At 43.3% G+C, this 288,358-nt stretch overlaps 3 protein-coding genes and 2 long non-coding RNA genes across 7 annotated transcripts; 3 read left to right on the top strand and 2 right to left on the bottom strand.

The window, feature by feature from the left end:
- Window positions 1-13,758: 13,758 nt before the first annotated feature.
- LOC116376131 (uncharacterized) lies at window positions 13,759-15,779 on the bottom strand. Its single transcript, XR_004211516.1, has 2 exons — window positions 15,693-15,779; window positions 13,759-14,120 (listed from the first exon to the last, which is right to left on the bottom strand). It is a non-coding gene; the product is annotated as an uncharacterized LOC116376131 (long non-coding RNA).
- A 184-nt stretch (window positions 15,780-15,963) lies between these two features.
- Window positions 15,964-28,582, top strand: LOC116376130 (uncharacterized). Its single transcript, XR_004211515.1, has 2 exons — window positions 15,964-16,244; window positions 28,161-28,582. It is a non-coding gene; the product is annotated as an uncharacterized LOC116376130 (long non-coding RNA).
- Window positions 28,583-70,763: 42,181 nt separating this feature from the next.
- On the top strand, window positions 70,764-75,388 carry LOC116376170 (uncharacterized). The gene has a single exon (XM_031835304.1). It carries the CDS (start codon window positions 70,774-70,776, stop codon window positions 75,364-75,366), a length of 4,593 nt encoding a protein of 1,530 aa, XP_031691164.1. The 5' UTR covers window positions 70,764-70,773; the 3' UTR covers window positions 75,367-75,388.
- A 14,047-nt stretch (window positions 75,389-89,435) lies between these two features.
- Window positions 89,436-169,351, bottom strand: LOC109898933 (protein shisa-9B-like). The gene is made up of 4 exons (XM_020493986.2): window positions 168,493-169,351; window positions 167,555-167,661; window positions 120,195-120,320; window positions 89,436-91,843 (listed from the first exon to the last, which is right to left on the bottom strand). The coding sequence occupies exons 1-4, from the start codon at window positions 169,008-169,010 to the stop codon at window positions 90,489-90,491; spliced, it is 2,106 nt and encodes a 701-aa protein (XP_020349575.2). The 5' UTR covers window positions 169,011-169,351; the 3' UTR covers window positions 89,436-90,488.
- A 3,733-nt stretch (window positions 169,352-173,084) lies between these two features.
- LOC109900011 (calcineurin-like phosphoesterase domain containing 1) lies at window positions 173,085-225,874 on the top strand. 3 transcript variants are annotated; one of them, XM_020495719.2, is made up of 5 exons: window positions 173,085-173,299; window positions 177,361-177,579; window positions 196,804-196,976; window positions 197,333-197,591; window positions 224,688-225,874. In XM_020495719.2, exons 1-5 carry the CDS (start codon window positions 173,236-173,238, stop codon window positions 224,912-224,914), a joined length of 942 nt encoding a protein of 313 aa, XP_020351308.1. In that variant the 5' UTR covers window positions 173,085-173,235; the 3' UTR covers window positions 224,915-225,874. The 3 variants fall into 3 exon arrangements, with proteins under 3 accessions (XP_020351308.1, XP_031691163.1, XP_031691162.1); XM_031835303.1 differs by lacking the exons at window positions 173,085-173,299; window positions 224,688-225,874 and adding exons at window positions 174,858-175,206; window positions 197,771-198,030; XM_031835302.1 differs by lacking the exon at window positions 173,085-173,299 and adding an exon at window positions 174,864-175,206.
- The last annotated feature ends 62,484 nt before the right edge of the window (window positions 225,875-288,358 follow it).

The following is a 288,358-nucleotide window of genomic DNA, read 5'->3' as shown; positions in this document are numbered from 1 at the left end:
TGTGACCCGGCTATCCTTCCATGGACTGATGTTTTTACACTGGAATACATTTCAATGTTCTTTAACTGTCAAATAGGCATCATGTCTAGCACATCTTTAGTTTTAGTAGCATTCTGTGACTGAAGTGATACAGTGAGATCAGATTTTCAGGAACACTTCTGTTATTTGTATATATTATGGATCCCCATTAGTTCCTGCTAAGGCAGCTGCTACTCTTCCTGGGGTCCAGCAAAATTAAGGCAGCTTATACAGAACCAGTCAAAAGTTAGAACAGACCTACTCATTCAAGTTTTTGAAATTTTATTTGTACTATTTTCTACACTGTAGAATAATAATGAAGACATCAAAACGATGAAATAATACACATGGAATCATGTAGTAACCCAAAAAAGTTTTTAAATTCCTTTTTAATACTGTCGCAAAGCTAACTAAAAAGCAGCATTCCCCAAGAGAGGATGACTTTCACTTTAGCAGTGATAAATTCATGAACTTCTTTGAGGAAAAGATTATGATTATTAGAAAGCAAATTACGGACTCCTCTTTAAACCTGCGTATTCCTCCAAACCTCAGTTGTCCTGAGTCTGCACAACTCTGCCAGGACCTAGGATCAAGAGAGACGCTCAAGTGTTTTAGTACTATATCTCTTGACACAATGATGAAAATAATCATGGCCTCTAAACCTTCAAGCTGCATACTGGACCCTATTCCAACTAAACTACTGAAAGAGCTGCTTCCTGTGCTTGGCCCTCCTATGTTGAACATAATAAACGGCTCTCTATCCACTGGATGTGTACCAAACTCACTAAAAGTGGCAGTAATAAAGCCTCTCTTGAAAAAGCCAAACCTTGACCCAGAAAATATAAAAAACTATCGGCCTATATCGAATCTTCCATTCCTCTCAAAAATTTTAGAGAAGGCTGTTGCGCAGCAACTCACTGCCTTCCTGAAGACAAACAATGTATACGAAATGCTTCAGTCTGGTTTTAGACCCCATCATAGCACTGAGACGGCACTTGTGAAGGTGGTAAATGACATTTTAATGGCATCGGACCGAGGCTCTGCATCTGTCCTCGTGCTCCTAGACCTTAGTGCTGCTTTTGATACCATCGATCACCACATTCTTTTGGAGAGATTGGAAACCCAAATTGGTCTACACGGACATGTTCTGGCCTGGTTTAGATCTTATCTGTCGGAAAGATATCAGTTTGTCTCTGTGAATGGTTTGTCCTCTGACAAATCAACTGTAAATTTCGGTGTTCCTCAAGGTTCCGTTTTAGGACCACTATTGTTTTCACTATATATTTTACCTCTTGGGGATGTTATTCGAAAACATAATGTAAACTTTCACTGCTATGCGGATGACACACAGCTGTACATTTCAATGAAACATGGTGAAGCCCCAAAATTGCCCTCGCTAGAAGCATGTGTTTCAGACATAAGGAAGTGGATGGCTGCAAACTTTCTACTATTAAACTCGGACAAAACAGAGATGCTTGTTCTAGGTCCCAAGAAACAAAGAGATCTTCTGTTGAATCTGACAATTAATCTTAATGGTTGTACAGTCGTCTCAAATAAAACTGTGAAGGACCTCGGCGTTACTCTGGACCCTGATCTCTCTTTTGAAGAACATATCAAGACCATTTCAAGGACAGCTTTTTTCCATCTACATAACATTGCAAAAATCAGAAACGTTCTGTCCAAAAATGATGCAGAAAAATTAATCCATGCTTTTGTCACTTCTAGGTTAGACTACTGCAATGCTCTATTTTCCGGCTACCCGGATAAAGCACTAAATAAACTTCAGTTAGTGCTAAATACGGCTGCTAGAATCCTGACTAGAACCAAAAAATTTGATCATATTACTCCAGTGCTAGCCTCTCTACACTGGCTTCCTGTCAAAGCAAGGGCTGATTTCAAGGTTTTACTGCTAACCTACAAAGCATTACATGGGCTTGCTCCTACCCATCTCTCTGATTTGGTCCTGCCGTACATACCTACACGTACGCTACGGTCACAAGACGCAGGCCTCCTAATTGTCCCTAGAATTTCTAAGCAAACAGCTGGAGGCAGGGCTTTCTCCTATAGAGCTCCATTTTTATGGAACGGTCTGCCTACCCATGTCAGAGACGCAAACTCGGTCTCAACCTTTAAGTCTTTACTGAAGACTCATCTCTTCAGTGGGTCATATGATTGAGTGTAGTCTGGCCCAGGAGTGGGAAGGTGAACGGAAAGGCTCTGGAGCAACGAACCGCCCTTGCTGTCTCTGCCTGGCCGGTTCCCCTCTTTCCACTGGGATTCTCTGCCTCTAACCCTATTACAGGGGCTGAGTCACTGGCTTGCTGGGGCTCTCTCATGCCGTCCCTGGAGGGGGTGGGTCACCTGAGTGGGTTGATTCACTGTTGTGGTCATCCTGTCTGGGTTGGCGCCCCCCCCTTGGGTTGTGCCGTGGCGGAGATCTTTGTGGGCTATACTCAGCCTTGTCTCAGGATGGTAAGTTGGTGGTTGAAGATATCCCTCTAGTGGTGTGGGGGCTGTGCTTTGGCAAAGTGGGTGGGGTTATATCCTTCCTGTTTGGCCCTGTCCGGGGGTGTCCTCGGATGGGGCCACAGTGTCTCCTGACCCCTCCTGTCTCAGCCTCCAGTATTTATGCTGCAGTAGTTTATGTGTCGGGGGGCTGGGGTCAGTTTGTTATATCTGGAGTACTTCTCCTGTCCTATTCGGTGTCCTGTGTGAATCTAAGTGTGCGTTCTCTAATTCTCTCCTTCTCTCTTTCTTTCTCTCTCTCGGAGGACCTGAGCCCTAGGACCATGCCCCAGGACTACCTGACATGATGACTCCTTGCTGTCCCCAGTCCACCTGGCCATGCTGCTGTTCCAGTTTCAACTGACCTGAGCCCTAGGACCATGCCCCAGGACTACCTGACATGATGACTCCTTGCTGTCCCCAGTCCACCTGGCCATGCTGCTGCTCCAGTTTCAACTTCCACCTGACTGTGCTGCTGCTCCAGTTTCAACTGTTCTGCCTTATTATTATTCGACCATGCTGGTCATTTATGAACATTTGAACATCTTGGCCATGTTCTGTTATAATCTCCACCCGGCACAGCCAGAAGAGGACTGGCCACCCCACATAGCCTGGTTCCTCTCTAGGTTTCTTCCTAGGTATTGGCCTTTCTAGGGAGTTTTTCCTAGCCACCGTGCTTCTACACCTGCATTGCTTGCTGTTTGGGGTTTTAGGCTGGGTTTCTGTACAGCACTTTGAGATATCAGCTGATGTATGAAGGGCTATATAAATAAATTTGATTTGATTTGATTTGATTTAAACAAATCAAAATATATTTGAGATTCTTCAAAGTAGACACCCCTTGCCTTTATGACTGCTTTGTACACTCTTGGTATTCTCTCAACCAGCTTCATGAGGTACTCACCTGGAATGAATTTCAAATAACAGGTGTGCTTTGTTAAAAGTTAATGTGTGGAATTTCTTTGCTTCTTAATGCGTTTGAGCCAATTAGTTGTGTGGTGACAAGGTAGGGGTGGAATACAGAAGATAGCCCTATTTGGTAAAAGACCAAGTCCATATTATGGCAAAAACAGCTCAAATAAGCAAAGATAAATGACAGGCCATCATTACTTTAAGATCATCAAAAAAACATCAAGCGCTATGCTAAAACTGTCTCTCATGAGGACAGCCACAGGAAAGGAAGGCCCAGAGTTACCTCTGCTGCAGAGGACAAGTTCATTAGAGTTAACTGCACCTCAGATTGCAGCCCAATAAATGCTTCAGAGAGTTCAAGTAACAGACACATCTCAACATCAACTGTTCAGAGGAGACTGTGTGAATCAGGCCTTCATGGTCGATTTGCTGCAATGAAACCACTACTAAAGGACACCAATAAGAAGAGATTTGCTTGGGCCAAGAAACATGAGCAAGGGACATTAGACCGGTGGAAATCTGTCCTTTGGTCTGATAAGACCAAATTTGAGACTTTTGGTTTTGGTTCCATCCGCCGTGTCTTTGTGAGAACGCAGAGTAGGTGAACGAATGATCTCCGCATGTGTGGTTCCCACCGTGAATTATGGAGGATGGTGTGCATTGCTGGTGACACTGTCAGTGATTTATTTAGAATTCAAGGCACACAACCATCATGGCTACCACACCATTCTGCAGCAATACGCCATCCCATCTGGTTTGCATTTAGTGGGAGTATCATTTGTTTTTCAACTGGACAATGACCCAAACCCACCTCCGGCCTGTGTAAGGGCTATTCGACCAACCTGGAGAGTGATGGCGCTGCATCAGATGACCTGGCCTCCACAATCACCTGACCTCAATCCAATTGAGATAGTTTGGGATGAGTTGGACTGTAGCGAAGGAAAAGCAACCAACAAGGGCTCAGTATATGTGGGAACTCCTTCAAGACTGTTGGAAAAGCAGGCCAAGAGTGTGCAATGCTGTCATCAAGGCAAAGTGTGGCTACTTTGAAGAATCTCATATATTAAATATATTTTGATTTGTTTAACACGTTTTTGGTTACTACATGATTCCATATGTGTTATTTCAATGTTTTGATGTCTTCACTATTATTCTACAATGTAGAAAATGGTAAAATTAAAGAAAACCTTGAATGAGTAGGTGTGTCCAAACTTTTGATTGGTACTGTGATCGGCTATGAAAAGCCAACTGACATTTACTCCTGAGGTGCTGACTTGTTGCACCCTCGACAACTACTGTGATTATTATTATTTGACCATGCTGGTCATTTATGAACATTTGAACATCTTGGCCATGCTCTGTTATAATCTCCACCCGGCACAGCCAGAAGAGGGCTTGCCCCCCCGCATAGTCTGGTTTCTCTCTAGGTTTCTTCCAAGGTTTTTGCCTTTCTAGGGAGTTTTTCCTAGCCACCGTGCTTCTACACCTGCATTGCTTGCTATTTGGGGTTGTAGGCTGGGTTTCTGTACAACACTTTGAGATATCAGCTGATGTAAGAAGGGCTATATAAATACATTTGATTTGATTGATTTACTGTACAATTTTAACATTACAAAACATTCACAGATTTCACAACACATTGTATGCCCTCAGACCCCTACTCCACCACTACCACATATCTACAGTACAAAATCCATGTGTACGTGTGTGTGTAGTGTGTATGTTATCGTGTTTGTGCCTATGTTTGTGTTGCTTCACCGTCCCTGCTGTTCCAGAAGGTGTATTTTTATCTGTTTTTTTAATCTAATTTTACGTCTTGCATGTGGAATAGAGTTTCATGTAGTCATCTCTCTATGTATTACTGTGCGCCGCCCTAGTCTGTTCTGGACTTGGGGACTGTGAAGAGCCCTCCTGTGGCATGTCTTGTGGGGTAGGCATGCATGGGTGTTCGAGCTGTGCTCCAGTAGTTCAAACAGACAGCTCGGTGCATTCAACATGACAATACCTCTCATAAATACAAGTTGTGATGAAGTCAATCTCTCCTCCACTTTGAGCCAGAAGAGATTGACATGCATATTATTAATATTAGCTTTCTGTTACATCCAAGATGGCGTAGCAGTTCAGACGTCTTTGTCTTCGTCTTGTCCCGTCCGTGTATATATATTTTTTTCCTTTCATATATTTCGTATATTTTTTTAAATATTTTAACCTCAATTTCAAAATACTCTTCTGAAACCCGCCTCATCCAATGTGGTATGGATATGCTATTTTCTATACTTTAGAACTGGAACCCCCAACAGAAGCTAGCCAGTTAACTAGCTAATAGTCAGGGCTAGCCACTGCTAGCGGTCATCAACTAACCATAGCCTGGTCAACTCCTGCCAGTCTGCACAGCACGTTTCAACTTTGAGCTTAATGGACTGCTCTTTCTCCAGTTTCTCCAGTGTCCTGTCGCAAGCTCTGAAACTTTTCACCTGGATCATCGCAGCTAGCTAGCTGCTATCCGAGTGGCTACCCCCTGGCTAATGTCTCTGTCCCAAAGCAAGCACCAGTGAGCCTGGAACTAGCCTCGTGCTAGGCACATCCCCCGGCTAGCTGAAGAGGTCCATAAGCCACTCCTTGGGCTACAATACATATTTTGCTTTGTTCCTTTTACTCTCTGTTCCGAAAGCACTAGACGACCAGTTCTTATAGCCTTTAGCCTTTAGCCATCCTACTCCTCCTCTGTTCCTCTGGTGTTCCTCCGGTGATGTAGAGGTTAATCCAGGCCCTGCAGCACCTAGCTCCACTCCCAAACCCCAGGTGCTCTCATTTGTTGATTTCTGTAACCGTAAAAGCCTTGGTTTCATGCATGTTAACATTAGAAGCCTACTCCTTAAGTTTGTTTTACTGACAACTTTAGCACACTCTGCCAACCCGGATGTCCTAGTCGTGACTGAATCCTGGCTTAGGAAGGCCACCAAAAATGTCCATACCTAACTATAACATTTTCTGACAAGATATAACTGCCAACGTGGGCGGAGTTGCATTCTACTGCAGAGACAGCCTGCAGAGTTCTCTCATACTATTCAGGTTGGTGCCCAAACAGTTAGAACTTCTACTTCTAAAAATCCACCTTTCCAGAACCAAGTCTCTCAAGGTTTCTGCTTGTTATAGACCACCGTCTGCCCCCAGCTGTGCCCTGGACACCATATGTGAATTGATTGCCCCCCATCTATATTCAGAACTTGTACTGTTAGGTGACCTAAACTGGGACATGCTTAACACCCCGATCTAAGTGTGATGCCCTCAATCTCACACAAATTATCAATGAACCTACCAGGTACAACCCCAGATCTGTAAACACGGGATCTGTAAACACGGGAACCCTCTTAGATATCATCATGACCAACCTGCCCTCTAAATACACCTCTGCTGTCTTCAACCAGGATCTCAGCGATCACTGCCTTATTGCCTGCATCCGTAATGGGTCTGCGTCAAATGCCCACCCCTCATCACTGTCAAACGCTCCCGAAAACACTTCAGCGAGCAGTAGCGAGCCTTTCTAAATCGACGTGGCCCGGGTATCCTGGAAGGATATTGACCTCATTCCGTCAGTAGAGGATGCCTGGTGATTCTTTAAAAGTGCTTTCCTCACCATCTTAAATAAGCATGCCCCATTCAAAAAATGTAGAACCAAGAACAGATGTAGCCCGTGTTTCACTCCAGACCTGACTGCCCTTGACCAGCACAAAAACATCTTGTGACATACTGCATTAACATCGAATAGCCCCCACGATATGCAACTTTTCAGGGAAGTTAGGAACTAATATACACAGGCAGTTAGGAAAGCAAAGGCTAGCTTTTTTTTTTTCAAACAGAAATTTGTACAAATTCCAAAAGTTCTTGGACACTGCAAAGTCCATGGAAAATAAGAGCAAAAAAAAAAAGCTGCTGTCATCCCCCTCTTCAAAGGGGGAGACACTCTGACCCAAACTGTTACAGACCTATATCTATCCTGATCTTCCTTTCTAAGGTCTTCGAAAGCCATGTTAACAAACAGATCACCGACCATTTAGAATCCCACAGTACCTTCTTTCCTATGCAATCTGGTTTCGGAGCTGGTCATGGGTGCACATCAGCCATGCTCAAGGTCCTAAACAATATCATAACCGCCATCGATAATAGACAATACTGTGCAGCCGTATTCATCGACCTGGCCAAGGCTTTCGACTCTGTCAATCACCACATTCTTATCGGCAATCTAAACAGCCTTTGTTTCTCAAATGACTGCCTCGCCTGGTTCACCAACTACTTCTCAGATAGAGTTCAGTGTGTCAAATTGGAGTGCCTGTTGTCCGGACCTCTGGCAGTCTCTATTGGGGTGACACAGGATTCAATTCTCAGGCTGACTATTTTCTCTGTATACATCAATGATGTCGCACTTGCTGCTGGTGATTCTCTGATCCACCACTACGCAGACGACACCATTCTGTATACTTCTGGCCCTTCTATGGACACTGTGTTAACTAACCTCCAGACAAGCTTCAATGCCATACAACTCTCCTTCCGTGGCCTCCAACTGCTCTTAAATGCAGTAAACCTAAATGCATGCTCTTCAACCGATTGCTGCCCGTACCTGCCCGCCCGTCCAGCATCACTACTCTAGACGGTTCTGACTTAGAATATGTGGACAATTACAAATACCAAGGTGTCTGGTTAGACTGTAAACTCTCCTTCCAGACTCACATTAAGCATCTCCAATCTAAAACTAAATCTAGAATCGGGCTTCCTATTCGGCAACAAAGCCTCCTTCACTCATGCTGCCAAACATACCCTCATAAAACGTACAATCCTACCGATCCTTGACTTTGGCGATGTAATTTACAAAAAGCCTCCAACACTCTACTCAGCAAATTGGATGCAGTCTATCACAGTGTCATCCGTTGTCACCAAAGCCTCATATACTACCCACCACTGCGACCTGTATGCTCTCGTTGGCTGGCCCTCGCTTCATATTCATCACCAAACCCACTGGCTCCACGTCATCTATAAGTCTTTGCTAGGTAAAGCCTGCCTTCTCAGCTCACTGGTCACCATAGTAGCACCCATCCGTAGCACGCGCTCCAGCAGGTATATTTCACTGGTCACCCCCAAAGCCTATTCCTCCTTTGGTTGCCTTACCTTCCAGTTCTCTGCTGCCAATGCCTGGAACGAACTGCAAAAATCGCTGAAGCTGGAGACTCTTATCTCCCTCACTAACTTTAAGCATCAGCTGTCAGAGCAGCTCACGATCACTGCACATAGCCCATCTGTAAATAGCCATCCAACTACCTCATCCCCATATTGTTATTTTTTTTCTTTCTTCTCCTTTGCACCCCAGTATCTCTACTTGCACATTCATCTTCTGCACATCTATCACTCCAGTGTTTAATTGCTAAATTGTCATTACTTCGCCACTACGGTCTATTTATTGCCATACCGCCCTAATCTTACCTCATTGTATATAGATTCTTTTCCTGTTGTGTTATTGACTGTATGTTTGTTTATTCCATGTGTACACCTGTGTTGTTGTTTGTGTTGCACTGATTTGCTTTATCTTGGCCAGGTTGCAGTTGTAAATGAGATCATGTTCTCAACTGACCTCCCTGGTTAAATAAAGGTGGAATATATATATTTTTTTAAACATCCAAGGGCCAGCCGCGCTGCCCTGTTCTGAGCCAATTGCAATTTCACTAAGTCCCTTTTTGTGCCACCTGACTACACGACTGAACAGTAGTCCAGGTGTGACAATACTAGGGCCTGTAGGACCTGTCTTGTTGATTGTGTTGTTAAGAAGGTAGAGCATTGCTTAATTATGCACAGCCTTCTTCCCATCTTAGCTACTGTTGTATCAATATTTTTGATCATGGCAGTTTACAATCCAGGGTTACTCCAAGCAGTTTAGTCACTTCAACTTGCTCGATTTCCACATGATTTATTACAATATTTAGTTGACATTTAGGGTTTAATTAATGATTTGTCTGAACTGCAATGCTTTTAGTTTTTGAAATATTTAGGACTCACTTATTTCTTGCCACCCATTCTGAAACTGACTGCAGCTCTTTAAGTGTTGCAGTCATTTCAGTCGCTGTAGTAGCTGACGTGTTTAGTGTTGAGTCATCCACATACATAGACGCACTGGCTTTACTTTGTCATTAGTAAAGATTGAAAAATGTAAGGGGCCTAGACAGTTGCCCTGTGGAATTCCTGATTCTACCTGGATTATGTTGAAGAGGCTTCCATTCAAGAACACCCTCTGTGTTTTATTAGACAGTCAAGTCTTTATCCACAATATAGCAGGGGGTGTAAAGCCATAACACATACGTTTTACAGCAGCAGACTGTGATTGATAATGTCAAAAGCCGCACTAAAGTCTAACAAAACAGCTCCCACAATATTTTAAGCATAATTTTCTCTCAGCCAATCATCAGTCATTTGTGTATGTGCTGTGCTTGTTGATTGTCCTTCCCTATAAGCATGCTGAAAGTTTGTTGTCAATTTGTTTACTGTAAAATAGCATTTTATCTGGTCGAACACAAGGGTTGGTAACAGGCTTATTGGTCGGCTATTTGAGCCAGTAAAGGGGGCTTTACTATTCTTAGGTAGCGGAATTACTTTTGCTTCCCTCCAAGCCTGGGGGCTCACACTTTCTAATAGTCTTAATTTGAAAATATGGTAAATAAGTGGCACTTTACGGAATTCAAAATTACAATGCTTGTCTTTCATAATTTGGTCCGATATACTTGGATCGGTGTGTGTGTGTGTAGTGTCAGCGTTTGTTGCTGGCATGTCATGCCTAAGTTTGCTAATGAAAAAAATCATTAAAGCAGTTGGCAATATCAGTTGGTTTTGTGATGAATGAGCCATATGATTCAATGAATGATGGAGCTGAGTTTGACTTTTTTCCCAAAATGTAATTTAAGGTTCTCCACATGTTTTTACTATCATTCTTTGTCATTTACCTTATTCAGTTTAGTCACATGATTTCTCAATTTGCAATACGTTTGCCAATCGGTTGTGCAGCCAGACTTATTTGTCATTATTACTTATCAATCCACCTTGTTTTCACCCTGAAGTTAGTCCTCACTGTGTGTGTGTGTGTGTGTGTGTACGCTTGTGTGTGTGTCTGCATTTGTGTGTCTCTAATTGCCTTTCAGTACCTCAGCATTGGTGACTGCTGCGATTTCTATTTCCTGAAACATCACACCATCTCAGGTCTGCTCATAGCAATGCAGATTCACAGGAAAACTGCTAAACCTCACTGCCGTGTGTTTTGAAATACGCTAAACTTGAGGAATATGCAAAGTATGCTAATCATGTAGAATGGGGAAGATTCATTTTCTTTTGGAAATGTAGGCTTATTTGGTAGAATGGCTTGAGCAGGATACATATGGCATATTATGGCATATTGTAGACCCCATCCCCCCACCACATACACACTCCTGCTCCCCTTCTCAATGACTCCAGTTGTTAGTCTGTCTGTCTGTCTGACAGGCAGTTAGGTTAGAAGCTGTGGGGGAAGTTAGAAGCTGTCTGTCTGACAGGCAGTTAGGTTAGAAGCTGTGGATGAAGTAAGGAGCTGTCTGTCTGACAAGCAGTTAGGTTAGAAGCTGTGGTTGAAGTAAGGTAATAGAAGCAGCTGGGAAAAGTACCAGGCATGGACGTTGGCCCTCCCACAAAGCACCTTGACGTTGGCCTTCCCACAAAGCACCTTGACTGGCTGAGTGTAATCAGACGCCTTTCTGCTGCCAGACCCCATAGCTCAGAGAGACAAGTCCTCCCGCCCGAGCCGAGGTAGAGAAACAGAGGGAGGACTCTACTGCACAGAGGTGATGGGAGAGAGAAAGGGAGAGGTGAGGTTGTTTGGTTAAAAATAGATTTTAAAGCAAGAAGGTGGGCAACGGTAGATGAGAATGTTCTTAAGTTGTGATACAGTTTTCACACATCCAAATAAGCTTTTCCAAGTGCTGAATTGTGTGTATGAGTGTGTGAATGCACTTGCTGGAGTGTGTGTGTGTCCTATGTGAGTGTATGTGACCAAGCTTTCACTTAGCCTCATAATATCACCAGTGTGACAGCGGCTGTGCTTTTCCCATCGTTGTCAGTCTTCTCTGATTACATAAGCTTCTAGGCATGAACCTGGTGTTCCCTGATAGGACCAGGACTCCATTGGTGCGGTTGTTCTGCTGCAGTAATCCCCTGTGTGTTTGTGTTTGTGTGAATGGTAGAAAGTGTGTAGGCCACCCAGGCAGCTGGGTGGCCTATTTGTTCAGTTAGTAGTTTATTCATAGCAAGAGAAGAGGGAGAGATACAGAGTTAGGATTTGCCTGGTTTCGGTGCTCCGCTCCAGTGTGGTTGTTTGGCAGCACGCCCCTCTACAACTCCAGCTACAGTGGGTAATTACATAATGCTCAGGGCTCTGTGTCTCCCACTGTCTGTTCTGGAGAGCGTCCATTTCACAGGCCACAGGGTGGATACAGCTCCCAGTGCCACAGCTGCCTGCTGCACTGACATGCTGTAACTGTATGGGGGACTGTGGGTATTGGCACTGTAAACTATGGAAGTCTATGGGAAGAACAGGTGGACAGTCCGTTTTTTTTTTGTCTGTCTCTCTGTCCGTCCCAGAGGACTGCCTTGTGTTTATGGTTTATTATTAGGGAGCTTTTAACTCAATATAACCCATCCCCACGGCAACCAGGCCTTTTATTCCACAGTACTGTACATCTCCATGGCAACTTACAGGTAACTGCCAAAATAAAGGAAACACCAACATAAATAATAGGGCGTTGGGCCACCATGAGCCATTCTACAAGTGTTTGGAACTCTATTGGAGGGATGCGACACCATTCTTCCACAAGAATTTCCATCATTTGGTGTTTTGTTGATGGTGGTGGAAAACGCTGTCTCAGTCGCCACTCCAGAATCCCCCATAAGAATTCAATTGGGTTGGGATGTGTTGACTGAGACGGCCAAGACATATGGTTTAGATCGTTTTCATGCTCATCAAGCCATTCAGTGACCACTCGTGCCCTGTGGATGGGTGCATATAGCCATGGTAGCCAAAATAATGGCCTGCCCAGCATTTAAAAAAATGACCCTAAGCATGATGGGATTGCTTTATTAACTCATTAACCACACCTATGTGGAAGCAGTTGCTTTCAATATACTTTGTATCGCTTATTTACTCAAATGTTTCCATGATTTTCTCAGTTACCTGTAGTTTCAATGTGTGCATATGTGTGTGTAGCGGGGCTATAGGTCGAGAGCCATCTGAGCATTGCCGAAGTAATGCATGTGTTTCCATATAAATGAGCAGCATAGTGCAGATGCGCATCATATGCCCATCTGCCTGATGAACACAGAGGTTAATATGATTCCTGGGGTGTTCGAGACATGGGTCCATCTGTAAGGTTGTGTTCCAAATGACAATCTATTCCCTATTATACTGTAGTTCACTACTCTTGACCAGGGCCCTATACATGGAATAGGGTGCCACCTGAGACACATCCTAATGTATGGGCTGATCCAGGAGCAGAGCATGACTGGCTCGGCCCATGTTTCTCTTTCACCCTGACTTCACCCATCATGATGAGGCCCTGCTCTGAACACTACAATCCTGCTGGGACACAGCTATGTTTATCTATACCATGGGGTGAGAGAGAGAGAGAGAGCGAGAGAGATGGAATATGTAAAGTTGTAGCAGAGAGAGAGCGAGAGAGAGCGAGAGAATGGAATATGTAAAGTTGTAGCAGAGGTATACATAACATTGATTGCTCTGCAACCATCTGAGATTTGGGAAAGATTGCTTATTCCGTCTTGCCTGGTGTTGCAGAGATGGGGAAGATAGCAAGCAGCAGGCTCTTCCTATCTCTACCTGTGCATTTGTGGGTAAAAGAGGCAGTTACAGTATGTCACAATTCTGCTGATGGTCAGAGATATTCTACAGGTGTGATACAATTCCCATGTTGTGATTACAGCAGGATGAAATATGAGAGGGACACTGGGTGCATCTCAATTAAGTCTGACCTGGCCTCCTCTCCGTTTATTCCTGATTTTCACTGATGTTAAAGAACCTGTCCTGTGTCTTAAAATGTGTGCAAATGTAGGAGAGGAAATGAGGAAAGGAAACTCACATGACTGACTGTCCTATCCTTATTGTCAGTGTAATTTTATCCAGCCTTGTGGATCTCTGGTCATATCCCGCTTCTGCAGTAAGGCTGGTAATCATCTACATGCTCCCAGTAATTACAGATTTGTCCAGAGGGGTTTGTGTGCGACAAAGGAGAATGCTACGAAAAATCCCTTGGTCTGATTAAGGACATTTTATTCCTCACAGGCTCTCACATCAGGAGAGACCTGGAGAGAAGGAGAGATGCTTTTTGTTTGGAGGATAGAGAGTAATTCCCTCCATAGTTTAGAGTCTGATACACTGGGTGATGGGAGGGAGAAAGTGTTGAAGAAATGAACGAGGGCAGGTAGCCTAGCAAAAACTGCTGGGCGGGGTGGTCGCCTGCAGGCTGACTCTGGTCATCAGTTGAACAGTGTTTCCTCCGTCACATTGGTGCGGCTGGCTTCCGGGTTTAGCGGGCGGCGGGTGTTAAGGAGTGCGGTTTGGTGGGTGATGTTTCGGGGGACGCATGACTCGACCTTCGCCTCTCCCAAGCCTGTTGGGGAGTTGCAGCGATGAGACAAGATTGTAATTGGAAATTATGAAATTGTGGAGAAAAATAAGGAATCAACCGTTGTGCTAGTAACCTATTTGTTGGTTCAAATCCCCAAACCAACTACGTAAAAATATATATATAAAATAAATAAATAGGTCTGTGCCCTTGAGCAAATCAAATCAAATTGTATTAGTCACATGCGCCAAATGCTTACTTAGAAGCCCCTAACAAACTATGCAGTTTAAAAAATATGAAGAAAAATAAGAAATAAAATAAACAAGTAATTAAAGAGAGGCAGTAAAATAACAATAGTGATACTATATACTATATATAATGATCCCAAACACACCGCCCGGGCAACAAAGGAGTGGCTTCGTAAGAAGCATTTCAAGGTCCTGGAGTGGCCTAGCCAGTCTCCAGATCTCAACCCCATAGAAAATCTTTGGAGGGAGTTGAAAGTCCGTGTTGCCCAGCAACAGCCCCAAAACATCACTGCTCTAGAGGAGATCTGCATGGAGGAATGGGCCAAAATACCAGCAACAGTGTGTGAAAACCCTCTGAAGACTTACAGAAAATGTTTGACCTCTGTCATTACCAACAAAGGGTATATAACAAAGTATTGAGATAAACTTTTGTTATTGACCAAATACTTATTTTCCACCATAATTTGCAACTAAATTCATAAAAAATCCTACAATGTGATTTTCTGTATTTTTTTTCAAATTTTCTCTGTCATAGTTGAAGTGTACCTATGATGAAAATGACAGGCCTCATCTTTTTAAGTGGGAGAACTTGCACAATTGGTGGATGACTAAATACTTTTTTGCCCCACTGTACATGGTGATATACGTAGTAGCTTGGACACTTCACCAAATATTAATTTAGGTTGAGTGCGTCACCAGTGTCTGATTTATTCTAAATCATTTCTAAACATTGAATATAAATTACAGAAGGCATGAGAAGTAAATCAGATCAAGTTAATTAGTCATGTTGTCTAGTCTACAGCAGAACTATTTGCCAGTCTAAAGCAGTACTATTTGCCAGTCTAAAGCAGAACTATTTGCCAGTCTAAAGCAGAACTATTTGCCAGTCTAAAGCAGTACTATTTGCCAGTCTAAAGCAGTACTATTTGCCAGTCTAAAGCAGTACTATTTGCCAGTCTAAAACAGTACTATTTGCCAGTCTAAAGCAGTACTATTTGCCAGTCTATGAATCAGTACTATTTGCCAGTCTATAAATCAGCACTATTTGCCAGTCTATAAATCAGTACTATTTGCCAGTCTAAAGCAGTACTATTTGCCAGTCTAAAGCAGTACTATTTGCCAGTCTAAAGCAGTACTATTTGCCAGTCTAAAGCAGTACTATTTGCCAGTCTAAAGCAGTACTATTTGCCAGTCTAAAGCAGTACTATTTGCCAGTCTAAAGCAGTACTACTGGCCAGTCTAAAACAGTACTACTGGCCAGTCTAAAACAGTACTACTGGCCAGTCTAAAGCAATACTACTGGCCAGTCTAAAGCAGTACTATTGGCATGTCTCAGCAGTCCTATTTGCTAGTCTAAAGTAGTACTTACAAAAGCTTGTGTGTGAGATCTGTCTTGTAGCATGTGGAGGGGCGTGGCCACCAAGCTCACAGGTGGCCATGGTCTGCTCATTAAGAAGGGAGGAGGGGGGAGGTCCTGCTCTAGTCCAGTGCTTTAAATGGCTGTATTATACAGATTATAGTATTTAAACTGTTATTGTTTACTTTTCTAATTGTTTATTGGCTTAGTTTGCATTTAATTACAAGTGTTTCCTGTTTCATGTCACCTATTCTCTACCAGGTTATAAATGCTCAGGTGTGGAGCTTTATGGGAGATTAAGAAAACCACCTGTCTCTAAAGGGGTTAGTTAGGGTTGTTCTGAGCCCTAGGGGTTAGTCAGACTGATCTTCAGTCTTTATATTCATTTGAAATCAATTTACTAATTAACTTGAGCCTTGTCTTAACTTGAGCCTTGTCTAGCATCATGTTGGATGATTTGTTTATTTTTTAAATACCTGCACCAAACCTTTGTATTGAATCTTCTGCTTCCTGCGTCTCCTTGCTCAACAACATCAGCCAGACAGCTCGAACCATCCAGGGCAAGTAAGGGGCATACCATCCACCCTTACAGACACATTTATGGGCTCTTTGTAGTCGTTCTTAGTGTGGTTTAGTATGTGATGCATATTACAGTATATTGGCTCTATCAAACCGAATGGTGTGTAAATTATGGGCTTTGCACCCCTCTGGGACTGATGCCTGTCTGTGTGTATGTCGCTCTGTGTGTCTACCTTTGTGTCTGCGTGTGAGTGTGTGTCTGTGGACTTTGTCTGGGGAGTGTGTGTGTCTGGAGAGTGTGCCGCTGTAACTGTAATAGTCTAAATTCCAATTTCCCAGCCTGCCCTTGCTTTTAGTGGGGGTCAAGTCTCTAATGCTAATTTGTTTGCCTGGCTGTTGAACACTTGGCGCTCAAGTAGCAAGGAGCAGGGCTGACTCTAGCCTTTTGGGGGCCTTATTGATTTGTTTGGGCTACCACACAACCTATTGCGCAAAACATTTAAGTTGCCCCCCTCTAGGAGGTGGAGAGAACAGTGTGCAGTTTTAAAACTTCAGGATTGGTGGGTCCCTTGCGGGACGGTTGAGCTAATGTAGGCTAATGCGATTAGCATGAGGTTGTAAGTAACAAGAATGTTTCCCAGGACATAGACCTATCTGATATTGGTGGAAAGCTTACATTCTTGTTAATCTAACTGCACTGTCCAATTTACAGTAGCTATTACAGTGAAATAATATCATGCTATTGTTTGAGTAGAGTGCACAGTTTTGAACATGAAAAGTTATTAATAAAACATTTGGACAGTCTTGATTCAAAATGTTGAACAGAAATTGAATGGTTCATTGGATTACACTATAACTTTGCACATGCAATATCTAAATTGCACCTGGGCTGGAATAATATATTATGGCCTTTCTCTTGCATTTCAAAGATGATGATACAAAAAAAATACATATTGTCAAATGATGCAGATGCTTCGCTACAGGACTGTTTTGCTAGCACAGACAGGAATATGTTCCGGGATTCATCCCATGGCATTGAGGAGTATACCACCTCAGTCATCTGCTTCATCAATAAATGCATCGACGACGTCATCCCCGCAGTGACTGTACGTAAAGACAACATCTGCACAGAGCTAAAGGCTAGAGCTGCTGCTTTCATGCAGCAGGACACTAATTTGGACGCTTGTCTGATATGAGAATGGTAACGCCAATCTGCAAAAGCAGGGTGTCTGCGGAAAGCTGAGTATCTTGGCTATTAATTGGTGCCTTCAAATATTTTGTGTGAACTACTACCATATATGGGCATACAATTGTAAAAGGGCAGGCCGAGTCAGTGACCTCATTTCAAGATGGTTGCTACCTGCATTCCGGTTAGCGTTGTGAAACATAAGCAAAATAAACACGGAATACATTGATACACACCAAAGCCGGGACTCCACAGATCATGAGGATATCTTATTTGTCTGTCTGTGCCCTACCGTTATTGATCACCAGCCCGAGAGTCAAATGTTTTATTTCACACAACGTTTTCACAAAACAGCAAACGTCTTACAAGGTAAGCTTCCATGTGGTCTGTGTTTGAGCTATAGCTAGATGAGGGGTATCAAATAAATTCGTAGGTTGGCAGGAACAAATCTAGCCTATTTCCAATGTTATCTGATGATGTATAACTTAATAGTAACATTGAATGTCCACCGAGTGACTATATCTTTGGGCATCAAAAATATGATGTTGCCTGCATATGCGCAGTAGGCATCCATTACACAGGGGATTGCTACTATGGCACCTTGACAGTCTTATAGCCAATGAGATACGCTTTCCAAAGATATGTAGTTGACCTGGGTGGGACAATACAAGGCAAAAATCTTTTATGTGTTTTGCAAACTATTGCTACCTGGCTCAGAGACTACCTGACACCACTTACTAAAACATCTGCCCATTTCTAGTTGTTAGGTCTATCAATCCCAAAAATGATTTTGTACATAATGTTTCTGCAACCGTATCTTACGGCAGAAAAGAGCTTCTAGATATCAAGACAGCGATCACTCACCTCGGATTAGATGAAGATTTCTTCAACAACAACAACAACAACAACTCAAACAATATTCTCCAAACACCCCACAAGGCTGACATCCCTATTATTCGCAAAAGGAAGCGATGCAGAGGAAAAAGAGTTCGGATTCCTCGTCCGAACCCGCAGAAGACAACTAGGAAAGCTGCCGTTACCATCAATATTACTCGTCAACATGCAATCATTGGACAGTAAACTAGAAGAGGTAAGATCACGAATATCCTACCAATGGGACATCAAAAACTGTAATATCCTATGCTTCACGGAATCGTGGCTGAATGACGACGTGGATATTCAGCTAGCGGGAAATACGCTGCACCGGCAGGATAGAACAGCACACTCCGGTAAGACGAGGGGGGGGGGGGCGGTCTGTGCATATTTGTAAACAATAGCTGGTGCACGAAATCTAAGGAAGTCTCTAGATGTTGCTCGCCTGACGTAGAGTATATTGTGATAAACTGCAGGCCACACTACTTGCCTAGAGAGTAGCTATACTTTTCGTGGCTGTTTATTTACCACCACAGACAGATGCTGGCACTAAGACTGCACTCAGTCAGCTGTATAAGGAAATAAGCAAACAGGAAACCACTCACCCAGAGGCGGCACTCCTAGTTGCTTGGAGACTTTAATGCAGGGAAACCAAATCTCTGTCAACATGTTAAATGTGCAACCAGAGGGAAAACAATTCTAGATCACCTGTACTCCACACACAAAGCTCTCCCTCGCCCTCCATTTGGTAAATCCGACCACAACTCTATCCTCAAGATTCCTGCTTACAAGTAAAAATTAAAGCAGGAAGCACCAGTGACTCGGCCTATAAACAAATGGTCAGATGAAGCAGATGCTAAACTACAGGTTGTATCACCGCCTGGTATGGCAACTGCTCGGCATCCGACCTTAAGGCGCTACAGAGTGTAATGCGTTTAGCCCAGTACATCACTGGGGCCAAGCTTCCTGCTGCAACTCGCTGTTTATTATCTATGCATAGTCACATTACCTTTACCTACATGTACAAATTATTTCAACTAACCTGTACCCCCGCCCCATTGATTCGGTACAGGTACCTCCTGTATATACAGTGGGGCAAAAAAAGTATTTGGTCAGCCCCCAATTGTGCAAGTTCTCCCACTTAAAAAGATGAGAGAGGCCTGTAATTTTCATCATAGGTACACTTCAACTCTGACAGACAAAATGAGAAAAAAATCCAGAAAATCACATTGTAGGATTTTTAATGAATTTATTTGCAAATGATGGAGTGAGCGGAGTGGCCGGGGCAGAGAGGAATGAGAGTGGCCGGGGCAGAGAGGAATGAGAGTGGCCGGGGCAGAGAGGACTGAGAGTGGCCGGGGAAGAGAGGAATGAGAGTGGCCGGGGCAGAGAGGAATGAGAGTGGCCGGGACAGAGAGGAAGGAGTGTGGCCGGGGCAGAGAGGAATGAGAGTGGCCGGGGCAGAGAGGAATGAGAGTGGCCGGGGAAGAGAGGAATGAGAGTGGCCGGGGCAGAGAGGAATGAGAGTGGCCGGGGAAGAGAGGAATGAGAGTGGCCGGGGAAGAGAGGAATGAGAGTGGCCGGGGACGAGAGGAATGAGAGTGGCCGGGGCAGAGTGGAATGAGAGGAGCCGGGGAAGAGAGGAATGAGAGTGGCCGGGGAAGAGAAGAGGGGAGAGGAGTCGGGGAAGAGAGGAGAGGAGCCGGGGAAGAGAAAAGAGGAGCTGGGGAGGAGAGTGTCCGGGAAAGAGAGGGAAGGAGGTGGGGGGGGGAAGAGAGGAAGGAGAGGGGCCGGGGAAGAGAGGAATGAGAGTGGCCGGGGAAGAGAGGAATGAGAGTTGCGAGTGGCCGGGGAAGAGAGGAATGAGAGGTGCTGGGGAAGAGAGGAATGAGAGTGGCCGGGGAAGAGAGGAATGAGAGTGGCGAGTGGCCGGGGAAGAGAGGAGTGAGAGTGGCCGGGGAAGAGAGGAATGAGAGGGGCCCGGGGAAAAGGGGAGCTGGGGAAGAGGAGAGGAGCTGCTGAGGAGAGTGGCCTATGAAGAAAGGAGAGGGGCTGGGGAAGAGAGGAGAGGGGGAAGAGAGGAGAGGGGCCGGGGAAGAGAGGAGAGGGGCCGGGGAAGAGAGGAGAGTGGAAGGGCTTCGGTGGCTTGGCACAGATACATTTGACAGGAAACAAACACATGGTGTGTTTTGGTGGGGACGGGATGGTTGGGAGGGATGAATTTGGTTGTCTTTTGTAGAATAAATGTGTTTCAGCATGTTGTTGACGGGGTGGGATGCATAGGGACGCATAGAGGTTCATTCTCACTCCAGCCATGCATACCAGAACAAAACAAATGTTATGCTTTTAGGCGAGCAACACAGAGATAAATCAAAGTATTCATGACGTTTCAGAGCATGAGAGAACCACTACATTCCACAAGTGCTCCAGTATTTCCACAAAATTGCTTTTCACTTGTGGCTTGCCTTTTGTAAAAATGGATTTGATATTCCTCACCAAAAGCAATCACTGCAACTTTTAATATCGCAGTTGCCACAGCAACCAGAATGTTGGGCGCTACTTGTTGAATGAAAAGCCTAGGCTGTGAGTATTGGTTATGATGAATACAACACAAGCTCTATCTAAATGACAGCCTATACATGGTGCACTGATTTTAACCTCAACGTGTGCAAGACAAATGAGATGATCGTGGACTACAGGAAAAGGAGGGCCGAACATGCCCCCATTCACATCGACGGGACTGGAGTGGAGCAGGTTGAGAGTTTCAAGTTCCCTGGTGCCCACATCACCAACAAACTATCATGGTCCAAACACACCTACACACTCGTGAAGAGGGCACGACAAAGGGCACGACAATGCCTTTTCCCCCTCAGGAGATTTGACATGATTTGACATGGGTCCCCATATCCTCAAAGTTTTACAGCTGCACCTTCGAGAGCTGGTTGCATCACCGCCTGGTATGGCAACTGCTCGGCATCCGACCATTAAGCGCTACAGAGTGTATTGCGTACGGCCCAGTACATCACTGGGGCCAAGCTTCCTGCTGTCCAGGACCTACAGTTGAAGTGGGAAGTTTACATACCACTTAGCCAAATACATTTCAACTCAGTTTCACAATCCTTGACATTTAATCCTAGTAAAAATTCCCTGTCTTAGGTCAGTTAGGATCACCATTTTATTTTAAGAATGTGAAATGTCAGAATAATATTAGAGAGAATGACTCATTTCAGCTTTTATTTCTTTCGTCACATTCCCAGGGGGTCAGAAGTTTACATACACTCAATTAGTATTTGGTAGCATTGCCTTTAAATTGTTTAACTTGGGTCAAATGTTTCAGGTAGCCTTCCACAAGCTTCCCACAATAAGTTGGGTGAATTTTGGCCCATTCCCCCGACAGAGCTGGAGTAACTGAGTCAGGTTTGTAGGCCTCCTTGCTCGCACACGCTTTTTCAGTTCTGCCCACAAATGTGCTATAGGAAGGAGGTCAGGGCTTTGTGATGGCCACTCCAATATCTTGACTTTGTTGTCCTTAAGCCATTTTGCCACAACTTTGGAAGTATGCTTGGGGTCAATGTCCATTTGGAAGACCCATTTTGCGACCAAGCTTTAACTTCCTGACTGATGTCTTGAGATGTCGCTTCAATATATCCACATAATTGTCCTGCCTCATGATGCCATCTATTTTGTTAAGTGCACCAGTCCCTCCTGCAGCAAAGAACCCCCACAACATGATGCTGCTATCCCCGTGCTTCACTGTTGGGATGATGTTCTTCGGCTTGCAAGACTCTCCCTTTTTCCTCCAAACATAACGATGATTATGGCCAAACAGTTATATTTTTGTTTCATCAGACCAGAGGACATTTCTCCAAAAAGTATGATCTTTGTTCCCATGTGCAGTTGCAAACCCTAGTCTGGCTTTTTATGGCAGTTTTGGAGCAGTGGCTTCTTCCTTGCTGAGCGGCCTTTCAGGTTATGTCGATATAGGACTCGTTTTACTGTGGATATAGATACTTTTGTACCTGTTTCCTCCAGCATCTTCACAAGGTCCTGTGCTGTTGTTCTGGGATTGATTTGCACTTTTCGCACCAAAGTACGTTAATCTCTAGGAGACAGAACATGCCTTCCTGAGCGGTATGACGGTTGCGTGGTCCCATGGTGTTTATACTTGCGTACTATTGTTTGTACAGATGAACGTGGTACCTTCAGGTGTTTGGAAATTGTTTCAAGGATGAACCAGACTTGTGGAGGTCGACAATTTGTTTTCTGAGGTCTTGGCTGATTTCTTTAGATTTTCCCATGATGTCAAGCAAAGAGGCACTGAGTTTGAAGATAGGCAGGTAAACCTCCAATTGACTCAAATGATGTCAGTTAGCCTATCAGAAGCTTCTAAAGCCATGACATAATTTTCTGGAATTTTCCAAGCTCTTTAAAGGCACAGTCAAATTAGAGTATGTAAACTTCTGACCCACTGGAATTGTTATAGATTATTTCACTTATAATTCACTCTGTAAACAATTGTTGGAAATATTACTTGTGTCATGCAGAAGTAGATGTCCTAACCGAGTAGCCAAAACTATAGTTTGTTAACAAGAAATTTGTGGAGTGGTTGATAAATTAGTTTTAATGACTCAAACCTAAGTGTATATAAACTTCCGACTTCAACTGTATGTATAGACTAGGCGGTGTCAGAGGAAAGCCCCAAAAATGGTTAAAGAGTGCCAATTCTAGGTCCTAAAGGCTCCTTAACAGCTACTACACCCAAGCCATAAGACTCCTGAACAATTAATCAAATGGTCACCCAAACTATTTGCATTGACCCCTTTGTCTTTACACTGCTGCAACTCGCTGTTTATTATCTATGCAGTCACTTTACCCCTGCCTAATTTAGCCATGATTACTACAAGGTGTAAATAGCTGGCTAGACTCACTTACCTGGTAAGCTAATGTAAGCATGTAAGCATGTTCATGCCCATGGCTAATTGAGTGACTGTTATAGTGACTGACAAAACAAGAGAAAAACTGCTGATGCAATACCAAACTTTGAATTCAGGGTTCACTCTCACTCCAGCCATGCATACCAGAACAAAACAAATGTTATGCTTCTAGGTGAGCAACACAGAGATAAATCAAAGTATTCATGACATTTTAGAGCATGAGAGAACCCTTACATTCCACAAGTGCTCCAGTATTTCCACACAATTGTATTTCACTTGTGCATTTGTAAAATGGATTTGATATTCCTCACCAAAAGGAACCACTGCAACTTTTAACATCGCAGTTGCCACCACAACCAGAAGGTCGGGCACTACTTGTTGCCTGAAGGCCTAGGCTGTGAGTATTGGTTATGATGACTATAACACAGGCTCAATCTGAAATGACAGCCTATACCCTACATAGTGCACTGATGTTAACCTGAGCCATATGGCCCTTTAGCCAACAGTGCACTTTATAGGGAGGGAATAGGATATTATTTGAGATTGAGCCACTGTAGATCACAATAGAACTAGCTTGGCTAGCCAAGGGCTGGTGTCCATGCAGCAGCTGTAGAAAAGACTGCTAATGGCTCGTTGACAACTTGGAGATAGTTCCCTGGCTTCACTCTCTGTTGGTTTTTGATGCCATAAATGCAACATGGTTGTATGATTAGCAGTAATTCTGGGAGAGAACAGCACAACTCCAGTCATTACAGTTAAGTAACTAAACACAAACTGAAATAACGAGGAGGGAAGTGATCAGAACAGATGCAGTCCACAAGCTCTCTCTCTCCCCCCTATTTTTCCTCCCACTCTCCTTTCAGCTGATACTCTATATTTCCTAATATTGCTTGGCAATTCAGCAGAGCTGTGCAGAGCCGACTTGCACCCTGTAGTCAGAATAACTGGTTTTGGAGGAGAGAGTTCCTCACTCACCCCGAGGCATTTGAGAAACACCACTGGCAATTTCTCCTAATGTACTGTACCTCCTTTCTGTAATCAACTTATTCTACATCCTGTTAGAGGTTGGCCTTATTCATCTGAGGCCTTCAGTGAGACATGGAAGCCATACATTTAAAAAAAAGATATATTAAGATCTTCTACACCTCTCTCTCTTTCCTCTCAATTGCCTTTCTTCTGTCTCTCAATCTTTGTCTGTCTCTCACTTCCTCCCTGTTCCCCTTCTCTTCCCCCTCTCTCCGTATGTCGCAGTGATTGTCATACATCTCATGTCTGTCTGGTTGATGATACTGCCCGTCCATCTGTCAATAAATTACTCTGCAGTGTGGATCAGAGGTCCGAGGAAAACCTCTACACAGATACACTATATACACAGATACACTATATATACAAACGTATGTGGACACACCTTCAATTTAGTGGATTCGGCTATTTCAACCACACTCATTGCGGACAGGTGTATAAAATCGAACACACAGCCATGCAATCTCAATAGACAAACATTGGCACCTTTCCAACAAGTGAGTTCGTCAAATTTCTGCCCTGCTAGAGCTGCCTAGGTCAACTGTAAGTGCTGTTATTTTGAAGTGGAAACATCTAGGACAAACAACGTCTCAGCCACAAAGTGGTAGGCCACACAATCTCACAGAAAGGACTGACGAGGACTGAAGCGCGTGCGCATAGAAATATTCTGTCCTCTGTTACAACACTCAGATCATAATGCTCAATGCCAAGCGTTGGCTGGAGGGGTGTAAAGCTCGCCACCATTGGACTCTGGAGCTCTGGAGCACTGGAGACACGTTCTCTGGAGTGATGAATCACAATTCACCATCTGGCAGTCCGGTGGAAAAATCTGGGTTTGGCGGATGCCAGGAGAATGCTACCTGCCCCAATGCATAGTGCCACCTGTAAAGTTTGATGGAGGAGGAATAAGGGTCTGGGGCTGTTTTTCATGGTTCGGTCTAGGCCCTTTAGTTCCAGTGAAGGGAAACCTTAAGGATCGGTGTCCCGCTAGCAGGACAACTTCCGGTGAACTGGAGGGTGCGTAATTTAAATCAATTCTAATAGTTATTATGGATTTTAAACATTTAGGTACATATAAGTGTCTTATATCGGCTGAAATATTAAATTCTTGTTATTCTAATGCCACTGTCCAATTTACAGTAGCTATTACAGCGAAAACATACCATGCGATCGTTTGAGGACGGCACCCCACATCAAAATATTTTTCCACCAACACAGGTTTCATACATTCACATATAAAGATTAAATATTCACTTACTTTTTGAAAGTCTTCCTCTGATTTGTCATCCAAAGGATCCCAGGTATAACATGTAGTGTAATTTTGTTAGATAAAATCATTTTTTATATCCCAAAAAGTCTGTTTAGTTGGCGCCATCGATTTGAGCAATCCACTCGTTCAACTTGCAGAGAAAGGAATCCAAAATCTACCCCTAAACTTTGTTTCAACAAGTTAAAAAAGGATCTATTTACTCCTCAGACACCCTAAAATGTAATCAAACTATAACATTTATTTTGGAAATAACTATGTTCAATAGGAAACCAATTTTAGCAGGTGCGCAACTGTGTCATCTCTTTCAAAAACTGTTATTTCTTATTCGTTTTTGAAGTTACAAGCCTGACACCTTGAACGTAGACTACTGACACTCTGTGGAAGCCAGAGGAATTGCATCCAGTGAGATATTTTACAATATAACCTTTCTCTTGCATTTATAATTTCTAGGTCTCTCTCAAACAAAATCTGGTTCGTTTTTGTTTGGATTTTCTCCTACCATGTTATTGTGTTTCCAATGGTACCAATTATATGCATATCCTGGTTCAGGGCATGACAGTTTACTTTGTGCACGTCATTCAGGTGGAAATGGAGAAAAAAGGGGCCTAGCCCGAAGAAGTTAAATCTACAGCATACAATGACACTCTAGACGATTCTGTGCTTCCAACTTCATGTCAACAGCTTGGGGAAGGCCCTTTCCTGTTTCAGCATGACAATGCCCCCGTGCACAAAGCGAGGTACAGAAAAGGTTTGTTGAGATCGGTGTGGAAGAAATTGACTGGCCTGCACAGAGCCCTGGCCTCAACCTCATCGAACACCTTTGGGATGAATTGGAACGCCGACTGTGAGCCAGGCCTAATCGCCCAACATCAGTGCCCGGGCCTCACTAATGCTCTTGAGGCTGAATGGAACCAATTCTCTGCAGCAATGTTCCACAATCTAGTGGAAAGCCTTCCCAGAAGAGTGGAGGCTGTTATAGCAGCAAAGTGGGGCCCAACTCCAGATTAATGCCCGTGATTTTGGAATGAGATGTTGGACGAGTAGGTGTCCACATACTTATGGTCACATAGTGTAGATATAGTTTCACCTATCAATCACAACACCTAATTCTCTCACTGACAGTTATCCAGCCCTCCCACTTTGTCCTGTTCCTCCTCTCCTTTTTTCTTCCACTACACTGTGACTTCCCTGACAGCCTTCTCCAATGTCACCCCATGATGTCCCAGGGTAGATAGTTTCATAGACTGCCCCTCTAACCATGTTTATCTCTGGTGTCCCAAAACACCAAGATCACTGTTGTGCAACCATCTGGTTGTAACATAAATAATTTGTTTACCCGTGGATTCTGAGCACCCAGTTGCATACAATCAGTTCAAACCAAAGTCAAATGGTTTATTACAGACACAGAGGTAGCTCGAGGTTCTGTATGTATGGACGGAGGAACAGGGGACTCTTTCGGATGGGTCTGGGTCTGGGTTTTAATTGTGTTGGTGCTATGGAGACTGGTGCTATGGAGACTGGTGCTGTGGAGACTGGTGCCGTGGAGCAGAAGAATGGTAGAGCTGCTGGGTGTCATTGAGACATGCCAGTCCCAACAGATGTGCCAAATGGAGCAGAACAGCCGACCTGGTATCGCACCGCCACCTCAGCCACATAGCATAGCCTCAGTTGCACAGCCACCCAGGGGAAAGAGGGAGGCAGCGAGAGGACACAATTAGAGGGAGGCACTGAGAAGGGAGGGAGGGAGGGAGGGAAAGAAGGAGCAGGGAGCCGATGAGGCCAGGAACAATGGGGGGAATTGAGGACAGGACGAAAAATAGTTTTTGGGTGGGTGGAAGTGGGGAGAGAAGGAGAAGATGGGAGGGAGAGGTGGAGGTGGTGTGCATGTGTGGAGGGATGGGAAAGGGAGGGTGGACAGGGGGCAGGTAATGAGGCATGCAGCCATGTCAAGTAGACCTGAAGGACCTCACGTCTCTTCCTCTAATTTCCCTCGTGTTTTCTTACCTATCCTTGAATGTCCTCTCCTCTTCTGTCCTCGTGTTTTCTTACCTATCCTTGAATGTCCTCTCCTCTTCTGTCCTCGTGTTTTCTTACCTATCCTTGAATGTCCTCTCCTCTTCTGTCCTCGTGTTTTCTTACCTATTCTTGAATGTCCTCTCCTCTTCTGTCCTCTTGTTTTGTTTCATGTCCTCTCATCACATTTCTCGATTCTCTTCCTCTCCCTCCTTCAAAGTATCAAGGTGGAGACCTGGGCAACTGGATACAAAATATTTATGAAAAAAATGCTTTCTGCCGTATTTGAAATGATTGACAAATCAACTTGGAACAGTTCCTTGCTGTGTTCTATAACATTTTGGACTGTACATTTCATCCCCTGCCAGCAGCCAGTCATGTTTATAGCCAGAGCCTCATTAGAATGTAGTCTGTAGATATTAAAATGATTAATTTCTACTCGCTGAGCATCCATTATGCACACATTTTCTAGTTTAGCTCCCCTCTTACGTCTTGAAATGTCCTATTCATGCTGGTGCTTCCCATTGTGTGTGTGTGTGTGTGTGTGTGTGTGTGTGTGTGTGTGTGTGTGTGTGTGTGTGTGTGTGTGTGTGTGTGTGTGTGTGTGTGTGTGTGTGTGTGTGTGTGTGTGTGTGTGTGTGTGTGTGTGTGTTCTCACCCAGGGAGAGAAGGAGAGAGGAAGCTGTGCCTGTTTGAATCCTAGGCCTCAGACTGCCTGCTGGACACCATTCAGAAATCCATTCTCCTGCCTGAACAATGCCTAGCCCAGCTTCCTAGCTTACCATTTCACACGCGCTACAATGCTCCCGTCTCGCCCAGCCACCAAGGCTCTCCTCACATTCACACTATAGCTCCCATTTTCTGACACTTTGCATTTGCTTTCTGAGAGAAATGTTGATTCATGATCGAATCATTCCTGTCCCAGTGGCTCTGCAGACATTCTGGCATAGTAACCATGGAGATCACACTCAGATAAGATCAGATGTGACAAATGACCATGTGAATTTATTTTTGTGCTGTCTCTAGGGTTACATGTTTAATGCTGTATTACATGAAACATTCCATTAAACAAATGACATATTTCTTCACGTGTTTTTGAATGAGCTGGTTTGAGAGGATGGTTGGTCTGTGTGATAAGTAAAGTATTTCTGAGTAGCAATATGCTAATAACATTTGAATGTGTATGTTTGAGCTGATGTCCGGGGCGGTCTTGAAATCAAAGAGAAACGGTACCCTCGACCTCCTCTTTTGTCTGACAGTTCAATACAACGTGAGATTTCACATCACTAATTGGACACCAGTCTATCTTAATTGGCTGATTGCATCGTGTTTAATCATGAAAACTTGTAGTGATTGTGACCCAGTGGTTGAGGGGATGGTACGGTCAGTAAGCACCAAGAGAGAAGAGAACAGCAACACAACAACAACAGGCGGAAAAAAGAGAGGGAGGAATGTTTTAGCAAATGAAAACAAAGCACTCTAGGCCTTTTGAGCAGCCACACACAGGCGAGTACTTAATGATGCATATTAAAGAGGAGATTTATTAAGGAATGTGCAAAGGCCATTAGCTGGGGCTTTGATTTATTCATCACAGCCACACTTCAATAAATATGGAAATAGCTTCTGCCCTTTTTGGGGCATGTAGGCGCTGAGTGGAATAACAGAATATAAGGTTATATCTAAGGATTTGAGTTTCGCCTTACCCAGGTGACCGACCAGAAGAAAATCTCCAAGCCCTAGTTCTAGTTGTATTCTATGACTTTCCTAGTCAGTTCAGCTTCAAACTTAGTGCCCTATATAGAGCTACAGAGCTACATTACATGTAGAATATTATTCAATAATGGTTATGTGATACAAAAATACATGAAGCTGGCTTGATGTATTCACTTTCCCACACTACTAGTACATTAAGTATGCATTTTATTACTGCAGAATTCATAATGTTGTTTTCCTTTCTTTGCAACCTTTAGAATATTCATGAATTTCATTGGATGGCAGAGGTAAAATAAGGTAATGCATTTATTGGAAAAGTATAAAATGTAAATGTGTATTCTCTCTCGGTTTCTCTTCACTAGCTTCGCTCTGGTCCTCAGAAGTGGAAAAGAGAAATCATGTTTAAAAATGTCCTCTCTGTCTTTACCATGACTCAAGTTTTGCTTCTTCAAGCCAATTATTGCCTACTCATGTCAACTGTGGTCATCCTAAATCTGATTATAAAATCTGCTAATTCTTTAGAGAACTGTGATTTTGTACAATTCTGTTTACAGGGCAGATTGATTTCCTGAGAAAACAGACCAAAGTGTTATTTTAGCTGTTTTCTAACAGCCTGCAGCTTATATCCTGTTTCAGCACCACGGACAGTTCCACATGGTTTCAGCACCAAAGACAGTTCCACATGGCTTCTGTATCTCCCTGGATAGGGGAGGCAATGATGAGACTACCTTCAGCAGTTTCATTTATCCTTGCATACATTAAGGGAATATTTTGACATTCGCCATATGGTTAGTGAGAAAGTCCACATTGCAAATGTACGGTCCCTTCCTAGACGTCCGACAACTTTTCTCAAATTTGCGGACGGCGGCAGGCCGTGCAGCAGGGCCGGATCTTCCAGGAAGTCATCAAACGAAGTCTCTCAGACATTCGGTTTCCTTTTTTATAAAACGTTCAAATTTTTGTCCTTTTTCTGCTGTCCCGGTAAATAGGGCGAGTGGAATCATATTGCAAATGTACAAAACATTCACAACGTGGCCTTATCTCCTAAACAGAAAAGAATTCGAAGACGAAACTTGATGAGCATAGGTTTGGCATAATGGGCAGTTGGCCCCGAACAAGATGGCGTCCAGGCCTCAACGGTTTTTGAGTTAATGCCATTTTTCTGGGATTAAAGGTAAATGAAAGTAAATGAAACTACAGTGTCAATAAAAAAAGAACCAGCCATTTATCTATCGTATTTTAAGAGAAATCGTACAATGTCAAATTGGTGAAGTTCAAAAAAAGGTGTTTAAAAAAAGTAGTTACAGATCCAGTTGCAGCGTGTTCAGACGAATCTTTTTGAATTGTGTTTCCGAGCTATGCGAGATTTCTGTGATTTTCTGAAATAACACACACTCATTCAACCCTCTGTAAATAAGTCTGTTCTTAACATAAAGACTTAAAACTCAATATTCTATAAGTGCCTCCCCAAAGGAGGATATGTGTTCACTTTCAGCTTCCTGTGTAAATCAGAAGTGCCTTAAAATGGTGTCATAGGTGCTGTTTCGAAGGGTTAAAAAAGTGACATCTTTCCAAAACATCATATGTGTTATTAGGCAACCCTCATGAACTGTAAATCAGTCATTTCTCCCAACAAATGTCAAAGAAAAGCTATCTTACACACACACACACACACACACACACACACACACACACACACACACACACACACACACACACACACACACACACACACACACACACACACACACACACACACACACACACACACACACACACACACACACACACACACACACACAGCAAGGATGGAGTGACAAAGTGTGGTGCTTAAAGACTCACAGAGCCTGAAATGGTATCACCATAATCTCTAGGCTGTGCCGAGTTCAACGAGATGCCCCGTTTGACCGTAGCTTGCTCGGTCTAAGCGCAGCGACCATGAGAAAAAGTAGGCCCAAAATGAAGCCTGGCCCTAAATGTCATTTGCTTTTGGGTGACAGTGAGAGAACCATCAGGGTGAGAAGCAAAATTCGACCTCATGTACGTTCCTGTGGTCCTCCCGATCTGTGAAAGCCTAACCTTGATCGTGTAGCATTAACCCTTAACTGTTAAAAGAAGGTGTTTACAACAGTTTTCACTGACTTCTCTCCCCATAGGAATACATTGCCTGGACCCCTAAATTCAACCTGAAGCCTATGTGGGTTATGAATGCCGTATGAACCTGTCTTCGATGACAATCCATCAGGCTACTATGAGGTCTACCTGTGTTGATTCTAAGCTTCCTGAAGCAACCGGAAGTTATTAAATTCTTTTTAAAGCTTCATATGTGTGATCAAGCAACCCTCATGAACTGTAAATCAGTCATTTTTCCCAACAGATGTCAAAGAAAAGCTCTCTCTCTCTCTCACACACACACACACACACACACACACACACACACACACACACACACACACACACACACACACACACACACACACACACGATGTGTGGAAGCACTTGCTGTCAACAGCAGGTGGCTCTGGGTCTTCCTTTCCTGTGGCGGTCCTCATGAGCTAGTTTCATCATAGCGCTTGATGTTTTTTTGCGACTGCACTTGATGAAACTTGAAAAGTTCTTGACATTCATTTTTCGGATTGACTGACCTTCATGTCTTAAAGTAATGACGGACTGTCATTTCTCTTTACTTATTTAAGCTGTTCTTGCCATAATATAGACTTGGTATTTTACCAAATAAGGCTATCTTCTGTATACCACCCCTACCTTGTCACAACACAACTGATTGGCTCAAACACATTAAGAAGGAAATAAATGCCACAAATTAACTTTTAATTAGACACACCTGTCAATTGAAATGCATTCCAGGTGGCTACCTCATGAAGCTGGTTGAGAGAATGCAAAGCTGTCATTGAGGCAAAGGGTGGCTACTTTGAAGAATCTCAAGTATAAAATATATTTTGGTTTGTTTAACACTTTTCTGTTTACTACATGATTCCCTATGTGTTATTTCATAGTTTTGGTGTCTTCACTATTGTTCTACAATGTAGAAAATAGTACAAATAAAGAAAAACCCTTGAATGAGTAGTCGTGTCCAAACCTTTGACTGGTACTGTATATATTTTGTTTGTCCCCCATCTGACAGTTCAAACTCAAATGCGCACACTCTAATGCATGTACAAAAACACACACACTCACACATATGCGCAAACACACACAAACACAAAGCAGAACCCTTCAGCTGAGGATATTAATTCTGTGTGTAATAATGCCAGTAATGCCAATACAGACAGGACTGAGAACATATGGTCCTGAGAGACAGCAACACATGAAAGGAGAATGAAACGCTATATATGTGATCGTTACGTAACGGGAATGCAGATGTTCCCATGTGTGCATCCAGCAGGGTATAACTCTGTAATCAAATGAATCCTATCTGGGTCTGCATTTGTTCTGTGAGAGTTAAGGTCCGTCCACACCAAGAACAATAACTATCACGATAAATACAAAGATAAAAAACATTATTTGTTCAAGTGAACAGGAGCGTTCACACTACAACGATAACTACAAAAGTGGAGTGGAGAACGATTCCACACCATGCTGGCCAAAATGTATAGTTATGTATAATTTATTGTAATAGTTACCGTCCTTGGTGCGGACGGCCTTTTATGTGTATACGGCACATCCTGTACTTTAATCAAATACAAAACAACACAAGAGATCATTTTCTCCTGTTCTGAGTGACTCAGATGTAGGTTTGTCATCATATTAATGTGATGTCACCATGGAGTAGGCCTTTGTAAGGATTTTCACAGGGATAACACACCTAACTAAACAAAATATGAATAGTAGACTACGCCCAAACATTCTTTTCACTTTGACCCTTACATTAATCTATGAATCTTACTCATGAAAGGTGTAAGATAAACAATTATATGGTTTATCTGTTGCAGGGTTATAGCAATTCTAACCATGCAACAGACAGGCTCCACCTGAACAAGAACACTCCTGTGGCGTACAACATTGCGATATCAAAAACAGACAATACACCTGTAATTTCAAGGAGACGTGAAAAAACACCATGTTTATTTACACATCGCTCAGAGCTGGATGCTCTGGCTGTTTCCACTGCTCCATACCACGTTGCTGATCTGATCCAGAAATGGATAGCATTTACTTGCGTCGTGCCTAGGGGATGGAGCATGTTTACAAATGCATATGCAAATACCACATGGCTCCCCCCAGCGGAATGGATCCAGCTGCTCTCCCTCCCTCAGCTACAGATGTGCTTTCAGGGTGACCATGTCATGCTCACCGGCAATATATCGCTCCCCTCATCTGGCTTACATTACATTCCTCATCACAGATTGGGAGGGAGGGAGGGTTTATTGATATAGGCCTATGACTCACACATTAGGGAAACTAATGTAGAATAAATCATGGAATGGACTTTATTCACAGCGAATATTTGAATGCTAAATACATCTTACACTGACAGGCAAAGTATTATATATTTTTTTACTGCTAATCAACATGTTTAGAGAGACGTTTTGTAGAATAAATTAACTTTGTTTTAGGGTTGGCAAATTGGCAGTCAAACCCCTTCTATCCTGGATTTCAAATCAATATTACCAAGGTGCAAATATCATCCATTTACTCAATATTTTCATGTTAGAATTTAGAGAATTATAATTCTCTGAAGCCTGCAACATATACGTGTCAGCAGGGTCTTATCTGAACAACAAACCAGCTGGATTGGACTGCAGACTGTTTTAATTGATGTCTCTCCTCTTTGCAGAGTTGATGACATCTATCTATAACACTGCCTGTTTTATTTCAGCAATAACTGAGATAGAAGTCCAGTCCAGATTTTGTCCAGCATTCATTCTTCTCAAGATTTCAGTCTTTATCCTTGACCCACCATTCACCATTTGGGAAACACTGGTCAGCTATGTCTAGACAAAAGTCTATACCCTCAAAGGGTACCGAATTGTATTTTAAAGGGGTACAAACACTTTCGCTGTAGAGGTACCCTGTAAAGTACATCAATTGTACCATTAGTTATAGGTACATAATTGTACCCTAGCAGTTCTTACCATAAAACATTTACAAACTTGCCTTTTTAGGGTACCACCACAGTGACAAAACGGTTTGTTCCTATTAAGTAGCAAAACTGTACCTCCTATTTATAAGTCCCTCACATGTACACACCTCTCCACCATCCCACAGCAATGTAGCAAATTCAGGAGGTACTGTAGCCCTGACCGGGACTCGAACCTGGGTTCAGCAATTGTTAAGCCAACACCTTAACCGTTACTCCATGAGATAATATCTGTACCTCTGTTTTTGTACCCCAGGTAAATATACTGTACCCTAACCATACAATATTTTTCTGAGACTGTAGCACAGTTCCAAAGTCCTCGTGTACAATGTGAGAGTACTTTTCATGTTGAGATTAAGGAGAAATGGACTTCTAGGAGAGCAGCAGAAAAGCAAGTGGACCATCTCAATCATTACACATTCTTTGCCATGCAAATAACCTCGGAAAACCTTTCTGTTCTTATTGATCAAAGGTACAACCAGTGATTAAAGAACATCCATTGAAGTCAATAGAGCTCACTGTGGGAATAGAGTTGCACACTGTGGCAGTTTGAGAAGTCACTGACAGCAGCAACATAATGCAGACGGGACTGATTTCACATAATTGCATCATGTGTGTAGCTTTGTTGATTTAATGAGTCTCTGCTGGATTGTCAGAACTATAGAACCATGCAAGCCAAGTGTGAGAAAAAGGAAGCTGTGCATCTTCAGTGAAACAGGTTTCTAAATGATTTGTCTGCTACCTATTTTATCTGAAGGTGTTTTATATGTCATCATAACACATTTATCAAATGCCCACAGGACTGTATGCTTTATGTACAGATGTAGGATCTGATCCCTCTTTTGCTGCTGAGAATTTTCCTGTGCAAACTTGTAATGTATTCAAGGTTTAAAAAGGCTTCTAATGTTTGTATTTTGCACTTTAAAATGTCAGACTTGATTTACCCTACTGAAAACATGTATCAACCCCTACCAAAAAAAAATACATTTATTATAATCCACATTATAATTTCCATTTTGTGTTGCTGCATGATTATTTGCCTGCTGTAGCAAACTGGCTTAAATTAAGATCCTACATCTGTATGAAACATAGTAGCATAAAGAATATCAAGCTCATCATTTTATCCAATATTAATCTGTAAAATAATCTTACAGTAATCACAGTATTGGATCTTCAATACTGAGATTACACTGAATTAACGAGATGTATGATTACACCGCTACAGATGTAGGATCTTAATTTGAGCCAATTTGCTTACAGCAGGAAAATAATCCTGCGGCAACAAGAAATGTTAATTATTATGTGGATTATAATGAATTGATTTTTTTGTAGGTGTTGATACATTTTTCTTTGGGGCAAATCATGTTTGATATTTTAAAGTGGAAATGACAGTGCCTTGCAAAAGTATTCATTGCTCTTGTCATTTTTCCTATTTTGTTGCATTACAACCTGTAATTTAAGTGGATTTTTATTTGGATTTAATTTAATGGACATACACAAAATAGTCCAAATGGGTGAAGTGAAATGAAAAAAATCACTTGTTTAAAAAAAAAAAAAATGGTGCATGCATATGTATTCACCTCCTTTTCCTAGAAGCCCCTAAATAATATATGGTGCAACCAATTACCTTCAGAATATACATCATTAGTTAAATAAAGTCCACCTGTGTACAATCTAAGTGTCACATGATCTGTCCACATGATATACATATATATTTACCTGTTCCGAAAGGCCCCAGAGTCCTCAACACCACTAAGCAAGGGACACCACCAAGAAAGCAGCACCATGAAGACCAAGGAGCTCTCCAAACAGGTCAGGGACAAAGTTGTGGAGAATTACAGATGAGGGTTGGGTTATAAAAAAAACATGAGAAACTTTGAACATCCCACGGAGCACCATTAAATCCATTATAAAAAAATTGAAAGAATATGGCACCACAACAAACCTGCCAAGAGAGGGCCACCCTACAAAACTCACAGACCAGGCAAGCAGGGCATTAATCAGAGGGGCAACAAAGAGACCAAAGATAACCCTGAAGGAGCTGCAAAGCTCCACAGCAGAGATTGGAGTATCTGTCCATAGGACCACTTTAAGCTGTACACTCCACAGAGCTGGGCTTTACAGAAGAGTGGCCAGAAAAAAGCCATTGCTTAAAGAAAAAAATAAGCAAACACATTTGGTGTTCGGCAAAAGGCATGTGGGAGACTCCCCAGACATATGGAAGAAGGTACTCTGGTCAGATGAGACTAAAATTGAGCTTTTTGGCCATCAAGGAAAATGCTATGTCTGGCACAAACCCAACACCACTCATCACCCCGAGAACACCATCTCCATGGTGGCACCATCATCCTGTGGGGATGTTTTTCATAGGCAGGGACTGAGAAACTGGTCAGAATTGAAGGAATGATGGATGCGACAAAATACAGGGAAACTATTGAGGGAAACCTGTTTCAGTCTTCCAGAGATTTGAGACTGGGACGGAGGTTCACCTTCCAGCAAGACAAGGACCCTAATCATACTGCTAAAGCATCTCTCAAGTGGTTTAAGTAAACATTTAAATGTCTTGGAATGGCCTAGTCAAAGCCCAGACCTCAATCCAATTGAGAATCTGTGGTATGACTTAAAGATTGCTGTACACCAGTGGAACCCATCCAACTTGAAGGAGCTGGAGCAGTTTTGCCTTGAAGAATGGGAAAAAATCCCAGTGTCTAGATGTGTCAAGCCACATACCCCAAGAGACTTACAGATATAATTGCTGCAAAAGGTGTCTCTACAAAGTACTGACTTTGGGGGATAGATAGTTCTGTTTTTTTCTCTTATTTATTTTTTGTTTCACAGTAAAAAATATTTTGTATCTTCAAAGTGGTAGGCATGTTGTGTAAATCAAATTAGACAACCCCCCCCAAAAAATATATTTTAATTCCAGGTTGTAAGGCAACAAAATAGGAAAAATGCCAAAGGGGGTGAATACTTTCGCAAGCCACTGTACAAACTTTAGTAGCCTTTTTACATTTGAATACACTACACTTCTCTATTTCCTGCTGTAAATCCATTTTGCCAGTTGTCTGTTGAACCATAAAAACTACATCATCTTTAAAGGCAGGTCTTCTTTAGGTACAATTTACAACTCTCACAGAAGAGGAGATACTCAATTAAATTCCACCCATGAGTGTGTGTGTGACTTTTAGAGTGTATGTGTGTATGGTCACTCAATGTCGTCAAAGCCCGCTACAGTATGAAAGTTTGTGTGATTTCCGACAGGTGCTTTGATGTAGAAATTTTAATCATCCACCAACCTGAGTGAAAACTTTCATCATCATCTCTTTGACTTTTGTTCCATTATGAAAACACCCAACTTTCTAACTTGACATCTATTGTGTCAAAGAGGTATGTGTGGAATACTAAAAAGACAGGTTTGACAGCAAGCTGAAGTAAATGAAGGTGGGATAGGACTAATTTTGTAAATGCTGGCATTGAGTACCATTGGAAATATGTGACCATAAATTATCCAGGATTTAGACACTAGGAAGAAAATGTTTGGAATAGTTAATAATTTGAACATCTTTTTGTTTGCCTTGCCTTGTGATTGTGACATTCAGACACAATACAAGGAAGCTCCATATGTCAGATTTCCCCGACAACAGAGCCTCTTTGTAATGCGGCCCTACTAACCTTTTTTCTCTCCATTGTTTTCTGTCTCATCCCTCCGCCCCTGGTCTCTAGGGTTTATTTTGGTCCCAGATTGACCCACTCTGCAGCTAGATGAGATGCTAGCTCCAGCTGTTGCTTCAGCATGCCACGCAGTAAAGATCTCTTTGTCTTCTGCTTGGATTCACCAAGCCACTCATATGTACGTCTCATGTATGCTTCTTGTTCCATTGAACCCACTAGAATCCATAGTGCTACATTTTTTATCAAGTTTTATGCTTTCATCTGTGTCTGCTAGAATTTTGATCTGTCTTGGATTCAATGGAACAAGAAACACATTCCAGAAAGATAAGTGGCTTTTGAGAGAATCATGACATTTACAACACATAAACTGGTGGTTTAGAATTTCCCCTACATCTATCACAAATCTTTGTGCCATTATGTGAATAAAGAGAAGGAAGAGAAAAATGTCAGTACTGGTAATAATCTTAATTTATTTACTTCTATTTTCCCACTTTTACGTTTTACTGTAGTTGAAATAGGCCTACAGTCAATGCCTTTTCAAAAGGTAGTTCTCAAAACATAAATACATTAATCAAAACTATATTATACAGCCAAAATTGCAAAGAAATTAATCAAAAGAACAAGAATACCTGCAAAAAGATTAACGCAACCATACTCATCTCTTGAGTCGAAGCAGACGAAGACGAGTCAGAAGAAGAAGAAGAAGAAGAAGCACACTGTGTGCAGGATTCATTCATACATGTGATCACAATCCAATTACATGTATTCAAGACAAAGGCTGGTTTGCTCATAGTTTTGTAGACTTTCCATTGGCACGCAGAAACACAATCCACAATAGAAATAAGGAAAGGCGAATACAATGGAGCAACACAACTGAGGCCTCAATCCACACCAAAGCAAATATGGAACGTCACAATGTTGGAGAGGATGACTTAGGAGTAACCCAAGGTTATGTAGAAGTAACCCAACTTCACTTTCTGTGTCTCTGCATGTCCACAATATTGTAACAAAATCAGAACAATTAGACAGTCCCCATTACCTAGATCTTTCCATATATTGTACATGGTATGACACTGACAGGGTGATTTAGCATGTCGTGCAGTAGTATTTACTGATTGACGTGAACACAATAACACATATTTCTCTTCTGATGAAAATAACATGTTAATATTCTGTGAACAAAACACTCAATAACAGTGAATTTTGAATTCACTGATGACATTTGTATTTAATGTTTTGTAAAAGGTGGTCTTAGATATGCAAGTCTGGTACTAAAGCAAGACAATGATCAGAAGTTCTGTAAAGGTATTTAGTGTTTGATCATTACTGCTCTGCTATACATTTCAACACAGATCCAAAAATTGCTTACACATTGAGAAAAACTGTAAATCAAGATTAGCTGAGGGATTTATCAATCTGAGACTCAATCTTTCCAAAAGGTCATCCTGATTTATCTTCAAGGCTGGTGATTTATTGTTTTATTCATTTTGTCTGTGGAGACTTCCCTCCTAAATCAAAGGCAGGATATGAGGTCTACTGGGTCCAGCCACGCTACTTCATCTGCTTCTAGCTTTAATCCTCCATGTGTAATAACTCCTCCAGCATATCAACACTACATTACTATACTCTAGCATCTCCGTCTAGCTAAAGCTGCAGTTGTATCATTACAACGGCTGCTGACTCCACACACAACACTGACAGATGAAGTAATAGATGGCTACCTGAAACTAATACATTCTCCTCGCTCTTATTACAAAAATGTCATGCTGAAATAAGCTTTCACATAATTTTTTGGTTTACTTGTAAATGTGGTGTTATTTTTCACCCTGTGAAGCAGAAGCTGATTTTAGAAACTGCGTCCTGGAAAAATGAATCTAATGAATCTAATCTAAAATGAATCTATCATTTTCACAATGGAGTGTTCCGATTTTGTGCTGTAATGCATTTCAAGATTTAGGGCCATTTATAGATCTGTGTGTGTGTGTGTGTGTGTGTGTGTGTGTGTGTGTGTGTGTGTGTGTGTGTGTGTGTGTGTGTGTGTGTGTGTGTGTGTGTGTGTGTGTGTGTGTGTGTGTGTGTGTTTGTGTCTCTGTCTGTCTGTCTGTCACTGTAAAAAGCTGGAATAAAGCTGGAATACTGCCACTCGCTACGTGCATTGAGAGAATCCATGTGTTTTTTAGCATGTTGGAGTGAGATGGTATGAATAACTGTGTAGAGTAACAGCATGATTCTCCCTCCACCTCAGTGACTCTACTGGTGGTGATGACATTGCATCAATCATTACAGTTTGAACCGGTAATTACTGACGGTACTGTAGTTATGATGAGATTAAATATTTTTATAGATTTTTATTTCACCTTTATTTAACCAATTAGGCCAGTTGAGAACAAGTTCTCATTTACAACTGCGACCTGGCCAAGATCAAGCAAAGCAGTGCGACAAAAACAACACAGAGTTACACATGGAATAAACAAACAATAACACAATAGAAAAATCTGTACACAGTGTGTGCAAATGAAGTAACGAGTTAAGGCAATAAATAGGCCAATAGTGGCGAAGTAATTACAATTTAGCAATTTACACTGGAGTGATATATGTGCAGATGAGGATGTGCAAGTAGAAATACTGGTGTGCAAAAGAGCAGAAAAACAAAAACAAATATGGAGATGAGGAAGGTAGTTGGTTGGATGCTATTTACAGATGGGCTGTGTACAGCTGCAGCGATCGGTAAGCTGCTCTGACAACTGACTCTTAAAGTTAGTGAGGAAGATATAAGTCTCCAACTTCAGTGATTTTTGCAATTCGTTCCAGTCATTGGTAGCAGAGAACTGGAAGGAAAGGCGGCCAAAACAGGTGTTGGGGATGACCAGTGAAATATACCTGCTGGAGCGCGTGCTACGGGTGGGTGTTGCTATGGTGACCAGTGAGCTGAGATAAGGCAGAGCTTTACCTAACAAAGACTTATAGATGACCTGGGGCCACTGGGTCTGGCGACAAACATAAAGCGAGGACCAGCCAACGAGAGTATACAGGTCGCAGTGGTGGGTAGTACATGGGCCTTTGGTGACAAAATGGATGGCACTGTGATAAACTGCATCCAATTTGCTGAGTAGAGTGTTGAAGGCTATTTTGTAAATGACATCGCCGAAGTCAAGGATTGCTAGGATAGTCAGTTTAACAAAGGTATGTTTGGCAGGATGAGTGAAGGATGCTTTGTTGCGAAATAGGAAGCAAATTCTAGATTTAACTTTGGATTGGAGATGCTTAATGTGAGTCTGGAAGGAGAGTTTACAGGCTAGCCAGACACCCAGGTATTTATAGTTGTCCACATATTCTAAGTCAGAACTGTCCAGATTAGTGATGCTAGGCGGGAAGGTGGGTGCGGGCAGCGATCAGTTGAAGAGCATGCATTTCGTTTTACTAGCATTTAAGAGCAGTTGGAGGCCACGGAAGGCGTGTTGTATGGCATTGAAGCTTGTTTGGAGGTTTGTTAACACAGTGTCCAAAGAAGGGCCAGATGTATACAGAATGGTGTCGTCTGCTTAGAGGTGGATCAAAGAATCACTAGAAGCAAGAGCGACATCATTGACATATACAGAGAAAAGAGTCGGCCAGAGAATTGATCCCTGTGGCACATAGAGACTGCCAGAGGTTCGGACAACAGGCCCTCCCCTCCGATTTGACACACTGAACTCTATCTGAGAAGTAGTTGGTGAACCAGGCAAGGCAGTCATTAGGGAAACCAAGGCTGTTGAGTCTGCCGATAAGAATGTGGTGATTGACAGAGTCAAAATCCTTGGCCAGGTCGATGAAGACGGCTGCACAGTATCTTAGTATTTAAATGGCTCCCTATGTGGGCTCTGATCAAAAGTAGTCCACCATATGAAGTGTCATCTAAAACATGCCCTACGTAGGCCTCCTGTACTGTGTTGGTTGAATTAGAACAGTAACAGAGCTGGCGACAGAAAGTTAAGAGACTTAAGAGGAGTTTAAACACAGATTTCCATGGGGATTTATGTACTTTATTCGCTTACCCGGTAATCTTTTTCAGGGGAGGGGATTATGATGATGAGTGTTCTGATTTGGGAGGAGAGTAATTGGGTGCAGCAGTGTGGATCGTCGTTTTGGAGGGGTTTCTCCATGCTGAGATCTGATTGGCGAAGGTTATATGTGTTATAAAAGTCTGTGGGCTCGCCGCCGCCACCTGGCTGTGAAGCGTGACGTGGTCCAGGTGTGGAGACAGATGTGTCAGTTGGAGAGATGTGAAGGGGAATCGTGTACTTTTAATCAGACTTCTTGCTGAAAATTGAATGTTTACAAGGCAATATTAACATGCTTTGGTCCTTTGATTATGGTTAACGTTGGTCACCTATCCATAGGGCCACCTCAAGATACACAATACAACTATAGGAGCATACCATTTGATAAAGATACTAGACACAATAAGGTACCTGTAGCTTCCCTTAACACGTTTGTGAGTGTGTCTCTTTGAGCCAAGGCTTAGCTGAGCACTGTTAGAAGACTAAACTGGCATTCACATTTAATTTAACATAGAGACAGGTGCTTCATCATCGACACACACAGCCATCTGTGAACCCTGGCCCTGTGCCCAGAGCAGGGTGGCAGGGAGGAGAGACCAGGCCAGGGAGGAGAGACCAGGACAGGCAGGAGCCCAGCATGGACAGGTTGGTCCCAGCCAAAGGGTGGCTAAATCTGAGGAACAACAGAGAATGATAAAGATTAATCTGATAATGGTGTTTCTGGAATGACTTTACCCATTGTGGATCTGTTACAAACTCCCGAGGGCGATATCTTTGGGTTGTGGCTGGGCTTGTTAATTCGTGCAGGGTTTTTCTGGACACCCCTGAAAGTTATCTGAAATGAAGACAGAAGTAAAAGTGCATTTTTGAAGAACAAGAAATGTGGCGGAGGAACAACCAGCATCACAAAATACATTTTTAAGGAGCAACAGCACAACCAGAGATGTCCCTTTTCCTAAGGCACGTTTGCATCATGTTAAACCATGAACACTTGCCTTTGTTATTCTAGACCTCTGGTGTAGTGTGAATATCAGACAAGCCCATAGACTTCATTATAATTAAGATGGTTTTCTTTACCTAGGGCTGCTTGACAAGCCTATTTAAGAAGGCAGCAGAGAAGGAATACTTTGAATTACTTTCATACAAAGTTTGAGCTCAGAAATACTGTATATTTTTGGTTGTGTGGGTCTGTCAGTCAGAGAGGACTATACAATTAGGCCCAGAGCTTTTTCTGGCCAGGTGAATTTAACAGGATAATTTCTGAGCCCTAGTGATGGCAAATACTCATTTAATTACTTGTAATGTCATTACTAGGGCCCAGAGTTTTTCCAAATCAGTTGTTCAAGAAAAAGACTAAATGACTAGAGAGGCGTTTTATTCTCTATTTTGGTTAGGCCAGGGTATGACTAGGGTGGGCGCTCTATGTTCTTTTTTCTATGTTTTTGTATTTCTTGACCGGGTATGGTTCTCAATCAGGGACAGCTGTCTGTTGTTGTCTCTGATTGAGAACCATACTTAGGTAGCTCTTGCCCACATGGGTTTTGTGGGTAGTTATTTTCTGTTTAGTGTGTGTTGCACCTGACGGAGCTGGTTCGGTTGTGCCTTTTGTTACTTTGTATTTAGTGTTCAGTTATATTTAATAAAATGGCAAACACGTACCACGCTGCACCTTGGTCCTCACCTTCTTCCACCAACAGCCGTTACATGTGCTTTCTATCCTAATTTGTATTCTCTCCACTCTGAGATATTTAATTGTCCAATGTGAACACTGGAATCTCTGTTCTTCCATTTGGTCATCAGGTTTACTGATTCAATGGGAGCATAGTGTGTGACTTTATTTCTATAACCCGTTTTCTATCAAACTTTGCACAAGTTAAGAATATAAGTCAAACTGAACAATGATGTTATTTTTCTCTGTACCTGAAAAGTGTACGTGTTTTTCCTCTCTGCTTGACAACGGTAAGTGGATGTTAAAATATGTAGTAGGGGAAGCAGACTCGTACACTCGTGTGTGTGTGTGATAGTAATGTACCTACACTGTAGATCCTCGCATACTAAATGTAAGGCAGTGTTTCTATGGTACACTGGGGATAATTTTCATGCTTTTAAAGCCCTATGCATTACCCTTTGAAACTAATGTGCTGTGTTATCTGTTAACTGATATCTGTACGCTATTTATGGAGTTTTTCCTTCAGCTTACTGTAATCACAATGTCTGGAAGAATGTGTGGAAGAGTGTGTTGCGTCATTACACAGATGTTGAAAATACTGTGCTTCAGGAGAATTGTGTGTGTGTGTGTGTGTGTTTGAGAATGTGTGGTGGTAGAAAATGCATGCGTTTCTAATTGCTCCACTAAGCACTGAGTCCCGGTGGAATAACACTTGACTTTCACTCTGTGCTGAGCTTTAGCTGGTCCCCACTTTAGCTGCTGAGCAAAAATTCAGAGGGATGGGGATTGTGTGTATTTGAGTGTGTGCCAATTCCTACTTTGGCCTCCTCTCCTTCCAGTTCTCTGCTGCCAATGACTGGAACGAACTGCAAAAGTCACTGAAGCTGGAGACTCATATGTCCCTCACTAACTTTAAGCATCAGCTGTCAGAGCAGCTTACAGATAATTGCACCTGTGCATAGCCCATCTGTAAATAGCCCACCCAACTATCTCATCCCCATATTGTTTTTATTTGTGGGGGGGCTCCTTTGCATCCCAGTATCTCTACTTGCACATTCATCTTCTGCACATCTTTCACTCCAGTGTTTGATTACTAAATTGTAATTATTTTGCCAGTATGGCCTATTTATTGCCTTACCTCCCTAATCTTACTTCATTTGCACACACTGTATATCAACTTTTTTATTGTGTTATTGACTGTGCATTTGTTTATTCCATGTGTAACTCTGTGTTGTTTGTGTCACACAGCTTTGTCTTGGCCAGGTCGCAGTTGTAAATGAGAACTTGTTCTCAACTGGCCTACCTGGTTAAATAAAGGTGAAAAAAAAAATACTCTATACACTATACACTCGTGGCCAAAAGTTTTGCAAATGAGACAAATATGAATTTTCACAAAGTCTGCTGCCTCAGTTTGTATGATGGCAATTTGCATATACTCCAGAATGTCATGAAGAGTGATCAGATGAATTGCAATTAATTGCAAAGTCCCTCTTTACCATGCAAATGAACTGAATCCCCCCAAAAACACTTCCACTGCATTTCAGTCCTGCCACAAAAGGACCAGCTGACATCATGTCAGTGATTCTCTCGTTAATACAGGTGTGAGTGTTGAAGAGGACAAGGCTGGAGATCACTCTGTCAAGCTGATTGAGTTCGAATAACAGACTGGAAGCTTCAAAAGAAGGGTGGTGCTTGGAATCATTGTTCTTCCTCTGTCAAACATTGGTTACCTGCAAGGAAACATGTGCCGACATCATTGCTTTGCACAAAAAGGGCTTCACAGGCAAGGATATTGCTGCCAGTAAGATTGCACTTAAATCAACCATTTATCGGATCATCAAGAACTTCAAGGAGAGCAGTTCAATTGTTGTGAAGAAGGCTACAGGGCGCCCAAGAATGTCCAGCAAGCGCCAGGACCGTCTCCTAAAGTTAATTCAGCTGCAGGATCAGGGCACCACCAGTAGAGAGCTTGCTCAGGAATGGCAGCAGGATGGTGTGAGTGCATCTGCACGCACAGTGAGGCAAAGACTTTTGGAGGATGGCCTGATGTCAAGAAGAAGCCACTTCTCTCCAGGAAAAACATCAGGGACAGACTGATATTCTGCGAAAGGTACAGGATTTGGACGGCTGAGGACTGGGGTAAAGTCATTTTCTCTGATGAATCCCCTTTCCGATTGTTTGGGGCATCTGGAAAAAGGCTTGTCCGGAGAAGGCAAGGTGAGTGCTACCATCAGTCCTGTGACATGCCAACAGTAAAGCCTCCTGAGACCATTCATGTGTGGGGTTGCTTCTCAGCCAAGGGAGTGGGCTCACTCACAATTGTGCCTAAGAACACAGCCATGAATATAGAATGATACCAACACATCCTCCGAGAGCAACTTCACCCAACCATCCAGGAACAGTTTGGTGATGAACAATGTCTTTTCCAGCATGATGGAGCAAGGCACAATTGATAAGTGGCTCGGGGAACAAAACATCGATATTTTGGGTCCATGGCCAGGAAACTCCCCAGACCTTAATCCCATTGAGAACTTGTGGTCAATCCTCAAGAGGCGGGTGGACAAACAAAAACCCACAAATTCTGACAAACTCCAAGCATTGATTATACAAGAATGGGCTGCCATCAGTCAGGATGTGGCCCAGAAGTTAATTGACAGCATGCCCGGGCGGATTGCAGAGGTCTTGAAAAAGAAGGGTCAACACTACAAATAGACTTTTTGCATCAACTTAATGTAATTGCCAATAAAAGCCTTTGACACTTATGAAATGCTTGTAATTATACTTCAGTATTCCATAGTAACATCTGACAAAAATATCTAAAGACACTGAAGCAGCAAACTTTGTGGAAATACATTTTTGTGTCATTCTCAAAACTTTTGGCCACAACTGTACTCTATAATATATACTCTATACACTATACTCTATACACTATACTCTATACTATATACACTATACATAATACTCTATAGTCTATACAATATGCACTATACTCTATACTATATACACTATACATAATACTCTATAGTCTATACAATATGCACTATACTCTATACACTATGCTCTGTACACTATACCATATACACTATACAACATACTCTATACACTACACTCTGTACTCTATAATCGAAACAGTATGCACTATACATACTACACTATACTCTATACACTATACAATACACACTATACTCTATGCACTATACTCTATACTCTATACTCTATACTCTATACTCTATACACTACACCAGTGGTAGAATAAGTACCAAATTGTCATACTAAAGACACCTTAATAGAAAATGACTCAAGTAAAAGTGAAATTCACCTAGTAAAATCCTACTTGAGTAAAAGTCTAAAAGGATTTGGCTTTAAATATACTTAAGTATCAAAAGTAAATGTAATTGCTAAAATATACTTAAGTATAAAAAGTAAAAGTATAAATAATTAAAAATTCCTTATATTAAGCAATTCAGAAGGCACCATTGTCTTGTTTTTTTATTTACGGATAGCCAGGGGCACACTCCAACAGTCAGACATAATTTATAAACCAAGCATGTTTTTAGTGAGTCCACCAGATCAGAGTCAGTAGGGATGACCAGGAATGTTGTCAAGTGTCAGTGTGCAGCGGTGAGGATGGAGTCAGGCGCAGGACACAGAACTGAGTAAAATAACGTACTTTACCCGAAAAGAAAACCATAAAAATCTACGCAGGGAAAACACACTACGACACAGCAGTCTAATAACACTCAACCAGGAACAATCACGCACAAAACATATTGGGAACCAGAGGGTTAAATAGCGAAAAGAATTATAACGTAATGGGAACCAGGTGTGTAGAATCAAGACAAAACAAATAGAAAAAGAAACGCAGATTGGTGGCAGCTAGAAAGCCGGTGACGACAACCGCCGAACGCCGCCCGAACAAGGAGAGGCACCAACTTTGGCGGAAGTCGTGACAAATGTTCTCTTGATAATAATACTCCATACACTATACTATATACACTATACTCTATACAGTATTCTCTATACACTATGCACTATACTCTATACACTGTACGCTATACTATAAACACGACACATAATATTCTATACACTATACTCTATGCACTATACACTATACTCTATATGCACTATACAATATAATCTATACATTTTGAACTATACTCTATACACGGTACACTATACTATAAATACTATACATAATACTCTATACACTATACTCTATATACTATGCACTATACTACATACACTATACTCTATACACTATGCACTATACTCTATACACTATGCACTACACACTATGCACTATGCACTATACTCTATATTATACAGTATACACTATGCACCAGAGGTGTGGACTCGAGTCACAAATATGATGACTGCAACTCACCTTTGACACCAATGACTCGTAACTTGACTTGGACTTGAGCCTTATGACTCAACCTGACTTGAACTCCCCAAGCCCAAATATTAAAAATAATGCCATTTAAAAAAGTATGCAGTGCATCAACTCTTCATTTAACGGATTACAGTTTGAATCGGACAACAAGCCAATCAAATTGTGCCAGCTTACAGAAAGTTGTGTGTGACAGTGCAGAGGAACATCAGCGGGTGAATTCAGATGGGGCCCTTGGAAAGATGATAAAGACGACACTGTATCAACAGAAAAAGAATTGCAACTTGCAAAACATGCGGGAAGAAAATTAAAGATGGAGGCGCAACAATTTCCAACTTTGTTCGACATTTGAAGCTGCACAAAGAAAGATAAGTTGTGGCTAATGTAGCCGACAGCTACAGTGCCTTGCGAAAGTATTCGGCCCCCTTGAACTTTGCGACCTTTTGCCACATTTCAGGCTTCAAACATAAAGATATAAAACTGTATTTTTTTGTGAAGAATCAACAACAAGTGGGACACAATCATGAAGTGGAACGACATTTATTGGATATTTCAAACTTTTTTAACAAATCAAAAACTGAAAAATTGGGCGTGCAAAATTATTCAGCCCCTTTACTTTCAGTGCAGCAAACTCTCTCCAGAAGTTCAGTGAGGATCTCTGAATGATCCAATGTTGACCTAAATGACTAATGATGATAAATACAATCCACCTGTGTGTAATCAAGTCTCCGTATAAAGGGCCACCATTGTTCCTGTTCCCAAGAAAGCTAAGGTAACGGAGCTAAACGACTACCACCCCGTAGCACTCACTTCCGTCATCATGAAGTGCTTTGAGAGACTAGTCAAGGACCATATCACCTCCACCCTACCTGACACCCTAGACCCACTCCAATTTGCTTACCGCCCAAATAGGTCCACAGACGATGCAATCTCAACCACACTGCCCTAACCCATCTGGACAAGAGGAATACCTATGTGAGAATGCTGTTCATCGACTACAGCTCGGCATTCAACACCATATTACCCTCCAAGCTCGTCATCAAGCTCGAGACCCTGGGTCTCGACCCCACCCTGTGCAACTGGGTACTGGACTTCCTGACGGGCCGCCCCCAGGTGGTGAGGGTAGGCAACAACATCTCCACCCCGCTGATCCTCAAAACTGGGGCCCCACAAGGGTGCGTTCTGAGCCCTCTCCTGTACTCCCTGTTCACCCACGACTGCGTGGCCACGCACGCCTCCAACTCAATCATCAAGTTTGCGGACGACACAACAGTGGTAGGCTTGATTACCAACAACGATGAGACGCCCTACAGGGAGGAGGTGAGGTCAGGAAAATAACCTCACACTCAACGTCAACAAAACTAAGGAGATGATTGTGGACTTCAGGAAACAGCAGAGGGAACACCCCCCTATCCACATCGATGGAACAGTAGTGGAGAGGGTAGTAAGTTTTAAGTTCCTCGGCATACACATCACAGACAAACTGAATTGGTCCACTCACACAGACAGCATCGTGAAGAAGGTGCAGCAGCGCCTCTTCAACCTCAGGAGGCTGAAGAAATTCGGCTTGTCACCAAAAGCACTCACGAACGTCTACAAATGCACAATCGAGAGCATCCTGGCGGGCTGTATCACCGCCTGGTACGGCAACTGCTCCGCCCACAACCGTAAGGCTCTCCAGAGGGTAGTGAGGTCTGCACAACGCATCACCGGGGGCAAACTACCTGCCCTCCAGGACACCTACACCACCCGATGTTACAGGAAGGCCATAAAGATCATCAAGGACAACAACCACCCGAGCCACTGCCTGTTCACCCCGCTATCATCTAGAAGGCGAGGTCAGTACAGGTGCATCAAAGCTGGGACCGAGAGACTGAAAAACAGCTTCTATCTCAAGGCCATCGTTAAACAGGACACTGTTAAACAGCCACCACTAACATTGAGTGGCTGCTGCCAACACACTGACTCACTCCAGCCACTTTAATAATGGGAATTGATGGGAAATGATGTCAAATATATCACTAGCCACTTTAAACAATGCTACCTAATATAATGTTTACATACCCTACATTACTCATCTCATATGTATACGTATATACTGTACTCTATATAATCTACTGCATCCTTATGTAATACATGTATCACTAGCCACTTTAACTATGCCACTTTGTTTACATACTCATCTCATATGTATATACTGTACTCGATACCATCTACTGTATCTTGCCTATGCTGCTCTGTACCATCACTCATTCATATATCTTTATGTACATATTCTTTATCCCCTTACACTGTGTATAAGACAGTAGTTTTTTTGTTGGAATTGTTAGTTAGATTACTTGTTGGATTATTACTGCATTGTCGGAACTAGAAGCACAAGCATTTCGCTACACTCGCATTAACATCTGCTAACCATGTGTATGTGACAAATAAAATTTGATTTGATTTGATGATTTAGTCAATCACAATTGGGGGGGGGGGTCTTTCTCATGGCTACCCATGTACTTCCATGGAAATATAATGTTTATTTGGAAAGTAATTAATAAATATATAGTTTATGATTTGCATAAATGTAATATACTAACTATCAGTCTTGTTAAAAATATGAAATTGTTACATTTGGTGAAGAGCACATTATGACCTGTTCAGGACTCAACTCAAAGTGAAAGACTTGAGACTTGACTTGATACTTAACAGTCTTGACTTGATGTTTGACTCGGACTTGCCTGTCTTGACTTGGGACTTGAATTGGGACTTGAGTGCTAAGACTTGAGACTTACTTGTGACTTGTGAAACAATGACTTGGTCCCACCTCTGCTATGCACTATACTATACATAATACTCTATACACTATGCTCTGTACACTATACATAATACTCTATCCACTATACTCTATACACAATACCATGTACTCTTCACACTATACACTGTATTATATACACTATGCATAATACTATATGCACTATACAACATACTACAGTACCAGTCAAAAGTTTGGACACACCTACTTATTAAATGTTTTTTCTTTATTTTTACTATTTTCTGCATTGCAGTATAATAGTGAAGACATCAAAACTATGAAATAACACATGGAATCATGTATCATGGGGCGGCAGGGTAGCCTAGTGGTTAGAGCGTTGGACTAGTAACCGAAAGGTTGCAAGTTCAAATCCCTGAGCTGACAAGGTATAAATCTGTCTTTCTGCCCCTGAACAGGTAGTTACCCCACTGTTCCTAGGCTGTCATTGAAAATAAGAATTTGTTCTTAACTGACTTGCCTAGTTAAAGGTAAAAAAAAAAGACTGCTTTATACACTATACATGCTACACTATTCAATTTAGACCTTACTGTATACACTATACCAGTGGTGGAAAAAGTACTCAATTGTCACGTAGAGTAGGCCAGAAGCCTAACCTCTATGAAATAAAAAGATGGCGGAGCCACAAAGTATTTCTGTGCACGGGTGTTTATTTACAGTGAATCCGGAAGAAAAACAGTACTGCCAGCCAACGTATCCATTATGGGGACAGCTTAAAAACAATGCTACCCCATCAACAGCTCAATCCCACAATGGCTCCCCTTTGAACTAAAAGGGGAAGCCCCTCCCATCAGAACATAATCAGCACTAATTAATTAAGCATTTACCTACTCAAAGCATACAAAGCCTACATTCAGCTAAACATACTAAAGTATATACACTGCAACACGTTTTTCATGACACAATATACCAATATAACATTTACAAAATCACATCACTACTGACATGGTGTCTTTCAATATCACCATTTACATTAACGAGCCATCCGGGACAGGCACTACAAAGTCAGCCCGATTGCCTTAGATCAGGTCCTTATCCCAGCATACCTGGAAGCTACAGAGATGGAGAGAGGAATAGAACCAAACAAACAATGAGCTCATCCCTAACATTGATAAGTGGAGTGGAGGACAGCGGAGCCTCTTAAAGAAGAAGTTACAGGTCTGTGAGAGCCAGAAATCTTGCCTGTTTGTAGGTGACCAAATACTTATTTTCCACCATAATTTGCAAATGAATTCATAAAAAATCCTACAATGTGATTTTCTGGAATTTTTTTCTCCTCATTTTGTCTGTCATAGTTGAAGTGTACCTATGATGAAAATTACAGGCCTCTCATCTTTTTAAGTGGGAGAACTTGCACAATTGGTGGCTGACTAAATACTTTTTTGCCCCACTGTAAGTGTGAAATGTATGTACTAAGATGGGGAAGTTAACTTGTGTGTCGACCCACATTTGTTAACCTAGCTGATAACGGAGCAGGGAGGCGCGATGTGTGTGTGTGCGTGCTTGCGCACCAAATGCTGCCAGTGATGGACTTTTCATTCTTAGTCATACTCCTGCAAAGCATTTAAAAAATGTAACGAGTACTTTTGGGTGTCAGTGAAAATTGATGGAGTAAAAAGTATATCATTTTTAAAGGAATGTAGTGAAGTAAAAGTTGTCAAAAATGTAATCACCACCACTTCATTAAGTCAGGATTCCTATTTGACTCAGCCATGCCTCATCGCCTGTCCAACATTTCCTAATCTCCCAACACTTTATCAAAAGTGTTGGAAAAACTTGTCAATAATCAACTGACTGGCTTTCTTGATGTCTGTAGTATTCTCTCGGGTATGCAATCTGGTTTCCGCTCAGGTTACAGATGTGTCACTGCAACCTTAATTAAAGGTCCTCAATGATGTCACCATTGCCCTTGATTCTAAGCAATGTTGTGCTGCTATTGTTATTGACTGGCCAAAGCTTTTGATACGGTAGACCATTCCATTCTTGTGTGCCAGCTAAGGAGTATGGGTATCTCTGAGGGGTCTTTGGCCTGGTTTGCTAACTACCTCTCTTAGAGTGCAGTGTATAAAGTCAGAAAACCTGCTGTCTCAGCCACTGCCTGTCACCAAGGGAGTACCCCAAGGCTCTTCTCAATTTACATCAACAACATAGCTCAGGCAGTAGGAAGCTCTCTCATCCATTTATATGCAGATAATACAGTCTTATACTCAGCTGGCCCTTCCCCGGATCTTGTGTTAAACGCTGTACAACAAAGCTTTCTCTACCCTTAGCCTTGTTCTGAACACCTCCAAAATAAAGTTTGTGGTTTGGTATGAAGAATGCCTCTCTCCCCACAGGTGTAATTACTACCTCTGATGGTTTAGGGCTTGGCGTAGTCACCTCATACAAGTACTTGGGAGTATGGCTAGACGGTACACTGTCCTTCTCTCAGCACATATCAAAGTGGCAGGCTCAAAGCTGCAGTTAAATCGAGACTTGGTTTCCTCTATTGTAATTGCTCCTCTTTCACCCTAGCTGCCAAACTAACCTTGATTCAGATAACCATCCTTCCCATGCTGGATTACGGAGACATAATTTATAGATCGGCAGGTAAGGGTGCTCTCTAGCGGCTAGATGTTCTTTACCAGTTGGCCATCAGATTTGCCACCAATGCTACATACATACATCTGCCAGTCACATTTTGTTAAAAGTCCCCAAAGCACACACATCCCCATCCCTGGCCTCTTTTCAGTTCGCTGCAGCTAGTGACAGTTTTCTCAATCTCTTCGTTCAAAGACTCATGGACACTCTTACTGACAGTTGTGGCTGTTTGTGTGATGTATTATTGACTCTACCTTCTTGGCCTTTGGGCTTTTGTCTGTGCCCAATAATGTTTGTACCATGATTTGTGCTACTACCACGTTGTGTTGCTACCATGCTGTGTTGTCATGTGTTGCTACCTTGCTATGTTGTTGTCTTAGGTCACTCTTTATGTTGTGTTGTCTCTTGTCGTGTTGTGTGTTTTGTCCTAAGATCTATATTTCATTTGTTATTTTTAATCCCAGCCCATGTTCCCACAGGAGGCCTTTTGCCTTTTGGTAGGCCGTCATTGTAAATAATAATTTGTTCTTATCTGACTTGCCTAGTCACATTAAGGCTAAATAATACAAATTAAGCAAACCTGACGGCACCATTTTCTAGTTTTTTTTACAATTACGGATATCCTGGGGCACCCTCCAACACTCAGACATAATTTATAAACATAGCATGTTTAGTAAGTCCACCACATCAGAGGCAGTACGGATGACAAGGAATGTTCTCTTGATAAGTGTGTAAATTAGAACATTTTCCTGTCATGCTAAGAATTCAAAATGCAATGAGTACTTAGGGTGTCAGGCAAAATGTATGAAGTAAGTAAAAATGTAAAAGTTGTCAAAAACATAAATAGTAAAGTTAAGTACAGATACCTCAAACTACTTAAGTAGTACTTTCAAGTTTATTTTACTTAAGTACTTTACACCACTGCTCTATACATTATACTCTATACTCTATACAAGGTAGACAATATGCTTTAGCTCATCTTTATAAGAGGCTGTTCGCCTACTAATCTAACTACAAACCCCCTCCAGGTCTTTGATCACTACTGTTTCCTTTTCAGTCTCCCTCTCCACCAACCCAACCCATACAAGAGAAAGAGTTTCATGCGCCCTTGCCATCTTTGCTCACTACTGTCTTTTATCCTGTCATCTGCCCCTTCTGCTAAATCCTTTTCCCTCCTGTCTCCCTATTCTGCCTCTTTGACACTACTCTCTTTCCTTTCTGCATCCTATGACTCACACTTTCCCCTTTCCACATTGTGAGTTTACATAACAGGGCTACGGGCAGCTGAGCGGAAATTGAGGAAAACTAACCTTTGGGAGGACCGATCATCCTTTCACTCCCTCCTCTCTATCTTCACTTCCTTTGTATACTGTATGCTGCTAAAGCCACCTACATTTTATTTTACCCTCTTTTTCTCCCCAATTTCTATCTTGTCTCATCACTGCAATGCCTCAACGGGCTCGGGAGGCGAAGGTCGAGTCATGCTTCCTCCGAAAAATGACCAGCCAAACGCTTCTTAACCTCTTGGAAACCCCCCAGATCCTGGATAATTGTCATCAACTACGCTAAATAGCATAGTGCAACGGTCAAATAATCTTACTAGAAAATATTCATATTCATGAAATCACAAGTGAAATATAACGAAACACAGCTTAGCCTTTTGTTAATCACCCTGTCTCAGATTTTGAAATTATGCTTTACAGCAAAAACAATACAAGCGTTTGTGTAAGTTTATCGATATACTAACAAAACATGATGTACACCTAGAGGCAGGTAACTTGGTCACGAAAATCAGAAAAGCAATCAAATTAATCGTTTACCTTTGATGAGCTTCGGATGTTTTCACTCACGAGACTCCCAGTTAGACAGCAAATGTTCCTTTTGTTCCATAAAGATATTTTTTATATCCAAATACCTCCGTTAGTTTGATGCGTTATGCCTAGGAATCCACCGGAAATAGCGGTCACGACAACGCAGACAAAAATTCCAAATTATATCCATAATATCGACAGAAACATGGCAAACGTTTTTTATAATCAATCCTCAAGGTGTTTTTAAAATATCTATTCGATAATATATCAACCGGGACAGTTGGCTTTTCACTAGGACCGGTAGGAAAAATGGCTACCTCTCTGTTTAGCACAAAAATCACACTGAGAGCCAACAACTGACCACTTACGCAATGTGGACGTTTACGCTCATTCTTCAAAATAAAGGCCTGAAACTACGTCTAAAGGCTGTAGACACCTTAGGGAAGCCACAGAAAAAGGAATCTGGGATGCATAGAAAGACAGGGGTTTCAAAATAAGAGTCACTTCCTGATTGGAGTTCTCAGGATTTCGCCTGCAATAGAGTGTTTCTATCCTAAGCTGTCAATTATATGCATATTCTAGCATCTGGTCCTGAGAAACGTTATTTTTCCAAAAATAAAACTAGTGCCCCCTAGCTTCAAGAGGATAACAACCGCCCACTTAACCCGGAAGCCAGCCGCATCAATGTGTCGGAGGAAACACTGTTCACCTGACAACCGAGGTCAACCTGCAGGCGCCCGGCCTGCCACAAGGAACCGCTAGAGTGCGATGAGCCAAGTAAAGCCCCCCCAGCCAAACCCTCAACTCGGACCACGCTGGGCAAATTGTACGCCGCCCTATGGGACTCTTGATCATAGCCGGTTGTGCTATAGTCCGGGATCGAACTGTAGTGACGCCTCTAGCATGGTGATTGTAATGGTTTTCTTTAGGTGAAGTAGAGGCGGACCAAAATGCAGCGTGGTTGTTATTCATTGTACTTTAATAAAGAAACTGTACACAAATAAACTAACAAAACAACAAACGTGCGAAAACCTAAAACAGTCCTATCTGGTGCAAAACACAGAGACAGGAACAATCACCCACAAAACTCAACACAAAACAGGCTACCTAAATATGGTTCCCAATCAGAAACAATGACTAACACCTGCCTCTGATTGAGAACCATATCAGGCCAAACATAGAAATAGACAAACCAGACACACAACATAGAATGCCCACCCAGCTCACGTCCTGACCAACACTAAAACAAGGAAAAACACATACGAACGATGGTCAGAACGTGACTGTGATGCAGTGCCTTAGACTGCTGCACCACTCAGGAAGCACCCTAAAGCCACTTTCTATCATTCTAAATTTCAACCTTATACCTCTAACTCTAGGAAACTATTTTCCACCTTCTCCTCCCTCTTTAATCATCCACTCCCTCTCTGCGGGTGACTTTGTCAACCACTTTAAAAAGGTTGACGACATCCGCTCCTCATTCACTCAGCCTATTGAGTCCACTTACACAGAACTACCCTACGCCTTGACCTATTTCTCCCCTCTCTCTGCAGATGAAATCCTGCGACTATTGGATTAACGGCTTGTTAAAATAACAAAATTGAGAATATATCATTATTTGGTGTTTTGGTGATTAAACCAATGTACGCATTATATTTCACAGTAGACTTGGGGCTCTATTCAATCCACATCGCGGAAGTTCAGCTTTACTGCTTGATTGAAATCAAAAGGCATCCAAAGGGACTGCATTCATGGTAAACGCTGAATATGTTGGCTCAATCGCCAATTACCTTTACATTACTATTGTCGAATCTTTAACGTGCCGCTTTAGAGATTGAAAAGAGCCCCTAGTCAATGGTTATGTGGTGAAATATGTCTACAAACAAAATGAACGCACAGTGAAAAGTTTGAATGTAAGACTAGCTGCATTACAAGTGTTACCAATTTGAAGTGTTGTATGAAGTGTTTAGAAAATTCACCACATACTTGTGAAAATAACAAATATGGATGTGGTTAATAGTGCATCATTCCCCATCAGCCAGTGCTTCAATTGTTTATACAGTAACCAACTGCTTTATAATACCTGACCTATGTGTGTACTGTCTAACGATAATGAAACACCTTCTCATCCCTCCTTAATCGTCCACTCCCTCCCTCCTTCCTCTGCTGGCAACTTTGTCAATCACTTTGAAAAGAAGGTTTAAAAGAATGACATCTTCTACTCATTCACTCAGCCAATTGTGACACGTTTCAGGAAACTAGGCCTATGGGCGTACGGGTCAATACTTCTAAGGAGAGCCGTTTGAATGTAAACTAACACTTTTAAAAAATCAAAACGTGTTTTTTGGCACAAATTCCTTCTCAAACATGTGAACTTCCATGTGCTTTAATAACAAACGTGTATGCCATCTGTAAATATGAATACAATTGTTAAATTACGAGCCTAGTTGGGTTAGCCAAAAAAAAGTCAGCAACCTTTCCACTAACCATTACTGGCTAAGATAATGAGCGGGCTGGACATGCTGAGAGATGAGTTTGAGTTGATCGGCCATGTATCGCACACTTCTCTCACTTTGAGCTTGTCAGTATGTTTTGGTAATCCTGTATAACACAGCTTTTTAAAAAGTGTATTCTTTATTAAAACTGCATAAGTGTTGCTCTCCACTATCTGGAGGACTTAGTATTGAAATCAGTGGAATTTGAGTATGATAGCTAAGGAGATGGAGAAAACACCTGTCTCCGGATTACATCTTCAAACTAGGGGCAACCATGGCATCCGGCAGGAGACGTGTCCAACCATGAATGATGTAAGATAGTGTAGCTAGCTACATTTTCTAGCTACATTTTCAGATATTACATGTTTCTAATTTTGACAGAGAGCCATTTGCTTGGCTAGCTATAGTCTAATGTAACATGGAACCTGGTTGGTTAGCTACCTTCAAATTCATGCAGGTGTTACATACGCCTCTTGGAGGAGAGAACGCAACACCCTGCTACATCTCAACTACCCGTGGAGTGAAAGGGGAGGACGACAGAGGCAGAGAAAAATTATTCCTTAACATGGTAATGTGGGGAAAAGGGGCTGGATGGAATCAAAGCAAATAAAATAAAAATGAAACAGTCCCCTTTCCTACCTTACCTGCCTTACCACTACTTACCAAACCTTTAGCACCACCTGGCGCACTAACCAAAATACAGGGGGTGGTCTGCACAGGTCTTACCTAGTGTGCATAGACAGATTAAATACTACGGGTTATGTATGCCCGCAGGCCTCTTGCCTAAACACTCTGTAGGTGCTTTCCCTTCCCCCCTGGGAACAAATGAAACAGAATCATTTACGTGAACAATTTCAATTAACCAAAAAAACTAAGTCCTATTGGCATACCTATGAAAGAGCAGCTACAAAATAATATCAACAAAACGTTCACTAACCAACAGAGGACATAAACAGAAGCTCTCCTTCCTGATGAAGGAACACTGGCTTTTATCAAGCTGTAGAAGGAGTTGGTAATGCAGAGACAGCTGTATCCCCTGACAAGAGGGAGGGGTCAGAGCTCCAATCAGCGATGGGGACGACCAATCAGCTGCTTCAGGAATCCAGGCCATTTCCTGAAATACACACACATATAAACCCACAACAACACAGAAACTGGGGAACATCATGAGTTGTGATTATGGTTGATTGTTTACCTAGCTGGCTCGCTAGCTATCGTTACATGCATGACCTTATTATTCGTATCTCAGAGCCGTTTGCTCAGCGTTTACCATGAATGCAGTCCCTGCTAAAGCAAAAACATTACCTTTAAATTTCAATCCATCAGTAAAGCTGAACTTCCACCATGTGGATTGAATAGAGCCCCAAGTCTACTATGAAACATAATGAGTACATTTGGTTTAATCACCAAAACACAAAATAATGATATATTCTCAATTTTGTTATTTTAACAAGCAGTTAATCCAATAGTCGCAGGATTTCATCTGGAGAGAGAGGGGAGAAAGAGGTCAAGGCGTAGGCTAGTTCTGTGTAAGTGGAACCAGTGGACTAAAATAACTAAATTCAGAATTTATCAATATCAATATTTACTGGACACAGATAATGAAACTGTAAGACTGACATATTTCTCAACATGCTCAGAACTTGCCAATGGATACAAATGTTAATGCCAAGTTATAGTCAAGTATAGAAAATTACTATTCTTTCTATTCAGCACTTCAAAAATAACCATTTTGAAATGTGTATATTACATTTTTTGCTTTTGAATGAAATGGTAGTTCAAATGATTAAATTGTGAGCCTGTCATCAGGCCAATCATCATTGGTGACTTAACTCAATGTTAACTAAATGTTTCTCAACACATGTACAGTACATTTGTAGACATTGAGAAACTAAATGGGAAAAATGTTAAATCTCTTTAAGTTATGTCCAGCAGATAGTCCAAATGAATTTATATATCCTCTTTAATCAAAGAACTGGACCTGAACAAAACTTAAGTTATATATGTTAGAATAGATTGTACTGAGCAAAGAAAGAGTGTTTTATTGGAATTTGTTGGTTAAACCAGGTTTATATGGTGGAATCTGAGAGAGAACTCATTATTCATCACTGCTAAATGTATGCAATAAATTATCACACACCAGGAATCCATAACATATCTCTATTAAAGAGCAACTTTAATCAACAACAAAGAAACATCACTATGGTCTCAATTGAAATGAACAACAACTTTTAAGTCTTAATAAAGTCTTTATAGGCATTACATAAATGCTTTACAAAACATTTATAAGTGAAATCATACTCCATACAGGGTGATTTGAGAGGTGCTTAGCCAAAGGCTTTTCCATCTACTATAGGTTATACCATGACATTTTCTCAGAAATTGTTTATGCAGTTTCTATGAAGGTTTTATGAAAGGTTGATAAAGGCTTCATAAAGCCTTTAAAGTTGTTGTTTGTTTAAAATTGAGTCATCCCCACAGTAAATCTCATTTTTCATACTCCTTCTGTAATCTGGAAAGAGCTATTGGGCTTACAGTCTCTTCCACAAACTGCACATCAAAACACCTCAAACATTGCCAAGAACCATTGTTTCTTATAGTTACCCTCTCTAACATATATTGATGCATCTGCCTTAATATAATCTGCTGAGTAACTTTGTTTTGGAGGATTTATATCTTATGACTTCACCCATGCAAATAATTATTGAACATAAACAACACAGACATGGGAAGAAGAATCAAACCAAAACCTATAGCTCTATCCACACTACCCTCAGCATCCCCTTCTCTCTCTCAGCCTCAGTCTCCCCCTTCTCTTAGCCACAGCATCCCCCTTCTCTTAGCCACAGCATCCCCCTTCTCTCAGCCACAGCATCCCCCTTCTCTCTTTCAGCTACAGCATCCCCCTTCTCTCTTTCAGCTACAGCATCCCCCTTCTCTCTTTCAGCTACAGCATCCCCCTTCTCTCTCTCAGCCACAGCATCCCCCGTCTCTCTCTCAGCCTCAGCCCTCCCCCTTCTCTCAGCCACAACATCCCCCTTCTCTCTCTCAGCCTGAGCCTCCCCCTTCTCTCAGCCACAGCATCCCCCTTCTCTCAGCCACAGCATCCCCCTTCACTCTCTCAGGCTCAGCCTCCCCCTTCTCTCTCTCAGCTACAGCATCCCCCTTCTCTCTCTCAGCCTCAGCCTCCCCCTTCTCTCTCTCAGCCTCAGCCTCTTTCTCCAGTTGTTGCCTTGGAAACAATGCAAAGAGATTTATTCACAGATGGCTCAAGTTCGGTCACCCTGGCAACGGTTGGCTTTCATGTAGGCATTGTTGAGTCCTACAACCCCTCTTGCTCCCCAAATTCAGCTGTCAAATTGACCAGCAACAGACACTCATATTTTGACTGGAAACCACCAAAAAAACAGTGGTGTCTCTGTTGATGAGTTCATAAGTAGGAGAGTGTTTGAGAGTTTGGAATGGGCTTGCACTGTACAGTTGGAGGGCATGAGTACAGAACCACACTTAGTCACATGATTCTGGACAATTTATACATAGTATTTCCATATAGCATTTCCATATAGTATTTCTATATAGTATTTCCACCAGTTTCTACATATCCCATTTTAAAGTACAGACAGAAAAACAGCAAAGGTTTTTCCCACCCCCCAAGTGCTTCAGTTGACCTTTCAGTTTACATAAGATTTATAATTTTGCGGTTTACCAAGTGGCTGTGTTCTCAGAGTTTTTCCTGTATGCATATATCACCCTCCACCATCACTCTCATTAAACCACAGTTAGTGTGACAAAGAAATAAGTAGAGAGGCAAACATGAGTCCCTCCTTTAGAAATATGGATTGGGTTAACTCTGCTGACAGGAAGCCAGCACAGGGACACCTCGGTACCCTTGTCAGAGCGGGGTGAATAAACGGTGCTGTCACCTTGTCACTGTAGAGTGTGCGTATGTGTGTGCGTGCAATGTGTGTGTGTGTGTGTGTGTGTGAATAAACGGTGCCATTGAGGAGGGCAAACAGGGTATATTGGTGGCTGCCACCCAAAGACCCCTCATACCTCCTAGCTATATAGAGTAATGTATTCTATTCAATATGTTCTATTAGAGGGAAAGAAATGCAGAGACCTTTGGCATTTAAGTGGGGGAAAGTAGGTGTATAACACAATAAATCCTAAGTAATTTCATATCAACATAAAATATGAAATGAATCACTGAATCATATTAAACTCTGTGTTGAAAAATGTATTCATAACAACATGGTAAAAGTCGAGACCAGATTGACGAGCTGGTGTAACTGAGTCAGGTTTGTAGGCCTCCTTGCTCGCACACGCTTTTTCAGTTCTGCCCACACATTTTCTCTGGGATTGAGGTTAGTGCTTTGTGATGGTCACTCCAATATTTTGACTTTGTTGTCCTTAAGCCATTTTGCCACAACCTTGGAAGTATACTTGGGGTCAATGTCCATTTGGAAGACCCATTTGCGACCAAGCTTTAACTGATGTCTTGAGATGTTGTTTCAATATATCCACATCATTTTCCTCCTCATCATGCCATCTATTTTGTTAAGTGCACCAGTCCTACCTGCAGCAAAGCACCCCCACAACATGATGCTGCCACCCCTGTGCTTCACGGTTGGGATGGTGTTCTTCGTCTTGCAAGCTTCCCCATTTTTCCTCCAAACATAACAATGGTCATTATGGCCAAACAGTTCTATTTTTGTTTCATCAGACCAGAGGACATTTCTCTAAAAAGTACGATCTTTGTCCGCATGTTGTTATGGGTGCTGGTGGCAGGGAAGTCAGGCGCAGTTTAATGAATATACAAAAACTCCGAAAACCAAAGTATACAAAATAAAATAAGAGGGTGCAAAACCCGTCGCACACCAGAACATAACTATCACCAATACATACAACAAACAATCACCGACAAGGACATGAGGGGAAACAAAGGTTAAATACACAACATGTAATTGATGGGATTGGAACCAGGTGTGATGGAAGACAAGCTAAAACCAATGGAAAATTAAAAATGGATCAGCGATGGCTAGAAGGTCGGTGACGTTGACTGCCGAACACCGCCCGAACAAGGAGAGGGACCGACTTCGGCGGAAGTCGTGACACATGTGCAGTTGCAAACCATAGTCTGGCTTTTTTATGGTGGTTTTGGAGCAGTGGCTTCTTCCTTGCTGAGCAGCCTTTCAGGTTATGTCGATATAGGACTTGTTTTACTGTGTATATAGATACTTTTGTACCTGTTTCCTCCAGCATCTTCACAAAGTCCTGTGCTGTTGTTCTGGGATTGATTTGCACTTTTTGCACCAAAGTACGTTCATCTCTAGGAGACAGAACGCATCTCCTTCCTGAGCGGTATGATGGCTGGGTGGTCCCATGGTGTTTATACTTCTGTGCTACTGTTAGTACAAATGAACGTGGTACCTTCAGGCGTTTGTAATTGCTCCCAAGGATGAACCAGACTTGTGGAGGTCTACAATTCTTTTTTTGAGGTCTTGGCTGATTTCTTTTGATTTTCCCATGATGTCAAGCAAAGAGGCACTGAGTTTGAAGGTAGGCCTTGAAATACATCCACAGGTACACCTCCAATTGTAATGGTTTTCTTTAGGTGAAGTAGAGGCAGACCAAAATGCAGCGTGGTTGTTATTCATTTTACTTTAATAAAGAAACTGTACACGAATAAACTAACAAAACAACAAACGTGCGAAAACCTAAAACAGTCCTATCTGGTGCACAGAGACAGGAACAATCAACCACAAACACACAGTGAAACCCAGGCTACCTAAATATGGTTTCCAATCAGAGACAATGACTAACACCTGCCTCTGATTGAGAACCATATCAGGCCAGACATAGAAATAGAAACAAGACATCCAACATAGAATGCCCACTCAGATCACACCCTGACCAACCAAAACATAGAAACATACAAAGCAAACTATGGTCAGGGTGTGACAGTACCCCCCCTCCCCCAAAGGTGCGGACTCCGGCCGCAAAACCTGAACCTATAGGGGAGGGTCTGGGTGGGCATCTGTCCGCGGTGGCGGCTCTGGTGCTGGACGTGGCCCCCACTTCACCATAGTCTTAGTCCCCCACCTTGTCCGCTTCCGTGGCCTCCTAGCCACGGCGACCCTACTTAATGACCCCACTGGACTGAGGGGCAGCTCGGGACTCTGGCGCCTCTGGGCTGAGGGGCTCCGGCAGCTCTGGGCAGAGGGGCTCCGGCAGCTCTGGGCTGGCGGGAGCACCTGTAAGGATGAGCCGGAGAGACAGCCTGGTGCGGGGGGCTGCCACTGGAGGGCTGGTGCGTGGAGGTGGTGACGGATAGACCGGACCGTGCAGGCGCACTGGATCTCTTGAGCACCGAGCCTGCCCAACCTTACCCGGTTGAATGGTCCCGGTCGCCCTGCCAGTGCGGCGAGGTGGAATAGCCCGCACTGGGCTATGCAGGCGAACCGGGGACACCGTGCGCAAGGCTGGTGCCATGTAAGCCGGCCCAAGGAGATGCACTGGAGACCAGCTGCGTAGAGCCGGCTTCATGGCACTTGGCTCGATGCCCACTCTAGCCCGGCCGATAAGCGGAGCTGGAATGTACCGCACCGGGCTATGCACCCGCACTGGGGACACTGTGCGCTTCACAGCATAACACGGTGCCTGCCCAGTCTCTCTAGCCCCCCGTTAAGCACAGGAAGTTGGCGCAGGTCTCCTACCTGGCTTCGCCACACTTCCTGTGTGCCACCCCTCCTGTGTGCCACCCCCCAAGACATTTTTGGGGCTGACTCTCGGGCTTCCTACCGCGCCGCCGTGCTTGCTTCTCCAACTCCATTCTTCTATACCCCTCCTCGCACTGCTCCAGCGAATCCCAGGCGGGCTCCGGCACTCCTCCTGGGTCGACCGCCCACCTGTCTATTTCCTCCCAAGTAGTATAGTCCAGACATTGCTGCCTCTCCTGCTGTTGCCCGTCACCACGCCGCTTGGTCCTGTTGTGGTGGGTGATTCTGTAACGGTTTTCTTTAGGTGAAGTAGAGGCGGATCAAAATGCAGCGTGGTTGTTATTCATTTCACTTTAATGAAGAAACTGTACACGAATAAACTAACAAAACAACAAATGTGCGAAAACCTAAAACAGTCCTATCTGGTGCAAAACACAGAGACAGGAACAATCACCCACAAACACACAGTGAAACCCAGGCTACCTAAATATGGTTCCCAATCAGAGACAATGACTAACACCTGCCTCTGGTTGAGAACCATATCAGGCCAGACATAGAAATAGACAAACAAGACATCCAAAATAGAATGCCCACTCAGATCACACCCTGACCAACCAAAACATAGAAACATACAAAGCAAACTATGGTCAGGGTGTGACACCAATTGACTCAAATGATGTCAATTATTCTATCAGTAAAGCTATGGAATTTTCCAAGCTGTTTAAAGGCACAGTCAACTTAGTGTATGTAAACTTCTGACCCCCTGGAATTGTGATACAGTGAATTATAAGTGAAATAATCTGTCTGTAAACAATTGTTGGAAAAATTACTTGTGTCAAGCACAAAGTACATGTCCTAACCGTCTTGCCAAAACTATAGTTTGTTAACAAGAAATTTGTGGAGTGGTTGAAAACGAGTTTTAATTAGTCCAACCTAAGTTTGGGGTCACTTAGAAATGTCCTTGTTTTCCATGAAAACATACATGAAATGAGTTGCAAAATGAAAAGAAAATGTAGTCAAAATGTTGACAAGGTTACAAATAATGATTTTTAATTGAAATAATGATTGTGTCCTTCAAACTTTTCTTTCGTCAAAGAATCCTCTGTTTGCAGCAATTACAGCCTTGCAGACCTTTGGCTTCTAGTTGTCAATTTGTTGAGGTAATCTGAAGAGATTTCACCCCATGCTTCCTGAAGCACCACCCACAAGTTGGATTGGCTTGATGGGCACTTCTTACGTACTGTACGGTCAAGCTGCTCCCACAACAGCTCAATAGGTTTGAGATCCGGTGACTGTGTGCTGGCCATTTCATTATAGACTTCTTCTTCCCTAAATAGTTATTGCATAGTTTGGAGCTGTGCTTCGGGTCATTGTCCTGTTGTAGGAGGAAATTGGCTCCAATTAAGCGCCATCCACAGGGTATGGCATGGCTTTGCAAAATGGAGTGATAGCCTTCCTTCTTCAGGATCCCTTTAACTCGGTACAAATCTCCCACATTACCACCACCAAAGCCCCCCAGACCATCACATTGCCTCTAACATGCTTGACAGATGGCGTCAAGAACTCCTCCAGCATCCTTTCATTTTTTTCTGGGTCTCACAAATGTTCTTCTTTGTGATCCAAACACCTCAAACTTAGATTTGTCTGTCCATTACACTTTTTTTCCAATCTTCCTCTGTCCAGTGTCTGTGTTCTTTTGCTCATCTTAATCTTTTCTATTTATTGGCCAGTCTAAGATATGTATTTTTCTTTACAACTCTGCCTATAAGGCCAGCATCCCAGAGTCGCCTCTTCACTGTTGACGTTGAGACTGTTGTTTTGTGGGTACTATTTAATGAAGCTGCCAGTTGAGGACTTGTGAGGCCTCTGTTTCTCAAACTAGTCACTCTAATGTACTTGTCCTCTTGCTCAGTTGTGCACCGGGGCCTCCCACTCCTCTTTATATTCTGGTTAGAGACAGTTTGAGCTGTTCTGTGAAGGGAGTAGTACCCAGCGTTGTACGAGATCTTCAGTTTCTTGGCAATTTCTCACATGGAATAGCCTTCATTTCTCAGAACAAGAATAGACTGACAAGTTTCAGATGAAAATTCTTTGTTTCTGGCCATTTTGAGCCTGTACTCAACTAGTCTAAAGAAGGACAGTTTTATTACTTCTTTAATCAGGACAACAGTTTTCAGCTGTGCTAACTTAATGGCAAAAGTGTTTTCTCGTGATCAATTAGCCTTTTAAAATTATAAACTTGAATGACCAAACACAACGTGCCATTGAAATTCCATTCCTCTCTAAAAAAAAATGAAAAAGCTGTTGCGCAGCAAATCACTGCTTTCCCGAAGACAAACAATGTATACGAAATGCTTCAGTCTGGTTTTAGCCCCCATCATAGCACTGAGACTGCACTTGTGAAGGTGGTAAATTACCTTTTAATGGCGTCAGACCGAGGTTCTGCATCTGTCTTCGTGCTTCTAGACCTTAGTGCTGCTTTTGATACCATCGATCACCACATTCTTTTGGAGAGATTGGAAACCCAAATTGGCCTACACGGACAAGTTCTAGCCTGGTTTAGAACTTATCTGTCGGAAAGATATCAATTTGTCTCTCTGAAAGGTTTGTCCTCTGACAAATCAATTGTACATTTCGGTGTTCCTCAAAGTTCCGTTTTAGGACCATGATTGTTTTCACTATATATTTTACCTCCTGGGGATGTCATTCGAAAACATAATGTTAACTTTCACTGTTATGCGGATGACACACAGCTGTACATTTCAATGAAACATGGTGAGGCCACAAAATTGCCCTCCCTAGAAGCTTGTGTTTCAGGCATAAGGATGTGGATGGCTGCAAACGTTCTACTTTAAAACTCGGACAAAACAGAGATGCTTGTTCTAGGTCCCAAGAAACAAAGAGATCTTCTGTTGAATCTGGCAATGAATCTTGGTGGTTGTACAGTCGTCTCAAATAAAACTGTGAAGGACCTCGGCTTTACTCTGGACCCTGATCTCTCTTTTTACTAACATATCAAGACTGTTTCAAGGACATATTTTTTCCATCTACGTAACATTGCAAAAATGAGAAACTTTCTGTCCAAAAATGATGCAGAAAAATGAATCCATGCTTTTGTTACTTCTAGGTTAGACTACCGCAATGCTCTACTTTCCGGCGACCTGGATAAAGCACTAAATAAACTTCAGTTAATGCTAAATATGGCTGCTAGAATCCTGACTATAACCAAAAAATTGATCATATTACTCCAGTGCCAGCCTCCCTACAATGGCTTCCAGTTAAAACTTATTATGGCTGCAGGGGCAGTATTGTGAGGAGCTTGGATGAAAAGGTGCCCATTGTAAACGGTCAGGTCCTCAGTCTCAGTTGCTAATATATGCATATTATTAGTAGTATTGGATAGAAAACACTCTAAATTTTCCAAAATAACAGAACTGATATTGCAGGCGAAACCCTGAGGAATATCAAACCAGGAAGTGGCTTCTTGGAGTCTCGTGAGTGAAAACATCCGAAGGTCATCAAAGGTAAACGATTAATTTGATTGCTTTTCTGATTTTCGTGACCAAGCTACTTGATGCTAAGTGTACTTAATGTTTTTCGAGCGATCGATAAACTTACACAAACGCTTGGATTGCGTTCGCTGTAAAGCATATTTTCAAAATCTGACACGACAGGTGGATTAACAAAAGGCTAAACTGTGTTTTCCTATATTGCACTTGTGATTTAATGAATATAAATATTTTTAGTAATATTCATTGAATGTAGCGCTATGCAATTCAGCGGTTGTTGATGACAATTATCCTGTTAACGGGATTGCAGCCATAACAGGTTTTAAGGCAAGGGCTGATTTCAAGGTTTTACTGCTAACCTACAAAGCATTACATGGGCTTGCTCCTACCTATCTTTCCGATTTGGTCCTGCCGTACATACCTACATGTACGCTACGGTCACAAGATGCAGGCCTCCTAATTGTCCCTAGAATTTCTACACAAACAGCTGGAGGCAGGGCTTTCTCCTTTTTATGGAATGGTCTGCCTACGCATGTGAGAGACGCAGACTCGGTCTCAACCTTTAAGTCTTTACTGAAGACTCATCTCTTCAGTAGGTCATATGATTGAGTGTAGTCTAGCCCAGGAGTGTGAAGGTGAACAAAAAGGCTCTGGAGCAACGAACCGCCATTGCTGTTTCTGCCTGGCCGGTTCCCCTCTCTCCACTGGGATTCTCTGCCTCTAACCCTATTACAGGGTCTGAGTCACTGGCTTACTGGTGCTCTTCCATGTCGTCCCTAGGAGGGGTGCATCACTTGAGTTACTTGAGTTGCTGACGTGGTCTTCCTGTCTGGGTTGGAGCCCCCCCCTTGGGTTGTGCCGTGGCGGAGATCTTTGTGGGCTATACTCGGCCTTGTCTCAGGATGGTAAGTTGGTGGTTGAAGATATCCCTCTAGTGGTGTGGGGTCTGTGCTTTGGCAAAGTGGGTGGGGTTATATCCTGCCTGTTTTGCCCTATCCGGGGGTATCATCGGATGGGGCCACAGTGACTCCTGACCCCTCCTGTCTCAGTCTCCAGTATTTATGCTGCAGTAGTTTATGTGTTGGGGGGCTAGTGTCAGTCTGTTATATCTGGAGTATTTCTCCTGTCTTATCCGGTGTCCTGTGTGAATCTAAGTATGCTCTCTCTAATTCTTTCTTTCTTTCTCTCTCTCTCTCAGAGGACCTGAGCCCTAGGACCGTGCCTCAGGACTACCTGACTACCTTGCTGTCCCCAGTCCACCTGGCCGTGCTGCTGCTCCAGTTTCAACTGTTCTGCCTGCGGCTATGGAACCCTGACCTGTTCACCGGACATGCTACCTGTCCCAGACCTGTTGTTTTCAACTCTCTAGAGACAGCAGGAGAGGTAGAGATACTCTCAATGATTGGCTATGAAAACCAAACTGACATTTACTCCTGAAGTGCTGACTTGTTACACCCTCGACAACAAATGTTTTAATATTTTTTATTTCACCTTTATTTAACCAGGTTGGCTAGTTGAGAACAAGTTCTCATTTGCAACTGCGACCTGGCCAAGATAAAGCATAGCAGTGTGAACAGACAACACAGAGTTACACATGGAGTAAACAATTAACAAGTCAATAACACAGTAGAAAAAAAAGGAGAGTCTATATACATTGTGTGCAAAAGGCATGAGGAGGTAGGCGAATAATTAAAATTTAGCAGATTAACACTGGAGTGATAAATGATCAGATGGTCATGTACAGGTAGAGATATTGGTGTGCAAAAGAGCAGAAAAGTAAATAAATAAAAACAGTATGGGGATGAGGTAGGTGAAAATGGGTGGGCTATTTACCAATAGACTATGTACAGCTGCAGCGATCGGTTAGCTGCTCAGATAGCTGATGTTTGAAGTTGGTGAGGGAGATAAAAGTCTCCAACTTCAGCGATTTTTGCAATTCGTTCCAGTCACAGGCAGCAGAGTACTGGAACGAAAGGCGGCCAAATGAGGTGTTGGCTTTAGGGATGATCAGTGAGATACACCTTGTGACGTAGAAATCCGTCACTGGCCGCGGGCAGCATTTGGTTCTTTAACGCACACACATATTCATCACTCCTCCCTGCGCCATTATACCATAAGTTAACAATGTGGGTCGACACACAATTTAACTTGTCTTGGTGCATGCATTTCATACTTATCAATGTTGTGGATGAGCGCATTGTTTGTTTGTTCTGTTCCTCTCTCTCCATCTCTGTAGCTTCTGGGTATGCTGGAAAAGGACCCGAGCTAAGGGAATTGGGTTGGCTTTATAGTGCCTGTCCCAAATGGCTCATTAATGCATATGGGCATATTGAAAGATATTATCAGTAGTGATGTAATGTTGTAAATGTTATGTTGTGATATTGTTTAAAACCGTGTTGCAATGTATATCCTTTAGTATGTTTAGTTCATGGAAAATGTAGGTTTGTATTGTTAATTGATTAATTAATTAGGGTTAATTGTTCTGAGGGGAGGGGCTAGCCCTACAAAAGGAGCCTCTCTCCAGTCAGAGAGGGGGATTTTTTGGATTGAGCTGTGGATGGGGCAGCATTGTTGTTAAGCTGTCCCATAAGGTAGACGTTGATGGCAGTACTGTTGTTTTCTGTTCCGGAATCACTTGTAAATAAACACCTTTGCACAGAAGAACTTTTGCGGTTCCGCCATCTTTTTATTTTTATAGAGGTTAGGATATCCAGTTTAGCCATCTGGCCTACTCTACGTGACATATGGTGGCAGTGGTGGGATGGCGTACCGCAAATCAGTGAATTCCAACAAGAGAGGTAAAGGAATGCGTACAGGATTGCGTTCTCAGCAACAGCATCAACTGTCAGAAAAGGTACCTGAAGTTGAACCGGGGTGGAATACCATGGAATCGTCTGGTGAAGAAGAGGTCAAGTATGAGAAACTAGGAGCCCGACCGCGGGGCCAAAGACAACCAGAACTGGGTGAGCTGCTGACTGAAGGAGCAGTTGGGGGACCAGAACCACACCCAACCATGGTAACCCTTTTTCAGCAACTTTTCACCTGCCTTGAGAGGAGGGACGAAGACCTCAAGCAGGAGTTACGTGGCCTACACCAATCTATCCTCACAGCTCCCCACCAGGCGGAACTCGTCAGTGAGAGCCCAAGATTGGGTCTTCCAACACCAGGACGACAAAGGCTCGATGCAGCAGGGACTTCAACTCCACAGCAGGCACCCCAAGCAGTAATGAGGCCAGCACCAGGAGACCAGTCCAGCAGTGTTAACGTCCATCTTCCAGCATTCCTGAGGAAGGAGCCAAAGATGCCCTCATACCAGCAGGGGGAGGACATTGAAAACTACCTGCTGAGGTTTGAGCGCATGGCTAAGACGTGGCAGTGGCCTGAGGTAGAGTGGGCCTGCAGGCTTGTCCCATTGCTCACGGGCAAGGCCTTAGAGGCTTACACAGCAATGGATGAGGGGCTGGCCAATGTCTACAAGGGCTTGAAGGAAGCGCTGCTGGTGAAGTTTGACATCTCACCGGAAACCTACCGTCAACGCTTCAGAGCTGCATCAACGCCATCGGGTGAGTCGCCGACAGAGACGTACCACCGCCTCAAGGGTCTCTACCGACGATGGGTTCGACCGGGGGAGAAGACACAGGACGAAATCGGGGAGGTCATCATCCTCGAGCAACTTCTACAAGTTCTACCACACGACATTCGAACCTGGGTCCGAGAGCACGAGCCCAAGGACGGGCTTATGGCGGCCAAGCTTGCACTGCAGTATCTTAATGCACGTAAAGGGGGCCCACCACAACCTGCAGCACCCGCTCCAAGGAGTCTCAGAGACACAAGGGACATCAGAAACGCCAGAGATGGTGGAGGTAACTCTGGGGGTTATGTGTCTGGGAGGGAGGTAAGGGATCATGCAGTTCGCTCTGATGGGAGGGGTCTGACCTGTTTTTACTGCCGGCAGCAGGGGCACAAAGCTTCAATGTGTCCGCTACGTAAATCCAAGCTCTCAGGTTACTGTTATGTACCCAGAGAGGGGAATGGTGTTCAGAATAGACAGACTCGGGAAGGGTCATGCTTGGTACCTGTAAAAGTGAATGGTAAAAGTCTTACTGCAATGATTGACACCGGCAGTTCCCTGTCATTGATCAGAAAAGGTAATGTACCTGTTAATGACATTGATTATGGTCATCAGACACTGATCCAATGTGTCCATGGTGACCAGTCACAGCAGCCCACAGCTGAGCTCACAGTTGAGATTCAGGGTCAGAAATACCTCCTCAAAGTTGGGGTAATGGAGAAGCTACCTTTTGAGATGATTTTGGGGAGGGATGTGCCTGTACTCTCTGATCTGTTGGGAAGTGTGGGGGGTCAGCTATATGAGCAGTCAGTTTGCCAGTCTGATGTTCAGATGGCATGTTCAGTTGTCACTCGTGCCCAGGCCAAAGCTGGTTTACAACCTCTGCCTGACTTGTGTGATAGTCTGTGCGAGGGGGGAACCAAAGGGCCCAGAAAGTCACGCCGCCAGCGGCGTCTTGAGAAGTATGTGGGTACCCCTGTACCTGTTGCTGATGTGTCTGGGTTAGAGGTGCAATGGGATGTTCCACAAAATTTTGCTACACTGCAGAAGTCTGATGCAACCTTGAAATGTTTGTTTGACAAGGCCTTAGCTGGGGACAGTCAATCTTTATGTGGGGGGATTTACACAGTAGACAACCACATACTCTACCTTGGGTCAGAGGCAGATAGCAGGAAGTTGGTGGTGCCATCTACCTGTAGACCACTTGTTCTCAACCTTGCACATACAGTTCCATGGGCAGGCCATCTAGGGCAACATAAGACCTATCTTAGGCTAGGCTCCCGTTTCTTTTGGCCCTCCATGTATACTGATGTACAAAAATACTGCAAATCATGCCCCACGTGCCAGAAAACCAGTGCTGTCCGTAGGTCTGAACGGGCTCCTCTATGTTCACTGCCAGTTATCTCTACCCCATTCAAGAGAATTGCAATGGACATTGTTGGACCCTTGGAGAAGAGTAGTGCAGGTTACAAGTATATATTGGTGATCTGTGACTATGCCACCCGGTTCCCAGAAGCCTTCCCACTCCGTTCCATAACCACTCCAAAGATAATCAGTGCTCTTGTTCAGCTCTTCTCTCGTGTAGGAATCCCAGATGAAATCCTGACGGACCAAGGGACAAACTTCACCTCGCGACTGATGGTTCAACTCCACCGACAGCTGGGCATTAAAGGCTTGAGGACTACTCCCTACCATCCCCAAACGGATGGGCTCGTAGAGAGATTCAATCAAACGCTCAAGAACATGCTGAGGAAGTTTGTGGCTGACACTGGTAAAGACTGGGATAAGTGGTTACCCTTTCTGCTTTTTGCTTACAGGGAGGTGCCTCAGGCATCGACAGGTTTCTCGCCATTCGAACTCCTCTATGGATGGCCAGTGCAAGGACCACTGGACCTGCTGAAGAAGTGCTGGGAAGGTTCCCCAGTAGCTACCTCAGGACAGGGGATTGTCCAGTATGTCCTCCAGATGCGAGACAGGTTGGAACGGTACCGAGAGGAAGCTAGAGCAAACCTTCAGCAAGCCCAGAAGGCCCAGAAGAGAGGCTATGACCAGCACGCTCGCCACAGAGAGTTTGAGCCAGGACAGAAAGTCCTGCTCCTCCTTCCCTCATCTACCAGCAAGCTCCTTGCGCAATGGCAAGGACCGTACCTAATCGGGAGGAAGATGGGCCCAGTGACCTACGAGGTGCTGCACCCGGACAAGGGTAAGAAGAAGCAAACCTACCATGTGAACCTTCTCAAGGCCTGGGAGGAGAAAGAGGAACTCTCCAAAGGAAAGTCCTTTCTGGTCCGCAGAGTAGAAGAGGATGAGTCGGATGGGGTCACAGAGGCATGGAAAGAACGAGCAGAAGTCATACTGGCTCACCTGGAAGAAGACAAGCAAGATGAGCTGAAGCAGCTGTTTGGCAAGTATCCGGCCCTCTTCAGTCAGAGACCAGGAAGAACCAAAGTCCTGGAACACGTCATTCGTTTGAAACCTGGCCAGAACCCTGTCCGCCAGCATCCTTACCGTGTGCCTGAGAGGCTGGTGGTAGCCCTCAAGGAAGAGGTCCACACCATGATAGAGATGGATGTTGTCGAGCCATCTTCAAGTGAATGGAGCAGCCCTATTGTCATTGTCCCAAAGAAGGATGGCTCTTTGCGCGTCTGCATGGACTTCCGTAAGGTGAATGCCATCTCCCAGTTTGATGCCTATCCCATGCCCCGCATTGACGACTTACTGGAGAGAATAGGTAGAGCTCATTACATCACCACATTGGATCTCTGCAAAGGGTACTGGCAGGTGCCCCTGGATGAACAATCCAAGGCCTACACTGCATTCCGGACGCCAATGGGCCTGTTCCAGTTCAAGGTCATGCCGTTTGGCCTTCATGGGGCCCCTGCGACTTTCCAGAGGCTGATGGACAAGGTCCTCCAGGACTGTGACGATTACTGTGCTGCTTACTTGGATGACGTGGTGATCTACAGCCACTCCTGGGAGGAGCACATACAGCATCTTAGCAGCGTCCTGGGGAAGATCCATGAAGCAGGCCTCACGCTTAACCTCCTGAAGTGTGAGTGGGCGAAACAGGAGACAAAGTACCTGGGTTACCAGCTGGGTAAGGGTGAAGTTCGGCCTCAGGTGGAGAAAGTGGAGTCCATCAGGAATAGCCCTCAACCCAGAACCAAGACACAGGTGAAGTCCTTCCTAGGTCTGGCAGGGTGGTACCGGAGATTCATTCCACAGTTTTCGACCATCGCTGTCCCTCTGACCAACCTCACTTCGAAGGGGGCCAGCAACCCTGTGAAGTGGACTGAGGAGTGTGAGGAAGCCTTCATGACACTGAAAAAACGACTGTGCTCATTCCCTGTTCTCCAGACCCCTGATTTTAAGAAGAGATTTCTCGTGCAGGTGGACGCTTCGGCTGTAGGAATTGGAGCTGTACTGGCCCAAGGGGAGCCAAGAGAAGAGCTTCCTGTGCTGTACCTGAGTCGGAAGCTGTTGCCCAGGGAAACCAGGTATTCTACAATCGAAAAGGAGTGCCTGGCTATAAAGTGGGCCCTAGATAGCCTCCGTTACTACCTTCTTGGGAGGGAATTTGACCTGCACACGGACCACAGAGCACTGACCTGGATCCAGACCATGAAGGACCGGAATTCTCGTGTGACCAGGTGGTATCTGGAGCTCCAGCCCTTCAGGTTCTGTGTCCGTCACAAGGCAGGAAAAGAGAACGTTACTGCGGACTACCTATCAAGGCTCCCGAACATGGTCGCTTCAGGAGAGGAGGAAGGTAATGTGACGTAGAAATCCGTCACTGGCCGCGGGCAGCATTTGGTTCTTTAACGCACACACATATTCATCACTCCTCCCTGCGCCATTATACCATAAGTTAACAATGTGGGTCGACACACAATTTAACTTGTCTTGGTGCATGCATTTCATACTTATCAATGTTGTGGATGAGCGCATTGTTTGTTTGTTCTGTTCCTCTCTCTCCATCTCTGTAGCTTCTGGGTATGCTGGAAAAGGACCCGAGCTAAGGGAATTGGGTTGGCTTTATAGTGCCTGTCCCAAATGGCTCATTAATGCATATGGGCATATTGAAAGATATTATCAGTAGTGATGTAATGTTGTAAATGTTATGTTGTGATATTGTTTAAAACCGTGTTGCAATGTATATCCTTTAGTATGTTTAGTTCATGGAAAATGTAGGTTTGTATTGTTAATTGATTAATTAATTAGGGTTAATTGTTCTGAGGGGAGGGGCTAGCCCTACAAAAGGAGCCTCTCTCCAGTCAGAGAGGGGGATTTTTTGGATTGAGCTGTGGATGGGGCAGCATTGTTGTTAAGCTGTCCCATAAGGTAGACGTTGATGGCAGTACTGTTGTTTTCTGTTCCGGAATCACTTGTAAATAAACACCTTTGCACAGAAGAACTTTTGCGGTTCCGCCATCTTTTTATTTTTATAGAGGTTAGGATATCCAGTTTAGCCATCTGGCCTACTCTACGTGACACACCTGCTGGAGCGCGTGCTACGGATGGGTGTTGCCATCGTGACCAGTGAACTGAGATAAGGCGGAGCTTTACCTAGCATGGACTTGTAGATGACCTGGAGCCAGTGGGTCTGGCGACGAATATGTAGCGAGGGCCAGCCGACTAGAGCATACAAGTCGCAGTGGTGGGTGGTAGAAGGTGCTTTAGTGACAAAACGGATGGCACTGTGATAGACTGCATCCAGTTTACTGAGTAGAGTGTTGGAAGCCATTTTGTAGATGACATCGCCGAAGTCGAGGATCGGTAGGATAGTCAGTTTTACTAGGGTAAGCTTGGCGGCGTGAGTGAAGGAGGCTTTGTTGCGTAATAGAAAGCCGACTCTTGATTTGATTTTTGATTGGAGATGTTTGATATGAGTCTGGAAGGAGAGTTTGCAGTCTAGCCAGACACCTAGGTACTTATAGATGTCCACATATTCAAGGTCGGAACCATCCAGGGTGGTGATGCTAGTCGGGCATGCGGGTGCAGGCAGCGATCGGTTGAAAAGCATCTTTTTGTATCCAATTCCGGCTTTAAACGTCTTCACAACAGTATCTCGAACCTGCCTGGTGTGTTCCTTGTTCTTCATGATGCTCTCTGTGCTTTTAACGGACCTCTGAGACTATCACAGTGCAGGTGCATTTATACGGAGACTTGATTACACACAGGTGGATTGTATTTATCATCAGTAGTCATTTAGGTTAACATTGGATCATTCAGAGATCCTCACTGAACTTCTGGAGAGAGCTTGCTGCACTGAAAGTAAAGGGGCTGAATAATTTTGCACGCCCAATTTTTCTGTTTTTGATTTGTTAAAAAAGTTTGAAATATCCAATAAATGTCGTTCCACTTCATGATTGTGTCCCACTTGTTGTTGATTCTTCACAAAAAAATACAGTTTTATATCTTTATGTTTGAAGCCTGAAATGTGGCAAAAGGTCGCAAAGTTCAAGGGGGCCGAATACTTTCGCAAGGCACTGTATTTCCCCCCAAATCAGCCATTTTCAGCTACAATAGTCATTTACAACATAAAAAATGTCAATAACAATAACCAATAGGGTGTGGGTGTCTATGTTTGTTTTTCTATGTTTGGTTTCTGTTTCGGTCTAGTATGGTTCTCAATCAGAGGCAGGTGTCGTTAGTTGAGAATCATACTTAGGTAGCCTGGGTTTCACTGTTGGTTTGTGGGTGTTTGTTTCTGTGTGTGTGTTTGTCGCCACACGGTACTGTTTCGGTTGTTGTAGATTTCACGTTATTGTTTATTGTTTTTGTTCGAGTGTTCCTTTGTCTGTAATAAAAACATTATGGACACTTACCACGCTGCATCTTGGTCCGATCCTTACTCCTCTTCAGACGAAGAGGAGATCTGCCGTTACAATATTTGAGATTCTTCAAAGTAGCTACTCTTTGCCTTGATGACAGCTTTGCACACTCTTGGCATTCTCTCAACCATCTTCATGAGGTAGTCACCTGGAGTGCATTTCAAATAACAGATGCGCCTTGTTAAAAATTAATTTGTGGAATTTCTTTCCTTCTTAATGCGTTTGAGATAATAAGTTGAGTTGTGACAAGGTAGGGGTGGTATACAGAAGATAGCCCTATTTGGTAAAAGACAAGTCCCTATTATGGCAAGAACAGCTCAAATAAGCAAAGAGAAATGACAGACCATCATTACTTTAAGACATGAAGTTCAGTCAATATGGAACATTTCAAGAACTTTGAATGTTTCTTCAAGTGCAATTGCAAAAACCATCAAAGGCTATGATGAAACTGACTCTCATGAGGACCGCCACAGGAAAGGAAGACCCGGTTACCTCTGCTGCAGAGGATAAGTTGTAATGCCTCATCCCTATAGGCTGTCGCATTGTTGTCGGTGATCAGGCCTACTACTGTTGTGTCATTAGCACACACACAGTTTATTAGAGTTATCTGCACCTCAGATTGCAGCCCAAATAAATGCTTCACATAGTTCAAGTCATAGACACATCTCAACATTAACTGTTCAGAGGAGACTGTGTGAATCAGGCCTTCATGGTCAAATTGCTGCAAAGAAACCGCTACTAAAGCACACCAATAAGAAGAAGAGATTTGCTTGGGCCAAGAAACATGAGCAATGAACACTAGACCGGTGGAAATCTGTCCTCTGGTCTGATGAGTCCAATTTGGAGATGTTTGGTTTCAACCGCCGTGTCTTTGTGAGACAGATGAACGGATGATCTCTGCATGTGTTGTTCCCACTGTAAAGCATGGAGGAGGAAGTGTGATGGTGTGGGTGTGCTTTGCTGAATTCAAGGCACACTTAACCAGCATGGCTACCACAACATTCTGCAGCAAAACACCGTCCCATCTGGTTTGCTCTTAGTGGAACTATCATTTGTTTTTCAACAGGACAATGACCGAACACACCTGCAGGCCGTCTAAGGGCTATTTGACCAAGAAGGAGAGTGATGGAGTGCTGCATCAGATGAAATGGCCTCCACAATCACCCGACCTCAACCCAATTGAGATGGTTTGGGATGAGTTGGACCACAGAGTGAAGGAAAAGCAGCCAAAAGGGTGTTAGCAAATGTGGGAACTCCTCCAAGACTGTTGGAAAAGCATTCCAGGAGAAGCTGGTTGAGAGAATGCCAAGAGTTTGTAAAGCTATCATCATAGCAAAGGGTGGCTACTTTGAAGAACTTAAAATATAAAATATATTTTGATTTGTTTAATACTTTTTTGGTTACTACATGATTCCATGTGTTATTTCATAGTTTTGATGTTTTCACTGCTATTCTACAATGTAGAAAATGATAAAAATAAAGAAAAACCCTTGAATGAGTAAATGTGTCCTAACTTTTGACTGTTTTTTTGTTTTTTTTAAATGAACCTTTATTTAACTGGGCAAGTCAGTTAAGAACAAATTCTTACTTACAATGACAGCTTCGCCTATACCTAAACCGGACCAATTTTGCACCGTCCTGTGGGACGCTCAATAACAGCCGGATGTGATACAGCCTGGATTCAAACCAGGTACTACAGTAATGCCTCTTGCACTGAGATGCAGTGTTTTATACCACTGCACAATTTGAGTACCCCCTGGTACTGTATATAAGTTGCGGTCTCGACTTCATGTTGAGACTTCTACATTTGATTGTTCATCAGCAGTCACTTAATTAGCCCATGTCATCAAAGACATTTTTGATTGGTAAAATTGTCTAGCTGCCAGCTATCTCAACTTGTAGTAAGCATGGTCAAATTACCTACCGGGGTGGGGTCCATTGATCATCAGTTATCATAATAAAAACTGCAAACATTTGCCTCCACCCCATGGCTAAATGTGTAGGATTGCAGGAAATTAGCTGTAAAACTGCTCATTTATTTCTCCGCCCCATGGCAAAATGTTTAGAATTTGCTCACAAGGTGTATGTGTGGGGATGGTGTGGGGGTACGAATACCCACAAGCCACTGCAGCCCCTCATGATGAGATTTTTTGTGGCCCTCACCCCATCAAAGTTTGTCATCCCTAATATACTATATCTTTAGAAATCTTCCATTATTAGACACAGGTGTTTCTAAGCTCAGCCTTACCTGACGTCATCCTGTTCCTGTAGCTTTTTTGAACACCTCGGCCTGAGTGGTGTGAACTGTCCCTAAGGATCACAAGAGTGTCTCAGTGCACCTGGATACCATATGGCCCATCAGTGGACCTCTCACCCTGTCCTCTCATTGTTGTATTATTTGGCTCGGCTGATCAGGAGGGAAAGGTAAAGTCTATGGTGGGATGAAACTCAGGTCTCCTTTGTTCCTGATTGATTGGAAAACCCAGGATCCACTCTACTGCTGCTGTTTTATAGCCAATAGCGCTGGCAGCATGCTTTAATTAGTGCTTTGGAAATCTGGCAGTCTCCTGCCTGCAAAGGTAAGGGCAGTGTTTGATTTCTCATGAATTGCCGGTTCATTTGAAGGTTAAAGCAATGTCTATGGCCACACAGTATATGGTTTGATTGTAGCTGGCAGCGACCAGCAGTTGCAAAGCCAAGGACACATTAACTGAGTGGCATGGACTCAGTGAACCTGAAGAGGAGAGGAAGAGAGGAGAGACGTGGATAGTCAGACAATCTTTTGGGGGACAAATAGGACAGAAACATAGGAAGATAAACAGAAAAGAGACAGGCAGCATGCAGCGTTTACAGAAGTTGTGTACTCATCTTTTTATTGCCACGCAAGAAAGTTGAATACAGAACAGTGATAATATACTGCAGATGGAAAATTAATTTCATTCTTTAAATTGTTCAACATCAAATCAATTGTACAAAAAATATAGAAAAAAGAGAACACCGGTGTTAAGGGAATTTTTATCAATGATGACTAATTGTGTATACATTTCAATCAGGACTGACTAGTCCAAATGCTATTATGTACTGTACATATATTAATTTTCTCTCTTGCTCCCATTCCCAATTGTATATAATATAGTCAGGAGTTTAGTAACAATGACAGTCTGTTCCTTTGTACAAATGAATCTCCAGATGGCAGGGATGGACTATCTCCAGACTGTCTAGAATGCTGATTTACAATGACTGACCTTGGCTTCAGGCGAGGAGGGAAGGCTCGAGAACTATAAGGCCTCTCTACTAGTGTCATGAAGAGATAGAACATTTAGAAAACGCTGACGTCATTTTCAGTTTATAACCTGTGGAAAAATGTGTATGTACCAGTACTCTCTTGAATTAAATGCTGTTACCTGACTTTTAAGACCGGGGCTCTGTCCATTCTTATAAAAATATAGGGTCTTACAAGCCCTTCGAATGCATTGACAGAGTAATGAATTCTGATTGGGAAATAATACAGAGGAATTTAGAATTCCTTTAACAACCGGTCAATCCAAAACTAAATAACTCAAGTCAAAACATAAACTAAACAACTCCAGTCAATCCATAAACTAAACAACTCCAGTCAATCTATAAACTAAACAACTCCAGTCAATCCATAAACTAAACAACTCCAGTCAATCCATAAACTAAACAACTCCAGTCAATCTATAAACTAAACAACTCCAGTCAATCTATAAACTAAACAACCCCAGTCAATCTATAAACTAAACAACTCAAGTCAGTCCATAACCTGAACAACTCCAGTCAATCCATTAACTAAACAACAACAAACTTAACAAGATAAATTCATAGCAACACAATGTAATATATTATCAGACAAAACTTTGCTATATTTATTTTTTTACATCTATATATAATGAACTAGTACCCATAAATACAGGTATCCAATAACTGAATCTCACAAATCATATGTCAGGACCGAAAACAGTGGGACAACACTGTATTCTTATAGCTACTGCACAAACAAGAGTAGGGGATAGGGTCTACATTCAAATATGCTTGACTACTAATCACTCATACTATGCAGTGTTCAGTCAAATGTATAAATATACACATAATTAGTTGGACATCATTTTTATGATTGCATGATTACACTTCAGCTGATCTAATCAATGTACGAATCAACATTAGTATTTTAGAAAGCATATTGATCCCTCCATGGGAACTGTATCCATTGGCCCTTGATAGAGTTCAACCCCCAGAAAAAGAACACACACAGATTGTATGGGTTTGATACCCTTCAATTGATTCTGATATCAGATAAGAACTTTTATTAAAACACACCTTAATCAGATGGAAGAGAAACTGCAGATGTTTGATATCTTCACCCTCATCATGTGTATGTACAAGATTTAGTTGAGTTTTTAATAGAAGGTCAAATAACACAAAATCAACAGGGTGACATAGTGGACAAAAACATGATTCAATATTCCATAGTTTCAATGACAGGGTGGAACAGAATGGTTTGACAATAATTGCTAACATCCTCGCCTGGTATGATTATTTACAGATAAACTATAGTTGTGTGAACAAGAGCAATACAGAAGGGGATACACTTCCCATTTCTGAGTATAAGATCTGGATTCAACCCCTATCGCTGAAGTTCCGTGTTGTAGCCCAATTGACATTTAAAGGCAATGGTCTCGCGTTAGCAGAGACTGCATTCATGGAAAACACTGCATATGTCGGCTCAATTGGAAATTACTTTAAAATTTCTAGCGCCATACACTGCTGAGCTTCGGCGAAACAGATTGAATCCAGCCCTAAGCCTTCGTTATGTTTTAGGCTGGGTCGATGTAGCCGCCTATACAAACTGTACAACCTAAGCATACAAACATAACTTTATAATCAGATCAGGTTTAATCTCATCAGGTTTGTATAACTTATTGATTGAATGGGAAAGTCCTCATCCCCCTATACCGGGTTTCCAAGATTATCTTTTGAGTTTCTCCCTGTTACAGCAGGCAGCTTTTACCAGTTCTCTCTCTCTCTCTCTCTCTCTCTCTCTCTCTCTCTCTCTCTCTCTCTCTCTCTCTCTCTCTCTCTCTCTCTCTCTCTCTCTCTCTCTCTCTCTCCTCCTCTCTCTCTCTCTCTCTCTCTCTCTCTCTCTCTCTCTCTCTCTCTCTCTCTCTCTCTCTCTCTCTCTCTCTCTCTCTCTCTCTCTCTCTCTCTCTCTCTCTCTCTCTCTCTCTCTCTCATGACAGTCATCTGAGAGATGTAGGCTCTCTCTCTCCCTCCCTACCCTTCTTGTTCTCTCTCCCTCCTCTCATCCTCTCTCTCGCAGTCCCTCTCCCCCTAATTCTTTCCATCCCTCTCTCTAGAAAACACAGATTCCAGATTTGTCAGACAGATCCTTAATGCAGCCTCTTTGAGTGAAAATCGATATTGTGCAGTTTTCCTCAATTGCTCCCTCAATCAGGGGTAGTTAATGTTGTGAAACCACCTGTAACAGGATGTTGTTGTTATTAATGAGCAACACAATACTAAACCATATTCATCCAGGCAATTAATACAAGACTTCAGCTGCATGCCTGGCTGCCCTGATTGAATCTGCCAACCGGATCCTTCGATCCATTTGCCCACGTGAGGCAAGAGCAGGGCCAGGGAACCAGAGGGTCTGATTCTACTAATTAGGCCACTCACACTTTCCAGTCTTAATTTTGCTCCTTTCAGCCAAGCAGAAAACATAGATTGTTGTCAGAAGGTTAATCAGGAACTAGGCTGGGTAGGTAGGAGCTGGCTGGCTGGGTGCTCTGCTAATTTCAGATACCTGGTTTTAGAGGGGAAGAAAGGGTCAGATATGAAGACGGAGAATTAGGCTCCATTCCAATATTCGAACTGGGACACTAAGAATGAGGGAATGTATAGGTATGACCATGGATTGAAAAATGGTATGCTAGTGTGGAATGGAGTCGTGGAGTAAGGACACTCTGGCTCTCTCTACTATAATGACAATCCTGAGAAAGCAATCATTGACAAAGTAGCAGTAGCAGCAGCAGCAGTAGCAGTAGCAGCAGCAGCAGCAGCAGCAGCAGCAGCAGCAGCAGTAGCAGTAGCAGTAGCAGCAGCAGCAGCAGTAGCAGTAGCAGTAGCAGTAGCAGTAGCAGTAGCAGTAGCAGCAGCAGCAGCAGCAGCAGCAGTAGCAGCAGTAGCAGTGGCAGCAGTAGCAGCAGCAGCAGCAGCAGTAGCAGTAGCAGCTGCAGCAGCAGCAGTAGCAGCAGCAGCAGCAGTAGCAGCAGAAACAGTAGCAGTAGCAGTCGCAGCTGCAGCAGTAGTAGCAGTAGCAGCAGCAGTAGTAGCAGTAGTAGTAGTAGTAATACTACACTTGTAGCAGTCCAGTATTTCCTGCCCTCTCACTCTAGGAGCAGCATCAGACTGCTACATCAGAGTGAGGCCCGCTGACTGTGCTCTCGTCTAACTGTGCTCTAACTGTGCTCTCATCTAACTGTGCTCCAACTGTGCTCTCATCTAACTGTGCTTTTGTCTAACTGTGCTCCATTCTAACTGTGCTTTTGTCTAACTGTGCTCCAACTGTGCTCTCATCTAACTGTGCTCCAACTGTGCTCTCATCTAACTGTGCTCTCATCTACCTGCCCTCTCATTAACTACAGTTCAGCATTCATAGCCCTGGGTCTGGACGCTACCTTCTCTAACTGGATTCTGGACTTCCTGACAGGCAGACCACATGCTGTGAAGATTGGCATCAACACCTGAGTCTCTATTTCCTAAAACTCTGGGGTCCGCCATGGGTGTGTCCACAGCCCTCTGCTGTACTCCCTGTTCACCCACAACTGCGTGGCTTTGCACAACACCAACTCCATCATCAGGTTTGCTGACGACACCACGGTTGTAGGCCTAACCAACAATGATGAGTCAGCCTACAGGGAGGAGGTAAGTAGACTGGCATTGTGAACAACCTCTCCTTCAACGTCAGCAAAACAAAGGAGTTGATTGTTGACTTCAGGAAGCAGAGGAGGGAAAACGCCCTGATCCACATCAAACCAACTGCAGTAGAGAGTCAGCAGTTTTAAGTTCCTCTGCGTCCACATCACCGAGGACTTGACATGTATGGGGTTCCATATCGACTGTTTTGTATAATGCTGTCTATTGTGTTTGCTATTCACCAACATGGACCACTCTTGACAAAAGGGCGCAACAGCGTCTCTACTTCCTAAGGTAGCTGACTACTGCTGCACCATCGAGAGCATCACGGCCTGCATACGGTTGCATCACGGCCTGGTACGGGAATTGCTCCGTCCACGACCTCAAGGCCCTCCAGAGGGTGGTGAAGATGACCCAGTACATCATAATAATATATATATAGTATTGGATTATATATTCTGCCTTCCTGTATTATACTTATAATAACATGTTTATTGTATTCTACTGAGCCATTTACATTATGTTCGTATTCTTATCTTTTAATATTTCTTATTATTGTTGCATTGTCCAGAAGGAACCTGCCAGTAAGCATTTGGTATACCATGTGTATCCCGTACAAACGACTAATAAAAATTGATGCTGGGGAGTCAGGAAGGATGACTCTTCTCTATTAGGTTATGTTGAGTGTAGAATGCGGCTCAGACAACATACAATGAGCTCCAAAAGTACAACATTTGTTGTTGTTTTGGCTCTGTACTTCAGCACTTTGGATTTGAAATGATGCAATAACTATGAGGTTAAAGTGCAGACTGTCAACTTTAATTTTAGGACATTTTTGAAATTGTTTAGAAATTACAGCACTTTTGTACATAGTTCCCCCATTTTAGGGGACTAAAAGTATAGGGCCAAATCGACTTATGTGTATTAAAATAGTAACAAATTAAGCATTTGGTCCCATATTCATAGCACACAATGAGTACATCAAGCTTGTGACTCTACATTCTTGACAAACTATAAATGAATGGTAAATAACGTATTGTGTCATTTTGGAGTCAGTTTTATTGTAAACATGAAAATAATATGTTTCTAAACACTTCTATATTAATGTGGATGCTACCATGATTACAGATAATATTGAATTAATCATAAATAATGATGAGTGATAAAGTTACAGATGCACAAATAGAGTCACATCCTTGCTGTAGTCATTGCATGCATTAAAAAATATATTTTTTACTACTTTAATATGCACTACATGACCAAACGTATGTGGACACCTGCTCGTTAAACATCTCATTCCAAAATCATGGCCATTACTAAGGGGGGAGTTGGTCCCCCCTTTGCTGCTATAACAGCCTCCACTCTTCTGGGAAGGCTTTCCATTAGATGGAACGTTGCTGCTGGGACTTGGTTCCATTCAGCCACAAGAGCATAAGTGAGGTCGGGCACTGATGTTGGGCGACTAAGCCGGGCTAGCAGTCAGCGTTCCAATTCATCCCAAAGGTGTTTGATGGGGTTGAGGTCAGGGCTCTGTGCAGGCCAGTCAATTTCTTCCACAACAAACTTGACAAACCATTTCTGTATGGACATTTCTTTGTGCACAGGCGCATTGAAACAGGAAAGGGTCTTTGTTGCCACAAAGTTGGAAGTACAGAATCGTCTAGAATGTCATTGTATGCTGTAGCGTTACGATATCCCTTCACTGGAGCTAAAGGGCCTAGTCCGAACCATGAAAAATAACCCCAGACCATCATTCCTCTTCCACCAAACTGTACAATTGGAACTATGCATTGGGGCAGGTAGCGTTCTCCTGGCATCCGCCAAACCCAGATTCGTCCGTCGGACTGCCAGAGGGTGAAGCGTGATTCGTCACTCCAGAGAACGCGTTTCCACCACTCCAGAGTCCAATGGAGGAGAGCTTTACACCCCTCCAGCCGACGCTTGGCATTGCACATGGTGATCTTAGGCTTGTGTGCGGCTGCTCAGCCATGGAAACCCCTTTCTTGAAGCTCCCGATGAAATTGCTTTCAGAGGCCGATCACTTTACAGGTAGTGTACTGACCTGTTGCACCCTCTACAACCACTGTGATTATTATTATTTGACCCTGCTGGTCATCTATGAACGTTTGAATATCTTGGCAATGTACTGTTATAATCTCCACCCAGCACCGCCAGAAGAGAACTGACCACCCCTCAGAGCCTGGTTCCTCTCTATGTTTCTTCCTATGTTCTGGCCTATCTAGGGAGTTTTTCCTAGCCAACGTGCTTCTACATCTACATTGCTTGCTGTTTGGGGTTTTAGGCTGGGTTTCTATATAGCACTTTGTGACATCGGCTGATGTAAAAGGGCTTTATAAATACATTTGATTGATTGATCAATTGAGAGGCAGTTTGGAACTCGGTAGTGAGTGTTGCAACCGAGGACAGACGATTTTTACGCGCAACGTGCTTCAGCACCTGGCTGTCCCGTTCTACCACTTTGCGGCTGAGCCATTGTTGCTCCTAGACGTTTCCACTTCACAATAACAGCACTTACAGTTGACCTGGGCATCTCTAGCAGGGCAGAAATTTGATGAACTGACTTGTTGGAATGGTGCCATCCTATGATGGTGCCACGTTGAAAGTCACTGAGCTCTTCAGTAAGGCCATTCTACTGCCAGTGTTTGTCTATGGAGATTGCATGGGTGTGTACTCGATTTTATACACCTGCCAGCAACGGGTGTGGCTAAAATAGCCGCATCCATTAATTTGAATGGGTGTCCACATACTTTTGTATGTATACAGTGCCTTCGGAAAGTATTCAGACCCCTTGACTTTTTCCACACTTTGTTACATTACAGCCTTATTCAAAATGTATTAAATAAAACAAAACTCCTCAGCAATCTACACACAATATCCCATAATGACAAAGCTTAAACAGGTTTTTAGATAGTTTTGCTAATTTATATAAGAATAATGAAATACCTTATTTACCTAAGATTTCAGACCCTTTGCTATGAGACTAAAAACTGAGCTCAAGTGCATCCTGTTTCCATTGATCATCCTTGACATGTTCTTACAACTTGATTGGAGTCTACCTGTGGTAAATTCAATTGACTGGACATGATTTGGAAAGGTACGCAACTATCTATAAAAGGTCCCACAGTTGACAGTGCATGTCACAGCAAAAACCAAGCCTTGAGGTCGAAAGAATTGTCCGTAGAGCTCAGAGGATTGTGTCGAGGCACAGATCTGGGGAAGGGTACCAAAAAATGTCTGCAGCACTGAAGGTCCCCAAGAATACAGTGCCCTCCATCATTCTTAAATGGAAGAAGTTTGGAACCACCAAGACTAGAGCTGGCCACCGGCCAAACTGAGCAATCACCGGGAGAAGGGCCTTGGTCAGGGAGGTGACCAAGAACCCAATGAGCTCTAGAGTTCCTCTGTGGAGATGGGAGATCCTTCCCGAATGACAACCATCTCTGCAGCACTCCACCAATCAGGCCTTTATGGTGGAGTTGCCAGACGGATTTCTTTTCTCAGTAAAATATGCATGACAGCCTGCTTGGAGTTTTCCAAAAGGCACCTAAAGGATTCTCAGACCATGAGAAACAAGATTCTCTGGTCTGATGAAACAAACATTGAACTCTTTGGCCTGAATGCCAAGCATCACGTCTGGAGGAAACCTGGCACCAAGGTGAAGCATGGTGGTGGCAGCATCATGCTGTGGGGACGTTTTTCAGCGGTAGGGCTGGGAGACTAGTCAGGATCGAGGCAAAGATGAATGGAGCACAGTACTGAGAGATCCTTGATGAAAGCCTGCTCCAGAGCGCTCAGGACTTAAGACTGGGGCGAAGGTTCACCTTCCAACAGGACAATGACCCTAAGCACACAGCCAAAACAACGCAGGAGTGGCTTCAGGACAAGTCTCTGAACTTGAACCTGATCGAACATCTCTGGAGAGTCCTGAAAATAGCTGTGCAGCAACCCTCCCCATCCAACCTGACAGAGCTTGAGAGGATCTGCAGAGAAGAATGAGAGAAACTCCCCAAATACAGGTGTGCCAAGCTTGTAGCGTCATACCCAAGAAGACTCAAGGCTGTAATCACTGCCAAAGGTGCTTCAACAAAGTACTGAGTAAAGAGTCTGAATACTTATGGAAAGTATTTCTAACATTTCTATAAACCAGTTTTTTTTTGTCATTATGGGTTATTGGTGTAGATTGATGAGGAAAATATTTCAGAAGGCACTGTATATAGTGCACATATAAGTAGATTTGGCACAATACTCTTGGTTCCCTAAAATGCGGGGACTATGTACAAAAAGTGCTGTAATTTCAAAACGGTTCACCTGAAAATACCCTCAAATTAAAGCTGACAGTCTGCACTTTAACCTCATAGTCATTGTATCACTTCAAATCCTAAGTGCAGAGCCAAAACAACAACAATTGTGTCACTGTTCCAATACTTTTGGAGCTCACTGTATGTTCTGCTTTTTCTGCCTGGTTTCTTTGCCTACTTGCATCCCTGCCTGCTTTCTCTGCCTGCCTGCATCCCTGCCTGCCCGCCTGCTTGCCTTCCAGCCTTTCTGTCCACCTACCTGCCTCCCTGCCTGCCTCCCTGCCTGCCTGCCTCCATGCTTGCCTGACTACCTGCCTGCCTCCCTACCTCCCTATCTGCCTGTCTCCCTGCTGCCATGAGATCAGTGTGAACTTTAAGGATGACAGTATGGGGTTCAAATTTCTGCATGGCTGGATTAATTCAACTGAGTGTTGTGATAATGCACATCCTGAAAACATTTACCTGTTTTTTTATCCTGTCTTTCACAGTGGAACCACGAGCTGAGCAAAAAGGAGGAAATGAGAAAGAAAACCAACTACCGGGATGTTTACAACCAGTACAGAGTGCTTTCTATAGGCTGCAGACTGACTATACATTCAGGTTGTATAGATTTTACTGTTCAATTTGCTTGAAGATATCTTGTCTTCTACTTTTAGACCATTTCATATTTGGATGCCCTAGCAACAGTATTTTCCACAAACACCAGAGTGAAGTGGTCGCCAAAGTTCAAGAGGACACAGTCATACAAAAATACAAAAAGAAATAAATGTTTTTGGCACATTGTATTAATCACAATATTCTGTAGCAATAATACACATGAGGGATGACACTTCAGGGCCTCGCCAAACACCGTAGAACAGAAATGATTCAGAACCACATTTAGCTCTCTCTTTACATTTTCTTTACCTGAAGTTTGTCTTTTCTAAGAGGGATAGATAGAATGAAAGAGAGAGAAAAAGGGACATGTAAAAAGATGGCTGTATCACTACAACTGGCCATGGTCTGTAGTCACATTTTAAAATATTGGATCACAGATTCTCTGTGATTCTCTGTGTGAACAGCATTAGGACGGATGCGTTTTTCAGGAGTACAGTACTATCCTCCAGATGATGCTTTTGCCTCCTTGCCTTCGGGCCAGCAGTGATCAAGTACTGTTCTTCAAATATACAGGACAATAATCTCCAGAATGTGTTGACGACCGAGTGAGTTTCAAGGTTACAAGAGCAGAAGAAAGCCCATAATGTTCGTAGTCCAAAGCCCATAACCCATAGCCCTAAAACTGTGACCAATTAAATGGCTTTGTAGGAGAGAGCCGCTTTAATGAATGTCCTTTCCTTCGCCACAGTTTGATGTTTCCATGCTCAATGTTTTAGCCCCAGCCATTGCGGTGTCCATAGATCTCATATTGCTTGTCGGATTTGGTAACGCAATCCATGGCAATCTCATGCTTTCTTTTGCTGATGCTGTATTCACGTTTCACTGTCATTGGTTGATTATGTTACCATTACACAGGAGATATTATAACACACACAATGAATTTGATACTTCTGTTGGACGTTGTCATGGATATACCATCCCGCCCCCCTCTCCTGACTGAGGGTCTGTGTAGGATTGACTGACAGTCACTTGTGCAGGGATCCACTCATACTGGACGACAAATGCAAGCACACTGCCACACCACCAGGGTGCTCTGTTCTGGCCCCCACTACCGGGACACACCACAACCAGGGCCTTACACACCACCATCTCTGTCCTCTCCCGCTCTGCCTAATAGGTGACTCTGCTTTGGAGACTATCGTCCCCCTCTCCCACTCTCTCACACAGTCACCTCCGTCTTACTGTTGGTCACAAAGTAAGGCTGAGTGGGCAGGAAGTGCTGACTGTGGCTCTGGGAGCGGGACTGACTGTGCAGCTCGTTGATCTGCTCCACCGTGCACTGGGGCCTCTTGGAGCCGTAACCCTTCCTCCTACCCATCGTTTCAGTCCCGTCCCAGCCCTTCGGCCCCCTGGGGGCTGCGATGGTGTGGGAGCTGTAGGCCAGTGAGTTGTGTTGTTGCTGCTGATATTGGTGGTGTTGTTGGTGGTGAGGACCAGGAACCGTCCCGGTGTGGTGGTGAGGCCCCGGGAAAGTCCCTGTTCTAGTCATGCTGGACATGGTCATGGCTCCTGGACCTTTATTACTGAGCCTGTCACTACTGTTGCTGAGTCTTTGGGGCTTCTGTCCGTTCTGCTTGGGTGCGGTCAGCATGGTGGAGCCCTGGTAGGTGCTGGATAGGATGGGCAAACTGCTGGGCATCTCTGTGATGTAGGTGGCCACTGGCTTGGGGCCCAGGGAACCCAGGGTGCTGATGGGACTCAAAGGGTTGTTGTGCGCCATGGGGTTGTTGTGGGCCATGGGGTTGTTGTGGGCCATGGGGTTGTTGTGGGCCATGGGGTTGTTGTGGTCCATGGAGTTGTTGTGGGCCATGGAGTTGTTGTGGGCCATGGGGTTGTTGTGGGCCATGGAGTTGTTGTGGGCCATGGGGTTGTTGTGGGCCATGGGGTTATTGTGGGCCATGGGGTTGTTGTGCGCAATGGGGTTGTTGTGGGCCATGGGGTTATTGTGGGCCATGGGGTTGATGTGGGACATCGGCTTGATGTGGGACATAGTTTTGTTGTGGGACACGGGTTTGGTGTGGGACATGGGTTTGATGTGGGGCATGGGGTTGTTGTGGGCCATGGGGTTGTTGTGGGGCATGGGGTTGTTGTGGGCCATAGGGTTGTTGTGGACCATGGGATTGATGTGGGGCATGGGGTTGATGTGGGGCATGGGGTTGATGTGGGGCATGGGGTTGATGTGGGGCATGGGGTTGTTGTGGGGCATGGGGTTGTTGTGGGCCATGGGGTTGTTGTGGGCCATGGAGTTGTTGTGGGCCATGGGGTTGTTGTGGGCCATGGGGTTATTGTAGGCCATGGGGTTGTTGTGGGCCATGGGGTTGTTGTGGGCCATGGGGTTGTTCATTGGATTGTGGGTCATGGTGGGGTTATTCATTAGGTTGTGGGACATAGCGTTGTTGGTCATGGGGTTCAGAGGTCGCATAGGGTTCATGTGTTGGAGGGGGAGGCCTCCTTTGGACGGCAGCTCCATCATCAGACGCGGTTTGTTGTAGAAGTCACCGTTGGACTTGGCCGCTGCATGGGGATAGAGGCAGAAGCACAGTTTAGGGAAAGATGTTTCCCAGTTTATAACACAGATGGGCAACTACGGTCCTCAAGCACTTTTGGTATCCTATATACTGTAAAAGTAGTTATATTTCAGGTTGTGCACTTACTTGTGTTCTTACTTGTCACGCCCTGACCTTAGAGATCCTTTAAATTCTCTGTTTGGTAGGTCAGGGTGTGACTAGGGTGGGAAATCTATGTTTATATTTCTTTGTTGGCCGAGTATGGTTCCCAATCAGAGGCAGCTGTCTATCGTTGTCTCTGATTGGGGAACATACTTAGACAGCCCTTTTTCCCACCTTGTCTTTTTGTGTTGCATTCATAGCTTTACGTTCGTTGAGTTGTTTATTGCTTTTAGTGGAACATTTCAAATGAAAGAAAATGTACGGCTACCACGCTGCACCTTGGTCTTCATTTAACGACGGACGTAACATTACTGTAATACACTCTGGTTCTTACTGTAATAAAAACAGGTTCTTACTGTAATACACTGGTTGTTAGTCTAATACATGCTGGTTCTTACTGTAATATCATACCGATAACAAACATATAGCATTGTTCAGATAATAAGGAATTCACATCCTTCAGCCATGTCATTCAGGTTACATTCATCACACCCACACTCTCTCTCATGCTGCATCTCAGATTATTAATGGCAAATGTTATTATGAACATTAGTTTCCTTTATCGAGTCTAAAAGAAAATATGTTTTCACTTTCACCCTGTGGGAGGAGAAACTTATATTATATTTCGATTAACTTTTCCAACGGACCTGGATTCATCCAGAAAGACTCCCCTCACGGAAAAACACATGAATTTCACGTGATCACATATGATTTTATGTGAAGTTAATGTGATAACATGTGCAAGACGTGATAACACGAACCTACACGTGACAACATTTGAGCACATGTGAAAACCCAGGTGTCAAATGCAATTGAGATATTTTATCTTAAAAGGCATAATTGACATGATTCAACTTAAACAGTCATGGTCCCTGCAGGTTTTGCCTTGTTCCTGGTTTGTTCAAGGGACATCCCAATAACGTTTTTAGGATGTTCTTAGAACGTTGTGTCATGGTCAGCTGGAAGTTTTTGTCTAGTTGCTGTGAAAATACAGTAAATACACTAGTTACTGTATCTTTACAGCTAAATTAAGGTATGAATGTTAAATGACTGTATGCTGCTGTATGCTGATTACTTGGAACTCAACCTCAGCTGGGAATTTGAATTCACAAACTCTTGGTTGCTAGATACCTGAAGTTCCTGCTGCGCCACCAGATCTCTGGACATAACGGAGATTGGCTATACATAAATTACTCTTCAAAAGTTTGGGTTCACCTAGAAATGTCCTTGCTTTTGAAATAAAGCTATTTTTTGTCCATTAAAATAACATAAAATTGATCAGAAATACAGTGTAGACATTATTAATGTTGTAAATTACTATTGTAGCTGGAAACGCCTGATTTTTTCATGGAATTTCTACATAAACGTACAGAGGCCCATTAACAACAACCATCACTCCTGTGTTCCAATGTCACGTTGTGTTAGCTAATCCAAGTTTATAATTTTAAAAGCCTAATTGATCATTAGCAAACCCTTTTGCAATTATGTTAGCACAGCTGAAAACTGTTGTCCTGATTATCGAAGCAATAAAACTATGCTTTTTTAGACTAGTTGAGTATCTGGAGCATCGGCATTTGTGTGTTCGATTACAGGCTCAAAATGGCCAGAAACAAATAGAGAAATGCGAGAAATTGCCAAGAAACTGAAGATCTTGTACAACACTGTCTACTACACCCTTCACAGAACAGTGTGAACTGAGCAAGAGGACAAGTACATTAGAGTGTCTAGTTTGAGAAACAGACTCCTCACAAGTCCTCAACGGGCAGCTTCATTAAATAGTACCCACAAAACATCAGTCTCAACGTCAACAGTGAAGAGGCAACTCCGGGATGCTGGCCGTTTTATATATGGAAAAACAGATAGTAAAAAATACATCAAAAGGAAGTTTGTTTTAAAGTGTTTGCCCTATATCTGAGATGTATGTATGTATTTTTATATATATATTTTTACTTTGGCAATTTGGCAGTAATTTGGCAATAAACTACTTCCATATATACTTCCATTAACTTTTTACTTGGCCCTCTGGTACCGCTTGCCATGTGGTAATAGAGAGAATAGTCTATGATTGGGGTGGCTGGGGTCTTTGACAATTTTTAGGGCCTTCCTCTGACACCGCCTGGTGTAGAGGTCCTGGATGGCAGGCAGCTTAGCCCCAGTGATGTACTGGGCCATACGCACTACCCTCTGTAGTGCCTTGCGGTCAGAGGCCCAGCAATGCCGTACCAGGCAGTGACGCAACCAGTCTGGATGCTCTCGACGTTGCAGCTGTAGAACCTTTTGAGGGTCTCAGGACCCATGCCAAATCATTTTAGTTTCCTGAGGGGGAATAGGCTTTGTCGTGCCCTCTTCATAACTGTCTTTGTGTGTTTGGACCATTCTAGTTTGTAGTTTGTTGTTGTAGTTTGTTGTTGATGTGGTTACCAAGGAACTTGAAGCTCAACCTGCTCCACTACAGCCCCGTTGATGAGAATGGGGGCGTGCTTGGTCCTTCCTGTAGTCCACAATCATCTCCTTAGTCTTGGTTAGGTTGAGGGATAGGTTGTTATTCTGGCACCACCTGGCCAGGTCTATGACTTCCTCCCTATAGGCTCGTCGTTGTCGGTGATCAGGCCTACCACTGTTGTGTTGTCTGCAAACTTAATGATGGTGTTGGAGTCGTGCCTGGCCATGCAGTCATGGGTGAACAGGGAGTACCTGAGGGGACTGAGCACGCACCCCTGGGCAGCTTCAGTGATGAGGATCAACGTGGCAGATGTGTTGCTACCTACCTTCACCACCTGGGGGCGGCCTGTCAGGAAGTCCAGGATCCAGTTGCAGAGGGAGGTGTTTAGTCCCAGGATCCTTAGCTTAGTGATGAGCTTTGAGGGTACAATGGTGTTGAACGCTGAGCTGTAGTCAATGAATAGCATTCTCACATAAGTGTTCCTTTTTTCCAGGTGGGAAAGGGCAGTGTGGAGTGCAATAGAGATTGCGTCATCTGTGGATCTGTTTAGATGGTATGCAAATTGGAGTGGGTCTAGGGTTTCTGGGATAATGTTTTTGATGTGAGCCATTACCAAGCTTTCATAGCACTTCATGGCTACGGACGTTTGTGCTACGGGTCTGTAGTCATTTAGACAGGTTGCCTTTGTGTTCTTAGGCACAGGGACTATGGTGGTCTGCTTGAAACATGTTGGTATTATAGACTCATGTTGAAAATGTCAGTGAAGACACCTGCCAGTTGGTCAGCACATGCCCGGAGAACACGTCCTGGTAATCCGTTTGGCCCCGCAGACTTGTGTATGTTGACCTGATTAAAGGTCTTACTCACGTCGGCTACGGAGAGCGTGATCACACAGTCGTCCGAAACAGTTGATGCTCTCATTGCATGCCTCAGTGTTGCTTGCCTCGAAGCGAGCATAGAAGTGATTTAGCTCATCTGGTTAGTTTGTGTCACTGGGCAGCTAGCGGCTGTGCTTCCCTTTGTAGTCTGTAATAGTTTGCAAGCCCTGCCACATAAGACGAGTGTCGGAGCCGGTGTAGTATGCTTCAATCTTAGCCCTGTATTGACGCTTTGCCTGTTTAATGGTTCGTCGCAGGGCATAGCAGGATTTCTTGTAAGCTTCCGGGTTAGAGTCTCGCACCCTGAAATCGGAAGCTCTACCCTTTAGCTCAGTGCGAATGTTGCCTGTAATCCATGGCTTCTGGTTGGGGTATGTACGTACAGTCACTGTGGGGACGACATCCTCAATGCACTTATTGATAAATCCAGTGACTGATGTGGTGTACTCCTCAATGCCATCGGAAGAATCCTGGAACATGTTCCAGTCTGTGATAGCAAAGCAGTCCTGTAGTTTAGCATCTGCTTCATCTGACCACTTTTTTATAGACCGAGTCACTGATGCTTCCTGCTTTAATTTTTGCTTGTAAGCCGGAATCAGGAGGATAGAGTTGTGGTCTGATTTACCAAATGGAGGGTGAGGGAGAGCTTTGTACGCGTCTCTGTGTGTGGAGTACAGGTGATCTAGATTTTTTTTCCCTCTGGTTGCACATTTAACATGTTGATGGAAATTTGGTAGAACTGATTTAAGTTTCCCTGCATTAAAGTCTCCGGCCACTAGGAGCACCGCCTCTGGGTGAGTGGTTTCCAATTTGCTCTTTTCCTTTTACAGCTGACTGAGTGTGGTCTTAGTGCCAGCATCTGTCTGTGGGGGTAAATAAACAGCCACGAAAAGTATAGCAGAAAACTCTCTAAGCAAGTAGTGTGGCCTGCAATTTATCACAATATACTCTACTTCAGGCGAGCAAAATCTAGATACTTCCTTAGATTTCGTGCTGTTCTTTCTTGCCGGTGCAGCTTGTATCCCGCTAGCTGAATATCCATGTTGTCATTCAGCCACGATTCCATGAAACATAGGATATTACAGTTTTTGATGTCCCTTTGGTAGGATATTTGTGATCGTACCTCATGTAGTTTATTGTCCAATGATTGCACGTTGGCGAGTAGTATTGACGGTAACAGCAGCTTTCCCACTCGCCTTTTCCGGGTCTTGACCAGGCATCCGGCTCTTTGTCCTCTGTACCTGTGTCGCAAGTAATGGGGATGTCGGCCCTGTGGGGTGTTTGGAGAATGTCTTGTGCATCTTACTTGTTGAAGAATTTTTTTTTGTCTAATCAGAGGTGAGTGATCACTGTCCTGATATACAGAAGCTCTTTTTTTGCCGTAAGATACAGTTGCAGAAACATTCTGTACAAAATAAGTTACAAATAACGCAAAAAACCCCACATAATAGCACAATTGGTTGGGCACCCGTAAAACTGCTGCCATTTCTTCCGGCGCCATTTTCACTGTAGTTTGGCCACCTTCCGACGTACAAGCCGCCAATGCCGGATGAGGTGGATTGAGACGCAGCCAATGCAAAAAAACAGATGTCTCTAGCTTAAAGAGACAGAATTTGATCTGGAATTTTTTAGTATGCTAACATCAACTCTAGGGGTTTAAATAATACACATTGGTATTTAAGCCAATTATATTATATTATATGACTGAGAGACTGAAAAACAGCTCTCAAGGCCACCAGCCTGTTAAACAGCCATCACTAGCACATTAGAGGCTGCTGTCTATAAACATAGATTAGGAATCACTGGCCACTTTAAGGAATGGAACACTAGTCACTTTAATAATGTTTACATATCTGGCATTACTCATCTCATATGTATATACTGTTTTCTATACTATTCTATGGTATCTTAGTCACTTAATAATGCTTACATATCTTGTATTACTCATCTCATGTGTATATACTGTTTTTCTATACTATTCTACTGTATCTTAGTTCGTTCCGCTCTAACGTCGTTCGTCCATATGTATATAGTCTTAATTCATTCCTACTGTACTGGGTGTATGTTGTGTAATTTGTTAGATATTACTTGTTAGATATTACTGCACTGTCGGAGCTAGAAGCACAAGCATTTCGCTACACCCGCAATCACATATGCTAATCACGTGGATGTGACCAATAACATTTTATTTGATTTGACTGTTGCCTCCTGTTTAAGTTTATTGTGTTGGTAATGACCTTTTAAAAAAAAAATTAATTATGTGTTGTTAGCTACAGTATCTAGAGCATAGCCTAGCTTGACTTGCTAGAAAGTTATAGAAACAAGTTGAGGAAAAAGTAACTAAACAAAACAAATTTATTATCAAATTAAACAAAATGTGTCTCCTGGTTGCCTGGAACATACTAGTATGATTTGGCACCAGATCCAAACAGCTAAGAAGGACAAGAGAGACCTCTATGTCATCTTTCTCGACCTGGCCAATGCCTTTGGCTCAGTTCCCCATGAACTCCTCTGGGAATCCTTCAACATTTTCCACGTACCCGAACCCATCACTACACTGGTAAAGGCCTATTTACAAGACCTGCAATTGTGTTTCACAACACCTGACTTCACAACAACATGGCAACGCTTGGAAGTAGGCATAATGGCAGGCTGTACAATTTCACCTCTGGCCTTCACTATGGCCATGGAAGTCATCATCAGGGCATCGAGATGGGTGGTCGGCGGTGAGAGAACTAAGGAAGGGCTCCGTCTCCCACCTATCCAAGCATATATGGATGACATACACTGACCACCACTGTAGCATGCACCAGGCGGGCCCAGATGAAAATCAAGCCAAGCAAATCTCGAAACATCTCCATAGTCAAGGGACAGCTTAAAGATGTGAGGTTCTGCATTGGAGATGAACCGATACCAACGGGGTCTGAGCAACCCGTCAAGAGCCTGGGTAGATGGTACAACGAAAGCCTCCTGGATAAAGATCAAGTGCAGCAAGTAAGGCAGGACATCGCCGACGGTCTTGAGAACATCAACAAGACCCTACTGACTGGGAAGCTCAAGCTTTGGTGCCTACAGTTTGTACTTATCCCCCGGGTAATGGGGCCACTCACTGTCTATGAGGTCCCAATAACAACAGTGGAGAAGATGGAGCGAACCATTACCTCATACGTGAAGAAATGGCTGGGTGTCCCACGATGCCTGAATAACATCGTCCTCTATGGCAAAGGGGTCGTTGAACTACCTCTTACAAGTCTAACGGAGGAGTACAAGTGCTCTAAAGTAAGACTTCAGATGACATTGAAGGACTCCAAAGACCAGACCATTAGCAAGGCTGCACCTCCCCTACAAACTGGACGGAAATGGACATCATCCAAGGCTGTGCAGCAAGCAACATCAGCCCTGAGACACCAAGACATTGTGGGGAATATCCAGCATGGAAGAGGAGGCTTTGGCCTGGCAGCAAGTAAACCAACGTTCCATAAGGCAACAACATCTGAACGCAGGAAGCTGGTGGTCGAGGAGGTGCGCAGACAGGAGGAGACTGCAAGAAGTGCAAAGGCTGTCTCTCTTGCTAAACAAGGGAAATGGATGCGGTCGGAAGGCCTGGAGAGGAGAAAGATCAACTGGAGTGAGCTTTGGTAAATGGAGGCAAGCAACATCAGCTTCATCATAAGAGCTGTTTATGATGTGCTTCCATCACCAAAAAACCTACATCAATGGTATGGCGAGGACCCGACCTGCCCCCTCTGCCCAGCTCCAGCGACTCTCAGGCATATAATGACAGGTTGCAAGACCAGCCTCTCACAAGGCTTCACCTGGAGGCACAATCAGGTCCGCAAGAGCCTGGCTGCAGCACATGAGACCAAGAGGAGTGCAACCAATTCATTACCTCCAAAAACAAGCAATCCCATCAAAACAACAACATTCATCCGGGGGGGACGGAAAAGCTCCAAGTATCCTCCTACGAAGCCAGAAACTGGACACCTAGCCATGGCCCGGGACTGGAAGATGCTTGTCGATATTGGCCAGCAACTCATTTTCCCACCTGAGAGTGCTTCTACCAACCTAAGGCCAGACATGGTACTCTGGTCCCCTTCACGAAAGGCTGTGTACATCACAGAGCTCACAGTCCCGTGGGAAAACTACTGTTGAAGAGGCCTATGAGCGTAAGAAACTGCGTTACTGTTAGAAATATTATGAATAAATGAATAAACAATATTCTAATTTGAAATAGAACTGTAACTAAGTAAACTTATACTCTGTTTTATTATATCTGATTAACAATATGAGTTCATAAGAAGGGATTGTGTGACACTGACAAGGAGTAATTAAAGTTAATGAACACCATTCCAACTAGGAAGAAAGGAATGGTTTGTGGATTAAGTAAACAGATAAGGTAGTTAACCTATGGTTGAACCGACGAAACTGTGCTCTGGGGTGTTTTAGATAAGGCAGTGAGTGCATTCCTAGGTTTTCTGTTAATTAGAACTGTCAGCTAAGTGGTGATTGATAATGGTGAGGAGTCAAAAGTTGATTCAGTTGTGTTGTGTGTCCTGTGTATGTGCTAGGGGGGTCTGAATGAACTTTTAAAGTTCCCTTTGTCCCGGTTGAGAGGAGGGGATTCTGTTAAGCAATGAAATGATGTCATGTTATTGTATATAGACTGTTGCTCGTGTTAATGTGCCAGCGCGCTCCGAGAATAAATTATGTTACCTATTATAAGACTGGTCTCCATCTATTCTATGCAAACAAGAATCTTACAAATTCTCATAAAATAGATTAAGGGAATTCAATGAAAACACATTGGTATAATTAAATTACAGTAACAGTTACACAGAGTTGGCAGCAGACGCAACTCAGCGTGGCTGGAATGCAAAAGTCTGGTCAGTTGAAGTGGGATGCAGAGGATTCGTGGCTTCTTCCACCATCAGGTTGCTGAAAGAACTTGGAATCCATGGACAGGCTCTGCGGCAGACCGTCAGAGCAGTTTCTCAAGCAGCTGAAAGAGGCAGCCAGTGGATCTGGATCAAAAGGAAGGACCCTTGCTGGGCTATAACTTCATATAACTTCCCACCCCCATCTGAGAACCCAATTCAGATCCCTACAACTTGAGGAGGGCATATGAGGTATGCGGTCAGCTGTAGGGCTGGCTCAGGGAATAGGGCGGCCCTGCCTTGCATAGTCCCGTGGGAAATCTTAATTGGGCATAGGACACAAGCTAAGGCTTGATCACCCTTTAGCTGGCCACCTTTGATGAGGGTGTTTAGTGATTAAAGGCCAAAACACCCACTGATTCGAAGGCTCACTACTGAGGATGTGTCCCAAAATTGACATCTTAACCCAGTCTAAGAAATAAACCTCCCATGCCACTCTGTCAACATCACGGCAAATCTCATGTGAGTGCATGCCATCTATTGGCACAATGGACGGTTTTTAACATCTCGTCCCGTTGTTTTATGATTCTGTTTTGAATGAAAATGTCATATTTTTCAATCTCCCAACATAAATGTGATATCTGACAAGAGACTATGCTCTCCTCCATCTTGTCTTGCGTTGTGAAACCAAGGGGCCAGGATTCTGGTCTAGAAGCACAGCTTTGACTGCTCCTACAGTTTTGCGTCGGTACTGCAGTTTTAACTGACGCCTGGCCCAGAAAGACAATTTCCATACACAGCCACATAGAGAAGTCAGATTAGAAAATTCCTTACGAGACACTTTAATCATCACCTTTGTGCACAAAACATCCATTGAATTAGTCAAATAATTGTTGCTGAGGCCAATCCTATTTTGCATCCCTCACAGCCAAAGATACAGTTTTAGCATTTTATAGTCATCCAATGTCTGCCATGTTTTTGGACCTTGTGATGACGTAGTCGCTGCTTGCGCTGCTTCCTGTGTGCACTGAGTGCTAGTCCACATGTGATATTAATATTTTTCAAATCAAATCAAATTTGAATTGTACATGCTTCCTAAACAACAGGTGTAGACTAACCTAGCGCTCCGGTACCACTTGCCATGAGGTAGTAGAGAGAACAGTCCATGACCTGGGCGGCTGGAGGGCCTTCCCCCGCCTGGTACAGAGGTCCTGGAAGTCAGGGATGTTGGTCCCTATAAACCGTATGCAACACGGATATAGACGGACCATGAATTGGCGTATGGGAACGTAAGTAGATTGGAAAACAAAGGAAAATGCCTCACACTGCTGTGATATTTATTTACAACGTTTCCACCTTTAGATCTTCATTAGGCAACGTGAGTAGATTACCTTGACAACAACAGGCGAACATCTAAGATGCAGTCCACAGTTCTTATTATACCTCAGTGTGTGTAACCCTATCCTATGCTCTCCATCCAGTAGCGGAACAAGACTGAATGAAATTGATGAACTGTGTGGAATATGTCACGATGTAAATGGGGCATCATGATGAAGTCTCTCCTGCTCATGGTGTTGTTCATGCACTGCTTGATAGCAGCCAAGTCAAGCATGTTGTAGAACACAGCAACAGGTTCCTCCTCCCACTGAGTACAGACTTGCCATCTGATCCAAAACATTAGGCGATACTCGCTCACCTGCTGCCCGTAATGGATCCTTTCCTAGATATGGAAAGCCGTTCAGCATGATTCCGAATAATACTCATCAGAGATGTCTTGATCCATTTCTTTCCTGCTGAGTATTTTTTATTCAGATCTTGTAGCAACACTAACACAACATGTGCATCCATTCCTATTGGTCTAGCAGATGGAAATGATGCACGCTCTCACTGTGTAGCCTACTCTAGGCCGAAATTAGACTGATAAAGAACTTTTGGATTCGGTGGACTGATACAGGGTACACCGTTTTGAGATTATAATTAGAATAGATACACTAGAATGGTCCACCCGGTTACATAATTCTGCATGGTTCGCTTCCCTTCTGTAATCAACTCACCCATTCTCCCCCATCATACTATACTTCATATATTTCATCTGTTGTTATATGTGTGAAACTGTGGAGGTTGGTGCCATTTAAGATGATGGAGGATGATATATTTTTTCAATGAGCATGGCCTTATTTCTATTACACCATATTGGATGACTGTCATTTATATTCCATTCACCTAGCCCAATGTAACATCGATAGGTTTAGGCTACTAAATGATACAACATTTTTCCCTGTACCCATCATGAGGTTGCTACAACCTAGCCTACGAATGAAAGTTTATAACGTACAGTAGGTGCACAGGTTGAAAGAATTTTGAGTAATCAAGGTGACAGACAGTGACACATTCGATACCGCTTTGCACACTCATGCCTTCATCTAGCTGATCTAGGGTGTAATCATTAGTCCAACAGTTGCAAACGAGAGTCTCTATTGAACAAATTCAGGCACGTTAATCCCCGTTTTCATTCCGTTTGCTTCCGTTTATTAATTTTTTTGTCAACAGAATCGGCGCAATGAATAAACTGATCATAAGCAATGAGGCGGCAGGTGTCCTAGTGGCTACCTAACCACTAGGCTAGCTGGGGCGGCAGGTATCCTAGTGGTTAGAGCGTTGGGCCAGTAACTGAAAGGTTGCTAGATCAAATCCCTGAGCTGATAAGGTAAAGATCTGTTGTTCTCCCCCTGAACAAGGCAGTTAACCCACTGTTCCTAGGCTGTCACTGTAAATAAGAATTTGTTCTTAACTTACTTGCCTGGTTAAATAAAGGTTTAAAAAAAACAGTGTACTTTCAAACAGCCTGTTTGAATGTGACTTGGCTGTGTGCTTAGGGTCATTGTCCTGTTAGAAGGTGAACCTTTTCCCACAGTCTGAGGTCCTGAGCGCTCTGGAGTAGGTTTTCATCAAGGATCTCTCCCTGTGTGTGCCTTCGGGAAGTATTCAGACCCTTTGTTTTTTCAAAATGTTGTTAGGTTACAACATTATTCTAAAATTGATTAAAATAATTGTTTTCCTCATCAATCTACACACAATAACCCATAATGAAAAAGGAAAAAATGGGTTTTTAGAAATACTTTACATAAGTATTCAGATTAATTACTCAGTACTTTGTTGAAGCACCTTTGGCAGTGATTACTGCCTCGAGTCTTCTTGGGTATGACGCTACAAGCTTGGCACACCTGTATTTGGGGAGTTTCTCTCATTCTTCTCTGCAGATCCTCTCAAGCTCTGTCAGGTTGGATGGGGAGTGTTGCTACACAGCTATTTTCAGGTCTTTCCAGAGATGTTCAATCAGGTTAAATTCTAGGCTCTGGCTGGGCCACTCAAGGACATTTAGAGACTTGTCCTGAAGCCACTCCTGCGTTGTCTTGGTTGTGTGCTTAGGGTCATTGTCCTGTTGGAAGGTAAACCTTTGCCCCCAGTCTGAGGTCCTGAGCGCTCTGGAGCAGGCTTTCATCAAGGATCTATCTGTACTTTGCTCCATTCATCTTTGCCTCGATCCTGACTAGTCTCCCAGTCCCTGCCGCTGAAAAACATCAACACAGCATGATGCTGCCACCACCATGCTTCACCTTGGTGCCAGGTTTCTTCCAGACGTGACGCTTGGTATTCAAGCCAAAGAGTTCAATCTTGGTTTCATCAGACCAGAGAATCTTGTTTCTCATAGTTAGAGTCTTTCAGTGCCTTTTGGCAAACTCCAAGCGGGCTGTAATGTGCCTATTACTGACGAGTGGCTTCCATCTGGCCACTCTACCATAAAGGTCTAATTGGTGGAGTGCTGCAGAGATGGTTGTCTTTTTGGAAGGTTCTCCCATCTCCACAGAGGAACTCTAGAGCTCTGTCAGAGTGACAATCAGGTTTTTGGTCACCTCCCTGACCAAGGCCCTTCTCCCCCAGTTTGCTCAGTTTTCCCTGGTGGCCAGCTCTAGGAAGAGTCTTGATGGTTCCAAACTTCTTCCATTTAAGAATGATGGAGGCCACTGTGTTCTTGGGGAGCTTCAATGCTACAGAAATGTTTTGGTACCCTTCCCCATATCTCTGTCTCAGCACAATCCAGTCAATTCCTTCAACCTCATGGCTTGGTTTTTGCTTTTCCTTCATTCCAGGTGAAGCTGGTTGAGAGACTGCCAAGAGTGTCCAAATCAAGGCAAAGGGTGGCTACTTTGAAAAATCTCAAAATAAATATATTTAGATTTGTTTAACATTTCTTTGGTCACTACATGATTCCATATGTGGTATTTCATAGTTTTGATGTCTTCACTATTATTCTACAATGTAGAAAAATAGTAGAAATAAAGAAAAATCCTGAAATGTGTAAGTGTGTCCACATTTTTGACTGGTACTGTACAGTATGTTCTTGATTAAAAAATAAGCATCTGGTGGCCCTGCTGAGACATTAATGCACTCCAGACCAAAAGGTTTCAGGTACTACTCCCCAGAGCATTTATGCATACTTAATGTCCAGTGTCCCTGAGCTCCGCTACTTTTACGTTTGTGTTGTCAGATAATCACACAATTACTGACTTGAGTCTGGGCAACTTTCAGCAGTGCAGAAATGTATCCATGCCAATAAACATGTGTCCGATCTCTGTCTTGGCGACAAACCTGGTGGCGTAGCAAGAAATTCAGGTTGCTGGAATCCAGCATCATGTGGAAGATCACATGATTTCACAGTAATGTCAAATCATGTTATAATGTGTTTTTGGAACATGTCAGATGTGACGGCGACAGGTAGCCCATGCCCTTAAGAGCGTTAGTCCAGTAACTGAAAGATTGATGGTTCGAACCCCCAAGGTGAAAAAATCTGTTGATGTGTCCTATAGGACAAGGCACATAACCCAGAGTAAGTTGCTCTGGATAAGAGCATCTAGTCAAATGTGAAAAAATGTTTTTGGAACACTTCACATGTGACAGTGGTACGCTGTTCAGTTAAAATATGACCCCATCTGGGATTTTAACTCATAACCACTGGATGTGAGGGAGGCTGACCTTTCTGCTGCACCACTTTGCCCCCAGTCTGAGGTCCTGAGCGCTCTGGAGCAGGCTTTCATCAAGGATCTATCTGTACTTTGCTCCATTCATCTTTGCCTCGATCCTGACTAGTCTCCCAGTCCCTGCCGCTGAAAAACATCAACACAGCATGATGCTGCCACCACCATGCTTCACCTTGGTGCCAGGTTTCTTCCAGACGTGACGCTTGGTATTCAAGCCAAAGAGTTCAATCTTGGTTTCATCAGACCAGAGAATCTTGTTTCTCATAGTTAGAGTCTTTCAGTGCCTTTTGGCAAACTCCAAGCGGGCTGTAATGTGCCTATTACTGACGAGTGGCTTCCATCTGGCCACTCTACCATAAAGGTCTAATTGGTGGAGTGCTGCAGAGATGGTTGTCTTTTTGGAAGGTTCTCCCATCTCCACAGAGGAACTCTAGAGCTCTGTCAGAGTGACAATCAGGTTTTTGGTCACCTCCCTGACCAAGGCCCTTCTCCCCCAGTTTGCTCAGTTTTCCCTGGTGGCCAGCTCTAGGAAGAGTCTTGATGGTTCCAAACTTCTTCCATTTAAGAATGATGGAGGCCACTGTGTTCTTGGGGAGCTTCAATGCTACAGAAATGTTTTGGTACCCTTCCCCATATCTCTGTCTCAGCACAATCCAGTCAATTCCTTCAACCTCATGGCTTGGTTTTTGCTTTTCCTTCATTCCAGGTGAAGCTGGTTGAGAGACTGCCAAGAGTGTCCAAATCAAGGCAAAGGGTGGCTACTTTGAAAAATCTCAAAATAAATATATTTAGATTTGTTTAACATTTCTTTGGTCACTACATGATTCCATATGTGGTATTTCATAGTTTTGATGTCTTCACTATTATTCTACAATGTAGAAAAATAGTAGAAATAAAGAAAAATCCTGAAATGTGTAAGTGTGTCCACATTTTTGACTGGTACTGTACAGTATGTTCTTGATTAAAAAATAAGCATCTGGTGGCCCTGCTGAGACATTAATGCACTCCAGACCAAAAGGTTTCAGGTACTACTCCCCAGAGCATTTATGCATACTTAATGTCCAGTGTCCCTGAGCTCCGCTACTTTTACGTTTGTGTTGTCAGATAATCACACAATTACTGACTTGAGTCTGGGCAACTTTCAGCAGTGCAGAAATGTATCCATGCCAATAAACATGTGTCCGATCTCTGTCTTGGCGACAAACCTGGTGGCGTAGCAAGAAATTCAGGTTGCTGGAATCCAGCATCATGTGGAAGATCACATGATTTCACAGTAATGTCAAATCATGTTATAATGTGTTTTTGGAACATGTCAGATGTGACGGCGACAGGTAGCCCATGCCCTTAAGAGCGTTAGTCCAGTAACTGAAAGATTGATGGTTCGAACCCCCAAGGTGAAAAAATCTGTTGATGTGTCCTATAGGACAAGGCACATAACCCAGAGTAAGTTGCTCTGGATAAGAGCATCTAGTCAAATGTGAAAAAATGTTTTTGGAACACTTCACATGTGACAGTGGTACGCTGTTCAGTTAAAATATGACCCCATCTGGGATTTTAACTCATAACCACTGGATGTGAGGGAGGCTGACCTTTCTGCTGCACCACAAAGTCTGTAACATTCCTTACCTATAATTCATCTCTGCACTTAGCAACAGAGTGCCATCTGACTGCTGTTTTACTCATCAGTTAATCTGATTATTCTCTCAACATTGACATAATTGATTTACCTCATCAATTTGAGGGTTTTCGGTACAGTTGTCTAATGTTGGTGGGAAATGTATTATTCTGTTTTAATGATACTTCTGAATCACTGTGATAAATATAATAGTTTTTCTTGAGTGTATTCTTTACTTTGAAGTCCAAAGTGTAGGAATACAGGTGACATCAGTCATTGACACAGACGTGGTGGTCTGAGTACCAGTTAGCTAACATTCCACTCTATGCCACTCCTTGTTATTACCTTTTATACAGACATGGAGTGCAGGGAGCGGATTATCTAAAGAGACTGGTACCCAGGCTATAGACATGAGGGAACAGGGAGTGGATTACCTAAAGAGACCGGCACACAGGCTATAGACATGGAGTACAGGGAGTAGATTATCTAAAGAGACTGGTACCCAGGCTATAGACATGGAGTACAGGGAGTGGATTATCTAAAGAGACTGGTACCCAGGCTATAGACATGGAGTACAGGGAGTGGATTATCTAAAGAGACTGGTACCCAGGCTATAGACATGGAGTATTATCGATTACGCAACCAGGGCTGGTAAAACCTTGGATCATTGCTATTCTAACTTCCGCGACGCATATAAGGCCCGCCCTCCTTTCGGAAAAGCTGACCCCGACTCCATTTTGTTGCTCCCTGCCTACAGACAGAAGCTAAAACAAGAAGCTCCCGCGCTGAGGTCTGTTCAACGCTGGTCCGACCAATCTGATTCCACGCTCCAAGACTGCTTCCATCACGCGGACTGGGATATGTTCCACATTGCGGCGAACAACAACATTGACGAATACACTGATTCGGTGTGCGAGTTCATTAGAACGTGCATTGAAGATGTCGTTCCCATAGCAACGATTTAAACATTCCCAAACCAGAAACCGTGGATTGATGGCAGCATTCGCGTGAAACTGAAAGCGCGAACCATTGCTTTTAATCAGGGCAAGGTGACCGGAAACATGACCGAATACAAACAGTGTAACTATTCCCTCCGCAAGGCAATCAAACAAGCTAAGCGTCAGTATAGAGACAAAGTAGAGTCGCAATTCAACGGCTCAGACACAAGAGGTATGTGGCAGGGTCTACAGTCAATCACGGATTACAAAAAGAAAACCAGCACAGTCACGGACCAGGATGTCTTGCTCCCAGGCAGACTAAATAACTTTTTTACCCGCTTTGAAGACAATACAGTGCCACTGACACGCCCGCTACCAAAACATGCAGACTCTCCTTCGCTGCAGCTGACGTGAGTGAGTTAAACGTGTTAACCTTCGCAAGGCTGCAGGCCCAGACGGCATCCCCAGCCGCGCCCTCTGAGCATGCGCAGCCCAGCTGGCTGGTGTGTTTACGGACATATTCAATCAATCCTTATTCCAGTCTGCTGTTCCCACATGCTTCAAGAGGGCCACCATTGTTCCTGTTCCCAAGAAAGCTAAGGTAACTGAGCTAAATGACTGCCGCCCTGTAGCACTCACTTCCGTCATCATGAAGTGCTTTGAGAGACTAGTCAAGGACCATATCACCTCCACCCTACCTGACACCCTAGACCCACTCCAATTTGCTTACCGCCCAAATAGGTCCACAGACGATGCAATCTCAACCACACTGCACACTGCCCAATCCCATCTGGACCAGAGGAATACCTATGTGAGAATGCTGTTCGTCGACTACAGCTCAGCATTTAACACCATAGTACCCTCCAAACTCGTCATCAAGCTCGAGACCCTGGGTCTTGACCCCGCCCTGTGCAACTGGGTACTGGACTTGCTGACGGGCCGCCCCCAGGTGGTGAGGGTAGGTAACAACATCTCCACCCAGCTGATCCTCAACACTGGGGCCCCACAAGGGTGCGTTCTGAGCCCTCTCCTGTACTCCCTGTTCACCCACGACTGCGTGGCCACGCACGCCTCCAACTCAATCATCAAGTTTGCGGACGACACTACAGTGGTAGGCTTGATTACCAACAACGACGAGATGGCCTACAGGGAGGAGGTGAGGGCCCTCGGAGTGTGGTGTCTTGAAAATAACCTCACACTCAACGTCAACAAAACTAAGGAGATGATTGTGGACTTCAGGAAACAGAGGGAACACCCCCCTATCCACATCGATGATACAGTAGTGGAGAGGGTAGTAAGTTTTAAGTTCCTCGGCGTACACATCACAGACAAACTGAATTGGTCCACCCACACAGACAACCTCAGGAGGCTGAAGAAATTCGGCTTGTCACCAAAAACACTCACAAACTTCTACAGATATACATTCGAGAGCATCCTGTCGGGCTGTATCACCACCTGGTACGGCAACTGCTCCGCCCACAACCGTAAGGCTCTCCAGAGGGTAATGAGGTCTGCACAACGCATCACCGGGGGCAAACTACCTGCCCTCCAGGACACCTACACCACCCGATGTCACAGGAAGGCCATAAAGATCATCAAGGACAACAACCACCCGAGCCACTGCCTGTTCACCCCGCTATCATCCAGAAGGCGAGGTCAGTACAGGTGCATCAAAGCTGGGACCGAGAGACTGAAAAACAGCTTCTATCTCAAGGCCATCAGACTGTTAAACAGCCACCACTAACATTGAGTGGCTGCTGCCAACACACTGACTCAACTCCAGCCACTTTAATAACGGGAATTGATGGAAATTGATGTAAAATATATCACTAGCCACTTTAAACAATGCTACTTAATATAATGTTTACATACCCTACATTATTCATCTCATATGTATATGTATATACTGTACTCTATCATCTACTGCATCTTTATGTAATACATGTATCACTAGCCACTTTAAACTAATGCCACTTTGTTTACATACCCTACATTACTCATCTCATATGTATATACTGTACTCGATACCATCTACTGCATCTTGCCTATGCCGTTCTGTACCATCACTCATTCATATATCTTTATGTACATATTCTTTATCCCTTTACACTTGTGTGTATAAGGTAGTAGTTTTGGAATTGTTAGGTTAGATTACTCGTTGGTTATTACTGCATTGTCGGAACTAAAAGCACAAGCATTTCGCTACACTCGCATTAACATCTGCTAACCATGTGTATGTGACAAATAAATTTGATTTGACATGGAGTACAGGGAGTGGATTATCTAAAGAGACTGGTACCCAGGCTATAGACATGGTGGCGTAGCAGAAAGATCAGAATACCGTGAACCAAGAGGTTGTGAGTTTAAATCCCAGGTGAAGACACGTTGAATAATAATTACTGTATAAATAAACATACACAATGTAGTCATGTGTACCAAATATGTGTGTTAAAAAACACTGTATGTTAAAAGCACTGTGTGTGTATCATAATGACTCACTTTTGTTTTAACATGTGAAGTGTTCCAAAAACTCGTGATTTCTTATGATTTCACATTTGAAATCATGTTTTTTTCCAAACCTCAATGTAACAGAGCCTTAGGTCAAACCATGTTGAATGTGTTAGCATACAGAGACTGCAGGCTACTACTTCTACGCAGGTAAATAAATGGGGAGAATTTAAATTGGACTGGCTGATCAGGGAAACAACCATCAATTGATATGAGGATGCTTCCAGGCAGGTGAGAGATGTCTAGGTCGGCCTCAGAGGCTTCCTGTCTCCCAAGACCTGTGCCCTCCAGCTAGCCTACACCACTCCAGCAGATTTCCTTGCTGAGTGCAGTCACGTTTAATTCCCCTCATTCATTGCTCTGTCGTTCATGTCAGCAAATCTCTCTTACCACTGAGAAATGTGTCCTTTTTACCGGGTGATCCACATTCCCCGGTTCAGTCATTACTCTTTATCCTTAGCTATTGAGCATCCTAGTGTGACTCTCAGGTTATGGTGGATGGCCTGTTGCTTTTCACGTCCTTGAAGATAGAGTCACTGGGGAAGTTTGCTCTGTAACTATACATCTATTTCATCACTCTGTTGTCCTTCCAGCGAGCATGATGAGGCGCTGTGAACGCTGAGTTTGCCTCGCAGCTGCCTGCCTGCAAACTCAGTCAGGCGACAGGTAAATCAATCTAGCAGCAGTCAGCTCAATGGCACACATACATTCACAGGGAAAATACTCTGTTTGTAGTTGTTCTGATGAGAAACAGAACGACTATAGACAGACAGAGTAAGTTCCTCGGGCACAAAAGGCCACAGACAGAAACAATTTAAATGTGGATGCTTGGCAGAGGTGGTGGGACTGTAGAGACTGTAGGGACTAAATGATGTGTCAACTCCAATTACGCTACAATACTATCTGAGAATGACAAATCAGAGACAGCCTAACTGTCGGTCTCTATGGCATGGGGGCAGTGGAGTTGTGAGACACAAATGCATTTGCATTGCACTATAATTTGCCCCAGTGAACGATAGAGATAAACAAACCTTCTTCAGGGTTAAGTTTTGGGTACAGGGTCCCTTTTATTAGTTAGATTTCCCCATGTCTGGTTTTAAAATCCAACATTGTGACCTTAATACAGAGATTAATTTAGGGACAGTGAAGACAGATATTGATTAACAGAAGTGTGGCTTATCAGCTCTCAGATGAAGGATTCTGTAGCTACCGTTGGGAATGCTATTTTATACAAACGTTATTAAACCTTTATTTAAACAGGGAGTCATATTGAGATGAACATATATTTTGACAAGAGAACCCTGTATACATTACAATAACAACTGAATATTAAAACAACATGCATATGTGTAGAAAACAATACAATTCACTACAATAAAAAATGAATACAAAATAAATAAACATGAAATAAAAGCAATCCCATTCAACTACATAGAGGTCCTCGATCCCATTCAACTACATAGAGGTCCTCGATCCCATTCAACTACATAGAGGTCCTCGATCCCATTCAACTACATAGAGGTCCTCGATCCCATTCAACTACATAGAGGTCCTCGATCCCATTCAACTACATAGAGGTCCTCGATCCCATTCAACTACATAGAGGTCCTCGATCCCATTCAACTACATAGAGGTCCTCGATCCCATTCAACTACATAGAGGTCCTCAATCCCATTCAACTACATAGAGGTCCTCGATCCCATTCAACTACATAGAGGTCCTCGATCCCATTCAACTACATAGAGGTCCTCGATCCCATTCAACTACATAGAGGTCCTCGATCCCATTCAACTACATAGATGTCCTCGATCCCATTCAACTACATAGAGGTCCTCGATCCCATTCAACTACATAGAGGTCCTCGATCCCATTCAACTACATAGAGGTCCTCGATCCCATTCAACTACATAGAGGTCCTCGATCCCATTCAACTACATAGAGGTCCTCAATCCCATTCAACTACATAGAGGTCCTCGATCCCATTCAACTACATAGAGGTCCTCGATCACATTCAACTACATAGAGGTCCTCGATCCCATTCAACTACATAGAGGTCCTCAATCCCATTCAACTACATAGAGGTCCTCAATCCCATTCAACTACATAGAGGTCCTCGATCCCATTCAACTACATAGAGGTCCTCGATCCCATTCAACTACATAGAGGTCCTCGATCCCATTCAACTACATAGAGGTCCTCAATCCCATTCAACTACATAGAGGTCCTCAATCCCATTCAACTACATAGAGGTCCTCAATCCAATTCAACTACATAGAGGTCCTCGATCCCATTCAACTACATAGAGGTCCTCGATCCCATTCAACTACATAGAGGTCCTCAATCCCATTCAACTACATAGAGGTCCTCAATCCCATTCAACTACATAGAGGTCCTCAATCCCATTCAACTACATAGAGGTCCTCAATCCCATTCAACTACATAGAGGTCCTCGATCCCATTCAACTACATAGAGGTCCTCAATCCCATTCAACTACATAGAGGTCCTCAATCCCATTCAACTACATAGAGGTCCTCAATCCCATTCAACTACATAGAGGTCCTCGATCCCATTCAACTACATAGAGGTCCTCAATCCCATTCAACTACATAGAGGTCCTCGATCCCATTCAACTACATAGAGGTCCTCGATCCCATTCAACTACATAGAGGTCCTCGATCCCATTCAACTACATAGAGGTCCTCGATCCCATTCAACTACATAGAGGTCCTCGATCCCATTCAACTACATAGAGGTCCTCGATCCCATTCAACTACATAGAGGTCCTCGATCCCATTCAACTACATAGAGGTCCTCGATCCCATTCAACTACATAGAGGTCCTCGATCCCATTCAACTACATAGAGGTCCTCAATCCCATTCAACTACATAAAGGTCCTCGATCCCATTCAACTACATAGAGGTCCTCGATCCCATTCAACTACATAGAGGTCCTCGATCCCATTCAACTACATAGAGGTCCTCGATCCCATTCAACTACATAGAGGTCCTCAATCCCATTCAACTACATAGAGGTCCATCAATCCCATTCAACTACATAGAGGTCCTCAATCCCATTCAACTACATAGAGGTCCTCAATCCCATTCAACTACATAGAGGTCCTCAATCCCATTCAACTACATAGAGGTCCTCAATCCCATTCAACTACATAGAGGTCCTCAATCCCATTCAACTACATAGAGGTCCTCAATCCCATTCAACTACATAGAGGTCCTCAATCCCATTCAACTACATAGAGGTCCTCAATCCCATTCACTACATAGAGGTCCTCAATCCCATTCACCTACATAGAGGTCCTCGATCCCATTCTTATACATAGAGGTCCTCGATCCCATTCAACTACATAGAGGTCCTCGATCCCATTCAACTACATAGAGGTCCTCGATCCCATTCAACTACATAGAGGTCCTCAATCCCATTCAACTACATAGAGGTCCTCGATCCCATTCAACTACATAGAGGTCCTCGATCCCATTCAACTACATAGAGGTCCTCGATCCCATTCAACTACATAGAGGTCCTCAATCCCATTCAACTACATAGAGGTCATCAATCCCATTCAACTACATAGAGGTCCTCAATCCCATTCAACTACATAGAGGTCCTCAATCCCATTCAACTACATAGAGGTCCTCAATCCCATTCAACTACATAGAGGTCCTCAATCCCATTCAACTACATAGAGGTCCTCAATCCCATTCAACTACATAGAGGTCCTCGATCCCATTCTTATACATAGAGGTCCTCGATCCCATTCAACTACATAGAGGTCCTCGATCCCATTCAACTACATAGAGGTCCTCGATCCCATTCAACTACATAGAGGTCCTCAATCCCATTCAACTACATAGAGGTCCTCGATCCCATTCAACTACATAGAGGTCCTCGATCCCATTCAACTACATAGAGGTCCTCGATCCCATTCAACTACATAGAGGTCCTCAATCCCATTCAACTACATAGAGGTCATCAATCCCATTCAACTACATAGAGGTCCTCAATCCCATTCAACTACATAGAGGTCCTCGATCCCATTCAACTACATAGAGGTCCTCAATCCCATTCAACTACATAGAGGTCCTCAATCCCATTCAACTACATAGAGGTCCTCAATCCCATTCAACTACATAGAGGTCCTCGATCCCATTCAACTACATAGAGGTCCTCGATCCCATTCAACTACATAGAGGTCCTCGATCCCATTCAACTACATAGAGGTCCTCGATCCCATTCAACTACATAGAGGTCCTCAATCCCATTCAACTACATAGAGGTCCTCAATCCCATTCAACTACATAGAGGTCCTCAATCCCATTCAACTACATAGAGGTCCTCGATCCCATTCAACTACATAGAGGTCCTCGATCCCATTCAACTACATAGAGGTCCTCGATCCCATTCAACTACATAGAGGTCCTCGATCCCATTCAACTACATAGAGGTCCTCGATCCCATTCAACTACATAGAGGTCCTCGATCCCATTCAACTACATAGAGGTCCTCAATCCCATTCAACTACATAGAGGTCCTCGATCCCATTCAACTACATAGAGGTCCTCAATCCCATTCAACTACATAGAGGTCCTCAATCCCATTCAACTACATAGAGGTCCTCAATCCCATTCAACTACATAGAGGTCCTCAATCCCATTCAACTACATAGAGGTCCTCGATCCCATTCAACTACATAGAGGTCCTCAATCCCATTCAACTACATAGAGGTCCTCAATCCCATTCAACTACATAGAGGTCCTCAATCCCATTCAACTACATAGAGGTCCTCAATCCCATTCAACTACATAGAGGTCCTCAATCCCATTCAACTACATAGAGGTCCTCGATCCCATTCAACTACATAGAGGTCCTCAATCCCATTCAACTACATAGAGGTCCTCAATCCCATTCAACTACATAGAGGTCCTCAATCCCATTCAACTACATAGAGGTCCTCGATCCCATTCAACTACATAGAGGTCCTCAATCCCATTCAACTACATAGAGGTCCTCAATCATATTCAACTACATAGAGGTCCTCAATCCCATTCAACTACATAGAGGTCCTCAATCCCATTCAACTACATAGAGGTCCTCAATCCCATTCAACTACATAGAGGTCCTCAATCCCATTCAACTACATAGAGGTCCTCAATCCCATTCAACTACATAGAGGTCCTCGATCACATTCAACTACATAGAGGTCCTCAATCCCATTCAACTACATAGAGGTCCTCGATCACATTCAACTACATAGAGGTCCTCGATCCCATTCAACTACATAGAGGTCCTCGATCACATTCAACTACATAGAGGTCCTCGATCACATTCAACTACATAGAGGTCCTCAATCCCATTCAACTACATAGAGGTCCTCAATCCCATTCAACTACATAGAGGTCCTCGATCCCATTCAACTACATAGAGGTCCTCGATCCCATTCAACTACATAGAGGTCCTCGATCCCATTCAACTACATAGAGGTCCTCGATCCCATTCAACTACATAGAGGTCCTCGATCACATTCAACTACATAGAGGTCCTCAATCCCATTCAACTACATAGAGGTCCTCAATCCCATTCAACTACATAGAGGTCCTCGATCACATTCAACTACATAGAGGTCCTCAATCCCATTCAACTACATAGAGGTCCTCGATCACATTCAACTACATAGAGGTCCTCGATCACATTCAACTACATAGAGGTTCTCAATCCCATTCAACTACATAGAGGTCCTCGATCACATTCAACTACATAGAGGTCCTCGATCATATTCAACTACATAGAGGTCCTCAATCCCATTCAACTACATAGAGGTCCTCGATCCCATTCAACTACATAGAGGTCCTCGATCCCATTCAACTACATAGAGGTCCTCGATCCCATTCAACTACATAGAGGTCCTCGATCAATCATGTAAACTGCCTGAGTGGCACCATCTAACTTCAGTAAACTTTGCAGATTGTTCCACAAATTTGGGGCAAAAAAACAAAATGCAGATTTTCCCAAATCTGTGGAAACTGGAGGGATCTCTCTTATCCATTCCATTGAACGGTTTGGTAACTTGGGATTTTCATCTTAATTAATGATGTTACATACAGAGAGAGTTTCTGTCAGATTGTAAATAAATCAAAGAGAATGAAGCTCTCTTCTTACAGACAGAGGTACATCCCACATTTTATACAGACTACAATGAGTCCTAAAATTGTCCCCTGTGATAAAACGCATTGCTGAATGGTAGACTGTGTCCATGGGTTTAAAACAGAGGTTGCCACATGCATGTAAACAACATCACCAAATTTCAATACAGGGAGAAGCATTGTTTGAATAATCTCTCACCTATTTTCAATACTGAGGCATGATTTATTTCTATATAATTTAAAAAAATCTTGGATCTTAGCTTCTTAGTCAGATTTTCTATATGCGTTACGAAGGACAACTTGTCATCAATCCAGACACTCAGGTACTTAAATTGAGAAACAAGGTAAATTTGGGTTCAATTTATAGAGCAAATATGTAGGTCCTCAGGGTCAACATTTCATGACCTTGAGAACAGCATGAGCTTGGTTTTACTTGTATTTAACAGTAATTTAAGATCTGTAAGTTATTTCTGAATTGAATCAAAGTCAATTGAATCAAAGTCAAGTCAAGAACAACACTGTCGTTTAAGAGCCGCTTGTGATAAGTGGAATAAGGCCCGAGCAATATGGAGGAGAGAAGAAAAAATGCTCAGTGAAAGTTCAGATAAATGCAATAACACAGCTCAAATGAAGGCTCTCCCTCTCTCTCTCTATCTCAGCTGTCCTCGTAGTTGTTCGTTTCCAGTCATATCGTTGTTGTGCGTCTCCATGGTCATAACATCAGTTCATGACTCCAGAAAATGAAGATGGCCTCTTGGGACTGTGTCGCTATTGCTCTCTAAAGCAGATTAAAATAAGTGCCTCTAGAATGACAAGATTTCACTGAGGCTCTGAATACAGTGGGTGGGAGATCCTCTATTACAGAAATGAAATCAGATATCCTGGGGAGCTGGTAGGTGAAGATGAGAAGAAGAAAACATGCTTTGAGGTGGGGGATGGAGATGAGGGGAGGGGAGGAAGAGGAGGGGGATGGAGATGAGGGGAGGGGAGGAAGAGGAGGGGGATGGAGATGAGGGGAGGGGAGGAAGAGGAGGGGGAAGGAGATGAGGGGAGGGGAGGAAGAGGAGGGGGAAGGAGATGAGGGGAGGGGAGGAAGAGGAGGGGGATGGAGATGAGGGGAGGGGAGGAAGAGGAGGGGGATGGAGATGAGGGGAGGGGAGGAAGAGGAGGGGGATGGAGATGAGGGGAGGGGAGGAAGAGGAGGGGATGGAGATGAGGGGAGGGGAGGAAGAGGAGGGGGATGGAGATGAGGGGAGGGGAGGAAGAGGAGGGGGATGGAGATGAGGGGAGGGGAGGAAGAGGAGGGGGATGGAGATGAGGGGAGGGGAGGAAGAGGAGGGGGATGGAGATGAGGGGAGGGGAGGAAGAGGAGGGGGATGGAGATGAGGGGAGGGGAGGAAGAGGAGGGGGATGGAGATGAGGGGAAGAAGAGGAGGAAAAGGAGGGGGATGGAGATGAGGGGAGGGGAGGAAGAAGAGGGGGATGGAGATGAGGGGAGGGGAGGGGAGGAAGAGGAGGGGGATGGAGATGAGGAAGAGGAGGGGGATGGAGATGAGGGGAGGGGAGGAAGAGGAGGGGGATGGAGATGAGGGGAGGGGAGGAAGAGGAGGGGGATGGAGATGAGGGGAGGGGAGGGGAGGAAGAGGAGGGGGAAGGAGATGAGGGGAGGGGAGGAAGAGGAGGGGGAAGGAGATGAGGGGAGGGGAGGGGAGGAAGAGGAGGGGGATGAGATGAGGGGAGGGGAGGAAGAGGAGGGGGATGGAGATGAGGGGAGGGGAGGAAGAGGAGGGGGATGGAGATGAGGGGAGGGGAGGAAGAGGAGGGGGATGGAGATGAGGGGAGGGGAGGAAGAGGAGGGGGAAGGAGATGAGGGGAGGGGAGGAAGAGCAGGGGGATGGAGATGAGGGGAGGGGAGGAAGAGGAGGGGGAAGGAGATGAGGGGAGGGGAGGAAGAGGAGGGGGATGGAGATGAGGGGAGGGGAGGAAGAGGAGGGGGATGGAGATGAGGGGAGGGGAGGGGAGGAAGAGGAGTGGGATGGAGATGAGGGGAGGGGAGGAAGAGGAGGGGGATGGAGATGAGGGGAGGGGAGGAAGAGGAGGGGGATGGAGATGAGGGGAGGGGAGGAAGAGGAGGGGGATGGAGATGAGGGGAGGGGAGGAAGAGGAGGGGGATGGAGATGAGGGGAGGGGAGGAAGAAGAGGGGGATGGAGATGAAGAAGAGGAGGGGGATGGAGATGAGGGGAGGGGAGGAAGAGGAGGGGGATGGAGATGAGGGGAGGAAGAGGGGGAAGATCATTTGGTGGAGGAGTAGGGGGGAGGGGAGGAAGAGGAGGGGGAGGAGGAGATAAACCAAATCTAATCTCTCAAAACTATTTTCCAGTATCATTGGACCTCCTCCAGTACACAGATAGCCTCATTAATACCTAGCTGGATAGATCTGGTTCACTTTATTAGTCAAACACAGGAGATATGGGCCAAATCAGTCAACATTTCCCATTCTCAATTGTCTCAGATTGAATGGCTTGCTAGTGGTTATATAAACTGTGTGACATTCACACAGAACAGAAAAATACTTCCTCTTCTCTCTTAAAGCCCCAGCATAATGGACTGCTTTTGTGTAAACAATCACAGCAATCTGTTTCCAAGCTGAAAATTAGTCAGGGACTGAATAGTGAAGTGATGGATTGGGAATTGCTTTGAAAATGATTAGCTTTCTCCTGCATTTAACATCTCAATGAGAGGTGTGAGTATTCTGCATTCCCGTGATGTTGTGTTATTCCAGAGGTAGCGACTATGATTATACAGTACAGAGAGCCAGACGGATCCCATCATTTTGTTTCTGGGGGAACTGCCTTTCGCATACTTAAGAAGAAGACTTGCTTTGTTCGTATGATATTATGGTATTAACATAACAAAATAGAGTGGACTAGACTCTATTAAGAATGTCAATGTCAAAACAAGTTGATTTTTGATTGGGACTGTGAGAGTTCTATATACTTTTTATTAGTCCTTTATTTGAACAGGGAAGACATATTAAGACCTAGGTTTCTTTTTCAGATATGCCCTGCACAATACAACACAAACATACACAAAATATACACATATTTACACATAAAAATACAAAAACACAGTCATTGGAAGCACAAGTTAAACATCACAAATCACCCAGAGCAACAGTTACATTTGTCCAGAAATAATTCCCCGATCAACACTCTAAACTGCCCGAACTGCACCACAACATTAAGATGAATTGATTTGGGATTTTGTTCCAGCACTACGCTGCATTAAAACTTAAAGGATATTTACGTAGCTCGGTGGAGACCCTAGGAACATCAAGAGTTAACCAATCCTGTGAACGGGTTAGGCAACTCTGGTGTCTATACAGAAGTTTATGACGTAGGGTCTTGTGAACAAAAAGGGAGTCATGTAGAGATCTATGGGTCCAGCGAACCTTTTGATACAGGATGCAGTGATGAGTATCAAAACTGTCACCTGTAACAAAAGGAAGGGCACTATGGTTGATGACACCCATCACACCCATCGGTCTTCAGTTCCAGCGAAAGTGGGAAGTATACAGAAATCCTTCATGAAATGTTATGTGTACACAATGATAACAAATAGAATTGGTATTTGATCAAGCTTAGTCATTGGGCTGTTCTGGTTGGAACAAGGCTAACTTACTTAGTGGAACCCAGGCCTCTACAGACACAAAGCAGAACAAAGCGGATTGAGCAGACACTCACCCACGAGCTTGAGAGAGGCGTACTTGTTAAGTTCCTTCCCAGGTCGTTGCTGGCTCAGAGCAGGGTAGGGGTGTGGCTGGCCCATGGTGGGACCTGGACCCACATTGTTGTTAATCTGACCTCCTTCTGCAGAGACAAGACACAAAATGGGGGAATGTTAGATGACTTCGGTTCCAACATGGCCTCATTAGAATACGTCAAGACAGTGACATTTGTCCATTGTAGTTACACGTCACTAACACTAAAATAGTAGTTATGCCACTTGTGGTGACATATTACACACCTATGGACAGCTGTTCTCACTTTACAATACACGTCTTATATCATAACCAAGCCAGCATGGGCCAAAATAATGACCCATTGGTAATACTGATGTTTTTGTCATCTAAGTACATGACCGGTATGGTAGTAACTTTTTTCTTGTGAGATAATGACAGGAAGAAAAACAAAAGAGGAAGCACTAATTTGAATTCACCCTGAAACTGTACTGGAGATTGACTTTAATTGCATTTCCATCTTACTCGATTAAGCGAGGGAGAAGGAGCTGAGTGAGAGAGAGACCTAGAGAGAGAGAGACCAAGAGAGAGACCGAGAGAGGTAGGGGAGAGAGAGAGTGCAAGAGAGACTGAAATAGAGAGAAAGAGATCGAAAGAGAGACTGAGAGAGAGACTGAGAGAGGTAGGGGAGAGAGAGAGACAGTAGAGAGAACAGAGTAAGAGGGAAAGAGGGAATGATGTCTGTCTGATGGGAGGATTTACCCAGTCCTCATATTCATATTCCCATCCGACTCCCAGGAGCCTCGTCAAACGCCAGTCAGAAAATCAAACAGAGACTTCTACAGAGCACTTAACACTCCGCTGCCCGATAGAGAGGAGGGAGCAGCAGTCTTATTTACTTACGTCAGCGGTCTTATTTGCGTAGGGCAGCGGTCTTATTTACGCGCAGCAGCGGTCTTATTTACGTGCAGCAGCGGTCTTATTTACGTGCAGCAGCGGTCTTATTTACATACGGCAGCGGTCTTATTTACGTGCAGCAGTGGTCCTCTATACGTGCAGCAGCGGTCTTATTTACGTGCAGCAGCGGTCTTATTTACGTGCAGCAGTGGTCCTATTTACGTGCAGCAGCGGTCTTATTTACGTGCAGCAGAGGTCTTATTTGCGTACGGCAGCGGTCCTATTTATGTGCAGCAGCGGTCTTATTTATGTGCAGCAGCGGTCTTATTTACATGCAGCAGCGGACTTATTTACGCGCAGCAGCAGTCTTATTTACATACGGCAGCAGTCTTATTTACTTACTGCAGCGGTCTTATTTACTTAAACCAGCAGTCTTATTTACTTACGGCAGGGGTCTTATTTACTTAAAACAGCAGGTTTATTTACTTACGGCAGCGGTCTTAATAACTTACGGCAGCAGTGATAATATCTTATGGCAGTGGTCCTATTTACTTACGGCAACGGTCTTATTTACTTACGCCAGCGGAATTTTTTACTAGGGTAGCAGTATTATTTACTTACACCAGCGGTCTTATTTATTTGTTGCAGTGGTATTATTTACTTAAAACATACAGTGCCTTGCGAAAGTATTCGGCCCCCTTGAACTTTGCGACCTTTTGCCACATTTCAGGCTTCAAACATAAAGATATAAAACTGTATTTTTTTGTGAAGAATCAACAACAAGTGGGACACAATCATGAAGTGGAACTTTTTTAACAAATCAAAAACTGAAAAATTGGGCGTGCAAAATTATTCAGCCCCCTTAAGTTAATACTTTGTAGCGCCACCTTTTGCTGCGATTACAGCTGTAAGTCGCTTGGGGTATGTCTCTATCAGTTTTGCACATCGAGAGACTGAAATTTTTTCCCATTCCTCCTTGCAAAACAGCTCGAGCTCAGTGAGGTTGGATGGAGAGCATTTGTGAACAGCAGTTTTCAGTTCTTTCCACAGATTCTCGATTGGATTCAGGTCTGGACTTTGACTTGGACTATTTTTGAACCATTCCATTGTAGATTTTGCTTCATGTTTTGGATCATTGTCTTGTTGGAAGACAAATCTCCGTCCCAGTCTCAGGTCTTTTGCAGACTCCATCAGGTTTTCTTCCAGAATGGTCCTGTATTTGGCTCCATCCATCTTCCCATCAATTTTAACCATCTTCCCTGTCCCTGCTGAAGAAAAGCAGGCCCAAACCATGATGCTGCCACCACCATGTTTGACAGTGGGGATGGTGTGTTCAGGGTGAAGAGCTGTGTTGCTTTTACGCCAAACATAACGTTTTGCATTGTTGCCAAAAAGTTCAATTTTGGTTTCATCTGACCAGAGCACCTTCTTCCACATGTTTGGTGTGTATCCCAGGTGGCTTGTGGCAAACTTTAAACAACACTTTTTATGGATATCTTTAAGAAATGGCTTTCTTCTTGCCACTCTTCCATAAAGGCCAGATTTGTGCAATATACGACTGATTGTTGTCCTATGGACAGAGTCTCCCACCTCAGCTGTAGATCTCTGCAGTTCATCCAGAGTGATCATGGGCCTCTTGGCTGCATCTCTGATCAGTCTTCTCCTTGTATGAGCTGAAAGTTTAGAGGGACGGCCAGGTCTTGGTAGATTTGCAGTGGTCTGATACTCCTTCCATTTCAATATTATCGCTTGCACAGTGCTCCTTGGGATGTTTAAAGCTTGGGAAATCTTTTTGTATCCAATTCCGGCTTTAAACGTCTTCACAACAGTATCTCGAACCTGCCTGGTGTGTTCCTTGTTCTTCATGATGCTCTCTGTGCTTTTAACGGACCTCTGAGACTATCACAGTGCAGGTGCATTTATACGGAGACTTGATTACACACAGGTGGATTGTATTTATCATCAGTAGTCATTTAGGTTAACATTGGATCATTCAGAGATCCTCACTGAACTTCTGGAGAGAGCTTGCTGCACTGAAAGTAAAGGGGCTGAATAATTTTGCACGCCCAATTTTTCACTTTTTGATTTGTTAAAAATGTTTGAAATATCCAATAAATGTCGTTCCACTTCATGATTGTGTCCCACTTGTTGTTGATTCTTCACAAAAAAATACAGTTTTATATCTTTATGTTTGAAGCCTGAAATGTGGCAAAAGGTCGCAAAGTTCAAGGGGGCCGAATACTTTCGCAAGGCGCTGTACAATCTACTTGCAGTGAAGCCGTTCAACATTTACATTATATTCAATCATCTAACAGACTCCCATCCAGAGTGACCCACAGAAGCAACCAGGGTCAACGCCCTGCTCAAGGGCATGTCGACAGATCTCCCACAAGGTCAAAAACAGGAACCCGAACCAGCCATCAGCCCAAGCACCCAACCACCAAGACTATTATTATTATTATTATTTTTACATTTATTTAACTAGCACGTCAACAAATTCTTAGCCTCCCGGGTGGCGCAGTGGTCTAGAGACTCTGGGTTCACGCCCAGGCTCTGTTGCAGCCGGCCACGACCGGGAGGTCTGTGGGGCGACGCACAATTGGCCTAACGTCGTCAGGGTTAGGGAGGGTTTGGCCGGTGTGACTCCTGTGGCGGGCCGGGCGCACCTTAACCAAGGTCGCCAGGTGCAGTGTTTCCTCCGACACATTGGTGTGGCTGGCTTCTGGGTTGGCGTGCTGTGTTAAGAAGCAGTGTGGCTTGGTTGGGTTGTGTTTCCGAGGACGCATGGCTTTCGACCTTCGTCTCTCCCGAGCCTCAACGGGAGTTGTAGCGATGAGAGAAGATAGAATTACTAACAATTGGATACCACAAAATTGGGGTAAAATATATATATCTTTTTTTAAAGAACAAATTCTTATTTACAATGACGGCCTACACTGGCCAAACCCGGATGATGCTGGACCTATTGTGCACCGCCCTATGGAAATCCCAATCTCGGCCAGTTGTGATACAGCCTGGATTCGAACCAGGGTGTCTGTAGTGACGCATCAAGCACTGACATGCAGTACCTTAGACCGCTGCGTCACTCGGGATCCCCAAGACGCATGAGTATGTGTGTGTCCATGTAAGTGCACAAGTGTGTGTTTGAAGGAGAGTGTGTGTATATGCATGAGTACAAACATCAGCCCGTCCCACCTATCTCTGCTGGCCACCCTCTTCGGATTTTGATGCACCATATATCTTTCAACTGCGCTGTGATGTTTAACATACAATTTGAATCTAATTTAATAGAATCCACAGATTGCAAATTTAAAATAAATAATTTTACTAGGAGTATTCGTGTATTAGTAATTGACTGACCAGGTCTCTCCAGATCTCCTAACAGTACTATTTCTAGGGTACATTTTAGATTAATGTTATGCTTTTCCAGCCATTCCTGAACCTGAGACCAGAAACAGGCTACCTGAGGGCAATACCAAAACAAATGGTCTATTGATGCTGTATCCTCACAACAAAATCTGCAGAGCTGCGATGATTGAATGCCCCAAACATTCAACATTTTGTTGGTGGCAAGAACTCTTCACAATAATTTTAGCTGAAAAGCAAGAAGTCTTGAAGCTTGCGTTGTTTTATATATCAACTCACACACCATGGAATCGGTAGATCAAATATCTCTTTCCAACTATTTTTCAATCTGTATGGCACAGTTGTCTACACCCTGGTCCTCAAATGAAACTGGTCTACTTTCTTATTTATGCTATTTTTATTCCACCGCCAGTTTTGATCCTTTATATTGGGCAGACAGACCAGTTCCCTACCTCCTCCCGCTGCCACCTGCCTCTTTGATTATGGGGTAATAATGTAATCAATTGGTTGTAATCTTGGATTGAGCAGACCATTCCATACAATTCTGATAAATCCATGACATAACTCTACCATTCCAATTTACAAAATAATTTAAAAACAAAATACAGTTTTCAAACTTGTTCTATAAAGTCTTCTTCACTTACGGCAGCGGTCTTATTTACTTATGAGAGCGGTCTTATCTATTTATGATAGCGGTCTTATTTACTCATGACAGCGGTCTTATTTACTTATGAGAGCGGTCTTATCTATTTATGAGAGCGGTGCTTCTACACCTGCATTGCTTGCTGTTTGAGGTTTTAGGCTGGGTTTCTGTACAGCACTTTGAGATATCAGCTGATGTACGAAGGGCTATATAAATACATTTGATTTGATTTATTTACTCATGACAGCGGTCTTATTTACTTATGAGAGCGGTCTTATTTACTCATGACAGCGGTCTTATTTACGTATGAGAGCGGTCTTATTTACTCATGACAGCGGTCTTATTTACTTATGAGAGCGGTCTTATTTACTTATGAGAGCGGTCTTATTTATTCATGACAGCGGTCTTATTTACTTATGAGAGCGGTCTTATTTATTCGTGACAGCGGTCTTATTTACTTATGAGAGCGGTCTTATTTATTCATGACAGCGGTCTTATTAACTTATGAGAGCGGTCCTATTTATTCATGGCAGCGGTCTTATTTACTTACGACAGCGGCCCTATTTAATCACGGCAGCGGTCTTATTTACTTATGACAGCGGTCCTATTTAATCACGGCAGCGGTCTTATTTACTTACGACATCGGTCCTATTTAATCACAGCGGTGGTCTTATTTACTTATGACAGCAGTCTTATTTATTCATTGCAGCGGTCTTATTTACTTACAGAAGTTGTTTTATTTACTTACAGAAGTTGTCTTATTTACTTACGGCTGTAAGGACCGACGCTGGAGATGAGAAGCAGGTACAGGGAGTCAACATTTAATAAGGAACAGACATGAAACAAGACAGGCACAGAATCAGCACACGGGCAAAACAACGACATTCGTCAATCAATGCAGAAGCGGGGAACAGAGATGAGGAACTGACAAATATTGGGGAGGTAATAAACGCTGATGCGCATGACGGGGAAAGGCAGGTATGCGTACTGATGGTGGCAGGAGTGCGTAATGCAGGGGAGCCTGGCGCCGTGGAGCACCAGGGAGGGGGGGCGGCACTGTATAGGATGGTTCAATAACGACTTCCATATCCACTGTGTACCACTGTATAGGATGGTTCAATAATGACTTCCATTTCCACTGTGTACCACCATATAGGATGGTTCAATAATGACTTCCATATCCACTGTGTACCACTGTATAGGATGGTTCAATAATGACTTCCATTTCCACTGTGTACCACTGTATAGGATGGTTCAATAATGACTTCCATTTCCACTGTGTACCACCATATAGGATGGTTCAATAATGACTTCCATATCCACTGTGTACCACCATATAGGATGGTTCAATAATGACTTCCACTTCCACTGTGTACCACCATATAGGATGGTTCAATAATGACTTCCATTTCCACTGTGTACCACCGTATAGGATGGTTCAATAATGACTTCCATTTCCACTGTGTACCACCATATAGGATGGTTCAATAATGACTTCCATTTCCACTGTGTACCACTGTATAGGATGGTTCAATAATGACTTCCATTTCCACTGTGTACCACCATATAGGATGGTTCAATAATGACTTCCATTTCCACTGTGTACCACTGTATAGGATGGTTAAATAATGACTTTTTATTTCCACTGTGTACCACCATATAGGATGGTTCAATAATGACTTCCATTTCCACTGTGTACCACCATATAGGATGGTTCAATAATGACTTCCATTTCCACTGTGTACCACCATATAGGATGGTTCAATAATGACTTCCATTTCCACTGTGTACCACTGTATAGGATGGTTCAATAATGACTTCCATTTCCACTGTGTACCACCATATAGGATGGTTCAATAATGACTTCCATTTCCACTGTGTACCACTGTATAGGATGGTTCAATAATGACTTCCACTTCCACTGTGTACCACCATATAGGATGGTTCAATAATGACTTCCATTTCCACTGTGTACCACCATATAGGATGGTTCAATAATGACTTCCATTTCCACTGTGTACCACCATATAGGATGGTTCAATAATGACTTCCAATTCCACTGTGTACCACCATATAGGATGGTTCAATAATGACTTCCATTTCCACTGTGTACCACTGTATAGGATGGTTCAATAATGACTTCCACTTCCACTGTGTACCACCATATAGGATGGTTAAATAATGACTTCTGGTCTGTGTCTAATCTACAGCGCAGAAAATCCAGGAGATGAACATGAATGTACACACACACACACACACACACACACACACACACACACACACACACACACACACACACACACACACACACACACACACACACACACACACACACACACACACACACACACACACAGAATCAACTGTAAGAGTGACAGCTCTCAGCCTGTCAATCAGCATGATGAATTGGCCCAGTGGAAGGCTGGGTTCAAAACAGCCTTCCAACTAAAGGCACTACACATTCATATGGTAAATAGGTAGTAACAGCACTACACATAGTCTACAGGTAGTAACAGCATTACATATGGTCTATAGGTAGTAACAGCACTACGCATAGTCTACAGGTAGTAACAGCACTACACATGGTCTATAGGTAGTAGCAGCACTACACAGGGTCTATAGGTAGTAACAGCACTACACAGGGTCTATAGGTAGTAACAGCACTACACATGGTCTATAGGTAGTAACAGCACTACACATGCATATGGTCTATAGGTAGAAGCAGCATTACACATGGTCTATAGGTAGTAGTACCATTACATATGGTCTATAGGTAGTAGCAGTATTACATATGGTCTATAGGTAGTAGCAGTATTACATATGGTCTATAGGTAGTAACAGTATTACATATGGTCTATAGGTAGTAGCAGTATTACATATGGTCTATAGGTAGTAACAGCATTACATATGGTCTATAGGTAGTAACAGCACTACACGTGGTCTATAGGTAGTAACAGCACAACACATGGTCTATAGGTAGTAACAGCACTACACATGGTCTATAGGTAGTAACAGCACAACACATGGTCTATTGGTAGTAACAGCACTACACATGGTCTATAGGTAGTAACAGCACTACACATGGTCTATAGTTAGTAACAGCATTATACATGGTCTATAGGTAGTAACAGCACTACACATGGTCATAAGGTAGTAGCAGCACTACACATGCATATGGTCTATAGGTAGAAGCAGCATTACACATGGTCTATAGGTAGTAGTACCATTACATATGGTCTATAGGTAGTAGCTGCATTACACATAGTCTATAGGTAGTACCAGCACTACACGTGGTCTATAGGTAGTAGCAGCACTTCACATGGTCTATAGGTAGTAACAGCACTACACAGGGTCTATAGGTAGTAACAGCACTACACATGGTCTATAGGTAGTAACAGCACTACACATGGTCTATAGGTAGTAACAGCATTACACAGGGTCTATAGGTAGTAGCAGCACTACACATGGTCTATAGGTAGTAACAGCACTACACATGGTCTATAGGTAGTAACAGCACTACACATGGTCTATAGGTAGTAACAGCACTACACATGGTCTATAGGTAGTAACAGCACTACACATGGTCTATAGGTAGTAACAGCACTACACATGGTCTATAGGTAGTAACAGCACTACACATAGTCATAAGGTATTAACAGCATTACACATTGTCATAAGGTAGTAACAGCACTAGACATGGTCTATAGGTAGTAACAGCACTACACATGGTCTATAGGTAGTAGCAGCACTACACATGGTCTATAGGTAGTAGCAGCACTACACATGGTCTATAGGTAGTAGCAGCACTACACGTGGTCTATAGGTAGTAACAGCACTACACAGGGTCTATAGGTAGTAGCAGCACTACACATGGTCTATAGGTAGTACCAGCACTACACGTGGTCTATAGGTAGTAGCAGCACTACACATGGTCTATAGGTAGTAGCAGCACTACACGTGGTCTATAGGTAGTAACAGCACTACACGTGGTCTATAGGTAGTAACAGCACTACACAGGGTCTATAGGTAGTAACAGCACTACACGTGGTCTATAGGTAGTAGCAGCACTACACAGGGTCTATAGGTAGTAACAGCACTACACGTGGTCTATAGGTAGTAGCAGCACTACACATTTTTATTTGATTTATTTTACCTTTATTTAACTAGGCAAGTCAGTTAAGAACAAATTCTTATTTTCAATGACGGCCTAGGAACAGTGGGTAAACTGCCTGTTCAGGGGCAGAACGACAGACTTATTTGCACCTTGTCAGCTCGGGGGTTTTTGAACATGAAACCTTCCGGTTACTAGTCCAACGCTCTAACCACTAGGCTACCCTGCCGCCCCGGCTGGGTAGCCTAGTGGTCTATAGGTAGTAGCAGCACGACACGTGGTCTAATGGTAGTAACAGCACTACACATGGTCTATAGGTAGTAAAAGCATTACACATGGTCTATAGGTAGTAACAGCATTACATGTGGTCTATAGGTAGTAACAGCATTACATGTGGTCTATAGGTAGTAACAGCATTACATGTGGTCTATAGGTAGTAACAGCACTACACATGGTCTATAGGTAGTAAAAGCACTACACATGGTCATAAGGTAGTAACAGCACTAGACATGTACGTGTTGAAGAGACAGACGGTAGCATTACAGTACAGAAATGTACATGTTGAAGAGACAGACAGTAGCATTACAGTACTGACATGTACATGTTGAAGAGACAGACGGTAGCATTACAGTACAGAAATGTACAGTATCAGTCAAAAGTTTGTAGAAATCAAAAAAGTGTTCAACAAATATAGTTGAGATTCTTCAAAGTAGCCACCCTTCGCGTTGATGACATCTTTCTCTCAACCAGCTTCATGAGGTAGTCACCTGGAATGCATTTCAATTAACAGGTGTGCTTTGTTTAAAATACATTTGTAGAATTTCTTTCCTTCTTAATGCGTTTTAAATTTTTTTTTTATTTTCTTTATTTCACCTTTATTTAACCAGGTAGGCTAGTTGAGAACAAGTTCTCATTTGCAACTGCGACCTGGCCAAGATAAAGCATAGCAGTGTGAGCATACAACAAAGAGTTACACATGGAGTAAACAATTAACAAGTCAATAACACAGTAGAAAACAAAGGGGGGGTCTATATACAATGTGTGCAAAAGGCATGAGGAGGTAGGCAAATAATTACAATTTTGCAGATTAACACTGGAGTGATAAATGATCAGATGGTCATGTACAGGTAGAGATATTGGTGTGCAGAAGAGCAGAAAAGTAAATAAATAAAAACAGTATGGGGATGAGGTAGGTGAAAAGGGTGGGCTATTTACCAATAGACTATGTACAGCTGCAGCGATCGGTTGGCTGCTCAGATAGCTGATGTTTGAAGTTGGTGAGGGAGATAAAAGTCTCCAACTTCAGCGATTTTTGCAATTCGTTCCAGTCACAGGCAGCAGAGTACTGGAACGAAAGGCGGCCAAATGAGGTGTTGGCTTTAGGGATGATCAGTGAGATACACCTGCTGGAGCGCGTGCTACGGATGGGTGTTGCCATCGTGACCAGTGAGCTGAGATAAGGCGGAGCTTTACCTAGCATAGACTTGTAGATGACCTGGAGCCAGTGGGTCTGGCGACGAATATGTAGCGAGGGCCAGCCGACTAGAGCATACAAGTCGCAGTGGTGGGTGGTATAAGGTGCTTTAGTGACAAAACGGATGGCACTGTGATAGACTGCATCCAGTTTGCTGAGTAGAGTGTTGGAAGCCATTTTGTAGATGACATCGCCGAAGTCGAGGATCGGTAGGATAGTCAGTTTTACTAGGGTAAGCTTGGCGGCGTGAGTGAAGGAGGCTTTGTTGCGGAATAGAAAGCCGACTCTTGATTTGATTTTCGATTGGAGATGTTTGATATGAGTCTGGAAGGAGAGTTTGCAGTCTAGCCAGACACCTAGGTACTTATAGACGTCCACATATTCTAGGTCGGAACCATCCAGGGTGGTGATGCTAGTCGGGCATGCAGGTGCAGGCAGCGACCGGTTGAAAAGCATGCATTTGGTTTTACTAGCGTTTAAGAGCAGTTGGAGGCCACGGAAGGAGTGTTGTATGGCATTGAAGCTTGTTTGGAGGTTAGATAGCACAGTGTCCAAAGACGGGCCGAAAGTATATAGAATGGTGTCGTCTGCGTAGAGGTGGATCAGGGAATCGCCCGCAGCAAGAGCAACATCATTGATATACACAGAGAAAAGAGTCGGCCCGAGAATTGAACCCTGTGGCACCCCCATAGAGACTGCCAGAGGACCGGACAGCATGCCCTCCGATTTGACACACTGAACTCTGTCTGCAAAGTAATTGGTGAACCAGGCAAGGCAGTCATCCGAAAAACCGAGGCTACTGAGTCTGCCGATAAGAATATGGTGATTGACAGAGTCGAAAGCCTTGGCAAGGTCGATGAAGACGGCTGCACAGTACTGTCTTTTATCGATGGCGGTTATGATATCGTTTAGTACCTTGAGTGTGGCTGAGGTGCACCCATGACCGGCTCGGAAACCAGATTGCACAGCGGAGAAGGTACGGTGGGATTCGAGATGGTCAGTGACCTGTTTGTTGACTTGGCTTTCGAAGACCTTAGATAGGCAGGGCAGGATGGATATAGGTCTGTAACAGTTTGGGTCCAGGGTGTCTCCCCCTTTGAAGAGGGGGATGACTGCGGCAGCTTTCCAATCCTTGGGGATCTCAGACGAGATGAAAGAGAGGTTGAACAGGCTGGTAATAGGGGTTGCGACAATGGTGGCAGATAGTTTCAGAAATAGAGGGTCCAGATTGTCAAGCCCAGCTGATTTGTACGGGTCCAGGTTTTGCAGCTCTTTCAGAACATCTGCTATCTGGATTTGGGTAAAGGAGAACCTGGAGAGGCTTGGGCGAGGAGCTGCGGGGGGGGCGGAGCTGTTGGCCGAGGTTGAAGTAGCCAGGCGGAAGGCATGGCCAGCCGTTGAGAAATGCTTATTGAAGTTTTCGATAATCATGGATTTATCACTGGTGACCGTGTTACCTAGCCTCAGTGCAGTGGGCAGCTGGGAGGAGGTGCTCTTGTTCTCCATGGACTTCACAGTGTCCCAGAACTTTTTGGAGTTGGAGCTACAGGATGCAAACTTCTGCCTGAAGAAGCTGGCCTTAGCTTTCCTGACTGACTGCGTGTATTGGTTCCGGACTTCCCTGAACAGTTGCATATCACGGGGACTATTCGATGCTATAGCAGTCCGCCACAGGATGTTTTTGTGCTGGTCGAGGGCAGTCAGGTCTGGAGTGAACCAAGGGCTGTATCTGTTCTTAGTTCTGCATTTTTTGAACGGAGCATGCTTATCTAAAATGGTGAGGAAGTTACTTTTAAAGAATGACCAGGCATCCTCAACTGACGGGATGAGGTCAATGTCCTTCCAGGATACCCGGGCCAGGTCGATTAGAAAGGCCTGCTCACAGAAGTGTTTTAGGGAGCGTTTGACAGTGATGAGGGGTGGTCGTTTGACTCCGGCTCCGTAGCGGATACAGGCAATGAGGCAGTGATCGCTGAGATCCTGGTTGAAGACAGCGGAGGTGTATTTGGAGGGCCAGTTGGTCAGGATGACGTCTATGAGGGTGCCCTTGTTTACAGAGTTAGGGTTTACCTGGTGGGTTCCTTGATGATTTGTGTGAGATTGAGGGCATCTAGCTTAGATTGTAGGACTGGCGGGGTGTTAAGCATATCCCAGTTTAGGTCACCTAACAGAACAAACTCTGAAGCTAGATGGGGGGCGATCAATTCACAAATGGTGTCCAGGGCACAGCTGGGAGCTGAGGGGGGTCAGTAGCAGGCGGCAACCGTGAGAGACTTATTTCTGGAGAGAGTAATTTTCAAAATTAGTAGTTCGAACTGTTTGGGTATGGACCTGGAAAGTATGACATTACTTTGCAGGCTATCTCTGCAGTAAACTGCAACTCCTCCCCCTTTGGCAGTTCTATCTTGACGGAAGATGTTATAGTTGGGTATGGAAATCTCAGAATTTTTGGTGGCCTTCCTGAGCCAGGATTCAGACACAGCAAGGACATCAGGGTTAGCAGAGTGTGCTAAAGCAGTGAGTAAGACAAACTTAGTGAGGAGGCTTCTGATGTTGACATGCATGAAACCAAGGCTTTTTCGATCACAGAAGTCAACAAATGAGGGTGCCTGGGGACATGCAGGGCCTGGGTTTACCTCCACATCACCCGCGGAACAGAGAAGGAGTAGTATGAGGGTGCGGCTAAAGGCTATCAAAACTGGTCGCCTAGAGCGTTGGGGACAGAGAATAAGAGGAGCAGGTTTCTGGGCATGGTAGAATATATTCAGGGCATAATGCGCAGACAGGGGTATGGTGGGGTGTGGGTACAGCGGAGGTAAGCCCAGGCACTGGGTGATGATGAGAGAGGTTGTATCTCTGGACATGCTGGTAGTAATGGGTGAGGTCACCGCATGTGTGGGAGGTGGGACAAAGGAGTTATCAGGGGTATGAAGAGTGGAACTAGGGGCTCCATTGTGAACTAAAACAATGATAACTAACCTGAACAACAGTATACAAGGCATATTGACATTTGAGAGAGACATACAGCGAGGCATACAGTAATCACAGGTGTTGAATTGGGAAAGCTAGCTAAAACAGTAGGTGAGACAACAGCTAATCAGCTAGCACAACAACAGCAGGTAAAATGGCGTAGACTAGGCAACGGGGCCAACAGATAAAACAAACAAGCAGAATGGAGTACCGTGATTAATGGACAGTCCAGCGTGCATCAGCTATGTAGCCAAGAGATCAGTGTCCAGGGGGCAGCGGTGGATGGGGCAGGGAAGCTGGACTGGCGAGTGTTATCCAGGTAAAAAAAAACTAACAATGACTAAATAGTTTGTAGCTAGTTAGCTGGTTAGCTTCTGGAGGTTTTTGAGTGTGTTCTAAAAATAAATAAAAAATAATAGCGATTCCGTATCACATTGGGTGAGGCAGGTTTCCGGAAGGTATAAACAAATTAAAAGTCAAAAGAGATAGAAAGTAAATATGGGTCCGGTGGGCGTTTGGGACGCGGCGATTCAGGCGGTTAGCAGGCCTGTGCTAACAAGCTAACAGTTTGTAGGCCCGGGCTAGACAAGGTAGCAGTTAGCGGACCGGAGCTGGACAAGCTAGCAGTTAGCAGGCCGAATTAGCAAGCAGGGAGATAGCGAGGGCTAGAGAGTTAGCCTTTGGGGGACGTCGCGATGGGGTGAGTCTGTTTATTCCTCTTCGATAGACCGGTCGTGGGCCCGGGTATTGTAGCTCAGGAGTATGCTACGGTGGTAGCGCAGGCCGGGCTAGCTTCAAGCTAAGTGGGTGGAAACGCTAGCCAGGGGTAATCATCCGGGGTTGCGGTTTAGCTAGATAGCTAGTTGTGAAGATCCAGCGTATTTGGAAGCTTAGGTTTAGCAAAATGTTTTTAAAGGGATAGCTATGTAAAAAAACGAAAAATAAACGAAAAATAAACGAAATATACAGGGACACGACACAACAGGACGACAGGACGACTTACTGCTACGCCGACTTACTGCTACGCCATCTTGGATGAGCCAGTCAGTTGTAGGGGAGGAATACAGAAGATAGCCCTATTTGGTAAAAGATCAAATCCATATTATGGCAAGAACAGCTCAAATAAGCAGAGAAACGATAGTCCATCATTACTTTAAGACATGAATGTCAGTCAATACGGAAATTTCAAGCACTACAGTCGCAAAAAACATCAAGTGCTATGATGAAACAGGCTCTCATGACGACCACCACAGGAATGGAAGAGCCAGAGTTACCTCTGCTGCAGAGAATAAGTTAGAGTTACCAGCCTCAGATTGCAGCCTAAATACATGCTTCCCAGAGTTCAAGTAACAGACACATCTCAACATCTACTGTTCAGAGGAGACTATGGGAATCAGGCCTTCATGGTTGATTTGCTGCAATGAAACCGCTACTAATGGACACCAATAATAAGAAGAGACTTGCTTGGGCCATTAGACTGGTGGAAATCTGCCCTTTTGTCACACCCTGATCTGTTTCACTGTTCTTGTGGTTGTCTCCACCCCCCACCAGGTGTCTCCCATTTTCACGTATTATTCCCTGTGTACTTATACCTGCGTTTTCTTTTGGTCTGTTGCCAGTTCGTCTTGTCAAGTCTTACCAGCGTATTTTCCCGTATTCCAGTATCTCTAGTTTCTGGTTTCTAGTCCCCCCAGATTCTGACCATTCTGCCTTCCCTGACCCTGAGCCTGCCTGCCGTTCTGTCCCTGTTTGATGCTGTCTTAGATTACCAACCTCTGCCAGCCCTGACCCTGAGCCCGCCTGCCGTTCTGTCCCTGTTTGACGCTGTCTTGGATTACCAACCTATGCCTGCCCCAGACCTTCCGTTTGCCTGCCCCCTGATTTGTAATAAACATCTGAGATTCTAACTGTCTGCCTCCTGTGTCGCATCTGGGTCTTGTCCTGAGTCGTGTTACCTTATGTCTGATGACTCCAAATGGCACGTTTTGTGAGACGCTGAGTAAGTGAACAGATGATCTCTGCATGTGTGGTTCCCAACGTGAAGCATGGAGGAGGAGGTGTGATGGTGTGTGGGGGTGCTTTGCTGGTTACACGGTCTGTGATTTATTTAGAATTCAAGGCACACTTAACTAGCATGGCTACCACAGGATTCTGCAGCAATACGCCATCCCATCTGGTTTGAAATTAGTGGGACTATCATTTGTTTTTCAACAAGACAATGACCTAAAACACACCTCCAGGCTGTGTAAGGGCTATTTGACAAAGAGAGTGATGAAGTGCTGCATCATGACCTGGCCTCCACAATCACCTGACCTCAACCCAATTGGGATGGTTCGGGATGAGTTGGATGTCAGAGTGTAGGAAAAGCAGCCAACAAGTGCTCAGCATATGTGGGAACTCCTTCAAGACTGTTGGAAAAGCATTCCTCGTGAAGCTGGTTGAGAGAATGCCAAGAGTATGAAAAGTTGTCATCAAGGCAAAGGGTGGTTACTTTGATGAAAGTACTTTCGGCCCGTCTTTGGACACTGTGCTATCTAACCTCCAAACAAGCTTCAATGCCATACAAAACTCCTTCCGTGGCCTCCAACTGCTCTTAAACGCTAGTAAAACCAAATGCATGCTTTTCAACCGGTCGCTGCCTGCACCTGCATGCCCGACTAGCATCACCACCCTGGATGGTTCCGACCTAGAATATGTGGACGTCTATAAGTACCTAGGTGTCTGGCTAGACTGCAAACTCTCCTTCCAGACTCATATCAAACATCTCCAATCGAAAATCAAATCAAGAGTCGGCTTTCTATTCCGCAACAAAGCCTCCTTCACTCACGCCGCCAAGCTTACCCTAGTAAAACTGACTATCCTACCGATCCTCGACTTCGGCGATGTCATCTACAAAATGGCTTCCAACACTCTACTCAGCAAACTGGATGCAGTCTATCACAGTGCCATCCGTTTTGTCACTAAAGCACCTTATACCACCCACCACTGCGACTTGTATGCTCTAGTCGGCTGGCCCTCGCTACATATTCGTCGCCAGACCCACTGGCTCCAGGTCATCTACAAGTCTATGCTAGGTAAAGCTCCGCCTTATCTCAGCTCACTGGTCACGATTTCAACACCCATCCGTAGCACGCGCTCCAGCAGGTGTATCTCACTGATCATCCCTAAAGCCAACACCTCATTTGGCCGCCTTTCGTTCCAGTACTCTGCTGCCTGTGACTGGAACGAATTGCAAAAATCGCTGAAGTTGGAGACTTTTATCTCCCTCACCAACTTCAAACATCAGCTATCTGAGCAGCTAACCGATCGCTGCAGCTGTACATAGTCTATTGGTAAATAGCCCACCCTTTTCACCTACCTCATCCCCATACTGTTTTTATTTATTTACTTTTCTGCTCTTCTGCACACCAATATCTCTACCTGTACATGACCATCTGATCATTTATCACTCCAGTGTTAATCTGCAAAATTGTAATTATTTGCCTACCTCCTCATGCCTTTTGCACACATTGTATATAGACCCCCCCTTTGTTTTCTATTGTGTTATTGACTTGTTAATTGTTTACTCCATGTGTAACTCTTTGTTGTATGCTCACACTGCTATGCTTTATCTTGGCCAGGTCGCAGTTGCAAATGAGAACTTGTTCTCAACTAGCCTACCTGGTTAAATAAAGGTGAAATAAAAAAAATAAAAAAAATTTTGTTTAACACGTTTTTGGATACTACATGATTCCATATGTGTTATTTCATAGTTTATGTCTTCACTATTATTCCACAATGTAGAAAATAGTAAAAAATAAAGAAAAACCCTTCAATGAGTAGGTGTGTCCAAACTTGTGACTGGTACTGTACATGCTGAAGAAACAGACAGTAGCATTATAGTACGGACATGTACAGTACGTGCTGAAGAGACAGACAGTGTAGCAGCAGAACACATGTGATGCATGTAAGTGGGAGTGATATACATGTATCCCATGCTTAGTACTTGGCATGGCTTCATATCTATCTGGATGCGCTATTCACTGTTTGTTTGGTTTGGTGTTCATGAGCCGAGTCATTATCTATACATCTTTCTAGTGGAACATGGAACATGTCCTCCTCTCCAGGATTCAGCTGCCTTTATTTTCTCCTGTTCTCACGCTTTCACTTTGTCATGACAACATGGTGTGTTTGTGTGTGTGTGTGTGTGTGTGTGTGTGTGTGTGTGTGTGTGTGTGTGTGTGTGTGTGTGTATCTGTGTGGTGTGTGTGTCTGTGTGTGTATGAGAGAGAGAGCTCTTTTCTGTCTTCTGCGGTGCGCATCGCCCACACATACCAACAGGCAACTGTATAGGCAACTTGATCGCTCATACACAGTGCCTGCTCTCCAAGTCTTTTCATTTCCTCTGAGATGTGTGAGGTCAGTGTGAGTGATCGCAGGGCCGAATTAGTGACTTGGAGGCCCCAGGCAGAGACCAATCAGAGCCCCCCTCATGTCTATTTAACAAAATCATGGCTACTGAAAGTGGAGCTGTTCGGAACCAGCTCTTTTAAGTGAATGAAGCAGAATGAAAAGGATAACTGAAAATACTTGAAATTACCTTCACTAGTAAAGGTATTTGAATCACCACATAGATCAGGGCTGGGAAATCATTTTGGCTCGAGGGCCACATTGGGATTTCCACATTTTGGGGGACTGATTTGTTGGTCAAAATGTCACGACTCCCGCCGAAGTCGGTCCCTCTCCTTGCTCAGGCGGTGTTCAGCGGTGGAAGTCACCGGTCTTCTAGCCATCTCCGGGTATTGTTGTAACCCGTGGTTTTGTTATTTGTACCTACGTGTGTAATTTGTGCGCATTCGCTTTTTTCTTTGGGCCAGAGTGTTGCGTCCTGCTGTTTTCCTCGGCCTGAATAAAGTGTGCCTGTTCACTCATCTCTGCTCTCCTGCACCTGACTTCCTTCGACCAGTTGCGCACACTCTGACACAAAAGCTATTTGCCAGCCAGAAAAATTGCAGTTATTTTTAATAACTCCCCCTCTCCGGTGCTCAACATCGCCGGTTCTTTTATTATTACGCACACCTGCCACCATCATTACGCGCACCTGCGCTTCATGAGACTCACCTGGACTCCATCACCTTCCTGATTACCTCCCCTATATCCGTCACTCCCTTTGGTTCTTTCCTCAGGCGTTATTGTTTCTGTTCCATGTCTGTACACTACTCGCGTTTCTTGTTTTGTTCCATGTTCGTTTATTTACTAAATTCACTCCCTGTACCTGCTTCCCAATTATTAGCGTACATGTTACAATATCTTAAGATGAACGCACTTACTGTAAGTTGCTGTGGATAAGAGCATCTGCTTGTCACGCCTTGGTCTTAGTATTTTGTGTTTTCTTTATTTATTTGGTCAGGCCAGGGTGTGACATGGGTTTATTTTGTGGTGTGTTTTTGTATTGGGGTTTTAGTAGGTATTGGGATTGTGGCTGAGTAGGGTTGTCTAGGAAAGTCTATGGCTGCCTGAGGCGGTTCTCAATCAGAGTCAGGTGATTATCGTTGTCTCTGATTGGGAACCATATTTAGGTAGCCCGGGTTTCACTGTGTGTTTGTGGGTGATTGTTCCCGTCTCTGTGTTTGTTGTCACAAGATAACCTATACAGCCTTTCACGGTCCGTTTGTTGTTTTGTAGATTTAAGTTATTTCATGTTTCGTTCATTTTCTATTAAAGAACATGAGTAACCACCACGCTGCATTTTGGTCCGCTTCTCCTTCTACAGACGAACGCTGTTACACTGCTAAATGACAAAAATGTAAATATTTTACATACAGATCTCATATTACTGTATTGAATTTAAAAACATATTTTAAAATAATAAATATATATACACTAACGGTCAAGTTTTAGCACACCTACTCATTCAAGGGTTTTTCTTTATTTTTACTATAGCATGCAAAGATGACTCAAGTAGCAAAAGGAGTAAACCATAAAAACGGACATTACACAAGCCTCAGAGAGATGGGCAGTATTTCTGTTACTTGTGAGGAATTTGGTCATTTGTATTTCACCGGCCTAAACTACAGTCCAATGTATTTTGTAACAAGGTACTTGAGACCTTTTTCTACAGTGTTTCACACTTTTGTGGCCCCCTTTCACCCAATATTGGTATCAGAAGTCTGATGGCACTATGGTGTGATTACAATGTCTGCTAAATTACCAAAATGTTGATATTAACACTTGCAAAGCATGCTGGGTATTATTCTAATGAGACCTGCGTCAAAAACAAGGCCAATAATAGTATCAAGTGTTCTGTTAAAATGTTACATTTAGGTAATTTAGCAAATACTTATTCCAGAGTGATTTACAGTCAGTGGATTCAACTAAGTTAAATAAACAACCACGTATAAAAATAATAGCAAGTAAAACATTTTTAGTTACTGGTACTGAGAATGTTGTTGTAGTGAAGGTGTGAACTTGCAAATGTATTTTGGATTTCATTTTATATTAATACAATACCTTGCAAAAGTATTTTGTATCTTAGTTTGATACATTGGTCTTCAGAGTATCTTGTAACAGGATACATTTTTATGCATCTTTTCCGTATCTCTGGCTGCACACTACCTTCTCACACTGTCACCATATGTTCATCTCTTCATCATCTCTCATTAGCAAGACAGTATGTTCCCATTTAGGAGAATACAGGGAGGGGGACTCAGAGGGGGGCAAGATACAGAGCCTGTCTGCGTCGCAAATGGCACTCTATTCACTATATAGTGCACACCGTATGACCAGGGCCCGTAGGGCTCTGGTCAAAAGTAGTGCACTATATAGGGAATAGGGTGCCATTTGGGATAAAGCCTCTGCATTCAGAGCCTCCATACTGTTGCGGGACATAACCTACTTAAGTGTATTCCAATTCCAAACCACTCACATATTCAAAGGAATGCTCTTCAAGAAGTCATTATTGTTTTGTAGGAAAATCTGTTCGGTATAGTGAAATGGTATCATCATCATTTTGGGTCAAAAAATAATCCAACATGTGCAGGGTTTTATCTATTTGCTTCATGCTATGATACGTTGTCTGTACCTCTCATGCTCTGATACGTTGTCTGTACCTCTCATGCTCTGATACGTTGTCTGTACCTCTCATGTTATGATACGTTGTCTGTACCTCTCATGCTCTGATACGTTGTCTGTACCTCTCATGCTCTGATACGTTGTCTGTACCTCTCATGTTATGATACGTTGTCTGTACCTCTCATGCTCTGATACGTTGTCTGTACCTCTCATGCTATGATACGTTGTCTGTACCTCTCATGTTATGATACGTTGTCTGTACCTCTCATGCTATGATACGCTGTCTGTACCTCTCATGCTATGATACGTTGTCTGTACCTCTCATGCTATGATACGTTGTCTGTACCTCTCATGTTATGATACGTTGTCTGTACCTCTCATGCTATGATACGTTGTCTGTACCTCTCATGTTATGATACATTGTCTACCTCTCATGCTATGATACGTTGTCTGTACCTCTCATGTTATGATACATTGTCTACCTCTCATGTTATGATACGTTGTCTGTACCTCTCATGCTATGATACGTTGTCTGTACCTCTCATGCTATGATACGTTGTCTGTACCTCTCATGTTATGACACGTTGTCTGTACCTCTCATGCTATGATACGTTGTTTGTACCTCTCATGCTATGAATTGTGCTTGGCTCTTGTCATAATATTCCATCCCTATACTGTAGACCTCATATTGATATCCATTGTTCTATTCACTCACAATAGTACAGTCTTCCAGATGGATTCACAAACAGCAGCCCTCTCCAGTATTGTCTTTTCTGGTGAATGCAACATGGATAATGAATTTGATTCAAGTCTCAAAGGACCTTACCTAGTAATGAGGAAAACAGACATCTCATCTCTCAAAAAGGATATTTATAAATTCCAACAGGCATTTTGTTATGAAATGTACACATCCAGTGGTTTTTGTCATGCTAGGTAGTCACAAGCTTGCTCTTTGATTTTCTGTTCTAGTTTCAGGGCAGGTAGGAGACTGAACAGGAACCCCCATCTCGTCTTCCCTGTGACTAGCCTTTCTGTCTCCTCATTGACAGCCTAATCAGTCAGACAGATGGTCCACTAAACAATAGGATTGACAAAGAGCAGCTCATTCCTCATAGTGATGGACAACCACCACAGCACCACGGAGACCAGAGCAACAACTGTCCAGGTCATATTGTTTCAAGGTGTTCTCCCCAAGCCCCACAGGAAAGATCCATGGCTGTTGGGAATGTTTCTGTGAGTTTAAAGCGGGCCAGCCTGGCTGACAGTCGCCCGTTTAGTTTTCACTCTCTGGTTGTCCCTGAGTGGTCTGCTGAGAGTGTTTTTGTTTTGGCCTTAAGAGTAGCTCCGTGTTACTTGAAGAGCCACCACCAGGTGAATTATATTCCCTGCATGCTCATGGTTACTGGACGGTTGTATGAGCCAGCAGCCAGCAGCCCTTCTTAGTAACAGCTGATGAAAACATTCTACACATCTCAGAGAGAGAAACGGAGGGATGAGATGTGATGAAAACATCCTCTCCCTCAGAGAGACAAACAGGAATGAATGTGATGTGATGAAAACATCTTCAGAGAGACAGAGGAGGTGGTGATGAAACATTGTCAGAGAGACAGACAGACAGGATGTGATGTGTCTAACAAGTCACATGCAGAGCCATGGTGGCTCTGGTGGCTCACATGGTCAGGAACAACTCACAGCTCTACTCTGTCTCATACCATCAAGCGGTACCATCGTGTCAGTGGCGGTCTCGTCGGCAAAACTAAGTCCGTCGCTGAAACAAAGATGGTTCTGTTGAGTTGTTCTGCGGAGTTCTTCGAGGACGACTCCACACCACTCTCACTTGAGTATCTTACCTAGTCCTTTTCTGATGATCAAATGTTTGCTCTTTTGTAGCTTTGGCAACTATGTGTGTGTTTTCTATACTTGTTTGCTCCTCTCCCTGTAGGGTTTACAAACGCTCCTCACCCCTTGGCTGCAACCCTTCTAATTTAGTGTACACTGCACGCACAACTCATGTGGAATTCTGGGTCTCTGGCAGCGTTTGGAAATGCTGGTTCATCTTAGCCTATGCTCCCTTTCAGTCCCTTGACTTTTGGCTCTGACGGAGACATGGATCACCCCAGAGAACACTGCTACTCCAGCTGACTACGTTTCTCTTATAGTCCATCTATAAGCATCTGGTCGTCGCGGTAGTGGCACAGGGCTACCAATTCCTCCTAACTGGAGATGTTCTCTTTTCTCCCTCTTTCATCTGTCCATCTGTTCATTTGAATTCAATGCGGTCACTGTCACTTGTCCACTCAAGCTTAACATTGTCATCTATCGCCCACCAGCTGCCCTTGGAGAGTTCCTCAATGAGATTGACACCTTGATAGATTCATTTACTGACAATGGCTCACCGCTCTTCGTACCTGGCGACTTCAACCTCCCGACATCTGCCTTCGATTTATGTATTTCCCCTCCTTGACCTCACCTCCAACTCACAATGCAGGCAATACGCTTGAGCTCATCTTTACTAGAGGTTGTTCGCCAACTAATCTAACTACAACCCCCCTCCAGGTCTCTGATCACTGCTTTGTTTCCTTTTCTGTCTCCCTTTCCACCAACCCTAACCACTCAGGCCCAACCCAGATGGTCATGCGCCATCACAATCTTCGCTCTCTCTCTCCCACTACTTTCTCCTATCCTATCATCTATCCCTTCTGCTAAACCCTTCTCTTTATTCTGCCTCTTCGACCCTACTCTCCTCCCTGTCCGCATCCTATAATGTACATACTATCTCAATCAGCCTGGCCAACCGGTGTCTGTATGTAGCCTCGCTACTTTTATAGCCTCGCTACTGTATATAGCCTCTTTTTACTGTTGTTTTATTTCTTTACCTACCTATTGTTCACCTAATACCTTTGTTGCACTATTGGTTAGAGCCTGTAAGTAAGCATTTCACACGTGCACCTGTTGTATTCGGCGCACGTGTAGCAGTTTAGCTTCCGTCCCCTCGCCCGACCTGGGCTCGAACCAGGCACCCTCTGCACACATCAACAACACCCACGAAGCATCGTTACCCATCGCTCCACAAAATCCGGGGCCCTTGCAGAGCAAGGGGAACAACTACTTCAGGTCTCAGAGCGAGTGACGTCACCCAAATGAAACGCGCACCACTGCTAACCACCACTAACTAGCTAGTCATTTCACATCAGTTACACATGTGACAAATAAACTTTGATTTGATTTATGGCCCTCTCAGGATAACAAATTACTTTTGTGTATGTTTATTTGGTGGAAATCTAAATTTGACATTACATTTAACAGGATGCTTTTAATTGAGAGTTAAGTACTTCAACTGAAAAAATAGATTGATTGCACAATCAGTTGACTGATTTGATGTGGGTACACAGACACGTGAGTCACTGCGGCCCCTCACAATGAATTCAGATTTGTTGTGGTTCCTTCCTAATCAAAGTCCCCCCCCCCTCCCCATCAAAGTTGCCCACGCCTGACATAAAGTGTAGCAGTCTGGCTCCAGTGAAATGACTGGCGGTTAAACAACTTATACAGCCAGCCTAAGCATGCATGCCCTTGTGTTGTAGACCTTGGCAGGTGTGAGAGACAGAGCCAGGCAGAGCCCGTTCTCTGGGGAGGTTACTTGGCCCTGAGAAGAGAAGACGGAGTGGAGCGGTTCAATTGCCAGCAATTCTGCAGTTCCTTCCTGAGCAACAGCAGCCAGATGAGAGGCAGGTGATTATTGGTGGGGGTGGGGCTAAACACCAGTAATCACTCATCTACAGACCCACTGTTCACACGACAACGCTGCAAACTAATCTCTTACCGGATGCAATAAACAACTCTGTAGTATTCTGAAAAAGATTACTAGATTTATTTCAGAGCTATTGATCAACAAATAGTTTCTTATTACACATTTTGAGGTCCATTAACAAATCCTAATCTACTCATCAATAAATGCACCAGTGAACCTACATAGGGCTCATTAACGGTGACATTTAGAACTTCAAAACCCTAAAACTCATAGTCTCTCTCACATCAAGTTCTTTGGTAAAAACACAGAGAAATCCCAAACAAGTGAGTCAAAGGCAACCGCTCACCCATCTGTCCATGACTTAGATAATCAGACTAACGTCCTCTTCTTTAAACGATTGTCATTCCCTTCCTATTCAGGCTATTTCATGTTTTCTATCCCCTTATGGACCAAAAACACAGGATTTGATGTGGAAAATCACATTATTTCATGTGAAATTTCACTTGTGAAATCATTTTAAAACATGCGTTTTTGGAACACTTCTGATACAGACAGTGCTGTTAACATAGTGTTTTCAACTTACATATTTGACCCACAACCACATTGTGTACAGTGCGTTCAGAAACTATTCAGACCCCTTGACTTTTACATATTTTGTTAGGTTACAGCCTTATTCTGAAATTGATTAAATTGTTGTTTTTCTCATCAATTCACACACAATACCCCATAATGACAAAGCAAAAACTGTTTTTTTGTTGCTAAGGCCAGACAAAATTCATTCACTGCTTATGGATTTTTCCCCCAGAAAGTAAGGCGAGTGAGCAAAAAAAAATATATATATATTAAGTGGATAAGGAATAACAGTACTTGACCACATTGTCCTACAGTAGGAACTTATGCAGGCTCTAGGCCTAATGTGAGCTTCAAGAGTTATATTATTCCATGCAAAAACCTACACTATTTTTCTTTAAAAAAATGTTACAATGTAGTTATAACCATGAGAAATGAAACACAATGGGAAGTATAACTTGTGACAGTTTCTTTATTCCTCATAAAAAAAAAATATCTGATAAAAATCAAGAATAACGATTCAACATGTAGAATCGCCTGGAAATGAAAATTACAGCCAATGTTCTGTGGTCAGAAGTAATTGCACAATCACCTGCTGCTTTTTACTGTTCAACAGCATGGTCTGTTTTGCCCTTTATTTGTTGTTTATTCTGGTCTCTTGAGTGTTCATCTCTTTTTTACATTTATTGGAGCTCTCATAATGAACTGCTTTCCTTCTTGCTAACACACTGGGCACATTGGCCGGACATGTTGGAATTGTTGTTTGAGCCTCACAACCTCTTCACCCTCAAGAACATCTGGACATCCACAATGGACACACACATCTGGGAATGACACTGTGATTGCTGAGTAATACTGTGTCTCTACTTGCATTCCACAGGTTAGACCCTTGAATGCAACTATCTGCTCGTGATATGGATTGTCTTCTTGGCAAAGCTCTGAACCACATGTAAAAATGTTCTCATCCTGAATGCGTTGGACTGATCTTTTTTAGAGAGCTTGCTTTTAGCATACCAGCACTTTGGCTTCTCACATTCAACACAGTTGATGGTCGCTCTCACCTTTGCACTGACGATGGCAGCACTCCTCTTTACATGTTCTATATTTGGTGTCAGAGAAGGCCTATCCATGTCAGTGGTGTCCAAGCTGTACAGATCATACCATTTCTGGTACTCACATTGTCTGCTGTCAATGATGGATCAAGCATTTCGCTACACCCGCAATAACATCTGCTAAACACGTGTATGTGACCAATAACATATGATTTGATCAGGCACAAACCTTCATTTCTTAAATTGTTCTTCTGGCAAGCGTGGAGGATTCATTAAGCAGTACCAGCATGGATCTTCTCCCTCGCAATTCTTGATCTGTGTATTTTGACATCTTGAAATGTCTGTCCTGGAATTGCTTGTACTGTTCCTTGTCAAGGCCTTTTCTGCTAAGGTCATGCATCATGTCAACATCAACTGTATCAATGATGTTTAATTGTTGTGCAATATTGGCAATTTCTTAATGTGTTGCGAGCTGATGTACTTCTACGTGTGTTCCTTTCCACTTCAGGCGCTCAAACCGACCAATCACAAGAGCTGCAACGGGATGCATACTCTTTTCAAAAGCCTCTTTCATATCTGGTTGTTTGGTGGCTGTTTCAGGTAGGCTTGTCATTGTGCCTCACTTCTTCACACACTTCTCGTTTGATTCTTTTATCTTCTTCCTAGCCAGGGCTGTTCCCTGAAGGCCCAAGTTTAGAAGGGAATTAATTCTCTCGGCAGGGTTGGCCCAGCTGTCACCTGGTGCTGTTCTAGAGGCGATAAGCATGTCAAGATCCAGTTGAACAAACAGGAGTGTGTGGCATGCTTGAACAGAGGCATATGTGGTTCTGTGGTCTGGCCCACCACCATGAATGATCAAGATTTACTTGTTGAGAAAGACATCTTCACTGTAGTTCTCTCCTCTGAGAATGCTGAGATGTTCAACTGTGTGTCAAAGGGGCATGGATGGCTGGACAATCTTGTCCTTGACAGTGATATGAACCTTCCCATCATAGAATGAACTAGATGGAGATGCTGGGATATCTGGGATCAACAAGACAGATGGTACTGATGTGGTAATCATGGTCGGCAGCTGCTAGAACTGGCCCACTTACAGGAGCAATGCTTGGATGTCTGCCTCTGTTACAGGTCCCTATAGGCTGGCCAGGTTCTCCGACAGGGATGATTGCCTTATCATCCACACATAACATTTCACATGCAAGCAAACTTTTGAATGTAGTTCCACTGTACTGCAACAAACTTTGAATCTTGATGTCCCTTTCTTATCACCCGAGACTGGACCATGAACTTGAGGTCAAACCTTCCTGTGTACTGGAGAGCAGACATGGACCATGGCTTCTTGGGTGTAAACTGCAGTCTTAGATACTGTATTGATGGGATTTTAGATTCTGGTGGAAGCCACTTTTCCACCATGTCACGCAAGTACTCAACTGAAATAGCAAAAGGTAAATACAAGTACTCCCCATGTCTGTGATCGTTGACCTGAGCTGTGTATTCGTTAAAATACTTCTGTACTTCATCCCAAAAGGGCTGGAATGAGGATTGTGGTTTGCCATTCAGCTTCCTTAAATCCAGGATCAGGTCTGGGTCATCACCATCAAGGAGGAACAAGGACACTCTCTCATCAAATAGGCCCTGTTCATCATCGTTTGCTGAAATCTTGTCATCTGTCACAAACCAATACATTTCTCTCAGGAAGTAGCTGTTCACATTGGCAGCATGTGCGTATTTGTTCAGGAATGCTTTTTGCATTGCTCTCGTGTGGTATGTTGGTATTTTGGTATTTTTTCTCAGTGTGGAGATGACAGAAGCCTGGTATCATGAACACCATTGCTAGGTTGAGGACACCTTGCATGTGAATATCAGAGTCCCTAGGTAGTTACCACAGGAATACTTGTACAAAGTGAAAGTCAATGAAAGTTTCAAGCTGTCAATCCATTTCCTTCTCTGGAATCAATCTTCAGGAGAAAGTCCAGTAGAAAGAGGGGGTGGTATTGGGGCACTTTCTCCAAAGCTTGTAACAGAGTGCTGTACTGGGGGCTGACCGGTCCGCATGATGCTCTCACAGTGTAGCATAAAACATCAGACTCTGGTGTACGTAGGGGAGTGGACTGTTGATGACGTCTGGTAATTGCTTGATTCACCTTCTTCAAGTGGGATGCATCAGCTGCTATGGACTCTTTAGACTCAAAAGATCTTCTCTGAGAGCTAATGTGAACAAGGAATACAGGCAGTTTTAGTTGAGAGGTTTTAAACATAAAGCATACACTTACTTTTGAAAATAAACGTTTACAATTTCCTGAATAAACGGTGTGCCACAAACTTAATTGATATAGAAAAATGACAATACAATAATTAAAATACCGGCGAAGTGATTCCGGTGTGCCCAGGGCTGGGATATTGCAATAGAAAGCTGACTGCAATGATCCCGAAGCTGATCTTGACTTAGTTTTGGTGCCTTGCGTCGTGTTTCCTGGTATCTGTTGTACGATCCAAGGCCTTGTGGTAATTGCAGGAATCTGTCTGGTAAGGCTAAGCTTCTCTCTTTGAACTTCTCTAGATGGGGGTCCATATACCAGAGTGCTTTTGATAATTGGGTAATGAATGTACAGGCTATATGGACATGAAAAATAGGAGAAAAATTACATTTCAGCCTGATTATCAGATTACTATTATTAATACACAAATCAACATGAACATTATTCACGTAGAATATTGCAATCTATTATACATCCTATCATATTAAACAATTATTGGAGAAAATGTTTTATGTATGAATTTATTATCAGTTCATTAATCTACTTAATTGTATAGCCTAACAAGGCTTTAACATATGAAGACAATAAAAATAAAAGGCCTATCATAGACCACCCTTTCTAGGAAAAATATGCCATTGTTAAAAAAGGGCAGTCATTCGAATTAGGTCAAATTAATGGAACACTGGAAAAAGTGCAATCCAATCTCGTAATTTAATGTGATGTATAGGGTAATAGAGTAGACAAAAAAATCTTATTCAAGAATGATTGCCAATAAATAATTGTAATCAACTTCAAAATGTTGATGTACAACAATGAGTTCATTACCTGCATGCATCTCTATAGCCTATAGGCGTTAACACACTTCGATTTCATCAATCATTTTGAATTTGGTTGTCCAAAATACTTGCTTGCACTGCGTCTTTGCTGATGAATGCCCTGATCTCTGGCCAGTCAATTGGTTCAATGACGTTGTTTCATCTATTAATCGATTATAATAGATCTGAAAATGATGCATTAACCATAAATTTAACTGACTGTTTGTTTATAATGAGGGACGTCCCAAGTTTAACCTGGACACATAAATAGTAGGAGTTTGCGCTGGCTTCAGCCATGACGGAAGAAGAGAGAAATTAAACATCAGCATGTCGCCTGCAGGTGCGAGCGTGACACGTCCTGACCACAGAGAGCCCTTATTTCCTATGGTAGAGTAGGTCAGGGTGTGACTTTAAATAAATAAAGATGTGGAACCCAAATCACGCTGCACTTTGGTCCGAGTATGCTTCAAACGATCGTGATCGTGACAGAGCGTGTATTTCACTGTCCAATCCGAGGCTCAAACATGATCTGAGAGCGTGATCTCAGGCTATTTGGTCTCTTGCGCATTGTGGTAGCAATTCTATAGGAAGAGAGAAACTACAGATTCTTTTAAACAACACTTCATTATAAGATTTACACACTATCTGCTGACTGCCTGTGCTTCTCTGTAAAAGCTGAGAACCGACACTGTTCGTTGAGCTTTCAACTATGCACTGTTGAGTGGATGGTTGATTCTCCATTTTTGCAAAAGGCAATTAGTTGTCTGTGCAGTTTTAAGATAGCATGAGGTTGATACCCTGCATTCACAACAGCAAACACTATAACGTGCTCCTTTCTGCAAGTTTCCATACATGTGACTTCCTGTACATAGTAAAGCCATGGGATGTCACATGCTGCGGTCGCACCCAAGCGGACCGTAACTATACGCCCAGTCTTATGAATAAGTCCTACAAAGACAAGTTTGTATCAGGTTAGAAAAACACTAGCATAGAACAAGAGACAATTCTTTAAACAGTAAAACATGGGATTGCATGACTAGTTAAGTAATCTTCCATGACAGCATCAACTTGGGAAAGCCTCAAGGGAGAGTGGACAGGGCAATATAAACAAAGCTCTGCATATATTGCCCAAAATATAGCACATCTGATTTTATTTAACTTTTTTGCGAGGTCTGGAGAAAAGTAAGGCAGGGCATCTGTTAAACAGTAATTCAACTTTGTTCGGTCTAATTTATACAAAAAATTTAAATAACTACCGCATTTCCATTAGTATTCAGAACCTTTATGCAGTACTTTGTTGGAGCACCTTTGGCAGCGATTACAGCCTCGAGTCTTCTTGGGTATGATACTACAAGCTTGGCACACCTGTATTTGAGGAGTTTCTCCCATTCTTCTCTGCAGATCCTCTCAAGCTCTGTCAGGTTGGTTGGGGAGCGTTGCTGCACAGCCACTTTCAGGTCTCTCCAGAGATGTTCGAGCAGGTTCAAGTCCGGGCTCTGGCTGGGTCAATCAAGGACATTCAGACACTTGTTTCCGAAGCCACTCATGAGTTGTCTTGGCTGTGTGTTTAGGGTCATTGTCCTGTCGAAAGGTGAACGTTCACCTCAGTCTGAGGTCCTGAGCACTCTGGAGCAGGTTTTCATCAAGGATTTCTCAGTACTTTGCTCCATTCATCTTTGCCTCAATCCTGACTAGTCTCGAAGTCTTTGCCGCTGACAAACATTCCCACAGCATGATGCTGCCACCACCATTCTTCACCGTAGGGATGACGTGACGCTTGGCATTCAGGTCAAAGAGTTCAATCTTGGTTTCTTCAGACCAGAGAATCTTTAGGTGCTTTTGGCAAACTCCAAGAGGGCTGTTATGTGCCTTTTACTGAGTAGTGGCAGCTGTCTGGCCACTCTACCATAAAAGCCTGATTGGTGGAGGGCTGCAGAGATGGTTGGCCTTCTGGAAAGTTCTCCCATCTCCACAGAGGAACTATAGAGCTCTGTCAGAGTGACCATCGGGTTCTTGGTCACCTCCCTAACCAAGGCCCTTTTCCCCCAATTGCTCAGTTTGGGCGGGCAGCCAGCTCTAGGAAGAGTCTTTGTGGTTCCAAACTTCTTCCATTTAAGAATGATGGAAACCACTGTGTTCTTGGGGACCTTCAATGCTGGAGATATTTTTTGGTACCCTACCACAGATCTGTGCCTCGACACAATCCTGTCTGGGAACTCTATGGACAATTCCTTTGACCTCATGGCTTGGTTTTTGCTCTAGCTCTGTCAACTGTGGGATCTTATATCAGGTGTGTACCTTTCCAAATAATGTTCAATCTATTTAATTTACCACGGGTGGACTCCAAGTTGTAGAAACAGCAAGGATGATCAATAGAAACAGGATGCACCTGAACTCAATTTAGTGTCTTATAGCAAAGGGTCTGAATACTTATGTAAATAAGGTATGTTTTTTTAATACATTTACAAACATTTCTAAAAACCTGTTTTCGCATTGTTGTTATTGAGTAGTGTGTCTAGATTGCTGAGGATTTCTATTTATTAAATCCATTTTAGAATAAGGCTGTAACGTAACAAAATGTAGAAAAAGTCAAGAGGTCTGAATACTTTCTGAAGGCACTGTATGTTTATTTATATAGTCATTATTATTCAACACGTCTTCACCTGGGATTTGAACTCACAAGCTCTTGGGTCATGGCATTCCAATACTTCTGCTATGCCACCATGTCTGTGTTAATATCTGATTTCACCTGTATTCCTACACTTTAGACTTCAAAGTGAATCTCAAATTTGTCAATATTTTTTCAAATAAAACTCATTAAACCAGGATAATATGCCCCACTAACATTGGACAACTATACAGAAAACCCTCAAATTGACGAGATAAGTAAAGTATATCAATTAAGTAAGAAAAACTGATAACTAAAATAGTAGTCAGATGGCACTCTGTTGCTCAGTGTAGAGATGTACTATAGGTCATGAATGTGTAGGGGACTTCTGAGAATGCTACAGACTTTGTGGTGCAGCAGAAAGATAAGCATACCCCAAATTCAGAAGTTGTGAGTTCAAATCTCTTTGTGGGGTCATATTTTGGCTGAACAGCATACCACAAACTTTTAAACCACCATACCATTTCATTACTTTCATTATAATGGGTTGGGACTATCTGAGACCATCCTGTGACTTCCTGGTAAAACAAATGTCTTGAGAACATCTTACATACATCCTAACATGGTCCTCACCCTTTCAGAAAACCACATGATTTTCGCCTGGTTACGTTTTCACATGAAATGTTACGCTGGTGTTTTTGTAAATCAGCCCAGGCAGGGTAGCCAGAGTCTTCCGGAGAGGTCTTCCCAGCATGGAGCAGGGTAGCCAGAGTCTTCCGGAGAGGTCTTCCCAGCATGGAGCAGGGTAGCCAGAGTCTTCCGGAGAGGTCTTCCCAGCATGGAGCAGGGTAGCCGGAGTCTTCCGGAGAGGTCTTCCCAGCATGGAGCAGGGTAGCCAGAGTCTTCTGGAGAGGTCTTCCCAGCATGGAGCAGGGTAGCCAGAGTCTTCCGGAGAGGTCTTCCCAGCATGGAGCTTAGTGTCAGTGAAAGGCAGCAGTGAAACTATAATTACCTGAAATAGAACATGATTAAGCTGCTCTATTTACAGGTTCATTTTCCATTATTGAGAGAAAATGTACTTACTGAAAAATGACATAATAAAAGACAATATACCTCATACTATTTATGGGGCTGGGGAGCTTGATGGGTCTCTGTCTGTCTAGGTTTTGCTCTAATTTCTCTCTGTGTTTGGAAAGTGTCTGTCAGTTTGCTTTGCTCTAATTTCTCTGTGTTTGACGGGTTGCTGCAAAGTCTGTTGACACAGAGAGACTAGGTCAACACCCCAGCATCAGATACCTTTCCTCTCCTACAGCTCATAAAAGATGCAGAGGCATATATTTCAGGAGGAGCAGGAGCATCCCAAATGAATGAGCAATGAGAAGGGCACATTAGCTCACCAGTGATTTCTGCCCTGCATCAGACCAGCCTATCCATCTACATTCTAGATGGATGCTCATGATTTCTATTATAAAACTAAACATGGAACTTATTGATGATCTGAGAGATGTAGATCTGTTCAAAGAAGACATCTATACTCCCTTGGAGAAAAATGCAAGCTAACACATACCGTAGAGAGAAAGGCTGTGTTTAGTAACCTAGTTATCTGGTACTGTTCATGAGGACACAAGCAGAATGAGTGGTAGGTTTGGGTGTGCTTCGCCTTGCAGCATCTTGGCAACAGGGAGAAAAATGTGTCGGTCCAAGACAAAGGATCTCCTGCCTAATATGAAGCAGCGCAAGGGAGGAACTACTTTGTTATGGATGGAGAAGTGGGTCGCTAGGAAACCCCATATGGAACCCCGGCCGCTCGGTTCGGCCACAATGCCTTGAAGGCTGCAGAACTAACTCAGCGCCTTCAGCAAAGAGAACTGTATGTACTGTATGCGTGTTTTCATGCATGCTTACACACACAAGCATGCGTGTACGCACACACGCACAGAGTTAAATGACAATTTTAAAATAGTTAATTATGAGATTCCAGTTAACACCTGTTAGGTAATTAATGCCAATCACTGCCTCGGGAGAAAATGATCCGCCGCCACCGTTTTACCAGCAAGACTCTCTCTCAACTCATTACCATCCACAACCTGTGGCCTTCTCATTCTGCTAGCAAATAATTTTAGAACACAAATAAACAAACACAGCCTACTGGTTGAATCAACATTGTTTCCACGTCATTTCAATGAAATTACGCTGAACCAACGTGGAATAGATGTTGAATTGACATCTGTGCCCAGGGGGAGCTGTCTGCAGAGGTCTGGGAGAAGAGAGCAGAGACAGACACTAGCGTGCTTGTTTTTCATCAGGAGGATACAGTGCCTTCAGAAAGTATTCACACCCCTAGAATCTTTCCACATTTTGTTGTGTTACTGCCTGAATTTAAAATGTATTAAATATTTTTTTGTCACTAGCCTACACACACACACAATACCCCATAATGTCAAAGTGGAATTCTGTTTTACAAAACTTTTACAAATGTATATAAAAAATTTAAAGCTGAAATGTCAATAAGTATTCAACCATTTTGTTATGGTAAGCCTAAATACATTCAGGAGTAAAAACTTGCTTAACAAGTCACATAATAAGTTGCATGAGATTCAACCACAAAGACCAGGGAGGTTTTACAATGCTTTCCAAAGAAGGGCACCTTCTTGGTTCAGTCACTCTCTGTCCAGTCTGTCCTCTGTTTCAGTCACTCTCTGTCCAGTCTGTCCTCCCTGGTTCAGTCACTCTCTGTCCAGTCTGTCTTCTGTTTCCGTCACTCTCTGTCCAGTCTGTCCTCCCTGGTTCAGTCACTCTCTGTCCAGTCTGTCCTCCCTGGTTCAGTCACTCTCTGTCCAGTCTGTCCTCTGGTTCAGTCACTCTCTGTCCAACCTGTCCTCTGGTTCAGTCACTCTCTGTCCAGTCTGTCCTCCCTGGTTCAGTCACTCTCTGTCCAGTCTGTCCTCCCTGGTTCAGTCACTCTCTGTCCAGTCTGTCCTCCCTGGTTCAGTTTACTCTCTGTCCAGTCTGTCCTCCCTGGTTCAGTCACTCTCTGTCAAGTCTGTCCTCCCTGTTTCAGTCACTCTCTGTCCAGTCTGTCCTCCCTGGTTCAGTCGCTCTCTGTCCAGTCTGTCCTCCCTGGTTCAGTCGCTCTCTGTCCAGTCTGTCCTCCCTGGTTCAGTCACTCTCTGTCCAGTCTGTCCTCCCCGGTTCAGTCACTCTCTGTCCAGTCTGTCCTCCCTGTTTCAGTCACTCTCTGTCCAGTCTGTCCTCCCTGGTTCAATCACTCTCTGTCCAGTCTGTCCTCCCTGGTTCAGTCACTCTCTGTCCAGTCTGTCCTCTCCGTTTCAGTCAGTGGTACTTATTGCCTGCATGAGTTTAGTCTGTGCATGTTCAGACAATGGAAATGTTGAATTATGCATGTTTCACTTTGAAGAAAAGGAGATTATGAACAAATATTGCAAACCTTTAAAAGTAGGGTTTGAAGGGAGTATTCTGCAGTGTGCCATACTGGCAGACAGATTCAGACTTGATTGATCCCCAAGGGGAAACTTGCTGTCACGTCGCAAAGACTAACATACTGGCAAGACAGAAACAATGGCTGAGTCAAAAAGTGCCAATATGTCACAGTGCTAGATACAGTACGATGCGACAGTGTTAGATAAAGTTATCAATCACCTGTAATCATATCACACTGAATCTTGACTTGATGGCTGATCCAATAAACAGAAACTCATAACTGTTTGGTTTTCTGCATGATCCCAGACGGAGTGCACATGATCTGTGTCATCTGTGGAGATCCTGAACTGGTGCATTTGCATATATGAATTAGACAAAATACAGTGGGTGACAAAAGGGCAGAGAAACTAGCAGCATTTCCATGAGAATCACCAGGTTCACAAACACATCTACATTCTTTAAAAAAAGGGTTCCAAAAGGGTTCTGCAGCTGTCCCCATAGGAGAACCCTGCTTGGTTTTAGGTAGAACCCTTTGTGGAAAGGGATCTACATGGAACCCAAAAGGGTTATATCTGGAACCAAAGGAAAATGCTAAGAATGTATGGGTGAAGGGAATGATAAACATGATAACAGATCATAATCATATTATCTATATATTATAACAGATCAAGCTAGGTAGAGAGATGATGATGGGTGGAGTCCATTTTTTACCAATCTAGTTACATTTCTATCCTATGATCTCATCTATTCAACCAGATTTGATCCCTGTCTTTCTTTTGAAGGCTAAGGTCATTTGGAAGTCTTTGATATTATGCATTCTATGATGTTATGAAAGCTATGACCCCTTATTGATGTAATTTGTGGGGGGGCGACTCAATATTAGGAAGGTGTTCCTACTGTTCGGTATACTCAGTCTATTTGGAAGTAGTTTAGTGACCAAAAAGGGGTTAAATATGTGTACAGAAAAAATCCTGATCTGTCAGATAGAGGACAGACACTTCAAAACAAACGTCCTTTGGGTCTGTTTTGTTTGACTGTTTTTCCATGTACGTTATTTCATGTTTCTATGGTCTATTAGCAGTAAGGCCAGATTCAGTGTTTCATTGGGGATAAATAAAGGGGTCCTAAAATTACAAGTCAAATATCAAATCAAATTGTATTTGTCACATGCGCCGAATACAACAGTGAAATGCTTACTTACAAGCCCTTAACCAACAATGCAGTTAAGAAAATACCTAAAAAATAAAACAATAAATTAAGAAATACAAATCATTAAAGAGCAGCAGTAAATAACAGTAGCGCGGCTATATACAGGGGGTACCGGTACAGAGTCAATGTGTCAATGTGCGGGGGCACTGGTGTCGAGGTAGTTGAGGTAATTATGTACATGCAGGTAGGGTGATTAAAAGTGGCTATGCATAGATGATAACAGAGAGTAGCAGCAGCGTAGGGGGGTGCAAATAGTCTGGGTAGCCATTTGATTAGCTGTTCAGAAGTCTTATGGTTTGGGGGTAGAAGCTGTTTAGAAGCCTCTTGGACCTAGTCTTGGCGCTCTGGTACCGCTTGCCATGCGGTAGCAGAGAGAACAGTCTACGACTAGGGTGGCTGGAGTCTTTGACCATTTTTTTGGCCTTCCTCTGACACCACCTGGTATAGAGGTCCTGGATGGCAGGAAGCTTGGCCCTGGTAATGTACTGAGCCATACGCACTACCCTCTGTAGTGCCTTGCGGTCGGAGGCCGAGCAGTCACCATACCAGGCAGTGATGCAACCCGCCAGGATGCTCTCGATGGTGCAGATGTAAAACCTTTTGAGGATCTGAGGACCCATGCCAAATCTTTTCAGTCTCCTGAGGGGGAATAGGTTTTGTCGTGCCCTCTTCACGACTGTCTTGGTATGCTTGGACCATGTTAGTTTGTTGGTGATGTGGACGCCAAGGAAGTTGAAGCTCTCAACCTGCTCCACTACAGCCTTGTCAATGAGAATGGGGGCATGCTCGGTCCTCCTTTTCCTGTATATATGATCCTTGGTATGAACATCTTAAAACAATTCAATACGTTAGCTTAGCAGAACCCACACCAGGCTTACATGCTGACCACACCACTCGCATTGCAAAATGTTATTCAATCATTGCACCCACACTGCTCGCAAGTGTCAACAAGCATCTACGTAGCCAGGCACTGAAATAGAACTTGGTTCTATTTGTGACGCTTGATGCGCTGAAAGTCCTGTTTCTCCCATCTCTTCATTGGTTTTTGGAGCATATAGCCACGTGGGTGATTGAAAGATGAACTGGGGTCCACACTCCAGTCCAGTTGGTGGTGGTAATGCACCTTAAAGTTGGTTGCCAACCGCCATATAAAGTACAAAGAAGAAGAAGCCTGAAGGAGGAGAGATTACTAGAAACTAACTAGGTTTACCCTTTTATCTGTATATTAATTGTCTGAATAGAGGACCTTGTGCATTTCAGGTAAAATAACAACCCAATGTTTATATCCCAGAACAAAATTGGTTAGCAAGCTAGCCAACTAAATTGCCATAAATGTGTGATGCTTTTCGACATGTCCCCAAATTAATATAGTTGGTTGAGAGTTTGTTTTGATATTTCAGCCTTGATCACGCCTGGTGTGGGTGGACAAAATCAAGACGTGCGCGATGGCGCGCGAGTGGTCTGGTCAGCATATCAGACTCTAGAGGGTTAATTATAAAACATGTTTCCTGGCAGGTATTATCATCATACACGACTGATGAAAGAAACAACTTGTTCATTAAAAACATCAATCAAAAAGGTCACACTTCAAAACAAAGTAAAGCATAACTTACAAATAATCCCTACAATCAATGCTTCTCAAATCCATCGCAAGCTAATTATAAAAGTCAGACAAAACCAAAACACAGAAAGCAGTAGGATTCAGTATGTGTAAACAGCAATCCTAAATAGATAGACCAGATCAGACCAGTTCAGCAGTAGACCTGTGAATGTGTCCAGCTCCGTGATGCACTTCTCACAGCCACCACATGTCCCAGTTCCCTGGGCAGGGCCAGAGCCCAGGAGGCAGACAGGGAGATGTCCCCCGCCTAGAGACTTGCTGGCAGCAAGGGGCCAACACTCCATAGAGAGGTGCATTAAGAGAAAGGGAAGGTGGTGGTACATCACAAAATGTGCTCTCAGTTGGCGGTCTCCGTGCCAGTAATATGACATTGCTGGTGGCGCTAGTCAGTTAGCCAAGCGAATCTGCTGCCTACCCCAAGGGCATGTCCTGAGGGAGTGTGTGTGTGTAAGGTTATTGCCTTGGGACATGACTGATCTGTTGCTGTGGGCACCCCACCCAAAACAGCCTGTTCGCTCTCTCAGCCTAACATCTCTGTCCGTGTACAGAGAAATTGTACCATAATTCGCAGGAGGTTCTGTTGGGTCAGAGATTTGAACCAACATGAAAACTCTGTATAGCCTTTCTTCACAATACAATTTTACAATGCCAACCTACATACAGAGGCGTTTATCAACGTGATGTCATTTTAAAGAAAGAATATTCAAATTGAATTTTCTCAGTGAAAATATGATGAAACCTCTAACAATACAAGAGATTACAGGGGATTTCCTACTGTGTAGCACAGCCACATGTTAGGGCAACTAAATACTAACTCTGGCACATGTTTGGGAAGCTAAATACTACTGCGTAGCCACATACAGATGCTAAATAGTGTTAGAATGACTCTCAAATTTTCCTCCCTTCATTACAATATATTTTTTGACAGAGGAGAAAAATATGTATTTTGTCATCAAGACAAGTGTATTTTTCAGTATGAGCTATATCGATGTATTCCATATGCATCATAACACCGAGTCTCAATCAATAACAATTTCCCTCCTTAAGTATTTGTATCAGGTGACGTAGCTGTCAACATTACAACTTAAGACATTTCAAATCAGAGGACATCTGGAAAAAATAATTCCCTTTAGCAGATTAAACACATAATCCTAATGTTTGTGAACATCTTAATGAAATCAAATGAATTAAACTGTACAATATGATACTCACTGTAACATTTAATTAAAGTTCTATGGATTCCCACCTACTCAAAAGACACAAAAGGAGGAATGCTCATATTTTTATCCCTACGTATCATAATGACATAGATGTAGAGTAGATGGGCGTAGTAATACAGTACATGACCAAAAGTATGTGGACACCTGCTCGTCGAACATCTCATTCCAAAATCATGGGCATTAATATGAAGTTGGTCCCCCCTTTGCTGCTATAACAGCTCCACTCTTTTGGGAATGCTTTCCACTAGATGTTGGAGCATTGCTGTTGGGACAGGATTCCATTCAGCCACAAGGGCATTAGTGAGGTTGAGCACTGATGTTGGGCGATTAGGCCTGGTTCGCAGTCTGTGTTCCAATTCATCCCAAAGGTGTTCGATGGGGTTGAGGTCAGGGCTCTGTGCAGGCCAGTCAAGTTCTTCCACGCCGATCTCAAAGAACCATTTCTGTATGGACCTCACTTTGTGCACGGATGCATTGTCATGCTGAAACAGGAAAGGGTCATCCCCAAACTTTTGCCACAAAGTTGGAAGCACAGAATCGACTAGAATGTCATTGTATGCTGTAGCGTTAAGATTTCCCTTCAATGGAACCATAAAAAAAACAGCCCCAGACCATTTTTCCTCCTCCACCAAACTTTACAGATGGCACTATGCATTCGGGAAGGTAGCGTTCTCCTGGCATCCACCAAACCCAGCTTCGTCCATCGGACTGCCAGATGGTGAAGCGTGATTCATCACAACAAAGAACGCGTTTCCACTGCTCCAGAGTCCAATGATGGCGAGCTTTACACCACTCCAGCTGATGCTTGGTATTGCACATGGTGATCTTAGGCTTGTGTGCGGTTGTTCGACCATGGAAACCCATTTCATGAAGCTCCTGATAAACAGTTATTGTGCTGACGTTGCTGCCAGAAGCAGGTTGGAGCTCGGTAGGGAGTGTTGCAAACGAAAACAGACCATTTTTTATGTGCTACGCTCTTCAGCACTCTGCTGTGTGTTTGTGGCTGAGCCGTTGTTGCTCCTAGACGTTTACATATTTTTTTTTACAATAACAGCACTTACAGTTGACCGGGGCAGCTCTAGCAGGCATACATTTGAAGAACTGATTTGTTGGAAAGGTGGCATCCTATGATGATGCCACATTGAAAGTCACTGAGCTCTTCAGTAAGTCCATTCTACTGCCAATGTTTGTCTATGGAGATCACATGGCTGTGTGCTCGATTTAACACACCTGTCAGCAAACGGTGTGGCGGAAATAGTCTAATCCACTCATTTGAAGGGGTGTCCACATACTTCAAATAACATTTTATTGGTCACATACACACGGTTAGCAGATGTTAATGCGAGTGTAGCGAAATGTATGTGCTTCTAGTTCCGACCATGCAGTATTATCTAACAAGTAATCCAACAATCCCCAACAACTACCTATTACACACAAATCTAAAAGGGGTGAATGAGAATATGTACATGTAGCCTCCCGGGTGGCTCAGTGGTCTAAGGCAGAGATTCAGGGTTCGAGCCCAGGCTCTGTCGCAGACGGCCGCAACCGGGAGGCCCATGGGGTAGCACACAATTGGCCCAGCGTCGTTAGGGAGTGTTTGGCCGGCAGGGATATCCTTGTCTCGTCGCGCACTAGAGACTCCTGTGGTGGGCCGGGCGCAGTGCATGCTGACCAGGTCGCCCGGTGTTTCCTCCGACACATTGTTGCGGCTGGCTTCCGGGTTGAATGTGCATTGTGTCAAGACACAGGTTGGGTTGTGTTTCGGAGGATGCATGGCTCTTAACTTTCGCCTCTCCCGAGTCCGTACGGGAGTTGCAGTGATGAGACAAGACTGTAACTACTACCAATTGGGGAGAAAAAAGGGGTAATAAAAAATGTACATGTAAGTATATGGATGAGCGATGGCTGAGCGGCATAGGCAAGGTGAAATAGATGGTATACATACAGTATATGCATGTGTTATGAGTAATGTATGATATGTAAACATAAAATACAGTATATACAGTGGGGCAAAAAAGTATTTAGTCAGCCACAAATTGTGCAAGTTCTCCCACTTAAAAAGATGAGGCCTGTAATTTTCATCATAGGTACACTTCAACTATGACAGACAAAATGAGAAAAGAAATCTAGAAAATCACATTGTAGGATTTTTAATGAATTTATTTGCAAATTATGGTGGTGATACAGCCCAACAGGATGCTCTGGATTGTGCATCTGTAAAGGTTTGTCAGGATGTTGGATGACAAACCAAATTTCTTCAGCCTCCTGAGGTTGAAGAGGCGCTGTTGCGCCTTCTTCACCACACTATCTGTGCGGGTGGACCATTTGTGTGGGTGGACCATAGGCGGGTTCTTCCTCTGCTGTTTCCTAAAGTTCATGGTTCTCTCCTTTGTTTTGTTGATGTTGATTTCCTGACACCACACTCCGAGTGTCCTCACCTCCTCTCTGTAGGCTGCGTCGTTGTCGTTGGAAATCAAGCCCACTACTGTTGTGTCGTCTGCAAACTTGATGATTGAGTTGGAGGCATGCATGGCCACGCAGTCATGGGTGAACAGGGAGTACAGGAGGGGGCTGAGCACGCACCTTTGTGAGGCCCCAGTGTTGAGGTTCAGCTTAATGATGAGCTTGGAGGGTACTATGGTGTTGAATATTGATCTGTAGTCAATGAACAGCATTCTTACATAGGTATTCCTTTTGTCCAGATGGAATAGGGCAGTGTGCAGTGTGATGGTGATTGTGTTGTCTGTGGACCTGTTGGGGCGGTATGCAAACTAAAGTGGGTCTCGGGTGGCCGGTAAGGTGGAGGTGATATGATCCTTGACTAGTCTCTCAAAGCACTTCATGATGACAGAAGTGAGTGCTACGGGGCGATAGTCATTTAGTTCAGTTATCTTTTCCTTCTTGGGTACAGGAACAATGGTAGCAATCTTGAAGCATGTGGCGACAGCAGACTGGGAAAGGGAGCGAATAAATATGTCCATAAACACATCAGCCAGCTGGTCTGCACATGCTCTGATGACATGGCTGGTGATGCCGTCTGGGCCAGCAGCCTTTTGAAGGTTAAAACGCTTCAAATGTTTTACTCATGTCAGCCACAGAGAGAGGGGAGGTGGCACTATATTATCCTCAAAGCGGGCAAAGAAGGTGTTTAGTTTGTCTGGAAGCTTGATGTCGGTGTCCGTGACATGGCTGGTTTTCTTTTTATAGTCTGTGAATTCCTGTAGACTCTGCCACATACTGTCTGTACATACATCGTGTCTGAGCCATTGAATTGCGACTCCACCTTGTCCCTGTACTGGCATTTCGCTTGTTTGATTGCCTTGCGGAGGGAATAACTACACTGTTTATATTCAGTCATATTCTCAGACTTCTTTCCATGGTTAAATGCGGTGGATCGTGCTCTCAGTTTTGCACGAATGCCGCCATCCATCCACGGTTTCTGGTTAGGATAGGTTTTAATAGTCACAGTGGGTACAACATCTTCAATGCACTTCTTTATCAAATGCACTCACTGAGTCAGCGTATAGGTTGATGTTGTTCTCTGAGGCTGACCGGAACACATTCCAGTGCGTGTGATCAATATATATAGTGTATAAATGTCTGATGACTCGCTACCTTGAAGACATGATAGGCTATTCACTTGCACTCAGTTCGACCCACTCCACACACACACAAGTAATTACCTGTCAAACATTTGATTTGAGTCTCTGGCTGTAAATGAACCGATTAGTATTCCCCAGGGTGGTGCAAGGAGAGAGGGAAGTCTGCTGATTATACCCTACTAAGATATAGACTCCTTACAGCTTATTTTAGTATTACACCATGACAACAAGATGGACAATTATACATATGAACCTAGTCATACATTAAGGCCAAGTCCAGTAATCAGTCAGATGGAAGACAATCAGGACATACATGGGACCTTCATGATAAATATCCTTAGATAGCTCTCTGAAAGTATTTCAACAGTTTGGCTATTCTACTTCCCTTACTCAACTTTGTCACTTCTGTTTTCTCGGTTTTCTACTTGACTTCTATTTCTTCCAAGGAGCAGTGAGTCCCAACCTCCCCGTGTGTCTGAATGAGCTGATTACTGTGTCTAGTCAATCAGATCCATCTGACGAGGCTGGGAGGCCCACAGCCCTAATGAACAAGGCCTAATCGATCTCCGGTGCTGCTGAGAGGATCCACATTAGGGTAATTAGCCTAAGCAAGGGCACAGGAATGAGGCCCGGGAGGAGCGCGTCTGGGCCTGGGTCGGTCTGTAGATTCAAAAACATTATGAAACTCTTAGGAGGCCAATGGATTAAAAAAACATTTTGAAACTCTTAGGAGGCCAATGGAATTTCATGTTATAATTATATTTTTTATTGATTATGTTTTTTGCCTATTATAAATAATTATTTTGATGTGAACTCTTATTGTCCTCCCTAGAGTCGCTGAATATTTGTTTTATCCTTAGCTTGCTTCTGTTCCTGCACCTTGATTGGAAAATGACAATGTTCTTTCTTTTCATTTGCTTTGTGCCTCTCTGTGGCTGGTTCCTGGATGCCTGTTTGTTGCTGCTTCCTGAATGCCTATCTGTGGCCGCTTCCTGGATGCCTGTTTGTTGCTGCTTCCTGAATGCCTATCTGTGGCCGCTTCCTGGATGCCTGTCTGTGGCCGCTTCCTGGATGCCTGTCTGTGGCCGCTTCCTGGATGCCTGTCTGTGGCCGCTTCCTGGATGCCTGTCTGTGGCCGCTTCCTGGATGCCTGTCTCTGAAGGGGTCAGGATGGAAGAGTTGCAGATAAGAACTGACAAGTGTCTTCAGTGACGGGCGACTTAGAGGTCAGGGTGAAGTTGTACCTCTCAGCAAAACTCTGATCTGATAAACCCAGCAGTAGCATTACATTTTAGACACACTCGCACCCCCACTTGCACACATACACCACACACGTACGCAAACACGCAACACACACACACACACACACCACTGCAGGTGATCCATTTTGGCATAATTAATAAACAGTAGATGAGGTTAGAGTAATTCTAGAGTGGAGATTGTTTTGCAGACAGAGTCTTTCTTCATGCTGTGTGGTCTCCAAGCAATTACCTATTAAATATAATAAGTGCTTAATGCATATCTGGAGATGTATAGCGGAAGATTATAACTGCTAGGCAGGTAATTATCTTTGTGAACATGAGTTGTGAATACAGATCACTGTCTCAGTCAGCCAATGGATGGAAAGCCTACCCTCCCCTCTTTCTGGGGCTCTCAATAATACATTTCTATCCTCTGTTTCTCTCAATGTCCCACCTCAAGAGTTCAGGTTGATTGACAACATGACAAAACAAAAACCTTTTTCTACCAGAAGCAGCAGTGGTTTCATATAGTTTGTATGACACTTTACCCTTCACAGATGTAAACGAGGTTAAATTCTGCCTGCAGTATGTCAACTTTTGTCACTCAAAAGATATTTAACTGTTGACATTGTCAAAGAGGATCAGTGCAGTCTTGACATGTCATCCTCTCTCCCTCTCCCCTTCTCTGTGTCTCTCTCCCACTTTATTTCCATCTCTCACTCCGTCTTTGATGCTGAAGGCTCAGAGACACAGGATTTTGAGTTCTTTAAGAATTCTAAAAAAGTATTCAGTTTTGAGATTACATTCAATTGTGATCATCAGCCCAGCAGGGGATAGGAGGGCTGCTTGGTTCAGGGGATATGAGGGCTGCTTGGTTCAGGGGATAGGAGGGCTGCTTGGTTCAGGGGATAGGAGGGCTGCTTGGTTCAGGGGGTAGGAGGGCTGCTTGGTTCAGGGGGTAGGAGGGCTGCTTGGTTCAGGGGGTAGGAGGGCTGCTTGGTTCAGGGGATAGGAGGGCTGCTTGGTTCAGGGGATAGGAGGGATGCTTGGTTCAGGGGATAGGAGGGCGGCTTTGTTCAGGGGATTGGAGGGCTGCTTTGTTCAGGGGATTGGAGGGCTGCTTGGTTCAGGACTAAACTGTAGCAGAGGCGCCAGTCTTCATGGGGTCTAACATAATGAGATCTGAGCTCTGACGTATTAGCTACTTGTTGATGTGTTCTGTGAGACATCTCACATGTGCGATACATGGTAAATGTTTTTTACACATTAAAACATCCCACATGCTGTCAAAACAAAACGATGTTAGGAACAAAACTCTTGTTCTAGTCTTGTCTTAAACTTATACTAAGAGGTGCTTGGAGAAAATTATTGGGGGAGAAAGTAGTTAATCCCAAGCTGTTATCCGCCATTGCCCTGTAGAAACAGGGATTGTTATGAGTATCAGCCATACAAACTGCCCTGGGCATTTTTCTCCAAAGCTGGGCGAGGACACCTAAGATGGGATCTATTGATGTTGCCAGTAACAGGGCAATCTGGCCATAAGCTATAATCAATAGATGGTCTGCTCTAAAAATAGAATGCGATCAACAAGAGACGTACACAGTCGAACTTTGAACAGTAGTATGTTTCACCTCAATCGGCATCTCACAAGATTTAGCTTCTCCCTTTAATTTATCTTCAAGACAAATACTGTAATACATCCACACTCCACATGAACCGCACCACTTTTACGCCCCACCCCATCATCCCTCCATCCATACCTCTTTCTATGATAAATCCGTCTCATGGCTGATAGAGACCTCTAAACCAATATGGGGCCTCTCTGGGGATCTAATAAGATCACAGGGGTTAATAACATTCCACATGGTTACCCACAAGCCCTAAGACTAAATGGTTCAGGGAGCAGGGTTCCACATTGCTAATAATCACTATTTCCCCAGCCAGGACTCCCAGGTATTGAGTTGAGCACACCTCCACCCTCCTCTCTTTTGCCCTCAGAATAGCCCCAATTGGTTGGGTCATGGACTCTACAGGGTGTCGAATGCGTTCCACAGGGATGCTGGCCCATGTTGACTCCAATACTTCCCACAGTTGAGTCAAGTTGGCTGGATGTCCTTTGGGTGGTGGACCATTCTTGATATATCCGGGAAACTGTTCAGAGTGAAAATCCCAGCAGCATTGCAGTTCTTAACACAAACTTACTACCATACCCTATTCAAAGGCACTTCAATCTTTTGTCTTGCCCGTTCACCCTCTAAAATGGCACACACACACACACAATCCATGTCTCAATTGTCTCAAGGCTTAAAAATCCTACTTTAACCTGTCTCCTCCCCTTCATCTACACTGATTGAAGTGGATTTAACAACTTACATCAATAACGGATTATAACTTTCACATTGATTCACCTGGTCAGTCTATGTCATGGAAAGAGTAGGAGTTCCTAATGTTTTATACACTCAGTGTACAGCCATTTTTTTACCAGGAAAGATCCCTTGAGGCTGAAACTTTCATTGCCAGGTAGACCTGGTACATCTGCCTCTTCGAAGCATCAGTGGCAGTTATTTATAGATATAAATCGATGACAGCAGAAACTAGCATCCCAGAAAACATTGGAGACAAAGGGCCCTACTTTAAAGTGATTAGAAGGAGAGCTGTTAGGAGCCCAGTACCGTCACACCGGATGATAAGGTGTGTCAGTCTGATTGTGTTTGATAGAATCAAGAAAATAGGACAAATTCCACTAACAACAGCACTGTCAGCTACACTCATGGTCTCAGTCAGTATGTCTTAAAATACATCCTTTCAAGTAGGAGGGGGCTTAGATGTGCCACTTGCTTTGTGTTGGGATCATTTTTAAATTTTTAGGTCGAAACACATCCAGTCACAAACTGGGGTGATATAATCATACTGGAATCAGAATCAGTAGTACAACAGCATGAGATGTGTATTAAATACTCCAGATTAAGACTCTTCTGTGTTTCTGAGTAGGTTGATCTGTGTTAAAATACAAAGCCCATAACTGTGGTTGCAGCCCACGGGACGCAACAGAAATAGATGCCATTCACACTGCTGTGTTGTTCTCTCTCCTCTTCTCTCTCTTTTTGTATTTCTCTCTCTCCCCTCCTTTTTACACATCTTGAATCATGTAGGCATGGGACAAAAATAAAAGTGAATTATCACTGGATTTACAAAGCAGAAAGCAGTTTGTTTCCCTCCACATGAATACATCTAAGATTATAAAATGAATGCCACATTTGAAACAAATAAACCTGGCTTTGATACAAGGGCTACAACCTATACCGTTACAGAGACCAAATGCTTAATTGAGAGTCTGTGTACAATATGCAACCTGCCCACATTATGTTTGCTATTGTCTGTTTGGGGCCTCCATGACCAACCCTTCAATCCACAACCATACCACCAAAAACCTCTGCCTATCGGGGCCGAAAGTGTGAAACTTACGGAGGTTGTTGGCCCTTGTGTCATAGTTCTGTGCTTGCATGGCGAGGGTGTCCTCCCCCTGGAACTGTTCACCTGGACAACCGACCTGTAACACACTCTGGACAGCCCTGTGTGAGAAAGATAGAAAAAGAGAGAGATTGCCATTTATCCAGATGTAAGAAATAGCCAGACAGACAATGAAAAATATGTCCTATGAAGAACTGTGCATAACGCTTGATTTCAACGCTGCACAGTTGTGTGCACAGGGCACCTAGTTCAAGATGATCACATAATATAAAATATTGCATCTCTGCTTCCATATAAAGCAACATTTTCATTTGATTTTTTTTTATTTAACTGTTTGATTGAGTGAGCGGGTTCCACATTAATTAGAAAAATATAAAACTCAGTGAATAAGTAAGACATTTTCATAAAGAAGACGAATAGGAGCTATTGATTCATTGTTAGAGAAAGGTCTCCAAATAAAGGAATAGCCTGCGCATGTTGCGGAGCGGAGAGCATGTGGCTATCCACTGCAAGAGACACACGCCCCCGCGCTCTCTGCGAATGAATCAGGCAAGCAGCCCACATAGGTGATGACATTATGCAATCTAGACCAATTAATAAACTGTCGATGACAGCTACTTTCTACCCATTGAAGAAGCTTGTATTGTGCGCGTAAAAGTCATTGATTGGTTTATATGTATTATAATGTTAACAAAAAACAAGTCTAGATGATATCCTAGCTTTCTTATTTCAGCGACAACGCTATTAGAATGAGTTAGCCTATCGTAGTTTGCCAATATAAACCTGGCAAGCTTGAGGCTAGAACCCAAGAGTGAAATATTATTGTGGCGCGCGCTCTAGCCTACATGTGAGCACCAAGCAAGCTCCTTGAAAACATGCACAACAAAGAAGATCGCGGCACGCTCAACGGTAGCAGGACCCCAGAAACCCACCTAGTCATATTCTCTCTCTGGGGTCGGTGCGCCTTTTCCAGGCCGAGTTTGGTGAATATCCCAACAAGTGCCATGATAGCCACTACTCCACAGATGATATACACGATTAAATTAGTTTTATCTTTGGTGGGGTCGTGCCGAAGGTCGTTTTTCTTAAACGGGGTTTGACCTGTCATCATCCACACCGGAGTGTCGTAGTTTTTACAGGTGCTCTGATCCAACCGCGAGGTCTTGTAGGAGCAGCAGAACCGAAAGCCACAGGTGCCGCAGCAGTACAGATAATCGCCCGTTTTACAAACGAACGGCGGGTCCCACTGGCCCATCACATCGTAATACCCCCGGCACCTGTCCTCCGTGTGCGGGGGCTCCGAGAAGCTTGCACCCTCGTCCTCCCTGGATCCGTTGCACGTCGTCATCATGACAAAGCCCTCCAGTTGTCCTGGTTCTCCGTCCGCCTTGCAGACCAGCGCCATAACTTTGACCAACAAGTAACCCAGTATAAAGTATTTGCCCCTCATTGTGCTGTCCTTCCACCACTTCCTTTCAGCTTCTCTAGCGCATGGAAGAAGAGACTCGAAGAAGAAGAGCGCACAGTCTTGGTATTATAAAAGTCCAGAAACATATATCCAATTTAGAGAACACTACCATCCGTGTTGGTGAGAGTTTTCACGAATGTTCTCGTCATCCATGAAGGTATAGAAAATCATTCGGTTATTTTTTCAAAATAAAACGTTGAATGTATATAGATATTGTCCTCCTCAGAATTGTTCCTCAGAGCACAATCTCTCTACAGGTGTTCTTAGAAAAGTATCTCCATGACGTTATCAAAACTAGGCTACTTCAATTTTCAAACCCATCAGCGCGGTTGCAGGCATGGGAGTCGGTGGAGATAGAACTGCACAAGCTATTTGAGCGCGGGTGAGCAAATCAGACCTGAGATGGGAGAGAGCATGGTGCGCAAAGCGAGTAGGGGAGGAGGCATTCCGACGAAGAGAGAGAGATTCATGTATTGTTAAACAATGACGGTGAATCTGTGACAGCCCAAAACGCACATGAGGAAATATGGGTCGAGTTGTGCTGCCGAGCAATTCATTTTTTTCTCATAATTTGTGCACGGACAAAATATGGTCACGGATGCAGACATTCCGGTTATGGTAACTTCCAAATGAGATTAGAGAGAGCGTTATAGGGTGGTTGTTTTGCCAGCATGAGTAGCATAGGCTACACATGAAAAAAAATGGGTAGGCTAATTAAATTAAGTTGGGTATATACTTCTACTTCTGAATAATGGTCCACACATACAATGGTGTCGTTCCAAGCACAGTGTCATCATACCCAGAGACGTTTTTATATTCATCACTAAATGCTATTTTCTATGCCTGAAAAAAGTTCTGCCGATGTAGTATTTTTCCTTTAGGAATTCATTCCCTTATATGTAATGCATATTTACCATATGCTATCACATTCCACGCAATGTCTTAAACCTGATTAAAGCTCACCTCATCTTTAAAAAAAATACTGTGCAGAACCATGGATAGGTCTATATTAGGGCAAATTAGCGTCTTTCTGGTCGAGCTGTCCATGGTGCTGAAATTATTTTGCTCAACAAGTCGCGCTGTCCGTGGACCTGATTGCCAACTCCGGAACACTAAACCAGGCTAAATAAGTCGATGGGAGAAACCGACAGAGCTGGGGGAGACAGAAAAGCGTGTGCAAGAGCTAGTTTAGAATTATAATGAAGAAGTTCATACATGCTCTCGTGGTGATTGCCATTGGGATACATGCGGAGAAAGTCAAGATACATCCGCAGATGTAACTACTGCTGCTAAACAAAAATGATGGTTAGTCCTATCTGGGGTCGTGGGACATCCCTACCCTAACCTTAGCCTTAACCCATAGAAGGTCATACCAAGGATAATTTTGCTATTTTATTTAACGTTTTAACTCCTTAAAGTATTACAAATATATTTTTTCAGAAAAAATATTTAGGGCTTTACCGCTATTAGCTCACACAAACGCATTGAATAACACGTGAATGACATGGAACAACTACAAACATCTAAATGAAGTTAGTTCTGAAGTGTCTGTCCTACATCTGAGAGCAGTGGCGATTTTAGCATGTAAATCTTGGTGGGGGAAAAAATAAATGTTTGGGATGTATGCCAGCAAAGCCACTACACAACACAACACTAAACAATACATTAATCGCACTATAACGGTGACAAACGGTGTCCACAAACTGTTAGGGCCTACATAAAGCTGTCCCAACAGCAGTCCCAACACCTTACTACTGCTACACCTGGCTAACAGCGGAGCCTTGTCTGGCACCGAAACAATTCATTCAGCCTCATTTACTGCCTTTTGAAAAACATAGCTGTCTTCAAACTTCGTCAAAGTGAGATTCTCTGGATTTATAGTGATTTCAAGACAACTGGGAACCTGGAGGAAAAAAAAGTTGAATCATGATGACATCAGTGATCTTCAGGTCATAACTCTAGAAAGAGGCCAGAGTTCCCAATTTACAATTCAGAGTTGGATGAAAGTTCAAAACATATTTTCCCAGTCGTAGCTCGTTTTTTCCCGAGATCCCAGTTGTCTTGAACTCAAGTCAGATTTTGCAGTTCTGACTTAACAGTTGTTTTGGGCGCGGCACAAATCATGCTTCATTGACAGCATGGTCAATGTTAAATGTTTATAATTTTAAGCTAGGAATATAGACCCTTAATCTTAGACTTGGGATCACACAGCCATTCCACTGAATAGCAGGCTAATGATTGTTTTGCAATGCTTGCAGTTAGCCACTGATTCATTCCAAACCACTCAATGTTGAATTTGCGATTTCCAACTTGTTGTGTAATGTTTATGTCCAATGGTCAATGAGCACCGATACATTTTATTTATAATTTCTCTTAATTATTTCTCTTCATATGACAAGGATTATATAGGATTTGCCACTAGACTGTCGACTTGATTAATGATGACTGCTAGATATGATTTTGAAAGTATGATGTTGACATGATCAGTCCAATCAAAGCTACTGTATATATAATGTATTTGATGTCATTTTATCTTTGTCCAATGACCTTGAAACTTCTTGAATGGGCACTTCTAATGTAACTCTATGACAGCACCCAAGGGGCTTGAATTTTTGAGCTCTACACTTAGACTAGGCAGTGACGTAGTGTCCCCATGAGTGACAGAACACTGAGGCAATCACGGCACAACGCTCCGTATTTTCTGCTGGCTTTCCACAGCACCACAGAAAGTACTGAGCTAGACTGAAACACCTGCCTTTTGGAGCTGCCTTACTCAAGAAAACAAAAAAGAGACCATGTTTGTATGCGGCTTTATTAAATCAATTATATATATATATATATTACATCGTTTTTGAAAACTGATATGTGACACATACAGTGGGGCTAATAATAATTAATTTTGTCTGTCATAGTTGAAGTGTACCTATGATGAAAATTACAGGCCTCTCATCTTTTTAAGTGGGAGAACTTGCACAATTGGTGGCTGACTAAATAATGTTTTGCCCCACTGTATTAATGTCAAAATAACATGCAAAACAGACAAGCTCCAAAAAATATATAATTATTTAAATTTTTGCTAAAAATGTGGGGCTCAAACAGGTGGAGCTCTGCCCCACGTGCCCTGAATGACGGGTCGCCACTGTCTGAAAGATATAAGAAAGATCAGGAAACATTTTTTACATGTATTTCATGTCTAAACCAGGGGAGGGGTTCTACAAAGCTATATGGAATTGTTTTAAGAATGTCATACAAAGGATCAATTTGCTATTTGATTTAGAATTTTAAGACCCCTTGAAGTATCAACAAATATATATAAAAAAAGGATTTGATTCAACATTTTGTTTGGCCTTACTGCTATGAGCCCATACAAAAGAATTGAATAACAAATTACCTACATGGGACAACAGATAACAACCCCCCCCCCCAAAAAAAAATCAAAAGAAACATCAGGAAATATTTGTTCTGTTTTTATTTTTACGTTTTTTAAAGAAACCATTCTTTTTTTTTATACTTCCATTAATTTGTTCGATTGGTACCGGGGGACCTTCAGACGAGTCTTGTGAGGCCTGTGTGTATCCTAGAGCAAAGAAACATGTACGTGTTCGTACACGAGTCTCACCTTTACACAGAGGGGTCATATTAGTGTTAAGCCCAAACTGTTTGGACGCTACAGACAGAAATCGGCAGATCGGCTGTACCGACTTCAGACGAGTCCCAATACTCTTGTAGGGGTCGTAGAGCTTACCTAACCATTACGCTTACCTAACCACGTTCAACTTCAAGGGGTAGGAACGTCCCAAGGATTCCGGATAGCACCGATCCAAAAGTTATATGCAGCCAGGCACAGATAATAGATAGCTGATGTAGTCGATTTAAGATGAGCGAGGAGTCTTCGGGCTTCATCCAAAATGTGAATGCCATGCTTGTTTAATTATTTAATATGAATTGCATCATTCAAGTCACGAGTGCGTCCCGAAATTGATGGGATTATTGATCCCCTTGCCACTGTCTGGAAGTCACCCTCGTCAGCAACAAGGGGATGTTGTAGACATTTTAGAACTAGGCGGGGCTTCCGGCTTTACGTTTGGTATTCACTGTACGTAACTAGCTACACTGACTAATCTCAAGTCAGTTCATTATTGACAAAATAGGATCAACATCAAGCCATAAGAATACGAACGTTAACCTTTGAGGGACAAGTGAAGCCATGGCTGAAGCCGAGGATATTTTTCTTAGAGCTAAACAGCGGACATTCACTGGACTGACCGAAGGTAGCTAATGTTAGTTAGTTGGCTAGCTATAGTTAGTTAACTGTACAGGCTGGCTAACATCCATCTGTTTTACAATTTTGTATTCCTGACTGGTTAATATAAAGGATACATAGTTACGAATATGCACGTTAAATTAACCCATCGAGTAACCTAACGAGCTAGCTATCTGTGCTACACGTGAACGACTTTCCCGAGACGTGTCATGTTGTTTACAAAAGTTGCTGTTTAGCCTTTTGCCATTTACTCTGCGTTTCCGAGATGAGTTCCAGAACAATACTTTTCATTTGTTCGAATCTGCTCAGCTATAAACTAGCCTTTTCACCTATTCACAGTCCGTAATACTTTCAACTCATGGAATATATCTAGCCCTTGATTCTGAAGATTGATTTACAAATGCCTAACAGTAAGGTTAGCTGTAAATGTGAGTTGCATTATTGCCGTTTACCTTATCATAACCCCAAAACAGGTCTGCCCAAATGCAATGTATGGAAGACTACCTCCTGTCTTTTGTATTTATTTTATAGGCCTATTTTCGGATTGGCTGGTGATAGGAAGTCAGTCACTGTCTATTGTAGACCTTTGACCAGTGAACCGACTAGGCTGAATGGCTCAATTTCTGCCCATGCTTACAGACTGAGGAATTTAATTGTTTAACAACTAATCAGATTCACAGACCGTCTCTTCCTCTCACAGCCTAGCCCATTCATAGACACTAATAGCCCTTGATCATGACACTCAGTTCCATACATTACACATAAGTCATTGTGTAATGACTCCAACACCATCATTAAGTTTGCTGATGACACAACAGTGGTAGGCCTGATCACCGACAATGAAGAGACAGACTATAGGGAGGAGGTCAGAGACCTGACCCTCTGGTGCAAGGACAACAACCTCTCCCTCAACGTGATCAAGACAAAGGAGATGATTGTAGACTACAGGAAAAGGAGAACTGAGCACGCCCCTATTCTCAGCGACGGGGCTGTAGTGGAGCAGGTTGAGAGCTTCAAGTTCCTTGGCGTCCACACCCCCAACAAACTAACATGGTCCAAGCACACCAAGGCATTCGTGATGAGGGCACGACAAAACCTATTCCCCCTCAGGAGGCTGAAAAGATTTGGCATGGGTCCTCACATCCTCAGAAGGTTCTACAGCTGCACCATTGAGAGCATCCTGAGGCATCCTGGGTTTCATCACTGCCTGGTATGGCAACTGCTTGGCCTCTGACCGCAAGGCACTACAGAGGGTAGTGAGTACGGCTCAGTACATCACCGGGGCCTAGCTTCCTGCCATCCAGGACCTATATACCAGGCGGTGTCAGAGGAACGCACAGCAAGCAGTACCGGAGCACCAAGTCTAGGTCCAAGAGGCTTCTAAACAGCTTCTACTCCCAAGCCATAAGACTCCTGAACATCTAATCAAATGGCTACCCAGAATATTTGCATTGCCCCCCCCCCCCCTTTTATGCTGCTGCTACTCTCTGCTGTTATCTATGCATGGTCACTTTAATAACTACCTACATGTATAACATTTGGTTTAGATTTGGACGAAGGCGTCTTCTGTACGGGGGTGTTTTGTTAAGAGCCCAAATGCGCAATCTGAACATTAACGTGTCTCTTGCTGTACGGTTTTGGAAGCATATCTTTCAAATCAGAGATAAATAATAATTAAGAAAAGGTTCAATTGATACACACCTTGATAAAGTTAGGGTTAGCGTTCCCACACTGCCATGTCTCCATGTTACAGCACTTGTTTACGGAAGACAGACAGATGGAAGACAGAGGCGAAAACCTGCACTAATTCGCTATCTAGCGTGCTCGCACACGTGTGTAAGCGTAACTGTGCGGAAAGTGTAGTTCTTACCTCGAGGCACACACAACCATATGGATCTGTGCAAACCTGCTACAGTAAGTGTAACTTTTTAACTTGAAAGATTCTTTCTCGCTGATATGAGAGTTACGTTCTTTAAACTGTATTTCAAGTGATGATTGACGTTTCTAAATGTTAAAACATAGCTTCGGGATTGTAGTTCACATGGTCTCCCCCGGTAAGCAGCGTTTATAGCTGAGCATCCTTGGGATGAGGCAGAATGCCTCGGGTTCTCGAGAGCAACTCACAATTCTCATCTCTCTACAAACTTTTTTTGATTTTCAGCACCACAAACGGATGGTGAAATGGATAGGTTTTTCTCTTCAAATGAGAATTCAACAAAAGTTCCATATTTCATTTAAATAATTTTTTAAAGGCCCTCCACTCTAATCGTGAATTATGATTAGTATTGTTTGAATGCACCGTCTGCCAGATGAGAAATCTCTCAGATTTATGTTTGAAGTGAAGCTCGCTCAGCGCAGCCACACAAAGCTGCGTGTACTTATCGGCTTTCATGGGAGCTTTGGCTACTCTTTTTCAAATCTTTTTTTATTTTTATAGTTCACACAGCAGCGACTCCTGAGACAATCACACTACTGTAAAGCTTGTGTTAACAAAGATACCAGGTTTTTTCTCAGAGAGAGTCAAAGCTAGGCTGGTGTAAAAGCCTTACAAATCATGTATGTCTCATGAGTCAGTAAAAAAGGGAGGGGGGGGGCTTAACCTTTTTACATTTCTAGTTATGGGAGGAAACAGTTTGCGTGCAACCTAGTTAGAATATACATGTTTCTAATTGGTGGTGGAGAGATCAGTGAACTAAGACCAATATTCTCACGGAATGGTATGGATTATTATTTGACCCTGTTGGTCATCTATGAATGTTTGTTCTTCAAGATGTTCAATCTGGCCTTAATGGCCATGTACTCCAATAATCTCCACTCGGCACAGGACAGAAGAGGACTGGCCACCCCTCAGAGCCTGGTTCCTCTCTAGGTTTCTTCCTAAATTCCTGCCTTTCTACGGAGTTGTTCCTAGCCGCCATGCTTCTACGTCTGCATTGCTTGCAGTTTGGGGTTTTAGGGTGGGTTTCTGTATAAGCAATTTGGGACATCTCCTGATGTAAAACAGGCTTTATAAATATATTTGACTGATTGATTGGTATAGAAGACTGATGCAAGTTATATTGAAGAATAAGCCTTAGCAGCATAAGTATTTTTCTGAATTGTAAAAGTTCAAGCCCCAGTCAGGAAAGTTTTCAACCTATGTAATGTACCAAAGCAGCATCCTGTCTTCAGTGATGATGATATGAACATAACCTTAGACTGAAAATTGTAGTTAAAATTTGTTTGTATTTTCTTTACCTTTGATCCTTTCAAATAGCCTGGTACTTCCCATGTCATGATTGTGCATTTATAGCCATAAAGTAAGGCGTCTAATTTGTGTTGTGTTTAATACATCTGATGTTAATGTTAACCTTAGGAGCAGGGAATGTTCCTCATTATTTTCTAAATGAAGATACAAAGAGCAAAGTAAAGGCTCTTGCACTGTTGTTCCCAGTACTGGGATTCTCAGGCTTTCATTTGCCGCACAAGCTTCTCTGGAGGAGAGAATTAACATAAACTCATTTTGGAGAGAAATGCATGAAGAGCATGTTAAACATTGAAGATCCTGATGAACAAGGAAGTCCCGCTGTGTGTGTGTGTGTGTGTGTGTGTGTGTGTGTGTGTGTGTGAGAGAGTGAGTATATTGTAATGTGTGTGTATAAAGCATATAGCTACTTTTTGAGCTGCTGGAACAAAGTGAGTGAAGCAGGCTTTTTCTCCAGACCCAATACCAATACCAGATTCAACTAGTCAAGGGCTTGATGATTAGAACAAAATCCTGCATCCCCAGGGTCAATTTGTAAGAATACTGCTTTTAGGACTAACTTCAGCATGACTTTCATAAATAGAGACACCCGTTGCCAATAAAGTATAGTGCATTCGGAAAGTATTCAGATCCCTTCATTTTTTTTCACATTTGTGTGTAGATTGATGAGGAAAAAAACGATTGAATCCATTTTAGAATAAGGCTGTAACATAATATTTGGAAAAAGTGAAGGGTTCTGAATACTTTCCACTGTATATTGATTCTATATTCTATCCCATGTCCCTGGCATGACTCTCTCCCTTGAACTCCTCCTACCTTCCCAGATGAACAGAAGGAATGGAGAGGCCCGTTCTGCTTCATCCAGGCTGCAGACCCCCAGCTGGGTCTGATGAAGACCTGGAGGGAGGGGGACTGTGACGGGGGAGGGGACGAGTGGACCGATGAGGTCCAGCTGACCCAGCAGGCTGTGGAGGCCGTCAACAAGCTGAGCCCCAGGCCAAAGTTCATGGTGCTGTGTGGGGACCTGGTTCATGCCATGCCAAGTAAGACAATGTTCAAAAGAAACACACCTGAGCCTTAACAGGTGTAAACATAAGGATATTACCTGTATTCGTATGGTAGACATACTATGTGGAAGAGAGCAGTCCAGTCATACTTTGACAATGACGGGATCCTTTTTGTGTACTGTCCTCAACGTGATGCCGCCGTTTGTATTCAGAACGACAACTGGGAGTGGAAGAGTAAAGTCAGATTTTTATAACTAAACCAAGATAGACCACAGCCTGCCGTTTCAAATGGGAACGAATGAGCCTTAGTGGGCCGAACAAGCAATTAGGTAGGCAGAGCCAAGCAGGAGCTAGAGAGATCCTATTGGCGCGTTCTAGCGTTAATTTGCATATTTCCTTTGGGGAACGCTACTCTGTGAAGTGCGCGTGTGCAATAACTCAAATCACCTTTTCACTCCTTCTAAACAATGCAACGGGTAAAGTCTACAAAACTTTGTCCACTCTGTTCGTAACAGATTGTAGTTTTGGGAACAGAGAACTGTATTGCGATCAAATGTTTAATCGATGAGTAAATTAGCAGAATGTCTATCAGTTTCCATCTCGTTCCATCTTCTCCAACTGCCGGCCACTGGGCTTCCTCTTACTACCATATTTTGTATAAATGCTTCACATTTATACATCCGGTGAAATATGTCTCTTTGTTCTATCTGTGCTGTAGTTTTGCTACGGCACATTTCATTGCAGCCGTGTGACCATACGAGTTCAATGTCAAGCAGCGATGTAGATGCACTGTAATTGACATTCTGATAGATCAGTGTGAAGGTCTCTGATATTCCATGAGTCTATAAAGGAAGTGGAATATGACTGTTATATAATGATAAATTGATTCTCCTGATTTAATTTATGCACTCTTGAGAACGTTAGAGGGTTTGGAATCGTTACAGAATGTTCTATGAGATGCAGAAGAATGAGCCGTCTCTTGATACCGGCGGACTTTGTAAACTCCCGCTACAGTCTCTGTGCAATGTTTTATCAAAAATCTATGAATGAAGTGTTTGCCTCTAAGCCATTTTTCACACAATGGTAGATCTAGGGAAATGAATGAGTTTTATCTACTCAAATAGATCTGAGGCTGGCTTAGCACAGCAGAGGTTTGTCAGGCCTTAAGGAAAACTTACCTCCCATTTGTCAGTGTAAGAAAAAAGTGCTAAAACCCCATCCTTTCCTGTGTGATTTTAAAGAGGAGGATAAGTGGGAGAGGTATGACTGAAAGGTGTTAGTTGGAAACAGATGCTGGTGGTGAATGCAATTTCAGTGAGGTGCTATAGCTTGGTGAGTGTTTGACAGCCAGCTGACTAATTTGATAACGGTAAGAGGAATCGGCAGGCTAGACCCACTGCAGAGATAATATTGTTGCGCGCCAAAGTGCTGCTTAACAACAGAACTACCTTTTCATTACAATTAAGGGCCATGGGGGGCCTTGCCTTCCAGGGGTATATCTGTGGAGTCCGTGGCTCTGACGTGCATCTACAGGAGACAGCAGGCGTGTCTGTCCCAGCTGTGCTGAATACAGTGCATTCGGAAAGTATTCAGACCGCTTGACTTTTTCCACATTTTGTTACGTTACAACCTTATTCTAAAATTAATTAAATAGTTTTTTTCCCCCTCAATCTACACACATTACCCAAATAGGGTTGCACATTTTGGGGAATTTTCAGGTGGAAACTTTCCGTGGCAATTAACGGAAATATGCAAATTAATATTAATACTATTTAAATGTATACAGTGTATACAGACCAAGTATTTGATAACCTGCAAAATTGGCAGTGTTTCTTACTTACAAAGCATGTAGAGGTCTGTTATTTTTATCATAGGTAGACTTCAACTGTGAGAGACGGAATCTAAAACAAAAATCCAGAAAAATCACATTGTATGATTTTAAGTAATTAATTTGCATTTTATTGCATGACATAAGTATTTGATACATCAGAAAAGCAGAACTTAATATTTGGTACAGAAACCTGTTTGCAATTACAGAGATCATACGTTTCCTGTAGTTCTTGACCTGGTTTGCACACACTGCAGCAGGGATTTTGGCCCACTCCTCCATACAGACTTTCTCCAGATCCTTCAGGTTTCGGGGCTGTCGCTGGGCAATACGGACTTTCAGCTCCCTCCAAAGATTTTCTATTGGGTTCAGGTCTGGAGACTGGTTAGGCCACTCCAGGCCCTTGAGATGCTTCTTACGGAGCCACTCCTTAGTTGCCCTGGCTGTGTGTTTTGGGTCGTTGTCATGCTGGAAGACCCAGCCATGACCCATCATCAATGCTCTTACTGAGGGAAGGAGGTTGTTGGCCAAGATCTCCCGATACATGGCCCCATCCATCCTCCCCTCAATACAGTGCAGTCGTCCTGTCCCCTTTGCAGAAAAGCATCCCCAAAGAATGATGTTTCCACCTCCATGCTTCACGGTTGGGATGGTGTACTTGGTGTTGCACATATCCTTCTTCCTCCAAACACGGCGAGTGGAGTTCAGACCAAAAATCTCTATTTTTGTCTCATCAGACCACATGACCTTCTCCCATTCCTCCTCTGGATCATCCAGATGGTCATTGACAAACTTCAGACAGACCTGGACATGCGCTAGCTTGAGCAGGGGGACCTTGCGTGCGCTGCAGGATTTTAATCCATGACGGTGTAGTGTGTTACTAATGGTTTTCTTTGAGACTATGGTCCCAGCTCTCTTCAGGTCATTGACCAGGTCCTGCCATGTAGTTCTGGGCTGATCCCTCACCTTCCTCATGATCATTGATGCCCCACGAGGTGAGATCTTGCATGGAGCCCCAGACCGAGGGTGATTGACCGTCATCTTGAACTTCTTCCATTTTCTAATAATTGCGCCAGCAGTTGTTGCCTTCTCACCAAGCTGCTTGCCTATTGTCCTGTAGCCAATCCCAGCCTTGTGCAGGTCTACAATTTTATCCCTGATGTCCTTACAGAGCTCTCTAGTCTTGGCCATTGTGGAGAGGTTGGAGTCTGTTTGATTGTGTGTGGACAGGTGTCTTTTATACAGGTAACGAGTTCAAACAGGTGCAGTTAATACAGGTAATGAGTGGAGAACAGGAGGGCTTCTTAAAGAAAAACTAACAGGTCTGTGAGTGTTGGAATATTTACTGGTTGGTAGGTGATCAAATACTTATGTCATGCAATAAAATGCAAATTAATTACTTAAAATCATACAATGTAATTTTCTGGATTTTTGTTTTAGATTCCGTCTCTCACAGTTGAAGTGTACCTATGATAAAAAATTACAGACCTCTACATGCTTTGTAAGTAGGAAAACCTGTAAAATCGGCAGTGAATCAAATACTTGTTCTCCCCACTCTGTTTTTTTCATTGGATATATTTACCATATATGGAGACAGAAACATAAACCTTTTACCTTATCATAAGTAGACATAATTGCAAATGATTAAATCCTTCCAATAGAAAAAAAACACAAACAATTTAGTTACGAATTGAACTTTATTTAAACGAGTTGTCTCTTCACATAGGATCATTTCACTGAACAAAAGAAAGGAAATATTGAATGATCCCCAATGATCCATCGCATCTCCCAAAAACGTTTTCAACATACCGTATTTTATGTTTTTGATAAAAGTTCTTCATTTTCTTTGAGTAGTGCATGACCCTAGTGTAGTAACACATGTATTCTACATTATTTCAATGGGTCTTTCTCCATATCTCCATATCTGAGCAGCTAACCGATCGCTGCAGCTGTACATAGTCTATTTGTAAATAGCCCACCCATTTTCACCTACCTCATCCCCATACTGTTTTTATTTATTTACTTTTCTGCTCTTTTGCACACCAATATATCTACCTGTACATGACCATCTGATCATTTATCACTCCAGTGTTAATCTGCAAAATTGTAATTATTCGCCTACCTCCTCATGCCTTTTGCACACATTGTATATAGACTCCCCCTTTTTTTTCTACTGTGTTATTGACTTGTTAATTAGTTACTCCATGTGTAACTCTGTTGTCTGTTCACACTGCTATGCTTTATCTTGGCCAGGTCGCAGTTGCAAATGAGAACTTGTTCTCAACTAGCCTACCTGGTTAAATAAAGGTGAAATAAAAAATAAATAAAAAATAAATCTGATTGTTTTATACTGTCAATTCAACTTAAACCTAAAATAACTTCCTGCATTTCCTGCACTCATTTGAGATCATTTCCACACTGCCACGATATGGGGGAAAAAGCTAGGCCTTATTTTTAACCAAATGTTGCAATTGCAATTTAGATCAAAACACTTGTGTGAACTTTTGGAATCACGGAAATAGAATGTTTATTATAATTCTATAGTTAGAATAGAAATAATAGTGGGCACTTTGAATACAGTGTTGTTTTACATGACAAAGAATGAAAATGCCATGAACGAGTTATTGTGACAGGGTAGGAACCAAGTGATGTTCAGTGTTTCCTAGAGGACCCTATAATCTTCGGCTACATTACAATCTTTAGTCATGTAGTCAACATATTCATGCTTTGCTTATTCCTCTTTGATTTAGAAGATACCGTTGCACAAACAACATGCTGATTTAGGCCTCCACCAGCACTGGTATCAGGCTGTATTAGCTAGCTACGTTTGCTCTGACTCAGTACTTTGATTTAGTTAGCCAGTTAACTAGCGATTAGCATTAGTGGCTAACCCAATTTATCTTAACTTGCTAAGAAAATACAAACTAGCTCTTTGCAGATGTAAGAAACACAAACTAATATTGTAATTATAGAACGCTAGTGGATATATATTAAGATCAAATTGGAAACAACATTGTTGCATGTGCTGCATTGACCATGCAGACTGAACGAAAGTGTCTTGTGGTCAAGCAAGAACATATGCGCTCCTTGAGTGACAGGGGGGGGCCTGGTCTGTGCGTAAAGTGGCACGGAGAGGGATGAATCAAGTAGCGGAGTAAACTTTACAAATGGACGTTACACACGGAGTATCACATTTAAAAAAACAAACATTCAAATACCTTTTAAAGAAGGTAAAGTAAAAACCCAAACCGGTCAGTGCATCAATACCGGTATATAGTAAAATATAGGTATACCAACCAGCCCTACATTCTCTCCCTCAATCCGTGCAATGGCTACTGCTATAGGTTTCAGGCTGCTTACCACTCTCTCCCAAAATACATCATCCAGGAGGATCCTCTTGATGGGACTGTCCATATCGGCAGACTGTGATATGGCCATTTCTTGGAGAAACTCCTTCCCCTCCAGGAGAGACTCAAACATGATGACAACACCACCCCAACGGGTGTTGCTGGGCAGCTTCAATGTGGTGCTTTTATTCTTCTCACTTTGCTTGGTGAGGTAGATTGCTGGTATAACTTGATGACCTTTCACATACCTAACCATTTCCTTGGCTCTCTCGTAGAGTGTATCCATTGTTTTCAGTGTCATGATGTCCCTGAGGAGCAGATTCAATGCATGAGCAGCACAGCCAATGGGTGTGATGCGAGGGTAGGACTCCTCCACTTTAGACCAAGCAGCCTTCATGTTTGCAGCATTGTCTGTCACCAGTGCAAATACCTTCTGTGGTCCAAGGTCATTAATGACTACCTTCAGCTCATCTGCAATGTAGTGACCGTTGTGTCTCTTGTCCCTTGTGCCAGTGCTCTTGTAGAATACTGGTTGAGGGGTGGATATGATGTAGTTAATTTTTCTTTGCCCACGAACATTCGACCACCCATCAGAGATGATTACAATACAGTCTGCTTTCGCTATGATTTGCTTGACCTTCACTTGAAATCTGTTGAACTCTGCATCCAGCAAATGAGTAGATAAAGCATGTCTGGTTGGAGGGGTGTATGCTGGGTGAAGAACATTCAGAAATCTCTTCCAGTATACATTGCCTGTGAGCATCAGAGGCGAACTAGTTGCATCCACAGCTTGAGCAAGACACTCATCAGCATTTCTCTGATTACGTTCTTCCATTGAGTAAAAAAACAACTTCTGATTCCAGGAGGACCATGAGCTGTCGCTATCAATAGTGTTTGATTAATCATTTTCACCTCAAATAGAAGTAGAGGGACTTTAGTCAGAGGTTGCTTGTTTTGAGCCCTGAGAGAACTTTATGCACTTATGCACTTTGTTGCATTTTTCCCATATGATTTGGCACAGTATTTGCAAATGTACACAGCTTTTCCTTCTACATTAACTGCAATGAAATGTCTCCACACATCAGATAGTGCCCTTGTCATTTTCCTGTAATAACTAGAAGAAAAAATAATACCATTCCATGTACAGATAAATAGTTAAGCAGTTAGATTAAACAACTCCTTCGTAAGATAAAGGTTTTAAAATGAAACATGTATGGAAACAGGTGAATTAACACTCCTCAGTTAGTAGGCTCAAGCAAGCTAAAACCCACATGGTAGCAATAACAAACTAGCAGAGATTGTTAACAAGTTAGAAATGATTTAAACACACTTTGCCGTAGGCTACTATTTACTAGTTAACAAAAAAATAATGTATGTCATATAAAATATATTCACCCCACCCAGTATTGTAATCAAAACTTACCAGAAAGCATGTAGTCCTTGGCTCAGACAGTGTAGTAGTGTGGGCTCAATAGCATCTCATTAGTGTGCAAGATCTTGAGAATCAGTTGTACATGTGATGGAAAAATGCACTGTGCATGCAGAGGGTTGCAATTCCATTGAATTGGGGATAGTTTAACCAAAATATGCTACAAGACCTAGAATTGCCTTGTGTATCCCACAAAAAAAGGTTCACTGTTAGCTTATAACTTGTTTTGAGGAATTTAAGCAAAATTTCCGGATATTTCCTGGAAAGTTTCTGACCCTTTGCAACTTTTTATAAATATATATATATATATATATAACAGATCACAATTTGTATTTTTTTTCCACCTTTATTTAACCAGGTAGGCCAGTTGAGAACACGTTCTCATTTACAACTGCGAACTGTTCACACCCTTATTGAGTACTTTGTATTCAGACCCTTTACGAAGTACTTTGTTGAAGCACCTTTGGCAGCGATTACAGCCTTTAATAATACGCTGCAAGCTTGGCACACCTGTATTTGGGGAGTTTTTCCCATTATTCTCTGCAGATCCTCACAAGCTCTGTCAGGTTGGATGGGGAGTGTTGCTGCACAGCTATTTTCAGGTCTCTCCAGAGACGTTAGATCGGGTTCAACTCTGGGCTCTGGCTGGGCCACTCAAGGACATTCAGAGACTTTCCCCGAAGCCACTCCTGCGTTGTCTTGGCTGTGTGCTTAGGCTCGTTGTCCTGTTGGAAGGTGAACCTTCGCCCCAGTCTGGAGTTCTGAGCACTCTGGAGAAGGTTTTCATCAAGGATCTCTCTGTACTTGGCTCCCTTCATCATTCTCTCAATGCTGACTTGTCTCCCAGTCCCTGCTGCTGAAAAACATCCCCACAGCATGATGCTGTCACCACCTCCCTGACCAAGGAAAAGTCTTTGTGGTTCAAGACTTCTTCCATTTAAGAATGATTGAGGCCGCTGTGGGGGACCTTCAATGCTGCAGAATTTTTTTGGGTACCATTCCCCAGATCTGTGCCTCGACACAATCCTGTCTCGGAGCTCTACAGACAATTCCTTCGACCTCATGACTTGGTTTTTGCTCTGATGTGCACTGTCAACTGTGGGACCTTATATAGACAGGTGTGTGCCTTTCCAAATCATGTCCAATCAATTGAATTTACTACAGGATGACTCCAAGTTGTAGAAACATCTCAAGGATGTTTAATGGAAACAGGTTGTACCTGAGCTCAATTTTTTATCTCATAGCAAAGGGTATGAATACTTTTATGTAAATAAGGTTTTTCTGTTTATTTTTAAAACATTTGCAAAAATTTCTACCAACCGGTTTTCACTTTGTCATTATTGGGTGTGTGTGTGTGTGTGTGTGTGTGTAGATTGAGGGAATTTAATACGTTTTTGAATAATGCTTTAACGTAACAAAATGTGGAAAAAGTGAAGGGGTCTGAAGGGTTAACTGCCTGTTCAGGGGCAGAACGACAGATATGTACCTTGTCAGCTGTGGGATTTGAACTTGCAACCTTTCGGTTACTAGTCCAATGCTCTAACCACTAGGCTATGTCTGATATAGCCTAGTTATAATGAACATGATTTTATTATGGCTATATAAAATGTATAATTTGTATTGTATTTTGCACAATGCACATTTTAGCTTAATGACGAGGGCCAAATCCTACCTCTGCTTACATAACACATGTTGTGCCAAACTGAAACAGCAGGGGTGTCCTCAGCCTACTCCCCATCTCATTTCGTCCATGCTTAGTAATAATGACTACGAATTTGCCTTGTGCGTTCTGCTCATGAACACCATAATGGACACATTTCTACATTAAAATGCATTCCACACCTGCACAATCCTTAGTGCCTAGTGTCTCTTCTCAGTTTAATCCGGGCACGATTCCCTCTCATTCCGCCTAGTCCCTCCCTCCCTGATCAGTTGCATTTATAGGTCACTGCGAGATCAGCGTTCCCTACCAAACACACAGTGATAGTCTAACCGCAGGGTTTGGGAACATTTTAAATGGCCTGCCGTCTCTCCTCGTTACCGTCAAGCAGCCTGAGCAGGTTGTGTGTGCCAGACGCATTACACACCACGTCTGTCAGATGCACAGTCGTTTCCACAGTGCCCACTGCCAGGGGGGTATCACCAGGCAACGCTGCCTAACTGACATTTGATTTACACCTAAACTGTTTGTGTTTATTTACAAAGAGTATAAAACTGTTGCTGGCCAGAGGATTGTCAACAAACAGGGCTGTCAGGGACAGACAAGATATTGGCCCCAACTGTGTTTTGGCTGGTGTCTCTTTGTTCTTCTTGTGGTAAACATCTCCCATCTCAACTTGTTTGGATCCCTCTCTCTATTGTGTGAAAACACATATCTTATTTCTCTCCAAATTAATTTGTCCAAAATAATGACTTAAAATTGTGCTGTGTAAAAAAGGGTGCAGGATGGTGCTGTGTAAAAAGGGTGGGCCAGTATTCGATGGGTAGGCATCGCAGTGTGCAGACTATTTGTTGACACCTCCATCATCATGGAAGGAGAGAGGCTACATTATACATTTAAATTCTCTACTTGTATCCTTCAACCCTGTAGGGTTGATCCAACATTATCACTGTAGTGATCAGGATAACACAGGGCCTTGAAGGACTCGGCAACTGACGGTTTGATCGACCATCACCTTCGTTAACCACCTGTTGTGAACCACCAGGCTCCATGCTGGGCCCAATTAAAATGCCCATCCCTGACCACAATCCACAAAAAGCAGCTGTCAGAGGAAACATATTCCCATGGAACGCTGCCACCATCCCATCCGTGCTGCTGTTATTGACATCTCTCTGTGATCCCATCCCACTGACGAGGACTTCCCCTTCACAGAGACTCATAGAGACCAAGGAGCCATGAAACGTTCAGAGGAGAGATGATTAGAGCAACGTGATGGACCTAACACACTCCTAATGAGCACTACAAAGGATTCCAGGGACGTCCTCAGGGGTTTGTTTGTGGGCGAGGAGAGCCAACAAACAGGGGAAGGTGAGAGTGAGGTTATGCTGAGTTTCCATTGAGGATTTACCACAGTGTTTTACCCAAAAGGCTCAGACCTTTTTGTTTCCATCTACGCAGGCCGGTACCCATGCCGCACTGGGCCATGGCTCTGGCGGACCTGCTCTAACTTGGAGCCAAGCCAAGGCCCTGGGTAGTTTTTCGGCTGGCATCTACACGTAACAACGGCTAATTGCACACTTTAACACCTTGCCACAAAGCCTTGAATGATGCAGAGGTTGTTGATTCTGCCCGATGGAAGCACAATAACACTAGAGCTTACATTAACATAAAACACCGGTGACACACTGGGGTGGGGGTATGTCTTAGTGGAAAAACACCAAGTCCCCCTCCACCCATCTGAAGGCCCCCTAATTTCTGTTGAAGGCAGTTAGGTGGAATTGAGCAGCAGCAGAACACAATTTGGAGAGGAGAGAGATTGGAGAAATCAGGCTCTGTGAGAAGGCATAGTGTGTGTGTGAGTGTAGTATACTGTGTGTGAGTGTGTTTTGCTGATGGGGACTTCCAATAGGAAAAGCTTCTAATGGGTTAAGTGAGGGGTTTGGGGACAGGAGAGAGGAGACCCTGTAGGGGAGATGTTTCAGAACCACCACCAGAAAGGAGAGTTAGCCTATATGCAGTCTGAATATGGATGCATAGCCTATATACAGTCTGATATGGATGCATAGCCTATATACAGTCTGAATATGGATGCATAGCCTATATACAGTCTGATATGGATGCATAGCCTATATACAGTCTGAATATGGATGCATAGCCTATATACAGTCTGAATATGGATGCATAGCCTATATACAGTCTGAATATGGATGCATAGCCTATACAGTGGGGCAAAAAAGTATTTAGTCAGCCACCAATTGTGCAAGTTCTCCCACTTAAAAACATGAGGCCTGTAATTTTCATCATAGGTACACTTCAACTATGACAGACAAAATGAGAGGGGAAAAAATCCAGAAAATCACATTGTAGGATTTGTAATGAATTTATTTGCAAATGATGGTGGAAAATAAGTGTTTGGTCAATAACAAAAGTTTATCTCAATACTTTGTTATATACCCTTTGTTGGCAATGATAGAGGTCAAACATTTTCTGTAAGTCTTCACAAGGTTTTCAAACACTGTTGCTGGTATTTTGGCCCATTCCTCCATGCAGATCTCCTCTAGAGCAGTGACGTTTTGGGGCTGTTGCTGGGCAACACGGACTTTCAACTCCCTCCAAAGCTTTTCTATGGGGTTGAGATCTGGAGACTGGCTAGGCCACTCCAGGACCTTGAAATGCTTCTTACGAAGCCACTCCTTCGTTGCCCGGGCGGTGTGTTTGGGATCATTGTCATGCTGAAAGACCCAGCCACTTTTCATCTTCAATGCCCTTGCTGATGGAAGGTTTTCACTCAAGATCTCACGATACATGTCCCCATTCATTCTTTCCTTTACACGGATCAGTCGTCCTGGTCCCTTTGCAGAAAAACAGCCCCGAAGCATGATGTTTCCACCCCCATGCTTCACAGTAGGTATGGTGTTCTTTGGATGCTACTCAGCATTCTTTGTCCTCCAAACACGACGAGTTGAGTTTTTACCAAAAAGTTATATTTTGGTTTCATCTGACCATATGACATTCTCCCAATCTTCTTCTGGATCATCCAAATGCTCTCTAGCAAACTTCAGACGGGCCTGGACATGTACTTGCTTAAGCAGGGGGACACGTCTGGCACTGCAGGATTTGAGTCCCTGGCGGCGTAGTGTGTTACTGATGGTAGGCTTTGTTACTTTGGTCCCAGCTCTCTGCAGGTCATTCACTAGGTCCCCCCGTGTGGTTCTGGGATTTTTGCTCACTGTTCTTGTGATCATTTTGACCCCACGGGGTGAGATCTTGCGTGGAGCCCCAGATCGAAGGAGATTATCAGTGGTCTTGTATGTCTTCCATTTCCTAATAATTGCTCCCACAGTTGATTTCTTCAAACCAAGCTGCTTACCTATTGCAGATTGTCTTCTCAGCCCGGTGCAGGTCTACATTTTTGTTTCTGGTATCCTTTGACAGCTCTTTGGTCTTGGCCATGGTGGAGTTTGGAGTGTGACTGTTTGAGGTTGTGGACAGGTGTCTTTTATACTGACAACAAGTTCAAACAGGTTCCATTAATACAGGTAACGAGTGGAAGACAGAGGAGCCTCTTAAAGCAGAAGTTACAGGTCTGAGAGCCAGAAGTCTTGCTTGTTTGTAGGTGACCAAATACTTATTTTCCACCATAATTTGCAAATAAATTAATAAAAAATCCTACAATGTGATTTTCTGGATTTTTTTTCTCTCTCATTGTGTCTGTCATAGTTGAAGTGTACCTATGATGAAAATTACAGGCCTCATCTTTTTAAGTGGGAGAACTTGCACAATTGGTGGCTGACTAAATACTTTTTTGCCGCACTGTATACAGTCTGATATGGATGCATAGCCTATATACAGTCTGATATGGATGCATAGCCTATATACAGTCTGATATGGATGCATAGCCTATATACAGTCTGATATGGATGCATAGCCTATATACAGTCTGAATATGGATGCATAGCCTATATACATGTCCAAGATGGCGTAGCAGTAGGTCGTCCTGTCCTGTCGTGTCCCTGTATATATCGTTTATTTTCTCCACATATCTCTTTGAAAACATTTTGCTAAACCCTAAGCTTCCAAATACTCTCCTGCAACCCGACTCACCCAATGTAGCTATTTTTCCTAAAGTATTTATATTTACTTCGGGACCCCTCAACTGAAGCTAGCCAGCTAACCAGCGGGTATGCTAGCGGTCTCCAGCTAACCGGTCATCAGCTAACCTGTAGTTCGGAAAGCTCTCGCCTGTTCGTACAACGCGACTTTAACCAGAGCACAACGGACCTATTTATTTTTCATCCCCGGATTCCCACCGCAAACGGAACATCTTTCAGCTGGATTTTTCAGCAACTAGCTATCTAGCTAAACCGCAACCTCGGATTACTCCTGGCTAGCGTTTCCACCCACTTAGCTTGAAGCTAGCCCGGCCGTAGCACCTGCGCCACCACCGTAGCATACTCCTGAGCTACAATACCCGGGCCCACGACCGGTCTACCGATGTCATCGCATGAAGAGGAATAAACAGACTCACCCCATCGCGACGTCCCCCAAAGGCTAACTCTCTAGCCCTCGCTATCTCCCTGCTTGCTAATTCGGCCTGCTAACTGCTAGCTTGTCCAGCTCCGGCCCGCTAACTGCTATCTTGTCTAGCCCGGGCCTACAAACTGTTAGCTTGTTAGCACAGGCCTGCTAACCGCCTGAATCGCCGTGTCTCAAACGCTCACCGGACCCATATTTACTTTCTATCTCTTTTGACTTTTAATTTGTTTATACCTTCCGGAAACCTGCCTCACCCAATGTGATACGGAATCGCTATTATTTTTTATTTATTTTTAGAACACACTCAAGAACCTCCAGAAGCTAACCAGCTAACTAGCTACAAGCTATTTAGTCATTGTTAGTTTTTTTTTTACCTGGATAACACTCGCCAGGCCAGCTTCCCTGCCCCATCCACCGCTGCCCCCTGGACACTGATCTCTTGGCTACATAGCTGATGCACGCTGGACTGTCCATTAAACACGGTACTCCATTCTGCTTGTTTGTTCTATCTGTTGGCCCCGTTGCCTAGTCTACGCCATTTTACCTGCTGTTGTTGTGCTAGCTGATTAGCTGTTGTCTCACCTACTGTTTTAGCTAGCTTTCCCAATTCAACACCTGTGATTACTGTATGCCTCGCTGTATGTCTCTCTCAAATGTCAATATGCCTTGTATACTGTTGTTCAGGTTAGTTATCATTGTTTTAGTTCACAATGGAGCCCCTAGTTCCACTCCTTCACGCCCCTGATAACTCCTTTGTCCCACCTCCCACATATGCGGTGACCTCACCCATTACTACCAGCATGTCCAGAGATACAACCTCCCTCATCATCACCCAGTGCCTGGGCTTACCTCCGCTGTACCCGCACCCCACCATACCCCTGTCTGCGCATTATGCCCTGAATATATTCTACCATGCCCAGAAACCTGCTCCTCTTATTCTCTGTCCCCAACGCTCTAGGCGACCAGTTTTGATAGCCTTTAGCCGCACCCTCATACTACTCCTTCTCTGTTCCGCGGGTGATGTGGAGATAAACCCAGGCCCTGCATGTCCCCAGGCACCCTCATTTGTTGACTTCTGTGATCGAAAAAGCCTTGGTTTCATGCATGTCAACATCAGAAGCCTCCTCCCTAAGTTTGTTTTACTCACTGCTTTAGCACACTCTGCTAACCCTGATGTCCTTGCTGTGTCTGAATCCTGGCTCAGGAAGGCCACCAAAAATTCAGAGATTTCCATACCCAACTATAACATCTTCCGTCAAGATAGAACTGCCAAAGGGGGCGGAGTTGCAGTTTACTGCAGAGATAGCCTGCAAAGTAATGTCATACTTTCCAGGTCCATACCCAAACAGTTCGAACTACTAATTTTGAAAATTACTCTCTCCAGAAATAAGTCTCTCACGGTTGCCGCCTGCTACCGACCCCCCTCAGCTCCCAGCTGTGCCCTGGACACCATTTGTGAATTGATCGCCCCCCATCTAGCTTCAGAGTTTGTTCTGTTAGGTGACCTAAACTGGGATATGCTTAACACCTCGCCAGTCCTACAATCTAAGCTAGATGCCCTCAATCTCACACAAATCATCAAGGAACCCACCAGGTACAACCCTAACTCTGTAAACAAGGGCACCCTCATAGACGTCATCCTGACCAACTGGCCCTCCAAATACACCTCCGCTGTCTTCAACCAGGATCTCAGCGATCACTGCCTCATTGCCTGTATCCGCTACGGAGCCGCAGTCAAACGACCACCCCTCATCACTGTCAAACGCTCCCTAAAACACTTCTGTGAGCAGGCCTTTCTAATCGACCTGGCCCGGGTATCCTGGAAGGACATTGACCTCATCCCGTCAGTTGAGGATGCCTGGTCATTCTTTAAAAGTAACTTCCTCACCATTTTAGATAAGCATGCTCCGTTCAAAAAATGCAGAACTAAGAACAGATACAGCCCTTGGTTCACCCCAGACCTGACTGCCCTCGACCAGCACAAAAACATCCTGTGGCGGACTGCAATAGCATCGAATAGTCCCCGTGATATGCAACTGTTCAGGGAAGTCCGGAACCAATACACGCAGTCAGTCAGGAAAGCTAAGGCCAGCTTCTTCAGGCAGAAGTTTGCATCCTATAGCTCCAACTCCAAAAAGTTCTGGGACACCGTGAAGTCCATGGAGAACAAGAGCACCTCCTCCCAGCTGCCCACTGCACTGAGGCTAGGTAACACGGTCACCACTGATAAATCCATGATTATCGAAAACTTCAATAAGCATTTCTCAACGGCTGGCCATGCCTTCCGCCTCTCCAGGTTCTCCTTTAACCAAATCCAGATAGCAGATGTTCTGAAAGAGCTGCAAAACCTGGACCCGTACAAATCAGCTGGGCTTGACAATCTGGACCCTCTATTTCTGAAACTATCTGCCACCATTGTCGCAACCCCTATTACCAGCCTGTTCAACCTCTCTTTCATATCGTCTGAGATCCCCAAGGATTGGAAAGCTGCCGCAGTCATCCCCCTCTTCAAAGGGGGAGACACCCTGGACCCAAACTGTTACAGACCTATATCCATCCTGCCCTGCCTATCTAAGGTCTTCGAAAGCCAAGTCAACAAACAGGTCACTGACCATCTCGAATCCCACCGCACCTTCTCCGCTGTGCAATCTGGTTTCCGAGCCGGTCACGGGTGCACCTCATCCACACTCAAGGTACTCAACGATATCATAACCGCCATCGATAAAAGACAGTACTGTGCAGCCGTCTTCATCGACCTTGACAAGGCTTTCGACTCTGTCAATCACCATATTCTTATCGGCAGACTCAGGAGCCTCGGTTTTTCGGATGACTGCCTTGCCTGGTTCACCAATTACTTTGCAGACAGAGTTCAGTGCGTCAAATCGGAGGGCATGCTGTCTGGTCCTCTGGCAGTCTCTATGGGGGTGCCACAGGGTTCAATTCTCGGGCCGACTCTTTTCTCTGTGTATATCAATGATGTTGCTCTTGCTGCGGGCGATTCCCTGATCCACCTCTACGCAGACGACACCATTCTATATACCTTCGGCCCGTCTTTGGACACTGTGCTATCTAACCTCCAAACAAGCTTCAATGCCATACAACACTCCTTCCGTGGCCTCCAACTGCTCTTAAACGCTAGTAAAACCAAATGCATGCTTTTCAACCGGTCGCTGCCTGCACCCGCATGCCCGACTAGCATCACCACCCTGGATGGTTCCGACCTAGAATATGTGGACGTCTATAAGTACCTAGGTGTCTGGCTAGACTGCAAACTCTCCTTCCAGACTCATATCAAACATCTCCAATCGAAAATCAAATCAAGAGTCTGCTTTCTATTCCGCAACAAAGCCTCCTTCACTCACGCCGCCAAGCTTACCCTAGTAAAACTGACTATCCTACCGATCCTCGACTTCGGCGATGTCATCTACAAAATGGCTTCCAACACTCTACTCAGACTGCATCCAGTTTTCTATCACAGTGCCATCCGTTTCGTCACTAAAGCACCTTATACCACCCACCACTGCGACTTGTATGCTCTAGTCGGCTGGCCCTCGCTACATATTCGTCGCCAGACCCACTGGCTCCAGGTCATCTACAAGTCCATGCTAGGTAAAGCTCCGCCTTATCTCAGCTCACTGGTCACGATGGCAACACCCATCCGTAGCACGCGCTCCAGCAGGTGTATCTCACTGATCATCCCTAAAGCCAACACCTCATTTGGCCGCCTTTCGTTCCAGTACTCTGCTGCCTGTGACTGGAACGAATTGCAAAAATCGCTGAAGTTGGAGACTTTTATCTCCCTCACCAACTTCAAACATCAGCTATCTGAGCAGCTAACCGATCGCTGCAGCTGTACATAGTCTATTGGTAAATAGCCCACCCTTTTTCACCTACCTCATCCCCATACTGTTTTTATTTATTTACTTTTCTGCTCTTTTGCACACCAATATCTCTACCTGTACATGACCATCTGATCATTCATCACTCCAGTGTTAATCTGCAAAATTGTAATTATTTGCCTACCTCCTCATGCCTTTTGCACACATTGTATATAGACTCCCCCTTTGTTTTCTACTGTGTTATTGACTTGTTAATTGTTTACTCCATGTGTAACTCTTTGTTGTCTGCTCACACTGCTATGCTTTATCTTGGCCAGGTCGCAGTTGCAAATGAGAACTTGTTCTCAACTAGCCTACCTGGTTAAATAAAGGTGAAATAAAAAAATAAAAATACAGTCTGAATATGGATGCATAGCCTATATACAGTCTGAATATGGATGCATAGCCTATATACAGTCTGAATATGGATGCATAGCCTATATACAGTCTGAATATGGATGCATAGCCTATATACAGTCTGATATGGATGCATAGCCTATATACAGTCTGAATATGGATGCATATCCTATATACAGTCTCTAATATGGATGCATAGCCTATATACAGTCTGATATGGATGCATAGCCTATACAGTCTGAATATGGATGCATAGCCTATATACAGTCTAATATGGATACATAGCCTATATACAGTCTGATTTCATATGGATGCATAGCCTATATACAGTCTGATTTCATATGGATGCATAGCCTATATACAGTCTGATTTCATATGGATGCATAGCCTATATACAGTCTGATTTCATATGGATGCATAGCCTTAATACAGTTTGAATATAGATGCATAGCCTATATACAGTTTGAATATAGATGCATAGCCTATATACAGTCTGAATATGGATGCATAGCCTATATACAGTTTGAATATAGATGCATAGCCTATATACAGTCTGAATATGGATGCATAGCCTATATACAGTCTGAATATGGATGCATAGCCTATATACAGTCTGAATATGGATGCATAGCCTATATACAGTCTGATTTCATATGGATGCATAGCCTATATACAGTCTGATTTCATATGGATGCATAGCCTATATACAGTCTGAATATAGATGCATAGCCTATATACAGTCTGATTTCATATGGATGCATAGCCTATATACAGTCTGATTTCATATGGATGCATAGCCTATATACAGTCTGATTTCATATGGATGCATAGCTAGACTGAAGCTAGAGAACCATTCCGTCTCCTAAATGCTTGAGCCAAGGATGTGGTATACAGCCGAGTACAGGACTATAGACTCCTTAGCAGAGGCACATGGGAATGTGTTTATCCAAACCTGTCAATCCTCTTTCTCAGCTATGTTCTGAACCCAGCTCAGTCTAGCTCAGCCCTTTCGCTGTCTAACTAAAATGACCTTACCATTGTAATAAATCAAAACTTTAAGGTCAGAGATTGTCGCAGGCTAGGTGAATGAAAGTCAGCATTGCAGTGTGACGTGGTTATAGGTTACAGTTTAACTGCAGTCAGTGTTTTTAATGGGAATGTGTCTACAGAAATCACAGATAGTCATGTTTCATTCATCTCAGTTTAAGTGTCCCAAATCCATATTGATGAGGTATAACGGTAGCAGGGCAGGTGCTGGAACTTGGCTATGGCTGGTGCAGGGCTGTGCTGGAGCAGGGCTGTGCTGGAGCATGGTTGGGACTGGTGATTCATGGAAGTGTCATAGCAGCTAATTGCTGTATGGTGTAGTGTGGTTGATCTAACAATAGTAGCCTGTGTGGCGGCTCTAACAACAGTAGCCTATCTGTGTCTGTAGGCGAGGCCTCCTTTTTTACAATTGTAATATTGTTTTAAAGATTGATTTAAGAGGACTTATGAAAAATGTATTTGCCAGTAGCTAATATTCTAAAAAGTGAAACCCATATTAAAGCCTGAGACCAGACTCCATTTATTGTCCATTTGTTCACAGCAGTAGTCAGTTGACCTCTCTTGATGGTTATTCTTTGTTACCTGATTGATTTTGTTGCTGTTTACGATTCCTCTGATTTTAAATAATGTTATTTTATTGTAACTTTTAGTCCAGATGGCTCTCTGATCTGGCGTATTCTCCCACACTAGTCATCAGAGGATTGCTTGCTCGTCCAGTCCCTTATACAGGACATATGGGCTGATTGGGCTCCCCACCCCACTAGGTTTTTATCTTGTGTTATTTTCTCTCGTTCTTCATTTTGTCAGAAATACTCGTCTTATGAAACAAACCCTGTCCAAACTTCTATCTCAAAGTAGGGCAGTAAAATAATGACTTAAATGAAAAAATCTAAACCTGAAGAAAGGAAGGCATGAAATACTTTGCTATGCATTAATGGGTTTGTTTGATACACATTGGAAATTATAAATGGACCCATTGTACTCTTTCTCCTTACTTTATTAAGAGTGGTTACATTTCTCCGTTTTATTCTGTATCCTCTTTGTGTGGACCTTAATGAATAATGTGAATAGGCAGGGGGTAATAATGTCCATCCAAACTTTAAATGCAAAAAAAACCCTGGGAAGTTCAAACTAAATGTTACCACTGTTCCAGTGATTGTGTCCTCTCCCCCATACAGGCACCCAGTACCGGGAGGGGCAGGAGCGGGACTTGAAGGTGGCTCTGAGGGGCACAGACCCCTCCATCCCTCTGGTGTTTGTCAGTGGAAACCATGACCTGGGTAACACACCCACCCCAGAGACTGTAGCCCAGTTCTGCAACGCCTGGGGAGACGACTACTTCAGCTTCTGGGTGGGTGGCTAGAGTGAGATGAAAACTTACTGTGGATTGTACAAAACTCTTTAAGTTCCTTACATAAACACTGGTCCTTGGAGCTGGATAGGAACAATTGACCTGTAACATGACCAGTAGGAACAGAGTGGCACCCCTTTTTATCCAACATGAATTACTACTGTTATTGTATACTCTGTGGGGCCCAAGCTGAAAGCAAAGTGATGTCATAGTGCTGAGACAACTGTCTCTAGTCAGGTCAGTTGTAATGTGGCTGCTTTAAAGGCATTAATGAGAACCATGGCAATGCCATAATGACATTATCTTAATAACCTTAACCTATACTGTAATCCCAAACCTGCCACTCTGATTTTTAGGTTGGAGGGGTGCTGTGTCTGGTGCTGAACTCCCAGCTGTTCTTTGATGCGTCGGCCTGCCCCGACCTGAGAGACGCCCAGGAAGCCTGGTTAGAGGGCCAGCTGCAGAGGGCCTCTCAGGGGCCCGGGGTCACCCCCAAACACGTCCTGGTGTTCCAGCACATCCCTCTGTACTTAAAGACCCCCGACGAGGAGGACGACTACTTTAACCTGCAGACCGCCACGAGGCAGAGCCTCCTAGGCAGGTTCAAACGGGCAGGTAGGTGATTTAACTTGATTTAACCTTTATTCAGGGGGGAATCTAACTTCCACTAGACTTATTTTCACTTCATGCATTGATGTTAATGGTAGACTTAGTGAAAATTACATTTCAGTGGAAGTTAGGATTTACCCCACAACCTTTATTTAGGAAGTGGTCTCCTCTTGTTTTGTGCTTAGTGAACACAGCCCAGATTTAGCTGTGCAACACAGCCCTCACACCAGGGAAAGATGGGATTAGTGTGTCAACAGGTTTACTACAGGATAAGTCACAGTGAGGAGGACCAAGGAGGAACAGCCCCTGAATTTTTTTCCCACATTTACAGCCTGAATTTAAAATGGATTAAGTTGAGATTCTGTCACTGGCCTACACACAATACCCCATAATGTCAGTGGAATTATGTTTTTCAATATTTTTTGCAAATAAATTAAAAACAAAAAGCTGAAATGTCTTGAGTCAATAAGTATTCAACCCCTTTGTTATGACAAGCCTAAATATGTTTAGGAGTAATGTGCTTATGTCAAATAAGTTGCATGGACTCACTTTGTGCAATAATAGTGTTTAATGGGATTTTTGAATGACTATCTCATCTCTGTACCCCACACATACAGATAATTGTAGATTCAATCACAAAGACCAGGGAGATTTTGCAATGACTTGCAAAGGGCACATATTGGTAGATAGATTTTTTTTTACCAGACATTCAATATCCCTTTGAGCATGGTGAAGTTATTAATTACACTTTTGGATGGTGTATCAATAAACCCAGTCACTACAAAGATACTGGTGTCCTTTCTAACTCAGTTGCCTGAGAGGAAGGAAACATATCAGGGATTTCACCAGGAGGCCAATGGTGACTTTACAACAGTTACAGAGTTGAATGGCTGTGATAGGAGAAAACTGAGGATGGATCACCATTGTAGTTTCTCCACCATATTAACCCATTTGAGAGTGAAAATAATGAAGCCTGTAAGAATAAAAATATTCAAAAACATGCATCCTGTTCGCAACAAGGCACTTAAGTATTACTGCCAAGCAGTAACTTTTTCTCCTGAATACAACTTGTTATGTTTGGGGCAAATCCAATACAACATATTACTGAGTACCACTCTCCATATTTTCAAGCATAGTAGTGGCTGCATCATGTTATTGATATGCTTGTCATCGGCAAGGGCTGGGGAGTTTCAGGATAAAAAATAAACGAAATGAAGCTAAGCACAGTCAAACCTGGTTCAGTCTGGTTTCCACCAGACACTGGAAGATGAATTCACCTTTCAGCAGGACAAAAACTTAAAACACAAGGCCAAATCTACACTGGAGTTGCTTACAAAGAAGACAGTGAATCTTCCTGAGTGGCTGAGTTAGTTTTTATTGTAAATCTACAGCCAGACCTGAAAATGGTTGCATAACAATGATCAACAACCAATTTGACAGAGCTTGAAGAATTTTGAAAAGAATAATGGGCAAATGTTGCACAATCCAGGTGTGGAAAGTTATTTGAGATTTACCCAGAAAGACTCACAGCTGTAATCGCTACCAAAGGTGCTTTTACAAATTATTGACTCGGGGGTGTGAATACTTATGTGAATTAGATTTCTGTATTTCATTTTCAATAAATTTGCAAACATTTCTTAAAAACATGTTTTCACTTTGTCGTTATGCGGTATTGTGTGTAGATGGGTGAGAAATGTATATTTAATCAATTTTGAATTTAGGCTGTAACAACAAAATATGGAATAAGTCAAGGGGTATGAATACTTTCTGAAGGCACTGTACTTAATTTAATCCATGCTCAAAAGTATACAAAGGTGAAAGTGCATAGTGCTGAACCAAAAAAGGAGCATACGTTTCATCAGTGCTGTATAAAGCTGAAGACGTAAAACTAATTAAAATAACACCTGTATGTCTTAAGTGTGTCATTTTAGTTAGTCTGTACAGCACTGATGAAGATGTAAAAGCTGAAACCTATGCTCCTTTTTTTTGGTTTAGCCCTTTTTAGCACTTTCAACTTTTGTATTCTTTTGTGCATAGATTGAATTAAGAATATTTTAGAATCTCGGCCTCCTTGTTTTTTCCCCTTCTCATAGCTTGAGTGTGAGTACGTTTTTAACTCTACAGATATGTTTACTCTCAGGCACAGACCACCATTCATTCTAGCCTAAACGCAAACTCTCAAAATGGATTTCAGGATCTGCTGTTTTTTTTTTACCAACATGTCAAGCTCATATGAAAGGAAGATCAAGTTCAACTCATCCACACTAATATTTCCCCAGCTGTTATGCTAGTACAGCTATAGACTAGGGCATGGGAGTGTTAAGTATTGCACTTGTAGTAAAGTAATATAACACACATAGCCAATGTTCTCTTAGTGATGCAAGCTATGTTGTCTAATGTACTGTAATATAATGGGCGGTGTCAGAGGAAAGCCCATAAAATTGTGGGCTTCCCCCCATTTGTTTTGTACGCTTGTTGTATTCGGCGCATGTGACAGTTTGATTTGGTAATGTACAAGGTTACCACATTGTCTACTGTAATACGAGGCTACCATTTGTGTACTCTACTGTAATGTACGAGACTACCATTTGTCTACTCTACTGTAATGTACAAGGTTACCATATTGTCTACTGTAATGTACGAGGCTAACATTGTCTGCTCTACTGTAATGTATGATGCTACAATTTTCTCTACTGTAATGTACGAGGCTACCATATTGTCTACTCTACTGTAATGTATATTGTAAGCGCCCGTGCACAGGTCTGTTCAATGCTGATCCGACCAATCGGATTCCAAGCTTCAAGATTGCTTCGATAACGTGGACTGGGATATGTTCCGCATAGCGTCGGACAATAACATTGATGAATACGCTGATTCGGTGAGCGAGTTTATTAGCAAGTGAATCAGTGATGTTGTACCCACAGCGTCTTAAAGCTTTCCCCAACCAGAAACCGTGGATTGATTGCAGCATTTGCCCAAAACTGAAAGTGCGAAACACTGCTTTTAATCAGGGCAAGGTGACCGGAAACATGACCGAATACAAACAGTGTAGCTATTCCCTCCGCAAGGAATATCAAACAAGCTAGGCGTCAGTATAGAGAGACAGTAGAGTCGCAATTCAACGGCTCCGACACGAGAGGTGTGTGGCAGGGTCTACAGTCAATCACAGACTACAAAAGGAAAACCAGCCCCGTCGTGGACCACGATGTCTTGCTCCCAGACAAAGTAAACAACTTCTTTGCTTGCTTTGAGGACAACACAGTGCCATTGACACGGCCCGCAACCAAAATCTGCGGGCTCTCCTTCACTGCAGCCAACGTGAGTAAGGCTGCAGGCCCAGACTGCATCCCCAGCCGCGTCCTCAGAGCATGCGCAGACCAGCTGGCTGGTGTGTTTACGGACATATTCAATCAATCCTTATCCCAGTCTGCTGTTCCCACATGCTTCAAGAGGGCCACCATTGTTCCTGTTCCCAAGAAAGCGAAGGTAACGGAGCTAAATGACTATCGCCCTGTAGCACTCACTTCCGTCATCATGAAGTGCTTTGAGAGGCTAGTCAAGGACCATATCACCTCCACCCTACCTGACACCCTAGACCCACTCCAATTTGCTTTCCGCCCCAATAGATCCACAGACGACGCAATCACACTGCGCACTGCCCTAACCCATCAGGACAAGAGGAATACCTATGTAAGAATGCTGTTCATTGACTACAGCTCAGCATTTAACACCATAGTACCCACCAAACTCGTCATTAAGCTTGAGACCCTGGGTCTCGACCCCGCCCTGTGCAACTGGGTTCTGGACTTCCTGACGGGTCCGCCCCGCAGGTGGTGAGGGTAGGTAACATCTCCACCCCGCTGATCCTCAACATTGTTTACATACCCTACATTTCTCATCTCATATGTGTATATACTGTACTCCACACCATCTACTGCATCTTGCCTATGGCGTTCGGCCATCGCTCATTCATATATTTTTACGTACATATTCTGTTTCATTCCTTTACACTTGTGTGTGTATAAGGTAGTTGTTGTGAAATTGTTAGGTTAGATTACTTGTTAGATATTACTGCATTGTCGGAACTAGAAGCACAAGCATTTCGCTACACTCGCATTAACATCTGCTAACCATGTGTATGTGACAACATTTTTTGATTTGATTTGTCTACTGTAATATACAAGGCTACCATTTTGTCTACTCTACTGTAATGTCCTAGGCTACCATTGTTTACTGTAATGTACAAGGCTACCATTTTGTCTACTCTACTGTAATACGAGGCTACCATATTGTCTACTGTAATATACAGAGCATTTGGCAAGTATTCAGACCCCAAGACTTCTCTACATTTTGTTACGTTACAGCCTTGTTCTAAAATGTCCTCAAATAAAAAAAATGTCCTTAATCTACACACAATACCCCATAATGACAAAGCGAAAACACATTGTCTACTGTAATGTACAAGGTTACCATGTTGTTTACTGTAATGTACGAGGCTACTATATTGTCTACACTACTGTAATATACGAGGCTACCATAGTCTACTGTAATGTACAAGGCTACCATTTTGTCTACTCTACTGTAATATACGAGTCTACCATAGTCTACGGTAATGTATGAGGCTACTATATCGTCTACTCTACTGTATACGAGGCTACTATATTATCTACTCCGATGTGTACGATGCTACCACAGTCTACTGTAATGTACGAGGCTACAATTGTCTACTCTACTGTAATGCACAAGGCTACCATATTGGACACACTACTGCAATGTACGAGACTACCATATTGTCCACTCCTCTACTGTAATGTACGAGGCTACCATATTGTCCACTCTACTGTAATTTACGAGGCTGCCATATTGTCTACTGTACATATTTTCTGCAGAGGGAGCTCATCTATTCTGAGACGCTTGTCTGTTTTGTCCGGCAAGCTATGATCAGCATCCTCTCTCTCTCTGTTAGCAGGAGAAGTGCTGCTATTCCTATCATTCCTAATCACCAGGGTCAGATACTGGTTACGGTCTCTCAGCTATTGTTTAGTGTTTTACTTGTTTTGTTCTATTTGCATCATACAGCAGTAGGCAGACTGGCTGCAGCGTATTTTGGTACGAAGACTCCAAGAGAAATATTGCGTTTAGAGACCCTTTGTTCCTGTTTATTGGAAAACTGGAGATGTGTATATGAAGTGTTTTTCACTGCAGGGCATGATGCTGGCGTCTGGTAAAAAATATCTCAACCGACCGAAACACATTTCAAAATAGAGTGCCTTTTAGAAAATATTCACACCCCTTGACTTGTTCCACATGTTGCATTTAGTCTGAATTTAAAATGTATTAAATTGAGATTTTTTTGTGACTGGTCTACACAAAATGCTCCATAATGTCAGTGTATTTTTTTTTTTTTTTTTTACAAATTAATTAAAAATGAAAAGCTGAAATGTCTAGAGTTAAGTATTCAACCCCTTTGTTATGGCAAGCCTAAATAAGATCAGGAGAAAAAATGTGCTTAGCAAGTCAAATAAGATGTTGCATGGACTCGCTCTGTGTGCAATAATAGTGTTTAACATGATTTTTGTGGCAACCCGGGGGCCAGCAGGGAGCTACAAAGCCAGGAGCAGGACTTCTGTCAGCTCCAGAGGGCTAGATAGTTTCCAAGGTGAGTCAGCACCTTTTTTTTTTTTTTTTTTCACCCTTTTCACCTACAATTTTGCAGATTAACACTGGAGTGATAAATGATCAGATGGTCATGTAGAGGTATTGGTGTGCAGAAGAGCAGAAAAGTAAATAAATAAAAACAGTATGGGGATGAGGTAGGTGAAAAGGGTGAACTATTTACCAATAGACTATGTACAGCTGCAGCGATCGGTTAGCTGCTCAGATAGCTGATGTTTGAAGTTGGTGAGGGAGATAAAAGTCTCCAACTTCAGCGATTTTTGCAATTCGTTCCAGTCACAGGCAGCAGAGTACTGGAACGAAAGGCGGCCAAATGAGGTGTTGGCTTTAGGGATGATCAGTGAGATACACCTGCTGGAGCGCGTGCTACGGATGGGTGTTGCCATCGTGACCAGTGAGCTGAGATAAGGCGGAGCTTTACCTAGCATAGACTTGTAGATGACCTGGAGCCAGTGGGTCTGGCGACGAATATGTAGCGAGGGCCAGCCGACTAGAGCTGGTGCCTCAGTCAAGCAGTGATATGAGAAAACGGAGGATGGATCAACATTGTAGTTACTCCACAATACTAACCTAATTGACTGAGGGAAAAGGAAGCCTTTACAGAATACAAATATTCCAAAACATGCGTCATGTTTGAAACAAGGCACTAAAGTAATACTGTGAAAAATGTGGCAAATCAATTAGCCAACTAATACAAAGTGTAATGTTTGGGACAAATCCAATACAACACATTACTGAGTAGCACTCTACATATTTTCAAGCATAGTGGCGGCTGCATCATGTTATGTGTATGGTTGTCATCGGAATGCACTGGGGAGTTTTTCAAGATACAAAAGAAACTAAATGGAACTAAGCACAGGCAAAATCCTAGAGAAAAACCTGGTTCAGTCTGCTCTCCAAAAGACACTGGGGGACAAATTCACCCATAAGTAGGACAATAACCTAAAACAAGGTCAAATCTACACCGGAGTTGCTTATCAAGAAGACATTGAATGTTCCTGAGTGGCCTAGTTACAGTTTTTACTTAGCTTAAAAATGACTGTCTAGCTATGATCAAGCTCTGTGTCAAGTTGTTTGTCGAAGAATTTTAGATTGCAAATATTGTACAATCCAGGTGTGCAGAACTCTTTTATTATCCCCAGGGATTTGATTAGTAGATAAGACTTTAACCCCCTTGTTTTAAGCCTGAGAGGAGTGAGGAGGTGTAAAGCCTTGGGAACAGAGATGGAGGTTGGTGATAATGTGTAGTGTAGCACCAGGGTGTCAGAGCCCAGGGGATGGGAACCAAAGTGAAGGTGTTGAATGTCCTCTAGGGAATGTGTAACTGTTTAAAAAAATGTTTTATTGAATATCCAAAACATACAATATACTTGCAGTGAAGCCGCTCAACAACTACACCACACCAGTCATCCAACAGACTCCCATTCAGAGCGACACACCGAAGCATCCAGGGTCAAGCCCTGCTCAAGGGCACGATGACAGATCTCCCACCAGGCCAAAAAAACGTGAATCCGAACCCTCCAAGTTCCTCCACAGTTCCCCAATAGCTATCCCTCAACCATTTGAGACCCCTCCAACAGTCCCCCCCCCCCCCCCCTCAAGAAGAAAATTTGAAAAAATACAATTCCATTGCCCACCCCCAAGAACCCAGCAAAGAACAATAATTTAAAACAAAGGACATCAAGGACAACTAAAATCATAACAGCGATGCCAACTGTATATGTTTGTGTGCATGTCTGGCACTATTTCATGTATGTGTGTGTTCTTGTATGTGTTTATTTGAATGAGTGTGTGTGTATATGCATGTGTACAAAGGCCTGCACGGCATCAGCCTCAGGCAAACCAGCATTATTTCAGTGTCATTCAAACACTTTTTATTATGTTTTATTTTGACTTAAAAAAATATATATATATAATCTTAGAATGTTGGTCAATCTCCCGCACAGCAACTCCACTCCCACCTGTCTCCAATTCCACATCCCAACCCTCAGCTTCCCTCAGCCCATCCCATCTATCTCTGCTGGCCACCCACTTCGGGTTTCTACGCAACACATATCTTTCAACTATGCTGTAATGTTTAACGTACATTTTCAATCAATCTAATCGAATAGGATCCACAGATTGCGAGTTGAATATAAATTATTTTACTAAGAGTATTAGTATATTAGTAATTGACTGACCAGGTCTCTCCAGATCTCCTAACAGTACTATTACTAGGGTCAATTTTAGATCAATGCTATGCCTTTTCAGCCATTCCTGAACCTGAGACCAGAAACAGGCTACCTGAGGGCAATACCAAAATAAATGGTCTATTGATTCTGTATTCTCACAACAAAATCTACAGAGCTTCGATGATTGTATGTCCCGAATATTCAACATTTTGTTGGTGGCAAGAATTCTGTATAATAATTTTTGCTGAAAAGCACGAAGTCTTGAATCTTGTGTTTTATATATCAACTCATACACCCTGTACCATGGAATCAGTACATCAAAAATCTCTTCCCAACTATTTTGCAATCTGTATGTGTAACTTGTTGCACGCCCATATACGCCCATATACCCTCACTGTTTAATTTAGGTGAAGGAGGTTTCTGTGTGTTTACGGACCAGGGAAGATGAAGGTTGTCTCTACAGTATTGTTTCGGACTCTGAAGTCGTTTCTATTGAAAGGGCATTTATAGATGCATGAGCATTGTTGTTCCTCGTGCTCTCAGAATGGCGACACTTAAAGGGATAATGCCAGATTCTGGCATGTAGGCCCTTCTACTTCCACGGAGTCCGAGGAACTCATGGATACCATTGTTATGTCTCTGCGTGCAGTGTGTAGGAAGTTAGGGGTAGTTTCACAAGCCAATGCTAATTAGCTTTAGCGCAATGACGAAGTCTACAGGTATGGTAGCGTTGCTCGCAGTAACCCTTTAACTGTGTATAATATGATGTAAGCTTTTAGTTGTATCCATGTTTCTTTTGTATTGTCAAGCATGTGAATTGACAATGCGAATACCACTACGACCAAGATGAATCATGTGTTTTTCCATTCATGTCTGATGATTTAGTATTCATGATTGATATATTGCCCTTTCAGATATATTAACTGGTTTTTAATTTCTCTCTGGCGCTCTATTGATGTTACTGAGAGTGGAGAACGTACATATCTGGTTTCCCAGGCAGGTGGAAATCTTTTTCTACCTGCCTGAAATCTTTTTCACCAGCATTTCGTGGATGTTACTGATATCAAATCAAAGTTTATTTTTTGCATACACAGTTTTGCAGATGTAATTGCAGGTGCAGCGAAAGGCTTGTGTTTCTAGCTCCAACAGTGCAGCAATACCTAGCAACACAATAACACTTTAAAAAAGGACAAGAAATTAAGACATAACAGAACAAGCGATTTAAAGAGTAGAAATCAGATGTCATCTAGGAATCAGTCTCGGGATAAAAGACCAGAAAACAGCAGGACTGAAGCTGTGCACCTCTGATCTACCCCCACACCACAGTAACACACAGCACAGTAGTACTATGTGTAGGGTGATGACATTGGAACGGGATCCTGAGATAGAGGCCACGTTCCAAATGGCACCCTATTCCCTATATACAGAAATACATTTCATCATGAAATGGTAAAAGGCAGTGCTCTATATAGGGATTAGGGTGCCAGTTGGGACGCAATAAGAGAGATATGATGAGAGTGATGGATCTTTCAGGCACAGGCCATAGATGAAAATCCACATGCTAGCTACTTAAATGTTCTATTTCCCTCGGTCATGCTAATTATCTACAGCTAGACACGCTTTCATGATGAATTATTTCTAGTCCAATACTCTGACACCCGCCCTCTACCACACACACAAAGGGTACAAATGCACACGCATTCACACGTACACCGCAGTCTTACAGATGTGTCAATGACAGCTCTGTTGGGAGTGAACAGTGTGAGAGTGGGAGGCTAAGGGAGAGTCTAGAGAGAGAACATTCACCCCATGCTGAGGTCCTGAGTGCTCTGGAGCAGGTCTGAACAGGTTGGATCACTTATTTATCCAATCCTTTTAATGGCGTGGTCAGGAAGATCTCCTGAGGGAAACAGACTACGTTAGGACATTAGAGCTAGTGACTGATACCACTTGTGAGTGCAGACAGAGTGTGTAGATGTTTCTCATCTCATTTTTCCATTTGGACTCCCAGCAGGCCTGACTCTAGCTGGAGATATGAATGAGCCAGTAACACTGGCTGTTAAGTGATCACTACCAATGAATCCTGAAGCTTCACCACACTATCAAGAGGAGCAGAGTAGGCTGACTACTCCTCAACATTGACAGATGGTTTTAGCTCAATTGGTGAAGAACAAAAGTGCTAAGTGACATGGCTTGTTTTATGTTGTTTGTGTTTGTTTTATAAATCATTCTCATTTGGTTTCATGAGCTTTTTTCATGACTGTAACACTGATGTAGTCAAATTAATTCAGGATGATTTCATCCTAACATTAATAGCTTTTACTTTTCATTCTGGGGTAGGTAGAGTTCTCAACTCGTGTTATCAGAAATGATAGGATGATTGTGTACGGTTTGATAGCCAATCCACAGATTGTGACACCCTCCTCACCCTTCAAGCATTAGGCAGGTTAGGCACAGTTCCTGTCCTGCTGTGCCCCCTGTAGATAGACATGCACTGGATAGAGGTCCTTCGGTTCCCTAACAACAAAGAGTCAAACAATACATGTATTTAAATCAGAACATTCTGAACTGCTCTGTCTCACTCTCCTGAATAAACCCCGAGGTAGGACATCAAAATGGGAGTGGGAGAAAGAGAGATGTATGGCTGATTTAGATCTCTCTCTCTCTCTCTCTCTCTATCTATCTATACACTGTGATGGTCCTCAGAGGAAACCTCATTTAAAAAGTAATTTTTCTTTCGTCTTGTTGGTTCACTTCCTCTTATTTTTCCTCCTGATAATTCTGTCTTTTCCCTCTCTGATGCTTATATTGTCATTGTTGCTGTGGTTTGTATTTTCTTAATATTTTAAGGGTTTGCAGAAAGGTTAGTAGTTACCCTTCAATTCAAGTGTGCATCTAGCAAGTGTTTTTTTTTCTCCACATTTGTAGGGTATTTGTTTTGCAAACTCTACCATCTTGATTGATTAAAATAATCATGATATTATTCTGCCAGATAAGTATAGGCTACTTCGTAGTTAACATTTAATTGAGAAGGTTTTTGGGAAAGCTTTCCATCTACCGGAAGACTTTTCATTAGCATCATCGCTAATGGCTACACAAAGTGGTAGACTCCCGCACTGCACACACACACAGCAAATACGGATCACTGATGCATTCTGTTCATGTCTTATGATAAACTTCTGCAAATTGAATTAATTCAATACATTTAGTTGATTCCCTGCTAAGGTCAAATGTTTTTTATATTGTTGAATTATGTTTTAATGCCTGGATTCCGTGAGGGCCCTAATGATCATATTTGAGACAGAATGAGGCTCTCTACTACCTACTGTTCCTGCAGTGATGATTCACCATCTTCCTCGAATGACTGGGACCGAGCTCCCTGCCATCCAGGACCTCAGAATGGGGTCAATCGGTGTGAAAGGAAGGCCCAGAAAATCATTAGACTACAAACCCACCCAAGCTGTTCTCTCTGCTTCTGCACGGCAAGCGGTTCATCAAGTCTGACACCAACAGGCTCCTGAACAGCTTCATTTCCCCATGCCATAAGACTGTTAAATAGCTAACTAAATGGCTACACGGACTAGCTAACTAAATGGCTACACAGACTAAGTTGACCCTTGTATTTTATTCTTATTTTTGCACTGTCTCTATGTACACTCACAGGGCCCTACACACACTCACTCCATCATTTGCTCTCACACACACACACACACACCGGAAAGTATTCTGACTCCTTGACTTTTTCCACATTGTGTTATGTTAGCCTTATTCTAAACTTGATTCAATAGTTTTTTCCCCCTCTCATCAATCTATACACATTACCCCATAATGACATCAAACGCCGACAGAGATGGCCGCCTCGCTTCGCGTTCATAGGAAACTATGCAGTTTTTTGTTTTTTTCCCGTGTTTTTTCTTACATTAGTACCCCAGGTTATCTTAGGTTTCATTACATACAGTCAAGAAGAACTACTGAATATAAGAGCAGCGTCAACTCACCATCAGTACGACCAAGAATATGACTTTCGCGAAGCGGATCCTGTGTTCTGCCTTTCACCCAGGACAACGGAATGGATCCCAGCCGGCGACCCAAAAAAACGACTTCGTAAAAGAAGGAAACGTAGCGGTCTTTTGGTCAGACTTCAGAGACGGGCACATCGTGCACCACTCCCCAGTATACTTCTCGCCAATGTCCAGTCTCTTGACAACAAGGTTGATGAAATCCGAGCAAGGGTAGCATTCCAGAGGGACATCAGAGACTGTAACGTGCTTTGCTTCACGGAAACATGGCTCACTGGAGAGACGCTATCGGAGTCGGTGCAGCCAGCTGGTTTCTTCACGCATCGCGCCGACAGAAACAAACATCTTTCTGGTAAGAAGAGGGGCGGGGGTGTATGCCTTATGGCTAACAAGACGTGGTGTAGTCACAAAAGCATACAGGAACTCAAGTCCTTCTGTTCACCTGATTTAGAATTCATCACAATCAAATGTCGACCGCATTATCTACCAAGGGAATTCTCTTCGATTATAATCACAGACGTATATATTCCCCCCCATGCAGACACATCGATGGCTCTGAACTAACTTTATTTGACTCTGCAAACTGGAATCCATACATCCTGAGGCTGCATTCATTGTATCTGGGGATTTTAACAAGGCTAATCTGAAAACAAGACTCCCTAAATTGTATCAGCATATCGATTGCGCAACCAGGGCTGGCAAAACCTTGGATCACTGCTATTCTAACTTCCGCGATGCATATAAAGCCCAGAAACCGTGGATTGATGGCAGCATTCACGTGAAACTGAAAGCGCGAACCACTGCTTTTAATCAGGGCAAGGTGACCGGAAACATGACCGAATACAAACAGTGTAGCTATTCCCTCCGCAAGGCAATCAAACAAGCTAAGCGTCAGTATAGAGACTAAGTAGAATCTCAATTCAACGGCTCAGACACAAGAGGTATGTGGCAGGGTCTACAGTCAATCACGGATTGCAAAAAGAAAACCAGCCCCGTCACGGGGCTTGCTCCCAGGCAGACTAAATAACCTTTTTGTCCGCTTTGAGGACAATACAGTGCCACAGACACGGCCTGCAACCAAAACATGCGGCCTCTCCTTCACTGCAGCCGAGGTGAGTAAAACATTTAAACGTGTTAACCCTCGCAAGGCTGCAGGCCCAGACGGCATCCCCAGCCGCTCCCTCAGATCATGCGCAGACCAGCTGGCTGGTGTGTTTACGGACATATTCAATCAATCCCTATCCAAGTCTGCTGTTCCCACATGCTTCAAGAGGGCCACCATTGTTCCTGTTCCCAAGAAAGCTAAGGTAACTGAGCTAAAAGACTACCGCCCCGTAGCACTCACTTCCGTCATCATGAAGTGCTTTAAGAGACTAGTCAAGGACCATATCACCTCCACCCTACCTGACACCCTAGACCCACTCCAATTTGCTTACCGCCCAAATAGGTCCACAGACGATGCAATCTCAACCACACTGCACACTGCCCTAACCCATCTGGAAAAGAGGAAAACCTATGTGAGAATGCTGTTCATCGACTACAGCTCGGCATTTAACACCATAGTACCCACCAAGCTCGTCATCAAGCTCGAGATCCTGGGTCTCGACCCCGCCCTGTGCAACTCGGTACTGGACTTCCTGACGGGCCACCCCCAGGTGGTGAGGGTAGGCAACAACATCTCCACCCCGCTGATCCTCAACACTGGGGCCCCACAAGGGTGCGTTCTGAGCCCTCTCCTGTACTCCCTGTTCACCCACGACTGCGTGGCCACGCACGCCTCCAATTCAATCATCAAGTTGGCGGACGACACAACAGTGGCTGGCTTGATTACCAACAACGATGAGACGGCCTACAGGGAGGAGTTGAGGGCCCTCGGAGTGTGGTGTCAGGAAAATAACCTCACACTCAACGTCAACGAAACTAAGGAGATGATTGTGGACTTCAGGAAACAGCAGAGGGAACACCCCCCTATCCACATCGATGGAACAGTAGTGGAGAGGGTAGCAAGTTTTACGTTCCTCGGCATACACATCACAGACAAACTGAATTGGTCCACCCACACAGACAGCATCGTGAAGAAGGCACAGCAGCGCCTCTTCAACCTCAGGAGGCTGAAGAAATTTGGCTTGTCACCAAAAGCACTCACAAACTTCTACAGATGCACAATCGAGAGCATCCTGGCGGGCTGTATCACCGCCTGGTACGGCAACTGCTCCGCCCACAACCGTAAGGCTCTCCAGAGGGTAGTGAGGTCTGCACAACGCATCACTGGGGGCAAACTACCTGCCCTCCAGGACACCTACACCACCCGATGTTACAGGAAGGCCATAAAGATCATCAAGGACAACAACCACCCGAGCCACTGCCTGTTCACCCCGCTATCATACAGAAGGCGAGGTCAGTACAGGTGCATCAAAGCTGGGACCCGAGAGACTGAAAAACAGCTTCTATCTCAAGGCCATCAGACTGTTAAACAGCCACCACTAACATTGAGTGGCTGCTGCCAACACACTGACTCAACTCCAGCCACTTTAATAATGGGAATTGATGGGAAATGATGTAAAATATATCACTAGCCATTTTAAACAATGCTACCTAATATAATGTTTACATACCCTACATTATTCATCTCATATGTATACGTATATGCTGTACTCTATATCATCTACTGCATCTTTATGTAATACATGTATCACTAGCCACTTTAACTATGCCACTTTGTTTACATACTCATCTCATATGTATATACTGTACTCGATACCATCTACTGTATCTTGCCTATGCCGCTCTGTACCATCACTCATTCATATATCTTTATGTACATATTCTTTATCCCCTTACACTTGTGTGTATAAGACAGTAGTTTTGGAATTGTTAGAAGAATTACTTGTTGGTTATTTCTGCATTGTCGGAACTAGAAGCGCAAGCATTTCACTACACTCGCATTAACATCTGCTAACCATGTGTATGTGACAAATAAAATGTGATTTGATTTGAACATGATTTGGAAAGGCACACACCTGTCTATATAAGGTACCACAGTTGACAGTGCATGTCAGAGCAACAATCAAGCCATGAGGTCGAAGGAATTGTCTGTCGAGCTCTGAGACAGGATTATGTCACGGCACAGATCTGGGGGAGGGTACCAAAACATTTCTTCAGCATTGAAGGTCCCCAAGAACACAGTGGCCTCCATCATTATTAAATGGGAGAAATATGGAACTACCAAGACTCTTCCTAGAGCTGGCTGCCCGGCCAAACAGCAATCGGGAGAGAAGGGCCTTGGTCAGGGAGGTGACCAATAATTCGATTGTCACTCTGACAGAGCTCCAGAGTTCCTCTGTGGAGATGGAAAAACCTTCCAGAAGGACAACCATCTCTGCAGCACTCCACCAATCAGGCCTTTATGGTAGTGACCAGATGGAAGCCACACCTCAGTAAAAGGCACATGACAGCCTGCTTGGAGTTTGCCAAAAGGCACCTAAAGACTCAGACCATGAGAAACAAGATTCTCTGGTCTGAAGAAACCAAGATTGAACTCTTTGGCCTGAAGGCCAAGCGTTACATCTGGAGGAAACCTGGCACCATCCCTACGGAGAAGCATGGTGGTGGCAGCATTATGCTGTGGGGATGTTTTTCAGAGGTAGGGACTGTGAGACTAGTCTGGATTGAGGGAATGATGAACAGAGCAAAGTACAGAGAGATCCTTGATGAAAACCTGCTCCTGAGCAAGGTTCACCTTCCAACAGGACAACGAGCCTAAGCATGAAGAGGAATAAACAGACTCACCCCATCGTGACGTCCCCCAAAGGCTAACTCTCTAGCCCTTGCTATCTCCTTGCTTGCTAACTCGGCCTGCTAACTGCTAGCTTGTTTAGCCCCGGCCTACTAACTGTTAGCTTGTTAGCACAGGCCTGCTAACTGTCTGAATCGCCGCGGCCCAAACACTCACTGGACCCATGTTTACTTTCTATCTCTTTTCGATTTTTAATTTGTTTATACCTTCCGGTAACCTGCCTCACCCAATGTGATACGGAATCGCTATTATTTTAAATTTTTAGAACACACTCAAGAACCTCCAGAAGCTAACCAGCTAACTAGCTACAAGCTATTTAGTCATTGTTAGTTTATTTTTTTATAAAAATAAAAAAACCTGGATAACACTCGCCAGTCCAGCTTCCCTGCCCCATCCACCGCTGCCCCCTGGACACTGATCACTTGGCTACATAGCTGATGCACGCTGGACTGTCCATTAATCACGGTACTCCATTCTGCTTGTTTATGTTTTATCTGTCGGCCCCGTTGCCTAGTCAACGCCATTTTACCTGCTGTTGTTGTGCTAGCTGATTAGCTGTTGTTGTCTCACCTACTGTTTTAGCTAGCTCTCCCAATTCAACACCTGTGATTACTGTATGCCTCGCTGTATGTCTCTCTCAAATGTCAATATGCCTTGTATACTGTTGTTCAGGTTAGTTATCATTGTTTTAGTTCACAATGGAGCCCCCAGTTCCACTCTTCATACCCCTGATACCTCCTTTGTCCCACCTCCCACACATGCAGTGACCTCACCCATTACAACCAGCATGTCCAGAGATACAACCTCTCTCATCATCACCCAGTGCCTGGGCTTACCTCCGCTGTACCCGCACCCCACCATACCCCTGTCTGCGCATTATGCCCTGAATATATTCTACCATGCCCAGAAATCTTATTCTCTTTCCCCAACGTTCTAGGTGACCAGTTTTGATAGCCTTTAGCCGCACCCTCATACTACTCCTTCTCTGTTCCGCGGGTGATGTGGAGGTAAACCCAGGCCCTGCATGTCCCCAGGCACCCTCGTTTGTTGACTTCTGTGATCGAAAAAGCCTTGGTTTCATGCATGTCAACATCAGAAGCCTCCTCCCTAAGTTTGTTTTACTCACTGCTTTAGCACACTCTGCTAACCCTGATGTCCTTGCCGTGTCTGAATCCTGGCTCAGGAAGGCCACCAAAAATTCTGAGATTTCCATACCCAACTATAACATCTTCCGTCAAGATAGAACTGCCAAAGGGGGAGGAGTTGCAGTCTACTGTAGAGAGAGCCTGCAAAGTAATGTCATACTTTCCAGGTCTATACCCAAATAGTTCGAACTACTAATTTTGAAAATTACTCTCTCCAGAAATAAGTCTCTCACTGTTGCCGCCTGCTACCGACCCCCCTCAGCTCCCAGCTGTGCCCTGGACATCATTTGTGAATTGATCGCCCCGCATCTAGCTTCAGAGTTTGTTCTGTTAGGTGACCTAAACTGGGATATGCTTAACACCCCGGCAGTCCTACAATCTAAGCTAGATGCCCTCAATCTCACACAAATCATCAAGGAACCCACCAGGTAAACCCTAACTCTGTAAACAAGGGCACCCTCATAGACGTCATCCTGACCAACTGGCCCTCCAAATACACCTCCGCTGTCTTCAACCAGGATCTCAGCGATCACTGCCTCATTGCCTGTATCCGCTACGGAGCCGGAGTCAAACGACCACCCCTCATCACTGTCAAACGCTCCCTAAAACACTTCTGTGAGCAGGCCTTTCTAATCGACCTGGCCCGGGTATCCTGGAAGGACATTGACCTCATCCCGTCAGTTGAGGATGCCTGGTCATTCTTTAAAAGTAACTTCCTCACCATTTTAGATAAGCATGCTCCGTTCAAAAAATGCAGAACTAAGAACAAATACAGCCCTTGGTTCACTCCAGACCTGACTGCCCTCGACCAGCACAAAAACATCCTGTGGCGGACTGCAATAGCATCGAATAGTCCCCGCGATATGCAACTGTTCAGGGAAGTCCGGAACCAATACACGCAGTCAGTCAGGAAAGCTAAGGCCAGCTTCTTCAGGCAGAAGTTTGCATCCTGTAGCTCCAACTCCAAAAAGTTCTGGGACACTGTGAAGTCCATGGAGAACAAGAGCACCTCCTCCCAGCTGCCCACTGCACTGAGGCTAGGTAACACGGTCACCACCGATAAATCCATGATTATCGAAAACTTCAATAAGCATTTCTCAACGGCTGGCCATGCCTTCCGCCTGGCTACTCCAACCTCGGCCAACAGCTCCGCCCCCCCCGCAGCTACTCGCCCAAGCCTCTCCAGGTTCTCCTTTACCCAAATCCAGATAGCAGATGTTCTGAAAGAGCTGCAAAACCTGGACCCGTACAAATCAGCTGGGCTTGACAATCTGGACCCTCTATTCCTGAAACTATCCGCCGCCATTGTCGCAACCCCTATTACCAGCCTGTTCAACCTCTCTTTCATATCGTCTGAGATCCCCAAGGATTGGAAAGCTGCCGCAGTCATCCCCCTCTTCAAAGGGGGAGACACCCTGGACCCAAACTGTTACAGACATATATCCATCCTGCCCTGCCTATCTAAGGTCTTCGAAAGCCAAGTCAACAAACAGGTCACTGACCATCTCGAATCCCACCGTACCTTCTCCGCTGTGCAATCCGGTTTCCGAGCCGGTCACGGGTGCACCTCAGCCACACTCAAGGTACTAAACGATATCATAACCGCCATCGATAAAAGACAGTACTGTGCAGCCGTCTTCATCGACCTTGCCAAGGCTTTCGACTCTGTCAATCACCATATTCTTATCGGCAGACTCAGTAGCCTCGGATTTTCGGATGACTGCCTTGCCTGGTTCACCAATTACTTTTCAGACAGAGTTCAGTGTGTCAAATCGGAGGGCATGCTGTCCGGTCCTCTGGCAGTCTCTATGGGGGTGCCACAGGGTTCAATTCTCGGGCCGACTCTTTTCTCTGTATATATCAATGATGTTGCTCTTGCTGCGGGCGATTCCCTGATCCACCTCTACGCAGACGACACCATTCTATATACTTCCGGCCCGTCCTTGGACACTGTGCTATCTAACCTCCAAACGAGCTTCAATGCCATACAACACTCCTTCCGTGGCTTCCAACTGCTCTTAAACGCTAGTAAAACCAAATGCATGCTTTTCAACCGATCGCTGCCTGCACCCGCATGCCCGACTAGCATCACCACCCTGTATGGTTCCGACCTTGAATATGTGGACATCTATAAGTACCTAGGTGTCTGGCTAGACTGTAAACTCTCCTTCCAGACTCATATCAAACATCTCCAATCGAAAATCAAATCAAGAGTCGGCTTTCTATTCCGCAACAAAGCCTCCTTCACTCACGCCGCCAAACTTACCCTAGTAAAACTGACTATCCTACCGATCCTCGACTTTGGCGACATCATCTACAAAATTGCTTCCAACACTCTACTCAGTAAACTGGATGCAGTCTATCACAGTGCCATCCGTTTTGTCACTAAAGCACCTTATACCACCCACCACTGCGACTTGTATGCTCTAGTCGGCTGGCCCTCGCTACATATTCGTCGCCAGACCCACTGGCTCCAGGTCATCTACAAGTCCATGCTAGGTAAAGCTCCGCCTTATCTCAGTTCACTGGTCACGATGGCAACACCTATCCGTAGCACGCGCTCCAGCAGGTGTATCTCACTGATCATCCCTAAGGCCAACACCTCATTTGGCCGCCTTTCGTTCCAGTACTCTGCTGCCTGTGACTGGAACGAATTGCAAAAATCGTTGAAGTTGGAGACTTTTATCTCCCTCACCAACTTCAAACATCTGCTATCTGAGCAGCTAACCGATCGCTGCAGCTGTACATAGTCTATTGGTAAATAGCCCACCCATTTTCACCTACCTCATCCCCATACTGTTTTTATTTATTTACTTTTCTGCTCTTTTGCACACCAATATCTCTACCTGTACATGACCACCTGATCATTTATCACCCCAGTGTTAATCTGCAAAATTGTAATTATTCGCCTACCTCCTCATGCCTTTTTGCACACAATGTATATAGACTCCCCTTTTTTTTCTACTGTGTTATTGACTTGTTATTTGTTTACTCCATGTGTAACTCTGTGTTGTCTGTTCACACTGCTATGCTTTTTCTTGGCCAGGTCGCAGTTGCAAATGAGAACTTGTTCTCAACTAGCCTACCTGGTTAAATAAAGGTGAAATAAAAAAAATTAAATAAAAAGCACACATCCAAGACAACGCAGGAGTGGCTTCTGGGAAAGTGCATGTACTTGAGTGGCCCAGCCAGAGCCCAGACTTGAACCCGGTCGAACATCTCTGGAGAGACCTGAAAATAGTTGTGCAGTGACGCTCCCCATCCAACCTGACAGAGCTTGAGAGGATCCGCAGAGAAGAATGGGAGAAACTCCCCAAATACAGGTGTGCCAAGCTTGCAGCGTCATCCTGAAGAAGACTCAAGGCTGTAATCGCTGCCAAAGGTGCTTAAACAAAGTACTGAGTAAAGGGTCTGAATACTTATGTAAATATAATATTTCAGTTTTATATATTTTTTTTATACATTTGCAAACATTTCTAAAAACCAGTTTTTGCTTTGTCATTATGGGTTAATGTGTGTAGATTGGGGGGGGGGGGGGGGGGGGACAATTTTATAATAAGGCTGTAAAGTAACAATGTGGAAGAAGTCAAGGGGTCTGAATACTTTTTGAATGCACTGTATTTCCATAAATTTGCACTCATGTAGATCGGATGTTTTTTTTTATTTAACTAGGCAAGGCAAATTCTTATTTACAATGACGGCCTACACCGGCCAAACCCGGACGACGCAGGGCCAATTGTGCACCACCCTATGGGACACCCAATCATGGCCGGTTGTGATACAGTCTGGATTCGAACTAGGGTGTCTGTAGTGGCGCCTCAAGCACCGAGATTCAGTGTTTTAGGCCGCTGCGCCACTTGGATAATGAAACTTGCCAACCAACCAGCGAAGCTATTCAGGAGTCCTTGTCCTGCAAAGAAACAATGATTATAGTTGGAAAAAATGTAATTAAATGTGGAACGTGATTACATCACGTGCCTGGCTGCCTACTTTCAAAAGTATTCGGCAATCTTAATTTATCACAATCAATTATTTGACAAAAGAAAAATCAATGGATAAAAATGTTGTGGATCTTTAGAAAATATATCCTATGTCTGTCGTTTCCATTACATCTGTCGCAATAAAAGAAAATGTGCAACATTGCTTTTGTTGAAAAAACCTGAGTCAATGGAAACCTGCCTATTGACTGATGAGACGAGACACTCACTTTGGCATCACTGTCTGGCCCCGACAGGAAACCTAGGAATTGTGTTTTTCTTTACATTACATGGACGTGCAAATCTACGAACATTATGCTCTTTCCCTCCGAAAAGAAATTCCACTGCAATCCGAGATCAAATCAAATCAAATCAAATTTATTTATATAGCCCTTCGTACATCAGCTGATATCTCAAAGTGCTGTACAGAAACCCAGCCTAAAACCCCAAACAGCAAGCAATGCAGGTGGAGAAGCACGGTGGCTAGGAAAAACTCCCTAGAAAGGCCAATACCTAGGAAGAAACCTAGAGAGGAACCAGGCTATGTGGGGTGGCCAGTCCTCTTCTGGCTGTGCCGGGTGGAGATTATAACAGAACATGGTCAAGATGTTCAATGTTCATAAATGACCAGCATGGTCGAATAATAATAAGGCAGAACAGTTGAAACTAGAGCAGCAGCACAGTCAGGTGGAAGTTGAAACTGGAGCAGCAGCATGGCCAGGTAGACTGGGGACAGCAAGGAGTCATCATGTCAGGTAGTCCTGGGGCATGGTCCTAGGGCTCAGGTCAGTTGAAACTGGAACAGCAGCATGGCCAGGTGGACTGGGGACAGCAAGGAGTCATCATGTCAGGTAGTCCTGGGGCATGGTCCTAGGGCTCAGGTCCTCCGAGAGAGAGAAAGAAAGAGAGAAGGAGAGAATTAGAGAACGCACACTTAGATTCACACAGGACACCGAATAGGACAGGAGAAGTACTCCAGATATAACAAACTGACCCCAGCCCCCCGACACATAAACTACTGCAGCATAAATACTGGAGGCTGAGACAGGAGGGGTCAGGAGACACTGTGGCCCCATCCGAGGACACCCCCGGACAGGGCCAAACAGGAAGGATATAACCCCACCCACTTTGCCAAAGCACAGCCCCCACACCACTAGAGGGATATCTTCAACCACCAACTTACCATCCTGAGACAAGGCTGAGTATAGCCCACAAAGATCTCCACCACGGCACAACCCAAGGGGGGGGGGGGCGCCAACCCAGACAGGATGACCACAACAGTGAATCAACCCACTCAGGTGACGCACCCCCTCCAGGGACGGCATGAGAGAGCCCCAGCAAGCCAGTGACTCAGCCCCTGTAATAGGGTTAGAGGCAGAGAATCCCAGTGGAAAGAGGGGAACCGGCCAGGCAGAGACAGCAAGGGCGGTTCGTTGCTCCAGAGCCTTTCCGTTCACCTTCCCACTCCTGGGCCAGACTACACTCAATCATATGACCCACTGAAGAGATGAGTCTTCAGTAAAGACTTAAAGGTTGAGACCGAGTTTGCGTCTCTGACATGGGTAGGCAGACCGTTCCATAAAAATGGAGCTCTATAGGAGAAAGCCCTGCCTCCAGCTGTTTGCTTAGAAATTCTAGGGACAATTAGGAGGCCTGCGTCTTGTGACCGTAGCGTACGTATAGGTATGTACGGCAGGACCAAATCAGAGAGATAGGTAGGAGCAAGCCCATGTAATGCTTTGTAGGTTAGCAGTAAAACCTTGAAATCAGCCCTTGCTTTGACAGGAAGCCAGTGTAGAGAGGCTAGCACTGGAGTAATATGATCAAATTTTTTGGTTCTAGTCAGGATTCTAGCAGCCGTATTTAGCACTAACTGAAGTTTATTTAGTGCTTTATCCGGGTAGCCGGAAAATAGAGCATTGCAGTAGTCTAACCTAGAAGTGACAAAAGCATGGATTAATTTTTCTGCATCATTTTTGGACAGAAAGTTTCTGATTTTTGCAATGTTACGTAGATGGAAAAAAGCTGTCCTCGAAATGGTCTTGATATGTTCTTCAAAAGAGAGATCAGGGTCCAGAGTAACGCCGAGGTCCTTCACAGTTTTATTTGAGACGACTGTACAACCATTAAGATTAATTGTCAGATTCAACAGAAGATCTCTTTGTTTCTTGGGACCTAGAACAAGCATCTCTGTTTTGTCCGAGTTTAATAGTAGAAAGTTTGCAGCCATCCACTTCCTTATGTCTGAAACACATGCTTCTAGCGAGGGTTTCATTGAAATGTACAGCTGTGTGTCATCCGCATAGCAGTGAAAGTTTACATTATGTTTTCGAATAACATCCCCAAGAGGTAAAATATATAGTGAAAACAATAGTGGTCCTAAAACGGAACCTTGAGGAACACCGAAATTTACAGTTGATTTGTCAGAGGACAAACCATTCACAGAGACAAACTGATATCTTTCCGACAGATAAGATCTAAACCAGGCCAGAACATGTCCGTGTAGACCAATTTGGGTTTCCAATCTCTCCAAAAGAATGTGGTGATCGATGGTATCAAAAGCAGCACTAAGGTCTAGGAGCACGAGGACAGATGCAGAGCCTCGGTCCGATGCCATTAAAATGTCATTTACCACCTTCACAAGTGCCGTCTCAGTGCTATGATGGGGTCTAAAACCAGACTGAAGCATTTCGTATACATTGTTTGTCTTCAGGAAGGCAGTGAGTTGCTGCGCAACAGCCTTCTCAAAAATTTTTGAGAGGAATGGAAGATTCGATATAGGCCGATAGTTTTTTAAATTTTCTGGGTCAAGGTTTGGCTTTTTCAAGAGAGGCTTTATTACTGCCACTTTTAGTGAGTTTGGTACACATCCAGTGGATAGAGAGCCGTTTATTATGTTCAACATAGGAGGGCCAAGCACAGGAAGCAGCTCAGTAGTTTAGTTGGAATAGGGTCCAGTATGCAGCTTGAAGGTTTAGAGGCCATGATTATTTTCATCATTGTGTCAAGAGATATAGTACTAAAACACTTGAGCGTCTCTCTTGATCCTAGGTCCTGGCAGAGTTGTGCAGACTCAGGACAACTGAGGTTTGGAGGAATACGCAGGTTTAAAGAGGAGTCCGTAATTTGCTTTCTAATAATCATAATCTTTTCCTCAAAGAAGTTCATGAATTTATCACTGCTAAAGTGAAAGTCATCCTCTCTTGGGGAATGCTGCTTTTTAGTTAGCTTTGCGACAGTATTAAAAAGGAATTTCGGATTGTTCTTATTTTCCTCAATTAAGTTAGAAAAATAGGATGATCGAGCAGCAGTAAGGGCTCTACGGTACTGCACGGTACCGTCCTTCCAAGCTAGTCGGAAGACTTCCAGTTTGGTGTGGCGCCATTTCCGTTCCAATTTTCTGGAAGCTTGCTTCAGAGCTCGGGTATTTTCTGTGTACCAGGGAGCTAGTTTCTTATGAGACATTTTTTTTGTTTTTAGGGGTGCAACTGCATCTAGGGTATTGCGCAAGGTTAGATTGAGATCCTCAGTTAGGTGGTTAACTGATTTTTGTCCTCTGGCGTCCTTGGGTAGGCAGAGGGAGTCTGGAAGGGCATCAAGGAATCTTTGTGTTGTCTGTGAATTTATAGCATGACTTTTGATGTTCCTTGGTTGGGGTCTAAGCAGATTATTTGTTGCAATTGCAAACGTAATAAAATGGTGGTCCGATAGTCCAGGATTATGAGGAAAAACATTAAGATCCACCACATTTATTCCATGGGACAAAACTAGGTCCAGCGTATGACTGTGACAGTGAGTGGGTCCAGAGACATGTTGGACAAAACCCACTGAGTCGATGATGGCTCTGAAAGCCTTTTGGAGTGGGTCTGTGGACTTTTCCATGTGAATATTAAAGTCACCAAAGATTAGAATATTATCTGCTATGACTACAAGGTCCGATAGGAATTCAGGGAACTCAGTGAGAAACGCTGTATATGGCCCAGGAGGCCTGTAAACAGTAGCTATAAAAAGTGATTGAGTAGGCTGCATAGATTTCATGACTAGAAGCTCAAAAGACGAAAATGTCATTTTCATTTTTTTTTTTGTAAATTGAAATTTGCTATCGTAAATGTTAGCAACACCTCCGCCTTTGCGGGATGCACGGGGGATATGGTCACTAGTGTAGCCAGGAGGTGAGGCCTCATTTAAAACAGTAAATTCATCAGGCTTAAGCCATGTTTCAGTCAGGCCAATCACATCAAGATTATGATCAGTGATTAGTTCATTGACTATAATTGCCTTTGAAGTAAGGGATCTAACATTAAGTAGCCCTATTTTGAGATGTGAGGTATCATGATCTCTTTCAGTAATGACAGGAATGGAGGTGGTCTTTATCCTAGTGAGATTGCTAAGGCGAACACCGCCATGTTTAGTTTTGCCCAACCTAGGTCGAGGCACAGACACGGTCTCAATGGTGATAGCTGAGCTGACTACACTGACTGTGCTAATGGCAGACTCCACTATGCTGGCAGGCTGGCTAACAGCCTGCTGCCTGGAGATCTGTATATAATTAGAAGATACTCGTGTATCCGCCCTTACAATGGGAGTCGTCCCAAATAGAAACTAATAGTGCGTTTTTGGACAGATTTTGGCGAGAGTGAAACCTCTCACTTCGCCTCTTCCTCTGCTGCGTTTCCCTGTCATCGCTCACTTTGTGATCAATAGATCGCTAGAAGATGCATGTCGTTTATTCTAGCGGGAGAGGGCTCGACGGACTAACGAATTTAAACTTTTAAATAAATAAATAACATAGTTAGTATGAAGTGTAAAATGTATCCACGTGAAAATGAGTCTGCTGGTTGATATCTTGATGAGTGCATTGGCATAACTAAGTAACGCTAGTAGAATAGGCTCTGGGTTTTGATAGCAAATGAATTTAGCCTGCAAAAAAATGTTTATCAACTTCCATCTATATTAGATTCATTATTCAATGGTGCACCCATTATGTGTAGAATCTGAATGTTGCTGATCAGGGGGCGAAAAAGGGTTTTCTTGAAAAGCAACTCCAGGGTTTTCTTGATGTTATTTTAGTGTTGAGGATTGGATGGATTTCCAGGACATGAGTCGTGTTCATGTGTACTGTGGACAGGAATTTAGTTTCTTCGTTGCCAGCTTTTGCCCGTTTTAATTATATCCTTGGCATGTGTTGTGTATTGAGTAATGGCAGCAAGCGGGTAGAAGTCTAACTACCCCGCTACTGTTAGAAACGAAACATCTTACTTCCTCTGCCTGCCAAAACCTAGAGTGAACTCACAGTGGAACACGCACACACATCCGCAAAAAGATAATTACTCATTTGCACTTCTCATTCAGGGGCTTGCTTGGTGTGAAAGTGTGAAATCAGTTCAGTGCCTTCTATTTATCAGGAGAAACCGAGCCCTGCAGAAACACCGATAGAAATCAATTCAATAATGACAACGATTGTGATGGAAAAGAAATTGAAAAGTAAAAAGCCCCTGAAAAGTTTCTACATTTTTACAAACTATTCAAAAAATGAGTTCAGTTTCTCTCAGCTTGCACTCCCTCTCATTCCCATCTATCTCCCTCTCATTTTTCTCTCCTCCCCCCTCCCTCAGGCATTTGTTTTCAGTCTATCTGACACATATGGCAATGATCTCATAATGCCATTATATTGAGCTAATATGAATATATTGCTGTTGTATGCAGATCAGGGACAGTTTGCCTATGTTACATTTAGCTCTGTATATGCATGTAGACAGGATGCAGACTGAAGCTGTGTAGAAAACAGAACTGGCTTTCTCCAACAAACCCAACAGACACCGACACCATATGGTCACATGTCACTTAAGGTTAATCAATACTAATTGATTATTAATCAATACCGTCACTTTCTGGGGTTGCTGTTTTTTGGGACGAAACCCCAATATTGTGGCTGGACATAATGGGTCTGGTGAGTCAAAAAGCTTTGATAACCCTCTTCTTACTCCTCCTCTTACTCCTCTTCTTACTCCTCCTCTTACTCCTCCTCTTACTCCTCCTCTTACTCCTCTTCTTACTCCTCCTCTTACTCCTCTTCTTACTCCTCCTCTTACTCCTCCTCTTACTCCTCCTCTTACTCCTCCTCTTACTCCTCTTCTTACTCCTCCTCTTACTCCTCCTCTTACTCCTCCTCTTACTCCTCTTCTTACTCCTCTTCTTACTCCTCCTCTTACTCCTCCTCTTACTCCTCCTCTTACTCCTCTTCTTACTCCTCCTCTCTCGTATTGTGTTGTTGTAAGCCTCCTCCTCACACTCTCTCTCTTGCTCTGTGTTGTGTAGGAGTGAAGGCGGTGTTCTCCGGCCACTACCACCGTAATGCGGGGGGGCTCCACAATGGCCTGGACATGGTGGTGAGCTCCGCTATAGGCTGCCAGCTGGGAGAGGACACCCACGGGGTCAGGGTGGTGGTAGTGACCGCCGACCAGGTCATCCATCGCTACCACAGCCTGGAGCAGCTCAGTGGGCGGGGCATGGACGAGGACCTCAGGAAACTACTGCAGGCCTGAGCCAATCAGAGAAGAGGGGACACACAGGAACAGAATACCAGGGCCTGATTCATGAAGCATCTCAGGAGAGAAGTGCTGATCTAGGTCCCTCTTTTTATTCCTTATGATTTAAAAGGCAAAACTGATCCTACATCAGTACTGCTACTCTGACTCTTAATACAGGCTCAGAACACCAGACGGTGGAGAGGAAGTCTGTCAATCATCTTAAGACCTGTAGCCTACTGTGAATAAGCACCAACCCATTGTATTGTACAAGGTCATCAGTCGCAGAATGTGCTGGATTTACCTTACTCCAGGGAAGAAGAAAAAAAACTGTTATTCTGTTGTCATAAGGTACTCTTGTCAAGAATATCCTAGTTATGACTATCTCTAAGGTCTACAAAGACACTGTCTGTAACACTCATTGTGCAAACTAATCCAATGAGCATGTCCTGTGTTAGTCATGTCTTTTTTATATCAAGCTTGGGGGGAATAATGTTTGTCTAGTCTAGTTGCAGCAGCACTGAATGTCTTTACTGACAACGGGTACTACTATGACTCTATAGCCCTGAAACGACTCTCTGTTGCCCTGTATGAATATTTTCAACCCCACTCACCCAATCCTTGACGCAACAAATTGTCATGGCAACAGCAGTTGTCCTCGTTGAACAGGCCTGATGGTGGTGATGGGTGGGCCAACAACAACATGATGACCTCTGCAATGAAAACACTGTAATGGGATCAGCAACTCTTCAGTTTACAGCAACATCCTGTCTGTGAATGTGATGTTCCCTACTATGTATTTGATATCTTCTTGACCTCATTGAGAATTTGTTATATTAGATTTGTGAATTGATTTAGTACTTAAGTTGGGGTATGGTCAGGAGGATTCCATTAGTTTAGTTTCTTTAGTCACACTACAACTAAATGTCATGTTCTGTTTTTTTTTTTTTAAATGAATAAACATTGATTTAAACTATTGCAATGATTATGTAAGTGATGTTGCTGAATTGTTGATCATCTGTCCATAACAGCTACTCAAACTGTTTTGCACCTACCCATCCCCTCCCAATAGAGGTCTTACACTGTGTGTCTATTGATCAGTCCGGTCTGTGTCCCAGACCACCTAAACACATCGGGTCCATTCTTGCGAACAAGTTTTTCTGCATCTTAAAATGCGCATTAGCCAATTAAAACGTAGTTGCACGTGATACAACGCTACATGTTAGCTGTTCACATCACATAATCTAGCACATTTAGGCCTATGCTAACCTGACAAGGTGGCAGTGATGATTTCCTGTAAAAAATCCCACATCAGCCTATCAAAGACTTTAAGACAAAATTCATAAGGCATGTTTTCGCATATGACAAAATCACACGGAAAAAGATAGGTATATACAACATTTTAATTTGATCATACATTGTGAAAACAAAAAGTCGAAGAGCTTTATGATTTTGTCAAACAGCTGTTATGTACATCTAGTACCATTGCTGCTAGGCAGTTGACTGAATCTTCTGGGTACTGCAACCGTGGGTTCGAGGCCCCTTCAAGCTTTTTTGTTAAGGATAAAAATGTTCACTGCTGGTCCTCGATGCTCTATTCAAAAAACATATATGTGACGGAGTGGATGATTATAATAATTCATATAAAACGTTGTACATGTCAGTGGAGCCTACATAAGAAATGACGTGGTGTTTTTGGTCTAACAGTAATGTTATACTATGCTATCATATTCGGTATGTTAGGCCTATGTAGAATACTAATGAATCATTAAGTGATCTTGTAAGACATTGATTCAGCTTTGATATAAACTTTATTAAATGAGCACCATTCTGAGAAGTGGGGACCCCACTAGGTCTGCAAGAGGGACTCAAAGAAGCTCCTAATTAAATATATGCAATCTTAATTTACAAGGTTTTGGCTGCACTTCCCTTTGCAAAACTACAATAAATATAATTCTGCATTTCAGAGGAACAAACGTATCTCACCTGGGTTTCGAACTTTCCGCAAAGGTAGTAAATTACTAGAAGCCTGGCTCGCTACACTGAATATTGGTCCAGTTGTAATTGTGCATGTATTTTAGTGACTTTGATTAGCGGATGTTGCAGTATGACTTCTGTTAAAAGGAAAGATTCATCAATTCAGAATGTTATATCGTTTTTGTGCATCTCGGACTGATGTTCTATCTATTCCCGGGGTAATTCCATGTGTATCTGAGCTATTGCCGTTCAAGCAGGCAAAAATACAGCCGGTATGAAGCAAAACCCTTCATACCGGATGTATTTCTGCCTGTTCTATCACGTCCATCTACGACAACATTTTTAATTGGCTGATGCAGCATTTGTTACCGGATATGAATCACTGCCACCTGGTCAGGTTAGAATAGGACTAAATGTGCCAGTTTAGGTAATGGTAACAGCTGACATGCAGTGTTTTATCACATGCAACTATGTCAACGATTTTAATTGGCTGATGAGCATTTTGAGATGGATCCAATTTTAATTATAAACTGGGTGGTTCGAGCCCTGAATGCTGATTGGATGACAGCTGTGGTATATCACGGGTATGACGAAACATTTATTTTTACTGCTCTAATTACATTGGTAACCAGTTTATAATAGAAATAAGGCACCTCAGGGGGATGTGATATATGGCCAATATACCATGGCTAAGGGCTGTGTCCAGGCACTCCGCATTGCATCGTGCATAAGAATAGCTCTTAGCCGTGGTATACTGGCCATATAAATCAAATCAAATCTTATTTGTCACGTGCCCCGAATACAAGAGATATAAATCACAGTGAACGGTATATTGGCCATATATCACATCCCCCTGTGGCTCTAACCAATAGTGCAAAAAAGGTTTTAGGTGAACAATAGGTAAGTAAAGAAATAAAACAACAGTAAAAAGACAGGCTATATACAGTAGCAAGGCAATAAAAGTAGAGAGGTTACGTACAAACACCGGTTAGTCAGGCTGATTGAGGTAGTATGTACATGTAGATATGGTTAAAGTGATTATGCATATATGATGAACAGAGAGTAGCAGTAGCATAAAAGAGGGGTTGGCGGGACACAATGCAGATAGCCCGGTTAGCCAATGTGCGGGAGCACTGGTTGGTCGGCCCAATTGAGGTAGTATGTACATGAATGTATAGTTAAAGTGACTATGCATATATGATAAACAGAGAGTAGCAGCAGGGTAAAAAGAGGGGTTGGGGGGAGGGGGCACACAATGCAAATAGTCCGGGTAGCCATTTGATTACCTGTTTAGGAGTCTTATGGCTTAGGGGTAAAACTGTTGAGAAGCCTTTTTGTCCTAGACTTGGCACTGGGGTACCGCTTGCCATGCGGTAGTAGAGAGAACAGTCTATGACTGGGGTGGCTGGGGTCTGACAATTTTTAGGGCCTTCCTCTGACACCGCCTGGTGTAGAGGTCCTAGATGGCAGGCAGCTTAACCCCAGTGATGTACTGGGCCATACGCACTACCCTCTGTAGTGCCTTGCGGTCAGAGGCCGAGCAGTTGCCGTACCAGGCAGTGTTGCAATCAGTTAGGATGCTCTCGATGTTGCAGCTGTAGAACCTTTTGAGGATCTCAGGACCCATGCCAAATCTTAATGGTTTCCTGAGGGGGAATAGGCTTTGTCGTGCCCGACTGTCTTGGTGTGTTTGGACCATTCTAGTTTGTAGTTGATGTGGACACCAAGGAACTTGAAGCTCTCAACCTGCTCCACTACAGCCCCGTCGATGAGAATGGGGGCGTGCTCAGTCCTCCTTGTCCTGTAGTCCACAATAATTTCCTTAGTCTTGGTTATGTTGAGGGATAGGTTGTTTTCTGGCACCACCCGGCCAGGTCTCTGACCTCCTCCCTATAGGCTGTCTCGTCGTTGTCGGTCATCAGGCCTACCACTGTTGTGTCATCTGCAAACTTAATGATGGTGTTGGAGTCGTGCCTGGCCATGCAGTCGTGGGTGAACAGGGAGTACAGGAGGGGACTGAGCATGCACCCCTGGGGAGCTCCAGTGTTGAGGATCAGCGTGGCAGATGTGTTGCTACCTACCCTCACCACCTGGGGGCCGCCCGTCAGGAAGTCCAGGATCCAGTTGCAGAGGGAGGTGTTCAGCCCCAGGATCTTTAGCTTAGTGATGAACTTTGAGGGCACTATGGTGTTGAACGCTGAGCTGTAGTCAATGAAGAGCATTGGGGACATGTTGAAAATGTCAGCGAAGACACCTGCCAGTTGGTCAGCACATGCTCGGAGCACACGTCCTGGTAATCCGTCTGGCCCCGCAGCTTTATGTATGTTGACCTGTTTTTAAGGTCTTACTCACATCGGCTACGGAGAGCATGATCACACAGTCGTCCGGAACAGCTGATGCTCTCATGCATGCCTCAGTGTTGCTTGCCTCGAAGCGAGCATAAAAGTGATTCAGCTCGTCTGGTAGGCTCGTGTCACTGGGCAGCTCGCGGCTGTGCTTCCCTTTGTAGTCTGTAATAGTTTGCAAGCCTTTCCGCAGACAATCATCAGAGCTGTTGTAGTATGATTCAATCTTAGACCTATATTGACGCTTTGCCTGTGTGATGGTTCGTCGCAGGGCATAGCAGGATTTCTTGTAAGCTTCCAGGTTAGAGTCCCGCAACTTGAAAGCGGCAGCTCTACCCTTTAGCTCAGTGTGAATGTTACCTGTAATCCATTGCTTCTGGTTGGGGTTTGTACGTATAGTCACTGCAGGGACGACGTCTTCGATGCACTTATTGATAAAGCCAATGCCATCAGAAGAATCCCGGAACATGTTCCAGTCTGTGATAGCAAAACAGTCCTGTAGTTTAGCATCTGCTTCATCTGATCACTTTTTTATAGACCGAGTCACTGGTGCTTCCTGCTTTAATTGTTGCTTGTAAGCAGGAATCAGGAGGATAGAGTTGTGGTCGGATTTACCAAATGGAGGGCGAGGGAGAGCTTTGTACGTATCTCTTTGTGTGGAGTACAGGTGATCTAGAATTTATTTCCCTCTGGTTGCACATTTAACATGTTGATAGAAATTTGGTAGTGCTGATTTAAGTTTCCCTGCAGTAAAGTCTCCGGCCACTAGGAGCGCCGCCTCTGGGTGAGTGTTTTCCTGTTAGCTTATTTCCTTATACAGCTATCTGAGTGCAATCTTAGTACCAGCATCTGTCTGTGGTGGTAAATATACAGTCACGAAAAGTATAGCTGAAAACTCTCTAGGCAAGTAGTGTGGCCTGCAATTTATCACAATATACTATACTTCAGGCGAGCAAAATCTAGAGACTTCCTTAGATTTTGTGCACCAGCTGTTGTTTCCAAATATGCACAGACCGACCCCCCTCGTCTTACTGGAGTGTGCTGTTCTATCTTGCCGGTGCAGCGTATATCCCGCTAGCTGAATATCCATGTCGTCATTCAGCCACGATTCCGTGAAACATAGGATATTACAGTTTTTGATGTCCCGTTGGTAGGATATTCGTGATCGTAATCTCATCTAATTTATTGTCCAATGATTGCACGTTGGCGAGTAGTATTGGTGGTAACAGCAGCTTTCCCACTCTCCTTCTCCGGGTCCTGACCAGGCATCCGGCTCTTTGTCCTCCGTACCTGCGACGCTTCCTCTTGCAAATAACAGGGATGCCGGCCTGTGGGGTGTTTGGAGAATATCTTGTGTGTCCTCCTTGTTGAAGAAAAGATCTTTGTCTAATCAGAGGTGAGTGATCACTGTCCTGATATACAGAAGCTCTTTTTTGCCGTAAGATACAGTTGCAGAAACATTATGTACAAAATCATTTACAAATAATGCGATAAAAAACACATAATAGCACAATTGGTTGGGAACCCGTTAAACTGCTGCCATTTTATCATACCCCCTCTGGCCTTATTGCTTAAACATAAACTTTTTCTAATGTTTGCAAGTATGGACCCAGAATGCAAGAATTACTGGACCAAACCATCAAAGCAGGTTTTACCTGAGCCAATCAGAGGAGGGGACACGCTTAGGACCAGAACACCGGGCTGCATTCAGTAAGTTTTTATGTTCTGGAAAGATTCACTTGAACGTTCGCTACATTGCGAAAAGGTTTGTACTGAGCGATATGTTTTCCCAAAACGTTCTTGTATGTTCTTGAACAGACTTTGAGATGTGTTTGCTCCGTTTAGTGGGTGTGCCGGGGTGTGACTTGAAGCAAATAACCACAATCCAACCTTTCCCTCTTTCTCAACTGGTCATTCAGTACAGCATCATTTTTATTCAATTGAACATTCTATTAAGTTTGTATGTACTGAATGCAGCCCAGTTGAAAAATAGGGAGGGTTTGGGGAGTGCTGTCAGCATGGCCACTGCCCTTTAAATACTTCACTCATTGCTTCAAACCACACCTCGCCACGCCCACCGAGCAGGAGCAAACATACCTGAAAGTCTTTTCAAGAATGTACAATAATGTTTTGTTTAGTTCAAACGTTCCACAACGTAGCAAACGTTCAAGTGAACTGAACGCTTATTCATGAAGCATCTCAAAGTAGGAGAGCTGATCTAGGAAGTAATCATCATGACAACCTGAGGAAAAACACAGTCGTTGTCCTTGTTGAAAAGGCCTGATGGTGGTGATAGGTGGGCCAACAGCAACAACTCATGATGACCTCTGCAATTAAAACACTAATGGGATAAACAAGACTCTTCAGTACAGTTTACAGCAACTGTAGGACGTGATGTTCCCTACTACTTTTTTTTATGTCTTCAATCAACTTGACCACATTGAGTATTTGTTATATAAAGCCCTTTTTATACCTGGAATCCTTTGTCCAGGTCTTGTCCACATTCTGAATGTGCCCACCTATTAGCCATTGCATTTACACATGATATTAAAGTTGGACTCTTATCTGTCCACTAGCCACGTCTGCTTTGAGACCAGATTTCATGGTCCCTCCCTGTATGCAAATTATTTTACAGATATTTTGTTTACATAATATTTATTTAGTTTAAGAGACATCTTGACACCATGAGTCAATGGTGCACCTGTCAACGATTAAAGAGAGTGGTAAAATGGTGATTTAAACAGTTTCGCTGTCCAGATCTGTCTACAAGATATCCAAGAACAATGCATCTTGCCTGTCTTCGGAGGTGGTCAGGAAAGTCAGATCACAATGCGACTTCTACACTTTAATTGTATTTATTATTTAACTAGGCAAGTCAGTAAAGAACAAATTCTTATTTACAATGCCGGACAAACCCTAACCCGGATGACGCTGGACCAATTGTGCACCGCCCTATGGGACTCCCAATCACAGCTGGTTGTGACACAGCCTGGACTCAACCCAGGGTCTGTAGTGACACCTCTAGCACTGAGATGCAGTGCCTTAGACCCCTGTGCCACTCTGGAGCCAATCAGAATGTGGACAGGACAAAATATTACTGTTAGCACCAGCCAGGTAGCCTATCGGTTAAGAGTGTTGAGCGAGTGTCTGAAAGGTTGCTGGTTCGAATCCCTAGGTGAAAAATCCTTGAGCAAGGAACTTAACCCTAATTGATCCTGTTAGTCACTCTGGATAAGAGCGTCTGCTAAATGACTCAAATATAATACACAGATTTTTTTTCTGCACCTTCCTCTCGTCAGTGCGCCTACCCATCCCCTCCCAGGGAATGTTTTGCACTGTGTTAATGTGTTGACAGGGAGGTTACTCCATAATGGCCCAGGGAATTCTCTCTAAGTGCATACCAAATGGCACCCTATTCCCTTTATATTGCACTTCTATTGACCAGGGCCCATAGGGTGCCATTTGGAATGCAAGCCCTGCCTTGCAAGATGAAAGCTGTTGTTTATTGATCTGACCTGTCTTTGTGTCCCAGACCCCCTAAACACTTCACCTTTACAGCAGCTTTTAGGAACAACATGACAATATGAGAAGGCAGCCATGTTTCATATCACTGTTGTCCTCATGGTGGAAGGTAAGTTGATCAGGGAGGAACAGACAGAGTGGACTTCTGTCAGGGAAGTGCAGGAGGTACAGTGTAACCGTGTCACCTCCACCCCCACTAGCCCCTTGTCGCTCTGCCCTCAGGCCTTCCAAGAAAACAACCACAGCTGTTACTCAGAAAGAACCATGTTCAAAATTGGATAACAACATGATTAAGATACTAGATCCATGAAACAAAACAACTACTAAAGCTTTTGATATCTCAGGGCAAATTCTGTACTAAACAGTCTGCAGGCTGAAGACACAGTGATATTACGGCAGGAGAGGTGGTAGCGTTTTGTACCCCCCATTAGTTCTATTTTCTCTACTTCCTCTGAATTGTCACAGTGCAGTTCCAGGGCTGATTGCCGCCGGTGGGCATGAACACAACTGACAGGGAGAGAACACACACAGGCACACACATACAGGGAGTTAAAAGTCTGACTGACAATAATGAAAACACAGAGTTCGGAGGGGTTTCATCTGTCTGGGTGGGTTGTTGGCCTCCTCTGTGTAAGCTGTAATTCATTGTGGCATCGCCCCCCGGCAGCACGTAAGGTATGACACACAGCACACAAACACACACCACAATGAGGTAAACAAACACTGCTTCTGACATGACTGATCATCCTCCTGCCTCATCCCATGCAGGCTCAGGAGTGGGATGCAGGACGGCAGAAAATACATTCCATTTTCTGAGGGGCGTTGGAGCTCACCCTGTAAACAGTTGTTCACTGTCACTTTCTGCTCCTTGTCTGAGTAGAAACACATGGGTTACTATTTGGTAGGTTCCCATATTTGTATGGATAAAGGGTTGTCTAGTTGTGGATAAACAGGGGAAGGCATCAAGGGGGAAGGGTGTGGGGTTGAAATAAAGACCTGCCACTCACCTTGCCTCAAATGTCTCAGCAAGGTTCTGTACTAGAAGAATGTTCAGTGTTTGTTCAGTTAGTCGGCCTGGGAACAGAAGGCTGGATGACATTTACTAGGTTGTCATCTTTCACACTACTGACTGGACTCCCACTCTTTGAAAGTCAGTTGAGCTTTTTAACAGAAAGTTTAAACAAACAACTATTTGCCAAACAACCACCTGTTACTTTGTTTCAATAACAAACTTTGTTATTTTTCTGTCTTTTCACTGGTTTACTCTTTGTGACTGATTTATGGAAATTGGATGGGTGTCTTCACCGTTTCAACTAGCCTAACAAACTTTCAGGACTTTCATCAGTCTTATATAACTTCAGTAGCCCAGTTGGTTTTTCAGGTATCCTAGGTTTGATCTTCTCCATCTGTCAATCATCCCTGCTCAACACATGGATAGCTTGCTAGTCGCCAGCCTGTCTGCATTCCATTATTTTAGGCTTCCTTCGACACTAATGGAGCTATTTCAGAAAGCAATAAACTGTGGGGAACATTTGCTGAGATGCAGCGGGGAACACTGAAATGAAGACTAGCACGGCGCATCGCTAAGATGTCTCCCCCAGGCCTCCAAGGCAAAATTATTATTCCAAATAATGCTATTAGATTGAGAGAAATGGGGGGAAAAAAAAACATAAGTATTCTCCCAGAGATGGAGGGAAGGCAGCGGCTCATGTTGACGACATGAAAATAAAATAAAATAAACAGGTAGTCTCCCCTGTTAGTAGACCAGCTAACCTGGATAAAGTGCCTGCTTTTTTGTTGTTGCTTGTTACAGGCTGTCATCCATGCTAGATCAAACAATGATGTGGTGATACACAAAGGCAGGCCGGATAACAAGTTACATTTTGATTTTCAAGACAATTTTCAACGGGTTAAAGGTAATTGGGGAGGCAGGGTAGCCTAGTGGTTAGAGTGTTGGAGTGTTGGACTGGAAAGGTTCAAATCCCCGAGCTGACAAGGTACAAATCTGTCGTTCTACCCCTGAACAGGCAGTTAACCCACTGTTTCTAGGCCGTCATTGAAAAAAAGAATTTGTTCTTAACTGACTTGCCTAGTTAAATAAAGGAAAAAATGGAATAATGGAAATAGTAAAAGATTTAGGTCTGGATACAGCCCTTAGCCGTGGTATATTGGCCATATACCATAAACCTCTGATGTGCCTTATTGCTATTATAAACTGGTTACCAATGTAATTGGGGCGTTAGGTAGCCTAGTGGTTAGAGCGTTGGGCCAGTAACTCAAAGGTTGCTAACCCGAATCGCCAAGCTGACAAGGTAAAAATCTGTTGTTCTGCTCCTGAACAAGGTAGTTTACCCACTGTTCCTAGGCTGTCATTGGAAATTAGAATTTGTTCTTAACTGACTTGCTTAGTTAAATAAATAAATAAATGAGTGTAGTAAACATAAATTATTTGCCATACTGGTGGTATATGTCTGATTGACCATAGCTGTCAGCCAATCAGCATTCAGGGCTTGAACCACACAGTTTATAATATGCTTTAAGATGTGAATATACAGAAAATGTGAACATTCAGATGTTTTCAGCTACAGTTGTGGTCTGTTCATCCCTCCCAACTTGTAGACTTACCCAATATCGAAAGCTTGGCAATCTTGGAATGTCATTAAACCTTTTGGTTTTAGTTTGGATTGATTAAATTAGTGATTTTATTTGTCAGTAAAAAAATACATACAGTGCAAAGACATTTTTTATTTCACAATAAAGTCGGGGAATTATTTCCATTGTGGTCCTTATTTATTTTTTACATAAAAACATATACAATTACATAGATACAGACACATTACAGAGATACAGATACAAAAATGTTCTACTGTTCACACATTAGCCAGCTTTTGACACCCTTTTTAAAAGTGGTTGGTAAGGCTTTGAGTTGCTGTGGTAGTTCAACCCAACAACCCCCGTGTATAAAAATGTGTTCTTACCAGATAGAATATTAAATTTAAAACAGCGAATATTAGAATCTCTGGCTCTGGTATTATGCTGGTGAACATCTCTAACAAATAAAAAATAGTTGGATAGGTACCTGAGGGCTGAGTCAATCTTTTTCAACTTAAAATGCTTGACCTCTAGATGAGTATGAGGGAGGAGTTGAAGTACAATTCTTACAAGCTTGTTTTGACTGGTCTGTAGCTTATTATTAATGTTTTGGGCTGCTGATGAAACATGATCTGCAGGCATAATTAAAGTGACACTGGACTTGCGCACTTTCCAGAGAATTTAGGGTGTCTATATACATAGGTTTCCATCCAATTGGCGAAAGATTTTCATGCGAATATTCAAAAATGTGCATAAAAACAATGAGCATTTTCCAATAAGAGTTGTGTATCCATCAAATTGACTTGTTGGAGATAAAAGTCTGTGCGGAAATACATAGTGCACATAAAAATGACTTTAACGGCTAAATTCCCATGTACCGAATAATAAATCCAAGTTAAATGGGTTTCCACGGCGTTTCCAACTCTAGGCCTACTGATGGTATAGCGAATTAATATGCCCATTCTGGTACAGTATTGGCAGGTGCGCTCTAAATAGGTGACATGGGCAGCCACCCTGGGCGGCATCTTGCCGGGGGCGGCACCGGACGCCCACACAAAAAAAAATCGTAATGGTGACATTTGCGCGATCGGTTTTCTATCACTCATTTGCACGTCACGTCAATGATATCATGTCACCGTGTGGGACTGTGGGTCAATTAACCTTGTCGGAGTGGGCGCCCTGATTCTAGTTTGTGAGCTAGGCAGGCTACTGCCTGGGAAGGTCTCCCAAGTATGAGATGGGGAGGGGGCGGGGGTAGGTTGACCTCAGGTCTCCCCACTGGAAGCCAGAGGTAGGGGGAGCGGGGGAATCTATCAAATAGCGCACCTCTAATTTTGTACAGTACTAATGCAATTAGTAAAATCAGTCACACTACGAAATGCTACCAAATAAACCACAAATAGTTAATAATATAAAAGCAGTCTGCACACCACCAAAGTGAATTGGTTTAGTCTTGACTCTTAGTTGACAGTGATGGGGGATTAGTAATGCATTGATGCTCAAGTGCCAAATCAACACAAATTTGTTTCTATTTGTCTTTGTTACTTTTTGATATATATGAGTCTTATTTTTGTACTTATTTTTATATCTATATAGTTTTAAATGTTATTTAAACAACAACAATTTGTGTTGTTCCAATTGTCTGAATTAAAATTACAGTTAGTGTAGAATAGCTCTGAAATGGGGGTTCGTCCAGGGAGACATACAAGCTAGAACCGCCACTGGGTATGGGTACAGAGTCAATGTGCGGGGGCACTGGTTAGTCGAGGTAATTGAGGTATTATGTACATGTAGGTAGAGTTATTAAAGTGACTATGCATAGATAGTAACAGAGAGTAGCAGCAGCATAAAAGAGGGGGGCAATGCAAATAGTCTGGGTAGCCATTTGATTAGATGTTTAGGAGTCTTATGGCTTGGGGGTAGAGGCTGTTTAGAAGCCTCTTGGACCTAGACTTGGCACTCCGGTACCGCTTGCCGTGCGATAGCAGAGAGAACCGTCTGTGGCTGGAGTGTTTTACAATTTTTAGGGCCTTCCTCTGACACCGCCTGGTATAGAGGTCCTTGATGGCAGGAAGTTTGGCCCCAGTGATTTATTGGGCATACGCACTACTCTCTGTAGTGCCTTACGGTTGGAGGCCGAGCAGTTGCCATAACAGGCAGTGATGCAACCCGTCAGGATTCTCTCGATGGTGCAGCTGTAGAACCTTTTGAGGATCTGAGGACCCATGACAAATCCTTTCAGTCTCCTGAGGGGGAATAGGTTTTGTCGTGCCCTCTTCACGACAGTCTTGGTGTGCTTGGACCATGTTAGTTTGGTGGTGATGTGGACACCAAGGAACTTGAAGCTCTCAACCTGTTCCACTACAGCTCTGTCGCTGAGAATGGGAGCGTGCTCAGTCCTCCTTTTCCTCTAGTCCACAATCATTTCCTTAGTCTTGAATACATTAAGGGAGAGGTTGTTTTCTTGGCACCATATGGCCAGGTCTCTGACCTCCTCCTTATAGGCTGTCTCATCATTGTCGGTGATCAGGCCTACCACCTGCGATGACCGGCCTACCACCGGTCATCGCAAACTTAATGATGGTGTTGGAGTCGTGCCTGGCCATGCAGTCATGGGTGAACAGGGAGTACAGGAGGGGACTGAGCACACACCCCTGAAGGGCCCCCGTGTTGAGGATCAGCGTGGCGGATGTGTTGTTACCTACCCTTACCACCTGGGAGCGGCCCATCAAGATGTGCAGGATCCAGTTGCAGAGTGAGGTGTTTAGTCCCAGGGTCCTTAGCTTAGTGATGAGCTTTCTGGGCACTATGGTGTTGAACGCTGAGCTCTAGTCAATGAATAGCATTCTCACATAGGTGTTCCTTTTGTCCAGGTGTGAAAACGGCAGTGTGGAGTGCAATAGAGATTGCATCACCTGTGGATCTATTGCGGCGGTATGCAAATTGCGGTGGTTCTAGGGTTTCTGGGATAATGGTGTTGATGTGAGCCAGCCTTTCAAAGCACTTCATGGCTACAGACGTGAGTGCTACGGTTCTGTAATCATTTAGGCAGATTACCTTAGTGTTCATGAGCACAAGGAGTATTGTGGTCTGCTTGAAACATGTTGGTATTATAGACTAAGACAGGGAGAGGTTGAAAATGTCAGTGAAGACACCTGTTTAAAGGTCTTACTCACATCGTTTCAGTGTTACTTGCTTCGAAGCAAGCATAGAAGTAATTTAGGTCGTGTTGTAGGCTCGTGTCACTGGGCAGCTCTCGGCTGTGCTTCCCTTTGTAGTCTGTAATAGTTTGCAAGCCCTGCCACATCCGACAAGCATCTGATGTGTAGTACGATTCAATTTTAGTCCTGTATTGACACTTTGCCTGTTTCGTGGTTCGTTGGAGAGCATAACAGGATTTCTTGTAAGCTTCCGTGTTAGAGTCCTGCTCCTTGAAAATGGCAGCTCTTCCCTTTAGCCCAGTGCGGATGTTGCCTTTAATCCATGGCTTCTGGTTGGGCTATGTACGTACAGTCACTGTGGGGACAACATCCTCGATGCACTTATTGATAAAGACAGTGACTGATGAGGTGTACTCCTCAATGCCATTGGAAGAATCCCAGAACATGTTCCAGTCTGTGATAGCAAAACAGTCCTGTAGTTTAGCATCTGCTTCATCTGATCACTTTTTTATTGACCGAGTCACTGGTGCTTTCTGCTTGTAAGCAGGTATCAGGAGGATATAATTATGGTCAGATTTGCCAAATGGAGGGAGAGATTTGTACGCATCTCTGTGTCTGGAGTAAAAGTGGTCTAGAGTTTTTTCCCTCTGGTTGCTAACAGCTTGCAGATACAGTGCGGGTATAGCCTAATAAACTGCATGGCGTCGTGACAGTTTTTATCCTACATGTACTTTATTCACATAAAAAGATTGGATGGCAACATGGTTAACGTCAAGCCATTTTGAAGATGATGAAATTATATTTTGAATGAACGTGTGCATGCCTACAGGAAACATTTGAAGTAACCTAATCAGATTAAAAGATTGTGACTGGTTGTGTTTATGCATCTTATAAAAAGGTAATACATTTTAAAAGTTAAATGGCAAATATTTGGCTAAAATGGAAGCGGCAGGTTATAGGTGTGCGAGGAATAACCGCTCGGATTGGAGAGGAGGCAGAGACACATTATTATAGGACGACTTGGTAGAATGATGATCCGCAAAAGATAGCGCATCTAAGTCAAATATTACATAGAAGTACAAATACAGCCAGACTGTCCTGTACTGTGCCTTTCTAGACATCATAAAATGTAGAGAGTTGACCCAAAACTGATCCAACTGGAAAGAAACATTCAAATCACAGGGATTTTGTGCAGTGTCGTTATTAAAAGGACATTTTCACTGCAGCCTAGAGTAGAATTTTATACTCCCTTAAAAACAAAAAGTATTTATTCATTGCATTGTGGTGTTTGGGTAGTCTAGGTAGGATAGTTCTATAGTCCCTAAAACAAGATCGATATGGTAGCTTTTTGAGCTGCATGTCTTATGTCTTCACTATTTTTTCATATGCAACGGTGAACCTTGTTCCTCCTGCTGTCTATCAGTTATTCCTATTTGTTCTTGTGGATTCATATTGAAAATGTATCCAGCTTTGAAAGCTTTTACGTGTGGTAGCTAGCCTATTGCAGATCTGGGCAAATGATCCACCTACCACTATTGTCACTATGAATAATGGACAGAGGGCAGGATAGACCATTAGACTATATTGGCCTGTGGTATAGTAAAAGTTACCGCGTGGAAAAGCGTAGGTCATAAAGGAAGTACCAAAAACACCTTGATGTAGGGTAGGAGCATGCAAGCAGATGAGGACATGTGGCTAGGATGGAACCCTTCCCAATAAAATTCTAACTGTCCCTTTACTCAATTTGATTTTGAGATTTAAAAAAAACAGACCTTTTAAAGCATACTAATGACAAATTAACATAAATATGTTTATTCCATATTCTGTGTGTGTGTATGTATGATAAAATAGTCGCTTCAGTAAATTTGGTCAGAATCGCTGCTTGTACATTTGAAACACAATACTGTATCTCCAGCATAGAAAGTTATATTCTTAAAAGATAAAGTTCTCCTGGTTTAGTGGGGTCTCCCAAAGTTTTTTCAAAGGGTCTACATCATCAGAGAAGGGTCCTTCGTGATGCTACAGACCACAAATCTAGCTAAAAACATCAGAATTGTCATATTTTTTGTATAATTGAATGTCTTAAAGCATAATAATTTCACGAAAAGTATCTATTAATGCATCCATTCCATAGTCTGTGTTTGTTTGATAATCTATTCCGTTTGTGTTGAGAATGTCAGGATTTTTTACCTAAATCTATTATCATTTCCATTATGCTCATATTCACCAATTTGACCTTTAACCCCTTGAAAATTGTCTTGAAACTCAAAATGTAACTTGTTATCCCGGCCTATATTTGTATATCACCCTATCATTGTTTGATCTAGCATGGATGACAGCCTGTAACAAGCAAGCACTTTTTCCAAGTTTGCTGGTATGCAATGTCCTGCTTCACGGTGATCTCTCATTGATGCTCCCTCATCCCCCTCTATCTATGTTTTTACATGATTACATGAGCTTAGCATGTTGACACTAACAGTTAATCTCTCCATGTTATTAATTGAACTAGTAGAAATAGAAGCACGATTACAAAAACAGAAATCCAATCAAATATGCTTCTTTAATGCCGGTCCACAGAAGGTTATTCGTTCAATAATAACATACAACGCATATTTAGAATTAAATCCCTCTCACTGTTTCATGAAACAACCTCATCAACAATGCTAATTAATCACACTATCTTTTCCCACATTGGATATATCCGCCTTAGCTTTCTCATCCCCTCTTCAATTAGATTTACCTCCATACTGTAATGTTAGTGTTTGGATTAAGTGGAATTACCCAGAAATGCTAATGTTTTAAATACTCTTTAGCCTTTGACTCCCCGTGTATCAGCCTCTTGACACATGTTGTGTTGTGGGTTTATATGTTACTCAAAAATATACAGCAGATATTAGTAGGAGCTTCCCTGTTGGGTCAGAACCGTGATCAGTCTGTTCTGTATTCCGACTCAGAGCAGTGGAACGATTCCATCATTCTGGAGATTCATTCCGAGTTCCGTCAGAGGATTTTTCTATCCCTGTATGGTCTCCTTTAGAATCTTGCTGGATGGGTATTAAAACCGAAGATGAGGGGGCAGAAGTGAGATGAGGATGTCTGGGAGAGGAGAAGAGACGAGATGAGAGGGAGGGGGCGGCAGGGCCATCGTTCTCTACCTTCTCCGTCCTTTCCTACAAGATTGGGCTTGATTCTCAAAAGATAGCTTTGTTAGAAAATGGGTCCACTTGGGGCCCATTGGGACCCAAGTTGAAACTTAAGTATCACATTCAACATTTTCCCAGAGCTGGTTGGTTCCTTGTGGGAGGAGAGTGACTGTGGGAATATGTAAATCTTCCCTGATACTCTCCCTGAGCGTCTTGCCTCCCCACCACACACTCTCCCTCGCTGTAATGAAGTGTAGTGTGGAAAGTGTCTCCCCTGTCTCCAAAACTTCCCACTCAGTCTCTGTCTCTCTATCCATCTGTCTCTCTCCATCTGTCTCTCTCCATCTCTTTGTCTGTCTGTCTATCTCCCTCCATCTGTCTGTCTCTCCATCTCTCTTTCCATCTGTCTGTCTCTCCATCTCTGTCTCTCTGTCTCTCCGTCTGTCTGTCTCTCCGTTTGTTTGTCTCTCTGTCTGTCCATCTCTGTGTCTTTGTCTCTCTCCACCTCACGGTGTGTCTCTGTCTCCTAGTTGGCAACCCTTAACTGAATTATTAATCCAATATACTTTCTGACGAGTCCGTCACTGCAGTATTTCAACACTCACTATTTGTATATTTTTCTATTCTCTATCCATTTTCTTTCTCTCCCCTATGCTATGCCTCCAAACACCATATTTCCTTCTCCTTTTATTGCCATTCACTGTCACACTGATTTGCTAAACTGAATGTGACAGGCAGAGAATCTTGTTCATGCCTCTTATAAAAGCTATACATTTTGTTTCTCTCTCTCTGGTTTTCATGCATTTATCTTGACCATGAGGTTGCTTCTTTTCTTAAGATGTTTTATTTTAGTTTGTCACAGGGAGATATGCAAATTGGAGCCCTTGAAAAGTAGGTCTCTCGTTTTTTGATAATCAGCTCCTGGTTACGTAAACATAGCAATTAAGTGTGTATCGTTGCTTCCCAGCAGCTACTCTCAGGCTGCCTGCCTTGTTTGAGCAACCTAACTCTCTGCCAATATGCTTTTCTCTTCATTTCAGTGGACAGAGAAAACAATAAGCTCAATGAATTAATTAAAAGGGGACTCATTTTTGGTTTGTAGGCAACCATGGTTGGACCAGAAAGGTAGAGGCACTGTGCTTGATATGGTATATCCCTTTGCCCTGAAAAAGTGGGCTGCTTGAAAATTCTAAATCTTCTGTCCTATTTTCTTTTTGAGCTCTCTTCTTCTCTCTAACTCCTTCTCTCTACATAAAACATTTACTATAATTAGCCCAGTATATTTTGGTTCCTTCATTTAACAATGCTCTGCTACTATTCAAGCCCTGCACATCTGTCCTCTGTCGCTCGTACACATCAGATTCCTCTTACTTCCTCCTCCAGCCTGCCTTATATTTCAAGCTGTTCACACAATCCTTAATGATGTCAGAAAACTGCAAGGTACAAGCTGATAAATTGTCATTTTTTTAAGAAGATGAGTGGAAAATGGATGCGATGCATGCATTTCAACATGTGGTGCCTCCATGTGACCCAGGGACCTATATGGTCATAAATAGCATGTTAATGATCATTTTATCCCACTTCATGCAACAGGAATGGAACCCAGATACGATCAGCTGACTTGTTTACCCTAGTCTTTCCTTCTTTTAGAGAGGTTCAGACTCTGAACATCGGATGAGTTCCACAGTACACTGTGGAACAGAGCAGTATAATAGAGAACTATGTTGAGTAGCAGTGTGACAGTGCTGTAGTGCTCTCTAAAGGCCATTCTGGAACAGGGCATGACTTCTCTTACTTATGATTTCTATACACATTGCTTATATTGCCTGCTGCAAGTAGCCTAGCGATTAGAGCATTGGGCCAGTAGCCGAAAAGTTGCTGGTTCAAATACTTGAACCAACAAGGTAAAAAATCTGTTGATGTGTTCTTGAGCAAGGCACTTAGCCCTAATTTGCTCCAGGGGTGCTGTACTACCATGACTGACCCTGTAAAACAACACATTTTCCTGCACTCTCTGGTGTATGTGTCAATAATATTATAATTTTTTGTATAGCCTGGAATCCACTCTGAATAATGGTGAAATTGAGCAATATTCAGTTTAGATTCCAGGCTGCTGAAATAAAACAAGTGCCTTGCTCAAGAACACATCAACAGATTTTTTGCATTAATAATTGAATTAACTCAGGGAGTGAGTTGACTGAAGTTCAGTGATGTCATGCTAGAGAAGGATATCCTGCTAGAAGAGTGATGTAACAGACAATGACACTGACACTGTAGGCTAGTGGTTAGAGCATTGGTGCCTCTAGCAAAAGGTTGCTTGATCAAATCCCTGAGCTGACAAGGTACAAATCTGTCGTTCTTCCCTTGAACAAGGTGGTTAACCCACTGTTCCTAGGCCATCATTTTGAATAAGAATTTGTCCTTAACTGACTTGCCACGTTAAATAAAGGTAAAAATAAATGGAAAATGTACCAAACAACAACAGTGAGGTAACAGACTTTTAGGGTGCAACCACTCAGCAGATAGTTTTGGAGATGACCCTATTGAAACATTGATGCCTGTCTTTCATTCTGGTTTTCCACAAGCACGGTTAAAGCCTCACAACCTACTTAAGTTTAGGCTCTGTGGGTAACCAGGCTGCGTCTCCAGGCTATTGGACAGAAGCGTTGGCTACTCTGTCGCTGACCTTGTTGTTGTGACGTTGTATTAGTTAATGTGACGACTGTTGCTCATCGAATGATTAAAGGTTTCTAATTGCGTGATTAACTGAATCAAGCAATTATTAATTCATTAACCTGGGGCACCATGGGAAAATACGTTTTTATTGAGTTTCTATTTCCCAAATTAAAGAATATCAGAATATCGATTTTACAACAGTCGCTAATTAATCAGTTTCCTCTACAGTCTCATTCTGAATGTTGCATAATCCGGGAATCTGCACAGACCCGGGTCTCACCAATGAGTTCGTACCAAATCAAATCAAATCAAATCATCAAATCAAATTTTATTTGTCACATACACATGGTTAGCAGATGTTAGTGCGAGTGTAGCGAAATGCTTGTGCTTCTAGTTCCGACAATGCAGTAATAACCAACAAGTAATCTAGCTAACAATTCCAAAACTACTACCTTATAGACACAAGTGTAAGGGGATAAAGAATATGTACATAAAGATATATGAATGAGTGATGGTACAGAGCGGCATAGGCAAGATACAGTAGATGGTATTGAGTGCAGTATATACATATGAGATGAGTATGTAAACAAAGTGGCATAGTTAAAGTGGCTAGTGATACATGTATTACATAAGGATGCAGTAGATGATATAGAGTACAGTATATACGTATACATATGAGATGAATAATGTAGGGTATGTAAACATTATATTAGGTAGCATTGTTTAAAGTGGCTAGTGATATATTTTACATCAATTCCCATCAAATCCCATTATTAAAGTGGCTGGAGTTGAGTCAGTGTGTTGGCAGCAGCCACACCAATCTTAGTTGAGTATTTATTTACTAGAAAGCTAAAATGATGATAAAAGATACACATACACAAAAACACATTCTAGGCTATTGATTAGAACTTATAACAGGCCGACACACTATGGCGCTTGTTACCCAAAATGGGGATTTAAAAGAGAGAGAAAAAGAGAAAGTACACGAGAGAAATATACATTTGGGTGCATTTGTCAGCTATGCTTATTGTAACCCTAGCCTTGCCCCAAACTGCCGCTCTTATGGGTCAGAATATAATGATGTAATTACGTGTGGGAGGTCTCAGATGGGAAGCTCCTCATGGGCCGTTTAGGCTTCTCAATGACGCACTTCTCCGGCGCAACTCTCTGGTCGTCCTCACGATGTCAGTGTCCTTTTGGTCTGATTCCCCGCCCTTTCTCTGGGAAGGCTCTTCTGAGGGCAGACAGCTCTGTAGCTCAGGGCTCCCAGCGTAAGAATGAAACAGTGTAGATACCACGATTGGATGGAAAGTGGAGGTTAGGTGGTCCGGCTTGAATTCACCCGCTTAGACACAGCTACTCATCAGTAGCATGGGTAGAAAAATATTTCTTTGTCTTCAACCTTGGGTTGAGTTTTGGGTTCATTGACTTTTTAGACCTCGGATGCAGCTTGGGTCACTTAGTCTGATATGTTAATTCTTCACTCACATGTCTTATACCCTCGGGTCAGAAGTGGGCGTAACCGCCTTTAGGGCAATTCTCTGGGCGTACTAAGTTAAGAGGCAAGGTCTAGATTTGTACTCAAATCCAATTTTAGACAACTAACTTCACATTTCATCTTTACCAAAACATTCTCTTTGATTTGGACATTTTCCACACAACGTACAATGTATAAACACCAAGCATATCCTAGGAAAACTCTTACAGTTACAATGTTTCCGGAATAACGTCATCTATTAACCTTTAATAACAAAACAAAAATGCCATACATTTACATATTCCATCTATCGTCATGACCACCATTGTGACAGAAACCATTGCTCCAAAGTCCCTTTATTGTATGTTTAATGTTCTGAGGTTGGTTCTCCATAGTAAGAGGACACAGGAATGTTGTCTGTGGCCTAAGATTTACCATGGGTGTGAGGGGTCATAAAACCCCCACATCTTCAGACCCCTAGATCTCTCCTCCTCTGTTGGGGGTGAGTGATAATCTGTAGGGCTGTGGTTTCCTGTAAACTGACCTGATCAGGACAGTCATGACAGTCCCCCTCTGGTTCACCCTGGTAGGATTTCCGCTGCGGATTACCATCAGAATGGACCTGGGAGGTCCGGCAGTTGCTCCATGTTCCGGCCCGTCATCCGGTTATCCTAGCTAGTGGACCTAGGCAGTAACTTGGCAGACGTTAATAACACACAGGAAATACATCATTACATTTCCTCCCCAAACGAGCTGCGTTGTGGCTCTACTGCTTCCTAAGTGTCAAAGGAAATGAAACGAAGAATTGGAATAGAAACATAAAAGTTTACAAAATGTGTCTACCACACCTTAATCATCTAATTTGGACTATGTTCTATATATGTCCAAGGTCTTGGCTAAATGACTCTATCATGGCATTGTCTCTAATGTCATGTCTAGGGGGATCCTACTTGCAGGTGGGTAGTTAAGGCACTTGGAAAAACTTGGCCCCTGAAGGCCAAAGCTTACATTGGGGACATTACTGGGTTGACCTAGTGAGTTCGGGAGAGGAGGCTGGGACTGGGCCCCCTGAGGGGGTTTCAGGATCTATTACCAACTTTCCAAAAATCGGGATCGCTTCCGTCCCACGGGTGATCCTAGTATAAGACCAAAGGTCTTCCATTGCACGTGTGCGCCTGTGTACGTAGTAGGTGCACACGCCAAGGGAAATAAGACCAAGGATCATGGTAACAGTCAGGATACTGTCCGGCACCATCCAAGAGCGGGCGACAGACCAATCTTTTGGTCTGTAGTCAGTCGGGTCAACTAAAAGTGCCTCATCCACTACGCTAAGATCAATAGTCATGGGTCCCTCATACTGGATTTGGTTTTGAATGGCTTATGGTAACTCAAGGGAACTTTTCGCAAAAGCATCCGGCATTTCAATCTCTGTGTCTGTCTATCCTGTCGTAGGGACGTTGGTATAGGGCGAGGTCTTCTATGTGAATAATCGCCCCCTCTGGTACTTTAACAAAAGCAGTTTGGTTGGGGAGGTTCAATTGGATGATGGAGTCATGGCGTTCGTAAGTCATAGTGGCAGACACGAACGGGGTGTTGACCAACCATCGGTTCCCTATCACCTCCACTTGTGTGGTGGTGGCCCCATCCCTGGCTGTTAGTTTGGCTCTACAGCGTTCTTTGCTGGTGATAGCTTTAATACCACAAAGACGCTCAGTGTTATCCCTGACAAACGGTTTGCTAGGACAGAGGTAGTGGACATCTTTGGTTAGAGTACACATTAACAGGTTAGGGGTGAGATAGAAATCTGGGTTGTTTTCCTGATAAGCTACAACTGGGGGCGTGGCAATCTTTACGTGGGTACTGTCGCGCCAAAATCCTACATTGAGAACTGTTTTCAATCTATAGATATTCTCCAGTTCAACAACTGGCAGCGCAGTAGAAATCCCACTTCATTACGTTCAACATCAATGTGTATTGGGATGGCCGACCCCAGACTATAGGCCAAATGTAACTGTAATGGCTTATTGTGGTTGAAGTAGCTGGGGTCAATATGTTGTGCACCATTGAGAGGGGCACTAGATATGAGGGAATTCTATTCATGGCCAAGTGGTCCATAACTTCACAGAGAAAATCCTCCAGTAACAATCGAACCAATTGGACATGGGCATAGTCATGATTCATGACCTCTGCTAGCTTTCCTACAGACAGGATAGTTTTGTTCAGGAGAGTAGTGTGTGTGTTGACCACCAGAATAGTGTCCTGGAGAGACTTTCCCACATGTTGCAACCTGAGGGCCTGTGCCTTCATCTGCTGCTTGATAAGTGGCATCTCTTCAGTAATCTCCCTAACATTCGTCTTGACTGTGGCTAGACTGACTGCGTTGACGGCAGTGGTACCAAGGGGAAATAGTGACCCTACGGCTGCCCCTATCGATAGTAGCGCCCCGATGAATCGTTTCTCTCGCCTGGGCTCGGCTAGTTCTGACTGGGTTACTGTGAGAGTTGGGCCAACATATGGGCAGTGTCTAGCTGGGCGTGCTTAATTGCCTGGCTGGTCCAGTCAGCCCCGGTCCAACTCAAATGCGCTGCAGGTGGAATGTGTTGGCGGTACACATTCTCTGCATCTAGGCGGACATACACCCTCGTGTGTACTCTGCAATTAGTTATGAGGAGTCCTGGATCGTCACGGAGAACGATTCCCGTAGGGGGTCCGTTCGTGATTACGTCTGCTGGATTGGTTTTGACCAGGGCGCAGAGTGTCAGGATCAGCCAAAGGAACTCCATCCTACAGAAACACATAATCAGAGATTGTTGGATTATTTAAGTTAATTGTTTTTGTAAACAAAAATGTTTTGACAACTATTTTTTTTGTTTTCTTATTTTTAAACAGTACAGCGCAGGACGATATCAATAGTGACAACAGATGTATATCTGGTAGCTGGAAAGAGAATAAAATATGTTAGGTGCAACGTACTGATCTCCTGGAAGGGATCAGCTGAGGGTACTTAAGAATTTTCTTAGTACCTCTGACTTTGCTAGGTTTTTATCTATTCGGTGCTGGCTAGCACTCCTTCTATTCCCATGGGGGGAGTGTACCACTTGATTTGGTGTTGTGTCGACCTTTGCTAATTCTGATCTGGTAAACTACAGGTGATAGCTTCACCACAATCTCGTATCGCCCCGTCCAGTGGGGCAGGAACTCTGTTGCGATGCCCGTGGTGTATATGTAGTACCACACCTTATCCCCGACCTCGAACACCTGGTGTGAGGCCTTTTTGTCGTAATAGGTCTTGTCACCTTCTGCACTTCTTTCCAACTGTCCTTGAGCATACGCAAGGTAGTCTGGAGATGGTTCCGCAGGTCGGTCACGTATTGATGAGCATTTCCCGGTTGGTACAGGGGATGCAGTGGAAGCGTCATTTACCGGCCCATCATCATCTCGAAGGGTGTTATTCCTGTAGACCTGGTGCACATGGCTCGGATCGCCATCAGTACCAATGGGAGTTTGAGGTCCCAATCTTTGTGGTTGGCTGCCACATATTTCCTCAAGATTCTGACGATTGTTTGGTGGCTCCTTTCTACCCTGTCCGAGCTCCTAGGGTGGTATGCGATGTGGAGTTTAGCTTTGACTCCCAGAAGCCTCCACAGTTCAGTCATTACGGCTGCCGAAAAGTGGGTTCCTCTGTCGCTGTCCACGGTTTCTCCTGGCAGGCCGAAACGACTGAAAACGTGGTTTAGTAAAAGAACGGCCGTGGTTTCCGTTGTGTCATTGGTCGCCGGCAGGCACTACACCCACTTTGTGAATGCGCAAGTCACTGTGAGGAGATACTTGTTGCCTCTGGCCGACCTGGCAACTGGGCCGACCCAGTCGATCTAGATCGAGCTCCAGGGGTAAGACACACCCTTGCGTTGTAGGGGTGCTTTGTGAAGTGGCTTGGAGGGTTGAAACTGGCAGCAAACTAGACAGCCCCTCACATATTGTGCCACGTCTTGTTCCATGTGAGGCCAGTAGGCCACCTGTTGCAATGTTTCACATGTAGCCTTGACCCCCCTATGGACTTCACATGGCTTGTCGTGGGCATGGGCTATCATTATCTCCCTCTGTATGTTAGGAACCACCCACCTTCGAGCGTTGTCGGTTTCTGAAACATACACCAGTAGGTCATCTACAAGTGTGAGGTGCTGTTTAGTTGCGTACAGCGAACGTAAGTCGTGTGAACCTGCCAAAGCCAGTTTGGACACTGGGTGGTTGACAGGATCTGACAGGAACACCATCAAAGTGGCGAGGGACTCATCCTGGTGTTCCATTGCTACCAGGTCGCCATACAGAAATGAATGCGTTAGCAACACATTATGTTCGTGCGAAGATGTTTTCCGTGGTGCTACATGGCTACGCGTTACAGTAGACACCATAGCTTCCTCAGTATTTTTTTTTTATCTCGAGCATCAAACACCCAAGGGGTGCCGTGAATTGCACCAGATTTTGCCATGCTGTCGGCATGGCCGTTACCAAGTTTGTCACAACCAGGTGATTTGGAGTGTCCTTTGACTTTCTTCCAATACACCTGTATGTCGTGTTTGGTGATGAGGTCATCACAAGCTAGGATGAGCTCTTTGTTTTTCACCTCTTTACCACTTGAAGTAGTCATGTGCTTTTGTTTCCAAAACGGCAAGTGGCATAAGAAGGTGAGTCTCGCTTAGTTTGAGTCTGTGCAGATCGCCAGTTCTGACAATTCGTGTTAATTCTGACAACCGCCGTTTGCAGGGTGATCAGCACGCCAGCCACTTCTGTAAACTGGCTGGTTTTGTTGCCAAGCTGAAATTGAAGTGGTTTGCACGGAATGTTGTTGTGCCATACCAATCCCACCCCAGCTTGCAAGTGGTCTAGATGGCGGCAAGAACAGCCATCTACAAATTCCATTGGCATGTCAAGACACACGTTGTCTTCGAAGTAGTGATGGTTCGTAGGCAATGGCAGAGCGATGTTATACGGCGGTGGTGCGGAGTCGGTTTCATCGTCACCACAGCGTTGACACAACACCAAAGCACTGCCCAAAGGCAGGTTTTTCGCTTTTGCGTAGTTGATTACTACATTATGGCTCTGTGGCGTCATGAGCCAAGCCGCTATCCTGCTATTGTGTACAACACCCTCACGGATTCATTGGCTTTTCAGAAAAGTCACAGGCTGGTGACATGTTTCTATGATCACCTTTTGTCCGCCGACATAACTGGTGAAGTGTTTAATTGCCCAGACTGTCGACAGCAGCGCTTTTTCGCAGTCTGAGTATTTGTGTTCAGCAGTGTTGAGTGTTTTGCTCGCGTAGGCAACCACACGTTTGTCTTGTGTAGTCGGTGTAGTGTTCGATGAATTGACGGGAGTAATTACATACTCCCAAGAAGCTGCGCACCTCGTGAAGGTTTGTAGGTTCTTTGATGTTGCGGACTGCTTGGATTCTGTTAGACTGTGGCAGGATGCCCTCGGGACACCCACCAGAAGGCCAACATAGTTTACCTTGGTCCTGCACCATTGTCCTTTCATGATGGCCAACTTAGCCCCTGCAGTCCCGAGTTGGGTGAGAACATGGTCCATTTCATTGAGGTGATGTGACAAAGTCTCACTCATGAGAATGTCGTCCACGTAGATTATTGTCCCCCTAGAGGCTGCGTCTGGCATTGGCTTGTGCAGGAAGATGTTGAACTCTGAGGGGGAGTTCGCATACCCGGATGGGCAACGATTGAACGTGAAGAACTTGTTCGAGAAAGAGAAAGCCAACTTGTGTTGATCACGAGGGTCGACTGTCATGGTCCAGAAACCATTAGCCATGTCGACGGTGGAGAAGTACTTGGCGTTTGCCACCTTTGGCAACTCTTGGTCGAGCTGTGTCATTGGCCAACGAGACAAGGGAACTAGTTTGTTGAGTTGTCTATAGTCAACGGTAAGACGCCATTTACCCGTTGGTTTTAGAACAGGCCCTTCGGGAGCGCTGTACGTACTGTTACAGTCCCTGACTATCCGTTTAGCTAATAAGAAATCGATAATCTCTTGTACCGCTGTGTATGCTGCCAGCAGGATTTTGTATTGACTAACAAAGGTAGTAGTTGCTCCGGGTGGCGTAGGAATACGCACCACATGGATACCCGTAACCCCACAATCCAGTGAGTCTGGATCTCACTGTGTTTGTTAAACAATTCTCTCAACTGATGGCGTCATCTTTTACCGCACATGTCCCCGATGCAGCACCTTCTAATTCGAGTGATGGTTCCCGCCTAAGCTCGAAAGTCGAGATGTCTAGGCTCTTAGCCCGGCTTACTTTTGATGCTTCATCTCTGCTGGTGGGCATAGTTGAGGGCTAAACTGGAGAGAACCTTCACAAGGCCTCCACCTGATGGTCTTTTTTGAAGAGCATCTGTCGCAATGTCTACATTTTTCTCGCTTATGGCATCGAAATCTAATATTTTCAGCCCCTAGGCATAGTTAGGATTTGCATCGTTGCTGAGGTCAGCGATCAATCTTTCCATGGGTGAAGGCTCACTGATTAGAGGGGAAATGGGTGGAAACCTATCTGATGGATTGCTCATTGTTATGATTATCAGTTATTTCAATTTATGTAATGTTTGGGTTTTTGAGTTGGAGGATGCAAACACGATTTAACTCAGTTTGTAAACGTCAATGAATCATCAAGACTGGGTCAGTAGTGTGAGTTGGTTGTTACTGAACTTGCCAAAACAGATTTAATTGATTAAATCGATTTTAATGATAAATCTAACCTGTATAGGCTATTTGGGAATTGTAACTTTAATTCACCTGAAAGAGTTGCTATCTCTAAGTTAACATTGAAAAGTTGAACTATGTCTCAATGATTAGAACACATTAGTTTGCGTATTTTTCCAATAACCAACCTGAAAAGGTAGTGTAGCAATTTAATGTATGTATTAAATTGAATGAGACAATGATATCCAATCAGTTGAGACTGGGTGGATATCGTACAACATAACCTGATTTATTAAAAAAATAATTACTGGTGATTCTTCATCACCGGAGGTCATTGTTAACACAAGCTAAAATCGACCAGGTACCAGTGAAGGTAGAATTTCAAAGGTCTCCCTAAACACCATTAAGCTGGTAAAACAGATTTAATTTATTAATCCATTTGAATGATTAGTCAACCTCGTATAGGCTAAAGGAATTAACTTTAATTAACTTGAAATAGTTGCTACAGTGGGGAAAAAAAGTATTTAGTCAGTCACCAATTGTGCAAGTTCTCCCACTTAAAAAGATGAGAGAGGCCTGTAATTTTCATCATAGGTACACTTCAACTATGACAGACAAAATGAGAAATAAAAAATCCTGAAAATCACATTGCAGGATTTTTTATGAATTTATTTGCAAATTATGGTGGAAAATAAGTATTTGGTCAATAAAAAAAGGAGAGTAGTGAGGCTCTAGGTCATATACTAGATCAAGATAAGGGCAACATCAGAGGGGACATACAATGGTTCTAGACACTGCCATACTCCTCCCCCCAATGGGAAAAGGAGGGAGTGACTGAAGTACAGACATAGTGGTGCCCTTCACATGGTTTCACAGATATATTCATTTTGAAGACAATGTTCAAACCTGACTTCTCACTTTCTGATATTCTGCCTATTACCAGACATGTAAAAGACAAGCCTGACCTTTCCCCTCTCTGGGCCCCAAGTGACTTTTCCCTAGAGAAGAGAGAGGAAAATGCAACTGCCAATAGTATAGTCCAAAAGAAGACATTCTAATGACAAGCATAAAATAAAATAAAACATCTCTTAAACATCTTAACATCTATGTTACCTAACAAATTCTGATTCAGCTACGTCATTCCCCTCTCAAGGGACTCTGTCCCTTCTGGTGAATCAGAACAGTAACTTTACCTTACTAACAGTAGTTGCAGAGTATATGAATACATCTCAATATTTAAAATAAAATAAAAAATAAAATCCCTTCAATGTCAAATACCTTAGCTTATATGTAAGCTTTCTCCCCTTGTAAACTAAGTTTACAACCTTTATTCTACAAGACAGGCTTGCACAGGTTTATTCATACAGAATAATCCATTGTTGAGAGAAAAAAAGAAAAAAAAACATAACTTAGAAATGCTCCCTAAATTACAGGAGAACCAGTATCTAAACACAGGCCTCATCTCAACATATAGGACAGTCATCCTTCTAAGTCCTCATGCTCAGAGATGTCGTCAGGAATAGAGAATAGGTCAGGGAAATCATTCATATTCCAAATCATAATTAAAACCCCAACTATTTATCCAACCAAAATTTAGAATGACATTGCTCAGTGATTAAAATTGGTCTTTTCACTCAAAGTAAAAAAACTCAATTTAACACACATCAATATTGGCAGAATTTTCATTCATATTAACATTCAGTATAATTATCCCATAATTCTACTATTAACTTGTTTAATCACGATTATAATACAGATCAGTATCTCTGTCACGTCTAATCAAGGTGGGTGGAATCAGGCGCAGAGAGCAGATAGCGATATAAAGTTTATTCTCCGGTGAACAAGAAACACGGTCAACCCAATACACACAGGGTGAACAATCCAACACAGGATAAAAGACGAACCGGAGAAATAAGAACACAAGACACACCGACAGACATAGATGACAAATAAACAATCCCGCACAAAACAAGGGCGCGACAACCTACTATATATACAGACACTAATAAACTAAACAACACACAGGTGAAACCAATCAGACAAAACCAACAGATACACGAAAAGGGATCGGTAGTGGCTAGTAGGACGGTGACGACGACCGCCGAGCACCGCCCGAACGGGCAGGAGAGCCAACCTCGGCGGAAGTCGTGACAGTACCCCCCCCCCCCCCCTTGACGCGCGGCTCCTGCAGCGCGCCGCCACCGTCCTCGAGGACGACCCGGTGGACGAGGTGCTGGGCGATCCGGGTGGAGGCGGTGGAATTCTATCAGGAGAGAAGGGTCCAAAATGTCCCTCACCGGAACCCAGCATCTCTCCTCTCCTTAATACGGTAATACCTAGGAAGTTGTAACCTGTAACACACCTCGTTTATTCTCCTCAGGACTTTGAACGGCCCCACACACTGCGGCCCCAGCTTCCGACAGGGCAGGCGGAGGGACAGGTTTCGGGTCGAGAGCCAGACCCTGTCCCCCGGTGCAAACACGGGGGTCTCACTGCGGTGCTGGTCAGCGCTCCTCTTCTGCTGTTCTCCCGCTAACCGTAATGAGTCCTGAACGGCTTTCCAGGTGTCCTTGGAGCGCTGTACCCATTCCTCCACCACAGGAGCCTCGGTCTGGCTCTGATGCCATGGAGCCAGGACCGGCTGGTAACCTAACACACACTCAAAAGGAGACAAGTTAGTAGAGGAGTGGCGTAAGGAGTTCTGGGCTAGTTCGGCCCATGGAACATACCTTGCCCACTCACCAGGCCGGTCCCGACAATAGGACCACAGAAACCTGCCCACATCCTGGTTTACGCGCTCCACCTGCCCATTACTCTCGAGGTGAAAACATGAGGTTAAGCTAACCGAGACCCCCAGTCTCTCCATAAACGCCCTCCACACTCTGGACGTGAAATGGGGACCCCGATCAGAGACGATGTCCTCAGGCACCCCATAGTGCCGGAAGACATGGGTAAACAAAGTCTCAGCAGTCTGCAGGGCCGTAGGGAGACTGGGCAACGGAATGAGGCGACAGGACTTAGAAAACCGATCCACAACGACCAAGGACGGGGGAAGGTCGGTAAGAAAATCCACCGATAAGTGTGTCCACGGCCGTTGTGGAACGGGGAGGGGTTGTAATTTCCCTCTAGGCAGGTGTCGAGGAGCCTTGCTCTGAGCACACACTGAGCAGGAGGAGACATAAAATCTCACGTCTACCAGTATCTCCCTCTGTCCTCTTGATACCAGGATGACCCGAGGAGGGAAGAGTATGAGCCCACTGAATCAGCTTGTCCCGGACCACCCTCGGCACGTACTTGGTCCCTACTGGACAGTTAGGAGGAGCCGGCTCTGACCGTGAGGCCCTCTCTATCTCAGCGTCCACCTCCCATACCACCGGTGCCACGAGACATGACGGTGGAATGATGGGAGTTGGCTCAACTGACCGTTCCTCGGTATCATAGAGGCGAGACAGTGCGTCAGCTTTGGTGTTTTGGGAGCCTGGCTGATATGTGAGGGTAAACTGGAACCTAGTAAAAAACATGGCCCATCTAGCCTGACGTGGATTTAGTCTCTTAGCTGCCCGGATGTACTCAAGATTACGATGGTCAGTCCAGATGAGAAAAGGGTATTTAGCCCCCTCAAGCCAATGTCTCCACACCTTCAGAGCCTTGAGCACAGCTAACAACTCCCGGTCCCCCACATCATAGTTTCACTCCGCTGGGCTGAGCTTGCTCGAAAAGAAAGCACACGGGCGGAGCTTGGATGGCACGCCCGAGCGTTGGGACAGCACGGCTCCAACCCCAGCCTCGGACGCATCCACCTCCACTATGAACGCTAAAGAGGGGTCCGGATGCGCCAACACGGGCGCATTGGTGAACAGCTCCTTCAGACGACTGAAAGCTCTGCCCGCCTCTGCTGACCAGTGCACCGGTCCTCCCTTCAGCAGTGAGGTGATGGGAGCAGCCACCTGACCAAAACCCCGGATAAACCTCCGGTAGTAATTGGCAAACCCTAAAAACCGCTGCACTTCTTTCACCGTGGTCGGAGTCGGCCAATTACGCACGGCTGTAATGCGATCATCCTCCATCACCACCCCGGAGGTGGAAATACGATACCCCAGGAAGGAAACGGACTGTTTGAAAAACTCACATTTCTCTGCCTTACGCACCAGAGACACATGCTCCGCGCGTGTGGCAGAATAGATCAAGATGTCATCAATGTACACTACCACTCCCTGCCCGAGCAGGTCTCGGAGAATCTCATCTACGAAGGATTGGAAAACGGGCTGGAGCATTCATCAACCCGTATGGCATGACGCAGTACTCATAATGACCAGAAGTAGTACTAAATGCGGTTTTCCACTCATCTCCTCCCCAGATACGTACCAGATTATACGCGCTCCTCAGGTCCAGTTTTGTGAAGAAGCGCGCCCCGTGAAATGATTCCATTGCCGTAGCGATGAGAAGTAGTGGGTAACTAAACCCCACTGTGATGGAATTTAGACCTCTATAATCAATACACGGACGCAGACCTCCATCCTTCTTCTTCACAAAAAAGAAACTCGAGGAGACGGGTGATACGGAGGGCTGAATGTACCCCTGTCCCAGCGATTCAGAAACATATGTTTCCATCGCAACTGTCTCCTCCTGGGACAATGGATACACGTGACTCCTAGGAAGTGCAGCGTTTTCCAGAAGGTTTATCGCGCAGTCCTCTCGATGATGAGGTGGTAATTGGGTCGCCTTCCCTTTACTAAAGGCGATAGCCAAATCGGCATATTCAGGGGGAATGCGCACGGTGGAAATTTGGTCTGGACTCTCCACAGTAGTCGCACCAACGGCAACTCCTATACACCTACCTGAACACTCCTCTGACCACCCCTTAAGAGCCCCCTGTCGCCAGGAAATCACCGGGTTGTGTTGAGCTAACCAGGGAACCCCCAACACCACTGGAAACGCAGGTGAATCTATAAGGAACAGGCTAATCTGCTCCTTATGATCACCCTGCGTTACCATGTCCAGTGGCACCGTAGCCTCCCTAATTTCTCCTGACCCTAATGGTCGGCTATCTAAGGAGTGCACGGGGAAAGGTCGATCTAACGACACCAGGGGAATCCCTAGCCTTAACGCAAGACCACGATCCATAAAATTCCCAACTGCGCCTGAATCGACTAGCGCCTTATGCTGTAGAGAGGGGGAAAACCCAGGGAAAGAAATCAATACAAACACATGACCGACAGGAAGCTCTGAATGAGTTTGGTGCTTACTCACCTGGGGTGATCGAGCAGTGTTCCGCCTGTCCTCCCGACTCCTAGACGAGTTCCTCCAGCACCGGTCGGACGTGTGCCCTCGTCGACCACAACTGGTGCAGGAGGACACTCCTCCTCCGGCCCCCCTCAAAGCCGTACCTCCTAATTCCATAGGGATAGGGACAGGGGGGCTGGGGATAGGAAACGACAGGACCTGATCCGAACGCCCGCGAGCAGCCAGCAGGTTGTCGAGACGGATAGCCAGATCGATAAGTCCATCCAGTGTGAATGTGGTGTCCCGACATGCCAGCTCCCTGCGGACGTCCTCCCTGAGACTACATCTAAAATGATCAATCAAGGCCCTGTCGTTCCATCCTGCTCCTGCTGCCAAAGTCCTAAACTCTAAAGCAAAATCCTGTACGCTCCTCGTCTCCTGACGCAGGTGGAACAGCCATTCACCCGCCGCCCGACCCTCGGGTGGATGGTCAAAAACAGCTCGGAATCGGCGGGTGAACTCTGGGTAATTATCCTTAGCCGAGTCCGGACCATTCCACACTGCGTTGGCCCACTCGAGGGCTTTCCCAGTTAAACAGGAGACGAGGGCGCACACACTCTCCTCTCCAGAGGGAGCAGGACGCACGGTAGCCAGGTATAGTTCCAGTTGAAGGAGGAAACCCTGGCACCCAGCCGCCGATCCGTCATACTCCCGTGGGAGTGTCAGCCGAAGAGCCCCGGAGCCAGATGTGGTCGCAGAAACAGGAGGTGCTGGAGAAGGGGTTGCTAGAGATGAGGTGGGGGGGCCACTCCTCTCCCATCGATCCATTCTCTCCATCATTTGGTCCATAGCAGAACCAATCCGGTGAATCACGCTGGTATGATGGAGGACCCTCTCCTCCATCGATGGGAGAGGAGACGCTGCTGCTCCTGCTGATTCCATGAGTGGTGCGGGATTCTGTCACTTCTGGCCTCCTTTTCCTTCTTCTTCAGATAACTCAATGTCTCACCTTTACCACTCATTATGTCTTATCCATTCGTCAACCAATATACCAGCAACATAAGAAAAGTTTAGAACAGATCTCTCTCCATGCTCACTCCACGTGGACTCCTCTCACACTCCTGAGAGAAACATGAGAGAAAAGCAGTTGATAGCTTAGATCGGATACTGTACACCGACTTCTGGCTTGGTTCCTTTCTCCCGGTAGAAGTAGTCCAAACAGAGCCTTATTCAACGCCTTTGTCACTTTTCTTCAGCCAGTTAGAGGGGATTTTGAGGTACACACACTGTTTCGTCTAATTATCTCTTCCATGCATTAAGATACCGTCTGATGTCACTTTTCATGATAACCTCGAAAGAACAGATCAGAACAACAGTTTAGTTCAGTTCAATTAACTACATGATAAATTATAACTTTTACCAATTATTCTTAATACACATATCTAAACATATTTGAAAGAGAATAACACACATTCTATTGAAACTATTCTTTCAAACTGGCTTATACTCCCCATCTCACTGTCAACTCCATCTTAGAGCCAAAGGATCAGGAAGTTAGACCTATATCCCCAGGGAATAGAACAGAACAAACACAACAATACAATGCACTCCTTCACATATCACTCAAGGTGTATAAACTTCAATTCAAAACCTCAAAGAACTGAATCCTCCCCCACTTTTAACACATATCTCTCAGTATAAGAGTAATGTATAACAAAACTACTACTGGTACAAAAGATCAAACAAAATTTCAAATAACATAATCAAATAAAATCACTACTCTGAAAAACTCCACAAAGAAAAATTATTTAACCTTTAACATATGGTCATAGGAAAGTAGAATTAAAGCAGCCTTAGTTAATATGGCTAAGAATTATAAACTCAATCATATTTATCAATTACACAAATTACCTTGAAATCAGTATTACAAATGACCATAAATGAATTATCCAAATGGCTTTCCAAGCCACAAAGGAAAGTCATGATAGAGGTCATAGGTCATACAAAACATTTTAAAGAAGTATTTTTTACTATATTAGACAAATTTAAAAAATAGTCCAACATTTCCTACATGTTGTATCCTAGATTCCCAGAACCTTCCTTTCTCAAAAGAATTCACGTGTTTAATTAAAACTCAGAAAATAAAAACTCCAAAAAATTCCATGTGCGTGTGTGCCCCTTTAACTTTTTATGGCTGCAGGGGCAGTATTGAGTAGCTTGGATGAAAAGGTGCCCATTGTAAACGGCCAGCTCCTCAGTCTCAGTTGCTAATATATGCATATTATTATTAGTATTGGATAGAAAACACTCTAAAGTTTCCAAAACTGTCAAAATATTGTCTGTGAGTATAACAGAACTGATATAGCAGGCGAAACCCTGAGGAAAATCAAAACAGGAAGTGGCTTCTATTTTGAAAACTCCATGTTCCATAGCCTCCCTTTGCTGGATTTAAATGGATATGAACCAGATTCATTTTCCTATCGCTTCCTCAAGTTGTCAACAGTCTTCAGACATAGCTTCAGGCTTTTATTTTAAAAAATTAGCCAGAACAATAACATTGCGTCAAGTGGTCACATGAGTTTTGCTCACACAACAGAATTTGGACAGCCATTGTTTTCCCCTCTCCTACTGTGAAAGACATTTGCGGTTGATATATTATCGATTATATATTTTAAAAACAACCTGCGGATTGATTATAAAAAACATTTGACATGTTTCTGTGGACATTATGGAAACTATTCGGAATTTTTGTCAGCGTTGTCGTGACCGCTCTTTCCTGTGGATTTCTGAACATAACGCAACAAACAAACGGAGGTATTTTGGATATAAAAATCATCTTTATGGAACAAACGGAACATTTGTTGTGTAACTGGGAGTCTCATGAGTGAAAACATCCGAAGATCATCAAAGGTAAACAATTCATTTGATTGCTTTTCTGATTTTCGTGACCAAGCTTCCTGATGCTAAATGTACTTAATGTTTTGTAGTGAGATCGATAAACTTACACAAATGCTTGGATTGCTTTCGCTGAAAAGCATAATTTCAAATGCTGACATGACAGGTGGATTAACAAAAGTCTAAGCTGTGTTTTCCTATATTCATGAATATAAATATTTGTTGTAATATTTATTGAATGTAGCGCTATGCTATTCAGCGGTTGTTGATGACACTTATCCCGATATTGGGATTGCAGCCATAACAAGTTGAGATACCTTTGCCTTAAAACAAAATTTTAAAACAAATCAAACATAGTATTTTAAAAACACCAACAAATAGTCATAACAAATGTTTTGTGTGTGTTGTTAAAGGAATTTCACAATTCCTATATGTGATCATTAACGTCTGGAAGCTACCCATCCCTTAAGCGGGATAATTGTCATCAGCAACCGCTGAATAGAATAGCATTTACCCACAGTCACACACAAAGTGTCCTATCCTAGGCTCCCCTAGGCCCCATCCTTTACCCATCCCTCTTTTGATACCTGGCTCTGCCCAGGTAACAACCTTGCCTACTCTAAACAATGACTTAGGTAAGATTAGTAAATTGTCCTTATGTTCTGACATTATCATGTAGGAGCACCCCTTTCATTCTCCACATGTCCAATTCTCCCTTGGGCGTCCATTCATGTCTATCCTGTATCAATTCACTGTCAAGTGTCTTATATACTTTAAGAGGTATCTGTGCTGCTTTGTATGTACTTAAATATATATCTATTTAAACAGTAACCCTTTTCTCTCCTTTCTTATTTCACAGACACTAGTCAATGCTACTATTTCGGTGTCACTCCTATCTTGCTCATTTCCTGGTCCCCCTTCTCCTCTCTGCTCTCAAACCTTCAAGGTATCAGCAGTGCGGGGAGGGCTCCTCTGTCTGCCTTTTCCCCTATCTGTCTGTAGCATTTTTTCCTCATAACAGTCAGTAACAACTATGTGTTGTTTCCAAATATTAACTAAGTGTCTCACTGTTTGGCTTTATCTAAAATCATTGATTTGAGAAAAAACATGTCTATGGTGGCAATCTCTAAAGTCCTTACGTAACCTTAATCAACCTATCTCGATCCTATCAATAATCCTGAATCACCACAGATGTCATATATCCCTGTCAACTTTAATACTATTTAAATAAAAATCTTCTAATGGTCAAATAAAGCCGAAACGAATGCTAACCATATCTATCCTTTCTGTACTGATGAGCTCTCTCCTTCAGGAGTCCACTGTATATTATCTAACAATAACATGGGTTAACCTTAAAATCAGTCTCATCAATAATTTCATATATGTTGCATAGTGTGGGATACCTTATCTACAGTAATTTACCATCCCTAAGAACTGCAACTTATTTATTTTCATTAATAATTTTAATGCTTATAAAATCACTCTTTTTCTATGTATTTTCCTGCCCTATTGGCTTAAAATATTTCCTCTCCAAACCTCAATGTACCATATCTTCCCCAATTTATTATCGATGATAAATAGGATTTTTGTTCCTGTTGTAATACCAAATCAATAATAGCCAATTCGAAACCCTCACAGCCAATGTTTAAAACAGAATCCTGAACCTCTTCCTCACTAGAGTTTATTCCCCAGCTCCCCATAATTTGTACTGCCTCAATTCCACTTTCTCCTCTGTTGTTCAAACTATAATTATGTCCAAGATCTATAAACTCCATTATAATTAATTTACCTTAAAACCAGTCTCACAAATTACCACAAATTCATTATCCAAATGGCCCTCCCCTGAGGCTGATCAGACCACAAGGGAAAGCAATGATAGAGGTCAAAGGTTATACCACCCTTTTACAGTCGTTTTACTCAATTTATATATTCCCAGAACATTCCCTTATCAAAAGAATTAACGTGTTAAATTAAAACTCAGAAAATAAAACTTCTCATATTCCGCATGTGGGTACCCCTTCAAGATTTCGTGTCTATAGAAACATTTCTTCAAATTCAAAGGATAAATACAAACACAACATATCCAATTTTGGTAGAAACATGCCTCTATCTCACTCATTCGCTCCCTTCAAGATTACAGTCCATCTGCGGTCAGTCTCCCAAAATTCTTAATAGGAATATCCTGCCATTAGATACCCACAACTGTTATTAGCATGCACTGTCCCTTTAAAGTAAAATGAACTAACCTGCAATCCACTTTGCCGACCTTTCGTTGTTCCCCGTAATGAATACCTTAACTTCCTGTTAAATTTCACTGGTGTTACCTGAACAATCAAACCAAAATCCATAAACGGGAACTATTACAAAAGTTTTACGATACAACTATTCACACCTCCCTCTCTTATAGCTAAATATGGCCCAGTGAACGCCACCAATCCGTGATGGCCACCTAGCAATTTTGTTGCTAGTTTTAGCATCTTTTCAGACTACCCTGACGATATTCAGCTACTTTTTAAAAATCTATTAGGAACTTTTAGCAACTTTTGAAAAGTGACTCAAAGCTATAATGCATGCATTTTCCCTCTAAATGACACAAACCATTTTCTCTGTCACTCTCAGTCACAACATCATTGCCTGGCTACAAAAAGTCTATTGTGAGTGATGTCAACAACAGGCGCTCAGCCCGGGCCCAGGCCGCAGCAACTTCAGCGAATTGCAAATCATTGTTGGCTGACTGCAGCAGCAGTAGTACGGGTTTGATAAGCCAAACCCAATTTATCACAAATGTTGGATCTTGAATAGAACTTACAACATCAATCAACATTGTACGGCCAGAAGTACAGAAAATCAATTTGAGTAACGTTATTGTGTATTCAACGTAATGACGCCGTTTTACCTTATCACACAACAAATCAACCTTCCTCTAGGCAAAGATATACCCCCTATTTGGATTGAGTTCTGCTTGAATTCTATCGTAAAAGTAAAATCAAACTTTCCCTACTCCAAAATGTAAACGTACCATGTACTTTGCTAAATTTATAAGAACATTCGATGGGCACAACTCTATCGCAATTGTCTCTTCGTTATTATTTAGAATTCATTAGATTTAGGTAACAGTCTCTTCTATGATTCAGCATTTTAAATACGACTCCATTCCCAATACGCTATTCCAGCAGATCATTTAGGCAACAGACACCGTCTTGGATCGAAATTCGCTTCGCTATTATTTTGAATGAATTAGTCTCTCAATTTAACCTAAACAATCTATTAAAAAGTTAAATTTATCCCTTATTTCAATTTGAACCAAACAAGCTATTAAAATGTTCAGTTTATATCTTATACAAACACCAGCAACCGTTTCTTTTCAGGCAAAACATACAAATAGTGGAATTACAATCAAAAACTCAGAATTTAGTCAGAGCATTGTCTGGAAACCAAACCCGCGCCTCCCGTGTGGCAGGCGAGAACTCTACCACTGAACAACCAATGCTATGTAAATGACTAATACTCTCCGCAAATGAACCCACTTTACAATTGTCTGTATTCGTAAACTCAAGACACGTCACTATCGGCAATTCTCAGAAAAATAGCCCCATTTTAAAGGTCCAAGCTTTTCCTCAGCGAGGATTCTCATTAATCTCGCTCTTGTTGTTTCTGCCTCTCTCTTTTTCTCCCAAGTATCGCGCCTGACCTTCCCCTTAGTTAAATTACAATCTCTGTGATTATGTCCTACTCTGTCACAATGTTTGCAGGGAGCATTACCCTCCCGGGCAAAATGTCCAGTTTTATTACAATTAAATCTCAGCACCACTTACCCCCTTCGCCTGACATTCCCTTTCTGTCTGCCCCCGCCCTGCTCTCTCTGTTTCTACCTCCAGTTGCTCTGTCTTCTAGCACTGCCATTAAGAACTCATCTTTCCTATTCTCTTGACTGACCCTATATACTTCTAAAATGGGTTCCTGTCCTTCTTCCCCCGCCCGTGGGTTCAGTAAGGCAATTAGGGGATATTGACTGACCTCTTCTCCTTTCAGAGCCTCTACTATTTTCCTGGCTTCCGAAAGCCAGACCCTAGCTGTATTCACCCTTGTTGATTCTGCTTCTTCACATCCTTACCACGTTCCGTATGTATCTGTTTCATAAGCAATTCTAGCTTTTCAGCATCCAGACGGTCACATCCTTACCACATTCCTTATGTATCTGTTTTATAAGCAATTCTAGCTTTTCTACATTTAGACCGCCATCAAATTCATACTTCCTTCTCCATTTTGGACCGAAATCAATTTTTATTTTATTTTTCTGCTCCATATAACGCTCGTCTCCCATTAGTTCTGGGACCTCCTTTGAGGATTTACTAGCCATGTTTGATAAATCCTTGCAGTAACTAGTCGCTATAGTATTTATCACTATCTATGTGTATATATTTCTATGATCTATGTATGTGTTATTTACCATTACCTAGTTACTTTAGTTGCTCTCCTCTCTCACTATGTGTGTGTCTCTTTAATGATAACCAATGTGTATGGACTTTTATATATTTTTCTCCTTTCTGGAAACTTTGTCTATAGATTTGACTTTTGATTGGACATTAGATCTCACCCGTATACAATTATAAGCTCATTATAAGCTATTGTTCCTTAGGAGTTTCGACGTTAATATCTCATAACTCACTCCTCTAGATTAGGTTTCCCTCTCCTCCTTTTTGGATATTACTTTCTTTCAGTTTTGAATAGGTTAAGTTATCCTGTTCGCATAGAATTATCTTCCTTCTTTTGAATTTGGACTATGACCAGTTTACCGCAGGTCTATTAACCATTAATTATTCTTAGCTGTTCAAAATGACCGTCCTATTTAACCACACCTACTATATCCCTTCCTTCATTCCGTTATTGTTATTTGTGGTAGTGCACGTTACCTCAGGTCTTTTCGGACCTGCCATTCTTCCTATCGATTTTGGTTAAACTACAAAGTAGAAACCTAGTGTATCTGTTCAGAATAATGAAGCACCTATTATTGATTAATTCTAAGCATTTTTAGAACATCCAATCAATGATATCTTAAACCATTCCTCCCAAATTCGAGAATATAGACTTACTGTCCTGCAGACTGGGAAAAGCAATGTACCTTGAATCTCGTCACCACCTCTTTCGTTCACCAGTTCACCACTGGCCTGAAATAAACCCTCAAGTCAGAGTCTCAAGGTCTTTGTCTTACGGATCCTGGATCCGCCCGTGCACTGTTTTCAGCAGTTTCTTGGAACGACAGAGGCAGGTCTTGAGATCCGGTTCGAAGGACCAAATTGTTAAAGGAATTTCACAATTCCTGTATGTGTTCATTAACCAATTAAATTTAAATAACTCTGTCTGTTTCTAAGAATTTGTAAGATCCTTATTAGGATAAAATGGACAGAGACCAGTTGTCGTGGCTGAATCAGAATTAATTAGGTAACATTGATAAATAAGATGTAAATATAACATCTTAATAATGCTTATGTGAGATATGTCATTAGAATATCTTCTTTTGGATAATACTGTTGGCAGTTTGCAGTTATCCCTTCTCTGCTAGGGCTTAGTCACTTGGGGCCCAGAGAGGGGAGAGGTCAGGCTTGTCTTCATATGTCAATGTATCTGTTAAACCATGTGATGCTATGAAGAATATCAGAAGGGGAGGAGGACAGAATGGAGGCTTGTCTTCTTATGGGAATGTGTCTGTAACTATTGTATGTCCCCTCTGAGGTTGCCCTTATCTTGATTTAGTATATGACCTAAGAGGCTCACTGTCTTTTCTGATCTTGTCCTAGAGGGTGTGTAATTGAGATGGGAGTATCTAGAATTGACAATTGGTATGTGCCATTGGATGAGGTAATGGTTTGGTACTATGTTGTACCAAGAATGAGATGAGAACTTCGTTTAGGAGACCAAACTGAACAATAATTTATAGCTAATGCTATCTGGCTATGGGATACTCCTCTTTCAAGTAAAATGTTCTTTGTAATGTTCCTAAGATCTGTTATTCGTCATGTGAGTTGAGAGGGGTGTGTCTTGGCTATAAATGATACTAAGAATTGTTTTGTAAGCACTCTCAGAGAATTCAGTTATAGACACTGAATTGATCTGAGAGTCACAGGGCTATGGTGAAGCTCATATAATTAAAGATGGACTTTATAATATAACTCTGACTTGTGTGTGGTTTGCTCTCTCAATGTTTAGTAATACAGGAAATTACCACGACACAGTATACCAAGATTAGCCAATAGCATTTATTCTCGAGAGCGCTGGCCATAGTACCATGTACATCAGTTTATATATTTCATATGACGTCATAGATTTTAAAATGTCCCTCCTCTCCGACCAGGACAAAGCAGCTTCAAAAGTTCATTCCAACTCACTAGCGCACATACATGACACACTATATCTGGATTAACTCCTGAAGTCTCACCATAGTTTATTACCACTTAGCAGACAGTTTCAGTCCCCCCCAGATACGGAAAACCTGGAGGGGCTCTCGCTGTCTTATTTTATCGCCACAGAGTTATAGCTGAGTCGGTTCAAACATAGGTTAAGGATCCTCTTTGCTTACTTTAGACCCACACACATACATTCCTCTTTTCCCCCTTCCAACCTAGTTGGAGCTGTGTTTATTATTTTTAATTACTCCTTGTTCATGCTACATAACCTCTAAACCCTAATGGTTAAGTTTCTGAGTAGAATTATTTAATCATTCATCTTAAACCTTGATAAAATATCTTAACAGTGTGTATTTGCAAACCTTAATGTAAAAACACACAAAAACTTTAGATAACTTCCATCCGTCCTGGAAGAAAGAATCCTACTCAAACACATCAGATAATACAATGTTTAATTAAGTCAAATCAACACCTAAAATAAACAATAAACAGTAAACAAATAAACAAACCCATAACCCCTTTAATCATCAATCTAATAATTTCAACCTGTTGATATAAATTTAGCAAAAACAATCCTGATTTTTAACAAATCTAAAATCTTTCAAAAGTTGGCGCTGTCTCATCAGCGTAAAAATCTAAACTAACTTTTTCCCACTCATATCTACAATGTTTGCATTTCCCCAAGGTCAGTACTGTTCAGCTCGTACATTAATGATCTTCCTTCTGTCTGTACAGGGTCTGAAGTTCCAATGTATTCAGATGATACAGTGATAAATGCATGAAAATAACAAACAACAAACTATACAAGAACACACTACTATAATGGTTCAGATGACAAACTTGCTCAGAGACTCATGTTTGCATCTCAATAAAAAACACAGTCTGCATGCTTCTCAAAGAGAAAACAACTGATGCCCCTGAGACAGATGTCTAAGTATCAGGGGAAAAGCTCAAATAACCAAATTCAAGCTAGCTAATTTTCCAAAACATATTAAATTGTTTTGACTGTAGAGTTAACAAAACTATAATTGAACCCTATGATACTCCCCCACTTAACATACTACATTACTAATTTGGCCCAAGCGTTACTTCGGGCTATGATTCTCACATGCCAAATGAATAGATTAGCAGTCAAAGAATAAAATCGACATTTATATATTAGGAAACAGATCTTGCGCATTTTAATAAAAGTAGAGTATGTTTACACATGCAACATATTTCAATTACTTTACTACATCACATTAATCACGCAATGATAATTAGCTTGATGGAAACCTTAGGCTTTGTACGACATTATAAATTACGTCTAGAATCCCTCTTAATTCTCTCTAACTTTATGGAAAACAGTTTATTCAATAAATCCCGCAACTCCTCTTATACTGGAAAAAAAAATACAAAAATCAGACCTTAAGGGCAGTTTTATTTCAAATGTTGTACCCAGATGGAGATAACCCAATAAGCGTTTTATAGTTCCATCGTTAGGGTAAGATAACCACTCTAATCAGTTTCTAGAGCTCAATTTCCCACATTTTGTAGACTAGTTTAATAGTGCTTAAAACCTCATCTTTATCAAATTATCAACTCAAAACCTACGTACGTCTACGAATGGGTGGTTTAAATTGTATCTAATTATATTCTCAGCATTACTTTATCAAATCTCTAGTAATCGATTATACACACATACAATTTATCGTAATATTCACAGAATCCATATAAAACATAAGAAAATCTTAGGTATTCACACAGAACTTTAAGGATCACCCACACAGGATTGGTCAGATGTTCACACAGAACTGGTCAGATGTTCACACAGAACATCAGAACATAATTAAAAGGTTACCCACACAGAGTCAACCTACCCCGCTCACACAGAACGCTCCTACACATATTACGTTGCAAAAATCTCTGAAGCTGGAGACTCACATCTCCCTCACTAGCTTTAAGCACCAGCTGTCAGCTTACAGATCACTGCACCTGTACATAGCCCATCTGTAAACAGCCCATCTATCTACCTACCTCATCCCCATACTGGTATTTATTTATTTTGCTCCTTTGCACCCCAGTATCTCTACCTGCACATTCATCTTCGGCCGATCTACCATTCCATGGCCTATTTATTTCCTTAATTTACCTCATTTGAACTCACTATATATAGACTTTTTGTTTTCTTTTGTTCTACTGTATTATTGACTGTATGTTTTGTTTATTCCATGTGTAACTCTGTGTTGTTGTGTGTCGAATTGCTATACTTTATCTTGGCCAGGTCACAGTTGCAAATGAGAACTTGTTCTCAACTAGCCTACCTGGTTAAATAAAGGTGAAATAAAAAAATAAATAAAGAGGAGCTCTCCCTGGAGAACAGCCTTTTAGTTACTTAGGAATTAAGCATCAATACCCACTGGAGAAAAATAACTAGACTCTCATATTCCTGTTTGTTGTACCTGTTTGACCCCCAGACCATCCGTCACTACCTGGACTTTGTGTGGCACCAGCTGGGAGCCAGAACCAAGTCTCTGGTCTAGGACCTGATGATCCTATGTACGCACTCTGCTGCGGTACCTCCCCCACTATGACTGTGTCACCTTCCTCAGCCTCCTCGCGTCACTCCGCTCCAGCCAGAACACTTTGGAAGTAACTCTGGTAAGAAGTTGGAAGAACTTTCCTTGGAGAGTGAGAAAATAGTAATATTCATTTGACATGATCTTGTCGATGACATATTTAGTTTCAGATGAAGTCTCTCATGAAGCATTTCCTTCTGCTCTGTCACGGTGTACTTCCTGATTTATGGTGGCTCCACAGAGGAACAGAAGTACTAGACTGGTCTTGCTAAAGAAAAACAAGCCTTCAAACACCTCATCAGGTCAGACATCTGCTGCATGACATTATGATCATCCTATAGTTTGCATACCATGTGTTGGTTTGTGAGTAAAGCTGACAGACTGGGTTTCTGTGTGTGTGAATACAGGAAGAAGGCCACTATGTTGGTTCCTGTGGAGAAAGGGAAGAGAAGACACCAACCTGGATCTGCTCAGGAGTCAGCAGTCAGCAGTCAGGAGCCTGCTAACACTACCACCAACATATGCTAAGCAGGTAAGTGATGTGATGACAGACCATACGACTTCCTGCTTCAGATGCCATGACGCAATGCTAAGAACTACAGGGCTCTGGTTAAACATGAAGATAGCCTGGCACACCTAGCCAAACTGAGCCAGAAGAAGCTAGCATTGATTCTGTAGCATGCTGGCAATGGGAAGTTGTTCTATGACTTCCTGCACATGTCCCTGCCCCTGCACAGAAATGTAAGCAGTCATACACTTAAAGGGAACTTAGGCGGACATGTAATATCAGCTATGCTCTGGTTTCACGTTCATAGAGACTATGGAATGAACTGTGCCTTTTGTGTGTGGACTGAACTCAATTATATTCTGTCATTGTACGTGTTTCTGAATTTACTATTTTTGCAATCCAACTTTGACTTTGTAAATCTTTGAATATGTAAATGTGTGTTTTGCTTACATGAGCTGAATTATTTTTAGGTACCAAAGGCTTCATACTGTAGTGCTGCTGTTGGATTTGGTACTTGCAGTACTGCAGTGAAAAACTGCTGACAGAGGAAAGTCAGTGAGCAGGACCTTTTTTCTAAGTTTATTTGTTGTGTGTACCAGTCAATGACAATGTGTACTTACAAGCGCTTTGTTAACAATGCAGTGATCTAATACTAGGTTTTATAATGATGAATGAATTGTCTGATAATGTTGGTAATGAAAATATATATATATATAAAAAGTTTTAAACTGTTTGTCAACTAGACTAGAGCTTTATTGAAAGATTTGAGGGTTGAACAATGGCACTAGATGAGGCCTCATGGTTTGGTCTTATCTCTTGCAAAACATTTTTGTCAGAAAGTGCTTAATGGTTTTGAATTCTTCGTATTCTCGGAGCTATTTATAGATTCAAAGATAAATATTATTTAGGTATGTTCCGTGCTATCCAGGATCTTTGGAACGTGTCTACCCCATTGAAGTTTAAATATTAAATGGTAGGGACGTCCCAAGGACACCGGATAGCACTGATAATTTCTTTATACATTTATTTGGAGTGTAGAATGTTTTGCTGTCTAAATTGAAGACTCAAGATCGTCCTTTGTGTCTTCTTGAATGCAAGTGAGGCAACACAAAGCTTCTGCTTGACTATTCCTATTACATTACCAACTTAATCAGAACATATCAGCAGTAGCCATTTTATTCAGCGAATGAAAACTTTGATCTCCTTAAAAAGACAGAAGACATTCTCCTCACGCAGGGCAGTCTTGTTTTTAACGTGCTATCAGAACTAGCAGCATGGCTAGCTGTGTAACGTTAATTTGTGCAATTGTTGTTGATGCGGTCATGTTATGTGCAGAATACACCAATACTAGACAATGTTTAACTGATTTAAATTACAAGATGACAGATTTGTCTGTCCCTGTTTAATCGGTTTTCCAGCTATCTTGCCTGTCAGATAACCGCAGACCTGCCAACTACAGTGACACTGTCTCTGTGTAGCCTAGGCAGCCGATTGTGCAGATCTAGTTTAGGCTACTGTGTGATGCGAACTAGTTTCTCACAAATGAAAACCAATGTATCGCAGTTAACAACTGTAGTGCCTACTCTCTAATCAGTGAGCCTGCTAGTAAACTGAACTCAAGGTTTTTATTGTGTTGTCTCTAGACCAGGGTTTTCCAACCCTCTCCTTGGCCCCCCCAGACATTTCACATTTTTCATTTGACCCTAAACTGGCACACCTGGTTCAATTAGTCAATTCATCATCAAGCCTTTTAGTAAGCAACAGTTTGAAATGTACTGTGGGGTGGGGGGGTCAAATGATATATATTTTTTGCTTTGGGGAAGGTTGTGTTTATTTATTGGGCACAGGGGAGTGAAGTGCCGGTTTACGTTCACCCTTTTGCAGGGTTTTACTACGCTGAACAAAAAATGTAAACGCAACAGGTAAACTGCCCTGCGCATTTCAAAGACCTTACCCAATTATTTCTCTCATTTTGTGCACACATTTGTTTACATTCCTGTTAATGAACATTTCTCCTTTGACAAGATAGTCCATCCACCTGACAGGTGTGGCATATCAATAAATTGATTACACAGCATGATCATTACACAGGTGTAGCTTGTGTTGGGGACAATAAAAGACCACTCTAAAATGTGTGGTCTAGTCACAACACGATGCCATATTCAGACCCTTTGACTTTTTCCACATTTTGTTACGTTACAGCCTTATTCTAAAATGTATTAAATTACTTTTTTTCCCTTAGTCAATCTACACTCAATACCCCATAATGACAAAGCAAAAACAGGTTTAGACTTTCGCAAATGTATCATAATTAGTCAGACCCTTTGCAATGAGGCTTGATATCACAGCGTGATATCAACCCAAAACATTTTGGACAGTTTTTTCTCTACCACATCTCCGGATTCATACCGCAAGCTCTAAACCTTTTACACTGTATCATCGCAGCTAGCTAGCTTCTATCTGAGTGGCTACTCCTGGCTAACGTTTCTGTCTCGAAGCAAGCATCAGTTAGCCTGGAGCTATCCTCGAGCTAGGCCCATCTCCCGGCTAGCCAAAGGGGTCCATGGGCTACAATACCTCTTTTGCCAATTGGCCTGGACCCTTTACGTCCGACATGGCGCCCGACGATCCATCATGATTGGTCTGCCGACGTAACTGTCCAAGGGGGTCTCCAACAGGCTCTTCCATTGCGATATCCCCCGGAGGCCCATCTGCTAGCCTGCCCGCTAGCTGTCTGAATCGCCGTGTCTCTAGCTTTCCTAACTACTCACTGGACCCTATGACCACTCGGCTACACATGCCTCTCCTTAATGTCAATATGCCTTGTCTATTGCTGTTTTGGTTAGTGATTTGTCTTATTTCACTGTGGAAAATGCCTGTATCGCAAGAATCGAGGTTCTGTTATGTTGTAACGTTTTACAAATGCAGCATCTCACTGTCTCTTCTCTGTCAGCCCAATGTCGAATCATGTCCCAATTGCGTGCCAACACGTGCACAGAGGTTATCCACCAATCACAACCCTAGTCAGCCTCTCACAAATTGTAACCACGCCGGAGAAGTGTAGAGGCGGTAAGAGTTCCACCAAAATGGAAAGTGAGGAAACCAGCTCAAATAAAGTCAAATTGTATTGGTCACACACATGGTTAGCAGATGTTAATGTGTGTGTAGCGAAATGCTTGCAGTTCAGCCTCTCGTGAGGATGAAATCACCCCCAAAAAGGGCAGCAATGTTTTTTCAGTAATATGAAAGTGGTCCGGGTTTAAGTGGTCTGATGTTCAGCAAACGAATGTATTGTGCAAAATGTGCCAAAAGAATTGCTACGAGAAGCAGCACAACCAACCTCTTCCATCACCTGCAACTGAAACACGAGGTGGAATGGGAGGAATGTGTGAGACTACGCAATACCGATATCCAGTCACCGATTCCCAAAACGTCTGCTAAAAGACAAACTACCATAGCCGCATCCTTTTCAAACATAATCCCTTATGACAAGAAAAGTTTGAGGTGGAAGGAGATAACGGATGCAGTGACCTATTACATAGTGAAAGATATGGTCCCAATCTTCACAGTAGAAAAGCCAGGCTTTAAAAAGCTGCTAGGTACAGTTGACCACAAATATCAGCTGCCAAGCCGCAAGTATTTCATGGAAGAAGCTCTGTTGCGATTATACACTGCTACCTGCAAAAGAGTCGAAGAGAAGATGGCTAGTGTTTTCTTATTTTTCCACAACAGCCGATCTATGGTCAACCAGAACGGCAGAGCCATACCTAAGTTTGACAGTCCACTACATAAATGAAGACTGGAAATTGCTAAATGTCTGCCTCCAGTCGTCTTACTTCCCCAATGATCATACGGGTGAAGTAATAGCCCAGGGTCTCAATGACTCTCTGGCATCGTGGTAGATGAGTGAAGACGGACAGTTGTGCATGACGACTGACAGCGGGAGCAACATGATAAAAGCATTGCGCTTGAACAACTGGACCCGCCTGCAGTGCTTTGGGCACAGGCTTCACCTCGTCATCGGTAAGTGTGACATTGGATAATTAAAGTGCATTCAAAAATGGTCATTCTGCCAATCCAATAGCAAATAACCATAGGCTGTTTTTAATTCATTAACAAATTAACTAAATGAATACATTTTCAATCAAAATGATTATTTAAATGACAAATTCAAACAGCTAGTGGTCAAACATTCCTGAACAATAGAATAGACGTGTGTGTTTTTGTGTTTTTCATTTATTTTGCACAAATGGGCCTCGAGGCCTTGTATATGTTTTTTATTTTAACAAGAAAATTCAATTAAGAATGATTTCTTGGCCTTTAAAAAAATGTCTTTAGAGAAAAACATATATAATTTACTTTTATATAACTAGGCATGTCCATTAAGAACAATTTCTTATTTTCAATGACAGCCTAGGAACATTGGGTTAACTGCCTGTTGAGGGGCAGAACTACAGATTTGTACCTTGTCAGCTCAGGGCTTTGAACTTGTAACCTTCCGTTTACTAGTCCGCCACTCTAACCACTAGGCTACCCTGCCGCCCAAACCTAACAATGTAGATATAACTTTTAGGCCATAACGCCCAGCCCTACCTTGAGTCATACTAAATCTCTACTTAAATCTCTCAAACTTCTTCTGAATCTTCTTCGCCCTCTTCTTGTTGAATAAGTGGCCATTTGTGACAAAAATGTAGCCTTTAAAACAGAACAGCAGCAGTGAGAGGTTCTGGTCAGTCATTATCAAGGTTATATATATATATATATATATTAACACTAGAAAAGCTGGGCATCTAGCAATCCAGTACTGATGCATTTCGAACAGTCTAATAAATACATTTAATATATACTATATTAACAGCTAAGGTCAGTTTGTTATATCTGGAGTACTTCTCCTGTCCTATTCGGTGTCCTGTGTGAATCTAAGTGTGCGTTCTCTAATTCTCTCCTTCTCTCTTTCTTTCTCTCTCTCGGAGGACCTGAGCCCTAGGACCATGCCCCAGGACTACCTGACATGATGACTCCTTGCTGTCCCCAGTCCATCTGACCGTGCTGCTGCTCCAGTTTCAACTGTTCTGCCTTATTATTATACGACCATGCTGGTCATTTATGAACATTTGAACATCTTGGCCATGTTCTGTTATAATCTCCACCCGGCACAGCCAGAAGAGGACTGGCCACCCCACATAGCCTGGATCCTCTCTAGGTTTCTTCCTAGGTTTTGGCCTTTCTAGGGAGCTTTTCCTAGCCACCGTGCTTCTACACCTGCATTGCTTGCTGTTTGGGGTTTCTGTACAGCACTTTGAGATATCAGCTGATGTACGAAGGGCTATATAAATTGATTTGATTTGATATTTCGGGTGTAATACTGGTGACTGGTATGACTGGACTTCTTGACCAAGCTCCTTAATAATGATGGGTCCAGTGGACCAATAATATAGCCCACCAGTTTAATGCCACACTAAAGTAAAGTACTAAATATGCGCGTGGGAATAGCTGCATGAAATAGACATATCAACTCTGACTTCATTCATACATTAGACCAGTCATCACAATGCTAGCAGCCTACCATAATTGGCCTACTCAACCTTAATGTCCTCAATAGAAACCATCACTTACTTGCATAACTTCAATAAATTGCATTGATGACTGTCATGTGTAGGCTAGGCTACCTCTCGACTGAAGGCAATCTTCATTTCATTTTCACAAATCTGCAAAATAGCTTTGTGGACTTGGCAGTGGCTCCAAACTGCAGCTACTTACTCACGGTTAACAAAATGGCTGGTACATTGAGTCTACAAACACGCTTGAGGAAATAGACATTTACAACATTGTTCCATTATATTACTATAACGAAAGCGAGTGCACGGGTTTGACCTAGTCCGATTGGCAGGGATTTGATCAACCACAGCGCATGGTTCTGAGTCTCCGCTACTAGGTGTATTTGCTCATCTGTTTAGGGGAGATATTTCCTGTGACAGTCACCACAATAAGCAGGTTCAGAAAGTAAAAACAGCCACAACCATCTGAAATTCCCCTGATAGCCAGATATAAGGGGTGAGAAAAGGGCCAACAAGCTGGCTGAGATCTTTCAGTCAAAGGTAATCTAAAACAAATCTTCACTAGGCTGTACGCTAATAACCACATTTTAGTCCTACATTTAGGCTACATCAATAAAATAGTGAGGTGACTTTGACAGAACATTGAGTTGATTTTACATTGGGACAAATAAAACAAGCACTTTAGATTCCTGTTCATATTCAGCAATTTACAGTGGTATGATCATGTCAGATTGTTTTCGATGGCATTATATGCTTTTTAAATAACATTTCCATTTTAGTTACCAGGATACCAGAATACCAGGATTTTACCGGTATGGTTGCATTTTTCTCTGGAAAGAAAATGTGTTGATTTTTAGGAAATTTAAAAAAAACTGATGCTGTTGTAAAAAATAATCATTTTGTTGTGTTTATGAAGATTTTAGGTTGGCCTACCATTACAATACCAAAAAAGTAAATGAATTACTGTAGGTTATATGTAAAAATGAAAAAACCACAACATCACAATTCAAGTGTTATGCACTATCACAAAGAAATGCATTCATATTTTAAGGCAGGTCTTTAGAAAACAATAAAAAATGAATTGTATTTCAAAATAACAGAATCTCATATTTGAAGTTGTATTATGTTACTAGTCTGTGCTTAGAGCCTATGGCTATGCTGCCGCAAGTGCTCACATGTAGAACGCATCGAATAGCGACTGGAATATTCTACAAAAAAAGTGATTTTGAAATTAGGCCCTTGCCTTCATTTGAAGTTGTTTGGCAAATGTACACTACCGTTCAAAAGTTTAATACATTTTTTTTTTAAACATCAAATTGATCAGAAATACAGTGTAATGTTAATGTTGTAAATGACTATTGCACCTGAAAATGCCTTACTTAAAAAAAAATTATTTTGGAATGGAATATCTATAGAGGCCCATTATCAGAAACCATCACTCCTGTGTTCCAATGGCACATTCGATTACAGGCCAGAAACAAACTTTCTGAAACTCGTCAGTCTATTCTTGTTCTGAGAAAAAAAAAAAAAAAAACTGGCAGGCTTAAGCAAACGCTGAAAGTATCTGAAGGATTTTCAAATAGTATTTGAACCCAGGTCTGGTTTTGATTCCATGTTGTACGGCGGCGTCAGGACCTCAGACCTCTTTCCCCTCCAGTTTTTTATTCCATGCGAGAAATTGCCAAGAAACGGAATATCTCGTACAATGCTGTGTACTACTCCCTTCACAGAACACAGCAAACTGGCTCTAACCAGAATAGAAAGAGGTGAGAGGCCCCGGTGCACAACTGAGCAAGAGGACAAGTACATTAGAGTGTCTAGTTTGAGAAACGGAGGCCTCCCAAGTCCTCAACTGGCAGCTTGATTAAATAGTACCCGCAAAACACCAGTCTCAACGTCAACAGTGAACAGGTGACTCCAGGATGCTGGCATTCTAGGCAGAGTTCCTTTGTCCAGTGTCTGTGCCCATCTTAATCTTTTATTTTTATTGGCCAGTTTGAGATGGCTTCTTTTTTTTCAACTCTGCCTAGAAGGCCAGCATCCCGGAGTCGCCTCTTCACTGTTGACGTTGAGACTGGTGTTTTGCGGGTACTATTTAATGGCTATATTTACATTTCTGATACTTATGCTGCACTGTCTGTTGCAGATCATTATTCACCCATGTCATCCTATAATAATCTATTCAGGAAAACTTAAAGCGATCCGAGCGGCTATTCCTCACGCACCTAGGACCCATAATGCTTCAATGTCCTAAATATTTGTCATTTAACATTTTAAATGTATTACTTTTTTATGTGTGGCATAAACACAACCAGTCACAATGTTTAAATCATCTGATTAGGCTACTTAAAAAAATCTAATTTAGCCTACCTGCTCACGTTCGTCCAAAATATAATTCCAGCATCCAAACTTGTGGAGTTGAAAATGCAAATAATTATACTGAAGTGCCCAACATCGGGCACTTTATTGATTGTGGTGCATTGTCACAGAAACCTGTTGGTGGAAATTGCATTGCATATATTTTATATTATTATAAATATAGCATCAATGTTGAAAAATGTATTTCCACCTAGCTGATCATTGTCTGCAGCCGGCTCTTCGTCTATTGAAACCGTCAGGGAGAGCTGTTAGTTCGTCCATGGTGGTCAGTGAACCCTCAACCTTCTGGTTGGTAGCCCTGCGTCGGACAGTGCAGTGCATTTGAAAAGTATTCAGACCCCTTGACCTGTTTTTACACATTTTGTTACATTACAGCCTTATTCTAAAATAACCCATAATCACAAAGCAAAAACAGGTTTTTAAAAATGTTAGCAAATGTATTAGAACTCTACTCAGTACTTTTTTGAAGCAACTTTGGCAGCAATTACAGCCTCGGGTCTTCTTGGGTATGACGCTACAAGCTTGGCCCACCTGTATTTGGGGAGTTTCTGCAGATCCTCTCAAGCTCTGTCAGGTTGGATGGGGAGTGCTGCTGCACAGCTATTTTCAGTTCTCTCCAGAGATGTTCAAGTCTGGGCTTTGGCTGGGCCACTCCATGACATTCAGAGACTTGTCCCGGAGCCTCTCCTATGTTTTCTTGGCTGTGTGCTTAGGGTCGTTGTCCTTCTGGATGGAGCTCACATCTCCACAGAGGAACTCTGGAGCTCTGTCAGAGTGACCATCGGGTTCTTGGTCTCCTCTCTGACCAAGGCCCTTCACCCCCCCATTGCTCAGTTTGGCCAGGCGGCCAGCTCAAGGAAAAGTCTTGGTGGTTCCAAACTTCTTCCATTTAAGAAAGATGGAGACCACTGTTCTTGGGGACCTTCAATGCTGCAGAAATGTTTTGGGACCCTTCCCCAGATCTGTGTCTTGACACAATCCTGTCTCGAAGCTCTACGGACAATTCCTTTGACCTCATTGCTTGTTTTTTTCCTCTGTGGGACCTTATCTAGACAGGTGTGTGCCTTTCCAAATCATGTCCAATTAATTAATTTGATTTACTGCAGGTGGACTCCAAGTTATTGAAACATCTCAAGGATGATCAATGGAAACAGGATGCACCTGAGCTCAATTTTGAGTCTCTTATATACATACGTTTTTTTCTGTTTTTAATTTTTAATAAATGTATAAAAAATTATACAAACCCGTTTTTCCACTTTGTCATTATGGGATATTGTGTGTAGATTTGAGGAAAACAACTTATATATATATATTAGAATAAGGCTGTGAAGGGGTCTGAATACTTTCCACATGCACTGTCACTCACTGAGGTCAACTTAGGTCTCAGTCATAAATGAGTGAATAAGGATGATAGAACCAGACCCTTGGGATACGTGCTTGAGATGACTAACACCACAGAGACAGCAAAGGAAGATACTTGACAGATCAAAGGAGGTAGAGATGAAAGTGAGAGTGAAGTGGTGCTGCCTGCGACACATCAAACAGGTCACTGGATGATGACACACACACACACACATACACCTGAAAACAGTCTTGTTTGAAATAGAATAAGCTATATTTGAGATTTTACATAATACTTTGTCAGAGCCTGAGGAAGCTAATATGGTTTTTGCATAATGTGTTGTGATGATGATCTATTTAGCCAAACCTTTTAAAGCTCCTCTCCCAAAAATGTGTCCAGTAATTTAGATTTTGAATGGCCATTTATCTCATTAAAACTTCTTCAGGATTGGTGGGTACCCTGCGGGATGGTTGAGCTAACGTGGGCTAATGCAATTTAGCGTGAGGTTGTAAGTAACAAGAACATTTCCCAGGACATAGACATATCTGATATTGGCAGAAAGCTTAAATTCTTGTTAATCTAACTGCACTGTCCAATTTACAGTAGTTATTACAGTGAAATAATACCATGCTATTGTTTGAGGAGAGTGCAAAGTTTTGAACATGAAAACGTTATTAATAAACAAATTAGGCACATTTGGACAAACTTGATGATACAACATTTTGAACAGAAATACAATGGCTCATTGGATCAGGCTAAAACTCTGCACACTGATGTCATCTAGTGGCCAATATCTAAATTGCACCTGGGCTGGATAAATACATTATGTCCTTTCTCTTGCATTTCAAAGATGATGGTACAAAAAAACTTTTGTTTTTTTCTTTGCATTATCTTTTACAAAATCGAAAGTGTTATATTCTCCTACATTCCTTTAATTTCCACACACTTCAAAGTGTTTCCTTTCAAATGGTACCAAGAAAATGCATATCCTTGCTTCAGGGCCTGAGCTACAGTCAGTTAGATTTGGGTATGTCATTTTAGGTGAAAATTGAAAAAAAGGATCTGATCCTTAACAGACTGCTGTGTTTATTATGGAGGGAAGCGGTTGCCAGATGTTGATTTCTTAGTCCTGTCAAAACGGGCTCGGCACCAATCATCCGATTCTAACCTCCACATCGGTAATCTGAACCACCCAGCCCATTTTAATAACCTCTTAAACTTAGGCTCAATGAACTATAACCTGTAGACCCCAGTCTATTGATAGATGCCATCACCTCTTCAGTTCTGCCTTCTATTTTATCCGTTACTGTGACATGGCCTCATGGGTCACGGACGAGGGTAGGTTTGTTGTGACATGGCCTCAGGGGTCACGGACGAGGGTAGGTTTGTTGTGACATGGCCTCATGGGTCACGGACGGGGGTAGGTTTGTTGTGACATGGCCTCATGGGTCACGGACGAGGGTAGGTTTGTTGTGGCATGGCCTCATGGGTCACGGCCGAGGGTAGGTCTGTTTTGACATGGCCTCATGGGTCACGGACGAGGGTAGATTTGTTGTGACATGGCCTCATGGGTCACGGCCGAGGGTAGGTTTGTCGTGACATGGCCTCATGGGTCACAGATAGGGTTGCACATTTTGGGGAATATTCAGAGGTGGAAACCTTCTGTGGGAATTAATGGGAATATATGGGAATTAACAGAAATGTATGCATATTAATACCATGTAAAAGTAGTTGTTTTATGCATTGGATATATTTACCACATCATATGGAAACATAAACCTTTTACCTTATCATAAGTAGACATAATTGCAAATTATTATATTTGCAATAGAAATAAAAATATATATATTTAGTTACGAATTGAACTTTAATTAAATGAATTGACTCTTGACATGGGACGATTTCACTGAACAACAAAAGGGAATATTGACTGATTCCCAATGATCCATTGCATGTACCAAAAACATTTTCAACATACATCTGTAATTAGTCTAGAAACTAAGGCTTTGGTTGTCTTCCACTCAGGCTTCCATATCTTCTCCCTGCACCTACTCAATGTCCACCTCTTGAACATCAGACTCTGAGGCCTCATCTCCACTGTCACTTCCCAACCTTGTTGAGGATCAGGCTCAATAGCCTCAAATTTGCCCGGATGGCCACCAATTTTTCAACCAAAATAAGGACCAGTTAAGGACCAGTTGCACTCATATAATCCCAAATAAGGACCAGTTGCACTCAGAGGCGGCTGATTTTGGTGGGATTTGGTGGATGATGGAGGCAACAGGGGAAAGAGCCTCAGATCCACAAAGTCCCTTCCACCAGGTGGCTGATGAGATATGTAGGCACAACTGCCATATTGGATCTCCATCCCAAAGCCCTTGCTTGGAAGTGCACTTTGCCTGACTGCCAAGTGTACTGACTACTGTTATAGGTTTCGAGAGTTTCAGGTTGCTTACCACTCTTTCCCAAAATACATCATCCAGGAGGATCCTCTTGATGGGGCTGTCCATATCGGCAGACTGTGATATGGCCATTTCTTGGAGGTACTCCTTCCCCTCCAGGAGACAGTCAAACAGAATGACAACACCACCCCAACGGGTGTTGCTGGGAAGCTTCAATGTGGTGCTCTTATTCTTCTCATTTTGCTTGGTGAGGTAGATTGCCGCTATAACTTGATGACCTTTCCCATACCTTACCATTTCCTTGGCTCTCTCGTAGAGTGTATCCATTGTTTTAAGTGTCATGATGTCCTTGAGGAGCAGATTCAATGCATGAGCAGCACAGGCAATGGGTGTGATGTGAGGGTAGGACTCCACTTTAGACCAAGCAGCCTTGATGTTCGCAGCATTGTCTGTCACCAGTGCCGGTGTGTCTGTTGTCTCTTATGTCTGTGCTCTTGTAGGATACTGGTTGAGGGGTGGAGATCATGTAGTTAATTATTCTTTGCGCACGAACATTCGACCACCCATCAGAGATAATTACAATACAGTCTGCTTTCTCTATGATTTACTTGACCTTCACTTGAACTCTGTTGAACTCTGCATCCAGCAAATGAAAAGATAAGCATGCCTGGTTGGAGGGGTGTATACTGGGCAGAGAACATTCATAAATCTCTTCCAATACACATTGCCTAGAGGGACTTTTGTCAGAGGTCAATAACATCTCACCAGTGTGCAAGATCTTGAGAATCAGCTGTACATGTGATGGAAGAATGCACTGTGCATGCAGACGGTTGCATTTCCATTGAATTGGGGATAGTTTAACCAAAATATGCTACAAGACCTAGAATTGCCTTGTGTGTCCCACAAAAAAGGTTCACTGTTATAAGCTAACTTTTTAAAATTAATTTAAACTAAATTTAAAAAAGTTAACTTCCCATGGAAAACTTTCAGACCCTTTGCAACCCTAGTCACAGACGAGGCTAGGTTTGTTGTGACATGGCCTCGTGGGTCACAGACGAAGCTAGGTTTGTTGTGACATGGCCTCGTGGGTCACAGACGAAGCTAGGTTTGTTGTGACATGGCCTCATGGGTCACAGACGAAGCTAGGTTTGTTGTGACATGGCCTCGTGGGTCACAGACGAGGCTAGGTTTGTTGTGACATGGCTTCGTGGGTCACAGACGAAGCTAGGTTTGTTGTGACATGGCCTCATGGGTCACAGACGAAGCTAGGTTTGTTGTGACATGGCCTCGTGGGTCACAGACGAGGCTAGGTTTGCTGTGACATGGCCTCATGGGTCACAGACGAGGCTAGGTTTGTTGTGCCTACCTGTCTCTCGTAAATAGAAGTGCCACTAACAACAGCCACTTTCAAGGCAAAAGCCTAGCTTGTTTGCTCTTAACAAAATTACTTCAAGTAGGAGCGTGCTTCCTGCTTTGGATTGGATGGATTTTTTTTCTTAAATGCTGCAGCTGTATGGCAGGAAACAACAGCCAATCTGGCCAGCTGGCTGAGGGAGTAGAGCCAAACCGAGCAGACCCCGACTATAGTGAACTCTATGACATAAGCCATAATAACGTCAGCATTGGCCCTGTCTCCAGTCATTTTTCTTGGCCTATTTTAATCACAGAGAAGCCAACTGCAGTAGCTTGGATTGGGAATGAGGGTCAATACTGTCCACAGCACAATATACTGTGACTGGGCTGTGACTTGCTGCAAAGGGACTGAATATATTTCTGACTGACACACACCAGATGGGTGACTAGACCACCCTGACTGAACAGAGGGGAGAGGACTGGGCATTTACCCCGACTGAACAGAGAGGAGAGGACTGGGTATTTACCCCGACTGAACAGAGGGGAGAGGACTGGAGCATTTACTTAGCTGATCTATGACCTTGTGTGTGTGTGTGTGTGTGTGTGTGTGTGTGTGTGTGTGTGTGTGTGTGTGTGTGTGTGTGTGTGCTCTTGACATACAGGTCTGTCATATTGTTTCTTTGAATATTCTGTAGAACTATGGTTTTGTTAACTAAGGCTGTAGAGATTGTGATATTATGCGATATTACGATATATTATTTGCTAAGTTATGTTAACTGTTAGGCCATATGTCACCATCCTGCGTCTGTATGCCCAAAGTTGGTGATATGGACCTGACCGTTCCGTTCCAACTTCTGAGTCACCATAAACCGCTTCAGTAGGATACTACTCAGGAGGAGCAGAAGGTAACCTGTTTTACACACCCTCATGCATTATCATGCACTTAAACCATTCTTGACTTTGCACCCAACAACCTTCAGCCTTATGAAAACACAAAACAACAGTATTTTAAAGCTGAATTGTAAACACCAAACACATTTATATACACGCTATGCCTATAATCTCCATAGCCATCTACCATTAGGCGTAGCTGGGTCCCATCGTGTGGGTTTCCCTTTGATGAACACATGGTACTCGTTGTTAATGCTTGTAGCAGAGTAGAACAGCACACACACAGGGCCTGCCTGACCATCTGGGCATGGGCTGTGATTCTGCCAGGAGGAGCACGGTTGACATTTACCACAGTGTCTAGTCATGCATGATGTTTGTTTTCTCTCTGCGGGAACCAGGTACATCCCTCTGTTTTCCCTCTGTTTTGAATGTAAACAAAGCTGTTGACCTCAATCTACAGTGGTCGCTGTGGTCAGTCACCAACTGTGCTCCTGCAGTGCAAAAGGTTTTGTGCATGCTCACTGTTTTGTTCTAGCCCAACACTAAAACACCTCCTGATTCAATGATCACCAATACCTTGAGTTGAGTCAGATGTTTTAGCATGACTCGCGCGCACACACACTCTGTCCAGGCTTGTTGCCATTGGCAACCTATGATTTGAGGAGAGTGCACTAGAAGCTCTGTAGCTTAGAAACTGTCCTGCAGTGTTTTGTGTCTTGTTTGAACTGGTTGGTGCGGCTGTCACAGGGTTGCCCTTCCGTGAAAATCCCCTCGTGTCTGAGAGCGTGTCCCGCTATCGCCTTTCCTTCTCTCTCTTCTCACCTCCGGAACATCCCATCGCCACAGAGACCACAACCTGTTGTTGCTATAGCAACCGCCGCTTGCCGCCACAGCACAGTCCCTGTGTTTCCTTGCAGAGCCTTCCTTAAGCCACTGTTTTTGGCCTCATATAGCCTACATTGTTCATGATTTTCTGATTTATACAAATCTTACGAAGGTTTGTGGTCAAGATCTTCGACATATTCAGATTTGCGCAGAAGGCTTTCTTTGTTCTTATTGAGCGTTAGTTGTAGTTCGTTCGCATGAATTACATTTGAAATGATCTCTGTCTTCTCTCCCCAGGTCTGTCTCCATGGCTCAGTGTGCTGTAGCAGCTGGACCCAGATAGAAGTCTCTCTTCCTCTCCTCCTTCAGCCCTTCTTCCAGTGGTGGTAAGGAATGGCATTATGACATAACGTTGCCGTAACGAATGGTCTGTCTCCATGGCTCAGTGTGCTGTACCAGCTGGACCCAGATAGAAGTCTCTCTTCCTCTCCTCCTTCAGCCCTTCTTCCAGTGGTGGTAAGGAATGGCATTATGACATAACGTTGCCGTAACGAATGGTCTGTCTCCATGGCTCAGTGTGCTGTACCAGCTGGACCCAGATAGAAGTCTCTCTTCCTCTCCTCCTTCAGCCCTTCTTCCAGTGGTGGTAAGGAATGGCATTATGACATAACGTTGCCGTAACGAATGGTCTGTCTCCATGGCTCAGTGTGCTGTACCAGCTGGACCCAGATAGAAGTCTCTCTTCCTCTCCTCCTTCAGCCCTTCTTCCAGTGGTGGTAAGGAATGGCATTATGACATAACGTTGCCGTAACGAATGGAACTAAATTGACATTGTGACTTGGCAATATTTTTACTAGATAATTATTTAAAAGCTTGTCAGGACTCATCTTAGGCTTTATAAAAACCTTTATCTGAACTATGTCTGTATAACTGTATTCCGTTGTCTAGCAATAGTTATAGTCTAGCCTTTTAAAGTTAACAACCCATGGTAGAAAATTACCCTACTCCATTCAAATAGAACGATTACATCATCCTACATGAGTTGGTTCCATTGATATCATGAGTCGGATATGAATGACCAACTACTTGAATTTGGAGGATAGGTTTGTTTTCTTCCCCATGTGTTTTTTTCCCACCCCTTTTATCTCCCCAGTTTTATGGTATTCAATTCTTAGTAGTTACAGACTTGTCTCATCGCTGCAACACCCGCACGGACTCGGGAGAGGCGAAGGTCGAGAGCCATGCATCCTCAGAAACACAACCCAACCAAGCCGCACTGCTTCTTGACACAATGCACATCCAACCCGGAAGCCAGCCACACCAATGTGTCGGAGGAAACACCATACACCTTGCGACCTGGTCAGTGTGCACTGCTCCCGGCCCGCTACAGGAGTCGCTAGTGTACGATGAGACAAGGATATCCCTGCAGGCCAAACCCTCCCTAACCCGGACAACGCTGGGCCAATTGTGCGCCACCCCATGGGCCTCCCGGTCCCGGCCGGCTGCGACAGAGCCTGGGCTGGAACTCAGAATCTCTGGTGGCACAGCTAGCACTGCGATGCAGTGCCTTAGACCACTGTGCCGCAGTGCCTTAGACCACTCCGCCAGGAGGCTCTCGTTCGGGAGGCCCTCGTTCGTGTTTCTTACTAAAAGAAACAGAAGTTCGAGTGAAAACTCGGAGCTGTGGGCTGCACTCACTCCTCTCTGTATTGCACCACACTGGAACGTTCACAATTCGTTCTATTGTGTAGAATAGGCACAACTCTCTATGGAGGAAGAAGTTATATAATGTGGTTGGGGATCATGTCAGCTCTTCATTAAATTCATCTGATTCTTCTACAGTCAGAACATTGCACCCCGTGACCCTAATATGTCTCCAGTCCACCTGCACCTGCCCCGGTGACATAATACCTTGAATAACCAGGGCCTCAGTATAGAGTAATTTGAACTGAACTATGTTTTAACTGGCTCCGGTGGTGAGTTCAACTACCTCTTACAGTTTGGCTGAGGAAGGTGGAAGACGAATGCTGCGGACCAGATTATATGAATGATCTTGTCTGTTGGATATCAGAGTGACGTCAACTTACCAACATTACAACCAGGAATACGACTTTCCCGACGAGGATCCATTGTTCGCACTACCACCCAGGACATTGGATCTGATTCAAGAGGCCGACCCAAAACAACGTCGCTGCAGAAGAGGTAGACGGAGCGGCCTCCTGGTCAAACTTCGAAGGCGTGCACACTTCCAAGTATATTACTCGCTAATGTCTAGTCTCTAGATAGCAAGGTAGATGAAATTAGGGCAAGGGTTGCCTTCCAGAGAGATATCCGGGATTGTAACATTCTCTGTTTCACGGCTTTCTCAGGATATGTTGTCGGAGTCGGTACAGCCACCGGGATTCATTATGCGTCACACCGACAGAAATAAACATTCTCTCTGGGAAGAAGGGCGGGGGTGTATGCTTCATGATTAACGACTCATGGTGTAATTGTAACAACATACAGAATCTCAAGTCCTTCTGTTCATCTAAAATCAAATGCCGACCATATTATCTCCAAAGAGAATTCTCGTCGGTTATTATCACAGCTGTGTATATCCCTCCTCAAGCGGATACCACGACGGCTCTCAAGGAACTTCACTGGACTCGATGCAAACCGGAAACCATATATCCAGAGGCTGCATTTATTGTAGCTGGGGATTTTAATAAAGCAAATTTGAGAACAAGGCTACCTAAATTCTAGCAACATATTGATTGTAGCACTCGTGCGGGCAATACACTGGATCACTGCTGCTCTAACTTCTGGTCTGACCAATCGGATTCCATGCTTCAAGATAGTTTTGATCTGGGAAATGTTCCGGGCAGCCTCAGAGAATAACATTGATTTATACGCTGACTCAGTGAGTTTATAAGGAAGTGCATTGGCGATGTTGTACCCACTGTGACTATTAAAACCTACCCTAACCATAAACCGTGGATAGATGGCGCAAAACTGAAAGCGGTAACCATTGCATTTAACCATGGAAAGATGACTGGGAATATGGCAGAATATAGACGGTGTAGTTATTTCCTTCGCAAGGCAATCAAACAAGCGAAATGTTGGTTTAGGGACAAAGTGGAGTCGCAATTCAACGGTTCAGACACGATACATATGTGGCAGAGCCTACAGGCAATTACAAACAACAAAAATAAAACCAGCCACGTCACAGACACCAACGTCTTGCTTCCAGACAAACTGAACACCTTCTTTGCCCGCTTTGAGGAAAGTACAGTGCCACCGACTCGGACCGCTACCAAGGACTGCGGGCCCTCCCTCTCCTTCTCCGTAGCCGACGTGACTAAAACATTTAAACGTGTTAACCCTTGCAAGGCTACCGGTCCAGACAGCATCACTAGCCGTGTCCTCAGAGTATGTGTTGACCAGCTGGCTGGTGTGTTTACGGATATATTCAATCTCTCCCTATCCCAGTCTGCTGTCCCCACATGCTTCAAGATGGCCACCATTGTTCCTGTACCCA

This window comes from Oncorhynchus kisutch, linkage group LG11, assembly GCF_002021735.2.
Source record: "Oncorhynchus kisutch isolate 150728-3 linkage group LG11, Okis_V2, whole genome shotgun sequence".
In the NCBI taxonomy this organism is placed as follows: domain Eukaryota; kingdom Metazoa; phylum Chordata; class Actinopteri; order Salmoniformes; family Salmonidae; genus Oncorhynchus; species Oncorhynchus kisutch.
This window is presented reverse-complemented; position numbering and strand designations above follow the sequence as displayed.

Excerpts from the sequence above, each read along its gene's own strand:
- LOC109900011 (XM_031835302.1), top strand. The coding sequence starts at position 175,029 with ATGTCTCCATGTTACAGCACTTGTTTACGGAAGACAGACAGATGGAAG. Across the intron at positions 175,207-177,360 it reads ATCTGTGCAAACCTGCTACA|ATGAACAGAAGGAATGGAGA; the intron begins GTAAGTGTAACT and ends CTACCTTCCCAG. Across the intron at positions 197,592-224,687 it reads AGGCAGGTTCAAACGGGCAG|GAGTGAAGGCGGTGTTCTCC; the intron begins GTAGGTGATTTA and ends TGTGTTGTGTAG.
- LOC116376170 (XM_031835304.1), top strand. The coding sequence starts at position 70,774 with ATGGCGTACCGCAAATCAGTGAATTCCAACAAGAGAGGTAAAGGAATG.
- LOC109898933 (XM_020493986.2), bottom strand. The coding sequence starts at position 169,010 with ATGAGGGGCAAATACTTTATACTGGGTTACTTGTTGGTCAAAGTTATG. Across the intron at positions 167,662-168,492 it reads CAGAGAGAGAATATGACTAG|GGCTGTCCAGAGTGTGTTAC; the intron begins GTGGGTTTCTGG and ends TTTCTCACACAG. Across the intron at positions 120,321-167,554 it reads CACAAGGGCCAACAACCTCC|AAGGAGGTCAGATTAACAAC; the intron begins GTAAGTTTCACA and ends TTGTCTCTGCAG.